This window comes from Neodiprion virginianus, chromosome 2, assembly GCF_021901495.1.
Source record: "Neodiprion virginianus isolate iyNeoVirg1 chromosome 2, iyNeoVirg1.1, whole genome shotgun sequence".
NCBI lineage: Eukaryota > Metazoa > Arthropoda > Insecta > Hymenoptera > Diprionidae > Neodiprion > Neodiprion virginianus.
In genome coordinates this window covers 30802476-31082126 of record NC_060878.1, presented here as the reverse complement: position 1 = coordinate 31082126, position 279651 = coordinate 30802476, and the positions used below count along the sequence as shown (strand labels likewise).

Sequence of the window (279651 nt, the reverse complement as noted above, 5' to 3'; positions counted from 1 at the left end):
TTTTGTTATTGATTGTTTAATCTCGATTGAATTCTCAACTTTTCAGGAAGTAATCAAACGATACTTGTTCTCATTGCCAACTATGCAATTTCTGTAATAATTAATTTGATTGATTAGTTATTATTAAATAGTTAATTCGTTTTGGTAGTCTCTAATTTGTTTGACAATAAAAAAAATAATAATAATAATAATAATAATACAAGTAGGAATTTTAAGCGAGTGATAGAAAAATCATTTCCCCAATTTCAATACCAGAATTAAAAAAATTGAGTACCTAGTCCAAAATTTAATTGGAATAATAGTGGGTACATATTTTTCTCACGTCTTGCGAGAAAATCATAAAATCCTTCAAGAATTAAATATCATCCGAAATGTACAAGTATTTTGTATTTTTTTTTTTTTCTTCACTGGTGTTCGGTTACTCCCCGCTCGGATGCGGTAAGAAATACCACATTTCGGTATTAAATCCTGTGCGGACGTCTGGAAATTGTGCAGCGGTGAAACAGGTCGTACAATTTACGTAGTTTTAAACAGTCTGGAATTAAAAGAATACACCCCCACCTATACTACAGCAGCATCGGTGGAAGCGCAGAAGCCACGATTTTGCGGTTAAATATATTACGTTGTACTCAGGTTATATGTGTACTTTGCTAACGTAAAGAAGGGATTAAAATCCAATTTATAAAAACACAACCCCTTCGGTGCACACACGATATGTTGTAGATGAGAGTTTTCGCGCGAATTTCTCGTGATTTAATTTCATTTTCCCCGAGTCTAAACATGCTGTAATTATTTCATCCAGCTGTTGGTTCAGTGTAAATTGTATCATCTATTTAAAAATTAGTGCTAAAATTGCTTTGGAAATTTGTATACAATCTACCGGCGTACCAACAACGTTATGCCGATGGAAAACGGTGAGTAAAATTTACGGTTCGCACGGCCACGTCTCGGTTTGTTGAATTGTGTCGAATTATCAAGGGGCAGCGAAGCGAGACGTAAATGTTTACGAAGCGAACGGATTCTTCGAACAGGGCTCTCAGCGGGCTGCCAATTGCAAATATGTAACCGCGAGTATCAGTCGACAGGTGAATCGATCCCGAAATAACGATATCTAAATCGTGGAACTGACAACCTCCGGCAACGAAACTGTTCCAGTAATATTCCCCTGATTTCTTTACGTAACACCAGTGCGTGTACACATCAGATCACAATATTTGGGAAACGACGAAGTGGAAATGTTATTTTGGAACAAGAAGCTATTTCACGTATCCATTATTCGCATCCCATAATAGTCCGAGCGGAAACGGAGTCAACTTACAGCTGCACCATGTGAGTAAGCACGCCTATGAAACAGAGCTTATAAGCTACGCAATAAGGCAATGGGATAATTCGTCTACGAACGACATTTTATGAGGAGGCTTTAGACAGAAAACACCGTTTTTTGCGGCAATTTGGATTTAATCTTTTTCGTAATCGCCTTTAAAATTTTTTAAATAATTTATTCAAATATCAAGTGACCGGTCCATTTATAAAACTACTCGCAACTTGTTCGAATCACGATTTCAATAATTATGTGCACCGTCGTTGTTATTGGTACATTCAAGAATAGAATATTTAAAAAACTTTGGAACCTGTAGGTGAGATTTTTCCAGAAGATAAGTTGAAATTATTAGTATTCGCTGATAAAATTGTCACGTAATCAAAAAAACATGGAGCAAAACATGAACGGGCTAATTTAAATGTTGAACGTACGAAGGAATAAATGAGACGGACATAAATATTCGTTCTTTATTCAAAAGAAAATCTCAAAAGATGAACTAATACAAAAGTAAACCAATTTACCTGATTTAATCGAATCGTCTTCCTTTTCTTGTAAGACAAAAAAAGCGAGAAGTTATTCATTATCCAATGGTAGTATTTTAATAGAAAGCGGGCATTCTGTTGCAACGCTGAATTGTTATACCGAAACACACACCGTAAAACGTAATTCGCGGTACATTGTATAATTTCCGTGGGTGCAAAAGGCTGTGGGGAATTCGAAAGGTTCTGCCGAATTCCTCGGAGTATCGCGGTTTTGAAAATTAATTAACAAGGAATGTTCTAGAATCTATTCCCGAGGTATTGAAGCTGGCGGGGTTGGTGCTAGGACGATTAATTCCAGAAGCAAACTATGACCGTTAACGAGCTCTGAGCATAGACGCTTAGCTGTACGGCGACATTAAAGTATCTTAAAATCTCCGTCGCTCCTCTCGCCTATACGTATATCCGATATTCTGCAAACTGCAGGCTTCGTTATTGGTTGGAAATTCCGGCGGTCAACGACGTCGCCATTCCCATTTACCGCCTCATTTATTATCCGCATTGTATACCTCTCTTCGATTCGCGCGCACACACACACTCGGCGCAATGAATGAGTGCCAATAGCGCAGGATCGTTGATCTTCAAGTTGTTAAATTTTATTACATACAAATAAGATATTGGCTATATTTGACATGCCTTTACCATTTGATAAATAAAACGGTTCAAATTTATCTTAGAGTCAACATTAGTGGAAAACTATTTTTTGCCTAAAATGTTGAGTGATGAGTCTGTCATCAATGCACGGGACAAAAAGTGGAAGAAAGTATCGTTCGAAATTTGCCAAAGGATGACGAACCTGATCAAGGAGAATATGAAAACCTACCCAGCTTCGGATTAAAGCTTTAATATTATGCGCGAGAAGTTTTATTTAACGAAGTCGAAACTGTCATCCATGGTATAGAATTGCGAGTAAAACATTACAATTGATATAAAAAGTAGGAATAATTGAAAGTAAAATGAGGAGAAGAAAAAGAGTTTAATCAAATAATGGTTAAATGAAGAAGCCTTCGCGAGATTTGTCATATACGAAAACCCTGAAGTATAATGTAAACGAATTTTAATCACTATGAGCCGTGCCGCGTTTTCACAATTCTTCTCAAAGAATTCAACTACCCGGTGAACTCACGAGACGGCTGTAGAATAGACATTTGAACGGTCCTGTCTAAATAAACTCAAATGTACATATCGTAAATCTTACGAAGGAACGCACAGTGTAACCTCGAGTTTGAAATAGAAACTAAAGGATCTGGAACACTGCTACAATCGTCTCAAATGTCGACGAAACGGACTATTTTAACACCGGTATTTCTTTCTGGGTCACGATAATTAGCAAAACTTGATAATAAATCTCAACGGTCATTAGGTATATTATAAATATGCATGAGACAATTTTTGTAAAAACATTCTTCACTAAATAGCACGAAAGAGCTGTTTCTCTTTTCAATCGATACGCGAATAGATAAGCAGAAGGTTCGTTCCCAGTCATCATCTCGGATAACAAATTACAAACTCGCTCCGACCGTATATTTTATAAATTCGATTAGTCGGTTCTTAATTCGCTTATATCAGACAATTTCTTTTTAAAAAAACTTGCGAAATAATTCGCCGTCTCCCCCTTCTCTAAACCTATTTCTACACGATATCTTTAATTCGAAATAAAGGTTGAAAAAGAAAAAAAAAAAGAAAAAAGAACACAACTGGAATATTTGAGTAAATCCCTGTCGTCTAAATGGCGTCGTCGGGCTGTGTAGAGAGGTTGTAGAGAGTTAGAACGACGGGGGTGGGACGGTAAGGGTGGTCGGTCGGTCGGTCGGTTAAGTCTTCCCGTCGCCTCGTCTCTCTCGTCTAGCACGGGCGTTTGTAATTATAATGACGTCATTAGTGTGTAACGCGCCCGGCATCTCGTTCGTCGGAGCTCTGTCAGTAAAACAGTATTATTTGTCACAAAGCCGGCAAACTACTCCGTTTATCATTATAATTATTGTTATTATCATCATTGTTAATACCGTTATCACCGTTGTGATCACCCTGCCACAGCATGCATTCCCGATTCTTGAACAGGTGGAGTTTTAGCTTTACAATACCTCACGGTTTCGTATTGAATTATATACGTACACGTACATGTGTAATGTACAATTGTACGTCAATGTTATTCTTAAATTGGATACACAAATATATCAAAAGTCAAGTCGAAAGAGCAAGCAGATTCGTGCGAATAATCGCGAGTAAATAATATAAAAAAAAAGAATAGAATTATATGAATATTTGCGGTATAAATAGAGAATTTTTTTTCCTCCTTGCACAAGCGAAATATGCAAAGATTCTGAACGTCAATAATCCCTTCGAAACGGGTAATTATGTAGAGAGGGTTTAAATAAATTTTTCCGAACCCTGACATTTTAAGAATTTCTGATGGAATCAAGAAAGGTACGAACTAGATATGATAACGATCGTGATTCGAATGTATTGAACATCGTCTATCGCATTTTCGAAATATTATCATACTCACAGAGATTTTTAAATCCTCACGGGACTTCTCTACCGATCAATTGATTTTTGCATTAAATGACATTCCGGTCGGTCAAGTCATCAAAGTTGCTTTTATAAAGATGGAAAATAGGAATAAATAGAAATGGGAGGGTAGACACCGATTCGAGGTATACCTTATACTTTATAGATAAGCGTGACGCAAGTGTTTGGGTACAAGGAATACATATAGCCGTAAGAAGAGGCGGCGATGGGGGGCGAGAGATAGTTAGAGTAAATGTGTAATTTGGCAATGTATCAAGACCCTTTAGATATTAAACTATAAACTGTAGATATTCGGAGTGGTTGTGCAGGACAGGGTAATAAATTAGACCATATCTAGGATATTAGTAGCCCGCTATCTCGGTACAGGCTTGCTGCGCTCCAGGATACTCGGCACAGGTCAGAAGAGGAGAGGAAGGCAGCAAAACGGAGGGCTCCAGAGCTATGAAATAGTTTCTCAAATACCGGACGGTGTAGAGAGCCTCTGATAGCCTCTAAATAGTTCCGATTTAACCAGTAAGCTATCTCACTGAGCGCGGAAAGGCTGTTGTACACCTACTACAATGCCATTGCCGTATCTCCAGCCTCGTTTCGACCTCCGTAAATGCAACCAATACACCCCCTGAAAATTATACCGGATAAACATCGTCGATTTGTACCGATGTATATTATCAATTTGCATGTGAACGTGGCAACCCTGCGGAAATAACCCATAAGGTAAATGAGATGTTATAAACTAAGGGTTGCGTTTTTTCCTTCTAAAGTACGGAAATCTGAAAAAGAGTTCAATGCCATCCAGCACTGAAAAATTGTAATAAACAATTCGGTTTTCGTATGTTTATTTCACTGTTTTTTTTTTCAGAGAGTACGAATTGAAGGTATTGCATTCACTAATTATCTCCAAGTTCGTAGTATTTTCACTTTAATTATACTATTGATCTTTACCTTGTTTTTTTTTTTAATCTAATGAGAAAAATAGAAACAACTGTATACATCTCTATAAATGAACGAAATTCACTAGCAAATATGTAAAATTTTGACGCGTTGAGTAAAAATCGACAATTGTGCTACCGAGCATCTCTGACGATTTATTAAATGTATCATCACTGCCGGAATTTTCTAAACAGATGTAATCTTATAAAATTCTCATCTTTGAAATTATCCGCCTCCTTATCTCGAATGCAAAACACGTCGATACCTACTCATATTTCCCTTTGGCAAAACAACATGCGAATATGTTATATCGTACGAAAGAAAAAAAGAAAAAAAAAAAATACTCGGTATAAAATGCAGCAGGCATATCTTTGGTACAAATTTTGAGGGTATCTCCGCGTCGGTAAGCATCAGCTGGGAGGGGGTGCTGGGTGGGGGTGAGAGTGAAGGGTGGTGGGGGGAGGGTGGGTTCATTAATATACATCTATATAGGTACATAATGACGCAGCCCCGAAGGGGTGAGTCAACGAGAGTAAAGACGGGTCTCGGGTTGTTTCACTACTCCGTTAATTGGCACTAATTACGCCCTCTAATTATTGTGCTCCGGCTAGAACCACGAGGCAGAATTTCCGAGACTGAAGAACCCGGGACCCGTTGCGCTGTGCGGGAGTACAAGCGGTTCCTGAAAAATGGCGGAAAAGGGAAAAATAAAAATAAATAATTAGAACAACATGTAACAAAAAGCAAAGAAAAGATACGAGCCATTGAAAAAGGCGGAAATTCGAGTAGGTGCACGAAACGAAGGTGATGTTGAAAATAATTTACCTTCGATCGGACGAAAGAATATATATGGAAATATATATGTAGTCGCACGGTGATCTTTGTACTGAAAATACTAGAACTGTATTAATCGTGAGAATGGTCCTTGGCACGACGACGCAGGCTCTCGGGTTTGCGCCTCGCATCCTAGACAAGCGGGTAACCGGATTGAAACGCGAATTCGCCTGGGAGTGGCTAGAAGCTAAGTGGACCTATTCAGGAACGCGAAATTAGTCAGTGTGGTCGGTCGGTCGATGTGTGGGCTCGGTGAGTGCCGCGCGTACGAGGGAGAGAAACTGTGAGCGATAGGAAGAGAGGAGAGAGGAGAGTATATGGCTAATAGCGGACAGCTATTAAAATAATTTATGCGTTCTTATTGTACGCTAAAAGCTTGGCACGCCACGCTGCCAGTAAAGGTTCAAAAGGACATCCTCCTCTAGTATAGCTCTGGATGTACTTTATGGCCGTGTCTACGGTACTTACGGTACATGTTACAGCCACCTATGGCTGTGACAAATTCAGGTATACCTACGATTTCAGACCGCAAGTTCGTTAGCCTCGACGATTAGTATCTTTCGTAGTTTCGTATGCGTGTAATACTTTTTTCTTTTTTTTTTTTTCATATCGTGCATGCATTAATGAACGACGAAATTGTATAAAAAGTCGGGAATTTGACCCTGAAAAAATTACCACCACAAAGTCGCAACCTCTTACTGTAATTATATTCTTTATTTATTTTACACGTGCACTCTCTCGGCGTAATGAATTCACGACCATTAACAATGACAGACATCAATTCATGACTGGGGAAAGCGGGGCAAGTAGACGAGGTGATTCTTCTTCTTTTCATTTTTTTTTTTTAATTTGTTTTGTTCTTGTCGTGATAAATTTTACAAACATAAGAAAGCATAAGGTCTTTTGCGAGGTGGAATTCCGGCACACAACTCTCGACTACGAGTAAATCAGTCGATACATAATTCCTGGTTCAAGTTCATTGTGAATCTGTCACGATAAATCACTTGCTTCAATAACCTATGCGAAAAAATATGCAAGGATAATTGTGTGGCTGTCAATCAATTGTGAAATTCTGTCTTGAACAATCTTTGAACTCGTGTTTTTAGTTTCATTTCGAGTGTAACTCCCGTTTAATTCTAAATCTGGTATGCTATTCTTGATTCTAAAAATTGTATATAAATGTAATTTTTTACTTCCATTTAATATGTATCAGAGCGAGACGCAAGAATAAATAAAAACAGGGAAAGAGAAAATGGAAAGCGGAAGCGTGTTCGGAGGTGTATCAAAGAGAGGAAGAAAAGGTTTCATAGACGAAAAGAATGAACACGGACTGGTAAATACATTTTACAAAGAAATTGTTTTCTTAATTCTATAAAAAATATTGTTTAGTTTGTTTTGGTAAAGTGATGATTTTTTCATTATTGTTATGATTTTTTTATTAGTATGCATACACCGTGTAACTTTCACGAATATTGTACGTGACGGAGGGAACCAGAAGTCATTTTTGAATTCAGCACACTCGAAAACATAACATTTTCCAAGAGCATGCCATGTAGCTGAAAAAAATATTTTTTCTAGACCTCAGTTTTTCAGTTTTACGGATACATACGGTTCTACGCACCTTCGTTCCTGTCAGTTAATTTTAATCTACATGATCACGTATATGATCATATACATAAACTTTCTCCAGCGTTTCACCGAGCACTAGAGACCTGTCATCGTTATAATTCATATAATAAAATTCTGTACATGATTAATGTTGGTCACATTCACACATCTTCTACTAAGTGATAATTTTTTTACGCAGCTCACTAACGAACGACATTCTCGACACTGTTGTACAAAGTGTGCAAGATGAGCTAGCCTCGAGGCGGAGGATCAAAGGTCCAAGCGTTAGTGGCTCTCTGCGAGCTGACAATATGTAGCGATGCGATGCTGAACCAGCGTTTGAGCAAATTAGCCAAAGTCCTTGGCTGATCCAGAACTCCGCAAGGAGTTTCGGAACCCGAAATACCTCCGCTTCTTTATTCTCGGTGCAGGCTGCAGTATAAGCATCCTACAGACCGTGATCAGACCTTGCCGCAAGGACCTGACTGCACTCTAACCGGAAGGACCTTCGGCTTTGATGTCCACCTTACAGGGAATCAGCTCGCCTTCGAAAATCGTATCCTTCGAGATTGAGACACCCGCAATTCACAATGACTCGATGCATCTGTTAATTATTACAGGCGAAGTATCCTTCAGCTATAAATAAGACACCCAGAAGTCTCGCCGGCAACTTTGGTATAATCGAGTAACAACGAGTGATTAGAAATTCCTGAGAACGTTCGTCCGTCCAAAGACCTTGCCGAATGCTTCTCGTCTACCGAAGCTTCCAGTCGGCGTTGAATTCGTTGGTTAAATGCCTCGGCTTTGGAAAGTGCCGAGAGTCGGTGGCGTCATTCCAACGATCCTGCAGAACCAGGTATGCGATCGCATAACGGACGCCAGAGACGTAAAACGAGGTAAAAATTTTCACTACAGCGAGGATTCAACCAGCCAAAAACTATGACGGTAAAAATAATTCCCACCATGTATATGCGACAAAAAAACTCTGAACTGTAGCGGACCGAGTCCTCCTCATGGTGCATGAAGGTACGGCTACTTGTTCGGTTAATTCTGCTCCAGCCCTTGGAGTCTTGCGGCATACGTCGAGGTTCTTTTTTCCGCAGGGTACAATCCATTCGGCCAGGCATCATCCGGAATAAACTTTCCAGGATAGGCAGTCGGGCAGGCAGGCGGCCGGTACCAGCGCCGAGAATCGTATTCGTAAAGCTTCGCGGATCCCCAAAGCTCGAAAAGGAGTCGGCCCGGGGTTCGCGGGAGTTCAATGTATCTGGACCTGGACCTGGACCGGGACCGGGACCTCGGCCCACCCCCGCAGCTTCGAGAAGAGGCTTTGCTCCGCTGCAGAATCTCAACTTCCCGCGATGCGCCCTGCAAGTGTGCCCCTCCGTTTCTCCGTCCCTCCGTCTCTTCGTGCTCCACGTTTGATTCTTTCGGGTTAACTGACCTTTGCCGCTTATGGAAGATCGCGCACACACGCAAACACACACACGAGCGCATGCTCCACCTTGTCCGTGCCGGAGACTGGCTGGCACATTGCTGGATTCAACGGTAGGAGGAATATTGTTTGTGGATTTACCATTTGTGAGATTTTCCCCCTGAACGTACCGGGGATTTTCGTATTTTACAATAAAATTCAGCGCGTAACTATTGCTGCAGGTATTACCGACGGACCGCGAATTCCCCTCGGCCTTCTCCCTTCGGCCCCAACTCTGTATATCTATACCTCGGTTATACCTACTTCTGTTTTTGGCGATTCAAATATAATTTTCCTTACTCTCGTAGGGATTTGGAAGCGCTTTTGGCGCAGAGTTAGGAGTCGGGATTCCGTGCGTGGGTTTCTCCCTGCTGGCTATTCTATTATATATACATCCTGCACCTTTGAACTCGGAAAAAGCCGCTTTTCACTTTTCGTCATCCCAAATCCCGTTTCGCTGTTCAACCGCTTCCTTCCTCTTCACCCTCGATTGCACGCCACGGGTTTCGGAACCGCACAAAGAGTTTTTCCACTTTTCCACTATAATCTTTACGTACTTACGACAAATTATTATCGTATTAAAATTTTAATTATCGCTACCGCACCGCCGCTCAACCGTGTTCCTCGAGTTTGAATTTGATTTCCGACTCAACTACCGCTCGACTCGAGCTTCTGTACCTTTAATCAACAAGCCCTCCGGTCCACGCTTAGAAGTGCAGTGCATTAATCGATGCATAGGAGCAAAGAGCAAGAGCTCAGGGCGAGCCAAGGGCCACTGTAGAGGAAACTTCAAAGCGAACAGCGACGACACTCAGGATCTTACAGCCGTACAGTTCGTCTAGGTATAATAGTTATATGCCTGGGAATCGCGATAATAATTATAAAACACCGCAACGTGCAAATTAAAATATCACCTTCGAACTTTTGTTCCAAGCTGATCTGCGTTTTAATCTGTAAACGATTCAGAATACAAGAAATAGCACAAAATCGTGAGCGCTAAGGAAAGAGGAGCTACTGCCGAGCCAGGAAAAGTGTTGTTTATAGCTAGCCGAAGATGCACTTCTTATTTAGAGTATCGAGAAATAAAAGAAGTAAAAAGCTCTACCGCCTGCGGTAACCGATAAAGGCGGTTTCGGAAAAATAAAATTACACGTTCACTTCAATCAGGTACTTAACTCCGTATTATCGATTTTAATAATTGAGGTAACTCAATAATCCCGGTACTACCCGATACTTGATTGAGAATAAAAATAATTGAGGAAGGTTTGTTCTAGGTATGGACGTGTGCAGGAAAGGATGACAGGGTAATTCATACGAATGCTGAACAACGAGATTCAAACAACGTTAACGATCATTTGATACCTTCCCATTCGAGATCCCCCTAAACATCGCGCCAAATCCCAGATAGAAACTAAATTTAAAGCCCATTTAACGACACACTAAATTAACTCGATATAGCGCCCTTACCAACCTAGCTTTGCCGCAGAGACCGATCGACCGCCCATAGCGGCAACACCGAGAGACTCTCATGATCGTCCTGACGTGCACACGACGAGAGGAATATCGTAGAGACAGACATACCGGCGGACGGACGGACAGGTATGACACACGTGCGTCGAGAGAGAGAGAGAGAGAGAGAGAGACAAAGATAAAAACATAGAGAGAGAGAGAGAGAGAGAGAGAGAGAGATATTTTGATAGCGGCACACACTCCCTCGCGTTCTGTGGGGGTGTCCCGTTTTCAACCCCCCATCCCTCCCCCGCTACGTTAGACGCTCAAGTAATTCTCACAGATCCCCTTCGGATAAACTCAATTAAATTTCCCACAAAGTTTATCAGCGATACGTGACGTCACTAAGTACCAAGCGATGTTCAAATTAGGTGTATATACGTGTGCGCGTGTGTCTGTACAAGTAAGTTGCCCCCCCCACCCCCACACCCATACCAAATTCGGTTGGATGAATTATTGATCATTTCATCATGCGAATTATGTACAGGTATAATACGTACCTTGTGTGTAAAACGTGTATTTTATATAGAGTCGACAGCCTATGTATTTTACACGTCGCGTTACAGCACAGACGCCGTCGCGTCCTCGTAATATGTTTAACGTTTCAATTATTTTTCGAGTTTACTCGGCAGCTACTTTGAAACTCTCTGAAAAGGGTTTGAGAAATTATACGAACGAATCTTCAACGCTTTCCAACCACCTTATACGCAGTATACATAGACCTTGTATTTCCTCCGGGTACTCGTGCGGCGATGCAGCGCCTTTTCGTACTGCAAACGGCCCGACGAGCACTCGAGTGGTGATACAACACTCGAAAATCCTTCAAGTAGGCGCGTATATTTTCACATTTTCGATCTTAGTCATTCGAATGCGAGGGTACTCAACAAGTTGCAATCGCTGCTGGTGTATAATTATTTCAAAGAATGAAAATGTTGCTATTAAAATGTCTTTTTCACATATTAATCTATACCGTTAAAGTTCCTTTTCAATTATCTTTTGATAAATTTTAAAAGAACAGACATTTTTCCGCATATTGTAAGCAAATTTTGACACACGTAGCAATCTGGCTGGTACACCTCAAATTTGTGTGGATAAGAAAACATTCCGCAGGCGAATCCCTGTATGTTTTGAACATTTCTTAAAACAACATGTTGGCAAATATACCGATCTTTTTCCGAAGAGAAGCCGAGACCATGCCTGAGAAAGCTCAGAGTTTATTGAATATTTTTATTAATGTTCTTCTAAAACGTAGAAACAATAGCCTGATCTTACATTAGAAAGCGGCACATGTAGATTTTTTTTCGATTTTTCTTTTTTCTCCGAATTGTATGACAATGACTGTTATTCACGTCAACTTCAGCGCAAAATCGATGAGTGACAGATTTAAATTGAATTTACAACAACGATGACAGGTAATACCTAATAGTGATTCTTGGATACATTTTCCGATCTGAATCTAGAACTAATGAAATAAATTCCGTCGGGGCTATTCGAGGAAAGAAAAAGAGAGAGAAAAGAGAAGAACAAGAAAGGAAATTAAACGCGGTGTGTACAGTTAATTGGTATCGGAACTAATTGCTAGTCTCTATAAAACCAGTAATTCTTTCGTTCTTTTATACTTCATGCCTTATCCTTGGCGTGTTTTCTGCACCGCTAATGATACCCCGACACGCAACAATGCCGAGATAAGAAAATTGTTAAAAAATTGCAGCGACCAGCTACCTGTAAAGACTCAGAGGTATTACGTATACGTATGTAGCAATATACCTATTACATGACAGATTACGAAAAATGACTCGCAATTATATACTTATTTGTTTCTTTTATCGGACTCCTTTTTCCTTCTTTTTTTTTCTCTCTTTCATCTTACGATACAGACTTCATTTCAACGAATATTCAACGTCGCGCCGATAAACGGAGTTCACCGTTTTGCAAAATTTATGCCTGGATGAATAAAAAAAAAATGAAGATGACAAATAACAAGACAGACGTGAACGAATACGTGTATTCTGTTTTAATTGAGGTACGAAATAAAAATACCAGGTTGTAAAAATTACTCAATATTTTACGTGCAAAAGTGATTAATGTAATAATGACAGGTGTTCGGAAATACACGCCATCGCGTTTTATACAGGCATATACGGTGGATGTGTAAAGCATATATACCCATGCGTTATACTTAAGAGATCAATAAAATAAATACTTGTTTTCCGATTATCAGTGTATTTCGTGTTGTGTACCGTCATTATCGTCGTTAGCAATCGAAACTATAATATAATACAGAAGCAATTGGTGATAAGCTGCGGGCAGCAGAACGATATATGTGTATAATTAGGGTCAGGCAACTTCATGTACGTACATTTGCAGGGTGCACGCACGCATATTCGTTTCAAATCAATACCGATAAAGTTCAAAGCTCATCATTTTCAACAATAAAAAACGAAAAAGAAAAATAAGTACCCCTGTCGTAACAATGATGTAGATATATTAAAAATTTTCAATGACAAAAGCAAATTAACGATGTATACACGGGACAATATTACACCTGTAAGTTGGCAAAAGTTTTGATCTGTCGCGTATTGTATGCACGTTTTACTTAATTATTGAACATCGATATTTTCTATTGTTAGCATTCTTGATACTGCTTCTTTCCTACTATTCTTGACACACGGAACAAGGAAGGAACGCAACCGCGTCGTGCCTTTAATAGCGAGGCAAGACGCAGAGGCCCCGGATCGTGAGTATCCATCGTTTATACCGCGTAATCAAATATTAATTCGTGCAACTGTTGTAAAAGTCACGCGATCCTGAATAATTAACCATCACCACGGAATGAATTTTTAAATTTTATTACCACAGCAGATAAAAGTCGCGTAAAAATTCTGCGACTCTCTGGCATGTACAGTGTGGAGAGCTTATCGTCAATGACTCAAACTCGACGGTTGCCGTTCTGCAGGAGTCCTCTAATTGTTAATATTTAAACAATTATACGTGAGAGGATATTATCGCTGCCTATCGATTGCGAGTGTGGAATTTATTTATTTATTTTTTTTTTGTTCAAATGAATTTCCGACAGCCGGATCACCGGAAAAGTAGCATATTTTATATTGCACCATGATGATGTCGTTGGAAAGATTTCTGTCCCTTTCTTTATAACTTTCATCTATATTAATGCAGCCTTTCGATGTTTTAAGCTAAGGTGAAATATATTATTATATTTCATTTTATTAGATTTTATTAAAACAATTTTTGGTATCGAAATAGCTTTCAGGTGTGGCGTTGCCTCTTAATTATTTAAATCTTCGCGAAATTTATTGATAAAAAATTAGTATAATCATGTCTTTATATTTATATGTATACAGTGAAGCACTTCACGTTTACTTTATACATGCACAGAAAAAAGCAGAAAAACTAATCTTCGAATAAAACTGTGTCAATTATAATAAAAAAATACGTGAAAAATCATCGTTACAAAATAACGTGAGCAAGATTCTGTGCGTATTTCACAAGTAAAAAAATTTGCTCCTCGAGAGGTTTACCAACTAAACAGCGGAGATTTCGAGGGCAGCTATACATAGAATGATCCTGTGCCGCCTGTATACACATACTCGGTGTGTAAAGTACGTATTCAGCGAAAACGTTCAGCATTCGGAGCTCACGCAATTTTGAATCTCTCCAGTAACGAACGTCCCCTAATCTGATAATAATTTACGTAATTTTGGTAGAGAGAGGAAGAGAGCATGCGGAGCGAAGCTCGCGCAGTATACACAATATCGCGTATTCCTAGCCTCGCTTTACCACGTGCTCAACTTCCCCTTTTCGCACCCCCCCCCCCCCCCCTCCTCTCCCTCATGCACACGCATTCGCACACATCGGAGAGCGCCATAGCGTCACATGTCGCTAACTAACTCTAACCCCTTCCTTCCCCCCCCCCCCTTCTCTCTCTCCTCCTCCTCCTCCTCCTCACCCTTCTCTCCCTCCCTCTCTCCCTCTCCCCCCCGACTGTACGTGACCGCACCTTCGCCTGTTCCCCGTTCATTCCCTCGCCACCCCCACAGGGCACGGGGCCACCTTCGAAGGCGCAATCAGTTCCCGTAATGCCGCGATTCAGGGTTCATCAGAGCGGCCATTTTCTCGACACCCCTTATTACCGCCATTTTGTCGACGCTGCGAGCTGATCTAGAACTGGGTTGTGCGGGTGCCGCATCGCCGCCTCGCAGCCTCGACGTTTCGCGCTTACCCCCGGCTCCGATCGACGCCAATGCAATTAATGACGCATTGTTTGAGGTGAACCAAGGCCGGGTTCACACCCGCCCCTTGATCACAGCTATCGGCGTAGGTGCCTAATTGCTGTAATCTTGGTTTAAGGCCTTATATGTTAAGGCTGGTCTGCGATCACGCGGCAAAGCGACGAGGTCCGAGAGGTCGCGAAGTCGCGCTTATTCAAGCGGTGATTTTCAACGCACTTTTTGTGACGGCGATCTAGCTCACGATCAGAAAAAGGGGAACTTCACTAAAGTTGCATCGCTCCTCATTTTGTTTATTATAACGAACTGGGCTTATTTAAAATAAATAATATGATATAATTGATAATACTGTAATATATAATACATAAAACATATAAATAAGACGTCAATATTGTGCGATGAATTCATGCTCGGAAAGTGATAATTAATTGAATTTTATATGCGAAGCGTGAGAAGCTTTGCTTCTATCGGTTGTTCCACGAAAACCTAACTTTTTACGCATCGAGATACTTCTTGAAATCGTTCTGATGATAATGGTTGGGGATTTTGTTCACCGACGAGGGTCAGACAAGTTGAGGAAAGTATCCGAGGTGTACTTTACCGATTTTATTCATCGAAAATCATTAGATTTAAATTTCTTTACGGAATATTTCAACTGTTTGAGTAATGGGAAGCACCCTTAATGTAATCCTCTCAAAAATAAGGCGTACAACCCTTAGAAATGAACACTCAATTGGTTTTAACAGTAAAAAATTGACGTAATTATCGAGAAATCCTACAAGATCGGGAGGGGGGGGGGGGAAGGATTTTAGGGATAGTTTTTACCTCTCAAATATCCAAATTGGAACGTTAAAGAAATATATATATATATATATTCGCAATGTACCGGGAGTTTGCGTTGAAGGGTCCCAGTGCTCACTATGTTTCGCCAACAGATCGGCAGCCGACGTTACATCTGACGTACTCGCAGCGTGTACGATGTGACTCCGGTTGCCTATCTGCCGACCAAAAGCCGTTCACATCGGCAACCTTCACCGAAAACTTTGGGCACATATATATATACATATATATTTATACCCCCAAGAATCTAAACGTGCGATAATTTGGCAGTGGTAGCAATAAAAATCTTTGTTTTAGCGGAAAAGACGATGAACGCAGCACCCCATTTATATGTAGTTTAGGAATTTCTGCGAGAGAAGAACCAGCCCTTGCCTCGATTCGTCTGGCTGATGTCGTCGGTTTGGGGTATTACAGGCGACGATAGGACTGTAGGAAGAGAGGAGCGGAGAATTGAAGGGTGGAAAGAGAGAGGTGGGTGTATACCGCTGAGCCAGCTGATGCAGGGGATTGTGGGGAATACCCTATTTAAACGGTGACTGTTACGCCGACGAAAGGCTTCCCCTCCAGGACGGAGAGGAGGCGTAACAACATGCAGATTGGCTCAATGAAATTAGAAAGATAGATGTAAATTTAGCCGTCACCGGGCGCGTTCGTCCTAGTCAAATGTCGGCCCTGCCGTTACCGCAGCCACCCGTCAGTCTGCCGCCCGCACGTCGCGTCGTGCGGAAATCGTCGGTGGAAAGGAAAAAAGAGGGAAAAATAATTATTCACGTTTGATAATTGAATTTAAAGTTGTCGGCACGCCAGAGATAAATTTCACAAAATTTTTTCAATGCTTTGTTCATTCATATATCCAGAAAAAAGAAACAAGAATATCTTTCTATTTGTTTTTATGTACTCAACGTACCTACGTGAAAATTTATTAACGAGTAAACAGCGCAAGGAGACTGCAGCGAAACGAAGGGACAAATCGAATACCTTGCCGCTTTGAAGGGACGGAGAAAGCTTCATTCGTAGGTAAATTCAGTGCAATTCCGTAACATCGCGTGAATATGCCCTACATTAAAACCGTCATCAAAGAGACGTGTCCGCGTCAAAGCTTTGTCCACGCGTATCTCGTGTCACAGCCTTGTTAACTTTGAAGAAGGTATAGAGTGTAATACGGGCAGAGTATTTTGTTTCGAATATCAAAACACACAACTCCTCTGTCAAAGGGATCTCCTAGAGTTCATATAACACAACCAAATACGGGGCTGATAATTCGGAAAATTCTAAACGAATTTTGTCACCTCGAACCTACGCTGAATAAAATTAGAAACTTGAAAATTAAACAATTCGTGATTTTCTAATGCGTGTGAAATTGCAACAGACATAAAAAAAACAGTTTTTTTTTTTTTTTTTTTTTTGCGCATACGTCAACCGGAAGATCCGATTTCTCACGATTGACTCTGGGGACGAAAAAGCGAGGCTTACAGTCGTTCGTCACCGGTGCAGAGTTCAGCATCTAATCTTGTCGTATTCGTAATCCATCGCTTTTCGCGTGGAATGGTGTTTTCCGATCATTACTGTTTTTTTTTTTTTACATTTTATTTTTTGTTTTTAATTGCGAATCTTCTTTATCCTGTTTCTGTATAACCCTATCGTGTTATGGAGAGACAAATATCACGAGATTAGAACCACAATTCTTCTGCGCTTGGAATGATGTTCAACAGGTATTTGCTGATGAGGGATAGAGGAGAAGAACTGAAAATTAGATGTTTTCAATTACATACTTTGTTGAAAACGAAAAAGGAATAGAGACGCTTGCGAATGTGATTATCGGGGATTAAAATGAGGGAACAGCGGTGTTGGCGGCAAGTGATTGGGAGCAAATTGTTTAAATAATTGCCTTTTATCTATTATCATACCGATAGCAAACTATGCGCAGGAGATATCCAGGCTATCCGTTCGTTAACGAATGGCCCTGCATGGCGACACGGAGTGCTATTAACCGCTGTGGAAAATCCCTGACAAAGCTAACAATAAGCCACATACAATCCTTGGCATGCGAGAGGAGGGAACTGCGCCGAGGCATTCTTGACAATTAGTTTAGGAATTATACCGTCGAAGATTAGGACGATCCATGAGGCACACTGCGAATTCTCCGATGAACTAATTCCAACGATAATTGTTGAACCCCGGCTCTCGAATACGCCGACTTAATCTGGCCGTGCGGATATAACTAATATCTACACCGTACGTATAAGTTACAGTAGAGAAAAATTAACCGATCGTTTATCGAAATAGGACAAGTTTCCAGCCACAAACGGAGTCCCGATTCCCCAGCAAAAGCAGAACTAACGCGCGAAAGTTTCGGGTCGAAGCTCTGAGGGGCTTCCGGTTATTTTGGGTATCGCAATACCGGCAGGAAACGGATAGTTCGATGTATTCCTGTATCGGGTACGGTAGTTTTGGTTTGTTAGAAACTGTGCATAGATCGCACAGGTGCGGCGGTAAATCAGTTTCGAATATAACGAGCCTATGAAACGGGAATCGAGGGGAAGGCAAGAAAAAAACCAAAAGAGAAAAAGATTAAAAAAAGGCATCGGGGGAAAAACGAGGGAAATTTTACTATTCTGCAATTTCCGCGGCTGCGATATTATTGCCAGTAATATATGACACGACCTTAAGTCCGCGGCGATTTTATTAACGAAAGTTTACACATAACCATCGCGCGTGTATTCATAATGCACATAGCATCGAGTACACGGTGGTGCAGACACGCGAGATCCGGGGATTAAATCAGCCGGCAATAACTCGAATTCATTTTTCACTGCAGAGCGCACGTTGAGTGCAAACATCCCTGCACAATATTGTTTCGTTTATCAATGTTTAAAATCGTTTGATTCTCGTACGAGTCATGCTCACTATAGCGCGGTCAGAATTATGCAGCAGAAGTTGTAAAACAAGAATTTGTCGCAAGGGACAGAGACACGCGCTACTTTCTCCGTCGTCTTTCCCTCTCATCTACCGCCTTATTTCCGGTCGGTTCTCTTTTGCCCGTTTTTTTTATTACTCTACTATTTTATTTTCCGTGTAGAGCAGAGACTCACATTGAGCTGTACATATACGTACGTATACAGGGACGAGGATCGCGGGGAGACAGGAAGGAAAGAGAGAGGTTGCAGAGAGGTTGTTTTTTTTTTTTTTTTATCGTATTTTATTTTTATTTCCTCCTTTTTTCAAGCCCATCAATAAAAGAGAAGCTTTTCCTCTTCGGGTAGAGAGTATTTGATTGCAAATGCGAAGGCCGAGTACATGGTTTAATCCACGTCCTGAATAACATTAGAGAGAGATGGAAAATGGAAGGAGAGAGACCGAGAGAGGGGCAAACAATTTGAGGGCAGCGAAGAGGGGGGCTGATACGGACCACCCTTATTTAGTACCGAATGTACACTTGGTAATAAATTATTCTGGCTTAGGGAACCGACTTCCACCACTCTCTCTCTCTCTCTCTTTCTCTCTCTCACTCTTCTCTCCCTCTCCCTCACTCTATCCCTCTCTCGCTCATTCTACATCGCAGCGCATTCGGTACTCAGCAGGAATACGCCTCGGTCCTGCCACCAACCCCCGTGCATTCACCGCCGGTAGCCAGGAAAACGCGAGTGCCGGGGTAAGCAACCCTTGCAACACGATTGCTCGTCATCATTATTATTTCCAAAAACAACATACGGCTGCATCAATTTATTCCTCGGCTATAACTCCGTTGATTTTTTCATTCGGAACCTGCAAGTTCGTGAAATTTGCATTGCATACACATATTTATACGTAAAAGTTGGTAAATACGGTATGTTATATATTGTGCTGAAATTTAAACGACGCGACGAATATCACATACACACAATAATGTTATCCTCGTTTTCAAGGCTCAAGAAGAAATGTAGAAGATCAGAATTAAAATTTACCCAATCCCATTTCAAAATTTTTATCGTAAAAACCAACTCAATTTCCTCGCGTTACCGACGCTGAAACAATCAACCAACCGCATACCTAATAATATCCTCCGGTGATAAATTAATCGTGGCCTTTACACAGTATCTAATAAATCGTCGTCGACACGGCGGCACTCAATCCTCATGCCTACGGATCCTTATCCGTCTCTCACTTACACCCACTCCGTCTTTCCTCGCCTCCTCTCCTTGAAAATTCACCCGGGCATGGGAATCGCGGGCCAATCGACATGTCCTCGAAGTATATCTCCGATCGGGCAGCGTATTCGAAACTCACCGAATATATCCATCGGTAGTCCGGGGCTCCTCCTAGTCTCGGCGGAACGTCATAGCCCCAGGAAATCCTCGGGTAATGGTTGAAACGTCAGCAAGTCGTTTGAACATCCACCAAACCGATCACCGGGATCACAAGGATCACCCGATCGTCCGTCGGCTAGGCGGCGAAGCCGGGGAGGAGCTACACACGTGCGATCGTATTCGAGGACGACTTCCCATTCGGCGAGGACGCGCCCGGGACGCCCTTATCCTCGTCGTAGCCGAGAGACGGTCCCTTTCCCCCTTTCTCTCCTCCTCCTCCTCCTCCCTCTCTCTCTCCCTCGCCTCTGTTTTTTTTCTCCTCGTTTTTTACCCGGCTCTCTTTTCACAATTCCACGGATTTCCGATCGCTCCCAACTCCTGGGGAACTGCCGCGCCACGCCCGTTCGGTGTTCCCGCGATCAGCGTCGGCGGCGGTCGTTGCAGGGGATCATTTGATCAAATCTACAAACCAAAGCTTTGCCCTGCCCGGCTCGACCCAGCCCCAAAGAAAATCCTGGACCACAACTCCGGGCGTCGGGCGGGACGCTGCAGTCGGGGAACGTCGCGACGCCTCGACTTCCTCGGGGATTTGCTCTTTTCCGATTTTTATCGACGACGATTCTTTGTCTTTTTATATCCCCACTGACGACAGTGACGATTGAACGGGGTTTTTTTTGCCCCCTAAAACACCCTATCTCTCTCTCTCTCTCTCTTTCTCTTTCTTAACTTTCAGCACCGTATTTTCTCCGCCGACAAAATCGAGGATAAAACAAAACGCAAAAGAGAAAAAGAGCCACAAGAAAGAAGGAAAAAAAAGAAATCCCCACAATTACTATCCGGGGATCTTCTTCGCGGCACGAGATTACTTCACGCTTACATACCAGCGATCATCCCCTTCGGTATAATATAATAACGATGACAGTAAGCTGTGAGAAAAGCACTGCATGCCGTAGTTATGGATAAAATACACCTTCAGCTAAACTTCAATAGACTTGTTCAATTTTATTACGTTGTTTGTTTTTTTGTTTTTTTTTTTTTTCTTTAGCTTGTTTTTCTTTCTTGCGATGCAGATAATGATCGAGGATTTCCTCGCACCGTATTACGGCTTTTACATATGTATTCTCATATTGGAAGCGGATGCCGTGCCGGCCGGTTTTGCACCGCGGTAGTACGGCAATTATTTCAACGTTGAATTATATCCCGTCCACTCGACGGTTTTACTGAAGGATTACAACGGACAATCCCAGATACGTACAAACGTCCGGCTCGTAGGATTTTTGCCACTCAAAAACTGACTGCAGCGACGGGATTTAGTACAAATATACGGAGGTTGAGTGGGATCGGGGATCCTGCAGCTATTATTCGGTTTTCATAATATTTTTATTCTTGTTCGTATATTTGTTATGATTCTTTTATAGGGAGGACGATTAACTTACGCGAAGGATATTCAACAAAAATGTTACAGGTTATTGAATCTATTTTCGTTCTTCTTATTCATGTTTATACGTATAATTTGGTGATTACGATAACAGCATTTTTCTTTACCAAATCAGTCTAAATTTTCTAAAATCGGAAATAAAAATGACAATTCACGGGTTCCAGACAAGGATGATGAATAATGTAATCGATCGTTGATTACAATTGGACGACAGCTCTCACGAGGCAAATTAGATCATTTTTGTGTTATTTGTGATAATTTTGTTACTTAAATAATTCTGAATGTACTGAACCAATCAAAGCCGAAATTTAACCAGTTCTAAGTTTGAAAAAGCCACGTTGATTGCGACCAAAATTATAAAAATCCGGTTATTAATTCTCGACATATCAGATGAAAAAATCGATCACATATGTACGTACATACAAACGCACAGACGTCCATCTTAAAGTGATTGGAGGTAATTTTATAGGCTCTGAAACGTCGAGATCTAGTGAATATTCAATTTTTCATTTTCGAGGTGATTACAATAGCTTCTTATTTTTTATGAAAACAGAAAAACGAGAAGTTGATAACCACGATAACGAGAATTGTTGAAATTTGAACATCAAGAGGAAATATCACTGTTCATCATGGACCAACGCGCAGGGTTGGATTTCATCCCAGTCGTGCAACGTACGCGGGTAGATTCGTTAATTGACAGTTCCCATCAAACGTTAGCCCGAGATCAATATACACAGGACCCTTAATTGATTGGAAAACATCGATTGATCAATTAAATATGTATAATAACGCGCAGACCAGAATAAAGGGTGGCACGTCGACAGTTGGATAAAGATGTGTCAAAAATTATTTATCTCCGAGTTGAAATGAAATACATAACAATTTACACGAACGACGATTCGAGTAATGATCAGGAGATATTCGTAAAATCAGATCATACTTGATTAAGATTTTATCACAAATTGACACAATGAGAATGATTATTTTGGCACACGAATCGGGATATTTAAAACCCGCAAAGATCCATCCGGATCTGAAAACTTGCGCCTTTTTGAACGTGTGAATCCGGATCCTCGATATTGGGACAGAAGCCTCTATCTATTTGCAAGACTTGGAACTATACGAAAAAAGCTTTGTAACAGGAGAAATTGGGCCTTTATCGACGCGGTGAAACAGAGTCTGGGAAAGCACCGCAACTCGGTAATCGAAAGCTTTTTATCCCCGGTAGGGAAGCCGGGCTTCGTCAGACGCGAAAGCTGTATTTACGGTCGGTCGAGTAGCTGGCGTATTTCAACTACTGGATAGAGCGGTTTCGCAACGTCGGTAAGGGTGACATTCGACGAATAACCCTCGATTAGCTCCGGGCGGTATTACACGCAAGTACAAAGCTCAGACTCGGAATTTGGTGAATGTGATACAAAAGAAATGTCTCTGAAATTATGCAATACTACACAAATGTAGTTATAGTTGTCTTGAAATTTTTCTCTCTTCTGTGAAGACAGAAAATTGGGATATGGAGGTAAAAATGAAAATAACACCAGCACCGTGTCCCAGAATTATACCGCATTTCATTATTCCGTTGTATGAATTGTTGCGATACACGGTCAAAAGCTCGCGTTGTACCCACCAATATCCATTCACGCATAATTCCGTACATTAACTACGTGACAGAGATTGGTAGTCACATAGCCACGCGATTATGCGATCATCGCTGCCGACATCAACTCTATAGAGTCGGATCCTCCACGATACGTCATATACCTACGTCCGAAGGGGAGAAGAGAAAATGGTACACGAGAGCCGAGAGTTGAGAGATTGCCCGATTCCGATCCAGTCTTTGTGCACTTTCGACTGGCAGCAGTTGTCCTACTTTTCGCTCCTATTTCTCGCAGGTACCAAAGACTCGACTCGATTAGAGGGTGCAAAAAAGTGACGGTAGTTGCATTGATTCGAAGTTGAAAACTCGGTGGAAAATAAGAAGAAGATAAAAAAAAAGCACACACACACACACACAAACACGATGAAAAGATCCGTGGACGGGCCTTTTGACTGAGACGATAGAAATCCAAGATTCTTCGTTATTCTGATTTTGTCGTTTCTACAAAGCTATGAAGGTAAGTGGTGCGGCAGAAAACTGGGAAGCAGGAAAAGATGATACAAAAATTGGTCAAATTCGAGAGAAACGAAAACAAGATAGACTTGACGAACTAAAAATGGCGTAAAAATTAAATACAGGCTACAAACGAGCTGAGAAAGCGAAACTCTTGGGGGAGCGAAGATGATCAAGATGAAGATGAGCCTGAGCGGGGAACTTGGGCGAGCAAAACGGAGTTTTTACTATCATGCGCAGGCTACGCCATAGGGATTGGCAACGTATGGAGATTTCCATACTTGTGCTACAGAAACGGAGGAGGTAAATGTGAAAAATCTTACAGGGCAGATATTGTTTAACACGCGAAGCTAGGAAAAAGGGTTTCGCCATGGTACGAGACGCGCGTAGACGTCGGATGTGGGCTTAAATGAATTGGGTCCGCCTATCCCGGTCGAGTTACGTAAGTACGCGTACCTATTTACCGTAAACGAACGAGAGGAACGAGGAAGGGAGGTAATATATCTATAATAACAATAATAATAATAATAATAACAGACGGGCGGAACTACGGACCTGGGGAATGCATGTGCAGGGAGCGTGATTCGAGCCTTGTAAAAAGAGAGCGAGGTGAAAATTCAAGGGCGATTTACCGGGGGCCAATTTAGAACTCGGCGACGACGGTTAAAGAGAGAGAATCATTCAATCAAAGTCTTCAAGCAATTGTCAGTTGTCACACCCGAGTTGAAAGATAAGCGGTCTCGCTTTATACTCGGTCCTATTTTCAGTCGCCCGTTTCATGTGTTGAATAAATTTTCCTACCCGTGGTTAATTAACCCGCAGGACAATGTCTCGGAATTCAAATTGGACCTCTCATAATTTACCGCTCGAGAAATTCGTTCACAAATGCATGTAATCGTGGCTAGATATTTTCTATTCAAACTACAGTCGCAAATATCTCGGATACCTCGTGCGTGGGCTGTTTTAAGTAATCCGAGTACGTAATTACTAGAAATTCAAGGCTGGAGGATTAAGCTCGTATTAATGCGAATTCACCGCTGCGGTGGTCTTCTTAGGAGTTTGTCAGTATAGATTCAAGGGAAAAACATTGTACTTGTCCAGAAAAAAAAAAAAAAAAATAATAATTGATTAAAGTTCGAACTGCTCGAAATTTTGAACAAACAGTTGTTACAATTTTTTCTGTACAGTCATTATGTCATTGAGGTGTGCATAGTAGAGAGGATACTGATCTTAATCTCAAGCCCAGATAACGAATTAAATATTTACCTAACTTTTGACGTATTTTTCACGGCGTCATAGTGAATTGTTTTTTAAGGGGCTTTCCTCGTTCCGTATTTATTGATGCTGTTCCTATGCGGGATACCCTTATTTTACATGGAATCATCGATAGGACAATTCGGGGGTACAGGATGCATAACGATGTTCAGAACGAGTCCAATTTTCAAAGGTTCGTTAAGCGTAACCAACCTGCTACACTCATTTGAACTAGAATCACGGTTTTTTCGCCACAAAGACGAGCAAATTCTTGAAAAGAATCAATAAAATGTATTAAAAAAAATTTCCAGGCGCAGGTTTTGCGATTGTTGTTGTGAATCTGATATGCACGATGTACTACAACGTGATAATATCTTATCCTTTGCTGTTCCTCGCGATGTCGTTCAGGAAGAATCTCCCCTGGGAAGACTGTGGCAATCACTGGAACACATACAAGTGTCTCAAGGTAATTAACACCTGGAAATAACCGAAATTAAATGCACTTCGCACTTCGTAGGTGCCGATGTAAGTTCTTTTTAAGACTGACCGATTCACCGTTAAACTACACATCGTTCATCCGACACTTTTTTTCCCTACTTACGATCATTTTCGACGACTTGGATTTACAGTGACGATAATTTTGATTATCAATAATAATTCACAGCTAGGCGCGGACATATTTGGACACAAGAACGAATCCGATCAGATGGAACTTATCGGAAGAACAAAGACACCGGCCGACGAATTCTTCAAGTGAGTTGCAAGCTTTTGCAGAAGGCGAACGGTGTTCCCAAGTATTTATTCACCCCTTCTAATTGCAAACTCATAAAATTCCCAGCAATCACATACTGCAGATATCCGACGGGATCGACAATATTGGTGGCATCGTGTGGCCCCTATTTACTTGCAACCTCGTGTCCTGGTTCATCGTTTTTCTCTGCATATGCAACGGCGTGAAGAGCGTAGGAAAGGTGAGAGAGGTTATCCTCGCGGCTTTAAATCGAGGCTAATTATCACACGTTTGTAAAAACAGGTTGTTTACTTCACGGCTACGTTTCCCTTCGTCATTTTGTTCGTGCTTTTGATCAGAGGCGTCACTCTACCCGGTGCCTACGACGGTATAATGTTCTACATCATGCCGAAGTGGTCCCAACTGACGAATCTCAAGGTAACCGCACGATTTTCTCGACAATCAAACTCCGAACGATCCAATCTCGGTACCGATTTATCCCTAGGTTTGGGCCGACGCCGCTCTCCAAATATTCTTCTCCCTCGGACCGGGTTGGGGTGGAATCGTGAATATGGCCAGCTACAATCCGTTCAACAACAACAATCGTCTGTAAATACAATGCTTCGATGATTCCGAGTTTAGCATAGTCGAAATCCTGAAGGGGGTAACATTAAAGACATTTAACCCTTCGACAGAGACTCGATCCTCGTCCCGATCCTGAACTGTGGCACCAGCATATTCGCCGGGTTCGTCGTATTCTCCGTTCTCGGATTCATGTCCCATCAGACCGGTCTTCCTGTATCAACTGTCGCTACCGGAGGTAGGTAACAAGTATTCAAAGATGACGAAAGGTCGAGGTACATACACGATTAATCGAATCGGCTTCGTTAAAACCATTCGAGTTCTACGCTGAATAGCGGCGTTTAACGAATGAAAGCGTCTCTCGTTTCGTCGAATCGGCTAATCGGGTGAATCGTTTTAATGCCCCAGGACCAGGATTGGCCTTCGTGACGTATCCCGAAGCGATAACGATGTTACCGATACCCCACCTATGGGCGGTTCTATTCTTCATGATGTTGTACCTCCTAGGAATGGACAGTTGCGTCAGTGACGAAAATTCATGTTGAATTAACGCTTGTTTCCTTCTAGCATGCTGATATTATCACGGCAATCGTACGTTGTTTATTATAAGAAACTTTAATATCGCTCGTAAAAACTTTCTGCCGTAGTTTGTTCAAATCGAAGCAATTATATCGAGCATTACGGACGCGTATCCGAAACTCAGAAGGCACAAACGTCTCGTTGCCTTCGTATCTCTGTTCATCCTGTTTCTTGGCTCGCTTGTATTCGTCACGAACGTGAGTTTTAATCGCGCTATCAACCATCGCTTGTCAATAATCCGTCCGTCTTGCACCCTGACGCGATTAATTTCAGGGCGGAATGTACATTCTGCAACTGCTGGACTGGTACGCCGCCTCCATTTCCGTCATTCTCATATGCCTGGTTGAGACGATAGTCGTCGGGTGGACCTACGGTGAGCGTTGTGTTCTATATCTTACTTACAATTTATGTATAAAAAAATTTCATAGACGGTTTGTATTCCGCTGATTGAAAGGATGCGACAATTTCGTTCGTGACATCGAATTCATGACCGGTCACAAGGTGCACCCATGGTGGCCCCTGTGCTGGAAATACTTGACGCCCGTCATTTTATCCGTAAGTCTGGTACCATCTGTTCATCCCAATCTCTGATTCCACCTTCAACACTTTTCCGTCTTAATCGCAGTTCATCTTCGTGACGACGATCATATTCAACACCCGAATTACCTACAACGGAATCGCGTATCCCGAATGGGCCGTGGTGACTGGATGGTGTTCGTGCCTCGCGAGCATCGTTTGTATACCGGGATACGCCATCTTTCATTTTTGCAAAACAAAGGTAATTTCTCGAGCTATTCGTCGGACGTTTTCTCTCTGTTTGGCGTCCTTGTCTCTTGGCTAGGATTAACGAATTATTTTTCGCTTGCCATTTCATCGATAGGGTGGCTGGAAAGAGAAGATACAGCAGGGAACGAGCCCGACTCCGGAATGGGGTCCGCAGAAACTCGAGGACCGGATTGCCTGGGATGAGCTCAAACGAATAAAAGCGAAAAAAAATAGTCCAGCACCCGCTGCTGCCTTGGCAAATGGGATTAAAGTCACTAGAGTTTGATAGAGACACCGAAGTACAGAGGAAAGAATTATATTTGTTGACGATGTGGATTATGAAAAAATTATCAAGCTAGGGATATTTTTATATCAAGATTGACGTGCCATTTGTGTGTAATATATAAAGTAATATCACCGTATTTCATTAGGGAATAAACATAATAAAGTACTCTAACGTGTATCCGTGTAAGAACTTACGGAACCGTTAAGCAAGCATAATCCAAACTTGAAATCACTTCGTTACTCTGCAAGCTCACCATGACGAGGGGAAAAAACTTATTGGGAATGTAACTCGAATGTAACAGATCGTGTTTGACAGCTAACGTTTTGTGATTCTGATTACGTTGAGTTGGTTTTAAACGATGTCACTGTCACTTCTCAACTTCTCAACTTTGTCACAATGATTCAAGTTAAACACGTTCGCTGCTAATTAACATGCGAGTATCATTCCAATAGAGAGAATGGCTTCCCCAGAAGCAGATCTTCAGTTTTAGCGTAGTCATTTGACAAAATGATTGAATAATTTGTCTCTAGTAGGAAGCCGCTGTGGCTCAAGAGTTGAGTCACTGGCAGCAAACGAGTTAAACTACGTTCGGAGTTATTGTGAATTATCTCCGATCTGTAGCGTAGTGAAATAAAAATGCAGTGCAGTGAAATTAATCTGCGTGTTAATGCTCTAATTTCGTCAATTTCGCTGCAAAAAGTCACGAATCATATTGTGTAACGTCTCATATTCAGATAAATCAAAAGATACTTTTTGCAGTGGTTCGGAAAGATTTTTTATACATTCGGTTATCAACAACGAAAATAATCGAATCTATCAATATTGAAGAAACAATATTTGAAGAATCAATTGCATATATCAGCTAAATAATTTAAGTACGTTCTGAGCGAACTTTACGAATTATTAGTGAGGTATTTATTGTTAATTGTATTTGTCTGTCACCGTACGTCACTGCAACACTGTTGAGTTCCTCGGCTGTACGAAACCTTTTACTGCTTGCATCATCTAAAAAATTGAATATCAGCGCGTATGTGCCGCGTGGATTGATTGTAGTCTCTGTTATTATCAAGTTTTCAAATTTACCAGTATAAACCAACAGTAAATCAAACATTTATGAAAATCAAACTAATGGCAACAAAATTTAACAATACAAAGTCTAACAACAGTACAATGTGAAGTTAACTCGGAACACAAGCAAATCGTGTGTACGAAGTTGTTGTTCAGGTGAAAGACAGATGGTAGGTAAGTATTGTTCCCATTTTATAGTTTTGGTTATATTGATACGTGATCGTGAAGTAAGCCGCATAGAAGTCCACGACATGTATCGTCAATGTTAAATTCATAAACTTACATCTCGTACCTCCGTCATTTTCGTTTTCCAAAATTCTAGCTGTAGATTCTTCAAACTTGTAAATTGATAGAGTGAAGAAAAAAATTCTTTCCGATGGTTGGATAAATTAGATAAAAGTGCCGGGTTATCTGGTAACAATAACAAATAAAAAATAGTGCAAGATGAATTTCAATGTGCAGCAAAAATCGATGCACTTCGATGACTCGGGCAACGAGGGTCAGGGCGGAAGGAAACGACGGCGTGGAAAGCGGAAACGAAGGCCGAAGCAAAACTTGGCCGTGACGCTTACTTCGAGCAAAGATCCGTACGCGCAGCCAATAAGATGGTGGGAACAGGAGCCGATAAAATACGCGTAAGTGTGGTTAAGTTTTTGAAAAATTCCTGACACGTGTATTATATCGTGAGACCGTGCAGACGGTAGAATATTTCTTATTTCGTCTGGGTCAAGGACCTGCTTCGCTGCACGCCACAGACGAATTCGTGCATGGCATAGTGCAACATATATATGTGTATGCATGTATAATTTGACGATTTATTAATCGCGAGTCTGGTGAAAGTTGCGCGTTCTTTGAGCACGAGTGTATCATTTTTCTTCTAGTAATTTTGTTCCCATTTGCGTCACCGTTTTATAAGTCATAAATCTTCGGTGGGACAAAAAAAGCAGTTGAATGCCTTTTGGATTAATTGCGATATATTTCCGTAATTGAAATAAACTGAACCCCAATGAAATCGTTTTTTTCCAATTCAGAAAGGTATTGAAGCGTTTCTGATTACAAGTGTATATCATCGTTGTTAACAGTTATAGTGTTTGAAAAGCTTGTGAGAGGCGAAGGCTCAGAAATTGCGAATTCCGAGTGCCATGGGTTTATTATAAGAGGGTTCCCTGGTCGATTTCGACGTTGTTCATACATCTCCAAATATCTAAGTCCGTGTATCTCGAACGCGAAAAAGGGCTTATCAGCCCCATTCTATACGCAATTCTGAAGAAAAACACTCCAACCACGAAATACGTGGACTTGGATATTTAAGGTCGAAATCGACGAGAGAATCCCCTTGAAAAAGAAATAAAAATTCGAGCACCAAACACGTCAAATGACGTCGATAGTGATTGTGTGACCGAGGAAGTTCATTTTCACGTAACGTGAATACCATATATTCAACATTTAACTTCTGAAAAGAAATCAATTATACCTATTAGTACATTCGGCGACCAGTAGCAAAGCATCGTTGTAAGAAAAAGCATTAATTAGCAAACGGGTAGGTGAAACGAGAAGAAATTCAAGGAAAATTGGAAAGCTGCAATAAATTACCAGAAAGCGTTATGCACGCAGGGATAGCCGAGATATCGATCAAGTGGAAACCCGAAAGAGTACAATATAACTCGTCGTCACGATCAGGTGTAAAATCCGTATCTGCAGCCAGGCCGACGTTCACCTAAACAATCGCGTGTCCAAAGTAGCCGACCGAAATCTTCACGGATGTCAGAGCTGTCAGTGAATCGGCGATATAACTTCTCCACCTTAATTTGCGTGTGAGCCAGAAAGCGCGGGGGCGTATATTGCACTGTTCAATATGCGCCTGAACTTGGCGCGAGGGTGCAAAACGAACGGACGGACGGACGGGTATTGGTACGTGGAATGGAGAGACCGGCACCCAGAGCTCGGTCGGGAACCGGGAGTATTAAACCCCGAGGGTGCCGGAGACGCCGAGGAAACTTGAAGGGCGCCTCGAGTCAAACACTCCCACGCTATCTGCCCGGCATTCTTGGTGCAGCACGAGCGCCAACGCTGATCGCATCGAAATCATTTTCCAAACTTTGTTCTCCGTGCGACCGCGGAGGAAAGGAATTTTCGAGAAAGCGATCGTGTAGCGATTCGCCAGGGAAGACGGACGGCGAATAAATACCTACTCTTTATCATGACCTTCGGCGGGGGTTTTTGGGCGGCCGTCGATCTTCTCGCGGGCTCCGGAGAGTGGAATTCCCCGGGGTCGGTGAACCCGGTCAAAGGTGACGTTAATGAGTGGCTAGAGACCGTCACGACGAGGGTCAAGGTGCAACTTGAGAGGGAGAAAATGGTCAGGGACGCCGTCTGCGGGAATGAAAGTAGTGTGTCGACGAGGAGGAGGTGCGATGAAGAGGTGGACTATTGGAGCATGATAGACTGCAGGTATTGCCTTCGATTAACCCTAGAATGGTAATGGGGGGGTAAAAAAATACCTCACGCGAATTTGAATCTCTCGCCGCGAGAGAACCGCTTACGTTTTCGTGTTTCGCTTGCTAATTTATGACCACTTTTTTCGAACTTATCGAAAAAGTTTTTTGGCCCGCTTGATTCTTTATTAAAAGCACGATTAAAATGAGACGCTGTAGGACCCTTAACTATACGATGCACCCGAGGGCTGGAATTCGCAAGATTCAGGCGTTTTTTTACCCCCCGTTATCGGAATGGTTAAAAATAAAAATAACGTTACCGTTCTAGGGTTAATTATCCGTGTGTCGAATGACACACAGTTTGATTTTTTTTTTGCTCGCGCCTTTTCATCACTCGATTTTCAATCTATTCGAAGACGAGCTTTTTTTCGGTACATAACGTTCCTAAATCCAAGTTCGGTTACGTTTAACTTCGTAAGATTAGTTTCGTTGGTGAAACATGATAACTTTGATCCAAGACAACCGTTCCGAATTGTTTTACTCGGCTGATACGGAGCTTTCGTGGTTGTTTGGAGGATCTCTTACTTATCTGCGAAAGTAAAAAAAAATATACCGAAGCTTTCTGACGAGTTGAAATCTTCCGAACCGACTAAAAGTAACAACGAGAGTTTCAGCTCACTTTGAAATTTGTCAACGAAGAGAAGAAAAAGTAATCATTCAAACCGATTACCGTTTAAGAAATTTCTGCTCGTTTTTTCTTAACATTTTTTCAATAAAACAATTAATGGTCTTCTAGTTTTAATAACTGTGGGCAAGAGGCGATACTTAATGTAATTGAAATTATTACAGATCACACTCAACAATTCTTATTAAGTTGTTCATTCGTGGTTCAACTCTCGTATATACTAGATGGTTAATATAATTGACCGATAAGGGAAATAATGAGTCAATACAGATCGAGAGACGTTTTCAACTCTATAATTTCAGCTAATTATGCAACGGGAAGTAGATCGATTGTGAATGGAGAATTTCATTCGGATTTACACGAATTAAAGAATATCTGTGCAAGTAACTCTGGACTCTGAATTTTTTAAAACGTTTTTTTATGCGTGCTGCACCGCGATTCGTCGGTCTAAGATAATTAATTTCATGCAGTGCATACACAAAGTGGTCGAGCAACAAAATGTATAATCAACGGGGTAAATAATCTGCGAACTTGATGCAGTGGATTAGCGGTGAAATAATGAAAAGTGATGCGTAAATGCTAGGATCCTGATAGGTGACATGGCAATTTGCACTCGATCAATCGCTCGCCACTCTGGCGCACGTGGTGATGAATAACGGCAAATATTGAGGATGAATCGGTCGGATCGTCTGGAACAAAAGTTAGAGGAAAAGAAAAAACCTATAAAAAATGTCATGCAAAGTTATTTGCGCTGATGATTGCGGACACGAATGAAACAACATCCACGTCATATAATAGAAAAGGATCTTAGCAAATTCAAATAACAAAAGCTAAGATATCAATAAATTCAGGAGAGGTTTTGTGATAGAACGTTCGAAATGATTAAACTCTGGTGTTTCAGATGCAATTCTGATGTTTTGGGGCTCGATTTAATGACTGGCCAGAAACCCAAATACTGTCTTAAGAACATTGAAGAAATTTTCCAGTATACTAAAGTTACAACGCGTAAATTTAATTATTGACGACTATCAGTTGTACCTTGCTTTATATGCAAATCAATTTTTATTAATTTTGGAGACATGAGGTGAATAAATGCGTTATTATAATGAAAACCTTTTGTTAAATCGTTAACATTTCAACTTTCATTATTCGAATTCACTCAGATCCATTTCTGTTATAATATAGTAGGGATGTTATTCAATTCGTGTTCGTTATAATTGGCACAGATAACACCGGTGAAGATGTTTAAGTCGTTTGTCCTGTTTTCCCAGCTTTTGATTCAGGCCGATTCGTCATAAAACAGAGGTTCCATAGTACTTTGGAAGAAGAAAAGGACCGGACCCTTAATAATTAGACAAAGGATTCCGGGCTTCGGCAAATCATCGACAAACCATGATCCGCCTCGTAATGAATCCTAGGAGGCTAATAAGATTCAAGCATGGATTTGAATCTGTTTGCGGTACGATAGCACGCGCTCAGCTGGTGAAACGGATATTCACACTCTGGAGGAGCTGGGAGTCGGCAAAGACACCCCGAGGGTTTAGCGGTTACAAAGAAGGTGTCCTTTGGTATGCAAACGACTTATCGCTAATTCAATTTCAAGTGGGCGAACTTAACACCTCGGCAAAGACGCAGCTTGCGCAACTTACAGCTACACGTGATACTGCATTGTACATATTTTACATGCATGTATGCATATCTTACATGTGGGCGTGTGCCTGCGTGTGGAAGATATAAAGCGAAGGCGTAGACGAGGGCGTTTGTAATAGATTTGCGCTAACACCGCGGGTCTTATTCTTTCTCTTCCATCTCGCAGATGTAACAATCGCACGCTGTCTACATCCCCGGTTATTATGATAACGCGATTATTAATTATACGCTTCATAAACCGATTGTTTATTATTCCTGACAATGAATTAACAAGTGCTCATGAATCCGGGAGTAATTAATAGGGAACTGTGTCCATTATTCCCTCTGCGTGAGCTAAGCGTCCGGATATAGCGTCACACCAATCTCGAGGCGACGAGTCTCAGGAAAAATTATTATTTGGGTCATTCCGTATCTTATCTGTAAGTGAAAAAAAAAATTACCTCAAATATTTTATTTCTAGTATTGAATATAGAAATGATTGACGCGTATTTTTTTATTTCAACGTGAAGTTAAAAATTTTCGAGTTTGTTTTTTTTTTGGAGTTTTGTAGTAGACAAAGTCGAACAATTTCTTTGAATGCTTCTAGTTTGTAAACAATTTCATAGAAAACGAAACGGAATTTTTATAATAACTGAAAACACAAATCTGCCAATAGACATGTTTCTCTGGAAATTTCCGAGCTGGAATTGTAGAAAAGAATCAGAAATGAATCTGAATTTCTATCCAAATTGCGATATCGTATGAAAAAAGTACCGTGAGCATTAGTCCAAAACGACAATAAGTGGGATGAATGGTGATTGTAAAATGAAAAATGAGTTCGTGAAAACTGCTCGAGACGAGAAACTTTCTTATCCCTATAATGGACAGAAAATTCAATGAAGATCCATGCGCGGAATTGCTAAAAAAATAACCCGCTTCAACAACAGTGGGAATTAAGAACGAGTGACTCACTAGAGAAAAATCCTATAACGAGACTCGAATAAATTTCAAAAAAATAATTTGAAGCGATCCGCAGAATTTCCGATTCTTAAGCCAATGCCAGAGCGAAGAAGATCGACTGTAAAATTTCTATAGTTATATTTGATATCCTCGACAAATTGTCGGAAAGCCTCGCGTGACGTTCGCCTTCTTTTCATATCCACGAATATAATATGTGCAACGACTATTCGGCTGCACGAAGGGTTGGAAATCTTTTTAGTGTAATACATTTTTTTCTATCCATATTTCATCCTTTATTTTCTTGACCTATTCTTCATCTTCAACCTGAACCTGTATGGAATTAATGGTTGTGTTAAAAAAAAAAAAATGTAATATTCAAATTAACGGTTATCGTTCAAAATTAATAATAACACACGAACGTCGGTTCTTCCATATTTCAATTGTGGTTTCTGATTTATAATTATGTTCAACGTTTGTCGAACAAATAACGATATTTTTTAAATCATTCGGGCAAAATTTGTTTGTTAGGCGATAATTCATGTTAATTGATTGAAATTATAAATTTTAGAACGTTCGGTTATCGATAATCCACGTTATCACTTAATATTCGACCGATCCGTGCATAACTTTTAAAACCTGATTTTCATCCTTATATTATTGCTTATCTCTAGAAACACTAAACTTAAATTCAAAAATGACGGAATCATACCGGTTTACTTGAAATTAATAATTTGAATTGTTTATCATCGATTAGCATATCTAGAGATTTAAAAAAAAATCGGTGCTATTATATACTCGTATAGTTTATTAGACCTACCTGTATTACTGACAACCAGATATTGTACGTATAAGAAATAATCAAGATTTGAGAAATTTTTTTATGACTCAAGACCCTTGTGTGGTTCATTGAAAAATATCGCACATAGTTTTCACCAAAATTCTACATTTCCATTAATTTGTGTAGATCGCGTTTCCCGATACCAGACTTGTTTGCACTTCAAAAATGATAAATTTGAAAAACTGGTACCTAGGATCGAGACATAATAGTGAGAGAATTATTTTTCTTTTACCATCGGTCTTTCATACAGATGACATGATCAAAGTTTGATTTCCCATGCGCATAAATCAGTAAAATCGATGGCACAATTCCTTAGTTTGAAAAAAAAAAATTTTCTACCAGCAGTTCCAACTGTATGATTATTATAACTCTCATTTTTATTTTGTACATGTCGCTCTGTATAAGAAAAAGAAGAGGAAGGAGGAAAAAGGGGAATAAGAAGAAGACATTTATAATAATATTCGCGTGACGCCGAATTACAACGCAGGAAGAGTAGGAGGACGGTATAAAAGCCATAGTAGGAAATTCGTCAACACTCAAGGGTCGATCCATGAAACTAAATTACGCCAATTATGTCATTAGCAGGTATAATCCACGCGATCTACCTGTATCACTTTTCAACAGCATATCAAGGCTTGTATTAGCATAAAAAATCCTTCTACAAATTCTTTATATTATATTTGTCAACTCAAAAGAAACCAGCTACTCACGAACAAAGGTTCAGGCTGTGGGAAGCTCATTTTGACATTCTGATGTGAATTAGCAGCTCGCTTTAATTATATTACAAGAATGAAAAGATCACGCATATTTAGCAGAGTATGATTGGTTCCAAGTCGGTCTTGTCGTTAATCCGCAGGAGAAGAAGTGTGCGGTATTATGCGTATCGGATCGAGTCGAAAAAGTTTCAAATATCGATAAAAAAGTTGAATTTTTACCAGCTTTTTGCCGAAAAATCGGTATAACGGTAAACTGTTATTAACTCATTACCGATATTGATTAAGAGTTGATAAAATTCAATACCTTGATTCATTTGCGCAGTGTTTTTAATTTTTTGTTTTTCGTCACCTTGGTAAATGAAATTTTCCTGAATTTATTTTCGGCGGCGTTCGTCCAAGTCTCGACTGGAATTACGCCGGCATTGTAAAATGCATATCACCAGCTCCCTAACCTCTGCCGCAATTCAGAAACTGTGTCATATGTTAAGCGAGTGTCTCGTTTATGCTATACGTTTCGTGATTACAGTCGATTCCGCTCTACGATATACACACACTACGGGAGAGCCAGAGTTCTCTAGTTTCCTAGCCTCGTCCCCAGAGTAAACCTCCTCCGCTGGCACAGGGGGGATAACTGCCGTTCTTCTTTTCCCTTTTTTAGCCAGATTGAGGATGGATAAAAATTTAGTCGATTAAAACTGACGGCCGGAGCAGGATGGTCGAATTACACGAGTTCAAGCTCCTCAGCTTCTGGTTGGTAAACTTTTACGCAACGTTTTGCACGCGCCTTGTTTTCTTACACTTACCTACTATAAAGTTTTATGCAATAAACATCAGAGAGAGGGAAAAAGGAATTTTAGAGGAATTCAGCCTCACTGCTAGAATGTCCGATGTAATAATTTTTAAATTTGAGCTTCGATATCGAGGAATTCGGATAATACAACGAATACAACCGCACCTAGTATTTCATGACAAAGTAAATTCGTTATTTACCATCCTGCTTTCAAGTATATACGAGGCTTTCCACCCTAAACCGACCTACCTATGACCTTCAACATCTGCGATTTTTTTTATTTTTAAATATGGTAGAAAGTACAGAAAAAAACACTTTTAACGAAATTTTAGATTTTTTGAACAACGGGTTTCATTTTCACTGCTCCCAAAAACACGGAAACACAATTCTCGAATGAATGACCCCGATTGATTTGGCTTCAAATTTTTCTTATGAATTCTCTGTTGATAAACGGAAATTTTCTGACCGAGATCGAAGTAGGCAAGCTTTTGGTTAAGAAGCTACTGTCGGAACAAGTAATTAAGAAGTGGGAAAAATCGAATTAAATATTAATACAAAATATACAAATCTATTTGTATTTTTCTAACTTTACAATTACTTTTTTCGTCTGTAGCTTCTGAAGCAAAAGTATGAGAGTGAAAAAAATCAAATTAAATATAATTTTGTATTTCTTAAATGTATATTTAATTCGATTTTTCTGTGTTTTTAATTACTTGTTCGCCTGTAGCTTCTAAATCAAAAGCTTGCTCAAAATCTTGGTCTCAAAATTTTCGTTTCCTACCGATTAATTCATGGGTCAAATTTAAAGACAATGGATTTAGAACCATTCGTTCAGAAATACGGTTTTCGTATTGTTTGGGGCAGTAAAATTTGTGAAATCCATGATCGAAAATATTTATAACTTAGTGAAAGGTCATTTATTGCACCCTCTACACCATATTAAAAGTGAAAAAAAAAAAATGGCAATGGTGAATGCATAGGTTCATTTGTGGTGGAATGCCTCATATATTCTTTTTACTGCAAAGGGATGCGTTTCAAGTTTTGAAAATCGTAGAATATCGATTCTGTCTTAGACACAGCCTGCAGCACGCGTACAATTGTGGTTATTGTAGCCTGAACTTTCAATTTACCAGCAACCTGAACAAGTTCGATTTTATACGGTGGGTATTATTTACGTATGACGTACGTATGTAGGACTATGGAAACCTGATTAAAATTTACAATCAATTTAGACTTCACGTGCATCGCCATTTGTTTCAATTTCAATGAATGAGGAATTCTAAACCCGTCCCTCGTTCTTTTGTTTCTCCGAAATTACTGTAGGCCATGCTTACGTAAACTCGGAAGATTTTGCAGGGTTGGTTCGAAAGGTTCGATACAACGATCGTGAAATTGTGAATTTTCACAATTACGGTTAATTACGGTTTTCAACATAATTCAAATTGTTATCTTCGAATTGCTGCTTGCAAAATATTTAAGATCAATAATTCGAAAATACATTGATGACCAAGTGTAGATATATTTTTTTTTTTTTCCGAAAAATATTCGAATTTAGAAATCAGAACAGTAACGGATCGATATTTACAGACTATCTTCAGTTGGTGTAATAACTTGACTATCGTAATGCTGATTGCAATATTGAACATTTTTCGATTACGCGAAATTACAGTATAATCTATTGAAAGTAATGCGAAGAAAGAAACTTTTGAAGCAAATTACTTGACTCGGATAAAAGAAAATTACTTCCTGTGCGTAGCGAAGGTACGAGGCCTTGTAACAGCGTAAAAACGGTCCGCGAGAAATCGATATTTTTTAACAAATTGCCTCGGCGTGCTCAACAAAAGCGAGTTAAGTGATACAATCACGGTGGGCAGGGTGGCGGAAGGGTAGGGCTGTACAGCCATTACCGACACGTCACGAATTACCAATCAGAAATCACGGAAGAGTCAGCCGAATGATATTCTTGGTGCTTGGCACGATGAGGTGTCGTAGAAGTTCCTCCGATATTCAACCCCACGACGTTGTATACCAAACGCTGGCTTCAGTGGCTTCAGTTTCGCGTGAAAACTCTCCCCGCGAGTCAGTTTGCCGTTTGCGTTTGCCCCGGAGACTCGCTTTTTCGAAAATTATTGGCTCCTTCGAATGATTATTCAAAGAAACGAACAAGGGAAACAAGTGCGAAGATTTAGAATTTTTGCCGCGTTCTTTGCTGTTGTTTTCATTTTTTATTTATTCAAGGATCGATGATAATAACCGACTGTAACTTTAGTCGACGAGTCGAGAGTACAGGTTCGCATGGATCGCATCTCTTCAACAAGTATCGAAGCCACAACTTTCGATTTTTGGAGCCTGCCTCACTGGGTCCTGGAGCTGACGATTAATTGGTGATTTTATTAGTCTATACCTGTAAAGTGGAAGGAAAATATTCGACGAATCGCATCGTGATGAGTGTAAGGTTAAAGAAAAACGACTGAGTGGGTATATTACGCATCGCGAAACAGGAATTTATTACACCGAGAAAAACCCAAACAAGGAAAAAGTGAAGCAGAAAATAAAAGCGGCAAATGACGCGCGTAACGAGCTTGATAAATAAGAAACAATATCGTCGACGAAGCGTAGAAATAAGCGAACAGTTTACCATTTTAGAAAAAAAAAAATTTTCCAAATTAACAGTGTTCGTGGTTGACTTGATAATAATATTTTTTGCTCTCCACTCGGCTGATGAAAACATGAGCGAAAATGAGAAACGCCCAAAGTTTTGAGAGTCGGTGAATTTCCCCGGAGTGGAAGAAAACAGTAACGCAAAAAGCGCGAAAATCATATATTATGAAAAATAAACGGTGATATAACGATTTTTCTTTTTTCTCTCTTCGATTAAAGAGAAATTAACGGCCAAATTCGACGTTGAAATATTTCATATATTTGTGCAAAACGCACGGCGTTATCTTATAAATGAAAAATATACACTAACTAGTGAGAAATCGTTTCTGTTTCCCTTTTGCAGCTTCAGCTATCCTCTCGTGAGATCAAGACTGGAGATGCTGATGGGAACCAACGTTGTGCGATTGACGGACAGAAGGTACATGCAGAAGTTGATAACCAGGATTCGCCAAGACTACGAAGCGTCGCAGCAGGAGCGAGTCGCAAAGCGAGTCGTACGTACCTTGTAGGCATAGAAGATATTTAGTTTCTTATTGTTAGTACCTACTCATTGTGCAAAAGAATGCATAAGCACATTTGAAATCTCGACGTGAAATGCTTGTGAAAAGGTGAAAATTGGCGCAGTGAGCCTTTTTTTGTACTCGTCTATTACACACGAGAAAGACTGAGTGCGCGAAGAGTATGGAATTGGTAAGTGAATCGAGAACATCCTTTGATCGAAATATTCAGCTCTAAGCCTGAAGCGAATTTCAAGTCTTACAAAGCTCCAAGATTTTCACGTTCTACAGGCTCAAATATCGAATAATACGTGTATAATATACGTACATACACACCTCGTGAAGAATTCGAGCTTCGCATAGTGGCAAAATCTTTTCAAGCAATATTCAATAGCCTCGTAAAGGAGGTTTCACCTCGGAATTCACAGGCCAGGTAACACGGTCGAAGTAATTGTTCTCAGAAGACGAGTCTGTGAAAATACAGGGGCATGAAAATTGACGAATCGCGAGCTTAAAGACGTACAACTTTCGACCGTCAAAAGCACGGTCGGTTCCAAGAGGATGAGCGCTGCAGGGGGCGAAGCCAGCACTCCGCGATCGTATTGAAAATTTTTAATCTCCGGCTTTGGTAAGGAAAGCTCTGTCCTTTACAGCCGAGGCTGAAAACAGGTCCAGGGTCAGTCGATCGAGGACCGTTTCGCCGTGGTTCTGACACGTGACACGCGACCCTCGGCAAAATCCAGGCCATAGGCGTGGGTGTATCGTTGTTAATTTAAATTAATAAAGCTTGAAATGAAAGCGGTTGTCGCGGGGCTGCTGCAGCCAGTTGCGTCATTCTGGAAAACGGTGCGTTTACAGCTACTCGTGTAACACCAACGACCGGCATGCACGTGTGAATGAATAAATACGAGGAAAATTAATTTGTCAGCATGGTTCTAGTTAAATCGCGGTCATGTGATTCTCCCTGAAAACACAGAGCTGGCGGAACGTTCCTGGAAAATTATATGACACAGTTGCACGGAACAGAAAGGCACAACATTCGGGTTATCATGTTCTTGCTTTTAAACTAGTCGACAAATTTACCTGAGAATTAGTTAAAATATTAATAGCGTGTTTAAAAGTGACTACCCGGCACTTTTCACTATCTAAAAAAAAAAGTGAGAATTTGAATTCCACTGGTATTGATAATTGTTTAATAAGAAAAATTAATTCAAACACTGGATTTAATACGTTGATCAATGTAGGTGATCAATGTGAACTCTACATTATTATGCGCCTACAAATACCGGTTACCTACAAATTGTTCGGGAGTTTTGGAACGTGAGAAATTTTTAGTCGTAGTTACTCTGCCGTCGTTGGTTATTTAAATGTTTTACCATGACGTATAAATATATAATTTCGGGTGTGAATAAAATTGAATTTCGTAGCAGTAAATAGAAAATCACACTCGTATTTTTTTTTGATTACGTCAAATAGTAAAACAAAATAGCTACTTTTTTTCGTGGCATAATAAAGCAACGATACCCATTTCGCTACAATTTTTCAGTAACTGTAAACACTGAATTTTTTTGGCTCGTTCACAGTCGTCCAAATACAGATCCGCCTTCCCTAATCCAGAAAAACCTGTACCGGCGATATGCGAAAAATATTGAAAAAATGCACCCCGCCAGGTTGTCTAGGCGTCTTATGAAAATACAATCCCTGTATGGAATAGAATTGGAATCTGTCCGTATCGAATCGTGCCTCCCACGAGCCTTTCTCATGCATGTTTATCCGCCGTAAGACGAAGGAACATCTGCATGTAACTGTGAAAAGATTCGACCTGCCGTGACAGGCGTAGTCTACATATAAAGTGTATATACATGGATACACACCAAGTGCCTTTTCCATGAGCCCCTTTATAGGCGTCACATTATTCTTGAAAGTTCCCGACCCTCTCTTTGAACGGATGAAAAGAGATGAAAAAGAGACGATAAACTGCAAATGTATTATAAATATTTCACGACAGCTTAAACTGTACGTCTGTCCATCGTACATATGTATGTCTCAAATATGTAAATATTTGATAGTCAAAATGTTTTAAATTTGTCATAATCAAAGGCTGTGGAGTCACGTTACGCTAGCCTCGCACCATTCGTAACATGACCAACCAGTAGATCAACTCTACGAACTCATCCTTCGGGCTTTCCTTAAAAATCAAAGAACTCAGATGTTTGAAGTATGCTTAACTGGTTCTAACCGATGAAAAACGTCAGCAACGATGAAAGCTGATGAATCTTGATGCCTAAACGGTGGCAACTGGATAAAGAAATACGAATGCTCCCCAAGTGCAGAAGAGACACCATGAAATTTACAGCTAAAGGAAGGACTTCGATCCAAGTGTAATTTAGGAGCCTCTGTGATTTGAATTCAACGGAATACTCGAAGGATAAATTATATGCATGCGACAGGATGAAACAATAAACCCAGAAAGTGAAAATTGGGAATCGGACAAGATGAATAGAACGAAAAGATGGCATTTTTAACCGTGCCTACCTGCCTGTAAATACTGAAGTAAGTTTCATATGCGAAGAACTAATTTCTAGCGATTTCGTTGACCGTCTAAAATCCGGCGAAGAAGGTTTCTATTCGATTAAGGTGCAGGCTGACACAAGTTTCAATTAACCGCTAATCCGCAGTCTGCACGGATATCCGGCACCCAAACCAAATTCGACGTACTGTCGGAACATCGAATCTTTCCCTCGTCTAATCGGGGAACACGCCAACATATGTAGGTATACGATATCTCCTGATGGAATGCGGTTAGACGTCAAGACGATAACGTTATTAGCCGGAAGCTGCGTCACGCACCTAGTTTGATAGAGAACTACTTAATAAATTTCTGCATCATCCCCTTGCGCGCCGGGAAAAAATGTAGGCGAATAGAAGAGTATTGGTTTCTTTTTCTCTCTTACTCCTCTTTCCCCTGCGATTCGGTGAAACGTCCAACTGCCACGAGCCGATGATTGTAATCAGCGTTACTGTCCGTAATGTCGCCGCGGCAACTGACACGTAGTAGAATTGTGGTAACGGACGGCTTGTGTGGATGATGCGTCGAATTACCCCCAAGTCGTCTGATCTCAGATTGATTTCTTGTTTGTTCGATTTCGTTTTTCTTATTCTTATATTTGCTCTCGTTTCAAGACGAACGAACTGATGAGGACCAAGAAGATGATACTGGAACGACTTATTCCCGTCCAAGAGGCGCCTGAGGAATTGCGGAGGTACCCGCTATTCCAGCTATATCTGTACTGCGATGCGATAATTGAGGAGAAACAGAGAAAGGTGAGCGCAATGCGATTATAGCGTGCTGCATGTGGGTTTATCTATATCACGATAGAATGTCTACTAGTGTCAGTGTGTTCCGATGGATTTTAATTCGACTGTTCTGAGTACCGATAAACTTTTAAGAGGCGGGGTCGAAATCCCGAATTTGAAAAACTCCAAAAGCGCCTAATTCTGAATTTCTTGGTGGCGAAACCTTCAGCTTCGGGTTTCGGATTATTCGAAACTTTGTTGTTTCTTCGAAGTTTGATGAAACCTTTACTCCAAGTTTCGTTACCAAATAATTCGGAATTATGCGCTTTCGAAACTTTTCAAATTCGGAACTTCAACCCCGCCGCATTTTTAAACGAGTATTCATCGAAATGCACTTCAGCTTCAACCTGCCGATAAAAACTGCCTGAACCTTTGTTTGTGTAATACGTACTTACGAACAGCGAATGCCGAAGAAAGTTCACGTCACTGATTCTCTCTACCAAATGCTTTATCCGGAAAATTCTGGCGAGAAAGTGGAGGAGGAAGCTGAAGACGACGAAGTCTACATGAAAACCGAGGTGGTCAACGGGGCTCAAAAACTGGTGAGCTATTCGAAGATTTTCGAAATCACGATTTTTTTGTTTAATAGTTTGATCCATAAAGAGCTGCAACTCCGTGATGCGAAGTCTTCGATTAAATGCTTGATTAGAAACAGAGTAAAAGGTTCACCCTCGCTGAAAAAATGCTCACGGTCCATTATAAAGAAAACCGACCATGGCGGAAAAATTGTTCCATTTTACAGGTGCCCATGACAACCGAAGAGATAGCTGTGATCATGACCGAGCAGGAGAAGGAGAAAGACATTGAAAACGGCTATCTGCTGACTCAAGAAGATTACGATCGACTGTACTTTGAAACGGAGGCAATCAAGGAGCTCAGAGAGATGCAGGTAGGGTATCACTCGAAGAGAAAATCGATCGATCACTCGTCACCGTTTTCGAAAATGTTGACCTATCCAAAAGCCTTCGGCCAGTTTTTATGGATCAAATTTTTATTCAGCTGAAATTTGGATACGTTATAGTGTACGGTATAGAATATGAAAAGCCTCTAATTTTTAGGGACTTAGGGCTTACCTTTTACGAGAAACATCTCGATCAATTTTACCACGTTTTCAAATTAAACGTTTGTTTTCGAATCTTCAGCACTTGAAACCGTCAGATAAGAAATACCTAAACTTTAATGTGTCAATTGTCTAAAAAAAAGGCTGATTTCTTCAAAAGTGATCCAAAAATTATGTTTTTTTGACATCTTCAATCTTGTGTATGCGAAGGGGCAAAAGTTAAATTGTTTTCGCCGTATGTCCTGACATTTTCAGAGTGACATGAAAACGGGTGGACATTTAAATCGGTGTAAATATTTCTACAATGTTGTGAAATAAATATATATGTATATATACCGGATATCCTCCAAAATGTCTACTTTGCCGTACGATCAAATAAAAACAATTTAACTTTTGCCCCTTTACATACACAGAATTGAAGATTTTGAAAAAAAACTTAAATTTGGCCAGTTCCTGAGTATTATCCACTTCAAAATTGGATATCATGTTCGGAAAGTTTCAAATTTTTTATACAAAAAAAAAAAACAACAAAAAAAGCAACAAATATTAGATCACGTTTTTGTTTCGGCGACAGGAAGTGTTGAATATTCAAATCAAAGTTCGAGACGAAATGGTGATAAAATTGATTGACCTGAAATCTTAAGCTGCGTTATAACATATCCAAAGTGCAACTAGATAGTAATTTGGACCCATAAAATTTGTTCGAAAATTGCGGAATCGATCGATATTGGTGTAAATAAGTGTAGGGAAAAATTGTCGTCTTTTCATCCAATCCTCACGAGTGTTGAATTAAAAAATTCAGAGCGTCGAAGAGATGTACACGAAGGCCCAAGAGATCGTCGGCATCCTTTACTCCTACGCCGACGAAGGTCGATACCAGAAGGCAGCTCTGGAGAAGCAGCAGAGAGAAGCCGAATTCGAGGCTGCGGCAGAATTTGCAAAGACGGTTTCCTCGGCGGATGACGGGACCGCTGTTGCATCCGGCGGAGCCCCGCAGAGACCGGAAAAACCCGGCGTAGATCCCGGGGCGGCTGTTTCAACTGCGGAATAAATTTATGTACTCCTTTCCCTGACCAATCGACGGAGTAGTATAATTAAAGAGATGCTGCGGGCAGGTTGCAGCTGGTGAACCAGAGTCGGTATGAAATTGGCTCTGGAAACTTTTTACGTCCTCTCATCCTCGCGTCTCAGCCTCGAGTCATCCCGTTCTTCGAGAGTAATCCAATCTCTTATTCTCGGCCGAAGGTGTGTTTGCGGCAGTATTTCTTTCAATCGGCCGTTCGTTTATTCCTTTTTGAGAATTCCCTGATTGCGCGTGGGCAAAGTCTCTAATTTTATTGACACTCGCAAGCAATCGTATGCTTGAGCGAAGGCCGGGATGTTGTCTTCTCCGTTCTTCTTTCAGTTTTCTTTGAATCGAACACCTCTCATTGTAATGGCGGCGGAAATTCTGCGACGATCAATTCTTGTACTCGTTGACCTTTTTCACTGTATTGGTTTGAACAGTTGATGTCGTACAAATGTAACGATTGAATATGATAGTCTAACTTAATGTATGTGTGATGTAATGACAACTTGTGAAAATATGATATATTGAATAATAAAGTAATTAAGGATTGAACGATCATTGACATGGATAAAAATCGGGAATAAATATCGAACGCGTATTTAAGAAGAAAAAGGGTGAAAACCGTAAAAATTCGAAAAGAAAACGAAAAATGAAATATAAATAGGTAAGTAATCGTGCAGTACCTAAAATCGTGCTTTTCGCCTAAAAGTTCCGTCGCAAAAATATTCATCGCTTCCATATGTTATCAACTCGGTAGAAATAAATTTCGCTTACCAGTCGTGCGGTAGGAAAGAGCTATAAGTTAAATAAAAATATGACTACATTTTTGTACTTAGCGTATAATATTAAATAATTAATTTGCGTGTGCTTAAGACCCTCAATAAATTAGAGAGTTAACATGTAATTAAAATTTAATCTGTTTCAACTGCTTCAGATTTTAATCACCAATTCACAATGTCGGAAGAATTCAAGTGGCGTCAATTACGCAGACAACGTCCATAATTTCGTACACAATACGATAAATTTCACCCATTACTAGATCGACAATGTGTACAGTATATTTTTTTCAGTCGCAACGTCGGTTAATTAACCGCGCCGTTTTACACTGTTAATTGAACATTACGATACATGTAGAAGTTGTACACGTTTCGCACGCGTTCTGCGCAACGTGAGGTTGCACAATTCCACAGCTGTTCAAAATATCGCCCAACATTCTATTCGCCCAACAACTTGGACCACGCCAAAGACGAAGTAAGCAATTAGTGCCCGGTAATTAATGTGATGTGCAAACACCATGTAACCCACTTACTCACCTCATCGCGATCGATACAAACAGGTTTACTCGCCTGCATTAATTGTTAGTTGTTAATGCATCGTCACAGGCTATGTAATAGGTTTTGAATAATTTGGGAGAACAATTTGCACGTACCAATATCAGTGAGTGGAAATTGAACTATCGGCTTCGAAAACTATTAATAGCGTTCTTTACTTTGTGTCAACCTCCACAGCTGGCGTCCGATTTCGAGGAAAGCATCGGGCTGGTTGTTAATCAGTTAATTAACACGTGGTGTAATAGCTTGACCTTAGCGTGCTTTCATTTGCCAGATAAATTAGAGTTACCCCGCATGAAATCACGCCGACTTTTTATTTCTTTCTCGGTGCTTGTATAAAAATTAAGCGTTGAAATCTCGGTGCAAGGATAGGGCTCGATTTGTACGAGGATGCTCTCCGTCTTCGAAAAAACTCTCCTCTAATGTTGTTCAAGTGAAAACTCCCTAAAAAGTTTCATGAATTTCTGTGGTCTACATATGGTTTCGAATTGTGAATATAAATTCAAGCTCACATATATTTATGTACAGATATATATATAAGCTTTCCATCACTTTCGCAGACTCTCACTCGCTCTCGAAGTATAGAGACAAGTTTCAAAACTTTCGAGTGAGAAATATCGAGCAACTGTGCAGAGAGCTTGCAAAGAGGTGAAAAAACGTACGCGAAATATCCGCAAGGAAGAATAAATGGGGCCGCGAGAGCGAAACATTGAGAAGAAAAGCGGGGGCGAAGAATCATCTCGACAGGAAGCAAACGGTAATGCATGCATCAAGAAACTCAAGAGGTAACGCGTGAAGTTTGAAAAATATCAAAATCCATCATACTCGTTCGAAATTTTTCGAAAACTCGATACTTTAATTATATGTATTATTCTTGTTTACGTTACGTAAAGTAACGTTTCAACTTGCTCGCAAATTTTCATTATCAATTCTTGCGCGCGTTACTACAAGAAAGTGTTACCAATAGAAAATATATATTTTTTTTTCTTTATGAATCAGATATCTCTGCAATACAAGACATTAAGCAAAGGCAGCGACCGCATATCCGCATTTTTCCTAAAAGTATATATTATATGCGGATATACATTGCACGGATGGTAGAAATTGAAAAATTGCCATCCAGCTCGTTCGCGATGTCACATTTTACTTCACGAGTCGTAAATCGTCCCTGACTAAAAAAAAAAAAAACGTAGAAACCCGGAAAGGCTTCCGAAGTGAACGGTACACGGGAAATAAAGATATCTTATAACTTTGAGAAATTGACGCAGATAGAAAAGTTCGAAAACCGAAAGTGGGTTCCAATTCATTCGATCCTCTTATATGATACACGACTTGTAGGCAAAGATCAATTTTGTAGATAATATAAGACTGCAAGAGGCAATTTGTCATCCCTCCGAACGATTAATTATTTCGTCAATAGATTGAAAAATATTTGAAAATTAAACACGGAGATGTGTCGGTGACTCGTATTTGATTCATTTTCAGTAATCACCTATTTCATCAATGCTCGTTCGAGTGAAGTTGACACATCCAATTGCAACTGTGCGCTTGGCAAAAAAATAAAAATAAAATAAATAAGCCGTTTGATGGAATTAATTAACGTCATTCAATTTGCAGAGCGCATTCCAATTAGCGTGATACGCCCACAGCCTGGGAAAGTATTGGGTAGGAAGTTTTAACGGTGAACCTATCGTGCAAGCAGGAACTTTAAAACGAAATCGACAATTGATCTGAAATTTTTTAATCTCGCGTTAATTTCTGCTCGATAATCCATCCGGAGGTGAGAAAGAGGCGATTGAACGAGGCTTGAAAAACGGAGGATAAAAGGGAAATATAATCGAAGTGAGAAAAGGGAAGAAGAAGGAAAACTGTAAGGAGAGGAGGAAAAAATTCACGGACAGTCTGATGGGTGGGTGGCTACGATGTTCCTCCGAACACAGGGCTCCTCTCCCTCCCGGCAACCAACCGCCGACGCCTATATAAAGCGTCGCGACGCCTCTTCCACGCCAGAACTCGAACGCATCGCAAGAGTGTTGGCGGGTTTAGGATTTATTACTGCGAATCTCAGTTTGAAACTGAGCAATGTAAGATAAGCTAGACGGATCCAAACCTTAACTCCTTGCACGCAAACGCTTTGTCTTTTCTTCCTTCTTTTCTCTTCGCCGGCATAAAAATTTTTCCACGTCTGTTTATTTCCTTCCAATTCTGTCATAATATGTTTCTCATTTTTTGATATTGTAAAAGCCAAAAAATTTCAACAAACCAAAAATTGTCCCAATTTTATTTCCAGTGGACAGATTCTTCGGTTAAAATTCTACCATCGGGTACAAAATTCTATGACGGGAGAAAAATCGAGCTTCCAAAATCAGTGAGCGACAGTGATTGTGTGCCAATTAGTGTCCATCGGATCTCTGATTGTCTTTGACGACAAATCGCATCTCTGCACAGCTGTAATTATCGAGGTAAGCCTACTGTGAATAACCGTTCATCCGATCCCTGAACAGCCTTTGCTGTGCAGGCGGAAAAGACGATGTTACCAAACCGAGAGCAGAAACCGTCGAGAGTTGGTTTGAGCAGCATGCAACAAGTGAATCTGTGGACACAGCGGCTACGCTGTTGTTTTTCCTCTTCGTCCGTTTGCGTATTTGTTCGATCTGCGTATCCTTTGAACAATTAATTAATCATTGATATAGTATCAATAACCAATCTACATTTTATTATTCACCCCGTGTTGTTTTATTATGAAGCTGAATTAATCGTGGCAAGCGCTAATTTAGCGTCACGTATTTTCACTATTGAGGTAGAAAAATTCATACCTATGAAAATTGTTCACGAACCGGGGGGGGGGGAAATTTTTCAATTTCGTTAAACGATCAAATTGTCACGGCTTAACGCAGGTCTGACAGCGAAGAGAGGGGAATTTATCTCACGTACTCGCCATCAGAAGCAGTTATCGGCCAGCTGCCAGTCGACGAATTTTAAGTGATCATTTTCTAACTACCTCCGTGCCTCTCCCACTTTGCTTATCCGACTTAAATAGCAATTGTCTTGAAATCCATTTCTTAACGATTCCCGTGGATCAATTTCTCGTCCGGAAAATGAAATTAAAAACGTTTCCTCTACTTTTCCCGTCGCTGTAGATACAACATATTTTTCTTTTTTTTTGCAGAAAATTAATTTATTTCTCGCAAATCGACGCACCTGACGTATTAAACGAATTACTAATGAATTACGGGAAAATTGATTTTATGATAAGGTTCGTAACGCAAAAGATGTAGTGGATTTAATATCCGGCTGCATTCATCAAACTTGACAGCCTTTTACAGAATGTCGTCGATTCAATCAATCACTATCCTTTTCAAAACCGACTGCAGGCACAACTCAGAACTGATTGCACGTTATTTTACAATTTGATTACTCCAATACGTCATCTTTTACGAGATTCAACGAATGACAATTCAATGCCACCAATTACACTCTGGTGTTTAATTGCGTGCTGACAATGAGTCCTTCGGGAATAACTGCGTGAATCCAGGAGTTGAACGAACCATTTTTAATTCAAAAACGTAGAGACACGAATGAGCAAAAGTATCGCACTTTCACGTCTATGTTATTAATCATCCGCACCTTTTCATCGCACTATTGCGTGGAACTCCGGATGTTGTCAACTTTTTTTTATGTCATAGGTCAAGTTGATTCTTCTCTGATAAAGTGTAATTATCCCTTCGACTGCCATTGTAACATATTTGCCACAATGACGAAACGGCTATTTTTTGTAAAATATCCGCTTCAATTGCAATTTAAAAATCCTGAAATAATTTGAAACATAGTAACGCATTCTAAAGAAAGTTATCATTGAATAAAAACTGTTTATTAAGGCATGAAAATTGAAAAACACCGTTTTTCAAAAGTACAATTTTTTAAACATTCTGATTGAGAAAAATTTGAAGCCGTTGAGAAAAATGACTTTGTTCAACGGGGAAAACTGGCTTGGCCGTTAAAGGGTTACACAAGTTTAAACATATCTACACTCATGTTGAACAGAGATCAGAGTTCTGTTGGTTATACAGCATTATTCAGCAATATTCCCCGGAGCGATTGATGAAAAATAATAACAAATAAAAAAAAAAAAGTAATAAATTCAGTTGCTTCACCCTGATGTTTCTTGGATATCTCTATGCGCATATGTAAGCCGACTTACCGTTTGCAAAATGAGATTCCTCTTTTTTATATGTACCTTATATACAGTGAATGAATTTGCATGGAATCTGTGCGGATCCCTTGAGAATCCTTTTGACACGGGTCAAGGATTCCATAAGAAAATTCTCGAACCGAGAATGTAACTTGATACCTACTCACATCTTGAACGGAAAATATCCCCCGCCTCGAAAGCACTCAACGGCGTGTCTGTCACGCGATGCGATGAAAGCTATCAGCGAGGTGCAGCTCATGCGAGAAAAGCTCTCATTCTCTCTTGTTCCTCCATCCTTCTTCCTCTGTCCTCATTACGATCCCTCCACTATGCCATTTAGACGCTTCGGGGTCGGAGGAGTGACCTTGCGATGCAATTAATTACGCCGTATCCCGTTTCTCATAAATCGCGACAAATTAACGCCACGCGTAACTAGCATCCTCGTTTGTTTCAGGTTCCAGATGTGGCCCCTTCTCGTCGTTGTGGCTTTGGTCGATGCCTCGACCTCGAGAACTGAAAGTTTGAATTTCAAGAACAGCCGCAGCGGGATTCCTCTGCGCCTGAACGACCTGAACATGAACTTGAACGATATGCTTCGTAAACCGGAAACCGACCCTCTCGACAAATACGAATCTGCACTGGCCGCAGTTCCTCTCACCGACGATGCAATCGGAGGAAATGGAATGCAATATCAGGGCGACGAGGAACCTTTCGATAAATTGTCAATATTTAACGATTTAAGGGAAAACCAACTGGGCGGAAACGCGGGTGAGCTTTAATGGCCGTATTATTGTTTTTTTGTAATGCCCGAATCATTCGGAGTCCTGTGAATCGTGAAACTGCAAAGCTGGCTGACCATTTATTGATCATTACCGGCAGATTCATCCCACCGTGAATGCACAGCTCGTTATTATTATGCACGTGAGTGTTTCAGCAATTAGCAGCAGTTATTACCTGAAAGTACCTAGGCTGAAATTTCTCGTCTCCGAAACTTTCGCCTTCACTCTCAACTGCCTTTTTCGCAAATTCAACGAATGACAGTAGCTCTAACTTCTCCCCGTTAGTCCTTGGCTTTCGCGCGATAATTTTGCGCGGTTCGCGGTAGCGGATAATCTATCTCACTAATCGAGGACGACAACGCCTAATCTCGTCTGTGCCAAATCTCAGTCTTTTCCAAATGAGAAAATCACTGCATCCCAGTAGTGTGTAGCTCATTTCTTTATACATGCATTTTTTTTTTCATTTTACTGCTACCAAAACATTTCATTTCATTGTAACATTTCGACCCGTTGCACGGAAGAAACGTTTGATTGCAGAAAGAAAATATACAAGGCCGGATTTTAGTCACAACGAAAAAATGGTCTTTTCAAAAATGCTGACGAGAGTCGCACCTCGTCATCGGTTTTATTTTTGTCTTTTTCTGTAATTTATTTTCATCGGTAGAATGTTTCACCGAATTCCGATAATTATCATCGTCCCTTATACCGTATCAACGAAGTGAAGAACCGTCTGATTGTGAGTCACAAAAGCTTCGGTTGAACACGTCTTAAAGTAAATATCGCGTTATTGCTACCATTCTACGTTGCAGCAATCAAGTGAATTACTCAAGACTTCGATCAGACTGCAATACTCGAAAGTGTACACTCAGACGGCTTCTACCCTGATGAAATTGCACCCCCACACTTTCTACATATATGATTAATTTAATGCTCTGCAGACTTTCATTCGTACGATTCAACGTTTTTTTGCTTTTACATTATAAATGAGTTTCTCCGCGACGAATTGATTAACTTGTACCCGAGTACAGCCGGTAAATGACTTACGGAGATTGCGTCCGCGCGTTAACCTTCGATAATTACGATCCGGGATTAGCGGGTCCTTTGCTACTTCTGAGGCTCCTTCGTCCGGAATAACTCTAGTGAAATCAAAAATGGAATTCACTTGGCGTAACGCAGTACGATCCTCCCTTCCAATTACGTTTGAATCATTCAACCGCCCCCGCACGCTTCGATTCGGTAACAAAAAATCGTCCCTTGAAGTGTGCCTCGCTTTTATAGTCTATTGACGAAAAATTAGATGTAAGAAAAAATTGACCAACTGCGACAATAATTGCGTAAATTTATTCACAAGAGTGAAGAGAACCTTCTTTGACACTTGTTTCTCCTCGATCTCGAGCAAGCGCTCATCTCGCTGTACGACATGGCGACATCTCATTTTTCGCACGATTAAACATCACGGTCTCTCGCACTTTTCGATCTAACTATCGGTTATTGAACGAACTCAATACCTCCACCTCCCGACACTCACAGAGAATAATACAAGCGGAAATATGTTGTACCTAACAGAGATTGTAATCGACTATCACACTTGACTACTTACATGAATGAATTGTATTGGGAGAACAATACACAGCACACCCTTAACTCACGTGGTAACTGTGAAGCTGATCATTCGAGGGATCAAAATCCACGATAAGAATTATTCACCCGGGGTTACCTAATCCTTGGTACGGTTTCATCCCCATGCAGACGACAGGATTTCGCCAAACGATGGAGAGGACGACAATGAACTCGATCAATTGTCCGCATACCTTACGCAACTCCTTCAGGAACCGGGTGGCTGGGAGCCCCCCGTCTTTGTGATCGAGGAGCCAGCCATTGAGTGGGAAAGTCCTGGAGTGTTGGACGATTTGCCCGATGGACTCGAGGCTCTTCCGACGCCGTGGAAGCGCTCGCGTTACTACAGACGATATCCTTGGAAGCGACAGAATTCCAGGTGGAGCACTTTGCTTGGAAGCACTCGATCCAACTCTGGGTTGCGCTCTATCCTGATTATGTTTCAGGTCTCACTACGTAAACGACAGCTCAAGATACCTCTGCACTCCGACTCGGGAGGACGTCTTTCAGCTTCTTGTCGCGCTGCACGACGCACGTCAAGGGAACAAGTCCAGAACCGTGAATTTTTGCAAACGGCGACGTCCCGCCGGAACGGTGTTCACCAACATCCGCTTCCTCGGGCGCAAGAAATAATGAGGACTCGACGCATTTTCCCGCATCCTACAGCTTACACTACCGTATATACGAACACACATTGTACTTTCAATAATCACTCTCTCGCTGATACTCCGTGTTGTAATCTCGAACGCTGCGCCCACGGCTAGTCAATAAACCGATTAAACCTATAGAATCTACTTTTCCACATTCTTTGCGATTTTATGATGTACTCAAGTAACCGAGGTATGTATAAAAAGCGTTGCAACGATTTTGAAATTGGTCTGAAACGTTTAAAGTTTCTCGTAAAGTCAAAAGAAAATTATATCAAATCAACCGTCGATGAACGAAGTGAGTATTCTACAATAAATTAGTCCCACTTATTTCCGACGACGAAATGAAATGTTCAATCTGTGCTGACTAGATGTACGAGAAATGAAAGTATTGTATCTTATATACATACCGAATGAATTGGAAAATAAAAGTCAACACGTATATGCAGCAATTTAACATAAATTCTACTTCGACACCGGATATCCTTGGAAGTCTATAATTTGTTGATTGGATTAATTTCAGAGCGGCTTATGCAATTTATACAGTAGGGGGTACGATTGCAAAATACAAACATGAAATGGAACTTTGTTCTAGATAATATTTTATTCGACAAACTGCGTCATGGATAATTGGCTCGTACATACTGTTAATGTGAATTATGTTACTAATTGTAGGTTCAATGGCAAACCAAGCTTGTCCAATCTCAGCAGGATATTTGCGTAAACCCAGCCCGAAATCCTCTCCCAGTCCCTGAAGAATCGGTCACAAAATACAAGTCTGCAAAGCTGGATTGCGTCAAGTCAAAGATCGCTGGAACGATAAAGAAAAATGTTTAATTTCCGGTTTACTAGGGAAGGTAAACTTAATTTTCAGAGGAGTTACCATCAATGCAACATTCATTGTATACTCTTACTTCGACTTCCTGTCAGCGACGTTCCACAGTATCGCTTTTTCTGACCGCTGAACGTCACGTAGTCCTTTCTGCACAACGTGCTGTTTTCCAGATCGAAATCCAGGATCGCTAATTCCAGCTGGCAGTAGCCAGGTGCCTTAAAGAACCTGAAACAACGGGTGGTTCCGGGTTTCGTGAATGTTCGCATATTTAAAAAAAAAGCGCAGATGTACGAGGCTTTTGAGGATATCTTTTCCTGCGATCAGTCTACACCGTGAGAACATCGAAAAATGACAGACCAACAATTGAAGTAAGATAACAACAACTATTGCGTAAGCAATCAAGCTTACCTGTAACACTGATTGAGATTGTTTGAGTAGCTGTTCGGGTAATACGACGAGGATACGATCCCCTCGACGACGTTCACCGTCTCGCAGTTCGCCGAGGATGGGAAATTGACGATGGCGGAGTTTACGTTATCCGGAAAAATCGGTATTACCGATATCGTCGACAAGGTTCCGGTGTTGGTAGATCCGCTCGAGCACTGTGCGCTCCTCAAGTATACCTGCTTCGCAGCCTTGACCCAGTTCAGGAACTTGAACACTTGGCAAGACCCGAAAAACAGATTTTGGCTGGTCGTCAAGGCCGCGGAATTGGTTCTCTCGAAGGTGTGACCCAGGTCACGTTTTTCCCGTAACTCTTCGACATCCTTTTCAGGGTCCGAGGATCGTTCAGCTTCGCCGTCGAGGCTCGCGCTCCGCTTGTAGTTCCTTTGGTAATTTGTTGCGAAGAGTGGCTGGTTCGTGTTAAGGAGAAATTCCTGACCGGCGGAACCGCTTCCCGTTCTAAGGTAATTGGTCAAGCAGGACTCCTGGGTGACTTCGATTACGAACCCGTTGAACTTGACCTTCGGATAACCAAGATACTTGACGGTGATCACTTTCGTGGCGATGTTGTCGAAGGAGGTAGTGACGTTGAGGCCAGTCTTGCACCCGCAGAGTCTGCGACCGTCGACTTCAACGTATCCGTAAGCGCAGAATTGGTCTTCGGAGCCAAAGTTGAAGAACTTGAAGTACATCCGAAGCTGGCAAGTGCTCTGCGATGCTCGCTGAATCGTGTACTGACACTCGTAACTGTTAGAGGAGTATATCAAACTCGGGAATCCGGGATTTGCCAGGAGGAAATTGCTCGATGAGTACACCGAGCCGCAGCACTCCGACAAACCGTTGTTGAAGTAGGTCGTGTCGTCGGTTCCGTAAAACGGGTTGCCGTTTCCGTTCCCATTTCCATTCGGATAGTAATAACCGTTCGTAGGAGTCTTGCTTGGATAATTACCGTTGTTGTTGTTATTAACTCCGAAGCTAAAGTCAAACTCATTTCCTGCGTCCGGATATCCGTTGTCGTTTCCGAAATTCGTGCCTGACGGGTGATAGGGTTGGACGTTTGTCCCCGGGTAAGAAGGGGCCGGATAAGGCGTGACAGGGTAAAAACTTGGTCTTCCGTTCCCGCCGTTACTCGGGTAATAGCTGGGAATATTTCCAAACCCGTTGGATCCTGTTGGTACGAAGTTACCGTTCCCCGTTCCGAAATTCGGCATAGAATTTCCTCCGCAATTCGTAGTCGTCGGAATGCAGTTGACCCCCGGGTTGTTACCGAACCCGGTCGACCCTGGCGGAACGAAGTTTCCATTTCCCGTTCCAAAACTCGGACTACGACCATCCCCGCAATTTGTACCTAGATTCGGATTGTAGCTGATCCCTGGATCATTATTGTTCTTGTTGTTGTTGTTTGGAAAGGGGTCGAAGCTGGTCGTCGGAACCGAGGGATTCACGGGGGACAGTGAATCGGGAACCCCGTATGTCAGCCATCTGTTGAACGTTTCGTAAGTCTGGGATGGACTCTGACTACTCAGCGAGGATTGAGTCCGCTTTTCGGGCTTGACTCCAAGCCTGGTAAACGGAAGTGGAATTTTCTGAGGATGAACAAGGAAATCCCTCGAAGGTTCGGTGGTCTCGACGGCCAATTGAGAGGGTCGAGTGGTTGTCTCCTCGAAATTCCTGATCGCTATTCCACCGGGAATTGTTTCCGACGAAAGGTTCGGCGAAGTATTTGCTCCCGTGACCTTGAGTGGCCTGGCGATGCTGGCTGGCGGTAAGTAGAGGTAAGACGTGATACTGGGGGGTTTCGAACTCGAGAAACTGACTTCTGCCTCTTGCACATGGCCGCAGTTTTTGTCGCAGAAATCATGCTGCTCAAACTCCGGAAGCTCAAGGTGTTCCGACGGTCTCTTCACCCCGTTGGGGAAGTTGGATGGCGTTGAAGAGGCTTTCGTCGGATACGTGGTTGTGTGAATGCGTGGCGAGGGCTGGTCTCCTCTCCCTACATCCTTCGAAGCCTCGTCTTCTTCGTCGAACTCGATCTCCGGGCGATATACCGGGTATGAAGTCTTCGCGCTGTTGTCAACGATTGCGGCCTTCGTGGTCGACGATACTTTGGTCAGTGGGCTTAGCTGAGAGTCACCACAGGGTAAGGCTGTAACCAAAATCCTGAACCCTTTGGCCCTCGTTCCGTTTCCCGAATGGAAAATGATCTTCAGACTGTTGTCCTGGCCCCGGAATTTCCGAGTCCCGATACTGTTGCCACAGTAGACAGTTCCGTTCCCGATTTTGAGGTAATCCTTAACGCACCCTGTAGAAGCCTCAAGCTGGAAGTCGAGAAACTGGAGGTGAAATTCCTGTTCGCACTTGGCGAACTGACTACCCTTCAAAACGTAGACACAGTCCTGACTGCTGGGGTAGATGCTCGGATATTTTGGGCTGGTGATGACGTACTGAAACCCGGAGAAGGACCCACCGCAATTTTGGACGTCGTCGCAAAGGAAAGTTTTTATGAAAATGAAAAAGTTCAATAATAGCAGGAGTTTCATGATTCGAAAAACGATCGACACTCGTTGGTAAATCACCTTCGGATTGAACACTAGTCCCGTTTCAACGTTACTCTTGATCGGTTTTCGACAGGACAGTCGCCTGACCGAGAAGCCAAGGAAAGTACAACTGATCGTGCGAACCATGAATGACCGGCTCTTATGAAATTTGTTGTTTAACCAAGTCAAATACCTCCCAGTTTCGGGCAACGCTACATGCAACACTTGTTTGCAGAGTCACGCAGTTCTGCAGGAAGAGGCGCGGCAGAGGATGTGTGTAGAAATCTTCGTTTGAAAATCGAAACAGGTCATCAATCGTTGAGTAAATAATTCTAACACTGCAGGCAGAGGGTTCGTGGCATGGGAATTTGCGACTTCGCCTTTTGCCAGTCGAACCCGACCCTGACGGTAATTGACAATTTGATTGATGGAAAATAAAAATCTCTCACATAGCGTGCCATGGTTTTCAATTAACGCGTCCTTTCGGAAATCTGTCTAGACAAACGGATTCATACAATTAAGCTCTGATGGCAGCCATTTTTGATTGATGAAATTGAATTCTCTTTCGACACAATCTGACCTATCCGCGCTTCACGTCGTCACGTCGCCTAATTGTATCATCGCTTTTTTAGATCAAATGATTACGCAATACAGTAAAAAAGAATAAGAACTATTCCTTTAGCAATTTCATCATCGAGTGTCCCCAATCTTCTACACGTGGCTGAAACTTTTAAACTCATCATAAAAGACGAGGCGACTCCTCTGATAAGATATCTCATACGTATAGTAGGCGTTGGTCTTGGATAGTCAGTAACATCATACGATCATGAAATACTTTTCGTGTAAACGTCGTCTTTTTTCATATTTTTTTATTGTTATAAACCTACTTCAAAAGCTTAGTGTTAATTTTTTTTTCTTTTTTTTTTTACATTTTTTAAATTTTATATAGCTACTTACAATTCTTAGAATTACTATTATAAAGTCAACGCAAGAATGTTAAAATAACAAATACTGTAGTATGAATAATATTCTTGTTCACATAATTGAGTTTGAAACTGGTGAATATAGAGAGACTTGCAAAAAATCGAATTACGCTGTTCTGAAACCTGATGCTTACATTCCGATGTTACAGCAAGGAAATGAAGATTATAAATTGAATTATTAAAGTCTTATGTATTTTACAGGCTAGTATAACGCATCTTGGAAAATTTTGATAACGAGCTTCGAATTTCAATCGATCTAAACGTACAATTATAATTTCGAGACTACCGCTTTCCTGTCAAGTTGCGCATAAATTATGCCGGAAGGCTTGTCTACCGGCAAGTAAACCTCTTGATTCTCGCCCTGGACCAGCTTCGGGAACTTGCTCAAGTCGAGGGTGAAGTAATGCTTGTTCGGCATCCTCATTTCGATGCTGTAGATCTGTAACCAGCATGTGACAATTTAAAAAAAATTTCTTTCGATAATTTGCGGTTTTCTTTGTAGGAGAAGCTGGCCGAAAAATAGTCGATAATATCAGGAACGAAGAAAAACTGAATTATTGACCTGGTCAACTTGGTCCAAGATGCATTTTTCCGTAAGGTACAGGGTGTTCTGCACACTCGGCGAATAGATTCCGGATTCCGGGGGTCCGGCAAAATTGCTGAGAATGCAGTTCTTGACTGTCCTCCACACCCTGTCAAAATCCACACCGGATGCCGTTGAGAAATCCCAAGATGCGGTTACCTCGGTGCTGAATATGCGGTCATTCATATCAGGTAAGGTTCGGTACTCGTCTTGAATGAAATCGGTGAACGAGCTCTGGGTTGTTTTTAATACGCGCAGATTTTTTAGCCCTCCACGAATCCTCGGCGATTCTGCGAAGAATATAAAATGAGTTTTAATAAATCATGCTAACGAACGAAAACCATGTGCAGTCTTTAAGACGATCGATCCAGTCGTTGCAGGTTATCGATCATTTTTTAATGGTTTTGAAATAACGTTATCCAAGTTACTATTTCGGGAAAAGAAGAAAAACACTTTAATTATCCAATTTATTACATATATCACTCGGAAATAACAGATAACGATTCACAATCTAGTTAGTTGTTTACTAATGAATCACGCACACGTTTCATCGTCTGCGTCGTTTATCTCTAACTCCTGTTGTTAAGGTTCACGTAATATTTACAGCTTGCATAAACGAAAACTTACACGTACCTAGAGTGCTACAATAATAAATTGCAAAAAATTGTCAGATGTGTCACAAGCAACTTGGAAAAATAAACAAAGAATTTTGTAACTGGGATTTCCCAAGGTTCACAGAATACCGCGTAGAAACGAAGCTGGAATCTCATCTCTCAAATCACTATTACCAAACCGTTTCATCTGTATCAAATTTCTTTCACGAGATGATGTAATACATGAGTCGACTAGATTTCCGAGGTCGTGCAGAATCTGCAAAGATAAACAAACTTCTCGAACAATAAAGCCGCCATCGTAAGAAAAAACAAAAACAAGACTATTTCGACAGATGGGTAATCTTCAATTTTGAAGGCGAATATCTGGACGTTGGGTACCAATAGCCTCGTTATCCAGCATTCCCTCTTTCTGGCCTTAAAATCTCCTCCGCGCTCTCATCAATCAAGGCAATACCGACTAGATGAGAATAAAATTAGACCATATACGACGCACAGACTTACCGTTGCGGAGCTGGGTCACTTGGCAGTACCTCGTGGCTGTCGGGGTGAAGACGAAGGCGTGGTTATGGGGCTCGCCGTCGACGTGGTGACGCTGCCACGGATACTCCTCGACGTTGACGTTGACCTCGGCGACGTGACGATAGGTGTAGAGGAAGTGGGCGCAGACTAGTATTCCGAATTCCTCGGGCGTCTGAACGCCGTGTTTTTTCGCCAGGAGATATACGGTGTTTTTCTGGCTGTCCGTGGCTATGATGTCCTCGTTATCACCCTCGAGGTAGTCCTTCAGGGTCGAAAGCCTGAGGTGCGTGTCGACCTCGTACTCGCGGATTTCGTGATGCGAGCCATCACGGTGCACGTAGAGGAGCTTTACGTGATTTTTACCGTACCCGTAAGATCCGAGCTGGTACTTTTCCCGACCCGCATCGCGGGTCGCGCTCAGGTTCGGCTGCACTTCCGTAATCGGTCCCGACGATGAAACCTCGTCGGATACTCGCGAAGACGCCAGACGTGGCGGCCCTGATCTTCGGCAGTTCATCAGTCCCAGGGACTGATCCGTCAGTGATCCGAATCTGCTCATTCTGCGTAATTCAACGTAATCTAAATTTAGGGTTTCGCATCTAGGATGTATGGGACGTACAAAAAGAAGGAGCAAGAGGTCTCACTTAAGCTAATCTTCTTACGTATGGAAAAAAAAGAACTTTCCCCTGGTGCAAGGAAAAGGAGCCCTCACAAATCTTATGGGAAATTGACTTACGGTGGAATTGGCTCAAATTCGGATTTATTGTACATTTCGACGTCCTGAACAAAAATGTCCATAAGTAGGAAGCGTAAAAATTTCTTTTAAGAGCTGTAGCAGCCCAAGCAAGGCCGATTTTATCATGTATTATATTTGACTCAGAGAAACAATTATTCACTGCCACCAACAAATATATATATCCCTCACTGTTGTAAGTTCTAACACTGATGAGTATGGATACGTAAATTTCTGTATGTATCTATGCATACGCATACACATGTGTGGTGTGTGGGTGAAAAGAAGAATAGACGATAACTCCGCAGACGCCTGGAGACCCGTGGCAGCGACTAATTGTTTTTCTATGTCAAAGATATTATAGGTTAAAGTCCAAATTAGCCTGAAAAAACAAATACGTGATTCAGTCATTCTTGGGCTGTTACAGCTCTTTTGTTCAGGACATCGAAATACACAAAAAATCCAAATTTGTGCCAATTCCACTGCAAGCCAATTTCTCATGAGATTTGTAAGGGGTCCTTTTGAAACCCTGGATTTTAACTATCACCACCTTAGTGTATCGACAATATCAGAAAAATGATGTCATTCGAAATTATTTTTATCAAATAATTGATATTGGTTGTCCGATTCTTACGAACAACAGCCCATCTTATTGGTAAATGATTTCTTCACAAATCGTCCGAGTTAGATTTTGAATAACATTTTGTTTGAAATTCATTTACAAATGAAACGAGCAAGTTTTAAATTGAATCCAACTTTTTTGGTCGAGTAATAGTAAAATAAAATTACATGTCTAACGTTGTTATATTAACTAGGTGTGTACACTTTAAATTCAGAGGTTCAAAATTTCTTCTGAATCACAGAGATTTTTTCGATCAGATTTAACTTGACTAGCTTCGGTTTCATTTTTTAAACTTCTCTGCTGCCATACTGTGGTTTTGACACACTTCTGACCTGACTGTACGGTGGATACAGAGGGTGAATGGTATAACGTTTGCAACGGAAGTGATATAAAATTCTGTAGATCTATTGTTTTATTTCTTAAAAATTATCTTACTAATTTGGTGCTTGATATGACGTGAACAGTTTTCTTTATTTTCTTTTAATCTATCGCGTTACTGCCGAATGAAGGAAATTAAGGCTGCTATATAACCGTCTCTTATTTGCTTTAATAATATCTACGATTTAGGCAGCGTCTATAATTGTACTGAATTTAAAGGAGGTTATAATGTCGTCTACAAAGATTAGAAAACCGGTAAAGAGTAGTTTCTCCAATGGCAACACGCCGAACGTGAGGTTTCCACGCGCCGTGTCTGTAAAACGACGCGATAAGATTCAGTCTTACACGGGTGAGAAAAAAAGGTCGCGTTTATCAATATCCTTCAGCTAATTAACGCGGGTTCAATGAAGGCATAGTCTAGACTACTTGACTGTATTCTCGCGAGAGTAAGATTTTCTTACAATGCGACAGCTCGCCAAGCATTAATCATATATACCATCTATTTTCTTTGCTCATTAATTTCATTGGTAACAAGTGCAACAATTGTAAATGATCCGCACGAGCAGTTATAATACTGCTAACCGTTTACCTAAACGAAAACATAATTGATTGGCCATTGATTATCGTCAGTAAAAATTTTAGTCAACGTCATTTTCAATTTTTATCTCCACAATTCGTGTATTAATTGTGTATCAATACCACCATTAGCAATCAATACATCAAAGTAAATTTTTTCAGGAAGTATAATCAATTGAATTTCACTTCAAACTTAAGATTCATTCTACTCTTATTCGCAACTGATAAAAATACGCGCATTTCTTCGATAGAGAGTTGAAAAAGATATTTATTCAAATATTGGCTGTTTCCCGAGCATCCGCAGTCATTTATCGATCAATTAATAATACCAATTGTTTGTTCAATTTTTCACCTACCTGTACTGCAAATTGATTACTTTTCCGCAGCTCAAGATGCAAAATTGATGATGATCGACTCTCCCGTTGCCACAAAGGAAAACGAATTAATACGATGTGTAGGAGATCGTATTTGACGTACGACTTCTTGCGTTGAAAAGTCTTCGGAGCACTCGAAATATTTCGGGTAAGTGCAACGGCGTTATATACTTATCGTTATTCGAAAAATCTATCATCCACGCTTACAATTCCCCACCACAACGACTTATGACCCGACGAACTCGACGGGGAAGCTGATAACGACATCCGAAAAAAATACACTATGCTTAGATATTATACACATGCGTGAAAGTAAGCAAATATGTTATAATCATATTCGAAAGCAAAATTTATGCTTAATACGCGAACTCTTGATCATTCGCAACTATATCAGGTACACGTGATTCACAGATCTGTGCGATAGATCTTTGATAAAAATGTTTTTCCACGTTCACATATAATGCATTTATAACCCTCTTGTGTCTAGACTCTGAATTTCCCGAAAGTACGCGAAAATGAATATCCTTTATCAGTCTAATCGTGAGCACACACTAGAGTTGTTTCCATGAGATGAACTCTCCAAGCTGGGCCTCGGTCTCGTTAAAAGTAATTTAAAGACACTTCGTTTATCGTTTTCTTTAATTTCTTCACCCTAAAAATGTACAACCACTACATCCGAAACCTGATAATTATTGGTTGCGGTATTTGGTTGAAACTGAGGACTTAATGCTGAGTTGTGGAAATTTCCGAAGCGATCCGGTATATTCTCGTTCAAGATCTGACGCTCCTGGAAGTTTACGTAGTCAAAAATTCGATACCACGTGAGCAGATAATCGAACTGCACTCTGGAGCTGGTGTAAACTGGTATAATTAATGAGCTTTGCCAATCTGCATATAATATATATAACCGTCTATTCGCGTGCCAAGTACAGCTCGCATGAACTTTGTGTCGTTCGCGTGTCACAGATATTATATCAGCTGCATAGTTGCAATTAAGATACGTTCTTTTTTCAGACAAAAAACGCGAGAGGGTAAAGGGTTGGAAAAAATCAAATACTTTTTCCCATTGGCATGAATCTGCAGCCAATTTCCAGAAAAAGCTACGCGTGCCTTCGTTTCTATATTTATAAATTACAGGAAACTCTTTTTTTCGCACATATATGATAATTTTGCACCCTATTATTATGGCTGCGCAAATCTGGTCGAGTATTTCACTGTTGCTTATCATTTTTTATTCGATTTCTTTTCACACTGATTTATGTAATGCATTTTTACCGGTCTTACTTTAATGTTATAACAATTTCATCAATACTCAAATAGTGTTAACATTTATAATAACTAGATTTCGTGGCTTTGATGCAATTCGCTCGAATTTCATGTCAGATCAAGTATCCAGTTTCGGTGTTTTGCTCCGATTCTTCAGCTACGTTGGCGTTCACAGAATCTGGGGATTTTTACTGCGCTAACTCCAACGGCACTCGATTATAAAAACAAGTCTGGGATCATTGTTAACGATAAGAAGCTCGTCGTCAAATACAAAGATTAGATAACAGCTCTGACGTAACGCGTAAACTTCTAAGATTTGACCTACAAGATCACTCCACGTTGAGAATTTCGACGAAAAATATTGTTTACCACAACCGATTCCCAGTTTTCACGGTCAACTCATTTTTGTCACCTTTCTATCTCTCCGCGTGCGAACGTTTGCTCTCTCAGATCGCTTTGCAATCCTCTAACGTACGTACATCGGGTGTTATACGTTTGCAAATATTTGTTATTTGTTTTCAACCTCGGTTAGACTATACCAAATATGGACTCTTCTTTACGGAACCACATCATCACGTGTCGTTGGACACTTGTACATCTTATACAATTTTTATTTTATTCTCATTTCCTCTCACCCGTGACGTTATGAAGAAAAATAACAATAAATAAAATACTGTGTACAAGACACCGTTTGATATCGCAGTATTGGACAACTATGAAAATAGACTTTACAGAAAGCTATACGTAATAGTTTTACGCGGTGATAGGAACCAAGGTTCATACCGCATATTATAACATGGAGACATATATCATTGGAAATCTCATTTTGTGAGTAATTAAAATTGCTTATAACGTGGGTGAACGTCGATGCAATAATTCCCGGTTGTGACAGCTGCTCCGATTAATATATATCCCGGCGATTCAAAGAATTGCAAATACATTTCGACACGTCGAAACGCCTACGGGACTAATTGGACGTCGCCTGACAAATGTGCAATAAAATAAATATAAATTACGTAAAATTCCATCGGAGTAGACGAGGAGGAAAAAAATACCATTTTTATGACCGTCGCGCAATTTTTTCTCTGTCAGATATGCATCTCACTTCTCGCGATTTGTCGACGCCTTCGCAGCTTCGGTGGTGGTCCCAAATACCTGTTGCGGAATGAAAATAGGTTTGACGTTTATTGAAAATAGATGCAGAGGAGTAAAAATTTTCTTCCCTTCTACATGGTCTACAGCAAAGAAAGTACCAAATTTTAGTGATATACATTTTATTCTTCATATTATAGAATTTGAAAAGGAAAATATAAGTCGAGGAAATACGCGTGGAGGTAATAAATTTTCTAACAAAATTAAAAACTGTTACTCACCCTGTGATCGAAGGCAAAGAACCCGGCCGCCTACGCAGCGGTATTTCTCGCTCGATTAAAACGGCCCTGCCAGTCAAACGTCCAAGAAGCTCCGTCAAAGCTACCCGATCGAGGAAATACTCCCACCTACGTTAACGAAAAATGTCGATTGAAATTTTAGAGAAATGAAAAGTGCGCCGTAGAGAATATATGCGGATTTTAAGGAAAGAAAAGAGACGGTTTCCTCGAGCGCGTAATAATAGCTTGTGTAGAATGTTTTCAAGGCATACGAACTTTTCTTCTAGGAAAGTTTCAGCCAGGGTAACAGGCGCCTGTCGTTTCAAGTTGCTGGAATCGAATCGATTCCCGATATCCAAACAGGCGATTATGATGGACTGTAAGAGTGAAAAGGAACGCATGACGCACGGGTGACAAATCACTTGTATGTAGTTATCAGTGCTGTGGAAATATTTTCCGAATGTATTTTTACCTGTGGAAAAGGAGCGTAAGTATCATCTGCCAGGTGGCAAAGGGCGGTTGCTACTTGAGCGTTGATTTTTTCGAAATCTTTAAGCACGACGACCTTATCTCGCCTCATACGCTCGCTTGTATCCTCATAAAATTTCCAAAACTCGGCGGTGCTTGCATATCTGCGGATAAAACAGGTTTTTTTTGCAAACAGGTTCCGGCTCGACGGAAAGTTCTGTAGAAATTTAATTTACTCTGAACAATTAAGCGTCACTTTGTCGACGTTGTAACTCGGCTTCTGGAAAGCCGACATCACTGCCGAAGCAATTCCCCTCACGATTCTGGCCCCAGTTTCCTTCGCGTCGGAAGACGCGAGACAGAGAAGAATCGAGGGCCTCTCTGGGATTGGTAGCAAAATGTGGGAAACGGCAGTGACGATCGTCGACATTGTATCCGCGGATTGAGTTTGAAATTCACGTCTGTAAAATAAAGCATCTAGGAAGTAAATACTTGATGGCTATTACGCCGAGAGTTGCGATTAATCGAGCTGTTGTGGCAATTTTATTTTTTTATGCTTTATGCTTGTCTTTATGCTTATGAACGTGGTCTTAAGAAATCTCGTTCGTGAAAATGAATGTCATGGAAAAAAATTAACGTGATTTTCCTAACTTCCTGCACAGCTTCTTTACAGCGAAACTTTTTGGAGGTAAGCACGCATAATTAATTTCAGACGCCCTGTGACCTGGTGAAATATGAAGGGAGAAGGATCAATCATTTGTGAGATATGATACGATACCCAGAAGGTATAACGAGCTCGTTAAAGTAAATGGTTTCCATGGACTGTATCACCAGGTTTGATAAAGCTAACACATTTTCCGGTACTCTCATCCATCTGGGGAAACTTTTCCACAACAAAGATTCCAGCCCCAAATTAAATGTCGACTTGAAGTCTGAAATTTTTACCTGATGCGGTCCTCGAAGAGAGTGAAAAAAATGGCTCGTCTGTCGCTCAAAGTGTTGCATCTAGCCATGCTGCTGCAGCGTTTTGAGAATATAGGAATCGTTATGATCAATAGTATCAGGGCAAATACTGCGTAAGGGATCCAGTACAAGACATCGAAAAAGTACAGAAATACGTTCGAGTCTGTGGATGTCAAGAATAAGGTAATCTATACTTTATTTGTAATAAAATAGCTGGAGTGTATAAATTTGTGGCTTGTTCAAAATCCAACAGAATTTATATTGTGGCTTATACAACATTTCATACCAGGATCTTCGAGACATTTATCCAAAACACCGATTCCTCCAGTTGCTTTTTGCTCTTGACAGCACAGCTGTACAGCGCTCTGTAATTTTCTAGAATTTAATAGACGCATTGCAATTTTGAAATGAAGGCGGAACTTGGAAGATAATTTGTGGTTAATAATACTGGAGTTTGGGTTGTGGTTCATTCATGTTACGTATGTATGTACAAACGAAGGCTCTTCGCTTGTCCGTGAATTTAGTCACGAACAAGCGATCGCAATTTTTAATTGTTTCACTGTTAATCGTAAGCGTTGTCGTAAGTAACAATCACTTATGAACGATATTGCGTTATAAACTCGTTGTTTGATGATATGAAAGGATTTGTTTACACATCTTATATGAGAGGCTACTAAAAAAGGATAGGTATTACTTGAATATAACTTCCAAAAAATTACTAATTTTGCAATTACGTAGTTACTGATTTTCTGATTTTTTTCGTGGTGTTTAAAGAACCGTTTTGGATGCTTAAGAAATTGATATTAGAGAAATGCACACATAACTGATCATGATGATATGGCCATCGCAGCTGCACGATTTCTAAAATGCGTTATAGATGATTTATAAAACCAGAATAAATAATCATATATGCTAGCAGCATTATTCAGATTGATTGACATGTCATGGAAACCCGGTAAATCTGCTCATTTTGCAATATTTCGAAACCAAGCTTCACGGATTAAACATTCCTGCTTCGCCTTGGAACGAAACTAATTCAAATACGCGCGGCAATCCTTAGTACAAAATTTGAGTTCAAGATGGCGCGAGCGTAGCTCGAGTTTCGAGCTCCCCAAACTCGATAGCCGCCAGTTCGATAAGCCGACCAAGGTGAGAGTCACAGATGAGTTCACGTAACAAGTGCTTGACACAACCAACATACACATGAAATATGGCGAGTTCGTCAAGGTGATTTTGAAATAACAGTTTTGACAAGTATTATTGACACACAATACCGAGCATTTGCGAAACGAGATCGCTACAAAGCCTTGATCTTAGCTGATGAGTATGACGCATAGGTTCAAATCTGAGTTGTGGGACTAACGCGACGACAGGCTCAGCGCGAATTAACCTCCCAACGGAATATCACCTGTTGTGTAACAAAAAGAAAACCTCGCGTACAGAAATTCCTCAAATAATTCGCTAATTGTAATCCCGTTTCTAACTACGCGGAACCTGAATCGATACCCTAGTTTCAAAACAAAAATAGCAAACGTTTCGTCGCGGGATTGCGGTGACACTTACCTCCAAAACCTAGAAACTAGAACATCAACAATGTATATTTTTCTCCACCCACAGAAATGACACAAACAAGGTATGCTGCTATGCTCATCCAGACGCCCCGCTCATTGAGGATTATCGTGCAGGGGACCAGATTTGTTCCGAATGTGGGCTGGTTGTGGGAGACAGGTAAGTGATAAATCCCGCCACGTCTCTTCATTTAACATCAAACAATTCACTCGCATGGCTCTTTGTTCTCCAGAGTCATAGATGTTGGTTCCGAGTGGCGGACATTCAGCAACGAAAAAGCTGGGGTTGATCCCTCTCGAGTTGGTGGACCTGAAAATCCACTTCTCAATGGCTCAGACTTGTCTACAATGATTGGTCCAGGAACTGGAGCTGCTTCGTTCGATGCTTTTGGGGCTTCAAAGTACCAGAATCGTCGCACGGTAAGTTCATGTTGTGAAAACAAATGCTCTCTAAAAATCTTTGATGTCCGAAGTATCGACAAATATCGTATAATCTATGTATCTTTAGATAAAAAAACCCAAGAACACCCTTGAATTTTATGTGTCTTCAAAGTTTGCTCATCTTTTCTGCACACCCATAGTTAGCTCGATTAAGCTCTAGTAAAAACTTTACCGAGTTTCAGTAATGGAGCAATATAGGTACAATTTTCCGCTTTAATTTTATTATCCTATGCTGCTGCAAAGCTGTTAATATTCATGTAGCCCCGTAAGACTTGTGTGGAATCAGTGTCAGCAACAGACTGAATTGTTGATGGCTGTAAAAATATCTCTGCATCATCGCGTTATGGTTATTAAAAGTAGGTAATGAAAAAATTTCGACACCCATTAATTACTGGAAATCGTTGAACATGTGTACATTGCGAAGGCCTTGAATTATTTGCATCGATCATAATGGATGCTACAACCACTGTGACCTTAATTTCCTTTACCAACAGATGAGCAGCTCCGACAGGACTCTGATAAATGCTTTTCGTGAAATAAACGGCATGGCGGACCGCATCAATCTTCCTAAAACCATTGTCGACAGGGCAAATAACCTTTTCAAACAGGTGCATGATGGGAAAAATCTGAAAGGCAGATCAAATGACGCAATCGCATCAGCCTGTCTCTACATTGCATGTCGACAAGAGGGGGTGCCGAGAACGTTTAAGGAGATTTGTGCCGTGAGCAAGATCAGCAAGAAAGAAATCGGCAGGTGTTTCAAACTGATTCTTAAGGCGCTTGAAACGAGTGTCGATCTCATAACAACTGGCGACTTCATGTCAAGATTTTGCTCTAACTTGGGACTACCCAACATGGTGCAGAGGGCCGCTACTCACATAGCTAGAAAAGCAGTTGAAATTGATATTGTGCCTGGAAGATCTCCTATATCCGTGGCTGCTGCAGCTATTTACATGGCATCACAGGTAAAACATTTTTTGGGGATTTGTAAAATCTTTTATTATCTCAATTTTAATTCATCATATTTTAAATTTACACTAAATAGACCACCACCAAATTGATTCTATTATTGTGCAGGCATCCGAAGACAAAAAATCGCAGAAAGAGATTGGCGACATTGCTGGTGTTGCTGATGTCACGATCAGGCAATCTTATAAGCTGATGTACCAGCATGCAGCTAAGCTTTTCCCTGAGGACTTTAAATTTGCAACACCCATCGATCAACTGCCTCAAATGTAAATTAGTTTCTTCCTATGCTGGCGTTGTTGAGCGTTCTTCGTTATTTTTTTTCCGTTTGCTTCTCTCTTAGTTCACCAGCTGTTTAGATTGGTTCATTTGGACGTTCATCAACGAATTATTCAATCATTGATTACGATTTGCATTCCCATGATGGCGCACAACGTGACGATTATCGATATATATTAAATATATATTACATATTTTTCTGCTCGCATCACTACTAATACAGACGAAAAGGTTTTAACATACAAAGTTTTTCTTAGAATTATAATTATTTCCATGAAGCGATGATAGATCTTTTGGCATTCTTGGAATTAAGAGTGCTGTACACAGGATTCGAAAAGCACAACACGGCAACACGTTCAAATTGATGTAGTTTAAAGTGTGGAATTTAGACAATAATGGGTAGATTGCAGTATTTTTATTCTATATTAGTTTTTTTTATTCTATTTTCTTTCTTCTTAATGGACGGTTTTATTGCAACATAATGTTGAAGTGATTCGAATAGTAATTGTATGCAGTTCATAATCGTTTGGGAAACATTTTGAATATTTCGTTACCTGTAATTATTTCGAATGTAAATCGATTCTCAGTCACCGTATGTAACAAATATTTGGTAGAATATTAATTATTACACTTTGGAAATTTCCTAATCTATCCAGTAACCTACAACGAGAATATTAGACTGTATAAATTATTATATGTTTTCAAACTTCCTATTGCATCATTAGTAACAAAAGAAACGTTACAACTCGTTACAAATCGTTTTAACAATAATTTCGTTATTAATGATTGCCAAAAAAGTGAAAGGACACATAATACAACTTCCATATCTATTGACATCAAGAATTATTTATGCACGCATCTATTGTATAACAAAAGAATGTTTACAAATCGAATTCAACTAATGGTATCATGCATATATTCCAACATGCCTTAGTAATTTCGAATATAGATTATTAAAAAAAAAAAAAAAAAAAACAACAAAAATAATTGAAAAAATTAGTGAAATACTAAAATTTTACTCAAAATTATTGTTATTAACTCTATTAATAAGTTAAGAAGGTGATTAAAATAAACAGTAAGAATTATATCAACAACAATTAAGTATTTAAGAATTTATTTGAATGTATAATGAAAATTTTCCGCCAATATTCTTGCGTATACAAAATATTATGAATCCTGCTGACTCGTGCTTGGCACACTGCAGTTATTTCTATCTTCTGACTCCTCGTCAGATCTGTCGGGAAGCACTTTCATATGAATCGAGGAGGAATCGGAATTAACTAGGTGGGTTTTCTGCGCTCGTTGCTTTTTAAATCGTCTGAATTTTAGCTTCCCACGCCTGCTAGGCAACGTTGTCGGGTCTAAAAATATTTCAGGAGACTTTAGACCGAGCTTCTTTAATCTCAGGTATGATAAGCTACTTTATTAAAGTGTACTCACGATCTTCTGGAATATTCATTCTTTTTCTCAGCACACCTCTGAGTTGTTTATTTATGATTTCTCTACAGTGATCATCAAATCCTACTGGTAGCCACCCCATTTTTTCGTGACACTTTGTTTCTGGTGAAGGATTAGGCAACTTTTCCAACATCTCCTGGATTTCTGGGACATGAACATCGCAGTACTGAAATGGAATAAAAAAACTATATTAGTCAATATTAATCGAGCTCTGCCACATAGAAATCCCTGACACAAACTAATACCTGATAAAACATTTGTCTGGAAGGAGGTACAGTTCCCTCTTCATAGATATAAACGTTCTTGCGGAGATGCTTTTCTTTTTTCTTTCTATTCTCTTCCGGTATAGTTGCAGAGAGAATAGTTGTCTTCGACTTGGAAGCCGGTGCAAGTTTGTAAGGTAAGATGTAGTTTGAATAACTACGTTTACACTTGACCGTCGACTCCAATCCGTCTAGAAAATAGAAGAAAATTTTACCTGACTCTGTGTAACGTTTGTTATTTATGTTACAGAAATCACTTTACTAAACAACTTACGCATCGCTTTAAGCCTGTAATCCAACGTCTGATATATTCTTGCGGCTGGATCTTTTCTAGGATCGTATCCAAGTCTGACCCACATAATTCGCCAAGGACCTGAGATAAAGTAATAAGCTACAGAAGGCAGCATAACTTTCAAATGTTCTCCCGTGAATTTTGTTTCGTACATTAGAGCGTTCTTTGACCATATCGGTCTTTGTTCAAAAAACTTTTTCACCCTTTCCAAGTGATAGTTTTGAAGAAATTTCACTCTCATAGCGTTTTCTATACCTTTCGGCGGCTCTGATGGAATATCTCGTGTATGGAAGTTTACGAAATTAGAGAACCCTCCTCGCCTCTTTCGCGTTTTACCTATCGCGCTTCCTGATAATGCATCTTTTCCCGTTTTTGGTACATACAACTGGACATTGTCCATTCGGCTAAAAGCAGCAGGTGGCAAAAAGTACGGGACCTTAGTTTTCAGCCAACTGTATGGTGGCAGACCAACTGGGAATATGGAATCGTATATGCATTCATTCTCGCCACAATCTACTGCGCTTGGTGTTAATGGTAGGAACTGAAAATCGCAGAGATCTGAAAATAAGTAACAATAAAAATTGAGTATACAACAGCAAGTTACTTTTATGCAGTTTATACAAAAACGACAACATTATGCTTACTCTTGAATCTAAATTCGGTATCAACTTGACCCAAAACTTTCAATTTTGGCAGCTCGTAGTTATCATCTCTGGATAAATCTTTGTATTTATGCTTATCAAACGGCAGAGAACAGTTTTTCTTGGACTTGAACTGATCGTTACTTTCGTTGCATTCAGCCTGATCAGAACAATCCGGTTTTACTTCTCTGATATCGACTTTCTTTATCTCTTTACTTTCGCAGCTTACACTAACGTTACAATCCGTTGTTACTTGATTCGTCAAGTCTTTTAATAAATCTTTAACCTCTACCTCTGTCCTTGAAAGCTCAGATTTCTTTTCCACAACTGTTTTCAAAGTCTTGCTCAATGCTTCAGAAAAAACGTTCTCGGTGTTCACAAATTGACTGGTGGTTCCCAAATTCACAACTTCCATTACTCGTGAGTTTGTTTGCAGAGGTTCCTTAGTCTCTTGAGTATCATTTGCCTGTTTTTTCTTCACTCTGATTCTCAGCAAAAACCCAGTAGTCAAATGCCGGTCACCGCAAGCTGGTTTGCGATAACCATCATCAGGCCTAAACCTAAGCTCAAGTCTTCGATTGTGAGTATCGACAGCCTGAAATCAAATTCAACCGTCAATTAATATTGGTTTCCAATTCTTACCCTAAGGTAGATATCCTCTCCTCTTGGGCAAGGTAAATACGTACAGCTGGTTACGCACCGTTGAAATAGACGCTAATCCACCCAGAGTCTCGATAGCTTTCTCTGGATTAATCACATTGCCTGGATATTTGATGCATATAAATTTTCTATCGAATCTGTGGCCCCCTGGAAGAACAGGCCCAACGTATTTCTTCATATTTGGGTCATCCTCATCTCCGTCGTATTCTTGAGACTATTTTCGATGCAAGAAGAAACGATGACTCAATATTTGAAAATTCTTACTTAATATGATCAAAACGTATACTAACTCTTCCTGCAGCACGTGCTCGGCTTCGTTCAATCGAATCATCACTGTCACCCTCCTCGCCGTAATCACTAGCGTTAATATTGCAGTCGCTATCATCTTCGAAACGCTCCTCGTCACTATCATCACCGTTTATACTCATCGCGATAACGATAATGTATGGTACAATTCAGTTACTCATTCCTTTGATCATTTGAAGTTCAAACACGCCCGCGACGTCCTCTCATTCTACCGTAAACACAACATGATGTTTTTCTTTTTTTGAGGTTAAGTTGAGTGAGTCGTCATCGTAGTCATCCTTGCGCCCGCTCCACTGATTCAAGCACTTCTTGCATGTTCTGCGGGTTGCAGCATATCAGGCTCCTGCTTCGCTATCACAAAAGCTTTATCCGTGTTTACTGATTGTGAAACATCGAAGGAGACCTATTAGCTGTAGGTTATTGAACGAAATAGATATCTGCCGATTCATTTCAATAACAAAATATTTGTATTGATGACATTTACGAGTCTGTATTTTTTCACCGAAGAATCGAAAACCAGTCGAATTAAGGACTATTATCTGCATGTGATGATATATGTATATTGGGCAACTGACTTTCGCAAGCTTATATGTACTTATAGGTTTGTTTATCTAGGAGAAATGGTACATGTTACATGGAACACAATAGAAATTTCGTGTCGGACTAATAGCCGAACAATGGAAGAGTTGAATAGCAACGAAATGAGAATTTGTATACATGTGATTGCTGTCACGAGGTATGTACATACACACTCGGCAGCAGTTGACGGAATACCGTTGATTGGCTCCTTAGTGTGATCAAAGTGATAACAAGATGTGCTGTAACATGGTAAAGATTTGATAGTAATACCGAATGCTCGATGGAGGTCTGTGGCAGTAAAACCGACTGCAGTGACGTATTCGAAGAGACGACGTCCGTTGTCTTCTCATCGCCGTCGTCGTGTGGTTCTTACAAGCGAACGATGTCGTCCGATAAGCAAAATACAACTTCGACGTATTGTAGAATATGTCACGAAGGTAATGAGAAGTTCGTACTTGGCAAAAGATTATTGTTGAAACTGGAAATATATGAATTTAAACAGCGGAAAAGAATAACTAACAAGTGATTAACTTTATGTTATGTATTATTTTTAACTTATCGTGTTATCTCAAAGATTGTGCATCAATATCAGATATGGAATATCTACACGACATATACATAGTATACATAGGTGTATGTCTTAATTCACGTTTTCTTACGCCTCAACAATACTTCTGTAGACAAATTGTCTTGACGCTCTTGTTGTTATTACATTTTTCTCTTTTCGACATTCGAGGAGATGACAGCTTAGAGGAGTTGGTGGATCCTTGCAAGTGTAGCGGTTCTGTCGGACTGGTTCACGCTAGCTGTTTAGAGAAATGGTTGTCAACGTCTAACACCGATCGTTGTGAAATCTGTAAATACGTATTCACAATTGAAAAAAAGAAGAAACCAATTTCCGAGGTAATGCTAATTGCTCTAAATCTTTATTCGATAATTGTAAGTGTCCGCTTACCAACTAATTAATTTACCACTGATTAAAAAGCAAGGCAAGAGAATAAAGACGAAATTTGAAAATCGATAAAAACCCGCAACGACGATATATTGCAATGTACTGCAATTGTTGATATGTAAACAGTATGGAAACCAATATTGAACTTGTTTTGGGTAATTGCCAGTCAGCCTGCCAATGGTGGCGAAGCAAAAGTATCAATGGGCCGCGAGGGATCGGCGGAGATGCAGTTTGTTTTGCTGTACTGACACCCTTGTGTTTTATCGCCACATATTTATGCGCGATCGGTGCATCCGCATATTCTCGTCTTGGATACTGGGAAGGAACTGGTTTAGCGATTTTGTGCTCGTTACTCGTCATGACTTACTGCCTTTGGCTGGCCATCACTATCAGGTAATTTTTTGCTAACTCGCATTTATAATTATCTGAGCTTCATTCAATCGCGTACACCTTTTTTCTAATTTCTTCCAAGTCCCGTAAAATTTTTAATAAAATTTTCAATATCCACAATCATAAAAATCAATTTCAAACGGGATTCGGGTGTAGGTACCATTACAAAATATGGCGACGTTGGCGAAGGCAGAATCAAGACGTGGTACTTTTGGTGAAGCATAAAATCAATTCGCCGGACCGCAACAATATCGCGCAATCCGCTCTTGGGCAGAAATCACCACGTCACAGACAGGATAGAAATAACGATAGAGGGATGCCGGAAAGACCGATGCCTAGATTCATTTTCAACGTTCCATTCAATCACAATGATGATCCTATGTTTACCCTGCATCAACAAACGAGCTTAGTTTGATAATATAATTTGAATGCTGGTTTGCAGATTATATACACGGAGAAAATATCGTTGAAGAAGTAAGAAAGACTGCCCGGTCTGAAATCGAAAAAAGTAGAAGAGACATTTTTTCCAAAGATTTGATAATGAAAAAAAACAAACAAAAAAAAAAAATTCAGTAATAATCGAGTGCAGGCTCGATCAGCATGCTCTAGTCTTCCTTAACAGCCCGTGAAATCAGACATCGTACCCGCATGATAAAGCCTATGGTATGTATTGTTATTACCAGAGTCAAATTGAAAGTACGTATGTAATATACAATACCTATATATTATGTTATGCTAATTTTTTATCGCGAGTTTCGTGAAAAATTAGTACAAGACGATTGATGTTGTGATATATATAGTACCGGTGAATGAACAATAGACACTTGAGAATGATCCGTGATGATAATGAATAAAAATAAATGAAGGCACTACAATTGATAATTCGAGCGACGATGTACTGATAACATTTCTGATCTAGCAGATACCTCTATATCGTAATATCTATGTTTTAGAAATCTTTTACTGATTAATAACGAAGTAAAACTTAGAAACGGGGTGAAGCATGCCAAGTTTGCACAATTAAATTGGTCAAAGTTTCAAACAAAGTATTGTATTTACCTGCAGGGTATACCATAGCAGCACATTCGTTGTATAATAAGTATAACCGACTTGGCATTCCTTTCTTCGGTCTAAAAGTAACTTGATGAATCGAATGATCGTGCGATGAATTTCTTATTGCTACACTGTTTCTTTTTTTCTACTGTTTATGTTAGCTAACTTATACCTTCTACATATAGTGCACCCCAATCGAAGATCGGTACTACCTACTATGTATATTATAGAATGTAAAGAGAGTAGTGAAAGTTATCGAAAAAAATCTGTACAGAGATATTTTCTTCTCCGCGGTAAGATCAAAACTAAAAAACTTTTACAACTAATGAGTTAGATAAAAGTTTCAACCAATCTTATCGAGGTTTCGGATAAGTGTAGAGAAAAGACAATAAATTCTATCGGAGTATGCTGAAAACTTGTCGGAAATGTTGGTGAAGTTTCAATTTCGTTGAGATTTCGTAATCAAAAATTTGAAGTCAATCAGAAAATGTGTCGCAAAATTTCAGTGAACATCACGCACTCGCTAAACTGGACTGTTTTTTTAAAAGCCTCTGAATATTTTTGACAAACTTGTAAATGTGATGAAGTTTTTATTCTAAAATTCAGAAGCCGCAGACTTTTGAATAAATTATTCGTAAAATGTATTCACCAGCTCTGCAATCGTGACTATATGCGCGCTAATAGTTCCGACGAAAAAAAATCGTGTATATTCAAAGACGGGATGGTTATATGATGGGTGAATTAATTTTACGGCAGATAATTGTCTCGTATCAAGTTAAAACGTGCATGCACATTTACATACGATACGCATATTCTTTATGTATGAGCAAAGAGTAGCGGAAACGTCTTTACGGATTCACCAAACTTAGTATCACAGGCAATAAATTATTTCATAATCTCGTTAGTCCCAGGAAATATGGGTCGATAATACACCATTTGTATATACATACTATACGTACAGGTTAAAGAACACGAATTCCGATCAAATCATGAACTAACAAAACCGTGTATACCGCGTAAGGATAACAAACAATTATTATTCATTTTCTTGCAGCTGCAACATCCATTTGTTCAAAGGTACTTAACTACTTTCATTTTTTACCATAAACGAAAAATTTATAGGTGAAAAATGAAAATGAGTTTTGCGGCTGTAACCAGTAGATCTGGTATATCTTACTATTCTCTTTCATTTTGGTTATTTGTACCACATTTTCTTACAACTATTGCGTTAATTTGATGTTGGTGCAAAAATAATTTGATGCGAAGATCTTGTATAATTGAAAAAAGGACTTAGTAAACCATATAGATTCCACATTAAAATAACTAGAAAACGTACTATTGACAACCATTGATACTGAATATTTACATGTACCACATTTTCTTGTAATTCTAACAGTTTCTAAACCGTTATTGTAAAGATTATTTTTACTAAGAGCTATAAAAAATTGAATTTTTCCGTTATATACCGTTTTACAAATACCAGTTTGCAAGTGTCACACGGTTGATGTGCAGAAAACTTTAAACAATGATCTGTAACAACTCGAACATTTTGTTTTACAATTATATGGAAGCAAGACGTGGCAGTTTCAAGTGTATCGAATATCTATGGCAAATTTCACGTACAGATATTTTAAAGCAAATATATAACGTGCCTTTGCACATCTGTCGGGGTCCGAAGTGGCGTGATGTGGAATATGAAGAAAGAATTGCGTGGCTTGGAATTATGCATGTGCAGACGAGGGACACCCAGCAGCTGTCCATCTTGTATATTATTTACATATTTTTCCTAGGCCGTACAGGTTCATAAATCCACTTTCATGTATGGTTGTGCGAGCTATGATACTTTACCGCCGTATAATTGAAAGGTATAAGAAACAGCGATCGTCGTAGCGTCGTTTGTCGACGCGAATCGCCCATCGACTCCGTTTCGGCTGACTCAGCAATGAAACTTGATAGCAGTCAATTAAACTCTCCCCATTTCGATGAAATAAACATTGCGTATTTCGACAAACCCCTCAAGTTTACAGTAAAATCAACTAATAATAATTGTTTGGTACAAACATAGCTCTGCATATGAATATAACGAATTCATTAAAATCTGTGCACTTGTGATCTGATTTATATAAATATTTTTTTGGATAGACATAGATGTAGGATCGCTAAGGATTATTATAAGCCTTATAAGTATCAATTTGAGGATAGAGTTCATTCGATACATTTACACCGTCAACTTCTCGTCTTTAATTTCGTTTGTTTCGCGTGATGTGTCAAAATAGACGCAAAACGTTAGAAAAATGATAACAAGCGGCTCAGAAGGAAGCCTTTATTATATTAAAGTAGGTCTTGGGCATTCGATGGTCTCAGGTCTTGCCAGGCCTGCGTAAAGTAGTTTAAAGTTACGACCTTTCCTCGACCTGTAATGAATATCGCGGTATTAATTAAGGAACGGCGTATAGTCGATAAGTACCGGGTATGTAATAAGGCATGCACGTTTGCCTTTACGACACGTATGTGTGTTTCTATAAGGCCGTGAACATACGATAGCCGATAGAAGCAAACGTAGGACTAATAGTCAAATGATCGTTACGTGTAAATAATATGCAAAAAATTTGCTATTGCTAACGGATATATTCTCGGCCAGTGCAATTTTTTCGATCATTTTTTACATGTTCTTCAGCCCCGAACAGTTGTTTTTCAACGTCTTTTATGCAAATTTGATGGGAAAATGTAGCTTGCGAGAAAAGTGCAAGTGGCAATTTAAGAACCAATACGATAGATCTATAACGGATGATCATACGTGTTTCATTCGAATTACACGGTCTCAATGCAATTTGACAATCCACGAGAACGCCACAATTTAATTATTATCGTACGTAAGATTATAGGATCAGACGTTTTTTTTTCCTCCCAATGATTCGCGGCTTCGAATTACTACAAATTTGATGTACCAGCGGCGTATTTCACACATATCAACGCTGTCTTGCAAAAATGTAATACGGACAAGGTTGTTCGGTGTAGTCAGTTCTTAAGTTTATTTTATAATTCATAAGTAGCACAACGACTTGGCTCCAGTCGCAAATGGGGTCAGTCCACGACCCTCAACTGCGATTTCAACCCCTAGCCCTGGCCTCATCTAGCAGGTTGTTAATTAATAAACTTTCTAGTCCATATTATGAAACATGTTTATTTAATTTGCACAGTGTTCGCATAACAGTGAAAGTGGCGCCGTTACAATAATTCGCGTAGAATTAAATAGCATTTACTCGAATCGGGAAGTTCTTCCTCTATTGATAAATTTACCAAATCATTCATCTCACAGCACGCCGTTTTAACTGAAAAAACAAAATGAAAAATGACGAAAAATAAAAACAACCATTAATCGTGAAAAGATGAAAACCTTTGTTCAAATTCTCGTCAGTGACTTATACAATCTTTGATCTGTTTCTATAATAATTTGGCCAAATGTATTACTAATTTTTTGAACTGATTATGCAGGGATTTCAAATTGATTATTCAAATAAGCAGGGGGAACAAGTGACGAATATCGGCGAAAACTTTTGTAGACATGTAGCATATAATGTCATTCAGGTAAAGCACCTCATTCCATTCGTTCATCAATATCGATGGATTTATATTTATTTTAGAATTGATGTGTACATATGCGTGCGTAACTATCCGGGAAAATTTGAGTGCGCATATTTGAAACCGCAAATTACAGTATCTAGAATTTCCAAAAGGAGAATGCAGCTTGCGCCTGCGCGTCGCCATGGTGATAAGTAGTGCGAGTCAGCTAGTAATCGGACGCAGTAGAACCAACCATCGTGGCAAACGTTGTGCAAAGGCCAGCCTCGGTTGTACGGTCACTAAATTTCACGCTTTCCACTTCGCCGGGCGAGCCTTGACCGTCTGAAAAACCTGTGACACCGATCGCGGAAAAACTTGAGATGTTTATTCAACATCTCCTAAGAAACATTTGATTGATCAAGTTCTGAAATAAATTCGCGGACATCGACCTGTTTCCAGCATACGTGCCTACAAACCCCCTGATACGTGCCAGCTCTGTTTGGTTGACATTGCGTGAGAAAGTTGTAAAAATGAAAAACAATATCGTATGAAGATTTTATCGTCTCTTAAACGAAGTGCTAACGATAAGTGATCAAAAGTTGTGTCCACGGTAGAACTTGGGTCGAGTGTTGTGTATCATATGCGTTACAAGAAAGTGGGTGTTGTATCACAGTGAATAATTTTCAGAATCGAACCCTTTCTTTATGAAGAATTTAATTCTGAGTATAACAACATACGAATTCTATAAACATTTTTTGACAAATTGAATACAGGATTATGTTTATTTCCTCTGTGACATTATAGGGTGTCTCTTTAACGAGGAAATTCTTGTAAAAAACTGTATGGCTTCGAATTTAATTTGACGAAGATAAATTTGAAAAATCATTGCCCTTATCACTGCATAATGTCCGAATAAATTATACACGTGATTATAATTCAGCCTCACAGAGCTATCAGTGATTGTGGTTTAATATTCTGTATGATCGTGCGGCACACCGTAATCTGATGAGTTCCCCGATCTCACCGGCAGTTCAAAGTCAACCGCAAAGTCAGGGTCGAGATTCTAGACGACAAGTGAATTTGAGGGCCGAATACTTATTCGCCTGGCAATTATTCGTGGCGACGTGTGCTTGGTGTCACAGGTGGGGATTGGCAATATCTCCAGTCATGTGAGTGCATAAATGGCAGTTCCATCGGCACCAGGAAACCCCGTACCAATAAACGGACTATGGGCATCTGCCTGGACACTGGCAAGTATAACGTATTTGCAATTTCATTTGAAAATGTAACCTTTTTATCGTTCTGCTGGTTTGACGATCGACAAGTAAATACACCGCGTTATACGCGTATGATCAATAATTTGTGAAAACAGCTTGCAGCCGGATGGACCAAATTATTGGGTGTATGCATTTTTCACTGTCATTTATAACAATTGCTGTTATTATAATGTCACTTTTTTTCAAGCTTTGTCGCCTTTTGGACATTTGCGCGAAATACTTCATCCTTTTTTTAGTTCATCCAGACACATTTGCATACTGCTTTGTAGATTTTTAACGTGAACTGTATTTAGTCGCGTTAGATTTTAAAATAATTGACTTTTTCGATTCCTGAAAAAGCATAGTGTGTCTGACGCTATAACCAGTGGAGGATTTGAACTGAACAATTAGTCTCGACAAGAAATTGCAAAGAAAAATACAAACCTGTCATCCGCGGAATATCGATGATGAAATTGTACAGTTGAGTAGGTATATATTTTTTTTTACAATAACAACTGCAGCGTGACGCGTAGAATGTGAAAGGCAGTTACACGTTTCATATTTACAATTTTCTGATCAATTAGCAGGATTAGTTGCAGAAATTCCCAGCGAAATGCGTATCAGGCGTATAAAACGTGCAGCCCTTCTCTCTTTGTCGATAAAATAAATTAACCGCGTTCTTTCGCATGCGTTTCATATGGTCTATACATCAAGCAGCGGACGATAATTGCGCAATATTAATTTATTATTTTCAGTACAAGAATTATATACCGTTGACGATAAAACCGATGTACAACGCAAGTACCAAGTGTAGTATAATTCATCGCTGAAAGAGGAGGCTATGAACGTCGTTTTTAATCCGTATCACATTCATTATAGAAACATACAATGTACACATGGAATATCCAACATTTAATGAACACGCGAATTATACGTGGCCGCATCACACTCTCATTGTCTACATAGGTATACATATACCGACGTTTCATTACCGCTCAATGCAGCGGCGAATATCATCGGCGGAAGGATACCATGCTATAAAATAAATTTCAGAAACATCAAATTATCAAATTGGATTCTCAACTATTCTGGCACAGTTGTATACAGTTGTACACCTTCCTCGTTTTCAACCGCGTTACGGCAATACTGTCAAGATTGGATCTCGTCCGATAATCTACACCGCGCTAATGGAGTAGTAAATTCTTGTTTGTTTAAAAAAAAATTTTAACAAAGATATTGCATTACGGCAACGTTGACCAACTATCGCCGAGACTGTCGCTTCTATAAAACATCTTCGTCGCTTTTCCTGCATTCATTGCGGCCGTATAAATTGGCAGCATATTAGCCAATGCAAGGTTATTCAGCCTAAGGGACAACATTTTCGAAAAAAGGGATTGCCTGTAGAGAGAACATTACCCATACGATCTGTGTATTTATTGACTTCTGCACAGTGCGTCGGGCATGTGAAATATGAATGAGTGTAAATTGGTGCGTCTATATGCACAGGCCGTAGAAAAAAAATGTAAACTGGAGAGTGTGAGAATACATGGTTAGCACCGTTAGGGTCAATACATAAATGCGAGAATAGCTGAAAAGGATAAAGGAATTTGATTTGAGATCTAGGATTTGTACTGAAATTGTGACATTTTTTAGAATGACCCTCTCATTCATACTAGATTTTGTCATTTGAACAGATGGATTGTTTAAGAAATAATTTTGCACACATACCGATCGAAAAATTTGAGAAATTATTCTATATTAATGTATACAAAGAGTGGATTCAATTTAAGCACTTGAATAAGTTTTGATATTCAAGAATTTGATAAATTATACCTTAACTTACCAGATGAGAAATCAATTCCGCTGAATTTCTGGGTAGTCGTGCTTTTCTGTGTTTCTAATGATACGTGTCAAGCAATAAAAATGTTTGTACTCTGATATTTAGAGTTAGTAATTTGTAATTTGTAATTTACAAATGTAGAAGATACAGCAAGTAAAATCTTATAGAGGTAACACTATTACCTGTACATAGGCTGGAATGATATCTTACATTAATCTTAAAAACTAACAACAACCTTATATACTACTTGAGACTATTCAATACTACATAAAATTTCATAAGATCGACATTTATTAAATTTATTGTTGAAGTTATTCAATACAAAAAAAGTAATGTGTTTAGTAAATATATAAAGCACTTGGGAATAATTTCAGTTTTTTTTTTTTTTGATAATGTCTTTACTAACAGTCTAGATCTTTGTAGAGTTTCTTAGTGATATGATATATATATATACGAGTATATATTCCAGTATAAACAGCTACATTATATTTAAGTGATTTCATAGCTTTTAGTGATTTCGTATGATTCCTAGTAATTCTAGATGATTTCGAGTAATTTCAAATGATTTCAGCTGATTACAAAATACTTCATGTGATTAATGCCACTCCGTATGATTTCATGTGATTATACACGATTGTACGAGGTTTCGAATGATTTCGAAGAGATTTTCAACTTTTTTAGTTGGATCCATCTGACATTAACCGATTTCGATTGATTTTAATTGATTTCAACCCATTGCAGCTGATTCTAAGCCGACTGTGATCAGGATAAGTGATTTCATCCGTAATGTGCGGTGATTTCTTTTTTACTTCGAGCGACTACAAGCTGATTCAAAATCAGAGTGTACAGCTCATTAAAAAAGTGAATAGCCCCTCGATTAAGGCAGTAACTTCTTGGACTATAAAATTTCAAAACAGTGAAAATTTTTTAAATATAACAGATTGTAAGCACTCCGAGTCATTTATGAGTAACACATAATGGAATAATAATAAGTTGATGCACATATATAATGCGAGTTAACGTCGATTCCGAGTTCGCCATTTCCGTTATTATTCAACACAGAATTCATCCGCTTCGTCACGAATGAGTTGTTTTGACCGCTAAATTAATTTCGGCGTGAGTAATAATTGATGAGGGAATTTCATCTAGGGGGTTTGCAGGCGTGTAATTAGCCGAAATTGCGCCCTTGAAACAAGGCAGAGAGACGCATATATGGCCGCTCCGATCATAAGGCGTGAATAAATTCTGAAAGCTAATTGAACGTTTCAAATCCACTTCGGTAAACTAATTACGCATGCACGTGTATACGGTGAGTCGTAGATCGAAAGTAATGATTTTACTTCGCCGATTATAATAAAACTGACGCGTAATTCGAGTCACGATAATAACGAACGTCGTAGTACACATTTGCAAATCATTAGTATTTACTTTTATAATTTCTTCTCCCATTCACATTTTCCCCCAGCTTTCATATAATATTTTTTTGAAACCTTGCGTATCGGCGAAGAAAGACCTGTAAAACAAATTTTCAATTTCAGAGCAACAAAATGGATCGCAGGTTTTCGAAGACGGTAATAGGCGGCGAACAGGAAGATGGCAAGGTGAGGCAGGACTTCTATCAACACCTCCAGACGGGAATTTTCCCATGCAAAATGTTGGGCAGGTCAAATTTGAATCACCAAAAGTCCCTGTCATATTCGTTCTCGGTAAGCGAATTTATACAAATCCAATAGTAATTGGATACGCGATACACGTTTAGCGAAAATATTATGAGAACAGTTACGTGCTTTTTTTTTTGATTTTTGTTTTATATATATATAAATATATATTTTTTTTTACTTTTACAACTCGCATCACGCCATGAAGACAATATTCGGAACGTTTCAAATTGAATTTGCTTTGCGCAGGGGGTCCGGGAAGTGGCAAGGTGACCCACTGCGACAATCTGATGCACGAGAAAAAGGGGATTACTCATATCAACATGACGGATCTTTTGCAGCAGTACGCGATGGGGAATGGTAAGTGGTATTCCATGGCGTTCCACGATAAGGTACCAAAGAATATCACATTTTCCGGAAACCTCGCCGACGGAAGGCGTACATTATGCAATGATTGTTCAGTATTTTTCCCAAGATTTATCCTCCAATGCAGACCAACGTAAGATGCCTTTAATAGAAATGGTCACACTGCATGGTTATAATATATACCTAGTGAAACTCGAAAGATGGGTTTATACTGACATGAAGTGAACTGTTTTCCACTTCCGACTATGATTTATATGTTTCAAATAATCAATTTATTTCATCTTCAGTAGCCACGATTCGTCGATTTATATCACACATCGATATTCGAAGAATGATTATAGTCACAGGCAAAAACATTATTGTTCGCCTATCTTCTATATAAAAGAGACGACTGATTAAAAACTGACGTAGTATTTATTTCGAACGTTTCCTAAGGTACGTCATGGAACATTATTGATATATCGGTTCATTATTGGATAGAAGGAAGAAAGCTCGATACTCGTCGTTTGATCAATCGATTAAAGTAGTACGTATTCTGACGTAGAGTATCAGTTGCTTACGGGTTTTAGCTTTTCGAAAATGAAACAAAGGTCGGCAGCAAATTTATTGTTTACACACCCGTAAAAAAGAGTATGAAAAATAGAATCCGGATGGGACAATCGTATATGTCTAATGTGGAATTCTATGGTCGCGGATAGTGAGTCACGGAACCGACGGGAGAGGGGGTTCAGTGTACGTGATGTACGTAGGGTGAATTGATTATACTCATAGATCGATGGATTCGTGTTAGGGTTTGGAAGAGGGTGCAGCCGATGTGTGTATGTGTGTAACATTAGAGCAACTTATCCGTTCACCGGCTATACATACCACTCGTTCCAACGGCCACCTTCAGCTCGGTACGCTAATATACGTCATGCATAGGTTGGAACACCGATGGACACGCGACTGATACCTGTGTAAACAGGTGCGAATACATATGGGTACACGTACGTGTATACGCAAACATTATGTACCCATATCCCAGGTTGAAATTATTTATTTCGCACTTTATACTCGAGCCAATGCCGCGATTATACTGCAATCTCTCACCAAAGCCAGCACCATTAAAAGAAGTGATCACCTGTAGCTCGATTCTTCGATCAAAGCTTTTCCCTCTTTCAGACATGCTCGACTTTGGACTCCTCAGCAGCAAAACGGTGACTGAAGTTCTGATGCTCGAAATGAAAATGGCACCAAACGCGAAAACATTCCTGGTCAGCGGATATCCGAGGAACATGAGAGACGTGGTCGAGTATTCTGAGAAGGTGAGAACATTCCGAGCATCTTGATCGATGATTAACTTTTGGCATTCAACTGTATAGAATTGTCGACTCTATACGTGTGTATTTTATGTATGGTATAGATTTTTGCAGTATATGTATATCTTTAGCGATGAAAAATAATGTGATGTCATGCTTGCACTGTGTACAATATGTGAAAGGGGATGGAACGGATTGGCACCATAGACACCATGTCCGCTATTTGGTCGATGCGTCGCTGCTTCACGCTACAGTAAAATGATATCCCAAATCTATTCTCTCTGGCTCGTCCTCAGCTATTGTTAAAGAAGTAAAACTTGATGTAAAAATATATGTAACAAATGTTAATCCAAAGTAGCGCTGTAAAGACCTTTTTTGCACATACTCGATAGGCGCGTATACACATGCGATAAGTCCTTGGCAGCCGCGAGACACAAAGGTTGGAGTGCAGGAGGAGTGGGGCTGTTGCCAAAAATGTAGAAGGTTGCGACCTAGTTACCGAAACGGGTGAACGTATGATATACGCTGCAAAATATAAGCTGCTTAGTTTTATTCCGTTGATATGTGCAAAGGGGGGGGGGGGGGGGGGGGGGTGATATTGGCATATCCAGAACACGGGAAAAAATGAGTAGCCGCGGTAGGTACTGGCAGAAAATTGGATACGTTGTCTACCTGGAAGTTTCAAATTACACCTTGCGACTACTATGCATGATTCACACATCGTCGCTGTTCCTCACTTCGCGAGGGGTGGAGTTTCGAGGTAAAATTTCAATACCCACGTTGTTCCTATAACGTGGATGTAGCTTGGTAATTTACCACAGTCCGCCAATCTTGGAGGTTCGCGCAAAGCCTCCTTATAAATAAAGTATTCAGCTTGAGGACACTGTTTATATCGATCCGGGGGACATAGGCAAGAGTGGAATTTGACGTATACCTCTATGATGTAAGCATCGCGTCATACGAACGTTACCGCTCATAATCAACATTCAATAATTTTGTTCGTAGATACAAATCGTTAACGGGGTAGTTCTCGTTTCGTGGAGACAGGAGATTTTGGAGAGGCAAATCGATTACGGTGCTCAATTGGGACACGTTATTCTCGGTCTGGCCAGAATGGAGCTTCACAATTTTTACCGAAACGTTATGCCGGTTGCTGAGTATTTCGATCAGAGCGGGATGCTGATTGCGGTAAGTGGAAAACATTTCCTCGAATAATTATTCGTTAAGGTATCGATATTGTCGATCAACTGTACTCTGCAAGGCATTATGTCCCATCTACCAAATCGGTTACCGACTTTCAGGTGAACGGCGAAAGAAATCCCAGTGAGGTGTACGTTGATTTTCGGGAGGCAATCCTGAAAATCCTGGGTATGTCTGACGGAATTAAGGGTACCGGAAATCCTCCAGGATCCGTTGAAGCCGAGGTACAAATACATCGACAGATATACGAATATATATATGGCCATAGGTTGAGCTTGCGACAGTTGGTTGTTCTTCAGTTCCCGTTAATTTTTTATTTACGTATCACAGGTAAAGGTCGAGAGAGGAATAACTCCGACATCCCCCCTCGCGAAACAGACAGTAGTTACCGATCTCACTCCATCGCCACCGAAGACACTGATGCCACCTGAACTTCAACCCTCGAAAACAGCAAACAAGCCCAGGAAGGGCCTACCATTCTTCATCTGGGTCATAGGTGAGATATTTACGGAGAAAGTTTGTACTAGAAAGCGTCCGTTTGAAATTTAGTAAACAAAAAAAAAAACACTCTGCTGGTAATCCAGGTGGTCCTGGGAGCAACAAAGCGACCCTCAGCTCGCAGGCGATACAGGACGAGGTCGGATGGGTCCACATCAGCATCGGAGGCCTTTTGCGAGGATTGGCGAGCTCGAATCCGATAGTTCGGGAGGCCATCCTTGCCGGGGAGATGGTGCCGAGAGATATAGTCATGCAATTGGTCGAGAAACAGGTTCTGCTCCATAGGGACACGGACGGAATTGTTATAGACGGATTTCCGAGGGATTCTGACCAAGTAGAAGAATTCGAGAACAAGGTATACAAACACTTGTCACTTGTTTTATGCAACTTCTTTATCCACAGATCATCCTATCTTCATTTATCATCCCGTATATCGCTGACTGGATATGAAATGTAACTTGTTCTAGTTTGGTCAAGAACCGTCGTTGTTGCTTCTCGATTGCTCTAAGCTCCAATTGGGCAGAGGTAGACTGGACGACAGCGTCTCGGCATTTAGAAGGAGACTGGAAATATTCAGAGAACTCTCATTGCCCATGTTGAAGAAACTGGACAGTGAAAATCGACTGACAATTGTAAGTCCACGTTCCTGATCTCATTTCTCTGATAATTTATTCTTTCTAAAAACAATTCACTGTAAAACAGAAATTCAGTTCCGTGATTTTCTACTGGAAAAATCTCTCCAACTTCTAAGAACTCTTCCCATCCAACATAGCTTGCGAAATTCTTTTAGAATTCTGTTGGAAATTGTCAAGTATAACGATTATATTGTAACGTTTTAGGACGTTACGGAATGAATATGGGTTCGCGAGCTTATTTAGAGAATCAATTAAAGGTGCAAGTAAAATATTGAGGAAAAGCTTTAATGGCAGAGTACGTGTTTTCGGTGTAAAGTCTGAGACAAGACTGTTTTTACAATAATGCTGGTTGACGCAGCAGCCTTATTCTTTTTGAATACATAAGACGTTTATAAACTTCTTTTATCTATGATGACTACCAGATCATTAGAAATGGGGTAAGACGGGTGATTTCACCCTTTGTAACAATATTAAATTTTGGCATTGTACCGAACAGGTGGACGGAGACACCGACACCAAGAACGTTCAAGACGAATTTACCGCTGCGCTTAAGAACCTCGTTTCCAATTCATCGCGGCAAAAGAACAACGAGGATTCAAATTCGGTTACAACAGGCGATATTCCCGAGAGAATAGTTAATTTCATACCAAACGGTTTTGCCAAGTCGGTAAATCAGATGACGAATAATGTCCAGACATTGGGGAAAACCCAATTATCAAACGGGACAAAGAATGCGATTGACAAAGGAATGAACGGGGTCAGCAAGGTCAGAGATAAGACGATGAACGGAATGGTGAATGGGATAAACTCGATATCGAAACAGGTACAGAATCACGTTGAGCAGGGTATTAAGGTGGGTGAAAACGGCGTTGGGAAAATGGCAAACGGCATTGCGAACAACGCGAAACATTTGGCCGTTAACGGGGGCACCTCGATACATAATGGCGTTGCCAATGGATTTGGAAATATCGTTAACGGCCACTTACCAACGAACAAAGTTGCTCCAGTAAGGAATATGTTGTCTCAGAATAATTTACCAAACCCAGTTAGAAATATGTACAATGAAGTCGACGCTTACCAGCAGGATCTTCATATTTGATATAAGCCATCTGTGCCGATATAATTATTGTATTTGATTAAAATTCTCGAACAATAATCAAATAATGAGACCAAATAAAAATTTTTATGACAATAGGTAAAATGCAAAAATTTTAAAACAAACGCAGAAAGATTGAGAATTTCAGGAAGAGTCATTGTTTTTCCGAAAAGCTCTGAAGTCGATTTTTCCCTTCGGATTAATTCTTCGAACGATTTTGTTTTGGAAAATTCTTCACATACAGCATTTTTCGAAGTTGATACGAACATCTCGAAGAAATTTTTTAAGTACCTTTGAACAATAAACTTCAGGGGGCTTCATCAACGCGTAAATAGGTTCATTCATATGCTACCGGCATTTGATGAATTAACGAATCCGTCCGATACATGGTCAATAGGAAAAAAGAGTCTGAGGCAAACAAGGGACTAAAGGTATATAATTACGGTATATATATACTGTAGATATAATAATCATAGGCAGCTTAGTTACCGTGTACCGTTATGTAATATAGAAACTGTGTATATCTGTAACTGAAAACTGCTCACGATCGGAACCCTAGTTAGGTATAGGAATTCTGCATACGATAGCTACTATAATTATCTAAGATTTTTCTTATTTCAAATTTATGTGTACATCACATTTGAGAACCACTGAATTTTTTTTTTTTTTTTTTAAATTGTACGTAACTATACTAACTTTATTATACCTATATTTTGTGTAATAATGAAATACGAAACATAGCTTAGATGATTAATGAATATTTAAAAGTTGTTCTATTTTCAAATGTGTAACTGTGAACTTTTACAAAACATTTTACGATGTACCTAGAATATAATGGTATATAATACGCAAACGATTAGTCCGCAGGCGGACTTTATGCATGCGTTACAATTAACACACGTTATCACACGAAGCGTTAGCCCATATATCTAAGAACGTGGGATAGAGTTATATAGTACGTAAGGATCTGCATACTTACCGTTCCAGACTAGATGACATAAGTACACACATGTTAATATCTCTGTACCTCCAAAACTGGGTGTTGTTGACAAATTATTGATTAGTATATTGCTCGGTGGCAAATCAGTGCCTTACGCATATTCAAAAGTCGTGGTAAATTGCCTTTGTAATCATAGATCTATGAATGCAGTTGTCGTGAGGTGGAGATACATATTGATCATGGATCATGTAATTCGAACATAATTTTGATTCTTAATCGGGCAACCGTCATTACACCCTTGATCTAAATTTTACATTTGATTGACTTTTCCTGTATGACCGAGTTAACTTATCTCAATGAACCTATTGGCGGTTGAGATTAATAAGTGTACAATACTGACTCAGCTTTGAATAATATAACCGTAACAACCCCAATTGGATGTGCGCAGAATGAGGAGGCTGACATTTTTTTTATTGTTTAAACTGATATTGGAACTTATACGTATCTATCTGTCATGAAGTACGTTCTACAGTAGATAAATGTTTTGAGTTATGTCTCATGTTGAATGTAACTGGAAGAATATGTATCTAACGTTTAATGTGAAATAAAGAATTCCTCAGTTCACAAAAACATTTTTTGATTACGACGATGCATATGTACAGGTAAAGCACAGGGCTGTAAGACTGCTATCAGAGAACGGAAGTTAATACTAAAGACTAGAACTTCCGTCTTTTTAGGCGATACTTGAATAGGTCTATTTTTCGTTGAGCGAGAGATCGATAATCTCGGAATCAATTCGTATGACCCTTTTCAGACTAATTGGACCCACAGCAACTCAGAAAACTCAGCAGTAAAAGCCTGGGACCAACAGCAGAGAAATGACGAATGAAGTTCATCGTGGGATCAACAGGAAGAAAGTAATGGAGGAAAAAGGACCTGCTGAAAAATGTCGAGAAAATACAGGTTCTCGTTTTTCGGCTGTAACTTTTTATACGTTGCTCGCAGCGTATTGGGACTGCGCCCAATCGATTTCTCTCGCAAAATTTCGTCGGAATAGTGCCTGAAAGAATTGATTCCAACACTTTTCAGAATCGCGAAAATTTTCGCCAAAGATACAAAGGGGTTAACCTTCCTTTTTTTTTTACCATAAAATTTTTGGTCTCAGATTAGATTTAAATGACCCTTATCCGACCAATTGGACCCTCAGGAACTCAGAAATCGCAGCGAAAAGAGCGTAGGACCAACAGGAGAGAAATGGCGAGCGAAAAAGCACCTGCTGAAAAATGTCGAAAATTCAGGTTCTGGTTTTTTGGCTGTAACTTGTGATGCGTGGATCGCAGCGTATTGGGACTGCGCTCAATCGATTTCTCTCGCAAAATCACGTCGGAATAGTGCCACAAATAATCAATTCCAGCACTTTTAAAAATCGCGAAAATTTTCGCCAAAAATGGAAAGGGGTTAGCCTTACTTTTTCTTTGGGCAAAAAACTTTTGGTCTCAGATTAGATTTAAATGACCCTTATCCGACCAATTGGACCCTCAGGAACTCAGAGATCGCAGCGAAAAGAGCGTAGGACCAACAGGAGAGAAATGGCGAGCGAAAAAGCACCTGCTGAAAAATGTCGAAAATTCAGGTTCTGGTTTTTTGGCTGTAACTTGTGATGCGTGGATCGCAGCGTATTGGGACTGCGCCCAATCGATTTCTCTTGCAAAATGACGTCGGAATAGTGCCACAAATAATCAATTCCAGTACTTTTAAAAATCGCGAAAATTTTCGCCAAAAATGGAAAGGGGTTAGCCTTACTTTTTTTTTGGGCAAAAAACTTTTGGTCTCAGATTAGATATAAATGACCCTTATCCGACCAATTGGACCCTCAGGAACTCAGAAATCGCAGCGAAAAGAGCGTAGGACCAACAGAAGAGAAATGGCGAGCGAAAAAGCACCTGCTGAAAAATGTCGAAAATTCAGGTTCTGGTTTTTTGGCTGTAACTTGTGATGCGTGGATCGCAGCGTATTGGGACTGCGCCCAATCGATTTCTCTTGCAAAATGACGTCGGAATAGTGCCACAAATAATCAATTCCAGTACTTTTAAAAATCGCGAAAATTTTCGCCAAAAATGGAAAGGGGTTAGCCTTACTTTTTTTTTGGGCAAAAAACTTTTGGTCTCAGATTAGATTTAAATGACCCTTATCCGACCAATTGGACCCTCAGGAACTCAGAGATCGCAGCGAAAAGAGCGTAGGACCAACAGGAGAGAAATGGCGAGCGAAAAAGCACCTGCTGAAAAATGTCGAAAATTCAGGTTCTGGTTTTTTGGCTGTAACTTGTGATGCGTGGATCGCAGCGTATTGGGACTGCGCCCAATCGATTTCTCTTGCAAAATGACGTCGGAATAGTGCCACAAATAATCAATTCCAGTACTTTTAAAAATCGCGAAAATTTTCGCCAAAAATGGAAAGGGGTTAGCCTTACTTTTTTTTTGGGCAAAAAACTTTTGGTCTCAGATTAGATATAAATGACCCTTATCCGACCAATTGGACCCTCAGGAACTCAGAAATCGCAGCGAAAAGAGCGTAGGACCAACAGAAGAGAAATGGCGAGCGAAAAAGCACCTGCTGAAAAATGTCGAAAATTCAGGTTCTGGTTTTTTGGCTGTAACTTGTGATGCGTGGATCGCAGCGTATTGGGACTGCGCCCAATCGATTTCTCTTGCAAAATGACGTCGGAATAGTGCCACAAATAATCAATTCCAGTACTTTTAAAAATCGCGAAAATTTTCGCCAAAAATGGAAAGGGGTTAGCCTTACTTTTTTTTTGGGCAAAAAACTTTTGGTCTCAGATTAGATATAAATGACCCTTATCCGACCAATTGGACCCTCAGGAACTCAGAAATCGCAGCGAAAAGAGCGTAGGACCAACAGAAGAGAAATGGCGAGCGAAAAAGCACCTGCTGAAAAATGTCGAAAATTCAGGTTCTGGTTTTTTGGCTGTAACTTGTGATGCGTGGATCGCAGCGTATTGGAACTGCGCCCAATCGATTTCTCTTGCAAAATGACGTCGGAATAGTGCCACAAATAACCAATTCCAGCACTTTTAAAAATCGCGAAAATGTTCGCCAAAAATGGAAAGGGGTTAGCCTTACTTTTTTTTTGGGCAAAAAACTTTTGGTCCCAGATTCGATTTAAATGACCCTTATCCGACCAATTGGACCCTCAGGAACCCAGAAATCGCAGCGAAAAGAGCGTAGGACCAACAGGAGAGAAATGGCGAGCGAGAAAGCACCTGCTGAAAAATGTCGAAAATTCAGGTTCTGGTTTTTTGGCTGTAACTTGTGATGCGTGGATCGCAGCGTATTGGAACTGCGCCCAATCGATTTCTCTTGCAAAATGACGTCGGAATAGTGCCACAAATAATTAATTCCAGCACTTTTGAAAATCGCGAAAATTTTCGCCAAAAATGGAAAGGGGTTAGCCTTACTTTTTTTTTGGGCAAAAAACTTTTGGTCCCAGATTCGATTTAAATGACCCTTATCCGACCAATTGGACCCTCAGGAACCCAGAAATCGCAGCGAAAAGAGCGTAGGACCAACAGGAGAGAAATGGCGAGCGAGAAAGCACCTGCTGAAAAATGTCGAAAATTCAGGTTCTGGTTTTTTGGCTGTAACTTGTGATGCGTGGATCGCAGCGTATTGGAACTGCGCCCAATCGATTTCTCTTGCAAAATGACGTCGGAATAGTGCCACAAATAATTAATTCCAGCACTTTTGAAAATCGCGAAAATTTTCGCCAAAAATGGAAAGGGGTTAGCCTTACTTTTTTTTTGGGCAAAAAACTTTTGGTCTCAGATTAGATTTAAATGACCCTTATCCGACCAATTGGACCCTCAGGAACTCAGAAATCGCAGCGAAAAGAGCGTAGGACCAACAGGAGAGAAATGGCGAGCGAAAAAGCACCTGCTGAAAAATGTCGAAAATTCAGGTTCTGGTTTTTTGGCTGTAACTTGTGATGCGTGGATCGCAGCGTATTGGAACTGCGCCCAATCGATTTCTCTTGCAAAATGACGTCGGAATAGTGCCACAAATAATCAATTTCAGCACTTTTAAAAATCGCGAGAATTTTCGCCAAAAATGGAAAAGGGTTAGCCTTACTTTTTTCTTGGGCAAAAAACTTTTGGTCCCAGATTCGATTTGAATGACCCTTATCCGACCAATTGGACCCTCAGGAACCCAGAAATCGCAGCGAAAAGAGCGTAGGACCAACAGGAGAGAAATGGCGAGCGAAAAAGCACCTGCTGAAAAAGGTCGAAAATTCAGGTTCTGGTTTTTTGGCTGTAACTTGTGATGAGTGGATCGCAGCGTATTGGACCTGCGCCCAATCGATTTCTCTCGCAAAATTTCGTCGGAATAGTGCCTGAAAGAATTGATTCCAACACTTTTCAGAATCGCGAAAATTTTCGCCAAAGATACAAAGGGGTTAACCTTCCTTTTTTTTTTACCATAAAATTTTTGGTCTCAGATTAGATTTAAATGACCCTTATCCGACCAATTGGACCCTCAGGAACTCAGAAATCGCAGCGAAAAGAGCGTAGGACCAACAGGAGAGAAATGGCGAGCGAAAAAGCACCTGCTGAAAAATGTCGAAAATTCAGGTTCTGGTTTTTTGGCTGTAACTTGTGATGCGTGGATCGCAGCGTATTGGGACTGCGCTCAATCGATTTCTCTCGCAAAATCACGTCGGAATAGTGCCACAAATAATCAATTCCAGCACTTTTAAAAATCGCGAAAATTTTCGCCAAAAATGGAAAGGGGTTAGCCTTACTTTTTCTTTGGGCAAAAAACTTTTGGTCTCAGATTAGATTTAAATGACCCTTATCCGACCAATTGGACCCTCAGGAACTCAGAGATCGCAGCGAAAAGAGCGTAGGACCAACAGGAGAGAAATGGCGAGCGAAAAAGCACCTGCTGAAAAATGTCGAAAATTCAGGTTCTGGTTTTTTGGCTGTAACTTGTGATGCGTGGATCGCAGCGTATTGGGACTGCGCCCAATCGATTTCTCTTGCAAAATGACGTCGGAATAGTGCCACAAATAATCAATTCCAGTACTTTTAAAAATCGCGAAAATTTTCGCCAAAAATGGAAAGGGGTTAGCCTTACTTTTTTTTTGGGCAAAAAACTTTTGGTCTCAGATTAGATATAAATGACCCTTATCCGACCAATTGGACCCTCAGGAACTCAGAAATCGCAGCGAAAAGAGCGTAGGACCAACAGAAGAGAAATGGCGAGCGAAAAAGCACCTGCTGAAAAATGTCGAAAATTCAGGTTCTGGTTTTTTGGCTGTAACTTGTGATGCGTGGATCGCAGCGTATTGGGACTGCGCCCAATCGATTTCTCTTGCAAAATGACGTCGGAATAGTGCCACAAATAATCAATTCCAGTACTTTTAAAAATCGCGAAAATTTTCGCCAAAAATGGAAAGGGGTTAGCCTTACTTTTTTTTTGGGCAAAAAACTTTTGGTCTCAGATTAGATATAAATGACCCTTATCCGACCAATTGGACCCTCAGGAACTCAGAAATCGCAGCGAAAAGAGCGTAGGACCAACAGAAGAGAAATGGCGAGCGAAAAAGCACCTGCTGAAAAATGTCGAAAATTCAGGTTCTGGTTTTTTGGCTGTAACTTGTGATGCGTGGATCGCAGCGTATTGGAACTGCGCCCAATCGATTTCTCTTGCAAAATGACGTCGGAATAGTGCCACAAATAACCAATTCCAGCACTTTTAAAAATCGCGAAAATGTTCGCCAAAAATGGAAAGGGGTTAGCCTTACTTTTTTTTTGGGCAAAAAACTTTTGGTCCCAGATTCGATTTAAATGACCCTTATCCGACCAATTGGACCCTCAGGAACCCAGAAATCGCAGCGAAAAGAGCGTAGGACCAACAGGAGAGAAATGGCGAGCGAGAAAGCACCTGCTGAAAAATGTCGAAAATTCAGGTTCTGGTTTTTTGGCTGTAACTTGTGATGCGTGGATCGCAGCGTATTGGAACTGCGCCCAATCGATTTCTCTTGCAAAATGACGTCGGAATAGTGCCACAAATAATTAATTCCAGCACTTTTGAAAATCGCGAAAATTTTCGCCAAAAATGGAAAGGGGTTAGCCTTACTTTTTTTTTGGGCAAAAAACTTTTGGTCTCAGATTAGATTTAAATGACCCTTATCCGACCAATTGGACCCTCAGGAACTCAGAAATCGCAGCGAAAAGAGCGTAGGACCAACAGGAGAGAAATGGCGAGCGAAAAAGCACCTGCTGAAAAATGTCGAAAATTCAGGTTCTGGTTTTTTGGCTGTAACTTGTGATGCGTGGATCGCAGCGTATTGGAACTGCGCCCAATCGATTTCTCTTGCAAAATGACGTCGGAATAGTGCCACAAATAATCAATTTCAGCACTTTTAAAAATCGCGAGAATTTTCGCCAAAAATGGAAAAGGGTTAGCCTTACTTTTTTCTTGGGCAAAAAACTTTTGGTCCCAGATTCGATTTGAATGACCCTTATCCGACCAATTGGACCCTCAGGAACCCAGAAATCGCAGCGAAAAGAGCGTAGGACCAACAGGAGAGAAATGGCGAGCGAAAAAGCACCTGCTGAAAAAGGTCGAAAATTCAGGTTCTGGTTTTTTGGCTGTAACTTGTGATGAGTGGATCGCAGCGTATTGGACCTGCGCCCAATCGATTTCTCTCGCAAAATGACGTCGGAATAGTGCCACAAATAACCAATTCCAGCACTTTTAAAAATCGCGAAAATGTTCGCCAAAAATGGAAAGGGGTTAGCCTTACTTTTTTTTTGGGCAAAAAACTTTTGGTCCCAGATTCGATTTAAATGACCCTTATCCGACCAATTGGACCCTCAGGAACCCAGAAATCGCAGCGAAAAGAGCGTAGGACCAACAGGAGAGTAATGGCGAGCGAGAAAGCACCTGCTGAAAAATGTCGAAAATTCAGGTTCTGGTTTTTTGGCTGTAACTTGTGATGCGTGGATCGCAGCGTATTGGGACTGCGCCCAATCGATTTCTCTTGCAAAATGACGTCGGAATAGTGCCACAAATAATCAATTCCAGCACTTTTAAAAATCGCGAAAATTTTCGCCAAAAATGGAAAGGGGTTAGCCTTACTTTTTTTTTGGGCAAAAAACTTTTGGTCCCAGATTAGATATAAATGACCCTTATCCGACCAATTGGACCCTCAGGAACTCAGAAATCGCAGCGAAAAGAGCGTAAGACCAACAGGAGAGAAATGGCGAGCGAAAAAGCACCTGCTGAAAAATGTCGAAAATTCAGGTTCTGGTTTTCTGGCTGTAACTTGTGATGAGTGGATCGCAGCGTATTGGACCTGCGCCCAATCGATTTCTCACGCAAAATGACGTCGGAATAGTGCCACAAATAACCAATTCCAGCACTTTTAAAAATCGCGAAAATGTTCGCCAAAAATGGAAAGGGGTTAGCCTTACTTTTTTTTTGGGCAAAAAACTTTTGGTCCCAGATTCGATTTAAATGACCCTTATCCGACCAATTGGACCCTCAGGAACCCAGAAATCGCAGCGAAAAGAGCGTAGGACCAACAGGAGAGAAATGGCGAGCGAGAAAGCACCTGCTGAAAAATGTCGAAAATTCAGGTTCTGGTTTTTTGGCTGTAACTTGTGATGCGTGGATCGCAGCGTATTGGGACTGCGCCCAATCGATTTCTCTTGCAAAATGACGTCGGAATAGTGCCACAAATAATCAATTCCAGCACTTTTAAAAATCGCGAAAATTTTCGCCAAAAATGGAAAGGGGTTAGCCTTACTTTTTTTTTGGGCAAAAAACTTTTGGGCCCAGATTAGATATAAATGACCCTTATTCGACCAATTGGACCCTCAGGAACTCAGAAATCGCAGCGAAAAGAGCGTAAGACCAACAGGAGAGAAATGGCGAGCGAAAAAGCACCTGCTGAAAAATGTCGAAAATTCAGGTTCTGGTTTTTTGGCTGTAACTTGTGATGAGTGGATCGCAGCGTATTGGACCTGCGCCCAATCGATTTCTCACGCAAAATGACGTCGGAATAGTGCCACAAATAACCAATTCCAGCACTTTTAAAAATCGCGAAAATGTTCGCCAAAAATGGAAAGGGGTTGGCCTTACTTTTTTTTTGGGCAAAAAACTTTTGGTCCCAGATTCGATTTAAATGACCCTTATCCGACCAATTGGACCCTCAGGAACCCAGAAATCGCAGCGAAAAGAGCGTAGGACCAACAGGAGAGAAATGGCGAGCGAGAAAGCACCTGCTGAAAAATGTCGAAAATTCAGGTTCTGGTTTTTTGGCTGTAACTTGTGATGCGTGGATCGCAGCGTATTGGAACTGCGCCCAATCGATTTCACTTGCAAAATGACGTCGGAATAGTGCCACAAATAATTAATTCCAGCACTTTTGAAAATCGCGAAAATTTTCGCCAAAAATGGAAAGGGGTTAGCCTTACTTTTTTTTTGGGCAAAAAACTTTTGGTCTCAGATTAGATTTAAATGACCCTTATCCGACCAATTGGACCCTCAGGAACTCAGAAATCGCAGCGAAAAGAGCGTAGGACCAACAGGAGAGAAATGGCGAGCGAAAAAGCACCTGCTGAAAAATGTCGAAAATTCAGGTTCTGGTTTTTTGGCTGTAACTTGTGATGCGTGGATCGCAGCGTATTGGAACTGCGCCCAATCGATTTCTCTTGCAAAATGACGTCGGAATAGTGCCACAAATAATCAATTTCAGCACTTTTAAAAATCGCGAGAATTTTCGCCGAAAATGGAAAGGGGTTAGCCTTACTTTTTTCTTGGGCAAAAAACTTTTGGTCCCAGATTCGATTTGAATGACCCTTATCCGACCAATTGGACCCTCAGGAACCCAGAAATCGCAGCGAAAAGAGCGTAGGACCAACAGGAGAGAAATGGCGAGCGAAAAAGCACCTGCTGAAAAAGGTCGAAAATTCAGGTTCTGGTTTTTTGGCTGTAACTTGTGATGAGTGGATCGCAGCGTATTGGACCTGCGCCCAATCGATTTCTCTCGCAAAATGACGTCGGAATAGTGCCACAAATAACCAATTCCAGCACTTTTAAAAATCGCGAAAATGTTCGCCAAAAATGGAAAGGGGTTAGCCTTACTTTTTTTTTGGGCAAAAAACTTTTGGTCCCAGATTCGATTTAAATGACCCTTATCCGACCAATTGGACCCTCAGGAACCCAGAAATCGCAGCGAAAAGAGCGTAGGACCAACAGGAGAGTAATGGCGAGCGAGAAAGCACCTGCTGAAAAATGTCGAAAATTCAGGTTCTGGTTTTTTGGCTGTAACTTGTGATGCGTGGATCGCAGCGTATTGGGACTGCGCCCAATCGATTTCTCTTGCAAAATGACGTCGGAATAGTGCCACAAATAATCAATTCCAGCACTTTTAAAAATCGCGAAAATTTTCGCCAAAAATGGAAAGGGGTTAGCCTTACTTTTTTTTTGGGCAAAAAACTTTTGGTCCCAGATTAGATATAAATGACCCTTATCCGACCAATTGGACCCTCAGGAACTCAGAAATCGCAGCGAAAAGAGCGTAAGACCAACAGGAGAGAAATGGCGAGCGAAAAAGCACCTGCTGAAAAATGTCGAAAATTCAGGTTCTGGTTTTCTGGCTGTAACTTGTGATGAGTGGATCGCAGCGTATTGGACCTGCGCCCAATCGATTTCTCACGCAAAATGACGTCGGAATAGTGCCACAAATAACCAATTCCAGCACTTTTAAAAATCGCGAAAATGTTCGCCAAAAATGGAAAGGGGTTAGCCTTACTTTTTTTTTGGGCAAAAAACTTTTGGTCCCAGATTCGATTCAAATGACCCTTATCCGACCAATTGGACCCTCAGGAACCCAGAAATCGCAGCGAAAAGAGCGTAGGACCAACAGGAGAGTAATGGCGAGCGAGAAAGCACCTGCTGAAAAATGTCGAAAATTCAGGTTCTGGTTTTTTGGCTGTAACTTGTGATGAGTGGATCGCAGCGTATTGGACCTGCGCCCAATCGATTTCTCACGCAAAATGACGTCGGAATAGTGCCACAAATAATCAATTCCAGCACTTTTAAAAATCGCGAAAATTTTCGCCAAAAATGGAAAGGGGTTAGCCTTACTTTTTTTTTGGGCAAAAAACTTTTGGTCCCAGATTCGATTCAAATGACCCTTATCCGACCAATTGGACCCTCAGGAACCCAGAAATCGCAGCGAAAAGAGCGTAGGACCAACAGGAGAGTAATGGCGAGCGAGAAAGCACCTGCTGAAAAATGTCGAAAATTCAGGTTCTGGTTTTTTGGCTGTAACTTGTGATGAGTGGATCGCAGCGTATTGGACCTGCGCCCAATCGATTTCTCACGCAAAATGACGTCGGAATAGTGCCACAAATAATCAATTCCAGCACTTTTAAAAATCGCGAAAATTTTCGCCAAAAATGGAAAGGGGTTAGCCTTACTTTTTTTTTGGGCAAAAAACTTTTGGTCCCAGATTCGATTTAAATGACCCTTATCCGACCAATTGGACCCTCAGGAACCCAGAAATCGCAGCGAAAAGAGCGTAGGACCAACAGGAGAGAAATGGCGAGCGAGAAAGCACCTGCTGAAAAATGTCGAAAATTCAGGTTCTGGTTTTTTGGCTGTAACTTGTGATGCGTGGATCGCAGCGTATCGGGACTGCGCCTAATCGATTTCTCTTGCAAAATGACGTCGGAATAGTGCCACAAATAATCAATTCCAGTACTTTTAAAAATCGCGAAAATTTTCGCCAAAAATGGAAAGCGGTTAGCCTTACTTTTTTTTTGGGCAAAAAACTTTTGGTCTCAGATTAGATATAAATGACCCTTATCCGACCAATTGGACCCTCAGGAACTCAGAAATCGCAGCGAAAAGAGCGTAGGACCAACAGAAGAGAAATGGCGAGCGAAAAAGCACCTGCTGAAAAATGTCGAAAATTCAGGTTCTGGTTTTTTGGCTGTAACTTGTGATGCGTGGATCGCAGCGTATTGGAACTGCGCCCAATCGATTTCTCTCGCAAAATGACGTCGGAATAGTGCCACAAATAACCAATTCCAGCACTTTTAAAAATCGCGAAAATTTTCGCCAAAAATGGAAAGGGGTTAGCCTTACTTTTTTTTTGGGCAAAAAACTTTTGGTCCCAGATTCGATTTAAATGACCCTTATTCGACCAATTGGACCCTCAGGAACCCAGAAATCGCAGCGAAAAGAGCGTAGGACCAACAGGAGAGTAATGGCGAGCGAGAAAGCACCCGCTGAAAAATGTCGAAAATTCAGGTTCTGGTTTTTTGGCTGTAACTTGTGATGAGTGGATCGCAGCGTATTGGACCTGCGCCCAATCGATTTCTCACGCAAAATGACGTCGGAATAGTGCCACAAATAACCAATTCCAGCACTTTTAAAAATCGCGAAAATGTTCGCCAAAAATGGAAAGGGGTTAGCCTTACTTTTTTTTTGGGCAAAAAACTTTTGGTCCCAGATTCGATTTAAATGACCCTTATCTGACCAATTGGACCCTCAGGAACCCAGAAATCGCAGCGAAAAGAGCGTAGGACCAACAGGAGAGAAATGGCGAGCGAGAAAGCACCTGCTGAAAAATGTCGAAAATTCAGGTTCTGGTTTTTTGGCTGTAACTTGTGATGCGTGGATCGCAGCGTATTGGGACTGCGCCCAATCGATTTCTCTTGCAAAATGACGTCGGAATAGTGCCACAAATAATCAATTCCAGTACTTTTAAAAATCGCGAAAATTTTCGCCAAAAATGGAAAGGGGTTAGCCTTACTTTTTTTTTGGGCAAAAAACTTTTGGTCTCAGATTAGATATAAATGACCCTTATCCGACCAATTGGACCCTCAGGAACTCAGAAATCGCAGCGAAAAGAGCGTAGGACCAACAGAAGAGAAATGGCGAGCGAAAAAGCACCTGCTGAAAAATGTCGAAAATTCAGGTTCTGGTTTTTTGGCTGTAACTTGTGATGCGTGGATCGCAGCGTATTGGAACTGCGCCCAATCGATTTCTCTTGCAAAATGACGTCGGAATAGTGCCACAAATAATTAATTCCAGCACTTTTGAAAATCGCGAAAATTTTCGCCAAAAATGGAAAGGGGTTAGCCTTACTTTTTTTTGGGCAAAAAACTTTTGGTCTCAGATTAGATTTAAATGACCCTTATCCGACCAATTGGACCCTCAGGAACTCAGAAATCGCAGCGAAAAGAGCGTAGGACCAACAGGAGAGAAATGGCGAGCGAAAAAGCACCTGCTGAAAAATGTCGAAAATTCAGGTTCTGGTTTTTTGGCTGTAACTTGTGATGCGTGGATCGCAGCGTATTGGAACTGCGCCCAATCGATTTCTCTTGCAAAATGACGTCGGAATAGTGCCACAAATAATCAATTTCAGCACTTTTAAAAATCGCGAGAATTTTCGCCAAAAATGGAAAGGGGTTAGCCTTACTTTTTTCTTGGGAAAAAAACTTTTGGTCCCAGATTCGATTTGAATGACCCTTATCCGACCAATTGGACCCTCAGGAACCCAGAAATCGCAGCGAAAAGAGCGTAGGACCAACAGGAGAGAAATGGCGAGCGAAAAAGCACCTGCTGAAAAATGTCGAAAATTCAGGTTCTGGTTTTTTGGCTGTAACTTGTGATGCGTGGATCGCAGCGTATTGGAACTGCGCTCAATCGATTTCTCTTGCGAAATGACGTCGGAATAGTGCCACAAATAATCAATTCCAGCACTTTTAAAAATCGCGAAAATTTTCGCCAAAAATGGAAAGGGGTTAGCCTTACTTTTTTTTTGGGCAAAAAACTTTTGGTCCCAGATTCGATTTAAATGACCCTTATCCGACCAACTGGACCCTCAGGAACCCATAAATCGCAGCGAAAAGAGCGTAGGACCAACAGGAGAGAAATGGCGAGCGAAAAAGCACCTGCTGAAAAAGGTCGAAAATTCGGGTTTTGGTTTTTTGGCTGTAACTTGTGATGCGTGGATCGCAGCGTATTGGAACTGCGCCCAATCGATTTCCCTCGCAAAATGACGTCGGAATAGTGCCACAAATAATCAATTCCAGCACTTTTGAAAATCGCGAAAATTTTCGCCAAAAATGGTAAGGGGTTAGCCTTACTTTTTTTTTGGGCAAAAAACTTTTGGTCTCAGATTCGATTCGAATGACCCTTAACCGACCAATTGGACCCTCAGGAACTCAGAAATCGCAGCGAAAAGAGCGTAGGACCAACAGGAGAGTAATGGCGAGCGAAAAAGCACCTGCTGAAAAATGTCGAAAATTCAGGTTCTGGTTTTTTGGCTGTAACTTGTGATGCGTGGATCGCAGCGTATTGGAACTGCGCCCAATCGATTTCTCTTGCAAAATGACGTCGGAATAGTGCCACAAATAATCAATTCCAGCACTTTTGAAAATCGCGAAAATTTTCGCCAAAAATGGAAAGGGGTTAGCCTTACTTTTTTTTTGGACAAAAAACTTTTGGTCTCAGATTCGATTCGAATGACCCTTAACCGACCAATCGGACCCTCAGGAACCCAGAAATCGCAGCGAAAAGAGCGTAGGACCAACAGGAGAGAAATGGCGAGCGAAAAAGCACCTGCTGAAAAATGTCGAAAATTCAGGTTCTGGTTTTTTGGCTGTAACTTGTGATGCGTGGATCGCAGCGTATTGGAACTGCGCCCAATCGATTTCTCTTGCAAAATGACGTCGGAATAGTGCCACAAATAATCAATTCCAGCACTTTTAAAAATCGCGAAAATTTTCGCCAAAAATGGAAAGGGGTTAGCCTTACTTTTTTTTTGGGCAAAAAACTTTTGGTCTCAGATTAGATTTCAATGACCCTTATCCGACCAATTGGACCCTCAGGAACCCAGAAATCGCAGCGAAAAGAGCGTAGGACCAACAGGAGAGAAATGGCGAGCGAAAAAGCACCTGCTGAAAAATGTCGAAAATTCAGGTTCTGGTTTTTTGGCTGTAACTTGTGATGCGTGGATCGCAGCGTATTGGAACTGCGCCCAATCGATTTCTCTTGCAAAATGACGTCGGAATAGTGCCACAAATAATTAATTCCAGCACTTTTGAAAATCGCGAAAATTTTCGCCAAAAATGGAAAGGGGTTAGCCTTACTTTTTTTTGGGCAAAAAACTTTTGGTCTCAGATTAGATTTAAATGACCCTTATCCGACCAATTGGACCCTCAGGAACTCAGAAATCGCAGCGAAAAGAGCGTAGGACCAACAGGAGAGAAATGGCGAGCGAAAAAGCACCTGCTGAAAAATGTCGAAAATTCAGGTTCTGGTTTTTTGGCTGTAACTTGTGATGCGTGGATCGCAGCGTATTGGACCTGCGCCCAATCGATTTCTCTCGCAAAATGACGTCGGAATAGTGCCACAAATAACCAATTCCAGCACTTTTAAAAATCGCGAAAATGTTCGCCAAAAATGGAAAGGGGTTAGCCTTACTTTTTTTTTGGGCAAAAAACTTTTGGTCCCAGATTCGATTCAAATGACCCTTATCCGACCAATTGGACCCTCAGGAACCCAGAAATCGCAGCGAAAAGAGCGTAGGACCAACAGGAGAGTAATGGCGAGCGAGAAAGCACCTGCTGAAAAATGTCGAAAATTCAGGTTCTGGTTTTTTGGCTGTAACTTGTGATGAGTGGATCGCAGCGTATTGGACCAGCGCCCAATCGATTCCTCACGCAAAATGACGTCGGAATAGTGCCACAAATAACCAATTCCAGCACTTTTAAAAATCGCGAAAATGTTCGCCAAAAATGGAAAGGGGTTAGCCTTACTTTTTTTTTGGGCAAAAAACTTTTGGTCCCAGATTCGATTTAAATGACCCTTATCCGACCAATTGGACCCTCAGGAACCCAGAAATCGCAGCGAAAAGAGCGTAGGACCAACAGGAGAGAAATGGCGAGCGAGAAAGCACCTGCTGAAAAATGTCGAAAATTCAGGTTCTGGTTTTTTGGCTGTAACTTGTGATGCGTGGATCGCAGCGTATTGGGACTGCGCCTAATCGATTTCTCTTGCAAAATGACGTCGGAATAGTGCCACAAATAATTAATTCCAGCACTTTTGAAAATCGCGAAAATTTTCGCCAAAAATGGAAAGGGGTTAGCCTTACTTTTTTTTGGGCAAAAAACTTTTGGTCTCAGATTAGATTTAAATGACCCTTATCCGACCAATTGGACCCTCAGGAACCCAGAAATCGCAGCGAAAAGAGCGTAGGACCAACAGGAGAGAAATGGCGAGCGAAAAAGCACCTGCTGAAAAAGGTCGAAAATTCAGGTTCTGGTTTTTTGGCTGTAACTTGTGATGAGTGGATCGCAGCGTATTGGAACTGCGCCCAATCGATTTCTCTCGCAAAATGACGTCGGAATAGTGCCACAAATAACCAATTCCAGCACTTTTAAAAATCGCGAAAATGTTCGCCAAAAATGGAAAGGGGTTAGCCTTACTTTTTTTTTGGGCAAAAAACTTTTGGTCCCAGATTCGATTTAAATGACCCTTATCCGACCAATTGGACCCTCAGGAACCCAGAAATCGCAGCGAAAAGAGCGTAGGACCAACAGGAGAGTAATAGCGAGCGAGAAAGCACCTGCTGAAAAATGTCGAAAATTCAGGTTCTGGTTTTTTGGCTGTAACTTGTGATGCGTGGATCGCAGCGTATTGGAACTGCGCCCAATCGATTTCCCTCGCAAAATTACGTCGGAATAGTTCCCGAAATAATTGATTCCAGCACATTTCAAAATCACGAAAATTTTCGCACAAAAATACAAAGGGGTTAACCTTCCTTTTTTTTTCACCAAAAAATTTTCCGTCTCACACTTGATTCGTATGACTCTTTCCCGACCAATCGGACCCCAAGGAACTCAGAAAACGCAGCGAAAAGAGCGAGGGATCAACAGGAAAGAAGTAGCAAAGGAAAATTTTCTTCAAAAATGCAAAGGAGTCAGTTTCAGTTTCAGTTTATTCAAATATGCCCTTAATCTAATACATGTGTTCCTGTGACATTTTGTTATGGCATGTTCACCTTACATAAGTTTTGTAACTCGTGTGTACAGGGGGGTGGGGTTCAGGATTGATATGGGTTGGTTCTTGTTCCTTCAAATACCATCGTTAATTTTTTCTCCATTGATGTGCGTTATGTGTGTATTGCGGATGTTATTGAATTAGTTATTCTTGTTAATTCTTTTTTTTTATTATGGTGTTGTTAGTTCATCGTAGTATTCTATGTCTTTGTTCATCAGCCAAATTGTCATGTTTTTTTCAAAAGTTGTCGTTGTCATTACTTCCAACTCAACCGGTAGGTCATTGTATAATTTATTTTTTTCTATATTTTCTTCATGATTTCCATGTGTTATACGTGGTCGCTCGATTTGTAGGGTTCCTACTGACACTGCTCTAGTTTGTTGTCCGTTTTTCCTTTTCATTTCTCCAATTCTTTTTGGCTTTCTATGTAGTCTGATAGCTACGTCTTTTTGGTATTGCTGTCGTAGGTCTAGTATTCCATAGTCTTTGTAAAGCTTGTCAATTGGATATTTGCGGTTCAGGTTAAACATGATCTTGATCAGAGCTTTCTGAGACTGTGCGACATGATGTTTATGTATCTCATAAACGCTTCCCCATGCAGTGATACCGTATTGTATTATGGAATACACAAGTTCATGGTAGATTTCTTTCTTCGTGTTCTAGTTCAGTATTTGACTCATGTTTATCAGTGGGTGGAATAGTTCTCTAAGTTTTTTTACGGTCTGTGATGTGTGTGCATTCCATTTCACCTTGTCGTCCATGAGTACTCCCAGATATTTTTGTTCTTTGACTATGATTATTGAGTCACATTGACAGTTGGAGTTCGCTCGTGCGCATTTGTGTAGCTGAATCTTTTTGTACTTTAAATCTTGTTTTTCCGATTTCTTGGATCTATATGCCATGTAGGTTGTCTTCTCTGTATTGAGAGATAGAAGTCGTTCATTGAGGTGTTTGTGGATCTTGTTGATATCTTGCGTTGCCATTAAATATACTTCCTCCCATGTTTTTGCTCTTGATATCAGTGCTGTGTCGTCTGCGTATGATATTATTTTGGATTGTGTATGTAGCCTTAGTTTATCGTCGTAGTAAAGTGTAAACAGCAGCGATGATAGGATGGTTCCTTGGGGAATGCCGCACGTTACTTGGAGTTGTTCGCTGTAGGTTTTACGTATTGTCACTTTTATTTTCCACCTCGAAGATATGAGTTAAACCAGCTTTGTGCTTTACCACGGATACCTCTTCTCTCTAGTGTATTTAGCAGGCTGTGCGGGATCGTGTCGAACGCCTTAGAAAGATCTAGGAATATTGCTATACATTTTTCTTCGTTGTCTGTTGCTTCGTGAATTTCTTTGTTCAGTTCGTGAATTGCGTCTTGTGTACTTTTCCCCAGTTGAAAACCGTATTGAGCAGGAGGACGGGGAGAGCGAAGGTGGTCGGAGGTGGTAGAGGGTCGTAGGAAGTCGTAGAAGGTGGACGGAGATGGTAGGAGGTGTTTGGAGGTAATTGGAGGAGGTAGGAAGTATTTGGTGGTGGTTTGAAGTGATCGACGGTGGTCGAGGAGAATAACCAAGCGGTCGAGGAGGAGCAGGACGGCGACGAGGTGGTGGAGGACGAAGGTGGTCGGAGGTGAGAGGAGGTTGTTGCGGTGGTTGGCGGTGGACGCGGTTACGCGTCTTCTCACGGGGATGATCGAACTCATCGACATTTCTAAGGCGCAGTCAAGTAGTCGTAGGTACTCACTTTGTAGCAACTCAATCTGAAGCTTTCATACCGACACTACTTTGGTTGCTACGAATGTCGGTGCGAGCCCGTTAGGTAGAGGCGATAGAGTAGAAGCCTCCTACGCTAGTATACTTACACTGTTCCATTTTTTTCCATTTATGATTAATCGGAGAAAAGTTTTTTCATACAACGCGAGGAAAGATCACGGCAAAGATACAGAACAATAGACGATTTTGTTTGCGTTCACAAATAATCTATCCGAAGTTACCAGATTTTTAGTGATAATATCTGCGACGTTGTCAAATTTGCCGAAAATCCATCGACATTTATCGATGCGCCTGTGACTAGTTTTGCATCGATGAATATCGTTACGCCTAAGTTATAGAATCACTCTATGGCTGTGTTCGGAAATTGACTGAAAGTACTGTCAGTACTGAAAATCTACAGTATACGTCACTTGGACTATACCATTTTCAGCACTGACAGTACTTTCAGTCAATTTCCGAACACGCCCTACGTCGCTGGGCTATCATTGTCGATGCAAGCGACAACTGTCGCTAGCTAGCGATAGCGATAATTGTCGGTAGAGAGTTACAGAATCCCGCCACAGGCCCACGTGGGCCCACTTACCCGCCGAAACGTGGTCACAAAAATGTACCCAGGGGTATCCGTCTTTATAGTCTTCGGTCAACGAGTGGAGACTCGGACGTTATATTTGCATTTCGCGAATGAAGGAGAGCGAAAACTAGTGAACGGCGTTTTAAAGTTCGTAATATAACCGGGAGATGGCATTAAAATCGGTAATCTATATGACAAGTATGGAATCCCTGACGTTTCTGATCCATTTACCCGGTTTACCAAAATCTTGAGTTTTTTAGTAAGATTGGTAAAGCGTTACGCGGAATGTTAACTTGATTAATACTGAGCCGTGAACATACGTAAATATACATATATAGCATAAATAAGTATCATCTTACCTTCATATATGCATATGTGCAACGGGTGAGTACACTTATCAAGCAACACGACACTCGGCATTCATATTCGTAGCGTGTCACCGGTTGGGGTTAGAATCCCGTAATATCGGTGGTCATAAAATGGAAGTATAAAATTGGAAAATATTTGTATCATTAACGATACTTTACGGTATTTTCAGTGATTCATCGATGACAGGGAAAATGATTAAGCCGACTGATGAAAGTGTCAGGCCGTATCAATATCCGCAAACTGTGTAAGTAACTATTTTTTTTCTCACCTCTCTCTTCCCATCTCTAAACTTTCGCTCGACTCTTACTTATCCTAATTTAAACTCCTTCTACACGTGAAAAATAGTTCAAGCTCTTCAAAAACCTTAATCGCTATCAACTACAATCTACATTGCAATTCTTCAGGGAATTCAATGGGCAGGAAGACCAGCACTCTGTAGAACTATTCAGTACTGATGTGACGATTGTCCCATCGCCCGGAGGGCATGATCACGGAAGTTCCAAAGTGAAGCTAAAAAACATTGTCGATTTTACATGGGAACTACGATTTTATACGGGACAATTACTTGCAGTTCATATGTCAGGCAAATATCTTGCATATGGAATCAAGGGTAGGTACTTACAGTTTAATTTGCTCAATTGAGCGCAATTGCACTATACACTGCAAATTTTCAGCTGGAACAGGCGGAGGAGTTGTTCGTGTCGTTTACAAGGAGAGGGAGCAGCGAGCGTTGTTGAGAGGAATGCGTGGTGCTATTCAAGATCTTGCTTTTGCTCATATCAGTAACGCGATATTGGCGTGTGTTGATCACTCTGGTAGCTTGTTCGTATATTCCATAGAATCTACACATCTAAAACTCGTTTGCAACCTCGTTCTACAAGTTGATGCAGATGATGCTTCACCAACTAGTCACCGTGTCATATGGTGCCCTTATATCCCTGAAGACGAACCAGCTGAGGGCGACGAGGTATCCAAGCTCTTAGTCTTAACACGTGGATCTAAAGCTGAACTTTGGTCTGTTGCTGCAGTTGCAGCCAGGCTTGGATCTGGTCCAATAAAGGTAATGGAATAATTTTTTTTCAAGTTATTTCTCTTCTTAATTTAGCGCTATGTATTGATTACAAATACGCTATATTCATTCCTTACATATGTGAGCAGATCTCTGACGTGGCACAGAATGATGGATGGGGCGGTATGATGGAGATCAATCAACACTCTGGCACAATAGTTGAGGCCACATTTAGTCCCGATGGTACTGCTCTTGCTACAGCCAGTCTGGATGGAGAAGTCAAGTTTTTTCAAGTATATATGCATAATAGCAGTACTCATCAAGGTGCACAGCAACAACCAAGATGTCTGCATCAGTGGAAACCCCATGGCGGTCGACCAATTTCATCACTATTTTTTCTAGACGACCACAAAAGCTATCAGCCAGAGTAAGCAATTATTTTTCATTGCTTCTTGATTTCATGGTTTTCATTTGCTAATTCTTCCTCCTTATAGAGCGCAATTCTGGAGGTTTGCTGTAACTGGCTGCGATAATAATTCAGAGTTAAAAGTCTGGTCCTGTGAGTCTTGGACATGTTTGCAAACTATAAAGTTTGCACCATTAAATGGAAAAACACCCGTCTTGAAAGCAGGTTTGGATTTAAGTGCAGGCTATCTTCTTCTTTCTGACATATACAACAAAGTTCTGTATGTGTTGAGCCTGGCTAAAGATAGTTCGGATGCCTTAGCCTGTGTGAATACAATTTCCGAATTCTTATTGCCATATCCAATCCTAAGTTTTGGAATCGTTGACGCTGGACAGCGCAGAGTTCGACCTACTGGGGAATCCCTTGAGGATTTATGCCCTCTCGAAGACGAAACGGAGGATCAGCTCGTAGTTAGGATGTATCTCGTACAACCAAAGTCTTTGCAGGAATGCCACATTGCCTTTAGACCTGTAACTCAGTCCGACGGTCACTGTCTCATGGACACTTTGAGTCACGATTCGTTACACTACATGGAAGATATTCCCGGTATTGCGGCTATGAACCAAAACGGAAACGTTGAGGAAAATGGGGACGAAGAGCTAACGGTTGGTGCGGCAATCGAGGCAGCATCCAATCATAGTACAGGTCTGAATTTGATGACGCCTGATGCTTTCAGCTCCCCAGCAAAAAAAGAGGGAAATAATATTGATTCAAATTCTGCAAGCCCTGATCTGGGGGCTGTCTTGTCAGCTAGTCCCTCACTAGCTCAAGCTGTGCAAGCATTAAATTCAACCGAGCCACCATTAGCGACAAGTGAACTTGGAGAGCAAGCGCAGGCGAGTGGAGGAAGCAGCCCTTCAAGGGAAGTAAGGGAAATATTCTCACTGGGAGCACCAGAAACCGAGCCTGAAGCCAAACCAGATTCTGAAACTGCTGTGGCAGAGATTTGGCCTGGTATTCCGATTGGCCTACTAAAAGATGTTCGAGCCATAGAAGAACCTGAAGAATTTGTGGAGGACGAGGATGCAGAACTGCCAACAAAATTAACAAAGAATGATCTTCCCGAAGCTAGTGTTGAATCTGACCAGCCTGAAGAAACTAACTGGTGTATACCTGATACTGGAAGTATAATTGCTCTAACAACCAAACTTGATTCTATTCTGAAAACAGTCGAAGACCAGCGCCAGGAGCTGAGAGAGTTGAGATCTGAAGTAACCAGGTTGCAACAAGATACACCGGTAACTGCTCGTGTTGAATCTGTGATGGCCAGAGCGACTCAGCAGCAAAATACATCCTTGGAACAAACACTGCTTGTTCAGCTATCACGCCAGCAGGAGATACTTTGTTCTTTGGAAAGTGCAGTGACGGATAAGATAGAGAAAAATTTACCAAAACTAGTCGACGGTGCACTTGATCCCTTGAGGCATCAGCTGCGTTTAGATATATCACGAATGGATGACCTTATGAAAGAAAATCTCACGCAGTTAGTAAGTGGTGCTCATATACGTGACACTCTCGCCCTTACTGCAGCAAGTGCAGCGAAACCTGTACTTGAGGCCGTTTTTAAGGAAGCTTTCACAACAGTATTGTTACCAGGAATGGAAAGAGCGTGCCAGACTATGTTCAAACAAGTTCAAGACGCGTTTTCTCGGGGGACCCGTGAATGTAAGTAGAAAATCCTTCAATTTATATATATTACGATTGCTGTTGCAATCAAAATTACTGTCCTGGAAAGTTGTTCATTAATGTGTGAATTCTTGATGTATTATATTCTCTTTTGTTAAAGACATTCAAAACATAGATTCGATGGCAGATAAACAACGGCAACGGAGAAACGAACAGCAGAGTGAAGCCCTGGCGGCAACCGTTCGTCAGGAGTTACAAAACGAACTTTCTAAGGGACTCAGGGTTATGCAGGAAGGAACGACAAGGGTAGTTCGCGACACAATCAGGGAGAATTTGAGTCAACATCTAACAGAAATATCTGGAGCAAGGTAGACTCTAGTATTTTCTTGAGAATATTAATGATTTAATTGTATACCATATAATCTTGACAAACTGAAATTATTTTCAGATCTCGCGCAACAACTCCGGGTCTTCAAGCTAGCCCAATTGGTGCTGATGCTCAAGCAAGAGTTCTGAATCTTCTACAAAGAGGCCAGCTGAATGCTGCTTTCCAGCAGGCATTGAGTGCTAGTGACTTGAATCTCGTTGTTCTCGTCTGTCAACGTACCGAACCAAGCCGTGTCTTTTCTCCCCCTCCAGGCCTGGGGTCAGGTGGCCCACGCTGTCTACTTCAGCAGCCCGTTCTGCTGTCTTTAATACAACAACTTTCAGCTGATCTAGGACAACAAACTGAATTAAAATATAGGTGGGCACTCTTGTCTTTATCTCTATGCATATTGTTTTGCGATATCTGGTGTTTGGATCACAGTACCTATATATTCTGTTACGCGTAAAAGATCAAACCATAAATTTTTCTACCTCAATTTCAGGTGGTTAGAAGAAGCTGTTATGAACCTAAATCCAGATGACCCAGTAACTCACGAGCACATGGGAACCGTCCTTATGGCTCTACAAAGTCAATTGACAGCCTTCATCACAGCTAATCCAATCCACAGATCTGCTAAGCAGATGAAAATGCTTGCTATGGCCGCTAAGGCCATAAGAGGTCAAAGCCTATGATATGATTTGGAACAACAAAAGTTAGTTTAGGTTTGTAACTTAAGATACAAGACCGAGGTGACCTTGTGCGTGTTTGAAAGTAACGAATCTAGTTGGAGCAAACAGCACATCAAAGACTGCAAACATGGCGGATTTGATCTACTGCTTTCAGTGCGTACTAAGGGTAGTTCCACTAGTTTTTACTCGTAAAAAATTACAATCAACTCTGGAAACTGCAGTTAGTGCACACTGGTATGGTTCGTCAAATTCCGCAGTAGTTAACTTTTAAACAGTATTCGTACTGGGATGTCATGAGTAGAAGAAAAAAAATATTATATTGTGGACGCCAATGAAAAGCTCACAGCGTTCTTTTTTTCTTTTTTGTCATTTTTTGTTGAAATTCCTATAAATTTATTCACTATTTAATAAAAAAATACCTGCTCTATTACATTCTGATTGTCTCGAATAAATTTTATCGATGGAAGACTCACGTAACAGTGTATTCGTTAAATATTTACTTGGAATACTTGTTCCAATTTTGATGATTGCAGATCTTTGAACATCATCTAAGTAACACATTAGTTACTCTCAAAAAAGGCCAGTAAAGAATTGGTATTACTCATATTCAGTTCATATGTCCGACACAACAAATCTAAATAGTTTTACGCAATCTGCAACTTGGTTTTACAATTATCTCAAAATTCAATTGAATTAAAATATGTTGTCTGAACTGTGCAATTTTTGACTTTATCGTTAAAATTATAAATTCATTTTTTAACACAGCGACCACAAACCCGAATCTTTTTCCACCACTTTCAATTATTTCATTCTTATTTGTTTCCAAAAAATATGAATGAATAGTACACTACACATCAGTTTTTCACACTGTCTTTAGCAATAAAAATCGCTCATCTTATGTTTACGTGAAAGCGAAATATTATTTTGTTCGAACTCATTTTTCTTTTCTTTATCATCCAGATATCGCTATTGTTCTACTGCTTATTTAATTTGATTTGCGTTTCTGTAGAATATTTCTCATTATAGATAGATTTAAGCATCAAAATACGAATCTTTCACACTATTCAATACTATGATTAAATCACTATATATGGTGCAGATATTCCAGTGCAATAATGTTAATTGAATAATAATATTACCTGGAACGTTAACTGCAATGCGTTGTAGTCGATGGTAGAATTTAAGAAAAGGATGAATCCAATACCTTCCAAACGCGTTATTGTCATTTAATATCATATAATTTACTTACATAAAATTAATCTCTAATTCCTAACTATTAACGAGATAACTGCCCAAAAAACTATTACTTGTATAAGGTCAGAAAAAAATTATGACAGTTTAGTCAGAGCTAAATACTTTATTCTTATTAAATGTAAATCTATTATAAATATTAGAAAATAAATTTCATTTCGTACATGTGAGTTGAAATTTTATTTAAATTCGGTGATGTATGAAGTTTGCATGTATGTGGAAAAATCAGTTCACTTCTTAAAACAGCCCATAGCAAAAATTTTTGGTTGTGGATACTGTTTTATCATAATATAAATTTAGAGCTTGTAATTTAACCATACACGTCAAATTGCTTCAATTATTGCTCTGCACCCTGACCTTTTAAAGCTTCTTTGACATGTTGGGGAACTTTTATTTTTTTTCTTTTCCGAACTTTGCCAGATTTGTTAGTATGTTCTGTTTGCTTTGGTACAACTTTCTTCCGCTTCTTGCAACTCAAAGGATTTGGGCCACTTTTTTTCCTTTTCTTTTTCGGCATCGACTCACTGCTTTCTTCTGCTAAACCGGACTGCTTTTTTAACAAAGCTATCGTTTCTGCTTGTTGTGCATTCATTCCTACTGTAGTTCGATACTTTAACGCTTGTTTCTGACTAGCTAGAGAAGGTTGCTCAAGTGTAGGAGCTTTTTGATGTAAATAAATAAGGGGTACTCCAGGAACTTTTCTAACGCTTTCCTGGAGCTCTCGATCCTGAGTTGCTACTATATACCTGCAAATATAATTCCGTCAATTGCTTTCATTAAGTCAGCAAATGGCTGCAAGACTTTGTTTTTTCAGACTAGAACTTTGTTATCAGACATGCTTTGCACCATCAGTGGTATATTAAAACAAACGATTACCTGTGGGAATTATTTTTGCCAATCATTGAGCGCAAGCACTTGGAACCTGTGACCGGCTCTTTTTCATGACCACATTTATGAACAGCAAACTGTTTAACGATAAGCATTGCACCAAAAACCTTTGGCCCTAATTTTTCTGTTTCTAGGATAACACATTGCGTTGTTAGTAGTTTAACGCTGGCTTGAAAATACTTCGGCAACTGATCTTGTATATTCAGTTTATTCTGAAAAAAAAAACAAAAAATTAAAGAAATGCTGTTAATGGCGTGTGATATAATTTCCTTGTAATAGAAAACTGAATATTTGGTATCTGCAACTAGGAATGTTAGCTGCTTCACTTGATACCTTATCCTCAATTAAAATATTGCAAATGTTGATTATGTGGTGCCCACCTGAAGAGCTGCAAATGAGAATGTACCATCAACAAGAACCTGATAAGGTTGTCGGAATTGAAAATTATTGACAAAGAAACTGAGATGTTTGTGCACTTTTTTATGCCGTGATATCTTCATGGCGTTCCCTCTTCGCAAATTCTCATGGAACGTGGGACGATTTTGTGTTCTGTCGTGATTCTGTTTACTAAACTGAACGGAAACGAACTTCGAACTAGGCGAGCACGCTGTCTCCGCTGTCTGAACTAAACTGAACTGTGAACAGCTGGTAGTGTGGAGTATTACATATACTTATGGGATCAAACTACTCACTAGTTCACAAGATATCTGTAACGTGGCGCTACTAGTTATTATCAACAAAATTAGTCGGCTAAGAAGGTACCGAACAGGTTGACAGCAGTGAATTTGATCAACGCGATCGCCTGGATTTTTTCAGGAATGATCGCTCTTACGATTCAAAAGCGTAAATTGTGAAAATCACTTTTGTCATAATGTTCTGGGATCGAGAATCCCGAAAAAATTTGGGTTTTACCACTTGATGATGTTGGAAAATTGTTTTTTATATTTATTGACTGATGCTGGTATCGTTCCACAAGACGAACCTCTCTGTATTTAATGAGTAAAGCGCGGGAGGAAACAGCTATATAAAAGCATTCAAAATTATATTAAAGAACATTTTCTAACGCGACAGAATTTGAGCTTGCATTGAATAAAGTTCTGATTTTACTCTCGGAAGTAATTGAAAATAGCAAAACCTAAGAATTACTGTTATCTCGGTTAGCCATCTAGCTCGTCTGACATAATAAATTAAAAAAGTTTTGTTCAATGTTGTCTGCGGACCTGACATTTCGGAATAACTGCATTGATATTTTGTACTCCTTTCCTCTCGATTTTTCATACATCAACATCAAATCTTCTTTTTCGCATGCATGGCAACACACGCATTGATATCTAAAAATGCGCTTGTGCATTGTTACACGTGCGAAGCACATATTGTAAAAGTAATCAGGATATTATTCACACGTCGCGATCATTAAGAGTCCTCAGTTGTTGCAAATCAATAGCAGATATACGGACAACATTGGCTAAAAATTTTTAAACTTCACATGAAGTCGTCTAATAGTGTCTGATACGACTGTGAATGAAATACTACAAATAATTCTTGTATTCTGCTGTTTTCGATAAGTTTTGAAAGTGAAATAACGAATACCTGAATTTTATTTAATTCAAGCTAAAATTTTGTCTTGCTAGCAGTTGGTTGTCGATGAAATTTATGAAGCTGTTATGCGGGGTTCCAATGCATTGACGGAACTAGTACATTTTCTTTCATAGAATTCAATATAATCCAAAATCGGTTTACTTCCTTATCAAAGTTCTTTTTACATAGGAAAAATTTTTCACAAAAAATTTGGTGTCATAATGATGTTTGGTATGTGAAGTATAATATGGTATTCGCAGTTATAAAATGAATTATTAGTTTTTATACTTTATCACGAGTTCGTTACCAGATTTTTATGCTGCCAACAGTTTTCTTTTTATCAGGGTGTGTCTATACCTGATGGCACATTATAGTCATATTTTCACCTTGTCTCACTGCTGCTGACCAAGCAAAACTTCTGCATCCCGATCTCATAAGGACTGGCATTTCTTTAGTATCTCCAGCTGATGGAGTATCGATATGGCAATGTGTGTCTTCAATAAAAGTGCTAAAAAAAGAAATGCATGTCGTGATTGTTGGGTTGGGTTATAGAATTTCCAAATATTTTATTATTATAGCCGAATGACGGAAAGTATATTTTCGCACACAAACAGCTATGCAATTGCATATTGCGCCGCACCGGCTGAAAGACCACGCAGCAACGCAGATCAGCGAATTTTATTTCCTGACTTATTGCAAACAAGTTGTTTGCAGTTGGATTGTGATCCAGCTGATTAACAACCGTGACTCCTTTATAAAAACATGTATAATTTATCGAGTACATCCAAGATATACTAATATTTTTGCAAAGCACATAGCGAACACCTGAGTTGCATTAATAATTTTTTGAAATGCAAAATGACACACGGAGCTATAGTCTTTGTTTGCTACCTCATAAAATTGCTGCGCAAATATATATATATATATATATATATATATATATATATATATATATATATATATATTATATATAATATGCTGTCAACCTTCCCCTATAAATATGATTCCTCCAAAGAAGATTTCCAAAGCGGGTAGAATTGAGCAATACGCAATGAATATTTCACGAGCAGTTTTACTTCTTCTTCTGGTCTCTGGAAAGGCATTGATCGATGCCACCGTAATCAACGTTACTGAGCCAACGGAATGGTGGCAAACAGCAACACTTTACCAGATTTGGCCATCTTCCTTTAAAGACAGTGACGGTGATGGAATTGGCGATTTAAATGGTAAGCCATTGATATCCGCGTCTGAGCCAATTCATTTTCTTCAACAATTAATACTTGTTCATCACTTCAAACAATACATCATAAGTTTCTCTGTTCGGGTTAGTTGCACTCTACGTCACGGAAAGGTAACGGCATATCGAAAATAAATTTACACCTACGATCATATTTGGGTTTCTTACTTATTGAAGTGTAACAAGGCACAAGCCCAATGTTTTCCGTATGATATTGAGAATTTCAAGTCACTCATCAACTCTTGCGAACGTTGCGTCTAAACCAGATACAAACAATTTTAGGGGCAAAAATAATGACGCACAAAACTGGATCGAGGGGCTGAATGAACCAAGTCAACTTGATACCGTATTTCAAATGGCTACGCATATTTCACTGACCTTGCTTTATTAACGAAAAGTCTTTGTGCATTCAATTGATTGAGAAACAAGGAGAACAAAATGATTCTAGGTATCACCAGTAAGCTAAATCACTTAGTCGATATGGGCGTTGAGGTACTTTGGTTGTCCCCTATATACCCGAGTCCCATGGTAGACAGTGGATACGACATTTCCAATTTCGTGGATATCTACCCAACCTTTGGCACGCTTCAAGATTTTGACAACCTAGTCGCTACTGCCAAGAAGCTTGGCCTCAAAGTAATCCTCGATTACGTTCCCAATCATACGAGTGATGAGCACGAATGGTTCATTAAATCCAAGGCTGGAATCGAACCGTACACGGATTATTTCGTTTGGAACAAAGGAATCGTAGTAAATGGCACACGGAAGCCACCGAACAACTGGCTGTGTGCCTTCAACAGCGGTAGCGCGTGGGAATGGGTCGAAGAACGTGAAGCATATTACCTCCATCAGTTCAGCGTTCATCAAGTTGACTTGAATTTCTTGAATCCACGAGTAATTCAGGAAACGAAGGTTCGATACTCATGGTTTTACCGAACGTGACCAAAAATGATTGCTTCAAATCAAACCCGTCTCTGCTTTTTTAGGATATTATGACGTTCTGGTTTGACCGCGGAGTCGATGGTTTTCGGATCGACTCCATGCCTTATCCAGTAGAGGATCCCTCACTGCCCGATGAGCCTTTGTCTGGTTTACCCGGATACTCCGAAACTGATTATTACTACCTAGACCACATCTATACAAAGGATCGAATAGAGAATTATCACATCTTGCAGACGTGGCGCGAGCACGTTGATAATTATACAGCTACAGTTAACGACGGTGCTACTAGGATAATATTCACGGAGGCATACGCGAATATTTCCAGCGTCATGAAATACTATAATTTCGGATCAAACGTACCGTTCAACTTCTTTTTCATCAAAGACAAAAACGGCATTGAATCGGTCACGGTAAATACGGCAATCGATGTCGTGGATATCATCAATACTTGGATGGAAAACATGCCGGACAGGGCTACGGCAAATTGGGTGGTAAGTAAACACTTGCTGAAAGTGCATCCATTCGTTCACGAATCAGTTTGATAATATCGTTTCATCTGCTAATAGTTTGGCAACCACGACAACAGCCGCGTTGCTACAAAATATGGATCAGATCGCATTGACGGGATCAATTTCTTGCTGTATTTGTTACCGGGTGTTGCCGTCACCTATAATGGCGATGAAATCGGTATGACTGACACGTATCTTACTTGGGAAGAAACTCAAGACCCGCAAGCATGTAGCACGGATGAAACTCGTTATCAACCTTACTCCAGAGATCCCGAACGCACACCTTATCAGTGGGATAACACTACGAGCGCGGGTTGGTACTTGAATATATTATTGGCGACTGTAATCAAAGCGCTATTTCCTCTCCTAACACCAATTCATGTCTCTACAGAATTTCAAATCAGTCATCTCCGTTTAACGTGAACTTTCAGGCTTCTCGACCAATTCAATCACCAAACTACCGGTAAATCAAAATTATTTAACGTTGAATCTCGCAACTGAGAAGGAGGTTGATGTGAGCCATTACAAAAATGTACAAGCGGCGATTAAGTTACGAAGTAACGAGGTCATACGCCACGGAACTTTGGACGCTCAAGTTATTGGCGAAAGTGTGGTAGCATTTGCTAGGGAACTCGATGGCCACGAGCCGGTCGTGGTATTGATAAACTGGGATAACATCACAAGCACGTGCAGTTTGGAAGTGTTCGAAAACATTCCTGATAATATGAAAGTTCTAATATCCGATGTAAATAGTGGTATAACTGTAGGGTGAGTTGACCTTTGCTCTAATCACCTAAGTTCTTGCACTAGCTAATTTGGCATTAACATTTCAGAGATAGGTATACGAAAACTCGCATAGAACTTCCGGCCTATGCTGCAGTGGTACTTCAAGGAATCACAGACGAGTAAAGAATTGACACTGACTTTGTGCATAGTTATTTACCTTAATACACGCACCCAAAGGTTTCATGAATGTCCAATACATAAAATGTACGACACGTGTCATGTAGAAATCAAAATAAAAATTTCTGTCAATGTTTAATTATTGTTCATTCACCTGAATTTTGTTCCATCTGGCTTATTAGGCATACGTTCTCCCCATCTTCCTAATCACCTGGGACCACTGCCTACGAACAATATTACACATTATTTTTAGTAATACTTATAGTCTTTTTCCGGTCTTTCCATTTTTATTCGGTCCTCTGCATACCCAGCTAGATCCTGAGCGCTTAAGTCACTTTCAAACGTACTTAGTCATGCGTTCCCCCACTATTATGAATTTTTACACATTTTTCAAATCCGTAGATATTACCTACGATCACTCCTACTCCATCTCTTAACAAGAACAGTCTTTAATTCTCAACTCCCACGAAGCAAAGACCTAACTATCGCTCACAGCAATTAAACTCAAGTTCAATTCTTTTTTTTTTCGGGATTATAATCCCTAACTGTCGTGATCATCCACTACATTTCACTCGGCACAAAATTGACTTGGTAACACTCTTTCAGTTATCACCGTCTCCGTAAGTCATTCATGAGAATCAATCGACCATTTATATGATCAACACGACACTCATCTCCCTTACGATTAGTATTAATTTTTTTCGCTTTCCCTCCTTCCGCCTATCATCAGTTGTCACGTACAGCATTGTTTACGGAAAGCTAGAACAGGTTTAGCAAATGAACGAAAATGAATGAAGCAACTTTTCGGAATAGTTTTTAAAATTACGCTACCGTTTCAGAGTGTATTTCCCGACTGCGTGATGACTTATTAAGTGAGCACGGTATCGCATGAATTCAGTTGGACTAGGGTCGTCATACTCACACAAACTGTGTTTTATGCGTATCGTATAAAACTTTGTCACGAACGTGCTTTTATTCACGTTTTGAAAATAAATAATAACATTAAATACTGATGTACAATGTCTCTACAGTAACATAATAATAAATATTCTGAATGGCAGTGGAGGTGTAAAAAATCAAGCTTATTGTAATTACACAAGTATAAAATGTCATATGCCGATGCTGTGATGAATGATGTCATAATTATTTCTTCCTTATACTTGCAGTAGAAAAGTGTTACGTTCAACTTTATACAAATTCAAATTAGACAGCTACTATTAAATAATTGTATAGTTATACTTAGTTTGAAAGTAAAAAAAAAAAAAAAAATGTATATATATATATATATATATATATAAAAGCATCAATAAATGAATCTCTTTTACTCTTCTTTCATTTTTTGTTATGGCACTGAACCCGCGCATACGTCTACCAATAAACATTATTCTCCTAAGAGTGTTTATCTATGCGGCACTAGGCTGTCTTTGGAACTGTTCGATTAAATCACAATTGCGATTACACATTTTAGTAGCACTTATTGTTGTATAGGACAAGAGCTCAGATGAATATTATGCAACTCCACCATGTCCGTCCAATCCCGTCTCTCGCCATCTATCATCACGTTTCTTATGCAGCCACTGAAATTTTCCCGAGTAACGAGCATTCCTTTCGGTGCACTCTCTGCGAGAACAAAAATGAAAAAGGAATTAAAATAAAACCAAGGAGTGACGACAACTTATCGGAATTACAGATTCTCATACCTGGTAATCCCCCTATATACAGCGGACTCGAGACGACTGTTTCCCGCGCAAAGTGGTAGTTTCCATTCTGAGGAAGACCGTAGTTTTGATCAAGCTCGTCAACTTTGAGAGCCAACTGTTCGTCGTTGTAGAGAGCCTGAATTCTGTGCCATCTGTTGTCACAAATGGTGTACGAGCTCGGAAACTGTTGTTCAACGTATAATGCGTTATTATCTCCAAGTTTCCCGGACATTATCACTTTTCCGTTAAAAAGCTCGAGCGAAAGTGACGGTGAACCACCGGGCGACGTTATCGAAAGCAAAACACCGGAAAACTCGGACGTTCTGAATTCCAATTCAAGTTCAAGTAGAGCACCGAGTTCGAAATTGTTTTCTGCAATTGAATATAAGAATAACGCGAGCCATTGATAATAATCACTCAGTTGAAAAAGTATAATAACAAATTCTCACTGTATATCGCGTACGCGTCGTCCTGAAAATAAGCGCCGCTTTCGACGCTTGGAAAACACTGGCCAATATTGTATGGTCTACTTGTCGTCCCAACCATGTCGTGAATGATTCCATTTACTTTCAAGCCCTTGATACATCCTTTCAAAGTTTCTAATTTAACAACAACTTGTTCTGGTATTGGTGTACCGCTTTCGGGCAAGCCTCCCATATACATCATAGTGACAAGGCCAATTCTTCTTTGGATTCTTATCGTCTGAGGCGCTTGGCTGTCAACTGACAATGTCAGTGTCCTTTCGTCATGTCTGACCACTACGTGATGCCAGTTGCCGTCGTTAAACGTGCTTCTGAACAATATCTCTTTTTTCTGTTGGTTGGTTTTGATTATCAATGAAAGCTGGCCGTTTCGTACGACCATCATCATATAATGTTTCAATTTGATTCCCTAGAATAAAAAGCAGAAATAAACTACACGTACTTCCGACAGAAAAGAAAACACGCTCTACGTATTATCAATCACTAGAGAAAAAATTTCCCAACCGAAACTTACTGGAGTTATGAAGAGCAAACCGTTCGGATAATATGTGCGAAAATCAAACTCGATCACGTATTTCTTCTCCCAAAATTTTTCGTAGTTCAAGTAAAGCTGAGTGTGGCTATGCGGTTTGTCACCGAATTTCAGGGCTCCCGGTTCGAGTGAATAATAAGGAACTTTTTGACATCCTTCGGGTTGCGTCGACATACCACGCGATAGTGATGCAGATGCAGTGTGCATCGCATAATGTTTCCCCATACTGGGACCTGACCGTCCTATAGCTGCCCGCTCGAACGAAACTGGTTCATCAAGCCTGAGAATTCTGCAAAAAGATTGGAGAATTGTTCTCGTATAGGGCGTGCTGTATTTTTATACCTTTAAAAACCAATCCTGCCTCCTTCAACTTACTTGTCATTAAAAATTATATCTTTGATGGCTCCTATCAGGGGAATATTGGTTGTAACTAAATTCGTATCGTTGATGGCACCGGGTAATCCACCAATATACATTCCCCCGCTAAGTTCAGGAAGTCTAACAGCAGCACCTGTGGGTAGTCGACCGCTGGCTTGATACGCATCGTCAACTCTGAGTTCCACAGCTTTTCTTTTTTTAGTCACACAAATGGAATGGTATTTTCCATCATTGAATGTGTCATTAGATTGCAGAAGGAGTTCCCCTTTTCCAGCGTCAATACGGACCTGGACTTGTCCAGCGACAATAGCGACTGAATAGTAGCTGCCCTGAAGAAACATAAAAATTCAACACTGGTGTGCGTTTGCAAATGGCAAAGATCGCAAATTACGGATTTTAATTCATTGAAAGTTTTTTTAGTTTACTCTAGCTTACGCTAAGATATCTATCTCTGCTTTCTAAACTTTCTTCCTCATTTGGCCTCTGGAATGTTGACAGTAACAGGGTGGCGGTCTCTTGCAAAGTTCTGAACGAAAAACTAAACGACGATTCTGTCTTTTTCAACGTATGAGCGTGGTGCTCGAAATACCCATTTCCGTAAAATCCAACGATTTTAGTGTGCTGAAAAAATGAATTCAACTGTCACGCATCTATATATGGGTGTATATGTAATGAATATACCAATCGTTTGACTCACTTTATTGCTGCAGCTAGGCTCAACACCGTAGTATTGTTCTGCCATGGGATCATACCCTTCTTGATTAATGAATATATTGGACATACATCCAAGGAATGATACGGGTGAGGGCAGAATTAGTTTTTTTCCAGATTTAAAGCTTGGCGGAACACCGCCGATATAATACTTGGCTTTCATGAGATCAGGAATATCATCCTTCTTTGGTTGTTGAGATGGTGCCCCAATTCTCTTGTCGTTGTTGCCTCCCACACTCAAGCTACACTGCTCGATGCCTTTGCGCGGCTGATATTGTCGGAAGGCATCAATGTTCGTCCAATTCCCAGTATTGTATTTATGCATCGAGAGCATGTCGATACTAATATTACTGCCATATCCGACATGCAGAACGACTCTCCCCTCACGCAGGAATATCATAATATGTTGATTCTGAAAGGTTGTTGTTATTTACGAGAATCGAGAAACGTAGAAGATGGGGGAACATAGACTGCGATAGATTCTTACATTCTTTGGGTTAACAGCTAGGAATAAAAGCGCATTTTCATCGAATGTCCGAAAAGTTATAGACACTCCAAAGGTGTACTTGCTGTACGGACCGGACGGAACCCGGTTCCTGACTGCGTACCCGTCCCCATTGAAACTGTACGCGATATCGTCATGGGCATCTTCGACTCTGTGGCAAAATCGTGGGGTAAACTTTGTTAAATTTCTATTCCGTATTAATATGACTTTCTGGTTTTACCAGAAATATTCAAAGCAGATTTACCCTTCAACACAGGCCTCGCACGCCATATCTGGCGCACTTGTGACGAAATTCCAAAGGCCTATTGGTTTGCCGTCTAAAACTACTTGGTGCACGCAGCCAGGTAGGCCGTTAGAGGCAATGAGTTCAGGCGGTCGTCTTTGCGATTCCGGAATTCCACCGAGCCACACTCTGTCACCAGGTGTTATATCAAAACGGCCATATTCTGGATATGTTGAATTAAGTACAGGGAGATATCTACCTGATGTTGATGTCTGTTTTCGTACACTCAGTTTACCAACATTTCTTGTTCTGTAACAAAGCAAGTGATGACAATGACTCGGCTGATATTGTTTAAACAAAGGTCTTGAACGACGCGATTGACAGTAATTGACGATGCAACGACGATACGTACCTTTCAGCCTCAATTCTGTACCAAAAGTTGTCTCCCGTAATATCCCCAGGTTCGATCACTTCGGGATGCGTTACGATTCCGGTACCTCCGCCGACATTCCAAACAAATCTTATTTTTCTGTTTACCATTTCGAGAGCGACAAAATCGTCCTGAAAATTGTAAAAATTTAATCGCAATTTCGTAGTGTATTTTATTCTTTCTTTATTTTGCTTTGAACGACGGCAAAACGTTAGTTATGAATCATTGCAATTCAAGTACGCTTAGTCAACAATTGCAGTTGTTCTTTGCGAATGTAAATAAAGTACGACTAGCATTACTAGAATTACGATTCAATTAAATACTTACGCTGATGGTGCTTGGAAGGTAGAATAACGATCCTTGTTTATGTTTACCTTCGATTGCAAGTGTGATTATAATGGTAGTCGTAGTTCCAGGTTGCAATATGGATGGCCTGTACGACCGCACGCATTTCTTTGTATTGACACTCTTCAGAGATATACGTATCTGGAAAATTTTACGCTCATTATGTAGTCAGATGGTAATAAAGGTGTTAACGACAGCTGTCATATCATTTTTTTTTCTCGAATAATCCATTATTTACCCCGTCTGCGGTGTTTCTTGCTTCCGCTATTTTATCCCTAAGATATTGAAGTTTCTCTGCCAGCGTATGGTTCCATTTATCGAACTCATTTTTTCGTTTTGCAGATGCATATGTTAAACTGATGAGCTTCGCATCTGCTCTTTTGATGTTGCTCTGCACTTCGGTAACTAAGGATGTTAAAATTAAGAAAAATGAATATCTACGATTGTGCTGAATCCTCTGCAAATCTCTTGTGACAAAAAAAAAGTTATTACGTTTTTCACTGGCAAGACTGATTTTCGAATCACCCTCTCGTTTTAGTTCATGTATCTTAGGCCTCAATTCATTTGCAATAATGTCTTCGTAATCGGCAATTTCTTTAGTCGTTTTTGCAAAAGATTCTTTTAGATGCTCGTTGTCTTTCAGGAGTACTTGAAGCTTGTTTCGAGCTGAAAATAATGTATAATCAATACATTTTGTCATATCTTTGTGACTGTAGGCTAGAGCCAGCAACGTTTCAGCTTTGAGCAAATACACGACCCCTGAGTTTATTTACACTTGATGACTGTCAACTGACTTGATGCGTTCCAGGTGAATTGTACCTACTTTCAATGCTATTGGCCTTGAGCTCTTGCAGTTTAACATTCATTTGATTATCCCTGATTCCAGTACTGTTTAGGGTGTTTTTGAGATTGGCGATGCCCTGCTTCTGAGCTTCTAACTGGTTCCTTAATGATATTGCTGGTGTTTCTTGTTTCTTTGCTTCATTCCACAAGTCCGATGATTTTTCTACCATACTTTCAGTCAACTCCAATACAGAACTTAGTTTAGCTCCTCCAGGAAAAGTCTAAATTTGAAATTATTAAATAATATATTATAAATTTGTAAAATTGCAGGAACATAAATTAGGCAACTAGTTTCGCAAGTTGTTTCACACTTTTTATATGAAAAGTCGTTCAATCACCTTGTCATGAATCTCATCAGCGATTACTTTCGCTTCCCGCCCAATTAGTTTGGCTGTATTTAAAGCGTCAACGATATCTTGGTATACTTGACTAGCTTTCAAGGGATTCACCGTTTCATTCCGTGTGTGGGCAAATAAACTGTCATAATTAAAAACAATGTAGAATTAATTACAAATAATCACGATTAACATGTTTCTCCACCAGATATTAGAGTGTCTGAAGAAAAGAAGTATCTACCTTACGTAGTCGTCTACGTATCGTGTTAAGTTTTGGGCATGTTTTTTAGCTGGTATGACATACATATCCTCATATTCGTAGTTCAATCTGTATAAAATTCCTTCTCTGCTTGTTAACGCATCAGTTAAATTCGCAAGTTTGAATTTTAACTCAGGTAAATCCTGTAATTCGAATAAAAACTTAAACATTTAGTTTATTTGGGTCTATTATAGTAATAGAATAATTTCTAGCAAATTTAAGTTACCTGAACATTACTTTGACTGTCAACCAGAAGTCCGCTAGCCTCTGCCACAAGCGTTTTACCCTTGTCAATAGATTCGGTAGTTTCTTCTTTCAATGTATTTATTCTTAAATATTGATTATTCGCATGGTTGAATTCTTTTTCGTAATTCTTATATAACCCGTCATACGTGTATAAATTTTCCATTGTATTTTCTATAATAATGTCAAAATCTTCCACTTTTTCATTGTACTCGTTTGCGTATTTTTTGACCTCGATTAAATCCTTCGCGCCATCGTTCAAAGAGTTAAGCCAATCAATGTAGTCCGTTGCATTGCTATTGAAATACGTAAAATTTATGATAAAAAGTAAAGTATACTGCAAGATAAATATGATAATCCAATACAAAAATTTACGTAATTATCTGTACATATGAACTAACTTGATGATTGCTTCCATTTCGCTTGTCCTTCCAAATAAGTTGACAGATTCAATCTTATTTAAAACTATCGTTGCTTGATTCAGCGCATTTTCAATCTCAATTTTTTTATCATTGCTTGCATACCTCGATAATTGGAAACTTGTTTCTGCAATAACAAAAAAAAAATCGACATAGAATCAGGGTATGATTTACTTGATGATAATAAACAAAATATTTTACCTTTCAACCTTTGGTGTATGTCTAAAATTTTTAATTGTGTACTGTAAGCATTATTCTTAATATCATCACTTCTCGATTTGTGATTACTGGTCTGATTTAAGCACTTGGGAGCCTGAAATCACAAAAAATTCTCACGTATACACTTTCACTCACATACTCCAAGATACCGATAACTCAAATCAAGTCCGCTTTTTTCTGTACAAGCCTGATCCAACCCTTTTAACGTACATTCGAAATAAGTGAAGAAGAAAAATATAGAAGATGATAACTTGAACTCACCCTATCAAGCAGATCAGTGACACGTTTCTTCAGTTTTCTGTACTGATGCCACGGTATATTTTCGATTTTATGGCGTAAATTTCGCTCGAGCTTTATATCTTCAAATAACAGAGAAGCGTTGTCGTTTACGTAAGAAAGATCTTGCCAAGGGGGTGGAATGTAGCCGTTAGCAATATGGACCGTTTCCTCGTCTAGTAAGCTTGACATAGTATCCAAATCGTCCAAAAGTATGCCAGTGCAGTTGTCGTTACAAGCTACGATTGAAAACACAGAAAAACACAGTTTTCACCAACTCAATTAAGGTACTAGTCTCTCATTCAAGCTACATTCGCGATAGAAAATATAAAAACACCCACATGTACAAATATCCTCGATAAATACGTGACGCGGCTTCGTGCACTGAGAACAATCTCTCCCCGTTGATCCAGGCCTACAGTTACACTGGCCAGTTTCTGCAAGACAACTATCGCTCAGACTTCCTGCTGGATTACAATTGCACGGTACACAACTACCGCCTGGAGTGGTTGGAGCTCCGAAGTAGCCATACGAACATCTTTCGCACTTGCTACCAGTATATCCTGTAATACGTAAGTGAAATAACAACGAGCCAATTCAATTTTTCCCTTACATGATTTTTTTGTGCGTACATCAGGCAGTGCATCGTCATTTTACTGAAAATTGCCCAAGAAGCACAAGACAATACGTGAAATACAAACCTGGTTTACAGTGACAAACTACGTCAATGTCGGAATGAATTTCGCAGGTACTGGAAAATCGCTTGTCTGCATGTGGACAGGGGCACGGTTTGCATCCACCTATCTCAGGATGACCGTAAAAACTATCTTCGCACAACTCGCATCTTTCTCCAGTCGTATTTTCGCTGCAATTCTGTTAATTTAAATGAAGATTTTTCATGAGGCAACCAGATTTAAGTAGATCGTAAATTTAAATGAATAGATTCTCCTGTATTTATATCTAGGGTAATTAATGTCATGCTACTGTATATCTAAATATACAAACCAGACAGCGGCCAGTTTCTGTGTCACATACTCCAGATCTGCCGTTGCATTGACAAGGACGAGCCTGTCCTATGAGATCAATTACGATCGTGGAAGTAGCAATCTCGTTGTTGCACCATCGGTAATAGCCAATGTTCGGATCTTGGCAAGACGTGCCAGTGTACTCTGATGGACACTTACAGATTTCAACATCCGTTGCAAACGGCGGTGAACGGGTAGGAGTTAAGACAGCAGCATCCAAAGATGCTTCCAGCAGTCTGCACAAAAGAAACTCCGGATTAATCTTCAACCGTCGCTAATTCTGAGCGCGAATGTTGCAATTTATTATCGCGAGAAGAATGAAAAGTAAATTCTGAACAATCTGAGCGTTGATTACATACACGACTTTGGTGAATTCAGAATAATCGGAAGCCTTGATCAGTATTTTTTGTACTTTCTGCAGGGCTATCATGAGAATTTCTCTTGATACTGGAATGTCTGGTTGATTTTTTAAGTGCCAGTGGGACTCGTGCATTCTGTAAAATCAATAATTTTATGTACATTACATTTTTCCTACGGTTTCTGAAAAATTACATACATCGAGTAATCAAAATTACAATATGCTTTGCGATCTGTTTGTCTAGTTGCGGTTGTTGGAAAAGCGGCAAAAGTTTGTTTACATAAAGAATTTATTTCACTTTATGATTTGGGCTTATGCATTTGCCGCAATCAGGTCATTACCGTTTTATCGATAGGATATAATTAGCTCTCATTAAGTACGGTAGATTCATCTCACTCCACGTTAATTATGTTTGTAATTGAAGTGGTTTGATATTTTTCTTTTTCATAGAAGATTAAATAACGATTGTGCCTCCGTAAAAGCGATTCATGTATTACCTGATTTTGTAACGGTTACTTTCGATGGGTGAGTTGGCGTAGTGTTCCAGGACGATTCTACTGTTTCCTTGCAACAAGACCACAGGGTACCTCAGATAAGTTGCTAGCGGCTCTCCACCTTCTACATCTGTCACAAATTGTATGTACCCACCATACGATATGACCTGCAATTGAGAATTCGCATATTTACTGTTCATACTTAATATTTAAGAGAAGAATTGAGAAACAAACAAGCCAGTTCTCATTGAAAACAGTAAAAACATGTTTGCTAGATGATTGTACCATTTTTTCTCAACCCGACATTTTTTATCGTGGAAAATTATAAGGCACTCCGTTTACTAACAATCGTGTATGAAAAACATTAATTTTTGGAGATAATTCGTATACTCACTTTGTCGCCGAGAAAAGATTCGGGCAATTCCCAATAAAGAGGATAATTGAAATGAAGCGTTGCTGGCAGAGTGACGTCTCCTTCGTTTCCAGGTATGACCGAGTGACCGTTGCTGACGTTAAGGCCCCCGTTAATTGCCGGCAGAATGTACGAAGTCCCAAAGTTAGTTACCTACGTGGGGTGAAATAAAGAAAAAAAAAAATAAAAAAATGTAACGAAAGAAACCGCGTCTCGACGTCAAGTTTATCCCGAGTTTTATTACTCCTCAACTTACCATGATCTCGCTAATAGTTTTATTGACGTAAAGAGTACGCGGACGAGGAAGTCTCCTTTGGCCCCAACTAAGAGCGGCCCCGTGGCAGGAGGTTGATCTACCGAAACAAAAGCACTCGGTACATCCCTTTGGATTCTCAAAAGCCAACCCGTAAGTCCCAGCTTTGCATTCGCCGCATTTTCGTCCTACAGCATTTTCCTAAACGGGGAATAAATCGAAGAAAACTATAGTGATTATCTTATTTTTCGCGAATACAAGCATCGCGCCCGTTTTTTCCGACCTGATACCACTCTTACCTTGCAAGGACATTGGCCGGTGTCGTTGCAGGGGCAAGTCTTTTCGCCACACTGCACGGTGCCGTGGGCGCTACACCCGCAGGGCTTGCATCTCGGATATCCGTAATAACCGACGTCGCATCTGTCGCATCTCAACCCCTCGAAGCCATCTCTGCAAGAGCATTGCCCATCAGGGTTGCACTGAGCTCTAGTCGCGCCTGGACTACAAGCACAAGACTTACACCCGGCACCAGGTACGAATCCGTAAGCCCCAGAACGGCATCGATCGCAATTTTCGCCAAGCGTCAATTTCGGACAGACGCAACGTCCCGTGTCGGGGTCGCAGATGTGACCTCGTTTATTGCACGGCTCGCAAACTGTAGTAAGAAAGTGAGAAAAATTTGTTGTTTGAAAAGAGGCGTTGCGAGGGCTTTTGAAAAAGTATTTTCTCATTCTCGATTAGAAGTTGAACCGTGTTGAATGATTATAGCTTACGCCGGCAACCCTCGTTCGAAAATCCGTAGTAACCAGGCAAACAAAAGTCGCATCGAGGACCTCCGATTCCTGGACGACAGTGACAATGGCCAGTATCATCCTCGCAGGACGAATTCGCCGCGCCTATCGGATCGCAGTCGCAGGGCAGGCATCCTGCTTTGGTAGTCAGACCCCAAAATCCCGTCTATAGGAGATTGGAAAAACGAATTTTTACGTGAAGAACTATCGGCGATTTGATAAACGAGAGACACGTTCTCCTCCACTTGATAAAATATTCACTAATGTTACAGGGACAGGTCAAATACCTTAGGCGATACGATTTTCGAACACAAATACAATTATACATGTTATGAAACTCGTTGCACAATTTACTGAAGATGAAATAGACTTGTGATGAAATTGACGAGGATGACGGTCTTACCTGACAGCGGTCGCAAGCTCTTCCTGTCACTTGAGCCTTGCATTGACACTGGCCCGTTACGATGTCACAGGTGTGAGACAGCGAACCAAGAACGTTACAGCGACATCCTGCAAGAGAAGAGGTGAAATGAAATGTCGATAGTTTCTCTCTTCTTCTTCGAAACTACGTACTAATTGCACGGCTCTCCATAATGTGTATTTCTTATACGAAACGCTGCAGGGAGAAAGCTGGGTAAATATCTCTGAATTTGAGATAAAGAAAGAACGGTTTCACGCAGACGTTGAATCTTTGAAGCTTAGTAAGTAGCGGTAGTGGAAGAAGCTGGAGAAATATAAATATGCAAATACGGTAGATTAATACGCCTTGGTTTCTGGGCTGCACTATTCTGTCAGTAATATACCTCTGGACCATATTTCAAGCCTGAGACTGTTTATTGATAAGAAACCTTTCAGTTTTACTACTTGCGTATCGCAGGTGATGACTTTATGAGTGTTAAATTTTCCATCTGTTCAGCCGATAATGAATACGAGTTCACAACCGAAAACCAACTGCGTAGTCCTATTTTTTGGAAAGATATTCAGATTCCGTCTTCGTTTATTATGGTATACTTCACGGGCTGTGAGGTACATTCTGCAGACGCTTATTCTGTTTACAGAAAATCGACTAACTATTTATTTCGCGCGTGAGATATACACGCAGAGATGAAAATCCATTCCGTAAAAGCTTTCCTCGCTTCCCGCTAAGAAAATCTTCATTTTCTCGTGTTATTCTTTTCTCTATATCTCTTTTCTCTCTTTGGGGCTGAGTATACACTTTAATTTGGAGTCTAACTGCGAGCTGATGACTTATTTAGCTTCTGAATCGTTCTGTTCGTGATCTTAAAAAATCACGGGGGTTCACCAAACGTATGTGCATGAATTCAAAATGCGTTACGTTCGTAGGATAATATAAAATTTGTTAATTTTATTTTTTTAATTTGACTCGGCATCCAGACAACGAGAAATCCGCGTGTATGACTGAAGCGCGTGAAAATTTCAGTTTTCTTGATGGAATTTGTACTCACGAAAACTTATAGTTTCAAAATCCTGGGAAAATATCATCACATGTTACTATGCTATGCTGTATAAGAATGTGCGTGAATAATACAATCATTACCGTCATTATCAAATTGCCTTTGATCACTGGTCCAGTATAATTTATTGCTATAATACACATGATACTATCGTGAAATTTCATAAATGTCACGTGCAAAGGTCGTAACTGCTTACTGTCGGTTACTAATTCATTTTATTCAAAAGAAGCCAGATTGAGTTAATTAGAAAATGGCTGATGTCAACGTACATCATAAAACTAAGGTTTTTTTTCCCCATATATTACGGATATAGTAGAAACGCAACGATACTTTTTTCTTGTCAGCTCTGCCGGGTAACTCGAAAACTGACTTTTACTACTTGAACCACATTCATGTCGAGGAACAACGAGAAACCTGTGCTGATAATATTATAAGGGTATGGAGAGAGCATATGAAGAATTACACCGTCAAAGCAAGCAGCGTCACTGTCACAACTGACATTTAAACTATAAAATATAGTTATTTGGCACGGAATGCCCAATTTTCATAAATACATGTGTTACTAATCGCACGGTATGATCAATGAAATTTATTTATCACTTCAAAGTTAATTGCGATAAAGCGAAATATAATAACTTTGAGATTGCTACGATTTGAGGAATGACATGCCTCCTGTAACCGTGCCAGACGATAATTATTATCAATTGATCTGTGAACATATGACCGCGAAAATGATATCATTTCGTTATTTGTAGGCACTTGAGAAATTATGAAATAATACCAAATATACCTGCTGTTCTAAGGTAATGATTCGGATGATTCTGATGAAGATAACGACGCTGGTAATGATGATTGTCTGGATGAGACAGAAGAAGATGAAACGGACGCGGAATAAGAGACAAAAAAAAATTAGTACCTTTGTGTATTTTGTGCATTTCGAAATGTATAAGAATTATGTTCGAACAAAAATTAATGGTCATTGGAAGAAATCATCCCTATTTACATTTCAACAATATTCTGATATTATGATTAAGCAGTATATTTCATGGTATAAAAATATGCTACATGGCATTGCTTGCGTGAGAATACACGCACATGCTCATTCTCAATATGTTAATTAGTAAGAAAAAATTTTAAAAATAGCCAATAGAACGCGAGTCGTCTCTGTATCGACCGAGATGACCGCTAGAACGCTCGATAACTAACAATTTTAGAGTCTGACGAAGCTTTGGTGATTTAGATTAGTAGCCAGACTGTCTTTTTATTCGCATGTAGTGTAAACTATCATCTAGAAGAAATGTATTGTGCGAACATAAGACTGTACTCGATATTTATGCGAAATCGTTAGTATAACGATCGCCAATAAGTTACAAGTTTACGTATCTTTCGGTCAGTCTGGCAAGGCTGAAGTAACCTCGAATGATAGCCACACTGCGTTTTCGATAATTGTACAACGCATTTAACAATCTGAAAAATTTTCAAAAATGCGAAAACAAGTACCATAAGTTTTTTTTTTTTTAACGATTTTCGAAATTCTGCCAGACAATACTGCTTTTTTCTTAGTTTTCATTATGACGCTAACTAGTACAACGAGTTTCGTCTATGCCAAAATAAGTTCCCGGCATCGAAAAAAAAGCTCGATTTTTGTAAATAAAAAAAAAGACCAACCAAACTGAGTATCTAGCTCCGTAAACCAGGCAGACTGCGTTTTTTTTTATGAAGTTTCATCCTTGCAAGAATAAGTAGCGTAAGTTTGTAATTTTCACTCATCGATTCTATCGGAAATCAAGAACCAGACTGTCGATTTTTTGAAAAACGTCATTAATTGATTTGAAACTACTATAAATAGAGTGTGCGAAAATAAGTTCCAAAAAAAGGTCATCGACTCCCGGCCATTACAATTGACTGCAAATCGAAAAAAATCCATGCCGAAACACTGATGCAAATATCACTATTAGAACAGATCGAAAATGATCGATTCCTCTGTACTTTGTACCATACCAACTGTATACATAATTACTATTCGGCGATTATTCTCATGGCCGCAGAATTTTTATTCATCAAGGTTACCCTGTAATCATTAACATTTAAATAGCATGACTTTTTTTCCTCACACAACTTGATGGATGCACAGATATTCGGTGGAGCGATTTTTTACATATCCAACGAAAAAAAACTGCTGAAAAAAGTATATCTTTATTGCTCATCAAGGAAGTAGCTGATGCCCGTAATCAAAATCATAAGAAATCTTTAATCGCTGTTCGGAGTTACATAAGTTACTCAACATATGTTTGTTATTTTTATACGATTAAACACGAGTGTAGCAGCGTAGAAAGATCCCGGGAGGCGATATCGGCACAGTCTATATATTCGACCATCAAGGAAGAGTACACCGTAATTGTACGAAACTCATAGTCAATCACGCGATGTGTTCTCTGAGGGTGATTTTCTTCTTCGTCGCTGTAACGGCGTCAATCGAGGCTACCAGCTTCAACGTAACACAAGCAACGCTGTGGTGGCAGACAACGACTCTTTACCAAATTTGGCCACGTTCTTTCAAAGACAGTGACGGTGATGGAATCGGTGATTTGAATGGTAAGTCATCATTCGAATTGTTTAATGATCGTCGAACCATTGGTTTGAACGCGTTCGGTGGTTAGTCAGTGAGTGATCAACTAACAGTGCGGTATTTTAGTTTACGCGTATCCACAACAGTGCCGATAAAACTAAAACTAATTCATTTCCAGGTATCGCTAGCAAATTGACTCACTTGGTTGACATGGGAGTCGAAGTTATCTGGCTGTCACCTTTCTTCGCGAGTCCCTTAATCGACAGCGGCTACGATATTTCCGATTACCTTAGCGTAAATCCAGTCTATGGTACCCTGGACGATTTCGACGACCTCATCGCCACGGCAAATGAACTTGGTCTTAAAGTAGTTTTGGATTACGTACCCAATCATACAAGCGACGAACACGCATGGTTCAACTATTCCAAGTACAGCGTCGATCCTTACACCGATTACTACATTTGGAACGAAGGAATCGAGGTAAACGGCACTCGGAACCCGCCGAATAATTGGCTCAGCGTTTTCAACAGCGGAAGCGCATGGGAATGGGTGGACGAGCGTCAGGCCTACTATCTTCATCAATTTCACGTCAAGCAGCCCGATCTTAACTTCACGAACGAGCTGGTGATAGAGGAAACCAAGGTGCGATACCGGTGTCATATTGATTAGCGATAATCGACCGTCACTATTACGTCAAATTTCATTGTTTCCAGGAGATACTAACCTTCTGGCTAGATCGTGGTATATACGGTTTCCGTATCGACTCCTTGCCCTACCTGATAGAAGCTGCTTCACTGGCAGACGAGCCGGAATCTGGTTTGGACGGCTACGAGTCAACTGATTACTACTATCTCGAGCACATATACACCAAGGATTTGCAAGAGAATTACGAAATAGTACAAATATGGAGGGATCACATAGACAATTATACGTCTGTGAAAGGGGACGGTGTTGAGAGAGTGATGTTCACCGAAGCATACGCAAATATTTCAAGCATAATGGAATACTACGATTACGGATCGCACATACCGTTCAACTTTTTCATGATCAAAGACGAGAATGGCGTGAATAACGCCGTTTTAGACACAGCTAGTGAAGTAGTGGACATAATTGTTAAATGGATGGAGAACTTGCCGGATAACGCAACGGCAAATTGGGTGGTAAGTTACCAAAGCAGAGATCGTTCTAAGCCACAACTATAATAGAATATCCCGAATAATTAATGGGACAATTTTTCTTTGGAAACAGTTTGGAAACCACGACAACAGTCGGATCGCAACGAAGCTCGGCGAGGCCCGCGTGGATGCTGTTAATTTACTGCTCTTTCTGCTCCCCGGTGTTGCGACCATTTATAACGGGGACGAAATCGGTATGACCGATACCTATCTTACATGGGAAGAAACCGAGGATCCTCAGGCGTGCAGCACCGACGAAAGTCGTTACGAATCGTTCTCAAGAGATCCCGAACGCACTCCTTATCAGTGGGACAACACAACTTCCGCCGGTTAGTGTTTCGCGTATTCTTTTCCTCTTGGTTCTGGTCTCGACATCTCGGAAATTGCTGACACCGCGAGTTTGCATTCTACGCGCACAATTCTTTTCCAGGTTTTTCAACAAATGCTACTACCATGCTGCCGGTGAACTCGAACTATTTAACATTGAATCTCGCGGCTCAAAAGGCAGCCGATATCAGTAATTACAAGAATGTACAAGCACTTATTCAGTTGCGAAACAGTACGATAATTCAGGCTGGAAATTTGAACGTTCAAGTTATCAGCGAAAGTGTTATAGCCTTCACAAGAGAGCTTTCCGACTATCAGCCGATCGTTGTTTTGGTCAATTGGGACAACGCAACTGCGGTAACGCTTAGCCTGGAAGTGTTTGATAGCCTTCCTGAAACTTTGGAAGTTTTGATCGCTGACATTAATTCTGGCATTGCCGTTGGGTAAGATGATCGTTCGTCAATCAATACTGGCAACGTACCTAATCGATAGAGTTCATATTTAATGCATTTTTTCAAAATATTCTACCCCATTTCTTAGAGATCAATATGCCAAAACCAGCATTGAACTACCTGCCAACGCTGCAATTGTCCTGCAGGGTGTTGAGGATACCGTTTCCGGGTCACGGACCATCCGATCGTCGACTACTCGGTATATCCTTGGTTTAATTTGTCTTTTACCATTGACCTATAATCACTCGCCTATGTTATTCACGTAATAATAATCTTGTATCTATTTGTACATCAGAAAATCTTATCAACCAAAGCCTACTTTTCAATACATCGATGCTTATGATTTCAGAGTTTAAAAAGAATCGCGCGTAATGAAATATCGCGAAAATTAAGTAGATCTGATAATCAGCGAGTCACACTCAATGACGATATTGATATACTCTGACTTCGATATGATACAGTCTTACTCAAAGGTCTTTGCATTTCGTTTCTTAGCGATTGATCAACTGCAAATGGTACAACGTCGATTCGCCTGTGCTTAATCCGCTTTCAAACAGAATTCAATTGGTTCACGTAGAACGTATTGAGTATAATAATAAATAATTCTATTTCAGTTGGAGTGTCCGAGTGCCAATCAAGTGCGCATGAAAGTATGGGGCACTTTACGGTTTTTTGTACACACGTATAATGTGTGTATATATATATAATACGCGAAAGACCGTCATGCGTATGAAATAAAAACGTAAACACGAACGCGATCGGGCATAAAACGTAGGATCGTGCGCAAGCCAAAGTAAGCTCCTTATAAACTCTGGAGATAAGTTGCCCAGCGCAAATTGAATCTCGAGAGTTTTTAAGAGCATGACGTGAGCATTATCCCGACCCTGAAGTCAATATAAATGGATCTTGATAAACGGTTGAAGCAAATTATAAAGAGTAAAAAAATTGAGACGGAAAACAATTTAAAAAAAAGAAAACCAGCAAAGTTAATGTAACAGGAATACCAAAAGGGTGGTAAAAATAAGGAAATAAATAACCAGATGCCAATAACAAGCCTGCGCAGGGTATGCTCACTATAATTGTACCCAAGAGAAAGAGCGATGAAAAGAGAAAGAGAGAGAGAGAGAGAGAGAATATATATTACACACGATGATCATCATCGCTAGTTGTTATCTCCGTCGGAAAAGATGCCGCGGTTTATCAAATTCAATGAACGATATCGATAAACAATTCTGAGCAATAACTCCTCTTAGCATACAACACTTATGCCTATACAGACCGAACGACGGCTCAGGCATGAGATGATTGATGAAAAGGTATCGTGACAAGTGCTCAGCGTCTATACAGATATTCTTTCATTCTCTGTTCACTTAACACGTAGCCTGTCCACGTGGGTATTCCTTTCGTTCGAGAGGATGCAGCGAGATGCTATGTAACACAGCTGCATTATCTGTATACGTATAACTCGACATCTGTAAGTACACGCGACACAGGTTCGTTGATTTGTTAGAGTTCGAAGAAAGTCACGGCGCGATGTAAGAAAGATAGAGAGAGAGAGAGAGAGAGAGAGCGAGAGGGAGAGACAGAGAGAAATAAAGAAAAAGAAGGAGAGTGTGCAGGGATGTCATAAGCGAAGGTGTACAGACAGAGAGAAGAAAAAGATAGAAAGAGAGAGAGAGAGAGAAGAAGAGGCGGCTCTCACTCCGGGCGGGTAGAATTAATTTTTACTGTTCATTATTCACGTGTCAAATTATCATCCAGCACGCGTTAACTTCACTATTCCTGCATACGACAATCTATTTTAATTTCAACTATCTAATAGGCCAATTTCCTCTATAGACGAAACGAAAATTATAATCGTAGGGCAGCCCTTGGCACATCCCTGCTGTCGCAGCCCCGGGCTATAGATCACGTCTAATGCTGTCACAACAGATATTCGTCGAGCATAGATCCTCTCAACTCTCGTAGATCGAACCGATATCGCCTATATCACTGCCACACCGACATACCGCGTCGGGTATCCTATGACCTCTGCAGAATACGAAGAAGGTGGTGCCATTTGTCATTTTCTTACGATGTAAAACACTTCTTCGTGTACAGAGACACTGTGGGATGCAAAAATTGTAAAATTTTTTATTTTCTATTCAATTCAAAGCCTCGCGATAGCTCAGGTTAATCGATCGATCGATCGGAACAATAATTGATCGGTTTTTCGGCCAAGAAATTTCTTTCGTTACATACAACGGTGAAAAAATTGATATTTACTCAAGTCTTCGGGGGTGCTTGGTTAAAGTTGAAGATTCCGAGAAAGGGTGAAAAAAAGAGATGGTTCAAAGAGGGGAAAAAACAGACGGTAAAGAAAGCGAAACGATCGATCGAAGCCTATAGTGGAGAGAATAAATGGTCGAGTACCGCGGACTGAATCGACACCAACGCGATCGTAAGGCTATAAATCTCTCGAGGTAGAGAAGATCGAGGCGATTGAAAACGTCTTCAAACATCTCCGTCGCCGAGTCTATTATTGATTACTATTTATTATCTAGTAATAACTGTCGCGGGTAAGAGAAGTGAGAAGAAATTGAAACGCGAGGCGCAAAGAATACGAAGATGATGAATAAAATAAGAAGAAGAAACAGCGCGAGGCGTGAAGATAGGGATAATTGGAAGCCGGAGGCAAATCTGACAATGAGTTTATCCATCAATTGCACGGAAAAAAGTTGCACAATCCTCGCAGCTGCGTGCGGCGTGGGTAATTTTTTTCAATTTGTTTATTCATAACCCCGACTCGCGTTGCGCCTAACTAATATATTACACAAATAACGCAGCGAGTAGGTGCGATATATAATATCGCATTATCGGTGAACACATTCGAATTGACGGAGTGTAGCGACCAAGTTGGCAAGAACAAGCCACTCATTCTGTTTAATCATTCATCCATTGATTCCGAAGTTGCATGGAGGTTAAAAAACGACCGCCATAAAGCTCAACCTTCAAGGCTTGGCAAATCGGGGCACTGGGCATAGCTTCTCTCCTATCAGCCGGCTCATTTTCGTTCCCGGAAATCTGGCTCAGCATAAAAGTCGAGCTATCTCGGTAGGCAGATACACATCTCGCTTACTATACAGCGATACGTCACTTTTACACATAGATCCACAGCTGGAGAATAATACTGTATTCAACATACGGAATAAGCCGTTGGTAAAGATTCTTTTTCCGATTAATTTTGGTTACTAATTACCGGAAACGTGATTATCAATAACATTAATCGTTTTATCGAAATGAGGAATTACCGTTCATCCACTAAACGACGCTTGTTGAATTATACACCGAAATTTCAAGTCCCTGTTATTAAAATCCGGGTTTTTGTGTCGAATATAAATTCTTTTAAGAACAGATTTACTTTGTTCGTGCAAAAGAGGCTTTGTTTTAGAAAAGTAAAAAGAAATCGATTGGAAATCCTGAACATTGACAAAAAGTTGTTTTTCTCAAGAATGGTAACGTGTTCGTTTCTTTTATATAAATATCGTTGATTTCCAGAAAGCTTCATCGATGCCACGGATTTTTGATCTTTGTTCTAAACGGTTGCTGAGTAGGTCATTTCATGGTGACTCAATGCTCCATTTTCTTCATTAGTTGGTTACCCGATACCGATCCGCTCTAAAGGACAGAAAGAGAGCTGGAACCGTTCCGAATTCCTAACCATGCAGCACATGGCTATTTTTATTAAAATTCGACGAAAGAAAGTGATACACCCGACTCGAGTTATAATAATTGTCACGTGTCATGGGTAACGATAAAGGCGCTGTCTTATTCCGATTCAAGTTGGTCAAGGTGTATCCTTGCCATGCCAATCACGGCCCCTTTTATCCAGCCGCACCACTCTATAAATTCCTTACCTCGATGACAATCGTAAATCGATTGTTGCAGCCAGTTCTCATAGTGAATTGAACAACGAAACCTGCACTTCGGATTCTAAACCGGCATTGTCGATATTCTTTATCAAATTTGTTTTACCACCCAGTCACCAACTACCCAAGGTATAATATTGTAACGAGGTCCTGCAATACAAGCTTATACTCAAAATGTAATTTCACTCAGGACAAAAGTTTCTGACACTTCTTATTACCATTTATCACAAATAAATTAAAAGAAATAATCAAACCTACTGCATATAGTTTAATGAAAACAGAAAATTCCGTCTGAATATTTTTCATGCTAATTACGATAAATTTTATTATAAAATTTGTGATAATACCACGATTTAAAGATTTCTTCAACCGCAGCTTGACGTGTAGTATTTCATCAAAAATATTATAATTAAAGTGCAGCATCGGGCAACCCTGCAGCCGAGCTGCTATACCTATTTATACGAGAGTTCAAGATAAGCCGATTAATTTTAGAATTTAGATTCTGGAATAGCGATAAAAATCTGACGTCTCTGCTCTTCCATATTTCTCGGCGTCACGGTTTATGAAGCGAAGCAATGGCGAGTTCATTTTCTGCTGCAGTTTCTCGTTCATATTTCACGCGAAGACATAACTCTGTGCTGCTGACACCCGTTCAAGACGTGAAACTACCTCGATTTTTTATCTCAACCAAGTATTGTACAATCGTTACATACACTCTCCTATTCTCGATCCTCTTCGAAAATTTCTCTGAACGCCTCGGGGTTGTCAATGACGAGCAACTAGCCGTTGTCCACTTCCTTAAACCACCTCATAAACGCTGCTTGTAATTTACAGCAATTGTCTAGTCAACTGTGAATCATAAATTGTTCAGAACTAATAATCCGAACTTCGGTACCGAGCCCCTGTTAAATTGTTTACCGCATCGTTGCACTCGTGAAACATATATCGTCGAAATTCACTGCTTTGTGACGCGAGGTAATTGTTCAGTTTACACAAAATAAAAAACTTGTAATTTATGGCTTCAACTTTTGTCTCATTAAAATAACAATCTTAATGATTATTCTTATTTTGTACATAATTGTAGGCGGGACTTTCGAATGCATCGACGCTAAAAAAATTACATCTGGAGTATGAAATGGAAAAATACAATGTTAATGGCTAGATTGAAAAGAAACAGTTATAATTCGGAAGCCGATTTCTTCTCAAAAAGGTAACAGATATTGTCCAAGAGATTCTACGCACAGATTCAATTGTCATTAGTTTATCATTATAAAATCTTTTTATTTACCCGACATAATTAAAACGTGTGCGCTTGATGTATCATCATTATATAACGAGCTGTTTGTATTTTATATTGTACTGCAGTAATCAGCAAAAAAAATCCGTCTCACTAATTGGATTCACGTATACATTTACGTAGTTGTACGATCCCATACGAAATATCACGTATGCGTACATACATATAAACATATGAGAATATATTCTTGATGACTGATAATTAATCAGCGTCACTGTAATCATTCTCGGAAATAGTTCATTTATCCGTTCCTCGCCCTGCGCTCGGGATCCAGGCGTGCATTAGAAGTGTTAGAATATTAGGTGTACGACTGAATTAGTCCTAAATATGACGATTAATTAGCTTCCTGAGCACGCGTCCTGACTTGCCTGGAGCATAGACGAGGCTGTTATAATTGGTAATCATAAGTGGAGTCACGCATTCCGCCGAAAGTGTAATTTCTTCTCATCCCGTGCGGAGAAAATTAACGATAGCAAAAAAGATTACAGGTATACTATGCTCGGTAAGGAAGAGCAATGAAAACAACAAACATGAAAGAGAAATCGGTTTAATTTTCCTATCTCGAGGATCGCGACCGTAATATTAATAATATATGTATCGATAGACGGTAGCTGTCTGAACACGCGTGTTGTGTGTACGGTGTAATAGCGGTGTGTAACTGGATACGTGAAATTGTCGTTACGTGAAACTACCGTCGAACGAAAGAAAGAAAATAAAACGATTTCGATGTAAGTAAATAAAAATATCAGATTAGCCACGTCCGTGAAAAACTCTTTACAATTCGTGCGGTAAAATATTTCCAAAATAACGCATATAAGCGTATTTATACTTGTGAAGTGATAAAAAAAAAAAAAAAAAAAAAAACGCGCTCATATCCATCGATAAGAATTGTTTTATATTCATTTGCGTAAAATTCGAACTCAGCTGTAGATTCAAATACTTAATTAAAAGGAACTCTTTTATCAGTTTCGGAAAAATAGTGTTTCGTAAAACTTGCAATTTTTTGTTCTTTTGCAAACCCAGATCGAACCAAAATTCTTCGTTGATTGAACGAACTATGTTAGGAAAAATAGATCTCGTTCGGATGTATATGAATTAAGATATTTTTCTGACCGCGAGCGTCGTCATATTTCTCATCACCTTCGTCTTTTTTGTTATCTTCAGCAAAAAATGACTCAATCACACTATAAATATACCTCATGTACACCAGTTCGTTTCCTGATATCTTCGTTAACTAGATGTGTGGGTGAGAGCTCGACCGCGACAGGAAGGAAGTTGGCGTGAGCGGACACGAGAAGATATTGCGAGATACCGAAGTACAAAAGTACCGTCGTCGAGGCGAAGCGTGTTATACGTATAATGTATAATTTACGTATGCGCGACGGTAGAAACCGAGATCAGATTCGTACGGTATTGGAACACAAAGACGGAATTTAGTGCGAATCGTTAGAGGGAATCAACGGAATTTAGATCCGCTTCGGAGGATCGGAAGTTTCCTCATTTTTTTTTTACAGCGCGAAAATTCTCGTATGCAGCGAGTGTGTACAACACACAGGGTCGCGATGCAGTTTCACGCAAATTGCGATCAAGGTGTACATAACTGCGATACGCACGTAGGTATAGGTATACGTACCTATAAAGCTGGTACAAAGCTCGTGCATATGCGCCGACGACTCGCTCAGGTGGTTATAACTCGTTTTCACGTAAGCACCGAGAGGATTGAGACAGATTGAGAGACGAGGTGAAAAAAAAGAGGGGAAAATAAGAAGAGGCAAAAAACAGGTGTGTAGGTGGGAGTGTCGAGCATCGAAGAAGATAAAGAGAAAGAGAGATGCGGTAAAGAAGGTTAAATAAAGCGAAGAAAACGTCGCTTCGTATCGTGCTTGCGAAGTTTCCGGTTTAAAAGTTAATTCCAAAGATGCATAGGATTGCTGGATGGGCACGTTGTACCGTTCAGCCTTCCACGATGCCTACCCGTTCTAACGATGCATCCGAAGAGGAGTCCAGTTGCAGCTGGTAACTGCAGCCGCATGTAATAAGAAAAGAAATAATAATATCGCGTTCCGAAACGTTCGCCAAAAATCACTCGATAATCGCAGGTTACAGGTGGCGAGCGTGTTTATCCTCGGATTGACGTTCCCGGATAATCGAGGCTGCTTCGGTCATAATCGGTCATTGCTGCTTCTGCTCCGCAGAGAATAAAATGAATAAAAGACCAAATACCACAGGGATCCGATTTTTTTTTGACATCGTCGGTAACCTTCCGTTTTTGGAATATTCGGACTCTCTTCGAACAGACGCTTGAACGTTAAGTTTGATGAATAAATACGAACTGATTGTTAATCGAATTTCTATTCACTCGTACCTGCTCGCGAATTAGTTTTTAGATGAGCGCGTATCGTCGATTGAGCCATCGATTCGTTTGATATATTTTTTCATCGAAGAGCAGGTCTCTGCGGCAAGGATGCGAGCTTAATGCCATTTGGTACGGAGATCGGATTCAATTAATACGATTTAAAACGGTCCACCACTTCTGCAGGCGAGCCGCGACGCGAGGCGAAACGATCCGATCATGGCTCTCCAGGTGAACAACTTTATTTTCTCTTCCCAAGTGGCCGCGGTATTATATATATACCAGGTCTTTTGACAGACGGTCATTTTTATTATCCGTTGAAGGATTTGCGGCGAATCGCTCGCTCCATGCGATTCGGGACGGTAATAATTAACCAGAGCGATTGAAAAAATGTCTCTTAAATTATCGTGTGTCGATACTCGATCCATTAATTCAGAGGCTATAAAATATAAGCGAGTGTGCGAATTTAAATCAATGTTTATGAGGCTGTATGATTCTTCTCCCTGCATGTAACTATTCTTCGACTTTGGAGTAGTTTAGTAATAGAACAGGGTTGGTCTATGGTCTATTTTCTGTAAATGAGTTCAATTTGAAGTGATTTGCGGTTAGCAATTTTCAACTCACTTATGCAGTTCATTTCAATCAAGAATTATTCACAAGTGACACACGGTTAAAACGACTTGTATAAAAGGCACGTCGGTATCTGATTTCACCCACCGTCAAATCCCGCTGGAAGAAAGACACTCGAGGGTGTTCGAAAGCTATTGAAACAGTCGATCAAGTCGATTCAAAGGTTTCTCTCGTCACCGTGAAATTCTCGCAGCTCATTGCACGGAAGATCTTGATCGTTAAGTCTTTCGGTAAATTAACAGCGCTGGAACGATTGAAACTTTCGAACGTCGTGTTCTGCGCTAATTGATCCATCGCACTTATCGCTCTTCTCCAAGTTCAATGACTGAAAATTTAGTGACCCTGGGGAGCAGTCCGATTCATCGGAATGGGCGTCGACGGCTAATCGCAATCACGCATGGTGCACGGATACGCGTAAAGTAAACGAAGACGAGAAGAGTGTTGGCGCAAGCGAGGATGACAGCTGGTGACGAGGTACCGTCGTGATAACCATCGCCCGATAACTTCGCGACATATCGCGCCGGAGGTTACTCAGTGCTTTAGCAAGGCTTTACAGAGTCCACGATCGGTTTTCCTTTTTCATTGGGATCTACCAGTTTGCGGCAAATGAATTATCATTTCGGGCTACTGCCGTACGTGTGTAGTTACATTAAACCAGACGTAAGGGTTTGTTATCTTTTCAACTATGACAACAGACTCGTAAATCGTAGAGCTCAAGTGAAATGAAAATGTTTCAAATGTATTGGAACCGATAGGGTGGATTGAATTTGTGCTTCTTCAATTTCTATTTGGTGGAGTTTACGGCACGTAGACCAATCAGTCTTAACACCGAAAACAAGCCATAGCAAAGATAAACACGTGCGATAGATGACACCGTCCACTCTGATATCGAGCCGAAAAATTTTCATGGACCGATTTACGATCGGCTGTCAGATTAGCGAGTAGGACTAGCTGCAGAGAGACAGATGCGGAGGATTAGCCTCTCCTGTCTCTGCCGTCTGCCCCGTTGACAAGCGCCGGTGCATTGATGTGGTGCACGATGCGCGATGCAAGGATAGAGAGACACGGGACGCGATCCTGATTCAACGGAGGCGCCTTGGCAGAGCGCAAAGCTCTCGAAAGCTCATCTTTCCGGTGTCTGACAGGGTTCTCCGCTAACAAACTCACCGTATTTAAGCCCGTACCAGTTGGCCTGAGGTCTTCCATACTTGTTGGTAGGCCAGACCCTGACGGGTTGGTTGACGGGAGAGGGACAGGGTTTGTAGTAAACCATGCATCGGTGGCATTTCCTCGTGAAAGCTACCCTGGGAGAGGAGGGTTGAATGTGAACGTAGGCGACGGGTTTTCTCCCGGAGTAGAATCCCTGGACCCGGGGCCCGCGATGCCCCCTCTGGTATTTTCTCCTGCGGTGAAAATCAGGCGGAATATCCGCGGCGCGTTTCCGCAGGCTGCGTGAATGCTCTCGTGGGAAAATTGGCCCCTCAACCCCTGGAGGAATCCCGGTTTTCTCACCGCCCTTATCGACGACACTCCCGCGGTTATCGCGCTTGCTCAAACCGGGCACAAGGGTCCACTCAAAATCTTTGGAAAACACTTTCGGCGCACCGCTACTTCCCGCTTCCCCGCTTCCTCCGGGCCCCCCTGATACCACCATAAGCACCGACACTAGGACCAGGGCAGCGCCGCCCTGGGACCGCAGCAGCTTAATTCCTTCCGTCATGACTACCCCATAATAAGGGATCCCTTCGAACCTCGAAGGTCCCAGACGCCGAACTCGCGATCCGAACCCGACTACCCTGCGGTACCTAACCTGATGGTTGGTACCAGGGTCACGCGTCGCTTGCTTCGTTTCCTCCGACTCACGCCTCTTCCTGCGGGCGGTTTTTCTTCAAAAATTTGCAACCTGTAGGAACCACCGACGTCGAGACACCTGCAGCATCGGCGTTACGTTGGCTCCGATGGCGCGGCGTGCGGTGCTTCGAGTCGCGTAGCTCGCGGTACACTGTTCTTACTTCTTGAGCGCGCTACCATTAGCCGGGTCTGCTCCTCTCTCTTTCCTCTCTTCATCTCTTCCTCTCTCAAGTCTTCGTCCCACCATCTCTCGCCCGTGTACTACTCGCCCAATTCCAAGTTTCTCTCTCCTCTCCCTTCCTCTCTCTCCCTCTCTCTCTCTTTCTCTCGCTCTTTCTCTGGCTGCATCTCGCCCGGTGTTTACTATGCCGTGCACGTGGGTGCACCGGGCGAAGATATCGCCGGGGAGTCGAGGCCTCAGAGTCAGATTCATAGGGGCACGGAGGTAGGGTAAGATAAAAAAAAGCACCTGCACCAGCCGCGGCGAAACCGCAGCGACTCCGGCTTTTCTTCTCCTCGATTTTAATCCTTTTTCGGAAACTTCTTTTTCGCCGATTTTCTCTCCGCCTGGTTTCTCCTTTACCCCCTCATCCCCGTCCCAGGTAGCAGACTACACACCCGCGTATAACACACGGGAACAAAAAGAGGGACATCCGGCCCGTTTTGCACGCGTCTTATCCCGCCCACATCCGACCTTCTGCCACGGAGTGCCGCGGGCCCCGTGATAACGTAGTGGAATTTCATACACCGTACGTTTCAGACAAAGCGGATACTGTTCGGTTCCCCCACAATATGGCGCGTGACTCGTCTCTGCATCCGCGAGATTAATTGGTCGTTTTAGGAGCAGGTGATGCGGTTCAGGGCATGTGTGCATTATACATCCAACTAGTAATTTACTCGTTTCTCAAACCTTGCGGTTATCACATATATTTCGTGTCAGGGGGGAAAGCCATTAGAGACTGATTTAAACTGACGAGACGTTTCCGTTCGATATAATATACGTGTTATTTATATTTGAGCACCTTTTTAACCAGCGCATCTTTGACTGCCGCTATCGAAGGTTTGTTGATGGATTGTCTTTCTTCTAAGATTCCTAGACACTCGTTTTAACATCACGTTCGTTTGGTTACCAAAATTGGTGACCGTGGTCAATCGATTATCCATTCTTGATACCATTTAGACGATCGATCTCTGAAACTGGCTTGAAATCTTTTTGTTTTCTTCATTTGTCAAAGTCTGCTACAGTTTCAAAAATCATCCAACTTATAGCCACGTTAACTTTTCACAGGAGTTTCTACAGCAATGATTAGCGAAACCCGTGTGCATTGAATATCGCAATGAAAGTGTAAAATTCTCCTCGGATATCCTCGGTTCACGGGGCAAACGTTTATACCTGCAACGTCACGTCACTTATCCAACATCGTGGGTTACACAGGCGTACGAATACCCACCAAAGCGACTGAATGAACGATTAAAACGTCAAGCTGTCATTCCATCGCTTATGCCGCACTGTTCGAAGTCCGCAGACGGTGTCCGTCTGTTAGTTTTACAAAACGCGCCTTCTCCTTGTTCCAGAGGGCAAAGGACCCATAAAGTACCCCATGGCGAGATCGCGGGCCCGCAATAACGCGTTTGTAAATACTTCCGCACTCCTATCATCCTGCTCCGGGCGTTGCACGTACTTACACGTGAATAACAGATAAGTGTCTAGGTACCTGATACGTGCCTCGTACGTTTTACACCGAGCCGCCGACAACGTGTCGATGAAACGTAACACTTGCGTGCATTTCTTGTATCGTGGAATGAAACGACGAGAAGAAAATCCGAGGAAATTCATTGCGGAGGCAATCAATTGCAGTATCAAACTGCGGTACGTTTTGCCGAGCGTTCCAATTTGTTGCAGCCATTCTTTAAAAATATTTCAAGCACTGTTATAACGTGCAATGGTTTTTCACAGCATATGTACATCGAGACATGTAGAGTATATATGAAAGGTATGCATATACCTAGGTATAAAATGAAAAATTGACGGCGATTTGCAACAAGTCAGGCGGAAGACTCGGCGAGGATAATGTCTCCGGTGCATACTTAGGTACATTCATCCAGGCATCCGTCCATTCTTCGAGATAGAAACGGTCATCGTTTACGGTCAGTTTTACGACACCGCAGTGGGTTCTACCCGCGGAATACCGAAGGGACTTCACGTAAGTTTACCTTAACGAAATCCGGAAGCAGTAACATCGCTAATTGATGGTATATAGACGGGAAATCGTGCGAGGAATTTCAAATGCAACGATGCGAGTTAAAGTTCACGGAAATTTCCCCCGTGTCCAAAGATATTCCATCTAAAATAAATACATCGAATAAGGTGCGAGTTCACTTCGTGACTAAAAATTGTGGTTTCCCTTGTATTTGCGTGATTCGTTCATTTTTCAAATCCTAGAAGAAAGCTTTCTTTCCTCTGCCTACTGCAGCTTGGACGACAAAGATATTATATCTGTGTACGAACGATTATACCGCGGTAGAATGACGTAGTGAAATATTTCAAGTAGGGAGAGAAATGCGTCACGGATACGAGGAGGATCGTAGGATAGTAATGAAGAAAAGAAGAGGGAATAAGAGCGCAAAGCGAAGCATTGCTGTTACGTAACCCCCTGGTGGGAAGAAGCCACGGGTAAGAAGGATTCTTGTATTTTTTTCTTTACCTCTTTTTCTTTCCTTTCGTTTCTCTTTCTTTTTTATTTTTTAATCACTGCGCTAGATTAAATTATTAAGGTCGGTATCATCAGAAGAAATCTTATCCAGTATACCTTTCATACGCAAACAAGACCGCCTTCCTCGCTGTACCTCATCCTCTGTAATACACGCTGTACACAGGCATTTAGCTACGAAAATATAAACAGTCCACGTATTTTCTGGCACCGACCATTCTGAAACGAGATTTGGAGTACACGATCGAAAAAAGAAAACCAACAAACATTATAATAATAAAATAACAAAATTGAGAAAATACAAGACTGATAAAGTAACATTAAAAATTGAAATCCACCTGGACTGATATCTGGAAAGTTCATCAGCGATCATCCGAGGCATGCGTATCGTGTTCTATTTTTTTATTTACAAGATCGTTGCACAAGGTATCGGGGTATCGAGTATACATATTGATTGATTTCCACATACGAAGGGTCTGACGATAGGAATCCATGTCACAGAGGTATCGAATTTCCGAAGCCTAATTCCGAACAAAATATCCGGGCAAAGTAGTATAATAATAACAGATAACAAGAGAAGGGATTAAACATTTTATCAACTAATTTTCCGGGGATTACAAAAATGAACATGCTGCCGAGTACTTTTTGTCTCATCGTGCAGTTGTATGCGAGGAATTTGAATTAAGGTCAACGGCGTTCCGAGTACCCTCCAGCACGTGTTCTCTCCTCTCTTTCCCTCTCTCTCTCTCTCTCTCTCTCCCCGTCTCTCCCCGATAGTGAGAAAACAGTTTTGGCTTTTTTCAGGCACAGAGAGGACCATTATTATACCACGGCGAGATTATACCTGCCTCGACGTCATCACCTGTGTTTTCATTTTCTTTTTTCCCTCCCTTTTATCTCTCTTCCTCTTCTACGTCTCCTTACTACATGTATGTATATATGTATATGCGGGATATGAATTTCAGCTTTATACGTTGCAGGTAGGGTAAGTTTGGGAGAGATACCCCCCTTACATTTTGTAAAAAATCATTGGATCGCAAAATCGAACTGCTGATTGCATGGATTTCTTACACAGGGACTATTCGGTGACGTAAAGTCTGATGGTGAGAATTTTAAATTATCCTAATTGCGCGTGATAACAAGAACTATTTACACGATATAAAAATATTTAAACCATTTGAGTTAGTCAATCGTCGGCAATGTTTTTGAAAAAAACTCCAACATATTCAAATTCAAAAATAAATCATTAAAATATTACGAGTAAGCTGATCATACCAGCATTGACTTGAAATTTATGAGAAAGTCAATATTTTTAGGAATATTTTTCAAAAGAAAAAACGACTGAAACATTAAGTTAAAAAAAAAATCTTTGTTCAAAATGCAAAGAAGTCAGTGATTTTTATAAGATATCTTCAAAAAAAAAAAAAAAATTTCATTACAATTTGAGACAGAAAAAAGATATTCCGACTTTTTTCAATATCTGGATTCGTTTTCCAGTTGCATTAATTTGAAAAATTCGAACTGAAAATTTTTCGAAAACTCACAAGTCAACGTCGAATCGAGATAAAACTTTTAAAAAGTATAAAGGTTTTATGACTAATGCCGCATGTTTTTTCTGGAAATTTCTGAAAAGTTCAGCTATTGCAACGAATTGCATTCATTTACGTATTAATAGCAAAAAAGAAATAAAAAAAGAAATATGTCCACTAATTGTTAGGGAAGACTTTTCACGGACTTATCATATGTATAATAATTGCATGCGAGCAATTAAATACATATCCTAGCACGAAACGCGATGTGGTCGCATGCCCGGAAACGCGTGGGTGTAAGCGCGTATTAATACGCATTCGTTACCATGTAAACGACCTTTGATTTTTCCTTTAACATTTTTTTTTTTTTTTTTTTCAAATATGTTTCTATTCATTCGACTTTACTTCATTTCAATGGCAAATTATGAACGATAAATAACTCGAGTAATAGACTGCGACCCGTTATAGTCGTAGCAAATTTACATGGGAATGTTGATAATACAGTTACATTCGGTATGTGACAATCACTGAAGATACCGAAGACATGATCGATGAAGTAAATGTGAAAAAAATGGTAATTCAAGTACGACGTTCTTACAAAATTATTGAACAATTTTTACGCAATTTTTATACTTCATTATACTCCGCGCATCGTACAATAACATTATACGTATTACGACATCTAACGCATTTCTTTTCTGTTTTTTTCATACTTTCATACTGTACGAAGTGACAAATAATTCTCGTCAAATTCAAATCGCGCTGAACGATGCAAATTTACTTTGACTATAAATTAATATTTACTGATAATAAAGCTGTTGCGTGATTACATTAAAATATCGAGCTGCACAGCTGTGCACGTATATTTTCAACGCTCATGATTTATTTATCAATTCCGACGATTGTAATTTCTTCGAGATGCTATTCACCGTACGAAATCGTGAATCACACATATCAATAAGCAATCGCTGATCAACGAATCAGGAATTTGCATTGAAATATGTAACGAACATGAAATCGCTTGTCACCTAATCCGCGAGTAAAAATAGTTCCGTCGAATCCCTGCATAAATATTATCCACCCAATACCCATACACAACACGTGTATAAATTCGTTACTGCATAATGGGATTTATTCAATCGCCGAGAACAATCGATGAAAAATCTAATTTTTTACATCGCTTCTTCTCATCTCGATCCTTTTGTTTATTCATTTTTTTGTTTTCGCGAGTATCTGGCGCACTTTGCGAAGCCTGCGCGTACATGAAGCGGATGATAAATTGCGAGGGTAAAAAGTATCGGCGGGGATCGTATTATAGAATATGGGTAGCGGTAACTTCATAGGGACCGCGTCACGCGTACTGGACGTGTATTATCCTCCCATAAGTTTGTGTGTTACACGAGTGTGGCGATGCGACGAGTGAGTCAAAAGATACGATCAAAGAATCTCTTGTTTGTGTCCAAAGCGCCAAGAGGAGATCCCCTTTAAAGACTGGTCCGCCGGATTGACGATGCCGAGAGGACGAGGACGACGACGACGAGAATAAGGAGGAGGAGGAGGAGGAGGAGGAGGAGGAGGATGAGGAGGATGCTGACTACTTCGTTGACGACAGCGAGGTCCGATTTACTTGCGCACGAGAACGCTGATCCACACAAGTAAACGCGTACGCTTCGCTTATGTCGTTTCTCTGACGTTGCTGCCGCTGCACGGGGACGCAGGGCTCCATGGGAGGAACTTATCGCAAGAACACCGAACGAAGTTTTGACACACGTTTCATTCTCGACCCTCTTCGCCATACGTGATTAGATTTAAACGCCTTCGTTAGAACCCTCGGCGAATAGTCGATTGTATCGATTTATAATTGCCGCGATCTTTGTCGAAGGAGAAAAGAAAATTGGCTCGTTGTTTCTTTTATTATTATTACTATTATTATTATAACAGTCGGTATTTAGAATTTTTTTTTTCCCCCGTTTCAAAGTTCAAATTTGTTCATACTAACTTGGCGAAGTGTACCTAGTTATAAAGTGCAGCTGCTGTATCGAAGGGATGGATAAATTTAAAGTTATATAACTCGTGATTTTTTTCTTTTCGTAGCTGAAATAGGCATGTATCGTGATTAAACGGATTTTTAACCAATTTCTCAGGAGTCGCTTTACGTAAAATAACTTGCAATTTCAAGAATTGCATTGTCCCTCGTTTTATTCCCATTACGATGCACGTTTCATTGATTTTTTATTTTATTTTTTTTAGCTAACTGATAACGAAGGAGTAAAAACAGGTTGAACACTTGATTTATAAATACACGATAAATACCCCATGGTTACTTATGATTCTGAGCCCTGTAAATTTTACCGTCTCCGTTATACCGTCGCGTACAGAGTATTTTTCGACGTAGAATACACAGTAAAACGGACTAATAAAACCTAGCCAGTGTTACAACACGGTCTACGTGATAGGGCCCATAGTTATTCCCGCAAGCATTGTTCAGCCACCCTGTTTACTGCGTCAGATAGCCGCCCTGTACTTTGGGACCATCAGGGATTTAATATCGGCTACCTAAACACCCAAATTTTATATCACGAAATACATGTGCCGGCAATACGGTTGCTGAGTGCAAAACTGCGATGAAATTCGTTTAATTTCTTCTGACTTCTTCTTACCAAGGGCTGTTTTTTTGGTTGGGAAAAAATCGATAACTTTTACTACTTTTTTGCGATTTGGTTGTACGTTGAGTGTTTGTCAAATTGTTGTACGTATTCGTAAGCTACAGAGGTCTCTTTAAAATTGCAAAAGTTAAAGAACATTGGAATTAGAAACGAAAAATTAGAAAACGATTTTTGAATTCAAATCATTCGGTTCACTCGATGATGGTTCGTTTTACTCGGAAGAGACGGATATTAGATTTTTGACCATTTTCAAGATATTTGAAACAAAGCATCGACATCTAAAACCTTTTATTTACAATACCAGTATTTTTAATTTCTTTATTCTTATAAAGAGATCCTCGCAACAATACGAATACAAGAATTTGACCAAAGTACAATGTACGACTGTCTCGTAATAAAATTAACGAAAAATGTCGATCTTCAGCCAGCCAATCCCCTGATAAGAATCGGTTTTCTTCCACTCAATTTTTAATATCTGAACATTCAAGCATTGGCCTGGTGCGGTAATATTGCATCTTCAAATTTCCTCTCCACTTTATACAAAATCCCGTGCGAAATTGTTGCACGATCGTTATCGTTATACGCGTACCTCGTTTCACTATTTAATCAAGCTCGTTGATTACGCGACGTCGGTTATCCCTCGTTCACGATAATCGAGGCAAGTGACGTTACAGATATGAGATACACATATGTACATATATAAATGCGTGTATGAAAGAAAAAAAAAAAAAAAGAAAAACTATAAATGCAAGGAAGAAAGGGGGGTAAATTACTTAATACTCGAGGGCACGGTCCGAAGATGCCCGGTGGCGTTGGGCACGGACCACCCAGGAGGTGATTGCCATGGAGATGGCACGCGGTGTTCAGCTCGAGTACGTGATCGCGGACCTTAACAAACCGCGACCTGGTGCAATTCCGGGGTGTAGTTTATACCGTATTATAGTGTGGCATGTACGTTAGGTACTGCACTTTAAGCCGCATACCCGCGAGATTCGTGAAGGGCGAAGATTTCAATTTCGCGACGAAAGACATCGATTTTCGTCAGTTTTTACACGCATCGAAACGCGAGGATTATTTATACGGCATTGTACCCTACGCGTACGAATAATTGATTTATTCATTGATATAATAAAATGAATGTTTTATTTTCAAATGACATTTATGTTTACAGACAGGTATGGTATCTGCATCCGGTACAAGAATGTCGCGCGGAGATGAGACGAAGGTGGTAGGCGTCTCCATTAGAAGACCTAACTGTAGGTATGTAAGATACGGGAATTTAATATGCAGTGAATAATTAATTAGTATACGTCAAGTAAGACGCGAGCGACTTAATTACGACCATAGCATATAGGTATACGTGCAAGGTGTATGATGCATAAAATGAATCCACCCCGAGGTATGAAATTATTATTCTCTAAATATTACACCGCCGAGTATTATAATTATCCTTCGTATGATGGTATCACAGCAATGATAGTTATTGCAATAATTAAATTTAATTAATCTCCATCATTTATCCTGTACAACGAAGTTCGGTGGCCAATTTTCAGAATTGCGTTTTTGATTTGAGTTTAGTAATCGTGTACTAAATTTAAACCGCAGATATTGCACACGAGTGAAGAAGGTATGTCGCCTATTCGGTTTCATGCTGTTGATCCATTTTGCCTTTTTATTTCCTGGTATTTATCAAGTGCATCGTGCGACGTGGCTAATTTGCATAGCGGATTATCGACCACGCGGTAAATCATATCGAGCCGGATTGGCGATGAGGTGAAACTGCCGGAAGCCTGATGCAAGCGTGCGCGTATATACCGTACATATGCCTACATGTGGACCGTATATACGTGACTCTTTTACCGCTGACAACTTGAATTTAACGCCAGTTAATACCAGATTCGACGATTTTTTTTTCTACGCAAAAGGTAATAATTTTCGAACGCTATGCATCCACGTGTAAAAATTTTTCTTTCCTGTACTTTTGTCTACATCGTGCTGACCCAGATTCCTGATTATTTATTAAACGTAAAACACGGCCGTGTGCCAAGTCATATAATTTAGAGCGAGAAAGCAATTAGAGAGATAAATTTGCTGATTAATTTCCACAGCAGAGCTAAGCGCCTGACCTAATACCCGAAGCTTAAGTAATAAATACAACAGGGCGCGTATAATGCATGTAAGTTTAAAGGTGTGCGATCGTTTTCTCTCTCTCTCTCTCTCTCTCTCTCTCTCTCTCTCTCTCTCTGTATCACTCGCTCTCGTTATTTTTTTTTCTTCTCCCTTTCTGTATATAATATATCGTTCCTTCTTCCGCTCGACGGTCCATGAAGGTGCGTGAATGCAGCGTGCTCAAACAAGAGATTACCAACCTAGAGGTCTAATCGTTACAAGCTTTACATCGCGCCTATCAAAAGCTGCACATCACGTTGTTACCGAACACGCGCGAAGACACACGAGGCTAAATATAAATCGTGAAGATTTTAGAAGAGAGAAAAAAACATAAGGAATTTTTTTAGAAATTTAAAAGATAAAAACAAAATATGGTACAAGAATAAGAAAAACTCATGCAACAGCTGCAGCACCTACCAAATACTTATTATGGAAAGTTGCAGGTATAAGCTGATAATCCAAAGTAGATCTACAATCAAAGTTTCGTAATTCGACCGAATTCAGAATTTTTTTTTGAATTTTTTTCCTCTCCTGATGTAATTCGATCACAATCAAATAATGAGTATAAAAAGTGAGATAAGGAAGAAACAAGACCACTTGACTATAGTTAATTGCAATTAATTGATTACGGAACTTTTATCTCGAGTCATGCTATTCCCAACGATTAGGTTGCACGCACGTGGATACAGTATCGATAATTAAGTATATAAAACTCTTCGTCTTCTCACGCGGAGTTAATTTATTCGATATAATTGCGGTATAGGTGCACCGCGCGGATTCAATTAGGCGTTAACTAGGTGTTTCACACCTGGTATAATAATCATTTGGCTTATATTATCATTAAATGCGTGCCTGAGTGTTTGTGCGTGGGTCTGTTTGTGTCGGGTGATATATAACCGGAACAAACTCCAACTACGGTACATTATATACGCTGATACCGCTGCAGCGTAGAAACTGAGATCGGCTTGGCTACGGGGCTCAAGTCGTAACACTAACTTGATCGAAGATAAATGCCGGTTTAATTGTAAGTGTACGTTACGTTACCGGTATATATTTATTAGTTACTAGCGCGAGAGTTACTGCAGGAATTTGATCTCAATTGCGATGCGTTTTATTTTTTTATTTTCAGAAATTGCCTTGCCATAGCGAAATCAATTGCAAGTTGATAAATTTGTGTAAACTTTTTCCGTAGAAGGTGAAACGAATATGTTTGAGAAACAATTTCGAATAGTTTCGAGAAGTTTTATCTTTATGGTTCCATTATAATATTATCGTCTAATTGTTTCCTTCCGTCAAATAAGATTGCAAATAGCTTAGAAAAATATTTTAATTGGTTGCGATGAGAGAAAAAAAAGGGTAACTTATCGCAAGCCTTGTTGAATAATCAAATCATACAAGATTTCTCCGTGTGTAAAATAACTTCCGTGTTTTGGTGATATCTTTTTTTTCTCTCTCTTCTTAGTCTCGTACTCTCGTTAAATACGATCAATTCCATGCATAACGTAATAAAAGAGGTCAAAGTTGACCTTAAACAGTTTACTAATGAACAAAAAAGTTGTACATAACGTCGCAGCCTTGATAAGAAATCAAAATCAGAGAAGATATATCGCACATTGAAGCCTGGCGCAATGAAATAAGCCCTGCTCTGAATTTTATGACAAAGTGTAAATCTATTCACGATTTCTTTTTCCCATTTCCTCAGATAAAGCTTTTACCCCATTTTTCCCTGAATCGTGATAGACGATGAACATTCTTATATTTTATATTGACGCAGATATTTATAAAACACTTTCGGTGAATAAATATTTCTGTACAGCGAAATGGCGTTTCAAATAGAATTTCTCGTAATTTCCGTCTTGTCGTGTAGCCGGTGAATTGTTATCCCGCGCATAAGTTTAACTCGGCGAGGTCGTTAGGCGCGAGAATCGCGTGCCTGCAGAGCGGTACGGTGACTAGAAAAAAGAAAGATTCTCAAACGCCTTCGTATCTCACGTTGGACAGCGTCGATTGTCGACGATGATAATCCGATATAGGAATTCGCGACTTCTGCTATCCCGGGGCAATAAACTTCCGCCACACCAGAAAGCTCCGGTTACTTAAGGCGCGCCCCGAGTATCGAAGTCGATTTTACTTAAACAACAAAAATTTTCCCTTGACGGGAAACACGAGATTATCGACCTAAGTTTCTAATGGGACTGCGCGATTACCCGATTCGTCGTAGACATCGATTAATTGTTTTGGTCAATAATTGATTGACCGTTTTCATAATATAATATAATTTCCGGTGATAGTTTATTTTTATCAACCGATCAATCGGACGTTTCAATAATTTTGTTTTCGATTAATCGCTTCTTCGATGAACCAATTATTCGACCCTTTTAATTATTCTTTCGTTTCGTTCCGATTAATCGGTTAATCAACTGCTTCAAATAATCGCATTTCGATTCATCGATAAATCGAATCTCTCAAACCGCTCAATCCACTCTCTCAATCAATAACTTTTTCGATTCATCGATTAATCCGTCTTTTGACCTAATAGTTTTTCGATTAATCGTTCAACCTATCCCCCGACCTGACCTGTTTCCGATTGGTCGATGTCTATCGTAAGGAGAAGCTGAAAAACGGTATACCGCAAAAATCTAGAGAGAATGAGGCCCCCTTTCCGAACAATTGTAAATCCGTTGCGTGTATTCACTTACCCAGACAGCCCTCCGCGTTGAGTCCGTAATGATCGAAATCGCAGCGGTCGCAGAGTTGGCCGGCAACACCTTGGAGACATTGACACTGACCGGTAACAGCATCGCATTCGATTCTGGCCGCTCCCTCTCCGCAATTGCACTCGACGCAGCCAGCGGTAACGTTTCCAAAGCCCTCGATGCACCTCGAGCAAGTTCTCCCGATGAACAAAGGCTTGCAGAGACACTGCCCGTCGTTGGAGTCGCAGTGAAGGGACAAACTTCCCAAGGGATCACAGTCGCAGGCTTGAAAACAAGAAGGGGATAAGATATTGCATTTTCGAAAATGTGGATAAAGAAACTGACATAAAGATTTGACATCAAGTTAATTGTTATCGAGTTAATTTTAATTTTTTAAATCAATTGTAAGTAAATTCTCACCCTTGCAATTCGGCTCCAACGGATCTCCGTAGTGCATTTTTTTGCATCTGTCGCATTTCCACCCTTCCGTATTTCCGCGGCATTCCAGACACCTTCCTGTCTCTTGATCGCACACGCCTCCGTTGCAGGAACATGGCTCGCAGATTTTTCCTGGGATTGTTGGCGATCCAAAGTATCCGACGTCGCAGCTGTATTGGAACAATTAAACAACGTGGAGAGTGACAAATCTGATTTAATTTACTCCTTTCCATCCTTATTTAAATGTCAAACTTTTTCTTTGGTGGTAAAACGGTGTTGAAAATAAATTTAATTTCCATATATACGATATATTTACCAGAAATACGACGAACCAATGGAAAAAAACTACGAATCAGCACATAGAAAATAAAAATGGCACATTTTTTTCTATTATTTCACATTATAATATAACGATCAAAGAATAATTTCCTTCAAACTTCAGATCAAATAATAAATCAGTTTCATTCAATGGTGCATCGCGATTGATTTTTATTTTATTTACCTTTCGCAGTGATCGCCGGTGTATCCCTTTGGGCACTGAGTGCAAACGTATCCGCCGTTCGGATTGTCCGGGTCTTCAAGTTGGCAACTGGGGCTAAAGTTATTTGACTCGACGCCAAGAGGGCACGAGCACTTCTTGCAATCGTCAGACGTTCCTTGGCTAGGATCACCGTAGTATCCTGCTGCACAACGGTCACACTTTGGACCCACTGTATTGTGTTCACAGACCTGAGGAACGATCGTATGAATCAGAATTTTCAAACCCTCACGATAACGATCGATAAAACATATTTAAATTCCTTTCGACAAATAGTAATGTTGAATACAGATGTTTAGCTCGTGATGAAATTAGCAGATCTCATTGAGTATTTACAATTTTTTTTGCTATCTGATACAGTTTCTATATGATTTTGAATTTAAAAACTGGTAATTCTTATTTGTTGTTTTTATGTTTTTATGTCTCAGAGTGAAATTAGATCGGTAGGAATAATTATCAAACGTACTGATATGAAAAATTTTTATTATTGTCAAAAATTAAAAGTCCATTTCAACTGTCTATTACAATTTCAAGTTAGCAACGGTAGGAGGACGTGGAAAACGCGATCTATATTATTCTCAGCGATCAATTGCCGTCTTGCGTGAATTGACCGGCCTTCGGTAAGGTAGACTCTTGGAAAGTCAGCTGGGAAGTTACCGACTGACGTTGTGATTTGCAACAAGTGAAAAGGGTTTGCCTTAAACAATACACGAAAAAATCACCGAATCTACTTTTTACTTTTGCAAAAACCATGATGGTGTTGTTATAGTTATGTAGTAAAAATAAATTCAATGATATTTCATGTGAAACTTGGAAGGTAACTCGAGGTTCGAATTCAAAACGGTTCGTCTGCCGGAACGGGTAAATCAGGTTTATTCCTTTTCCGTTTCTTTCTGTTTCACTTGGTGCAACTCATTTTGTCGGGTAACTTTTAGAACATGAGTAATTTAATGAGACTTCTTGAAAGTGAAAAAAAAAAAACGCAAAATTGGGATAACAATGAAATTATGAACAATAATAAATAATCGAACGAATAAAAGTATAGATCAAATCATGAACTTTGCCAGTTTTAAAATTCTCTAATTCACTAAGAAATCGCTACCGACAATTTTGTTGGTATTACACTACCAAGAAATCAACTACCTGCTATTTGCTTCGTTCGTTAACGAAATAAAACTTGAAAAGGAATTAGAAAATATGCAAGAAAAAAAGAAAATGCAGAAAAAAATATATGCCTCAATTGTTGAAAACGTTTTTTCATGACTTTCGTCAACCTTTCGAAACGAAAATATTTAAAAAAACAAAAGTGAACGGGCAATAAATATATAGATGAATAAATGAGCAAAGAAACAACAACAATAACGAATCACTCACCCCACATTCACCCATGCGAAGATCGCAGGTGGCGGCGTGACCGTTGCAATCGCACTTGACGCACTTTTCAGATCGATCCCGATGATCGGAAGCGTTGGCAGGTTCGCTTACGTAGCCCCAAGCGCACCTTTCGCAGGATAATCCTGCATACCCTGCAGGACAATTGCACATTTCGACAAGAGTGCTGCCCTCGTTATCAGCCGAAGAATCGCTGAGTTCCGCAGTTGTGAGTATCACCTCGGAAAGTCTGCAGTGGGCGAATTCGTCCAAGAACAAAGGCATGTGCGTATGATGAGAAACGGAGAAGATTCGGGGGTGTTAGGGAGGCCAGGATGTAGAACAATACCCACCGTCCCTCGATTTGCTCCGTGTGATATCGCGCCCTTATCATAACTCGCTCAAGGTCCGCCAATACTCGAAGCATCTGAGACCTTGTCACCGGATCACCGCGATATTCGGTCTTCCTTAATCTGTGGGGTATGTTGTTGCGAACTTCTTCCTTGACGTGGTACCAACCCCGTTCGCCAAGAGGCACCGATATCATCGCATCCTGACCCGAGTACCGCTCTTCTCCGTAAGCAATTTGCATTCCGTTACCACCCTGATGTCCAATTGCGGGATAGGAAGAAATTATTGGAAAAGGAACACGTGATAGACGTATCGTTCGTTCTTTCTTCTTATAGCATGAAAGACAAGAAGGATGAAAATTTTTTCTCCCATACTTACGATCAGGATAACATCCGGCTCGATAGTCGGTTTGCCGCTGCTATCACCGCGCATCACGATCCAGGTAACAGTGAAGGTGATATTGCTGCCGTAAGACGTGAGTCTATTACCTCCATACACCTTCGGCGCCAACCAGTAAGGAGTGTAATCTAGACTCGAGGGATCAAAGACCAGAGAACCGCTTTCCGGCTCTATTTCCGGGAAAACAACACGCGATGCGTTCATGTCGCTGACCAGCCAACCCTCGCGTGTTGACAGCTATAATTGTCAAGGTGATAGTCAGAACTGATTCGCACATGGTAAAATACAAAAAAAGATTATGATCTCCACCGCGAAATTGATCAGGCTTCGATTCCGATATTCACGAGTATGATATTCATTCCCCGATGAAGATCATGAGGGCTGAAGTTCAACATCAAATGACGAAACAAAAAAATACATGTATAATATACATATATCTATATACATATATATATAATTCACCATGCCGAATGTCAATCTTGCGTCAGAGCATTCTCGAGTGAGGCCGGAGCAAACGCATGGAAGACAACCGTCCTCGTTTTCACGCGTCAGAGCGAAGTACCCGGGTTTGCAAAAACTGCAAAATTCCCTAGCGACGTTCGCCTTGCATAGGCAATCGCCCTCGCAATCGTGGGATGGAAGAACGCCGCGTGAGTCGCAAGGGCAAGGCATGCAGTCCGGAAATTGACGGTACCCAGCGGCACACTGGTCACACTTGTACCCCGAGTATCCAGGCTTGCACTCGCAGGCACCTGCTACCTGATAAGCAGACCATAAGAGTTTTCGGTCAGTAATAAAATTATAACATCCAGAGAAACTTTATTTGTTACAGTAGCTAGAAGAATTCAGTAAAACAGGTATCGTTAAAAAAACTGTTTGATCATTGTTGGAATTACGGAAAACGAGGCACGAGTAACCATTTTGCGCTATCGTCGATCCTTTTTTGGTTATTGCAACGCAAAATCAATTTGTTCAGTTTACTCTACTTTTTTAGTTCAACAAGGCTTTAACGTCAATTTATTGTTGCACAAGCATTAAAATTTTCCCAACAGTTACAAGAAAATATAGTAACAATGATTATAATGGAAAGAATAATAACGGATACTAGACTTTCTGGTAACGGCAACAAAACTAATTTTCATTTTCTACCTAGAATTATATTTTTCGATTGTGGTAAAAAATAAAAATAGTTAAGGACTGAGCGGTAACCGGAACTAAAAATTTCTCTAGGTGAAGGTACCTTGCCGATGCGCGTGAAGGAGTCGTCGGGTGTGCAGAATCCTGTGCTTCCGCGGAGGTCGCAAGTGCATGGAAGGCAGGGCTCAGAGGCGTTGGGGAGGACTCCGTTGGGTCTGTAGTAGCCGACTTGACACTTCTCGCAGTTTATTCCTGTCGTGTGTTCCTGATGAGAGTGATAGAGAGAGAGAGAAAGAGGGAAAAGAAAGTGTTTCGTGTAACTAGGGGAACTCGGGGCAACGCGATGTCCTCTCTGTTGTTATTGCATTATAATTAAACAGGCGTATTGCCACGGCGTTGAGTCATCTCTTTGCGGTGAGTGTACGGTTGCCAAAATATTAATCCATCGCCGTACTTCTAATTGCAGAGCAATCTTCATTATTTCGAGGTTCTGCGTTTGTAACTTTTACTGTACGCAGCACCGAAAGCGGAAATTTACGGGGTGTGCGCTATAAGATGATTTTACGGATGGAAGCGCAGTTGAGAAATAGGGAAAAAATTGCTTCAAAAATTTACAAGACAATGTTATTTGCACCGTTTATATAGGAAACGCGAATAAAACAGCGTCTCTACTGTGAGACAGGAATAATCAGGAGCTAATTAAATAGCACAAGCTAAAAAGTCGACGATTTGGGGAAAAGTTTTATAACTGAAACGTTTCAAATAATAAAACTTTGGTGCGTTTCGTACTATTCTTCAGTTTTTGAGCTCATTGTCAGTTTGCTCGCTGAGCGGATGCCCACAAACTGTGAGAAAAACTTCTCAAACTACATCTGAGGATCTGAATGGTGAGCAAAATAAACCCAAAAACATTAGAACCAGCTGAAAAACACCACAGTTTAATTATATCGGACATTAATTCTAGTCGTAAAACCTTTTCTCGAATCGTTCATCATTTTTAGTTTCCGTTATTCAAATTTTCGCCGATTTATTTATGTAACGCATATCGAAAATTTTCCCCACGACTTTTCTCTTTTCATAATTTTGGAGTCCGATTTGTCAGTAATCAAAACGCAACCATAGCTCCGCCAGAGGTTCGTATTGCCCCGGCTTCCCCTGCTTGCAACGATTTCTCAATTTGACAGTTAAAAACTACCGGCAGACATCGGTGCTACGTAGTTGAAGAAGGGATAATTACCGTGCAGTTTAGGCATACGCCTCCGCCCCGGTACTTGTCACGGATATCGAGAGAGGACCTTTGATTAGCTACTTCTGGATCGTACATACAGGCCGTCGCGTGACCGTGGCAATTGCATTTCTCACAGTGAAACCCTCTTCCACTTGTACCCGGCCTCCAAGGTACTTGGTTATAAATCGGGCAGCATTTGTTGCATCGTTCGCCGCACGTGTGACGTTCACATTCGCATTCCTGGCGCTGAAAACCGATCACAAGTTCACGGTCAAATTTTCGTTTGTAGATACTCTGAAAGCCAGTCTTTCAGAATTCGACGAGGTAAACTATTATATACAAGATGCTGGTGCTCGAGCTGTAAATTCACGCTACATAATTACAGTTCCACCTCACCCGAAGCAAAACTTCTCCAAGTGTCGTATGTTTTATATTTTCAGCAGTTGATTTTTCAGTTTTTGAAATTTCGTATATGGAACCTTCTAAAGTATCAAATATTTTCGTTTCGTTTAGTTTCCGGACTATATGCATGTACCGTGAAGTAACCGTTCAGTTATAAAGTTGATATTATAGAATTCTGATTGCGTTATAGCGTGAACCACGTTCTTCAAAGTTCGTTTCAACGTATAGGATTTGTTTAAATTTCTCTGACGCTGTTGTACAGTTTAGAATGACGTATCCTAAAACTGCAGCCATTAAAGCAAGCCTGGATTGGAAGGTCCCCGGCATCTGCGTGTGGCTTTTGTGGTCGAAGAAACGTTAAACTCTATAAGCAAACCGCCAAGAACAGTACAAGAAAAATTTACATCCTCTCATAATAAATCGGAACGTTCTAAGAATAATTTTTATTTCCACCATCGTCTTATGCCGAATATCGCAGCTTGCATTGTGGTTACGGATATTTGGCTGCTACCAATGGGCGCAGTTTCGGTATTGCACTCGATGCCACAAATGGCCACTCAGCACGACAGACAAGGGTTATGTTGCCGGTAAATTTTACAGTAACCACAAATCTTCGTCTTAAAAAAATATGTTCGAAGGAAATCAAGATTTTCTCGTTCTACTAACGGTTTTGGAATTTCAATCAAATAAATGCTTGTATACATGATTCTTCATTCATCGATTTGTACTCAAAGTTTTTAACCAAATTCGTTGTTTACGAGGATCGGATAATTTGTGTAGAAATAGTCCAACCAACAATTGCTTGCGATGCACTTGGAGCATGCTTCGAAAAATCTTATCGTGAAGACCAGATAAGAAAAAAAAAACAGTTGAATAAAAATAATAGAGGGGACGAAGTCTCGAATTCCCCAACGTAATTCAGTCGTTTATACAACGTCTCGTCTGCGGTCTGAAGTTTGCGGTTAGAGGGTTAATACCGATCACCGTGGTTCGATTCTACAGCGGAGATGATTATTCTCCTCGAGATTTTCATATAATGCGCGTCGTTATACCTTATACGTACATCGAACGTAATATATGACGAAGATTTCGCACGATATGTGTATCGGAAAATAAAATTATGCAGAGGCGTGCATAAATATTCACGTTGAATCGAATTCCGCGCAGCGGCATCAGCGATCGTTTCTAAGCGCTTTTTAGACCGAAGATCGGCTCTTGAGCTTCGGGCGCAAAAGGCGATGATCCACGAAGATACGCTCCGGATTATAATCGACTTTTGGCGACGCGACCGGTAATTGAACGATTTTTTGGCCGTACAATGGGTTTGGAGATCATCGACTCTTCTTTTCGGCCCTCTTTTGAATCGAATAATATATCCTCCTAAGAGCATAGGGCGCATTTCGATCTCACCTCGGCACAGAGGAGTGTCAACGAGCATCTCAAACATCTCGATATTATGGCTCAATCACAACGAATGAGTGACAATTTAATTTAAGGTGACAAACTCTGACGAATGGAGAAAATAGAATCAGGACTCATCGATTCGATCAAATTGTTGTCACTTTTTTTAACTGTTTGATGTTTTTCACCATAAATCACTTCTTTTTTTTGAAATTCTATTCAATAGAGGGAATAAATTTTTTCAAGAAATGAAATAGGAATGAAAAATTTACACATTTTCTTAAATCTGAAATTGTCAATTCACGCAGCTGTAATAAAGTCAAGATTTTTATACCGTAAATTGAACTGTAAATTGGCACTAGAATTACATATTTATACCATAACCGATATTGTCGAATTGTTTTTAAATTTACATGTAAACTTTGGGCTGTTCTCCATTGAGGCAATTGGAGTTTCTTTCAATCCAATCCGAAACACAAACTTTTACCATTGATCATAAACAAGGATCAAAGAATTGCTCATTTAATCGAGTATCAAGTCCTTGCATTAAGATTTTTCCATCGAAATAAAAATTCCATCGCTATTTATTTTCTTCGTGAGTATTATCAAAGAACGCGATTCGTTTGGTTTTCGCAAAGCGGCGCAGCTGCGAATCGCAAGCCGACACGAAGCGAAACGTACTGCAGAGGAATCGGCCAAAGAACTGGTAGGAATTAGACCGATTCGGTTGGGACCACTTTAGTGTCTTATTCGGTCTGCGTACCCGCATATAAGGGGCGGAACGGTGTCATCGAAAAATGCGATGCTAACTAATTGCTTTATTATACGTTTTACTTGAGCAGAAACGGCGAATACATCTCGCATCCACCAAAATTTATGACGGTGGTTTCTCGAAATCTCAGGAAAAGAAATTCAGACTTTTAAGTTTGTACTCAATTTTTGTGAGCGTACATAACATTCGAATCTGGTTATAACTTATACCAAATTTAGCGGTACGGTAAACAACATGGTAAATTTTATTACTTTCTATGCATTTCATGCTTGATGGTAAAATAAAATTTCAAATCATCGATACAAATGTTATAAATCATTTCCAACTCACCCTATGATGTACGCTGTAGCGACATTGAGAAGCGTGACCAGAACAAAGACAGTGTCCACCGATGTTGATCTCCTTGATAGAATAAAAGCCCCTCCGTTTATCGACGATTGTTTCGCCCATTGGCCTCAATCCCTGAAATCTTAGCCGGACGAACCGAGCTTGCGTGAACTCTTCGAGCTCTGAACTGTGGTTCAGAGCGCCAGGCCGACCGTTTATGAGATACGTGTGAATCTGAGAATTTGCAAGAAAACACACAGGATTGATGAAATCATATATGAATACGCTGCAGGGAGAGTAGATGAAAAATTTGGATCCTTGATATTCTTTTCTCGTAGAGTCAAGCCTGAGCAGTCTGACTTGATACGCAACGTTCAAAAATTTTCTGAATCATAATTGCGCAAATTTTAAAAGTGTAAAAAATTGAATTTGACGTGTTTCAATAATTCGACAAAAATGCACAAGACGTGAAAGCAACTTTGGAACATTATTCGCGATTAACACTGACGATTTTAAACGAGGAATTTTGAAAATTTCTTATATAACAGGATTCAATTGTAGATATCTTTGCAAATGAAAAAGAATCACCTCGGCCAGTTCTATCAATTTCGCAAATTAGAAAAGGCTTGTCCGTATCAATCTTGAGCCAACACGCGAAGTATACATGCGTAATAATCGCTCGCGAACATCGATGAGCGTTGATACCCATATAAGTTGACGGATGCGTATACCTGTACATAGGTATATATACGTATACATATATGCATAAACCGCACCGCATATACACGTATGTACGCGTAAGTTCGTCCCGCGGTGTTGAGAGTTAATTTTTTTGTACACGGGTACAAAATCTTAGCGAGTATCTTAACTGGCTTCAAGTTCAGGGCATATACCTGACTAGGGAGAGTGCAGCCAATGGGAATGGCCAACGGCAAGAAGGGCCATTTACGGAAGCGAGTGTCGCTCGTTTTTTGGATCGTTTACTCGTCGCGCGCCCCATGCGCAAGAGGATCCGCTGCTCCACCGCCTGCCGCACGTACACCTACACGTATACGTGCATGCATACGTACATCGTACACACGTACGTGCGAGATGCGCTCTCTTATATTCTCGTTCTCTATCTCACGGCAATGGCGCGCAATGCAATGCAATGCGATGCGATGCGATGCGAAGGGAAGGCAGGCAAGCTACGGTGGGACGACGACACGATAATTGTTCCTTTTCCCAGAGTTCGTGCAGCAGCAGCATCACTGCCGTAATTAAAACCCTCGTTGGTTGGTATTTAACTTGTAGTATTATTATGGCCCGTGCCATATGCAGCGCCGCAAACAAGATTAAGCGCGTGCGGTGCGCGCGCCTTTCCTTCATCGTCAATTTGTTTCTTCATGCGATTAAAAATAAGAGACGCGGATTCGACGAGATTCCATATTAACAAGAGAGAAAAAGAATGGAAGACATATTGAAAATATATATCTCCTCTTGTGTATAAATAAACGACTACGGTAAGAATGGGAGAAAGAAGTTCCTTGTACTTCTTTATACCGAGTACACTGCAACTACTTTGCAGTCGGTTATGGCTATATCCTTCTACGGTATCTGTAGCAATCTGGACAGTTTTCTTTGAGATATTGCAAGTGCGTATATACTTCTTATGCTTCTCACGCTTCCGACACGGCGTGATATATTATCAGTTTTCATTAAAAAAAAAAAAAACAAATTTAATCAAACCTCGCAAGTTTTTCAAATACTATACAAGGAATAGTGAAATGAATAGTGAAAGATGATATAGGATCGTGTACGGATTTAATATTTTAACCATTCTGTATTTTGACTCTCTACTTGTTGAATTTTCTTTACTTGGACTTTCTGCATTTTATTAACTCTACGCCTTAAATTTATACGCCTTTGAAAATTCGATATTTAGGCCTCTCCATCAATCGGAGATTCCAGTTTATTTACCCCCCGCACGTTTATTTATTTTTTTTCGCAGTGTAAAAGTAATAAAAGAAATCTAAAGGAAAGGAAAAGTCGTTGACGTCGATTTAAGAATATTAAAAAAAGAATAAATGACACACAAACGATCGAAGTACTTAATTAAATGCGATTATTAACTTCACATACCACTTGAGTATAGAAGCCTCGTTATACGCCGGGTTAAACGAGGGCTTAATAACATCCGATTGAAAAAAATGATCCAAGATTTATGTTACAGGCAATTTAAATAATTGCGCGGGCAGTCAGGCAGGTAGTATAACGGCACTGCGGGGACTCGCACAAAGGCAATTGGGTCCACCCATGTCGAAAACGTGTACCTGTATAGAGGTAGGTACCGGAGACCGAGTAAGGCAAGACGCCGAAAGCGCTGCTAATCGGATATCAACGCACAGAATCGTCTCAATTATAATTCGACGTACCTAAAACGGAGACGCGAGTTTGACGACGAATGCGCAGAAGACTAAGAATGTGTAAAAGACAAAGGAGAAAATGACGACGACGATGACGATGATGATAATGGTGATGGCGATAATAAGTTTAAGAATACCGCGCCGTTCTCCATGGGCGTTGGCCGATAGTACGAGCTGGTGCAGACGACTTCGGTATCGCTGACGTAGGTCGGTTTCCCTGTAACCGGAGGCACCGAGTATCGGGTCCAGCATTCCTCGTCTGTGGGGGCGTAGTACTGCCAGGGAAAGAAATTACTCCCGTCCAAAGATCGCTCCAGGATCCAGGCCGCCGGAAGCGGCGAATAACCAGCCTTCACGATCACGTACGCTATCTGGTACACCTGTAAACAGAGAGAGAGAGAAATGAAACGACGGTGAAATATTAGACTGGGAGTCAAGGAACGAAGAACAAATGCGGGGGCAGAAGAAATTGAAGACCGTCGTGAAGTCCAGTCGTTTTTTTTTTCCGGAGTAATGAGACGCGGAGACAAGATGCATGGCGTCTTTTGGAAATACCCCCCCCCACACACAATCCCGTCATAATATCGCAATAACGGCAATGATCTGCAGGTACAAGACAGCGCATATCTCATGTCACGGACGGTACTACGGACTGCCAAAAACCGTAGAGAAATAAAGATTCAGAGACACGCAGGAGGTTCGGATCGAAGGTTGAACACGGCAGGTACATCTAATCCCCGAAAAGGAACAATCGACAAATAATTGGAGGCGGTTTCTAATCGAGATGCAGTTTGGCGGAGAGTTGGACATGTCCTTACATGGGAGAGGAGAGCGAAGGGAATAGAAAGAGAGAAGGAGAGGGGCTGAAACATGTGGAGACACGTCGTCTCACGAATCCGAAGTCTCGAGGGCTGCGCGTCGAAGACTCGAGATCGAAGTGAAGAAGACAACGAAGCTAGTGGTGAGAGGATCCAATGGCTGAATGTCCCAAGTACATAGGTTGTAGGTATCGAGGAACTCCGTGACGAAAGTCGGCGACTAACCTCCGACAACGTTTAATGGTGGCGAGGAGGTGATAAACCCCGGCATCCCCGAGACCGAGGGAGAGGAAGAGGAAGAGGAGGAAGAGGAGGAGGAGAAGGAAAGCCGATGAGACACTCCAGGAATAAAACAAGCCACGAAAACACCGTCTCGGTGGGTGTAGCGCGACCTAAGCCAGTCCAGCACGTGCGTCCTACGTAAATATTTGTGCTAGGAAGCGCATTTTCAGCCCCCGCGGTACGGCTCAGCTACCGCTGCACTATACATACAATATCTAGAAGCTCCTTTCACCGCTAACGTTAATACTTCACACGATTCCTTATCCCGTCAAGGAAGACCAGCTCTGGTCTTACTTAGCCACGGATATTTCGAGCTTTCGGGATCCGGATGCAAAACCCATCAGTTCAGTTAACAACAAAGGAATATCCTGTCACTTCTTCATCCATCGGCGGAGGGTGAAGATTGGTTCGTACATGACTGTCGACCATCGAGTTTCGAGTATCCTTCGTTGTGAGATTCGTAGTAATTATTGGTACCACTGTCATCCGGAACTTATTGTACTGATAGAGGTTTCGAAAGCTGAAACTGATAAAGTTGCTGGTTAATCTGAATTTGAGAATACTAGAGAATACTAGACTCTCGAAAGGCCTGTTGCGAAAAATGGTGCTTTCGGGAATCGTTGTAGTTTTTGTACCCACACGGAAGCGGTTGAAAAACCGGTGCGGATTTGCCGATGACCCGGGCAGCATGGAGTGAGAGTCCGCTTTGTTTGGCAGTCCCAGGAGGTTATATTTCCTTTCGAGTTATTTAGCGGTGAAAAAACGTTCCCTCAACGTCCTCCGTAGTCGTCGTCGTCCTCCCTCCACCTCCTTCTCTTCTTCCCTTGTGAAGAGAAGAAACCGGCACCGCGCCGCGCGGTTACTTTGGCGAGTTCCCTCGGATCGTGGGGGCAATCATCATTCCATTCTAAATACGGCCGTGCGTTCTGTTCATCTCTCTGAGAAACCCGCGACGCCGTTGGAGGAAGAGGACCATAGCAGCAGCAGAAGCAACAGCAGCTCCTGGGTCTAATGATTCAAAAAGACCAGCTCACGTTCGTCCGCGTGACTGACAGGTTGTTGTTCCGTCGAAACGTATGTTTCATTCGAACGGAATTCCCGGTAACTGCTAAAATTTTCCTCCAATTTTTTACGGTACCGGCCAATGACCGACTGTATAAACGAGTGCAGACCAGACGCATTAGATTTTAATCGAAAGCCGATGAGAGGAGGACGTTACCTAACTACAACGAGCAATAGCGTAACGAATTACTTTTTCACACGATGCGATCTTGCGTCTAGCACAACTTGGATTACAAGGTACAGCCCCTAAAAGGATTCGACCAACGTCCGCGTTCACGATTTTTTACCGATCACGGTGGCGAAAATAATACCGTTCACGATTAGCCAATCAATTAGAGAATTCGTGAATGGGTAGAGAATCTTAAATATGTATAAATAACGCGATGCAAAAAGGAGAAATCGCTTACGAGAGGACAGGAGAGACGGCGACGGGAATCGCAAGGAGTGCTTCTGAGGTTTGCTGAGCCGGAGATTCAGCGCGTTGCCTTTTACGGTAGCAAAGATAGAGAGGATACCCAATGGTAATTTATTAGTAGCCACCCTTATAGCGGCCTTCCTTGGTGCTCTTCGAGCTCGTGCACAGGTATTTCCTTAACAGGAATTTGACTCGTGAGAAACTCCGGCTCCTCCTGATACACGAGGGCAAAGTGGAGCACGCCGCTGTTGGTCGAACGACAATGGAGAAAGGAGGGAAAACAGAGACGTTTTAAATCCAAGAAGGAGACAAGCGAGTAAAGGAAGAAAAAAATGCGATACTCTTACACGCGTAACGCTTGTCAACGATACCGATTTTTAACTTTACTTTGATATTCTCGATCCTGTCCGCGCAAGGGACTCTCAACAACCGCGTGTGTAATTTAATCCTTGGGGTTTGACATCGGCGGGGATAAAATAATAATCGGATTATCTCGGCACGCTTCGGTTAAATTTCACAGTCGATTATTACAAGTCGAATCAGAAGTCCGGGCGACTCGACCATCCAGATTATAACTATTATTATATCTGGCACACCCATCTTCTCCTCTGACGCGAAGATGTCCGACCGCACGTATGAAGGGAAACAAGATAAAAGTGAAGAAAAAGTCTGCGTCGTCGTACAGAAGTCCTCCTCCTCTTGTGTACACATTCGTTTGTATATATGTATGTATATACACATCGGTCGGTCCACTCAACTCCCTGAGCTACCTCCGGACCGCATCAAGCACAGCTTTTTCATCTTCATCTTTCTCCGCCTCCGTTTATCCATTCTTTAATTTTCTCCATATCAAAGAATCACTTCGATGTTTTGTTCCTGTAGTTGATAAAAATGATTGTTAAATTTTCTGCGACAGGTGTACACATTTTTCAACCTCCCGGTACGCATTCATTGTGCCATGAAGGATGTTCCTCTTCCATTTCCGTGCGAACGGTCCGTTTCTCGTCTCGCCTTTTGGTACATGCGCCGTTAAAAATTGATTTCCCGGTGAAAGTAGTGACCAACGGTCGTCACCCTGTGGGAAGAAGAGGAGGGCATGAGAATGAAGATCGGAGTATCGCATCGCCGCGCCGTCTGGCTGACTTGAAACGGCGCCAGCTGGCGCCGACGACACCAGGAGGACTGGTGGTGGTGATTCTGCCGTGTCTCCCAGAGGCGACGCGTCGCGACGTCGTTCTCTCGTTTCGCTTTCGTCTCCCCCAATTTCTTACTCATTTTTTGTTATTTTTTTTCTTCTTTTTTTTCTGTATTTATATTTAGTAGGTGTATAGACGTTAAGCGTGCGTCTATACGCACCTTACACCTTGCGCACGTGTACGGTGTAAGTATATCCGCGTGTATATGTAACCTTTAACTCCCATATACTAAACGGAGAAAAAGAGAGAAAGAATTGAGCTAGAGAGAAGTAGACAGAGGAAGAGATTGGAGGAGTAAAAACAAAGGTGGAAAAACACGGCGAGATATGTATAGGAAAAAACGTTCAGACAAAAGTGTAAAAAACTAAACGAATGGAAGAGAAGAAGGATACTTTACGACCGATAGATCTCTTCATTACTCAACGACACTCTCAGGCTTGACAGTGGAGCAACACGGATTGATATTAGTACCGCTATAAACGCGACCACAGCCATACGTAATGGCATGTTTTCAATATACGTGATACACACAGTTGACAATTTGTTTAACAGAAAATTGGCTTGTTAATTCAACGTGATTCGATCAGAATAACGAAAAACAAAAAAGAAGAAAATAATCATGTGACTTGGAAAACTGGGTGAAAAACCAAAGTTGAATCGCGGTTTATTTGTCTATCAATCATTTTTTTCAAAATTTTCACTATGAAAGTATTCCGCACGACAAAGTCCTAATTCTCTCTTCTCAGAGAGAAGGCTTGAATGAAGGGAGGATGAGTCTTCCGAAGCTCTGGATGTGGCGAGCGGTACATCTCTCGTATTTATAGACTCGTCATCGGTTGTACGCTAGTCGCGGCTAACGGCTACAGCGGCGGAATAAGCAGCAACTGGAAGCTCATGTGAGACATGTACGAATCTCGCTGCTGGTAGTCAACGTGCCTACGCGTACGCGGCGTAGGTATGCGATCTACACCGATTTCGTACGACAGATATGTGGAGATTTTATTGCGTTTAGCTTTCACGTAGACGCAACTCGAATACATACGATACACGTATGGACGAACATGTAAGCTCCGACTATGTGTTATACTTTGCCGCTGTTGTATGACATTAGTCAGGAAGGCGGGAGGATCGTGTTAGTCTTCTTCGTTACAAGTAGGGTTGAGAATCTAGCTGCGGAAAGCAGATTAGGGGCCGTAGGTGGTTTGAGATAATTCACATCCAAGACGAAGGAGAAACGTACGTCGTTATTCTGGTTTCACTATTTCTCGTACAGCTTTTTATAGTTTCTCTGGCGAATTGATTGTCGATGGCTTTAAGGTAGCTGATTTTTGCACGATCTTTCGAATTGTAATTCGAATGAACGCTGACCACCCATCTAACAAACGAGAATAAAAATACTTGCCGGAACTATTTACCAAGAAAATAAAGCGGGAACAAGAAAAGAATAAAAATCTGACCAGCTGTCGAGCCATTCTATCTAGAAATCGGTAAACCCGTTTAACGCGAAGAAAGGAGAATAGTAATGCGAAGAAAAAAAATAAAATAAAAAATAAGAGAAAGGTAAAATTGACAAATAAAATGGAGTAAAACAATAAAACAAGGAAGTGTTAAGGTGCCCAAACCACAGATGAGAAAACACCTCGACGGACCACCCAAAACCGGGTTGAAGGCCTCTCTCTCTCTCTCTATCTCTCTTTTACTTCTCTCTCGGTCTCGCGTTCTCTCAGGCAATGAAAAGGACGTTATAAGCCTTAACGAGCGGGCGAGCGAATGTTCGTAGCAGAGAACGAAGAGTCTTTAACTGCAGAGGCGACTCTGCGGGATCAGACCTTCTTCCATCCTCCGCGGTTACGGTTACGTAGCCTCTTCTTCTTCACCGTCTTCGTCTTCTTCTCGTAAGGTTGAAACGACACCCGGTCGTGTTCATTGGTCCGTTGATTCCTCGAAGAAAAGAATAAGACGACGACAACGACGACGATGACGACAACTCGTGTGCCACTTTATACTTCACCTATCCCCGCAGTGTAGTAAAATGCACAGCGACACATGCACGCGGACGATATCGATGAGGATGAGCGTGGGGTGCTTTGTGGTGGGCTTTTTTCCGCCCCCGCCCCCGCCTCCGCCATTGTCTCGCCGCAGGAGACGCCGGGGTGACGCTTATGGATGGAAGGACCTGGGTATGACGCCGTATACGAGAGTCAGCAACCCCCGGTTGCCTGAGCTATCTGACAGTGCAATTATTCAGACCGGTGAGAAACACGCCTGTGCAACACACGAAGAAGAAGATGAATATTAAGAAGAGAATGAATACGGAGCGAGAACCGGATGAGAGAAAAAAAGAGAGAGGATGGAAAGAAGATGTTCAAACGCGTTTCAGCTGCCGAAGAGAAAATTGCAATTTTACTGGAACACAAATTACACAAAACGAATGTCGAATGATTAGTTTCTAGACTTTTCCCCTTCGTCACTAACTGGAATCCAACAGATACAAAGATTGATTCGGAGTATAAGATGGATAGTTACGTTATACGTGCATGTAACGAGTAATAGGGTCAAGACTTAAATAACACGAACCGCCTGTTGCAGCAACGACGGAATTGCTGAGTGCGTTCTAATCTCCATAAATGGTAAAACTTGAACAAGAGAGTACAGTAGTTGCACCGCGCTACGTGTACCTGATACAAGCAAAATTGCGAGATCTTCGTTCGCAATAGATAAAGTTCCCATCAATTTACGTACATAAATTATTTTTGTCAATAAAGAGAGAAAAAAAAAATACACATGACACAAATGCAACAGTAACATAACTTAGACGACGCAATGCTTTGAGTGAATACTTGTTCAATGTAACAGTAATTTAAAGTACAACATAATGATCTTTACCGCGATCACCACGTTGTATTATTCGATTAGATAAAATGAAAATAATCCTAATGAAGGTAATGAAATACGTTAATGACCACGATATTCTTACTTCAGGCTGGTTTTAGGAGACGCAATTAGTGGAGGCTGCGGCTGCTGTTCGGGTTACTCTCTCTTTCTCTCTCTCTCCTCGCCGCGGGGTACTCGAGAAGGAGTTGTTCCTGAAGGGTTTGCGGGAGTTGGAGGGTTCCAGAAGTCTACCTTGACGTAATAATGTATATGCATGCCCAGGTACACACCCGTGTGTATTATGTCTGCACGCACATATTTTCTTGTATTTCTTGTTTTCCATTCCCTTACGAAGCCAAACCTCCGTCTCTTTCTCTTTCTCTTCTTCCTGTTTTCACTTCTCATTTGTTTTCTTTTTCCTCCGTCCTCTTCTATTTCCTTTAGGGTATATCCGACCCTCTCCTTCTTCCCTCCTTCTTCACTCTCGCACTACGAAAGTTACATGCTGCAATGACGACGTCTGCAGCTTTCTTGTTCAAGCTCAGGATATCCTGTGTCTCTTTTCAAAATAATCCATCACGGTCTAACGGTTTCAGATTATATCCATTCCATGGTATACATGTAATATATTACACGTGTATGTCAATAGCGACAAAATCGCAGAGATGCTCTGCACGCGTACGAGATGACAGAAAATAAACTAATAGTAAATTACACAGTCGTAGAAAATAGACTTTCAACTGATCCTTGGTAGGTCCATATGTACGATATCCACCACGCGGAAACGCTTATGTCTGGACCAATTGTTTCAGATATTCCGTCAGTAACCACAAGTCGTCACGTTTCTTACCATTTCTTTAACAGGTACTAATTACCGACGGAATTGGTTCACGCAAAAAGCAATATTCTTCCCTAAAATATCGGAACCGAATTACAAACGAGTGGAAAGTGAAAGTTTCAAAAATTAGCCCGTTTCAGAAGTAATTAGTCGAAGTATCGCAACGTCATGATCACGTCTTCTTCTCAAAGTTAACATATAATGACCGCGGTATAACCAGCGTTGAGAATTTCTCCTTCTCTGGTCCGTCTCGGAAATACATTTCTCTTTTTCTTTCTCCGTCTGAAGCCGGGTTAAGAAAAAAGAATAAGAAGGAGATGAGTATTCTTGACTTCTTAATCTGTTGGTATACGTACAATGGGCTGAGGATTCACTCCCTACAGCGTAGCTGTCAAGCGGTATTAAAACGGGGGTCCTTTCACTTCGAGAAAAGATTTCGGCCGACGAGGACGACAATTCGAGCTAGAGATCGCGGCTTATGGTGCGTGGAAAACTCACCCCTGATGTCCCGATGCTGTCGCCTTTCCTCTCATCTTCTAAGCCTCTCTCGTTACGTGTCGGAGAATGTGGTGCCAGCCGCATTGTTGTCACGACGGACAGGTTTGATCGAGTATTCGATATATTTGGGTAATATTTTCGACGCAAGAACCTGCCGTGCCACCAAGTCCCTTCGTTCCACTCATTTTCTCAAATTCAATCTCAATTCTGTATCTTCTTTTTTCAATTCGCACACCTAATAAGCCATATTCCAAATTTTCCCCAACTATTCGAGATTTTACAATCTCGAAATACAAACCTCCCCCCCCCTTCCCCAGAATAAAAAAAAATTTACCATACAAGAATCGAATTTGAATTCTTTTACGTGGCGTGATTGTAAAAATTTGTCGAAATGATAAACGTTGAATTGATCAATGTTTCGTACCATTTTGCTGAGATTACACGACATTGCTCTTCCGGATTCTTTATTCGGCACTCACCTGTTTCAGGTCCAAGGTGATAGTGACGTACTCGAATCGATCACCGGCAGCGAGAGTCGGGCTCTGCCACCACCGAGATCGGTTTGAATCGAGGGCGTGAGAAGCGTCGTGCCTTTTGCCGGGATCAGGACTGTTCGGATCGCAGACAGCGCATCTCGTCGGTTCGGAGGGTTTGCAGAACGTCTCGGGACCCTCTTCGCCGCAAGTCGCGTTGGCGTGTATTTCAGCTTTCGCGGCCACGTTGAATACCGAGGGAAACAAACCCCCGTTCTTCAAACTTCTCCCTATTCCGTGCCGCCGCGTTTCCCCTGTAATACAGCAGCAGAAAAAAACAAACATTATAAATAATTGTTGTAATTGTAGTTTTTAATTTTTATGCCAAACAGACCGATTTAAATAAAGTTCAATTCTGACGGACACGAGTTACGTGTGTCAATTTTTGCGGGAGAGATCGGCTGTTTGAAATATCAATATAAAAGTGCAACGTCGATTTATCGATATCGATTACAATATTACAATCAGGGTGGCCACAAAATTTTGGAAGTAAAATTTCATGACCTTTCCAGGTTTTCCAAGTGTTTATGTATATTATACACGCGTGTAAAACCTTGACCCGCGATAATTATGTGTAGTGAGCGGGAAATTTGAAGCTGTAAATCTCTGTAGCTATGTAACAATAATCCAGGTAGCTGGCTGCACGGATGACACATGGCACATGGCACACGGCACGTGCTAGTTGGCAAAATAGACGTTCAGTGAAATACACATGGCGAAGAAGAAGAAGAAGAAGAAGAAGAAGAAGAAGAAGAAGAAGTCGACGGTATATAAAGTCAGAAGTCCAAAGTCGCCGTCTCGCAACGTGGTGGTGGCTGGATGGCTGCAGTTCTATGGGTTTATTGTTAGTGAACGGGTGTTATTTCAGCAGGCATCAGTCACGTCGGTCCAAGGATAGACTCGGGGTCGCTGAAGCTGGCTGGTTAGTAATGCCGGTTCGGAAACGTCGACGAGTTAAAGCGAACCGGAAACAACTGATGCGGGGGCGGTTCGGTTCAAAGTTTAGCAAATTAGGCACGCGCCAACAATCCGGATTTACTCTAAATATAGAAAAGAGAGCATATTATTATCCTTCTACCGTTACAACCGCAAAGCACCGAGCTCCCTCTCTTTGTACCTCGGTTATAAATAAGATCCTCGTTCGTATAAGAGAGAGAAAAAATGTGTGTATATACATATATATATATATATATAGCCGTTTTACTCCAATACCTAATTCCAATTTCAAATCCTTCCAAGTTCAAGTCGACGTACACTTTGCATAAGAATCTTCCAAGTCTTTGAGCGGGCAATCTTTTCAAGTGATTGTACAAAACCCCTCGACTTGAAACGTAATTCCATGGACACTTTAAAGTGGAAAGTACAAGCTCTTGAAATATGGGATTTCGAACTGGAATTAACGTGACGTGGCGACCGTTCGAATCGTCAAGTGGGCGATTAATCCTGACCGAATAAAGAAGTGTCCGGATATGATTCACTCCTCGTTCGTTCTACGACATTCGCTGAACTATAGGAACGAACAACTAGATTGTGTGTCGAAAATTTTTGAGTTTTAATGGGAAAAGATCGAAGAAGCCGTGCGATCCTGAGTTTCTTCGGACTTTGTTCGCCGGGCAAAAAAGACCTTTGAACGGTAATCGTCATGGCGAGCGTATGCCGTGACAAACGAAAGGAAAAACCATAGAGAGGGAGGCACATTTTCGTGTAAAGAGACAAAGAGAACAGATTTGACACAGAGGCTTACGTATTTGTTTGTTCTAGGATTTCCATATATAGCTGCTTGATCGATCGGATCTGTACGGTTGCCATTATTTTTTAATAAGTGTAATATTATGCATGTAAATTGAATGATGGTGAAACAAAAGAACAGCGATGTTTTGTATAATAAATCAGTTTGTCTCGAAAACGTATCGCAGGAATTTCTTTCGGGCGTAAGTATAGGGGAAAAGTGAAAAGGATAAAAGAGAAAATGAAACATACGTATATCGAGAATCGAGCTGTATGTTGAACTCGGTTTAAAACTAAGTAATGGAACGGGCTTTAAGGGCCTAATAAGCAATTAAAATTCTCTGTGTATTCCTTATTTGAATAATGTTGCCTAACTTTCATTCATTCGAATGCATGGCAAGCCAAAGTTGGTGTGAGAAGTTAAACGAAAAGAAATATGCAGGCTTCATCCTCCTCCTCCTTCTCGCTTCGTTTATGTTGCGATAGGTCGACTTGAATTATGTGTCAGCTTTTTTAACAGCCTATAAAATTTTCGTCACCCCCATATATATGTATATATATATATATGTTGTTTTCGGTAAAAGAAAAATAGGAAAGAATAGAAGGGCGATCAAATTTTTTAAATACAAAACCTATACAAACAAATTTTTCGAAGCCACCACAGAGAGCGATGTTTCTTCCTTCCTGCATTCATTTCCTCGTCACGTCTCTCAAGCCAGCCTCAATTCTTTGTTTTTTTTTTTTTTTTTATCGCTGTCGCTCGCGCGTTACGTTTTCCTCTTCAACCAAAACGACGTTTACTTGAAATTACATTTTCTCACAAAATATACAATCCGTCAGTCAATCAAGTCAATTCTTTAAACTTCTAGCCTGATAGCGATGTCTTGACATTTCTTTCAAAACCCGCACGTTTGCTTTCGTTCCTCAAAGTCACGTGTTATTCTCTTCTACATCCTATACACACCGAAAGATCCAACTTTTCCATCTCGGTGTCAGATAAGTTTAAATAAGAAAGAAAAGAAAAAAAGAAAAAAAATTATAAACAACAAAAAATTCCATCGCACTAAGCGAATGTTTTATCGATCATAACGCTGCACCGATCTTCCTACATAGTTCTCCATCTCAAAAACCACGAACAAGATTGAAAAATATTAGAGAAAATTTTCAACAATATTGTAACGAGGATTCGCAAAGTCGCGAATATCGCGCCTAAGGATCCGCCTGTACAAGTTTCCCACCCCGTGGTCCTAAATATAGCAAAAACTCGGCAAAGTTAGCCGTGCAGCCGGGCGTCGCGACGCGAAAGAAGCCCAACCGGCCCCCCAGCGTGAATCACGCCCGGCATTCGACGTAGTCACGACGGTCGTAAGTAGTCGTTGCACACCGTCGCGTGTTAATTTTTCACCATACGAAAGTACTTAATCAACGTAATTCCATTTCAACTTTCTTCATTCCTCTGCTATTCTTCGTCAAATTTTTTTCACCGCTGTATTATTACAAATTATACGCTACGCACTTATCTTGGGCAAAATTTTTATTGTACATTGTTTTTCAATAAATGTGAGCTCGAAAAATCTATTACAACAACGAAATGAACGATTCCAGTACACTTGTAAACGAGAGATTGAATTTACGGATATTCTATAATACATCAAAGAAATCCCTGTGTATAATTAAACCCAGGTATAACATTCCCACAATATACCTCGTATATACCTATATAATATATATACACATGTATATATATACACCCTACGTAATGTATCGTATAGGTATAACTCCAGGCAATTAGTTTTGTTAGTAGAACAATAAAAAGTCATACAAACGCGTTGTAAACACGAAGATAAAGATTGAAAATTACTTCGTATACTACAAGTACATGCAGGATTAACATCTTTATAGCGTACCCCGCAATATACCCGTACGCAGCAGCTGGTTTTCTCATGTTACTCGATTTTTACTCATTCTCCTTACTTCTGTTACCCGTCCTTTTTTTTCCGTTTTTTTTTTTTTTTCAATCGATCCCGCAACTTGTCAGGCTCATTATCACCTCCCGCCTCCCTGCACTCGCTATTTTCGTCGGATCGATTATAAAACCGGGAATTCTCTCTCCTCTCGCGTCAAGTATTTACGACGACGCATGCAATGGAAGGTAAAAAAGTCCCTTATCCCGACCCTCCGCCTTCTCGCCGCAGGGTGTAAACTCGCATATAATAATTACGAGTGAACGAGCGATCCGGTATCGACGGGTTTCCCGTTGCTCGCGTTTGTTCCTCGTTCTGCATTGCAAGCTCCGGTTAAATCTCCCCCTCCCCTGTGTCCCCCTTTCTCGTTCAATCGTACACCTTTTTTCCCTCTTTTTTTTTTTTTTTACTTCATTATTTCTTTTTCCCTTATTCATCTCTCCCCCTCTCTTTCTCTCGATGTCGGCAAAGCTTCCCGCAACACGACGATACCGCCGCGTTTCTCTTTTCTCGGGTACGCGAACAAGTTCTTCGTTGAATCGTATACGTTATTCGTTTGTACAATACATAAATATATATCCTTCACCCCCGGAATAAAAGAAAAACAGATTTAGTACCATTGGAACGAATGACATAATTATGTTCGTTTGAAAAATTCACATACCGATGATTATCCGAGAGTTTTCTCCACTATCTTCGTCCGTTCCTGCATAGCATGTATCATTTCACACGATTGTCCAATTATAATCAATAGATACGGCATAATGGACAGGTGTAATAATACTGCGAATATAACGATGAAAATACGATGAAAAAAACATGAAAGCTTGATATAAAAATTGAAGTAATAACAAAGGTAAAAATATGAGACCGAGAATAATTGTGCTCCGCGTATACATGTATGTAGTAATCTGCAGTGCTATGCCGCTTCGCTACGAGTACTTATCGCTATCCAACCCTCTCTCTTTCTCTCTCGACCACTTTTCTCCAGCGCCATCCGTTCACCACGGCGCGATTACACGCTTCAAGAGGTACTAGTGAAGTTAAACATGCCTGATCGCAGGTGAACCTGCGAGGAGTCGGAAGGCGCACCGAGCCAAGGATGAGAGGAGAGGATAAAGAGAAGGATGAAGAGAATGCAGAGAAACTCCCCGCGTGATTACCGGCGGTCATCTGATTACAGGCCTGCTGCCATCACAACGCGTCGGCGAGAAAGGGAGAGAATGTGATCCTCTTACCCGGACTTGGCTAACTAACAATAAGTACAGGCTCGGGTGCCAAATCTCACATGCCTTCACATCGTACCCACTTCGGGAGGTACAACGTGTTTCAACCCTTACGCTGTAAACCGGGGTCAAAATGCCGCCGAGGTATCTTCGCCGTAAATTTCATATGAAAAACATTAAAAATAATCTGATTTGATCCATGATAAATACTGAAATATCGTAAAGATCGTTGACTCATTCTTTTATCGAAAACTCAAGTCCACTCACACGAATAAATATTGCTTTTCATAGCGCAATATCTTTATATTTTTTCTCTTAAATATCCATGTCTTGAGAGTTGATCGGTCGATTTTTCAGCTAAAGATATTGAAAATTCAGTGAGTTGTGATTTTTTTAATAGAATGATCCATTTTCGGGTTTTTGTTGCCTGGTGAATTTTTTGTTTTTTTTTTCGTATTCAAAATTTCCTTCTGAGAAAGACAACTGATTTGACTTGAAACATAATAGTTAAAACGGAACGTAGAATTTTTTCAAGCTATTTGAATCTATATCTCCGTTTCTACGTGATGATTTTTTGTGTTGGGCCAACACAGGAGGTGTGCAGCATAAGGATTAACGTTATCCACAAGAACACAACGTTGTACGCACCAGTCATAAAATTGCCATCTAATCCTTACAAATTAAACATACCTAAATGCCTCTTCGACATTTTCTTTTACAACTTTGATCTTTTCCAAAAGACCTCTCGCGGCGTTCTTTGTCCATTTCTAAAATCGCAATATAGCAGCAGGTATCATTTGTGTCAGTCGTCACGTCAAAAATTGGATTAGGCTCCCTTTCTGACGCGGAGGTTGTTTTAGGTAGGTATATGCATACCCATCTATACATACCTATTGCCTACTTCCGAGGAAGGCAAAATTGGAAACATATTTAACTCCCCCGACAGGTTTGGGTCGTCCCTTTTTTCTCATTTCTTCTATCTCTCGTTTATCTTCAGTTTCTTATCCATTCGCTTTCTTTTATTCCTTTCTTCTATTATAGGTATATACGAGTACATATACAGGCTGCAGCTAACCGCGTGTCTATTGAAAACGTATACCTATGTATGTATCCACATAAACTTCGGTTTTGCTTTGTATTTTTCGTTTTCCAATCTCATTTTCTGTCTTTCTACTTCGGTCTAATCTAATCTTAAGTGTTCCTTTTCCGGTTCACTTCGGGGAAGGTTGTTAGTTCCACAATATATCTTTCACTCCGGACTACCGCTGAACTATTACTGATGACTGCCGATGCTGCTTGGACTGGTAGGTTTATACAGAGGTATAATATGCATATAGTATGTAAGTGCGGAAGATTACAAAGTGATTATTATTTGCGTTTTAACGGTGCTTAAAAACAGCTAATGGATATTATATACATACCAGTTAACCGGAATTCGGAGGGTTGTCTAAAGGGACGATATGTGATGAAAAGGGCGGGCGGACTGAAAAGTGATGGCGACGATGAGATAAAGAAGGGCTGAGAAAATCGTAGACAAATCATTATATATTTCATTTCATTCGTTATATCCATAATATATATCTACTTCATTTAAGTTGGGACTCAGTTACGCGGACAAAAAATAAGCTATTCAATATATACGTAAACGGAGAGAACGACAAAGAATTTATCTGCAATTCTTGACTGCGGGATAAGATCGGAAAAACAACAAAAAAAAAAAAATTGAAAAAAATTAAAATAAAAAAATCTTCAAAAGCATACGGCTCGCTCGAATCTTTTTAAAGCCGATTTTCACGCCTCGATCTACCGTAATAAAAAACAAAAAAAGAGGGCCGTAACAATAAGAGGGTAAAATCTATGAAGCGGATAGACGTCTATGCTGGACGCTTCTGGTTGACGGACAGAGGCGGGCGCCTTTTAATCCGCACACACACAGTTTATTCGGTTTATACGGCTTTATTCAATAATAATTTGAATGGCTAAGCTACAAGGGCGAAGGAGTGAAGGGATAGGCATTGCCCTAGGATAAGGACGTTACAGGATGATATCCTTGAAATTCAAACGATTCAAACTTACAAAGGATGCTTTATTCAATTTTGTAACGCTCTCGAATCAATTATACCTAATCGCCCAGTCAGTCTCTTCTCTCGTTTCAATTATTGTCCATGTGATACGTCAAATATGTATTTTTATGGGGAGGTATGGATCGGTATGTGTTCGTGATTTACATAGACGGTATGTACTTTGAACGCGATAACGAAAGATTTCTCGGATTATCACAACTCTTAGATATATTAGTATACTTTAGAATTTGTTTCACGTATGAATATATAGGTACACGGGATTTTCGACGACTTTCAACCGAATTGAACCGCATTCCATTAGATGAATTGAAAAAGGCAAAGTAAATGATAATCTTTTGTAACCAGCATCTTGTTTAAGATGTGATTGAAATACCTAATCTGTGACAGATATTTTCTTGATCTGTAGGTATAAAATACTACAGCTGAATACGGTGCACATATAAATTTAATATTCAATCTAACGTGACTTGACCGAATGTCAACTAATGTAAACTTATTCTTATAAACTTGTATACGTACATCAGAGTGGTTAGAGATAAGTTTTTTTTTTTGCTCTTAACTCCTGAAATGTCAGTGTTTGATAGAAAAAAGATCCTCCCAAAAGATGAGCCTCTATAGGACAATTAATCTAATAGGTCGCACTTTTAATTTTTATTTCCTATTCGTTTAACACGGTAAAATTTTTTCATCTCAATTAAATGGAAAATTAAAATTAAAGCTAAAGAGCTCATCTCTTGGCTGGATCTTTTTTCTGTCAAACACTAGCATTTGAGAGGATAAGTGCGAGGAAGAAAAAATCTTTTTTCCAACAAGGTACCAAGGTACATGGTACAAATCAAGTACAATAAAAGTAAAAACACGTTTTACCTGCTCAATCGGGCAGCTCGTCGCTATCAATTCTAAAAGAGAAATAAAGACGGCTACAAATACCTGTAGTGTTTAAAGAAAAAAAAATGCAGAAGAAATATTTCTTTTACGCTACACAGTTATAATTTAACGCTTGGTTTTTTAAATTCTCCTCTTCAATTGATAATCCTTACCATCGCCGCTACGACGCGCTCCGCGCAGTGTGATTCTCATAAAATTTCCTCAAGACGTTTGAAAAAAGGTTTTCCAACCACGTGGCGACGGTGTTGTTCTTATCGGCATGAGAAACTGCACTCGGTTCGTTGTACATTACCTACGCGCACCATCACCATCACCATGACCATCGGCATCGGCATCTTTTCGTCGTCGAGGAAGGCTCTCTTGGCGCAGTGCGCCGTTGCATACGCATCTCGTTTTTACCCTAAGTGCGTTGCGGTGAGAGCGTTGCAACCGGCTCGCGGTTAAAGTGAACCTAGCGTACTTATCTAAAGAATGCAATCAACCCCACGCACTGCAGGCCTCTTTTATTCCTGCCCCACCACGATAATGTGGACAAATTTTATCTCGCTTTTTTCTTTCTCATTCCCTTCATTTTACAACGTCTAGACTGCCGAGAATGAGTGGGTGAGTAAAGGATGGAAAAGTATTTCATTGTAAATAGGATTTATAACAATTTCAGCCAATTTTCAATCTGTCTCGGAATTAAATTTGTTTTTTTCTTCATTATACATCCCTATCAGTGATTCCAAGTGATATTCGTTCAATTCGATATTTAATTTTAAAAGACAATCCACAGGTAGACGATTTCACGATGCGACAAGCTCAAAATTTTTCGATTCGAAAAAAAATTAATCAGAAAAATGAAACATCGGCATACAATAGTTCCTTTTTTTTTATTTTGCAACGCACAATGCAGCAAGTATATACAAGTATTAAAATCGTCCATGGAAAAATTCGTATTCATTCACAGTTACTTTTGCTTTTTCATCGGCCCGCGGTAAACAGGGTGGAGCCCTTAAACGCCCCGGCGGAGAAAGTGGGACTTACTCGCGTGTGTGCAGCAATTTATGTTACATTACATGCGTAATATGTACGCTCGTTGAACGGACGTGTGTGTATCCCGTTATAAAGCGAGGAGGTCGAGTGCAGGAAGCAATTTATATAAAATACTTCGATTATTATAAACAGCTTTATCGTCGATATACGTATATGTATACCGAACAAGTTATACGCGATACATACGTTACTTATGCCCGTACGTAGGTACAGACGGATTATACCTACACTTATCTAAAAGCGTAGCGGTATAACGAATATTATAAAATCTGTATTTTATAGGCGTTGCAGTTGCAGTAGGTTGAATCGACTGTGATACGGAATATTCAAAAAAATAAAAGAAATAGATATGAATTCCTTGAAGAATTTATTTCGGCAATTCACATGCATATATTATTGACAACGACATTTGGGATATGATTATGAGGTAAAAGTTTTTTGAACCAACAGTTTGATCGTCTCAACACGAAGTCAAGTTCCATCACGTTCGAAAAAAGTATCACACCGTATAAATTTGTATATAACAATCTACGAAGTAAAACACATATTACGTCGAATAATAATAAGCTTGGAAGTAACGAACCGTTTCACGTTATTATAGAAGTGTAAAAATTTCTGATCACCGATTCATTAATCATCATAATTATCGTAAACGCACCAGTCAAGTATACACATGTGTGTATATATATATATATATATATATATATATATATATATATAAGTGACAAGACTGATGATTATATACTTGATCGTTATATAATTATAGATCAAGAGGTCAATAGTGCGAGAAAACCAACCGACAACACACGGTCCATATGCGGATTACAGTGCGTGTAATTTGACGTGAAATTATACCTAGTTGCGTAATTTCCTGGCGAATATTTATACAGTCAAGGGTTAATCATGCGAATATCTCTGTACGTGTATATATATACATATATATATGGGTCAGTATACCCACGCATTTTCACCTACCTTAAACGCGAGATCGGTTTCACATTATTATATATACATATATATATATATATATATATATATAAGTGAACATACCTACACACAGGGTATGTGCACGTTGGGCATGTACACGCATGTATGAAACGTAACCCACGCGTTGTGTAGCATCGCTCGCAAGATCGCCGGGATTGCGCAACAAGATCAATTGAGAAGAACGTACGATACCATACGTTATGTTATACAAAGGCATACGCGTGTGCCGGTACGTAGGGATGTGTATAATGCATGAAAAATTACAAGGGATCGTACATGATTTATGCCCCATTGAAAATACGTTACAACGTTATGTGGTGTAGACATTATTCAACCCCTGCACATCACGCATGCTGCACCATATCGCTGCATTTCACGTGCGTTCGTTATTTCTTATCAAGGAACACGGAGAGATTATTTATTCAGTATTGCATAATTGTAGTCGAGGGACAAGGAATTATTAATATCCAAATTGAAGAGATGGTCCATTTTTGGAATACGGAAAAATTTACCCTGTGCTCTCGAACAAGTGGTGAAATTTTACAAAGCCAGAAATTCACAGAACTGAAAATCTTCGATCACTCAGAATTTTGATGTTTCGGATTTTTAAATTATCTCATTTTCGCACTCTCGGAACTTTGCACTTTCGTAACTTTGAGCGTCGAGTTTCGGACCAATTGAAACTTTGGTGTTTCGTCAAAGTCTGGTTTCTTTACTTTAAGTTTCGCGATCAAAAAATTCGGAATTTGCCGCTTTCGGTATTTTTCAAATTCGGAATTTCAACCCCGTCCCAATAACAGAACCGTTTCGGAAACCGGAAGGATCGTTAAATACGCGCGAGAGCTTCTCAATAGCTCGTTTTCCTTCCCATTTTCCTCTTTTTCCATTCCACTCTTGTCTACTCGAATCTCCTCTACTCTGACCCACCCCATTGTGAATTTTCTCTTCTTTGTCGAGTGGAGAGGACATCTCCGATCCACCACCGAATGGCGGCTTAACGAACGAGAAGAATCGATCGTAAATATAGTAGAACGAACCGAAGCCGTTAAAAGAATGTTCGCATTTGTGCAGAGTAGGTATACCTTTTTAGGGTCTTACTATTGCCCAAATCTATTATGTAAGAGGAAAGAATCGCCCGGAGCTACAAAGCGAGTCACGAAAAAATTTCGCCGAATTTTCAAGTGCGTAATTTCATGGGTGCCGCGATGTAAAGTCAAGTTTTTCGTTATACGGTATTGGCCGCGGTTTTGTGTCGACTTTCGGAATATTTGCCACCTTAGTCAAGTGGAATAAGGATTTTCTGTGGCTCGAGCGGAGAGTGGAGCATGGGACGCGATTATTTAAGGCCCCTGAAGGGACCGGAGGTCCTGGGGGTCCGCCGGCCAAAAGGCCCCACACGACGCGTCGTTACCTCGATTCTTGACCGCTCTTGTAAGGTACAAGTATACACAGGTATACATGTATGCATAGGTATACCCACTTCGGACGGTTTCAACACAATTCTCACGACGAGTGGAAATTTTCGATTTCTTGTTTTGTGTTCCTGCTTTCCATTCCTGAGATGAGAAAATAACCGAGTTCATTACCCGTCGACAGTCAATTTTCGGTCACGAAGAAATAACAATTTCAGAGAATTCATTTATTCGTTAAGTAGAGCTTCGGAATGAGCTTCGGTGTTGGCGGTACGGTACAGTCGGCTCAAAAATCAGACCAAGGGAATGTTTATTAACCCTTTTCCATAGAAAGAGTAAAACTAAAGCTCAAAAAACAGAACATAATTCAAAAAAAAAGTTCTTCCGATTCGGAAAAGAATGATTAAGCATTGAAGTTTAAAAGAAATCACATCGTTCTACTATTTTTGGTTTTATTGTCAAAACTTTGGCGTAGTTCGTTCAATTTTGTTGAACAATATCTGATTTTATTATCAAACGAATACTTTAGAAATCCTTTGGTTTCAAATCATCGTTTCCGATTACGTTAGGCGAGACTTTTCAACCCTCAATGTTATCACGTTCTTATTTCAACCACTCTTTCGACCCGAGTGTAAGTACCATAAATTCTTCAAAATTCTTTAAAATTTGAGGACGTTCCGTGCAGCACGCGTGTCGTTGACACGATAGGCACGTTAGTAAGCGGTTGACGTACGCGCATAGCTTCCCTTACAGCCTGCATCCTATCTTCTCCATTAGTTTTCTCGTGCCCTCGTAAATTTTAATTGGGCGTATGCCAGACAACAGATTGACAGGAGAGATTGTACGATGTATATACGCTAATCACGTACGGTCGACGATGCCTCTGTAGCTGTGTACAGGATACAGGTAGACCGGTACGAGACTTCCTCCACTTCCATCGCGTACACGATAAACGATCCACGGTTGCGGTCTACAATATTATAAATGAATCGACGCATGCGGCTACAAATCGTTAAAATAACCCCTCGGAATATAACAGAGTATGTAGAAAAGATTAGCCGATTACAAGTCATTTCTTTCTTTTTTAACACTTGCTCGTATAAATTAATTAACTGGACGATTGGTAAGTAAAAACAAAAATTCAGATAAAATTTCGTGCCCGTAACAACGTTTGTAAAATCATCAAACAAACGCTGATGTAAAATGATAATAATAATTCTGGGAGTCTTACATATGTATGTATCGTCATGTGCGAAGAGAGTACCTACGAAGCAGGTTTGCAGCGTTGCGGAATTTTAAACGATAATGAAACGAAAGATAGAAACAAATGGGGTGATGGGAGTGCTAGCGAATGCAATGCAAAACGACTGCGCTGATTGCAAGATTATTTAAACACCCCGTTCTTATTGTTAGCTGAAGCTTGCACTCGTATATACCGTACACATAACTTTATATGTATTTGCATTCCGCGCATCGGTATGCAATAAAAAGCCCGCAGCTCAACGAAGGTCGGAAGCACAACCGGTGCAATTAAAGTAATATGTAGAATACCTGAGTAAATGAGAAAAAAAAAAACGGATTCGCGCGTTTAAAATCGTATAACGGTACGAACGCTGTTTATTATATATTACGTGCGTGCATATCTATGTATTATATACATTTGTGTGTGTATCACTAATCGCTCTTTTCCTATTACGATGCAACGTTATAATTGTACAGTGTGGTGGAAACTGCCAGGGAGAACTGTTATCTACTGATCATTGTCAATGCCCAGCTATTTTATCGTTCATTCAATTTTCAACGAATACCTATATTAATAGTAATAATTAATAATAGGACAGAACAAAAATCATCCGTTTACGGTCCATTCGGTTCTTTCGTCCGTAAATTTTATTGGGGATAATAACGTTTAAGAAGTTTCTTTCATTTCTCATCCCTGCCGCGGGAATATTACGATTCGAGAAAAATTGCAATGCGATGGTTCTTTTTGTAAAAAAGATTTTTTTATTACTAGACAGTTTTGTAGCAATGAAGTGACGCCAATGATGATTATGGTGTATTTTTTTATCTTCGCCTTTGTTATAGTAGACTTATAGAAATTGCTAAAATAAAAAAAAAAAGCAAACAGATGAAAATTTGTACTCTTTTTGATATAATTTGAATCTCATGCACACACACCTATATTACAATATAAGCGATTTCTCAATCTCTCGATAATCGTAAACGTAAATAGAAAAGAAGTTAAACACGAAGTAGAGGCATAATATCGCGGTGAGTATCGGTGATCACGCTATGTAATTGAAATAGGACGAGAGCGAAGGAATGGGCGTGTTTGTATTTGGAATTTTGGAAAAACGTATAATAACAAGGTACACGACGAGAAAACAAGAAATGTATAAAGGCATAGAGATGGTCTCTCCGCATATAACGCGCGCATCGGGGGTTCGAGTTAAGGTAAATAGAGTCTAGAGAGTGAAGTAGACGACGACTACGACTACGACTACGACAGCGAGAGAAGCGAGAGAAGCGAGAGAAGCGAGAGAAGAAGGAAGGAAGGAAGTAGGGAAGGTTTGAATGAATATAAAGCTGAGAAGAGAAACGAAGAGAAGAGAAGGAAGGGATCGCCAACCGAGGCGCTTCAGTTCAAAGGAAAGCACAACCGACCCGAAGTATTTGTTGTTCGATGTAAGGTGAAGAGAATATGGTACGAAAAAAAAAGAACGAGAAAAAGGAAAAAGAGACTTAAAAAAAATCGAGGGGATGAGGAGAACAAAAGGAAAAGAAAAAGTTCCACCGCTGCCTGGGAAATTAGTGATGAATCGCTCCGGGCAAGCGGCTGCTGATGGTGATGGTGATGGTGATGGTGATGGTGATGGTGAGCTGCTCACTGGACCAACGCGCTTCTTCCTAGTTCTTTCTGTTATGTATTACGGGTGTATAATATATACATTATACGGATGGTTGTGTGGATGTCTACTATACGCGGTAAATACGGCCACAGTGTAGCGACTTGTTCGAAAACCGTGCAGGTAGTTTAAGTCGGTGGTAAATTCTCACCCACGATCTAACGACTCGTGAATCGATTGTCGGAGATTGGAAAGCTCACAATCTTTTCGCGTGTTGTTCAAATCTCCTCAAGTCCAGACATGCGTGGTAAATTTTTGAAAATTTAGAAAAGAAAATACGACTATATAAATTTCAATTCATTTTCACTAGTTGATCGGATGATGTGCTCGTTTGTAATTTATCCCTGACTCTGAAATATTGCCGGTAGTTTTTTTCATTTTTTTTTTCTCGTTTTTTATAAACTTTATCGTTAGCCTGACCATTTATCAGATAATAATCAGCTCAACCTTATAGCTTTAATAAGGTGATTTCGTAAGATGAAATAGTTGAAGCTTTCTCGGTATGACGTTATATGTGTGGAAAGGTGTGTAAAAGATCCGACTCGCGAGAGTGAACGATACTCATCTCTCGGTGATTTGGAATCCGTATTTCGAAACTCGATGCGCGTCAATTACTTGTAGATGGATATATTTTTCAGTTATACCGAATACCCGGAGCCCTCGTTCTCCGCTTCTGGTGGTTAGTGTTTGAAAAAAATTCAAATGAACGGCAAACAGAACAACCCATTTCACACTTGAACGTGAGTCCATATATAATAAGAAAGAGAGGAGTTGTTGAGAATTTCCGTGAGAGGAAAACTGGTCGAGATCCGCTTCCGTTGGATTACGTCGTCGGTGTATTTGTACCTTATAAGAACGAACGTACGCAGAAAAATGGTCCCGGACAGGTTCGTAACGGCATCGATGCGGTTGTAAAAAAATTTGATACTTCCCATAATATCAGCAGACCCGAATGTTAGATACACTCCTTATGTGGTAAAAAATAATTAGGCGCTCTTTAATCAGTAGCTAATTAATTAATTGGTTAGCAGTAGTAAAAATTTAGGTGATCGATTTCTGTCATCGGAAAATTTCATTTCCCTATTGGTCTGAGTACTGTAGAAAAAAGTACTGGAATATAACAATGATTTTGGAAATATCAGATTAACACAGGAATTAAGTATTCCACAGATATATTAGACGCCATTCTAAAAATTCTGTCCCTTGATTTTATGAAACAAAAACAAACAAATTTGATAAATTAATTTATGCATGTACGTTGTTGAGCTGCCGTGAAACCGTTTAAATACCGGATGACAATCTAAGAAATTGGTCAGAGCAAAAACTCGATGCAGTTTAATTGATAATTAAGGGTTACTAACAGTTCTTTACATGGTAATTGTCTGTATCCCAATTCTTCGTCTTTTGGTTCTTTACTAATACGAGCTTCACATTCCTTACTCCAAAAAAACGATGAAGAATTCTATGAGTTTATTTCAGACCGTATCTTCTCAATGCACAAATGTTTGATCAACTTGGAGAACTGTTAGCAATAATCGTTTATCCAGGAAAAAACATTTCGATCCAGCGTTTTCCCGAACCGCTCAAAAATTAAGTAAAATTTAAAGGTAAAGTCAGGATCGCATTTTGATGTACATCGATATATAATTTTTTTTTCTTTTTTTTATCACGAAAGTATCAAAGCACGACAGTTTTCAATTACACGGTATCTAATTAGTTCCTAATTAATATTTACCCAATTTCTGTCTCGATTAATCATCGAAATACTTACATTGTTTCGATACTTTTTACCTGTGAGATTTTTTGCTACAGTAACTTTGCTCGGTATGTAATAATTATATACAAACGAAACTTCCGAACAAAAAAGAAGTAACCGAGTTCGTAAATTCCGTTTATCGCACCTGATTACGTTATAATCTATGCATGTTATCCACGTACGCATATAAAGTACGTGCTTGAAGTTCCGAAGACGTACCGTGTATCATAAACCACACGGGCCTAATCGAACGATTTTAACTGATTTGATTTATATCTCTATCAATAAGTTGTTGTTTCAAACGATACTTCATTAATTCTGCAATTGTCTTCGATCGAACAGTTTGACTTAGAAACTGTTTCGATATTTGTCGTGACTTCGTCCGATACCTTACAGTACCTCCCTTGTTCCCTGTTTCCTTTTTCTTTCCTCTCCCGATTCCTTCTTATTTCGATCCTTACCACCCTCGCACACATTAATAACGTTACCCGGTAAACAAAGACAAGAGAATTCGGAAAAAAAAAAGATTTACCGTTTTTGAGGCCGTGTTTGGAGCTCCTCGCTGCTTGAACGGCGGTTAAATCCCGAAGGAGGATGAGGACGAGAAGAGTTGCGAGGGCCCTCCGGGTCGGACTCGTCCCCGTCTTCGTCGCCTCGGCGTCGCCCATTTCGTCTCTCCTCTTCGTAGAGTCCGTAGTTCAAAAGCAAGTCCCCGCAGACGGCGGGTCCGGGCCCCTGCACATTCGCAGGTATCACATCTGCCACTAAACCGCACTTAACACCGAAATTCCTCCCCCTCCTCCCCTCCCGCCTCGCACGTGCTTCGCGCTTTTCACCGTCTCTCTCTCTCTCTCTCGAGACAGAGAGAGATACTTTTGATATTTGGAGATATTTTTTCAATCCGAGCCGCGCGGATAGGAGGCAAAATTTTCTCTCTCTTAATTAACTCTACCCTCTCCTTGTTTTCCTTCTTCTTCTTCTTCTTTTCGTTCCTCTGAAGAAACGCGGTAGGTATAACCAGTTATTACACTAATTTATACCGCACCCTGGATGCTGCGTCAGGCCTACGCGGCTTCGGACAGCCGTTGCCTTATCGATCTCGTTTAATCACCCAAAGTTATTAGTCGCCTGCCTGCCCGAGTGCGTCTCGCCGCTGTCTCACAACAATTTCACTATACGAGGAAAACAACGACAAGAAAAGCTAAAACGCTGCGACATCGTCATCGCAATCGCCGCTTGAATACGAATTTCTTATACCCCTCGATCCTTTTCCTCCTTTTCGCACTTTCCGACGATAAAATCGATCGAACAATCCTTCACCGCCTCGAGTGGCTTGAGACCACGTGGATGCACTCCGCCAAACACGATCCAACACGCGTGCGGCGGATAAACAATCGACGATCGGCACGACCTATGATTGGTGCGAAAACGATCGCAGCACGTGTTCGAAACAAACGACGATCTGTATCCGCGGAAGCGCGCACCGTTTAAAATTCAGAATTCGAGTAACGAAACTTAACTGCCGGGACTCGCTCCAAAATTCGATTCATCGTTTTTGCAAAGGACACCGGAAAACCGCCTTCGACCGCGCCGATGCAACGCCGCGAGCAGACTGACTCAGTCTGTTCAGTTGACTGGCTCGGGTCAACGCCGAGAGGGAGAGAGAGAGAGAGAGAGAGAGCGAGAGAGAGAGAAAGAGGGAGAGAGAGAGAGGGAGAGAGAGAGAGAGAGAGAGAGAGTTGAGCACGCTCGCACCTACCTACCGTCAAACTAAATCTGGCAACTACACTCTGCCCACAACACGACACGATCCTCTTTTCCCCCCTTTCCCTCGATCCCTCACTGCTACTCGACGACCATTCTCCACCGGTCGTCCAGTCGGACTGAACCTTTGGAACTGCAAATTTTCGATACCGCAACTTTGTTTTCGTAACCGTTGGATAGAAGGAGGGGGAAGGTTCGGGAATTCTGCTATAGCTTCGGCCGCCATTTTGAATTTGTAAGGGAATTTCCTTTTGTCAAACAACTCACCGACTTACAACTTTTGAGGAAAAACTGTCGTGACTAAACTTATAAGAAATTTAATTCTCTACAACTTTGGTGGTGACTATTTTTCGTCTACGATAGATATTTTCTGACATAAAACATGGATCCAAGATAGTGGTGGAAGCTGTAGCAGAATCGGGGAAGAATTCTGGATTTAGACTACCAACGAATCTCCTCTCCCCTCCCCCCGTCTCGCACGGTTAAAAAAACGAATCAGTGCTACTTAAAAATTGCAATTTGAGGTGTAATTTTTTTTTTTTTTTACTGCACACACGAAGGGGTGTTTTACTGGAACAAAAATCACATCATCAATACATGTTTCACGATTATTTACATTTTGTAGAGTGATTACGAGGGATTACTTGGCAAATAATTTTACTTCGATTATGTGATTTTTCACGATCTCTAAGATTTTTTTTTATACTTTCCTAAGTTTACAAAGACATTTCTGTAATCTCAAATGATTTCTCAGGACTATACCGATGAGTACTAATACAGAATTTTATTTTAATATTACTGACTTCGACGTGATTTTGGAGATTAAGAAATGATTTCGAATGATATTGACACCGTGATCCGTTGAGTAAAATATTCCTTGGTACGTTCCGATAGACTGTGGATAGTGTAATGGATGGATGTGCGGATTTACGTACCTTTATTTTCCCATCCAGGATTGAACATCTCGCGTCCCTGTAGACAGTAAAAAGATTAGTAGCAAAATCCGCGTATAAAAAAATTTTATTTCACAAGATTCGACCAACTATCGCCTTAAATTATAGAAATCTTATAATTTATATTTATGCACGTTCAAGTTCGGCGTTTGTCATCGCCGGATTTATTATTTTATAGTGATAAATTTCAGTAGGACATTTTGGTGAAATATTCAGGGTCTTTAAGTGTGCTAGTTGAAATGTTATTTTCAAATTTTTTTTTTAATATATAATATATTTTGTAATGAATTCCAAAAACTACTACCTACTTGTATATTGATATAAATGTCCGCCAAACTTGAAATATTTCTAGTAACGTTGCAGTCTGTTTGAAAAAGAGTTTGAAGAGAAAAAAAATTGAATAAAAATGTTTCAAAGGTACGCTTGTGAAGTATTATGTTATGCAAAAACAATGAACGGTACATACCTCAGATTTTGAAATTGTAACAGTAGATATCCGTACGATATATTCACACCGCAAAATTCGATCCATAGAGAATTATTGTCAGATATTGTTTTAGGTGAAAGATAACGGGTTCAGGTGTTACATGGAAGGTATTTGGTTGCGTGTGATAAAGTAAAGAGACGTGGATTGATTTTTCAATATTTTTTTCTAAAGAAACATTTCTCAGTAACGAACACACACGGATAAATCTGCAGTGGTCAAACTATAGAATACAAGTTTCATGGATTTTCTTTCGTCTTTAATTTTCATTTTAATTTCTTTTCTTTTTTTTTGCGGTTTCTTTTTTCTGTTTTTTTTTCTGTTTTTTTTTATTTTGTTTTTTTTTTTTGTACAACGCTATTTCGTTCTACATGGGTTACAAACATGATTCCCATTCGAACTTAGATTGCGGTGTACGTATATATACGTGCGTATATAGTATAATAACAGGGTGAACCGTATTCTTTCATACCAGAATCTCTCTTTCCTTTTCTCTTTCGTCCTATTGAAAATTTGGAAAAATCATGCTCGTTATATCGTAATTTATGTGTACAATGTGAGCGGAAGACGAAAAAAGTACAGAACGTTTTAATAATTAATGGCGAAAAAGCAAGAAAAAAATAAATCTCTTCGATCGAGAAAATTTTTTCCTCGTGCATGTGTGTCTTTTTTTTTTTTTTTAGTTTTCAACTCTTTCACTTTCAAATGGACAAGTTATGTCGTATACATGATTGGTGTATACGTTCATCGAAATGTGTATTATTGTCCGTATATAATGACTATATGTATGTGTTATATACGCCTGTAGCCAACAATGGATAAATATTAATTATCGAGAGCATGGCGGTACTCATGTTTTTTTTTTTCCGAACGGATCACCCTGTTGAACAATTTGAATATGTACACGTATACCGACGATGAGTTTAATGACGATGACGATAATAATAATATTAATTATTATTGATAGTATTATTTTTGTCATGATTATTTCATTCGCAGAACAGCTGCAGGATATTACGAAGCATGAAGTTTTAGGGGTTGGCAGTCAAGTTTTCTGTCGTTATTGTTGTTGGTATTATTATTATTATTATTATTATTATTGTTATTTTTATTTTTATACGAGTGCATTTCGCGGGCCGGTTCCAATCGCCTGATCACAATTTATTGTATTACAAATAAATTATATTACTTATACAGCTTATACTCTTTACTTTTCGGTTTTGTTTTTTTCTCCTCCTATTTTTCTCTCTTTCGGATAACTTCCTTCCCCTCTCCGCATAAACGTTCAATTTATATACGTATAATGTACATGTATTTTGTGTTGGTATAATAATAGGTGTCACATAAGTAGGTGTAATAATTATAAGCACATATTACGCGTTTTATGTCGAAAAATGAAATGAATAAAATCACTTCGTTATTACAGCTAAGTAATCTTGTCACTGATTTTTCTTTCCAATCATACGTGCATATTTTTTTTTAATTATATTTTTTCTTTAATTTTTTTTCCACTTCCTTCAACGCGATCACAACTTCAAGCACCTATACATAAATAATCTATTATCTATTGCTCAGTTTTCTACACATTATATTATGTATAGTCACACAACGTTTGTCCGTTTTCAACCGCCATACATATTACATGCAAATGAATTATTCTCGCTGCATTTCACCGTCATTATTAATATATTACTATTATATTTTCGGATTTCTTTCGTTCCTCGTCATCGCCATTCGCTTGATTCAACGTAACATAATTTTTCACTGTACTTCGGACAAAGGAATTATCATCATTATTTTACCCCACATCGGGTATGTTAAAAAATTTCTTCGATCAACTGAACTACCCATACCTACATACGCACTTTTTATCGTGTCATACGTATTCGGCTGTTGCGATAATTCAGCTCATTAGCTATGGATGTTATTTGATATGCTACATATTATTGTTATTCGTGATATGCGCTCGGTAGAATTTATACACTATAACGTAACGTATAATAGGCTGATATGCGCGCTCAATTATAATTCGATAAACGTATAATTTTTCATCACGCGTGTAATTCTTTATGTACGGAAATTGCGTATTGTGTATATAATATATTATATCGGTATGTGTGTATAATCGTACATTGCACTCCTGTATAATTATTACTATTATTATTATTTGTGTTATTAGTATTATTATTACTATTATACTAATAAACACTAGTTTTGCGATACGATGCATTCCTCATAATTTCCGGTAATTAATTAATCCGCATGCGATCACAAAGTTCGGTCACACGTCACCGTAAGTATAAGCCTCAAGATCGTTTTAATTCACTTTCTCGAAACAGAAGAAAGAAAAAGAAAGAAAAAATTCTATCTCTATGATTATGACACAGTTACGGAGATTGGTCAAATAAATAAAAAAACAATAACGAAAAACGTCATAAGGATTATCCTGTCATATTCTATACTCGGTTTTACACCGATGTTCTAGATTTTAGTTCCTAATTCTGTCAGTAAAAAAAGGAATATATATATATATATGTATACGTAGAAAAACAAAAAAACAGTTCCCTGGTGAAAATTTCAACCAGTACAGCCTTGAATTGACACACCTCGTTTAACAGATTTCTTGCACATTTGTAGGATAGCTTTCAATGCACAAATCGTGTCTCCATTGTTCATTCGGATATACACACATAATTCTTACAGGCATAACTACGTATTATATTTATAATAGGTATAATTAGCTAGGGGAGTGTATGTATATAGTATGTATGTACGTATGCAGTATTTGATATTTTAAAATATACGTATTTGTGTATAATGTATTATATCCATCACGAATAAGAAGAATTTTTACCGCAGGCAGCAGGTATTCCTTGTTTATCTTATTATTATTGATATTACTATTATTATCATTATTGTTTCAGCTGATTATTCAAGTATTACCTATTTTTTTTTCTCACTCCTGCATTTAAGTCACGTTGACGATTTAAGTAAAAGCGACGCAACGTCTCTTTGGTTTAATGTAAGAACGTTGCCAAGCTTAAGGGTAAATGTAATAATTACAATAATAGCGATATAATAATTGCCCAGGTATGGATAAGAATAATATACATATACAGTAATACGTATAGGCAATAGATTCAGCGTATAAGTATAATCATAATATGATGTTGTACAGTATGTATACAGATATATATGTAAATATAATAATATAATAGTAAAAGTAAAAACAGTATGAAAATTATTGTATTGTTTCCCATTACTTATTGTTATACGTCGTCGTTCTTGCGTCACAGCGAACAGCTTGTCAAATTTCAATTTCAATTCTACAGATCCAACTTCTTCTTATTCAAATGCAACGATTCGATAGCAGCCAATTGTCGACATCCAATAATATGGATATACTCGTACGTACAAGACCTGATCCGTAGCAATAGATGAATAGTCAATTTCGCAAGCTTATCGCGTACTATTTTTTGTTTTTATTTAAGGTTTTTTCTTCCTCGCTTTCCTATATTTTTGTGCATTTCTCGCCGCTGAAAATACCGCGCGAGCATTAATTATCGTTTTCACGCAAGGGATGATCCGCTAATTATTATGTATATGAATTGGATGATGATGATGATGTTTTTCTCTGTGCTATTCGTGCAATTTGGGTGTATAGACAACAGTGTAAGCGGTTTTCGTTAACTTTAGATACCAATTACCTAATTATTGTAAACACGATTTAAACGATGATTGAACAATATGATATATTCTGTACATTCAACGAGTATTTATTCATTCGTTTGTTGTTGTTTCAACTTGCTTGTTTTTTTTTCTGTTACTTCTCATTTATCGTTATATCATTTATTGACGGTTATTATACTGATATTAATTTCACATATACGTATAACGTAGCGTTCCATCGAACATTGACGCTTCTATACGCAATATCATTGTTATAATATTGGAGGAGAAAGAAACTGTTCATCTTAAAAATCTCCCGCAATATTCGCGATGATGATTTGATGTGATTACAATTTATCACGTATAATAGTACATATAACAATATATAGAAATATACATATTTATTACCTCGTTCATATACGTGATTGTTTCATCGATCATATTTGATTTAGTTTTATTAGTCATCTCCGTTATCGATCTTCATCTAAGACTTTTAGTCTTCTTTCAATGCACGCATGTTATTTGCCAAATATACGTAATCTGCACGCTTCATAAATTACGTATATAATTATTTGTATTTCCGTTTCTACATAGAATATTGTAATTTATCAATGGCGTTGTTATACCATTAAAATTAAAAATTGAAATCAGTTCTACAATAAAATATGCGTGTTACGCATGACCAATATGTGAAACAACGAATGACCATTAATTAATTTAATTCCGTACGTTAGTCTTAAAACTTTTATAAAAGAACAATTTTTCAATTTCATTCTCATCTTGGCTTACTCACACTGTACGATTTTTGAAATTCATTCTCTCTTTATATCCTCCTTGAAAATGTTGAAAAAAAAAATCTTTTTTTTATTAAATCGACAATAATGATGGTAATAATGATAATGAGAATTTCAATAATCTAGATGATGCTTTTATGCTACGTAATGTGCGCGGATTTTATTTATTACTTCATTTTATAATATTATCATACATTTTGCAGGTTTCTTTTTTCAACATAATGTAACATGGAATATTGTTGTTTTTCGCAAATATTTTCATGGAGATCTGCGCAGAAAACTTTTTCGAATATTATTTACTTTAGAGGTTTTTATCAATATTTCTCCAGGATTTGAGTTGTTTTATATGATTAGATATAATAACAATGAAACCTTCAACACGAATTTTACTGCACCAACATATTCGCAGTGCAATTATACATCCGCGGTGATAATCGCATGATACATCATAACGATCGGCGTAACTTTACGCGATGTATAGTATACATGTATACATCTTCTAATTACTGTAGATGATCCTATAGTCTATGCGATATTAATAATGGAATAATAATGATAATTCAGTTAAATCTTGTACACATTTCGACGCAGGTAGGTACAAAGTCTGATAATAGCAATGCCGCGTCATTTGCATTTCCCGAAACTGCGAAAATTGCATTCTCCGATTTCGCGATTAAACCTACCCTGTCGTATTCTGGCAATATTTTATGATAATTCTCCTCTATATGTACAATGATGTGTTTCTAATGCCGAGAGGATTGAGGGAAAATAAGTAAGAAAAGATGGCTAGACAATCATTCGTCGGATGTGGGACGAATGATTTAGGGAAATCAATTTAAGTACACATCGTATGATATCTATACAACGCGATAATATTATTATTATTGTAATCTCTGTCATCCTAATATTTAAAAATAACTTATACGTATATCATGTATAATAATATGTATTTATTTATAGTATTCATACGCGTACGTTAAATATCAATTATCAGATTATTACGACGATGCTAATTTTAAATGTTGTAATATTGTATAGGTAGGTATGCGTATGTATAATTGCTGGTCAAACTCGTCGCAGGACAGCGCATGCGGTTCGATACACGTTTTTACCGTGTAATTAATACTATAAAATTTAGCTACAATTTTCATCGCGATACAAACGATGACATATATCAACAGCGACAAATAAGCGACCGAATAAACAAGGCGATTAAATAATAACAGTAATAATAATCACACCGACCCACCGATCGGCTGGTCAGCTACGATAAGTAAACTAGAAAAGATCGGAAAATTTGAGGAATCAGATATGAAAAGGGGGATTACAAAGGGATCAGAGAGAAGGAACAGCATGCAATACAGTTTGAAATGAATCATGGAACTGGAGATAACAGAAAATTGCGACAATCAAGATTGGCAGATTAGATGAATAGTTCTGAATAGACCAAAAAGAGAGAGAGATAGAGAGAGATAGAGAGAGAGAGAGAGAGGAAGATGGATGGAAACAGAGAACCTTAGCCGAAATCGTATAGGTTTATTGCTAACGTAATTGACACGAAATTGATTCACGGTCTGCAAACTTTTACGCGTTACAGTTATAATATGTATATGTATAACAGCAGACGCGTGAGTACACCGCACGATCAAAGCACGTTTCTATTCGGTATTTATTAATTATTATTAAAAAGAAGACTAGATATATCGGGGTAACTGTTAATCGTATCTATAATTATCCCGTGTATAGATATAATTCGCAGGCATAACAACGTGCTTGGATAAGTATATAATCAGCTGCGATAGTTTACTGTAAATGTTTAAAAAGAAAAACTAGTTTCTGTTTCTTTGTCTTTGTTTTTCTTTTAACCCAACCGGAAAAAAAAACTAATCGATGAAAATCAGGCCGGCAATAAAATCCTTGACTTATTGTTGAGTGTGGTCATCGTGAGTGATTGGCATTGGTGTGCAGGTTTAGGTAACAGTAACGTGTGAAAAATCCTTTGTACATTGGTGTGACGAAGGGTAGCGATCCAGCCTTCTTCACCACTTGTGTATGCATATTTATTCATTTGTTTATTTATGTATTAGCCGTGTCGCACCGTATTGCATATACGTATAATCGTGTAGCACTACACGTCTGATTATACACGCGAGTATGAAATTTACAAAGGAATACTGCCATAAACTAATCACGATACGTTCTTAGCCCCCCTTCCACCCGTTACTTCGTTCATTTTAATTATACCAAGCACGCGGCATTCGAAATTCACTTTTTATTTATACCTATAAATAAATTCGATTAATGATTCAAAATACTACTCCAATTTCATTTGAGAGTATAAAATTTTGCGACGTGTTTCATCGAGTGATTTTTCGATATTTTCTGATTAATGATTGTTAACTTTCGTAACTGTTTATTACTATTATTTTATTCTTTTTTTTCAAACTTTGAATGCATCCACTCATTCACCGGTATTGAAAACGCTTGTAATTCAACATCTTTATTTTATGAAATTGCGTTTTTATACCGAGAGATAATTGTTTTTTCAACACTTGACGAGCTGCAGCGAAAGTTTCGTTGATATGTGTACCGTTGAAGATTGAGCTTTTCACTTGAGCTTTTTTACTTGGAAAGTGATATATTATCCTGATGATGTACGTCTTGATATGCAATTATTGCTCGAATCGCGTAATCCGTGCCCTAAAAACCTCGTCGCAACGTCGCTGCAGCTTTTTAATTTGTCTGACTTCAGAAATTAAAACAACTCCAATTTCCAATCTCGCTAATTAAATCTTACCGTATATTTCCTATGAAATTTTTTTAAATTACTCCATCATATGGCGGCCCTGATGAACGAGTCAATTATTTATCACGTCGTCCTTTCTTTCGTCATATTCTTACCCTATTATTTATGGCAGTATAACAGCTAGATTCTTGTGACCGATTCGAGAATCGGATTTCTCTATGTTATAATATCTCGTAAGTCCGAGTTCCAACTCGAAACCTTACTGAAATTTACCGATATTATTATTATCGTTATGCATTTATTTATTTAGTTATTTATCAATTTCTTATCACGCACGATATATTGTATATATTGTCACGTACGAGTGAAAATTTTTATTTTATTATAGTCTCATTTCGCGCTTCAAATAAAATGACAATGATCGTTAATCTTAAATATAATTATATAATGAATCTTCCCACGATTATATTCACACCCCGAAAAATGATTTACTCACAGATAAATCTGTGATAGACGAATTGTAAATTTCTTTCGTGTCCGTTTTTTTTTTTTTTTTTTTTACTCCCTCTGTCACGGGTAAACTGTGAAGAGATTTTATCGATGCTACAAGTTTCGGTTCGATTTCTGATATTAATTCCTGATCTAGAAAATTTTACCCAAGTCACAAATGAATTTTGCAATACCGTAGGTTTATTATTAGATCCAAATAAATCGGTCGTGTAGAACGGTGTCTATAATAATATATTATATGCATTATATTCAATATTTCATTGTGATTTCAATTATTTATTCATACCTAGAATTATTTAATCAGCTCACACCCTGCAGATATGGACTAGGACGTGATTGTGTGTGTGTTTTTTTTTTTAAATGTGTTTGTTTTTTCAACGGATAAATATTAAAAAAAAAGTGGGAAAAGTATAAAAGATCTTCCTCTAATTCGGAGATTTCATCCGTAGGCGTGATAAAGATGCGCAGAATTAAATAATCGTTTATCGGACTCATAGATCTATACATGCTCTGAAAGCGACGGATATGTTTAAGTTTTGAAATGCTTTGAAACTGGTTTCTCGACCTAACGTTTATAAAATTTCAACTTTCTTCAACTTGTTAATATTCCGATGAATGTTTGTGTGTATAATAATATGTGATGTCGTTATCTATTTATATTATTATACACGTGCGCAAAGACGGCACAGAGTGGAACGATTAGTTATGATTTATATATATACATATATGTTATATATATATATGTATATATATGAATATGATATGACCCTATATCATATTTATAATTATATTACATAAATTATTTCAAAACTGTGATATTCAATATTCTCTGAGCGAACTCTTTCATCGCTGCATATTTGCAACAGCCGAAATAATTTCCTTACACATCATCCTTAAAATTGTACTATATGCATGTGATCGATATTATTTCATTATTGGTAATATTATTACTATTATTATAAGTTTTTCGTTATAGAAATTCATCTACGATAACACTCATCATAATTATCAATGAAATCGTTTATCTCCCATCGATATTTCAACACCTTTCACCTCGCCTTTTACATCCTAACTTTTTCATCAACAGCTGTAAACTATAAATTAACCCTTCACTCTTATACCGCCTTTTTATCAAAATCATCTCTCATTTCTGCTATTCTGCGTTTTATCTAGCGGATAAACTTAAGGTTTGAATTTTTTTTTTTTTATTAAACAGTGACGTCACGCAAACCAATGCCGATATGATTGCAGAGAATCTGGCTGTCTGGCTGATGACGTTGTTGCTGCACTTCAAAAACTACTTGGAATAATTCATTAATTTTCTACCGTTCATTGGTTGACTTAAAAATTCATTTTTCATGGATAATCGTCTAACAAATCGCCATCAAAGTGTTTCTCGTTTTTTTTTTTTTTTTTGTTTTTTTTTAGTTCTCGTTTCTGTTTTTCATTTTATTCGTACTATTATTCCTTATTGTATTTTCTTTCATCATTTATATTCTCGATCACACTCGGCCACTCGTCATCTCGCTTCAATCGCACAACAATTATTATTATTATTATTATTATTATTATTATTGTATAAGTATATATATATATATCGGATGATATTTATCATCGATCATATATTACAATAAAGCTAAATGCATTTTCATAAAATACATCGTATTCCCGTAATAGGTATAATTTAATAACATTGGTACTATATGTGAAAACTTCTTCCTACACCTGATATAAGTTTAGAACAATCCCTCGTCCTCTGAATTTTACACATGATCTAAAATTATGCCGCCCAAATTCATGTACGCACTTGTTTTGGATAGCTTGAGAAGAATCATCTTCATTTCTATATTCCGCGTTCTACACTCAACGTCGAAATATTTTTTTCTCGTTATGCTCCAGTTTATACGTAAGTTTGAATAAGAAAGTCCGAAAAACTTTGAATCTCCTCGGGAATTTGAAAATTTTCATCGATTCAAATTCGATAATTGATCGTTGATACGGCGATTGTTGAATGACGAACGGATTGACTTTGGGAAACGGTGAAATTATCTAGTTGACGAATTGGGCGGCAATTGCTTTTCCTTTCTCGATCATTTTGCTTCTCATATCCGATGTTTACACGTTCTATAAAAGTTCTTCGTTATGACCGATGACGATGACGATGACGATGACTCCGATGATGGTGATCATCCTACGGCGAACGATGACGATGACGATGATGATGATGGCGATGATGATGATGCGTTGGTGGGAAGCAACGTTATTGAGATTCCCGTCACGGGCGGTGTGGGCACCACCGTCCGATCACCCTGCGGGCTCTGGTCCAGGCCCGCCTCTGTCGAGGCAAGAGAGTGGACAATTTTTATCATTCGTCAAAGCTTATCGGAAGTCGACTTATAAGAAAGATGCAATTTATAAAATATCCGAGAGTTTTTACTCCGTCCAAGAACGCGAACGTTCGGAATCACCTTCGACTGATTCTACAGGTGTTGTCGAGAGTTTGTACAGAGAGGATTTTGTATATGAGAGTTTGAGCCCTTAAACGTATGATGCTCGGGACAGTTCTGTATGCACGGCTTACTCACGGCGTATCAAATTTTTTCTATCTCTCTTGCGTAAGTCTCTTGACTCTTACGCTGCACACCGGGGTCAAAACGATCCCACATCATGTACACCGTAAATACCGTACGATTACTATCCAAAATAATTTGATTTGATCCAAGACACATAATGATATATCGTGAAAAACTTTAAGGAAGGTGCGTAGATGGATAATTTTTTTCTTGGCAAAAATGCGATATAATTGCTAGAAATTTGAGGTGCTCTACGCATTGAGGAAGAAGATCATCGTTTTTTAGCCAATTAACAGGCTCGTACTTGTGTATTGGTAAGTAAATCGTTCCTCAGGCTCGAACGAATTCTCATTGAATCGGAGAAGCTTTGGTTGATACTCGTTCTAATTACACACTTGCTCGACAATAGCGGAAAAAAGTAACGATTTGTTCGATGTAATGATATTGAGAAAAAAAAAAAATTGCAAGAGTGAATAATGAAACAAATCGACTCACCTACACGAACCACTCGTCTTTTTGGCTGGAGGAGATATCACTGCGAAAATAATACGAGGTAATGTGAATAACGAATCTTCAGACCTGTGGAATACTTAGGAGGTCGGATGATCAAAGATCGATATTTCCTATTATTTGTACAGGGAAAACAGGCTTACATTGAGCATTGATGAAATCATCGATAAAAGTATAAGTTTCATTTAAAATATTACTTACGAGTGTGTGAAAGTATATTTTCTTTTAAATGATCGAATGTTCATAAACATGGAAATGTATGAACCAAGAGAAATAAAATACAATACAAAATCTTGTAGAAAATATCTATAAAGATGCAAGAATCTAAAATACCAGAATGATCAACAGAAGCCTGAATATCGATGCCTTAATTTTGACTTTCAGTTCTGTGAATTTCTAGCTTTGCGAAATTTTACCAGTTTGATATTTCTTTGTTTTGGATTATCAATATTTTTACTTTCGGAATCCTGGTCGTTCAGATTTTCGGTTTGTCTGATTTTTCACACCCACTCGTTGAGCAAACTACCCTGTGTGAGTATATTTTAATTCTCGACATTTTACTCTATCAAAACTTTGCTCTACCGTAACTTGCATTTTCGGAATCTAGCATACCGGAACTTCGAACCGTCGGGTTTTCGACCATATTCGAAACCGTGTTGTTTCCTCAAAGTTACACATCTTCAGTTCTCAAGTTTCGTCACAAAATAATTCGGAATCACGCGCTTTCGGAAACTTTCAAAATTCGGAAACGAAGGAAAAGCACCCAGGTATCGTTTCCTCACCTGTCCGAGCCGTGGCTCCTCACTTTGCCTGGCAGTAGAGGCGGACCCGGGCCGCGCTGTGCCCGAGCCTGAGGCCCGCAGGGCGCAGCCAGTTTCCCGGCCGCGGAAGGGTCGTCGCGCCCAGCATTCCGCCCTGCAGGGGATGACCCTTCAGCGTCGTCATCCCTGGGGGCATCCCCGCGCTGGCTCCGTTCGATCCGTACATCTGTTGCACTGGAACACAGTCACGCACATCAGTCCCGCCAGCGCGACAGACGTCGTACAGGTGAAATTGTTGTACCTGCGGAATGGCCGAGTATCGAGGGCCTCCGTCTTCCTCGATTTCAAAATACAAGGCTCGAAACACGGAATCATCAGAAGCATTCGAAAATTTGTATAATTAGGAGTGGCTAGTCGAAAAGGCGGATTATAGAAGGGTCGTCGTTTCTAGTTCGAAGATGTGTAAAACCGAAATTTATGGAACATCGTTCGAATGAATATAAGAATACAGCAAGTCGAAAGATATAGAATTGTCAAAATTTACCTTTCTATAATTCGACTTTCTACAATTAATTGAAACGCTTTGAAACGGATATTCGCGTTTATTGAATATTTGATACTGTCACACGTTTGTTTTCCGATCTTTCTACACTTTCACTCTTATCCCAAAGGGATAAAATTCATATCCAAGAATAGGAAATTGATGAGGGCGTTGGTGAGGAGGGTGGGTGGGGGAGGCGGAGGCGAGGGAAGGAAGGGGGAAAAAAATTTAAGATGTATTTTAGCCCATTAACGTGCGGAAGTGCGGTTTTACCTATGTTGTATGTAACGGCGTCTGATATTACGAGGAAGAATTGAATTATTGATTCCCGGCCACAAACTGCCCCCCGAGATGCCGGGGAACGCTCGGAGATTTACGTCTCAATTCGATCCTGTCCAGAGATTTGATGTACCTACCTACATATCTGCGTAACCCGCAGTTCGCCAGTTTCGTGGTTAAACGTGAGCATAATTCAGGCGAGTCGGTACCCCGGATGATTTAAATATAAACTGAAATCTGTCTTGCCAAGTAAATCGATAACCCGAAACCCGGGTGCACGCAAGATAAAAATAATGAAAAATTGTCGAATCTAACCAATATGGCAAAAGAAGTTTATTGTTTATTTAATGGCAAGAAGAAAATTATCGTTGTAACGACTTTACTTTGAATCCATATAATGACATTTCTTTTGCCCGTTTCCACACACTTCTTTACGGGGGCTAAGATAGTTTTGTTTCGAGGGTGAAAGCTTTTCAACTGCATGTTGTAATTCATACTAGTTTTAAAACACTCGCTCGAGGTCCGATGCCTAGTGTAACTGGTTTTTGTGCTTGTGCGCTGGTTTACTCGTTGCCAGTGTTTTACCAGATGATATAGTTGTAGGGGAGACTGGGGCACGATGACTCCTCGAAAAATTCTGGTATTTGCTTCACAGTATTCAGAATCAACACTGTCTTTGTTCATGTGACGCAAACCGAATCTGCCCGTAAGATTTTTACTATATAATGCTGCAAATCACGTTTACACATGCTTGTAAGTATAACGTATTGTGATTTTATGACAATAAATATCGTCGATAAATACCACAGAACAATCAGCTAAGTGCTGACAGATTTGAAACACTACGCACAGCAATTTTAGCTCTAATTGAACGACGTTATTGTCATGTATTCCTATGTATACAATGCCAACCACTCACCAATTACAATTTGTTGATCCTGGTCGTTCGGTTTTTTTCCGATTCAAAATGTTATCCGAAGCATGCATATTGGTTTGATAGTACAAAACATATATTTTCACTAATCAATTTTGTAAACTTGAAAATCAGTCCGGAAGGTCAAAAGTCATCAGGTCAAGGACCTGGACAGCCAAAACTGTGGAGCGCATTACCTGGATGTCAAAATCCACCAGGTCGAGGACCTGAACAGCCAGAACTACGGAAAATTAGTCCTGAAGTTCAAAAGTCATCAGGTAGCGGACCTGGCACGCAGAAACTAGGGAGCGCTTGTCCTGGAAGTCGAGTTGCACCGGGAAGCGTACCCGGAGCGCAATATCCAGGAGATAGAGAACCCGGTACTCGAAATCTGCGGAGCGCGATTTTCACACGTCCGCTCTACTGCGCGTTTGTTTCCAGACTGAGGAATTTGGCTGGCCGATTGTGAGTTTATGTCGATGACGTCAACAGAAAAAAAAATTTGGGTGACGTCACTTTCTGAATATCCGAACATCCGAACATCCAAACTTTGGTTTCGAACTATAATACTATGTATGATGTATGATGTATGATTTGGCATATCTTTACAGGCTTAGACGACGTTACTTTCTGTTATTCTCGCTCCGAGATGTATGTCGAGCTTGAAAGCTGCGTATAAGCTTCGAAAAAATTCACAACCCGGTCGATAACTAATCAGTTGGACTGCAGTCGTTGGATACTATTTTGATTTCTTCCGATTTTGTACGTCATACCTGCCACTGCGAACGGCGCTACCGTTACTAGAAATACGAAACGGTCCACCACCGACGCGTGTTTTCCTGAAAGCATTGAACGGAAAATATTTTGTTGCAGGCTCGCTCTTCAAAGCAACTTCAGACATTCTCGACTCACTTGAAAAGTTTCAACTAGATTTCATCGCGAACCACGTCCGGGTGTTTTTCTTCTTTGCTAGTAACACGCGGGTGAAAAATTGGTGCAAAATTGGACTTGAAACTCGTAAGAAAATATTGAAGTGAAATTGAAGCTGAAATTCGGAAAATTTCGTTCAATTCGCGATTGAGACTCGTAGAATATTTCAATATCCAAAATCTTTAAAAAAATCCTTCGTTTCGTAAAGTTTCTGTGCACGCAACAAAACCAACTTACGCAATGTACTACGTAAGGAAAAAAAAAATCTGAACAAAATAAGTCCATTCTGTCGAAGCCAGGTCCGTTCACGTATTTCGTAGCGACAGATACATGCAGAAAAGGCAGAATGCTAGGCTGAGCATTTTTCTTTCTTGTTGGATTTCGTTTCAGCAGCTGTCAGAAGTAAGAGTGGTGTGCTAACATACGCGGAGCCGTATCATACATGCATAGAATATAGAATCGAGAGTGCACTATTTATGAGCTTTCATCCCTCCGTCCATCGTCTGTTCGACAGAAAATAATACGCGTGTATGTATGTATTCCCGTTCAGATTATATACACCGTGAAAATAATTCATACGCAGAAAGAATATCAAATGTCAGATCGAATAAGCCTCTTGGAATAAAAAAAATTTCTCGAACACTGTCGCTGCACCTTTCATCGTGACGTGAATATAATAAGATAATTTTTCCACCGAGATTATGTATTTTCGACTTTTCTCCGACGTTTTTGTCGAGCGTTTCACTCTCTGTATTAGTGAGCCTCAAACTTGACTACGAGATGAATAATGAGGTCAAGTGCTGATTTAACGACTGAGTCGAAGAGCGATAAGTGTAACATGTACACCGAAACATGTATAAAGACCATCTTAGACCCCTTGGATTCTCACCCGAGACGAGTTTTCCATCTGTCAAAATTACATTATTTCAAGCAGGTACGTTCCACGGTTATCGCAATTAGCGAAGGCGAGGCGTGCTCAGCGTTAAAAGTACTCCAGTTTTCTTTTCTTCTTTTCCTTCGCTTATCGATTGGCTCGTTATACGCGTGAACACGGCGTGTTCTCGATATTTATTAAAAAACTTCTCATTCCCTGTATCATTCGCCTTAATTTGAACATTCGTTTCTGCAGTGTGCAAAGCAATATATGCGAATACAGTTACTTAGAGTTTCTTGCAATTTTGTTTTTCGTTTTCATTCGCCAAATTTTCGTATCTAATTCCGGTACAACGTCGATCATTCGTCATTTATCATTTTTCACAACTCGTATCGCCTAGAAGGAATTCTTACGGTATCCGAATATCCAAGTTTTCTTAATTAAAGATCGCGTCGCGTAATCATCCGCGTATAACGATCACCCGCAGTAAATTGTAATTGAAACGAGATATTGTTCAGTCAAGCATCGTCACATTTCGATCACCGGCATCGAGGCCCGAACCCTTGCAACGTTCGCCGGGAGGTTTATACACCTAATAACAGATCGACGCCAACGACAGGATGACCTTAATAAGGATTGACGGACGCCCGACGGAAGCTGATGGCCGTTCACGCTGGCAGAATACCGACGCTTAATTCTCGACGTCAAGGACTGATTCAGCCGAGTATAATATTACCTGCTCGATATTTTCAGGAAGGCGAATCGCGCAAAAATAATTTCCATTTTCTCTAATCCCTTGTTTCTTGCAATTTGTTAAAACAGATTTTCACACCGGAATTATTAAAAGTTGAAAAATAAGAAGAATACCTGCTGCGGCTTTTAGACAACTCAAATTTCTCTCCTTGATCAGGGAATTCGAGCGGAACTCGAACACCTGGTGCAAAACGAAATTGAGATATGAAATTCTGAAAGATTATTCAATTGTGCAAACCTACGCGTATGTCATATATTTCTCAACGAACTGTGTGAAGAATAGCAGTAAAAATGCCGAGGTAGAATTCGGACGGTAAACTATTTCCGCAAACTAAACGGCCGATCGAGTTGACGATTTTTTTTTATTTTACCGTTAATCGAAAACTGTACATCGCATTAAGTTGTTTTTACGTATAGAACAGACATAATTAGGAGTCTTATATATTTTATCGAACGTATTTTGACAATTTTTATAAAAATACACGATACATTGCGAAGGATAAGAGCGGTTGAATAATTCAATGAATTGTAAGTATACAAAAACCATTCATTTTTTCAACGGTACACGCATGATTTATATCTTATAACGTAACTTTTTTCTTCATATTTTCTGTCCAACGATTAGTCGATCAAAGTTATCTTTAGAAAGTTTACCGCGTGACCTAAACAGGTGACCGTGAATTTGGCGTGAAAGTATTCAAGGTGAAGTGTGAAATTATGGATCGACGAAAAAAAAAACAATTCTTAATTAATTTTGAAAAACATTTATAACATTCTCACAGACGGTCGCATTTTTACAAGCTATTTCGAAGACGGATGAAAAAAGGCGATAGGAATGTAAGCAAGAAAGAAGAGAGGGAGAAAAAAAAGGAAAAGAAAAACATCGAAGCAAAAGCAAATGAGAAAATGTAATTTAACACCGCAACAGCTGCCGGAGTTGTTTCCTTCGATTGTCATTGTAATGACATTGATTTACGGCTACTTATGGACGCACAAATGTCTTATGCGGTGTGTAGAAGCATGTGGCTTTAATACAAACCACATCTGTAAGAGCTTACAGCGAGTGACGTCACTGGCCTTGAAAGTATAAGGAACAACTAACTGCATAGACGATGTAGTGTCACAGGTCAGATGTGAATAAGTTAGTGCCCAAGAGAAGTTTTTGGATTTTCCGACTACTTACAATTGCTTTTCGGTGCCATTGGTAAGATAAAAAAAAAAAGTACAAAAATAACGCTACCAATAATATTTTATCTTATACATATATTTTTTTTTTCACTCACGCAGGCGAGAAAAATTCTACTGTATCAGTAAAACAGAATTGTATACGTTGCAATCGTTCGCCCATCTCGTGATGTTTATCTCTGAAATTCGGTTTCATTGGTATGATAAGGCGTCGATAATAATCCTATCGTGATTTCGAGCGGAAATAAAATACATACTTACGAAACAATCTGCGATTATGGCGATACTGTCGGGCGTAATCTTTTGTTCCTGACAATTGCCAGTACTTGGAGCGATCAATCAGCAATACGTCATTATTAATTAACACGTTAAATAATCGTTAAAAATTCTCGAATGCACGCTTGATAATGTGTCGAGTGAAGCGTCGCAAAATTGAAAATTACAGTCTTTATTATACGTTGAGAAAAACGTGACAGTAAAAAGACAAACGACTGCCATTACGACATCGAAGATTGTTCTGGAAACATTGCGAAAAAACAAACTTCATGAAACGTCAGAGAAAGACTGATTTTTTCTCCACGTTAAAATTCGTTTCCATATTTCGTTATCATTTCGTTAATCAAGTTTGGACTCCTCGTAACCTGATTGGCGAAAAATTCACATCTGCTGATCGTACTTTGATTCTCCGTAATAGATCTTATAACGCGTTATACTAATCTTGTAAAACAACAAGTCTTGTATAAACGACAAACAAACGTTAGAGCAATGAAAAAATATGTACATTAACAGCTAAGATTACATGTATGTATAGTGTATACATACGGCTAATAAATAAATAAAATACTTCGAGATAATACTACAGCTGGTATTTCACATCTCCTAAACGTAATCGAAAGTCTGTGTATATCAGTAGGGCAAAGTATGTAAAAGAGTCAGCTGAACCGGTCACCTTCTTCATTTTGCACCGAAGATAATGAACGCCAAGCAAAATCGTCAACCAAATCCTCCTGTCAAGTGTCCCTAGGATCGACAGTGAATGGTCCTTCGGCGAAGGGTTCCTGGGCACGTGTTTTCACCAGATGAAAACCCCGGTACTGTGTATTGCACCGATCGCCGGCCAGCACAGCGGGAAACCTGGGTGGACAGAGTCCGAGCAGATACGACAAAAGTCCGGGACACGGCCATCCCCAAAAGCCAACCTCGGAGTTGATGGACTCGGCGAAGTACACGGCGGCTCTATGGTGGTTGCACCCAAAGGGATTCCTCTTCTCCCAGCACCCCGGCTGCGTGATGCCGCCGTTCATGTAAAAGTCGATGTGCCCGCTGGCCTCGACCTTGCCCTGGATGAACGCGTTCGTGTGAAAGACGTCGACGAAGTCCGCGTCCCTCGGGTCGAGCTTTTCGTCCCGGCTGACGGTCACGTACAGCGGCATGGCCGGGTCCAGGCCCGTGATTCGGGGCAGCTTGTAGGGCCTCAAGGCCCTCGCCGTGAAGGCTGGCACGTGGGCGCCCAGCGAGAATCCGATAACGTGGAGGTCCGTCGCCCCGACGTCTCGCAGGATCTGGATCAGCTGTCCCAGGCACCGTCCGACGTGGGGGACGTTGTGAACGGCGACAGGATAACACGGGGCTGCGGCCAACCGATGCCAGTCGACGGCGATGACGTTGCACTCGCCCCTGACGAGGTACTCGTTCCTTATGCTGACCAGCGAGTCGAGCTGCATGTCCGAGTTGTACCCGTGGATTATTACCTTGGTCGGGTTGACGGGGTTGAAGTTCAACTCCCGGATGTTGGAGGAGCCCGACGTGGTGATGTTCACCTCCTGGCCGTTCTCGCGGTTCCTTCTGGTGTACAGGAAGAACTTTACCTCGTCGTCCGGGCATGTTCGGTTCGTCTTAACCAGGCACGGACCCAAGAAGAAGTCCCTTCCCGTCTGCGCCAGCGCCGTCGACACCATCGCCCCGAATATCAAAAAGCTCCCGAGGGCCATGTCGCTCCTTAATTTTTACACTCTCCTACTCGGCTGTTGAAGGGTTTAAAAACCGGCTCGAAGCCTCACCGCTTTCTGGTACCATTACGCAGTTTCATCCTGCTCGGTTTATTTCGCGCCACCCTTTAGTTCGCCGAAATTTTTTTTTTTTTTTCACTCTGCACACACGCGGGAATAATTCGCGACCTCCTTTTTCGTCGAGATTTTTTACCGTATTTTGACAGCGGTTTCCGCAGCTTCGCTTATCCGAGCCGATGCTTTCCGGTCGTGATACGAATCGGACTGAGGACCGATGGACGGTGAATCGGTAATAGTATGTAATGAAAAGTGTCTCTTCAGTCACTTTCTCGGTGTGGAATAAGCGGCGGTCGGGTCAGTAGGCCAGCAAAGTGGACGACTGTCGTTGTCGCGCTATTCCACGCGACTATATGGAACCGAGTATGACACACATGTGTTACGGAAGCGATTCGGCGCCTGCGCCATTGTGATTACAGCCTCTGATAATGGCTTTAATGACGCTAAATTGTTTCTTGTTCAACAGATTATGTTCTACAATTGGTCGAGTTCGACCTGCTGGTGAAACTGCTAAGAATCAACACTGCGTCACTTCTGTTTACTGCGTGGTTACATGCAACATGAGATTTCGCTATGTGTAAAATATTTAACTGGAAAATCCCTGTCGAATGACTAATTGTAAAACGCGAATAAACAATTCTATTGACAAACTGTGCCCAGCTTTACAGGTCAACTTATGTAGACGATTCAATCGACCTTCTTGATTCGTAAGAGAGAATTTTTTTCTGCTATTCAAGGTCAATGATAAAAAACATCAATAGATGGTGACGTTTCAGTCCTTTGGTGAGGGCTTTCCTCAGAACTATAATATTTATTGAACGTACCTTGTCTTATACGTGACCCATTTGACAACGATCAAAAACAAAAAAACGAGGAATGAAATTGGCTATCTGGCACAACAATTTACAAGAAATATTTTTAACACCGATTGGATGTTTTTTATCATTGATCTTGGATAGAAAGAAAAAATCTTTTTACCGGTCAATGCTATTTAAAACATTTAAATTTTATTCTCGCTGCTACCGTTTTACGAACGTTGTGATAAAATACTGTTTAAACTTTGTATAAAATATGTCTGCAAGTCTTTTGTATCATTAGATTTTTCAATTTCTCATATCATTTCTTTACAGATTGAAATAAAAATCAGCACGAGTTTAATTCTCGAATTTCTGTATCTGACGACGGTGCCATGTTCCGATAAAATTTGTGTCAAGTATATCTGATAAGCGAAGGATCGGTCCGAACGAATTCGAAAATGTTTCAAATAAATATCGCAGGAAGTCGAATAAAACCTGATAAAAATATTAAATGACAATTTTTCATCAAAAAAATAGAAAAATCTGTTCGATGACGACTACCGACGATACTAGTTCAGGGTATATTATTATGTTGTTACTGCCTGATGAACGACTTACATGTGACCTCGGAAATAAGGTTGGTAAATAACGAGAATAAAGACACCACAAGAATAAATATTAATATGCGGTTACCTCCTGCACTCGTTTTTATCATAATATCGGTAATGATCACACAACCGACAGGCAGTGTTTCAGTACTTCTGCACCGAAACTGAAGATCGTTTCAGGAGATATTACAGTCCGATCAAATTGTATTGGAGTTGGGAGAGAGTGCGATAAATTTAAAGTACCTCCTAATAATAAAGAGGTGAAAAAATGAGCAATAAATAATCCGTTGATACGTAACGACGCGATAATAAAATCGTGTGAATATAAGAACTAAATTTTGATCGCCTTCGCCGTTGCTTTGTTACTTTTTATTTGCTCTCTTCTTATCTCGGGTTGCAGCATGCGATATAAGTTTATCGCATAAGTGTGTTGTTTCTTGCGAGCACGCTGATTCATGCGTGTATAAATTGGCTTTTACAATTGAGCGATGAGCGGGTATCGCGTATACAAATACAGGCACTGACGCATAGAAATTCACGAGCATATATGCGACGTCTGAAAATTGTTATTTCATAGCTTTCCCCCAAAATACAATCACTTTTCAAATGGGATTATTTCGTTTCGATTCCACGACCTCGCTTCACCGATGCGTCTCGCAAATCACGGCTAAAAAATTTTCACTCTGAAGCTTATCGCCGAACGTACAACGGAATGATTAAAAGACAAGAAAGAGAAATTTGCCAGATAAGTATTACGCCCACATTTAGCTAATTGAGATAACGATGCGACACCGCGTGTTGTTATGGAGCATTGAGTCCCATGATACGGAATACCGAATAATTATTGATACCCTGAAGATGAATGTGCATGTTTAATATTTATGTATGTATATAACCTGTTGGATTGAAATAAACTTTTCTTTTTCCGCCTGCTTGTAAATTGATTACTCCTTCTTCGAATTTCTACACGTATTATACACTTTGCAGCAAATTCTTAATAGTTGCAAATTTTCCAACCGGGAGGCAAGAAAAAAGGGGAATTCATTATCCTGTTTCGTACTAAAAATCCAAACGATCCTTTTGTCAAAAATAGTATGCATGTAATTTTTGTCAATCGCAACATCGATATTAAACGAGCAGCGTGAAAGTAGACTTCATCAGCGTCTGCCGCAAGTTTAATTAACGCCAAGGTGTTACACAGACAAAGCTGTAGGCATACACGGTTAATTTATTCTAAAGAAAGTTTCCACCGATTATTATTCGCGATGAATATCATCGGCACCCACGTTCTCGCGTGAGCAAACTCTAGCCGAATTTTCATCAAAATTTGCATCGAGTATTAATCGAAGCCGGCGAGAGAAAAGGAAACGAAAGAAGAGAAAAAAAGAGAGAAAAAAAAATAAATAAATAAAACAACGGAGAGTACAGATTACGTATATTCGACCGTGAAATAAATTCGGCTCACGTTTTCATCGACGCTCTGCACTTACGCGTATACCATAATGTTTAATATACCTCGTAGAGAGGCACGTCGATTCCATCCCGGCGAAATTTCGCACGCCCCTTTTTGCATTAGTATTTAATGTACCCGCGCGACGAGATTTACACCAAGTGCGAACGACGAACTTCCACAAGCCGGGTTTTAGCCTTCTACATATACAGGTTCCGTTGGTATACCTATACGCACGGCTGCTACGTTAAAATTCTTCGTGTGCCTCTCGGTCTATCCTCCGTACCATCGTTTACCAATGTCTTTTAACATCGTGTCGGATAAAAGTACCCTGAAATTCGCTTATTCACTATTAATTAACTGCACCCAAGAAATCCATTCGAATATGAACCCGTTAGATAATTTTCTCGCTTGGACGTCAAGTAAATTAATCGATAGGTTCGTATTGAAATAGAATCTTTTTGTCTCGAACAAATTATCCGGAGGAACTTTTTTTTCTCGCGATCAGTATGCTGCTTTGCGCAAAAGCTTCTCAGTTGTTTTCTTATCGTATTGACCCGTTCACTTTAAAATAAAAATATTTCCTTTCGTTTAAGCAACACTTTTTGGACGATATTGATATGTTTCGGACATCTCTCAGAAATCGATGTTTTTTTCTCAGCATTTTTTTTAGCAATGTGAGAAAAATTCTACAAAATAAATAGCGGCACTCGATTTGTCAGGAAATTTTACCCCTACTTCGCACACATGACAGTTATTTAACGTACGGTATATCTCGAGAAGATCGTAAAAAAACGAAAATCAAGATTGTACACCATGGTGTACAAAAAAGCGAATGGATCGAAGGTGAATATTTCGAACAAGCAAGTAAATCGTTGTCGCCGAGGGAGGGTTTGATATTCGAATGATCGTTATGGGTGAACTCACATGGGAAGCTGACTGGCGGATGGTTTTGAGCGTTGTTCGCGTTGTGCAAATGCCTGGGTGTCGACGTCCTCTGTTTGCAAAAGCACATGACCATGCCGGCACCGATGCCAGCCAAGGTGATCAGCGTCGATACAATCGCAACCGCGAACCACGTTCTTTCCATGCCGAGGATCGTCGAGGCTTTCGTGTCTGTCGTGCAAACAAGGAGAAATTCGAGCATTGGTGAGAAACATCGAATTATGACACATCGCGCTGGTGTCTGGAAGGGTGTGTAGTAAGACATGAAGAGAAATTGAATAGTGAAAAATGAAGAGTCGTGTTATACTCACTGGCGCACAGAGTCGAAGTAGCTTCGTCCGATCCATCTCCGCAGTGATTCACACCGTCGCAAACGAGGTCTGTGTCTATGCAAAACTCTCTCGAATTACATTTGAAGTCCTTGCACGTATGTTCTGTGAAAAGAAACGAAAAGAAAATAATATCACGTGAACAGGCTCGGCCAAAAATATAAGAAAAGAAACGACAGTTATTCGTTGTTCTGAAGACGTACCGCCACTTCTCTTTACTCGGGACAAGATCAATTTTCTTTCGCTGCAACGAAAGAGGACTCGAAATAGAACGAATTAAAAATTGAACAAAGCTGAAAATGACAAACGTTTGAACGACTCCGCTCGCGGTTGGTTTGAGCCAAATTGGATTAAAGCGGATCGTCGCCGAGGCTTTCAGCCGAATGGCGAATCCGTATGCGCGAATTGGATTAAAGGGCGCCAGCTCTGATGCATGTGAAAAGAGATCACATGCCGACGTACTTTCGGGGATCAACTTCCGGTCGGTTTGCCGATGAACACCTCGAGCGAACGCGAGAATTCTCCGGGCCTCGGTTACGGGAGGATTTCGCTTTTCAATCTCAACGTACAAACTTACCCTCAAAATCGTTGATCACGCGTCATATTCGTAACGGTCTCATTGGATTTTTTGAAATTCGTATAAAAAATCCGAGGCCAAATTCCAGCGCATTTTTGAAAGAATTTTTTTCCCGCCAGCAAAGACTCCTTCGCTTTTAATCGTAACAACTTTGAATTATTCAAAGAAACTTCGGCTGTAACGGCGAAAAGAGTTTTCGAACTATTTCGTGTAGCAACGTGGCAGCTGCGTCCCAGATCTCGAGGCGGCACGTCTTGGGCAAAAATATGCGATAAAGGGGTGCAAACTTGCGATGCAATACCTCGGCCATGTGTCTTACGCTAAGGAACGGCTGCACGTGTGCAAAGTGCTAACGACTCGAGCCGTCCGCACGGTTCAAACATTTCTTTTCCTGTCTTATTTTCGGCGAAATGTACCGAATTTTTCCCCCCTGCTATTTCAACGAACTGTCAAAGTTTCGTATATTATACTAATATTCTACGATTATCTTTAATTATTTTGTTAAAATTGGAAGAAATTCCCGGCGGTTGGTAATTTTCTTAATTCAAAAGTATGACGCGTCCCGAGTTCGAGAAATGAACCAACCTCAGAGTGAATGATAATTTGGGGAGCAAGAAAAAAAAGTTAACACAGCTGCGAGGATGAGAGAAATCGTCTGAATAAAATGAAATAAATGAACGAGGGCGCGCGTTTCATGCTGTTTAAGTATATCTATAGCTGGCGGATGTGGCTGAGAGTAGAGTAATTTTTTATAATTTAATAGCTCCGAATTCTTTTGGTCAATTTATCTTGCGCCCAAGTCCGAGCCCGTACTTTAAACCGTAAAGCTATACGTATACCTATCCGAAAAAGAATCTGTCGCTGTCGTGACTAAAGACGGTCAGTCCTCAGCCTGCACCGGTAGCACCTTTTTCGAATAAATCGTTCCCGATGCGTATCAGAAACACACCTATTATACCGTACAATCGTACAGCATATAAGCGCCGGGTTAATACGACAAGGCTGTGAAGTCGTCGGATCCCAAAAAACCCGAGCCCGTAAAAGAAAAAAAAAATACCGTCTCGCGATGTAGGTACGAAAATTTGATTCCACTCGGAGAGAAAACAAATCACCGAAAAAATTGAGGGAAACAAAGACAGATGAAGATGAAGCGGAAACGAGTTTTTCATTTTACACCCTGAGTACGTACTTTTCCCTGTGAAATATTATCCTGCGTTTCAGGAGACGCTAAAAGAGAATAACATACTGTATTAAGATTGTGCGAAGTTTCGAACGTGTAGTAAAAACGGAAAAGTGCACGAAATAAATGCCACGCAATCGAAAATTGCCCCGCATTGCAGGAGAATTGCATCGACGTTTCTTCCTGGGCAAGCGTATGAGCTCTCGGAAAAGAGCGAAACTTTTCCTAGAAAATATATATATCCTTATCGTTTTATTGGATATCTGCACTAGTGTATCTAGACACAACGATCGTCGGCCCGCCTCACGGAATTCGCGAAGACGCCGGCAGACGCGGCTACATGCTACTTTTCTCCTATTTTCTACTCCCTCCTTTCCTTTCCTCTGCTTTTATGTTTGGTTTTTTTTTTCTTCTTCTTCTTCTTCTTCTTCTTCTTCTTCTTGTTTTTTTCACCTACTTCTTTTGACAAAACGAAGAAATAAACGGAATACGTTCGATATCGCGCCGTAATACTTCTGCACGAGAATTCAGGCGTTCAAACTGCAGGAAGTTATACAGATATAATACCAACGGTTACACTTTTCCATCGTTTCGAATTTCAATCGATACCATACCAGAGTTTTGTATTTGCCCGTTGAACAACGTTAAGAACTCGCGGGAATTGAATATATATACAATATATATCCGATCAAACGACGGAGAAATAATTTCCTTTTCGCGGTGAATGAAAGATTTTTACGCCGTTTCGACTCTCGTCAGATAAAATAAAATTCATTGCCTCGAGTATGTTGTCGCGTTGAACCGAGAAATAATTGATATATATATTTAATATATAATAATAATATATATTTAAATCAACGAGAGATGAAAAAGAGTCGGATCCCGGATACATGAAAAGGAGGAAAGGAGGCCATTTATACGCGGTCGTGAAACAATGCGGCCTGCAGGACGATCGAATGAAGTGCTCTTATTCAACGAAGGCTCACCGCCGACTTGGGCGTAACTGAGTATTGTTTTCTGAATAAGACCCGACGTCCCCTTATCGACGTAACGATTTATCACTGAGGGCAATTAGCGCAAGTATAAAATGAACCGAACGAATTAAGGAGCGAGGAAAGAAATTCAATTGAGAGATGGAATTGAGATTGAAGTGCGAACTTGAAATTGAAGGAATAAGAAAGTAGAGGAGAGAAAAAACGTGCGTCGCAGGATGGAAACAGAGTGGTCAATTTCAACGGACGGTTTTATACTCACTGGGATCCTTGACGGCGGTGATCACTAGACGAAAACCATTCGAATCTGTGCCCCAGCCGTCTGTCACGTATTTTAGGGTGACGAAATTCGTCCTCGTAAATATAGCGCCCACACTCTGCTTCGTATTCCGGCAGGATAGATCGGCCTGAAAACCAAGAAAAGGACGCATCTTGAGTCACGATCGAGTTATGCCGGGTATCCAGGTATACAGTTACTCGTCGTAACGTTGAAAACGACTTCTGAAACTAGGCAGTAAACAGAATAATGAATGAATCGTTAAACGCAGAGTTAAAGTCAATTTTGTTTTTATTCACAAGCCAATTCGATTTGTCTGAAATCGCGTGAATTAGCATATTCAGTGATAAATTTTGCCGATGAAAGGAGAAACGCCTGCCGTGCCGCAACCAAATACGGGCAAGTAAAGCGGATTGCCGTTGAAACGGAGAATATGCTTTTTATCAGCGACGCGATAATTTCTTCGCTTTCCGATTTGTTTCAACGTGAATGGGGATCGAAGAAGAATAAAAGACTCGATAAAGTATGCTGATGACCTGAATCGAGTGAAAAAGTTTGCATAAACTTTCGAGGTATTTTGGAAGTAACATTAAGGAGAAAAAATAAAAGGAACTGGTAGTAAGTAAACTCTAATTCGTTATAAATTTTCAGGAACACCAATGTTGAAATGGTGAAAGCGAGGATTAATTATCCTTTTATTTTCTTCCAACTTTAAACCGTGATAACGTGCAGAAGTATAATTTGCAAATACACCCGGTCGTGTATGAAAAATGGCGCGATCGTTTGCGAAAAAATATAAATCACTACGGCCCGGTAAGTCGTAAAGCATGAATTCGGTGGTTCGACTTCCTAATTACTGGCATTACGGAACGGTAATGATCACGCGGCGCACGTATTGTTATAATCAGATTCCCCCTGGTTTCGATATGGTTTTGGCGCGGATTGCATATCGATAATTAACGCTGGCCAGGCACACAGCGTCGATTCCCTAAATCATCGGGACACCAAACGCACGCACAGGGACACGTATGAATTCGTACCTACCCGTAATCACTGCAGGTAAAGGTTAACGAGTGTTAACCATTCGTAGGTCGTGGCTGCCCCTGAAGCGGAGATTGATGGAGCGCACGGTGGTTTAGATAAGCCTTAATTTTCGTCATACCTTGCATATTCCCGTAGACGCAAATTGCGGGCAATAACATTGTCAAATTACGCCTAATGATCCCCGACCCGCGCATGAGCTTACGGCCACTTGAAAACTTGGCGAACTTTTGAACCCGTTCAATTTCGGTTCACACTATTCTGCATACTCGCGCGGCACGCAATATTTAAATATTATCATATTTCAAACGTACAACGTAATATTTCAGCAATATTTCGCTGAAAAATGTCAAATATTCTACTTAAAGGAATATTTTTAACGCAATAAAGCAGTTTTATTACATACTTTGAAGATATTTCGGGAATTTTTCAATTAATTGCTGTACAAGAAATTGAACCGCTTCGGATATATTTTAACTACAATATATCAAATCTTGATCACTTTCAAGTGTTGCTATAAGATTTCGTCGCAAATATATACTTGTGGGTGAAATATATCGGGAATCATGCATTTGCAGTAGCATGTGAGAAAAATTCACCAACTAAACGATATATCAGCGTATCACTGACGTGAAACTGAGAGAAACAGCGTTAATTCGTCACAGTTTTGAGACACACGTCTCGGTACAATTTTTGAAGTCTGTACACTTTGCGGATCGTTTAAAAATAATGCGACATAAGTAAAACGAGAAAAGTATCTTACACGTGACGAAATGTGTGCGAAATATTGATACGACATGTTTCATAAATATCCTACAACTTACGTTCCAGGACATTGACAGTGTTTTAAAAATATTCGGCTTACGCGCCCGAAGCGTGAAGCTCTTGTAACAAAATATTCCTGAGATGTTTCCGAAATATAAGGTGCCGTGTGAGCAGCGTAAGAGGCGTCACAGAAGGGTCTCGAGTCAAGTATTATACCAATAATAATTCACCTGCACGGCGAAGAAGCGATAAGTCAAACGCGAGCTTCGAAAAAAGCCATCCGCTCATTATCCGGCTTTTGTTACTTCATTACTTAAGCCACGCTACACGTGCGTTTCGTACCCTTCCAGAAATCGTGATTATAATTAGACTGTCGTAATTATGAGCCTCGAAGAAAGGCTTTTGGTGGAAATTGCACCGTGCGATAGTTCGCGGTGAAACACATGCAACCCCCTACCGAGGCGAATATCCTGCAAGCTCTAAAGTCATCCTTCCTGTTCGGAATTACTCGATGCTCCTCCTGACTGCAGAAGCTCGTACAGCCAACTGTTATTTTCACTTCTGCACTAAAACTGGAAGTAACCAATTGCCCGTTTCCTAGCACAATTATTACCGCCCGAATATTGCGAGCCCGAGTTTATGCTCTACGTGCATTATATGTATTGATCGCTGCACACAGTTTCGGGATACAGAAGCTTTGTTTCCAGCCGCGACAGCAGCCCAGAGTGCAGTCACTCGGATGTTTGAAATCCCGGAATATTAACCGCCCATCCCCAAATGAAAGCTTCGAGTAATAATGCAAAAATTAGAGCATCAGGCTTTTCCCAAATTTTCGCTACCCAGCCGATTTGGAATTTGGTAATCGATATTTATTATTGAAAATTAATAATCATACATTCCATTTGCGAAACGAGTCGAGCTCGGATCTCTTTCTCTCGATGATAATTGGTATTAATACCAATTCGGGGTGCAAGTTTTAAAGTAATGAAAGACGGGCGAGTTTAATTAAAATTGAGGATCTTCGCTGCGTATAGAAAACCGCGAAAGGGGTGCAAAATCTAAATTCCACAGGCAAGACGGGCATTGTAAGAATTCAGTTTCGCCGTAGCCTGAGCGTGGAAGAATGCGATAAAATCATTCGTTCAATACCAGATGGTCCGCTGGTTTGACGTATCCTGGACAATACAAGCCAATACAAGATAATCTCCGATGTACGTCAACGCGATCAATCGAGTCGACGTAATCATAGGCACGCGAATAAATCGGAATTCCTAGGAGCTTCGTAATAGAGAAGTTGGAGAAAATTTGACACGATCGGTGAAACGCCTGCCTGCCAGTTAAGCCTGTTCCTCGACTAATTCGGCGAGGCGGTTGACAGTTGACGAAAGGCTTTCGTAAGGGAAAATTCGTCCTCGAGGTGAATCGATAGTTACGCACCCTCGTCCCCCGAACCCTTCAGGGAGCCCTCGATGAGGGGTATACAAAGCGGGTGAAGACTTGCGACGCAAAAAGGAGGGACAACGAACGAGTTTCGCCCCTGTTATTCGGGGAGATCTTCGGGGGCCTTCGGCCCCGGTTTACGCCGCCTAGCAGTATTTTACACCTGCTTATACAACACGGGAATTATGATAATAGCCGAAATGTATTTAGGGGTTATCATGCCGCGCCTTTAAAGGGAGGCCGTAATTCTCACGGAGAGGCTGATGAAACGTTGCCAGCCTCTTGTTCGCACGTTCAATTTGAAAAATTGTTCAATGCAGAACTACACTCGTATTCAGTGATCAACTGATTAGAGGTTCGCAATTTTCTTCTTTGCATCATGCTTTATAATCATTGTTCTTGAACCGTGTATTCATTCTCTCGTAAAGTTGAACGGAACTATTTGCATAAAATATCAATTCTCGACAGTGATGAACAATTGAAAAAATTCACAGTCGGTATTGATGTGTTAAAAATGATATGCCTGAACATTATATCGTCGATATTATACGGCCTGCATCGTTCAAGCGACAACTTTTGTCCGACGAGGAGATGAAATGCGAGAAGCCGAGATACCTAGTCAACGGTTTTGGACTGATTATTCGTTTAATTATGAAGGTTGGGGCTCGAGTTCTCCCTCGCGGCTCACTTCGCACTCAAGGCCTTTATTTATTATCCGGCATAGTAATAATAATGAATGTAGGTAGACGAACCGTTCTCGTGTTCAGCTTTGCTTTATGACACAATTAATTACCCGAGTGCCAGCCGCAGATCAGTCCTGAGCGATAGAATACGTACCTTAGCCTATATATACGCTCGATTCTGTCGGAGCTGCCGTTTACACGATGAAAAGGCATGATTGCCATTTTTTTTTTCCGCTCACCGTTATATTTGTGACGGGTAATTATCACCGTGCGAACAAATTACTTGATCTGCTGTAATATCATTCGCCGAACAGTTTCGCAGAGAAAGAAAAGAAGATGCAAAGAGAATCAGTGGCTGCAGCTAGCTGCACGGATCGCAGGAGAAGGGTCTGCAGATGCAATTACGATAAAAGTGAAAGCTATAAGTTCTCCCGCAGATTGTTAGCGAGGTATAATTTCGTCCCAGTCCGCGGGATATATCCCGCGGGAGGCGAAAGAGGAGAAGAAAGAACGACGCCGCTTTACCAATTATAAGAAATCGTTATGGCCAGAAAGTTACACCGCGAAATCGAAAATAGGGTGTATAACGCAAGCGATGAATTTCGCGGTTAATTTCCCCCTTGAACAAACGGCGCGGTGGCAAATTATTTTTTGTTATTGTTAATACCCGCCGCTTTATTAGTTTATACAATACGTGTAAATATGTACGCTAGAGGTAGAATATTAGGGGAATGGGGTATATTTTTTTTTCTCACCCATAATTGGAGGAGCCATGGTAATTATAATTTCTTGTTGATCTTACCGCTGTTTTGTGTTCTTTTTTCTCCCTTGTTATCGACATTTTCCCTCACACGTAAGCCTGAAAGCTCCGATATGAGTTCGGCGAACGTGTCGGGGCGGATAAAAGCGCGTTATATTCGGAGGAATTCGATGCTAGGCGCTCGAGACTTTACGAGACATAATAGTCGCTCGTTAGTTATGATAATAACGTGATAATATTGGCGATAAAACGCACGATAAGAAGTTATGCAACCTGCGACCAGCCGTTTTGTAACGGATCGTAATAAAGCTTGAACGTTGATCCGGTACGTGCCCCTCGGGGTCTGCATGTATAATTACGTAACCCGAGCAATAAGATTGACTCAGTATTAGATAAAATCAGTGCCGAATGAAGAAGATAATCATTTTCAGATCTCATTTTGCCGGTCGCATTATTTAATTAGGTATGACAAAAAGTAAAAACAAAAAAGGAGGATAAAAATATTTGTGTCGCCGTACGAATAAAATTTGTATCCTGATCTGAGCCTAAATTTTCCTCCCTTTTCTATCGTTGTCGACAAAACATGCGAGTCACACGCGACTTGGAATAACTTTTCTCTTTTATCGGTTTGATTTTTTCCTGCTCGCTGCATCGTCGCTGTTGATGTTTTTCACGGTGTGGGTTGCTCTGTGTGTTCGTATATTCAAGTTCGATATAGGGATGCACAACGACTGGAAGTGTCACTGCCTTCCACCGCATCAATCTTCCCTCTTTGCGAGTGATGTCACCCTCGATTGGAGGCGACGGCCGCCACTCTTCCAGCTCTCCTCGATAAACTCCCTCCCGCTTTAACCCCGGTTAGTTCCCTTATCTCTCCCTTTCTGGTATATCTCTCCGTCGAGACTTTTACCCGCCCCGAGAGGGACTACCAAAAACCGTGAAACAAAATGCTCGTCCCAATTTCGTGTAACAATATGCTCTTATCTCATCCTCATTCCTCCATTTTTTTTTTTTTTTTTAACTCGCATACAGTTGCGCTTTATTGAAAAGTCTGCAAAACATGCCATAAATACGAAACGAATCAACTGTCAAATATTGGTGTGAAATTCGTACGTAATTATTCACGATTTTTTCATGTGAAATTTCGGGCGACCGTTGAAGAGAATTTGATTTTACGAACGAAAGCACAAATCTCAGCCTTCATAACCGGCTTGATTGACTAATCATAAGTCATTGATTCAAAAAATACCGCACAACGGTACGGCTTAAAATTTTTTCATACCAAATGTGAGCTTTCACTGCTTTTGATCATGACGCATCGGAGAGGCGCGACGTATGTCCAAGGTACAAGGTGTATGTATGTAACTATATAGGTGTATATATATAGTATGTAGGCTGAATTTTAATGTATTCGTCCATTAAAAATTCCGAGCAGGGGGCGTGCGGGGAGGAGTGAAGGAGGAGGCATCGGGGAAAAGTAGGACGAGGGGTTGAAAACTTGCATCATTAATCAGGATTCGTCTCTTCGGTCCATTCTTTTCGTCGTTTTTACTCCCTCTCTTTCTTCCTTGTCGTTTTTTTTCCAATTTTTTCTTTCCTAATCTAGGTATACTTCATGCATCTCGTCAGCGGAGTATGAAATATCCTTTGAACGATACTGTAGGAAATAAAATGGCTGTTCGAGCCACTTATCGTTCGAGGGCGAATGACGAATGAAAATTAGGTCGCTGAATTTAGTCTTGTTAGGAATTTCTCGCTGCGTTTTCGATAAAATTTAATTTTAATTATTCGCGATAAAATAAATAACCTGTTCAGAAATTATAAAGTCCAAGCTTACCGGTGTGCATGTTGTATTGTTACACGCATCGCGTGCCAAGGCGTGCATGTATAATAGGTCTACTTCTAATTGGTAATCAATAAAAGGTGTACGCTTCTGAGTTAATGCACGAAGCAAAATTACGTTCTTCACTGTATGGGTCTAACTGGACGAAGACTACGAACGTGAATTTATGCATCAAATATAGGTGTCAACATACGTAATTCAAATTTTGCAGCATGTTTTCAGGTTTTCTTTTATTTGATACGAAACAAAATGGATGTTATAATCGATGAAGCTCAATTTCTTCTATATTATACATCGATCATGACTGAAGAAGAAACACAGAAAACTATCAGTATACTATTTGCTTTCTGATAAAACAATGGTGCGAATTTTCTCCATTAAACGCGAAATGTTCAAAATGTGTGACAAGCAAGGCTGTATTTTTTAAAAACCGGATAGAATAAGCCGAAGTTATAACTTCCGATCGATTGGAGTACTTAAATAATTTAAAGCTGTATAAACAACATCGAAATACATCACGACTGGAAACGTGGTTCGATATACGTGTATCGAAAACGCGGTCTAGCGAATTTTATTTGCGAATGAAAATCGTGAGACGCGGACCAGCAGCGAGAGCTGGAAACGAGCTAATGTAAAGAAAATGAGAGGCTCTTGAGGTAGACGGGAACGATGGAAGATTCGCCGGAGTTGGAGGAACTGGGCGAAACAAGGAGAAAACCATCCTACTGCAGTCGTCTGGAGCGATGGAACGCGGTGCAAAAAACCGGAACGAACCAAAGCGGAAATGGAATTTGTATATCAGCGCTATTTCAGGAGCGAAAATTGCCATTATCGAATAAAGCTTGCCGCACGATGCAGCGACTGGCGGCTCTCACCCATCGTGATAGAGGAGAATACCTTTAGACACCGAATTTCAACCGTAAACTTCTTGGGATTGAACAGCGACGGCGGCCACTGAGAATGATAGAAAAAATTCCGTGACTTTTCCCTGAATAAATAATAATTTTTCCATGGCTTAAATTTCAACAAGTGTCAATTCGAGTATCTAATAAATAAAGATCAGAATCAATCGCTTCTTAAAACACGTTTAAAATCTGTTTAATGATCACGGAAGCGAGCTCGGGAGAAAAAAAATTGTTCTTGGAATCTTTTTTTATGTGAAAAGCTATATTCCTTCTGATTTCGCTGCACCGCCATTAAATTAATTCTCTGACCTCTTTGGTTCTCCTGACCAGTGACCAGCGTCACATCTTCAGAAAAATTGCGTGATTCGATTATTTCTTCTATCGAAAAATCTTCACGGTGGTTCAAATTCGGTTCAAGAAAGTTTTTTTCTTTTCTTTATTGAGTTTGCCAGTAGGTAGCAAAAAATCTGACTTGTGCAATCGTTATAGTGTACAGATGATAAACATGTGACTTACGATTAGCCATAAACAGTTTATTGTTACCCAAAATCTAACTCAGACGATTAATGAAGAATTCATTCGAGAATGAATCGAGCTACATTTTTAATCAAAATCGATAAAGCAATCCATACTTTTCTATGAAAAACGATGTAACAATGTTATTACTCCGAATTTGTGAACGTGTATAGCGTGGTCCCTACGTTTAAAATTCAACGTTTCTAAATTTTTCCCGGTACGACGGAAATTTTTTTAATCACAGGTGTAGTGAGTGGATTAGCCTCGCCAAGACTTCCCAAACATTCACAAAATCCCTTTTTTGTCCAAATAATATCTTCGCCCTGACCCCGACTCTCCGATTATTCTTCCCACGCAGTCATTAACCTTCTCCGTTAAAAATAAAATAAGCCTCACCTTGTAATTTCCAACGGCATGCGCCCCGTCGTAGATGTACAAGTGGTCGTTGCAGTCGAGCTGGAGCCGATCAAAGCGAAGCATGAACCGCTGGAGGATGCTGTGGGTCTGAAATGTGATGGCGCAGTCGAGATTCCGCTCGTTCTGCGATGTCAGCACGGCCCCGTCAATTTTCCGGTAAAGCTGCTGCAGGAAGTGGTTTTTGCAGACGTGGATCATCTTGTCTGTAAATGAAATACACGAGGGATTGATTGGATGTATATCGGCGAGGATCGCGATCGGTCGTTCGATTAGTATCGGTACCGAAGTTCTACGCTTCGGCCGATTTGTTGAAACATCCAAGGAACGGCTCGTCCAGATTAACCGAAGGCTCGCCCAGGCCTGGAAAAATCATCCGATCCATTGCCCCCTGATTTATTGGCACCCCTCGGAGATAATGACGGATATAGCAAAGGGCGGATCTCTTTCGCTACGATTAACTTCAGCCGCTTGTCCCTTGAACCCAAGGAGAGAATCCTAGCTGCTGAAAACATGCGGAGAAGAGAGCGAGCGAAGGGCGGGGAGGGTAAGCAAGAATTTCCCATTCTGGTCCGGCAGCGGAGATCGGGCGGCGATTTCACGGCTCTCTTAATCCCTAGAGCGAGGTGAATACGGAGCTTTTCTACGCGTGTACGATTTTTATCAAGGCTTAGGCGAAGCGTGCTTCGCGCAGCTGTTACGCCATTTTTTTTCGAATCCGGGAGTGTCGCGCGAGAATTCGTAAAAACCCGGAAACGCGAATCTGTGCGTCGCGTGCATGTGTGAAGGATTTAATGAAAATTGCGCGTGCATCGAGCTTGCGAGCTTGGCAAAGTTTGCGACCGCGTAATTGCGCGTTGACGGGATAATATTTGCAATCGGGTATATTATACCTATACAGGCGTGCTCGCTGCACGTGTGTAACGAACGCGAACAATCTGTTATTACGAAGTTCACTAATTACCTCAAACTTGCGCCTTCTATTATAATATACGGCGGTATATCAGATCCGGAACGTTTCGAAACTTCCGCAAGCTGCACGCTCGACGTACGTACGACGAGTTTGTTGAACACGCGTACATCCAGTCCGCGATTCTCTAACTTTGCGAAATTTCAATACGCTGAGATTCTCGCACTTCACTGGATCAGCTGAGCGTTTGCAACACTGCGTATACTGTTGCAAGCAGCATGTGATTTACGACAAACGAATCGATTCTTTCGTAAATTCATGCGTAAAGAAACAAAGTCGATTCATCGAATATTCTTCGATGCATAGAAAGGCTTCTCATTGGCGGTTCCCTCGATTTCATCCTTTCGAAAAGAAAGCCGATCCCGCGGAAGAATTTTCCCTCGCCTCGTCATGCGTGTGCTTCGGAAATTCCGTGATGACAAAACAAATCTTCGCATGTGTGATATTCGTGCTCGAAATCTGTGCCGTCACCTTCCTCGCGACGACCACGTGCAGGCTAAGCGCATTAGCTGTTCGCGGAGTAGGTAAGTGCATTGACCTAAAAGCACCCCTGCCGCTCGTATAATTACAATACGAGAGTATAATGCGTGTGTACCTGTAGAGTAAATTACGTCAGACAGCTAAAACTGGACTCTGATGTGCACGAATTGTTTCACGATAAGAATTGGTAAAATTTTAAATGTAGAAAAAAAGTCTGCGAATGATTTTCTTCTCTGAAAGACAAAAAAAAAATAAAAATGTATACCTCATTCAAATTCGAATTGTTCAAACCACGACCACGACGTGGGGAATCAACCGGTGTTACACTTGAAAGCCGCGGTGCTTCCCTCGAGGGTTTCCCGGGATTAAAAGAGGTTCGGGTTTTCGGCTATATACTATGCCGCCGATACGATCCACCGCGAAGTAATCAAAGCCAGAATGGGTATCTCTATACGATACGCGATGAGAAATCGAGGGAGAAGACGTGCCTGAAAGGAAACCGACAGGTAAAGACGAGCATCGCTATACGCTTCGTATATAAGTATACCTGCGAGTCTTTTCAGCGAAAAAAACATTTTTGCTTCCTCAAGTATATATATATATATATATATATATATATACATATATATGTATACCCGAAAAAAATTGCGATGGTTTTCGCCAATTACTTCCGAAGAGAAGATGATTCGAATATTTCTATAACGTGTATTAAATATTGCAGAGGTTAATTTTTTCAAAAAACGAACCTGTATAAAAATGAAAAAAAAAACAAACAAATAAATAAATAACAATTCTTTGAGTAAGTTTGATCCACGTATGTGGATTAAGTTGTCTAATTAGTTAGATATGTTTATCTCCGTTAATATAGACGATATAAGAATTGAAAATAACGTTCTGTTGAACAGTTTTCGAGAGTGATAAGCGGATGTAAAAATTGAATAAATTACCGGAAACATGACTTGACGGTATATAAAATTGAGAAACGTCTTCTCCTCGGCATCCGTAAAAATACATGCAATGTTTGTGCGGTTTAATAAGTTTAAACGTACCTCCGATATCGTTTTGAAATTTTTAAAGCTATGACTATGTCTGACGCCGATTTTAGTTCATGTAATTTTTCGGTGAAACTCATCCACTATTTTTTTGATAATCAACTATATGCTTCATTGATATAGTGGTTGAAATAACATTATCGACTTAAAGGTTTATGCAATCTACAGCATCTTAGACTTCCGACGGTGAAACATTAGATCGTAATTATACTTTTCGAAATTAAATGCCATGAGATAAATTTAACTCAGGCTAACAATAAGCGTCCTTGTAACAACAGACAGCAAGATTTTACATGAAAAATTGATTCTATTTTTGAGCCAATTTCGGCTAGTATGAGAATTGGCAAAATAATGAAGATGAAGTTAGTAAACGTTACTTGTTAAACAATGCATGCTTAGGAAAAATCGTTACTCCGCACCCTTAGCAATGTCCAAAATTTAATAAACCAAGAAAAGCAAAAACATACTCTTATTTTGAAAAGCCAACTCCTCGAAAGTCATTCTGGAATTAAGAAACAACGATTTTTTCCCCGATGTATCGTTACGTTAACGTAGCTAACTTCATCTTCACGCAAAACACCATCCGACGATAGTAGAAAAAAAAGTAGAAGAATCTACGAGTAAACAGATTCGAAAGTTAGCCCCTCGGTAATGGGGTGCATGAAAATTCTTCACCCGAGCTTTGCAAGTATACCCAGAATAGTCGAAAAGATTCCTCATTCGCATATACGTGGAGGTTGGTAAACTGGCGCCTCTTGTTTGCATCGGGTTCGTCGAACGTTTCTCGTAGTAAACGACGCTCTCGTGCACGAGCAGGGTAGCGTCGCGACGCGTCGCGTCGGCTCGTTCACCCCTCGAAGAAGAGGAGCCCTCGTTCGGTGGAAAGCTCGCCGGAAAGCCCGTCCCCCCTCACCCTCGACCGCGATCCAACCCGCGCCCTTCTCTCTTCTCCCCTTCCGCCCCCCCCCCGCCCCTCTTTCAGACCGATCTCTCTCACTCTCTCCCCGTCTCTCTCTCTCTTACGGGGCAACGTAAGCCCCTTGCGATCAATATTACTCTCTTCAAACAGTGCCTTCGCGACCCGCCAGCCCGCAAGCTCTCCTCTTTAGCTGGAAGTCGCGCAGTCGAGTCCGCGACCAAGAGACTCGGTGGAGTCTCGAGTATCGCGTCTCCAGCAGGGTTACTCACAGTTCTCGCTCTTCCCCTCGGCCGCGTGCTCCTGCATGCAGATGGCGGCGAATATTTGGACCGCGAGGAGGAGCCACGCGGTGGTTCCCCTCCGGGTCCCCGATCGCATCCCCGAGTATCGGATTCGACACTCGCGCGCGTTTTCGAACCGCCACGGAATCGCGGCACCGTTCTTCTTCCGGTAGGAATTGCTTTACTGCAAGTAGCCGATATCCCGAAACTTGACGGCACGATGACGACGGGGAGGGAAGGGTGTCATCCTCGGCCATGCGCGGCCGTGTCTCGTGCGGCACTAAACCGAGCGAACGGCGAAAGCTACCCTCGGGTTAGCCGATTGCGCGTGCGCGCAGGCACCGCGATATAGAAAACGTTAACGGCGCGGCGAAAACTGCGCGGGAACTGTTTAACCGAAAGTATAAACTATTGTTCACGGGGTCGTTCGATTTGCGATTCGGTATTGCGTCGGGTTCGATCGGTGCACGGTTGGAATTGTCACCGAAACTAATTTCGCACTAGCTGCAACGGAGAGGGTGCTTTTGAAAACTCCATCATTCAGCCACATCTAAACCAGTTTTTAGCTGTTGTTGCTACATTTTCCCTTAACCGAAGAATGTATAAAAAATATGTTTTGCCGCTGTAACCAGAAAATCTGATATACGTCACGAATATTTTTGATTATATGCTCGTTGGAACTATATTTTATTGTAACAATTGTAACCATTCGATGCTGATGAATCAACAAATTTATTTTAAAGCCTTACTTAACTGAGAGAACGTAGTAAATTAACTAAGTACATACGGATATGACGTTGCAACAATCACAGAAACATTTAGATATTGTAATTTATAATTACATTGAATAGTTACTTGGCTCACGCAAACCTTCTTTGCAACAGTACCCGTTATAATAGTACGAAATTAAAAACTGATTAGATGATTTGATTCAGATAGGCGTTTCACTGAAATTTCTTCAGCCGTTCTTGACATGAACAGAATGAATACAAAATTAGCTACAGGTTAGTTGCTTCTATAGTTTACATTTTCGGTTTCGCTGTCCACCGGAATAATCACGATGTCAAAATTTTACGAACTGCAAATGTGGGTACAACATCGATGAACGTAGAATTTGAAATTGATTCGAATGTCCAAAGTATCACTGGGGAGTGTAAATATACTTTAAAAATTGTGGCGAACTAGACATTGCAATCTTCGAACAAATTTTCAATAGTATTCGCCCCATCGTTTTGCAGTTTTTAACTCTTTCCTCGTTTCCTTCCGTCTTTATCTTTATTCCATGAGCGGTGCTTCCGTCTCTTACCAAGTCTCGACCTCTTTCGCGCTATGAAAGTAACGATTTCTAGGTGTTATAGGAGGAGAGAGAAAGAGCGAGCCGGTCGAGGGACGACGCCATGCATCCACCCCTATGCAAGAATATGACTCATATGCACACCCTACGTCCGGTCTGCGCGTGTTTATGGCTGTTTGTACACATGTGTAAACGTTTAAAACTATGTTCAAACGGAAACGGAGTGAGAAGAGAGTCGGAAGAAGGGAGTGTATCACGCAGCTTTGAAACGTTTCAATTAGAGTCTCCAATCGTTTAAAAAGGAAGCCTTTGACATGTCCAGAACCCAAGAAGTAATGATGAATTTAATTGACAGGTTAATTGCCGAGCATAAACCACAAATGTTTTTTCTTAATTTCTGTTAACGGCTTGGAAGGGAAATATGTCAGTGTCTGAACCTTCCTTTATATTATATCGTTGATTTTATTTCTAGGAGAAAAATTGCAGTCTTTTTCAGAAAGTAATTATCACATACCTGTCATACATATAATGTCTATAATAAGATGTTGCGAAAAAAAATAATTTTTTTCCTTTACTTTTAAACAGATTCAAAAGCTCCACATAGGTTTAAAAATACACCTGTTAAAATTTGACCTCTTAATATCAACATTAAGATATTGCGCATCGCACTTTTCTACTTCCCGTAAGAATAACATTTACGGTCCTCAAATAACTTTTGAAAGAGTAGATTTATCGTAAAATGATAGGAGACGTTTTTTGAAGAGCATTCAATTCTCTAGAAAAATGTGTCTATGAATTTTCTATGCGACGCATCGTTAACTAGTTATAAAAATTAGAAAGAGCAAAAACAATTTTTTCCATGTTATTCTCATGGAAAATAGAAAAGTGTAATTCGCAACTTCTCAATGTTATTATTAAGAGATGAACTTTGAACAGGCATATTTTTATACCTAAATGGAACTTTTGAACCTGTATGGTTTTTTAATTTTTTTTTTTTTTTTTTTCTTTCAACATTCTACTGTATAATATTTTCCTCCGCATTAGTCTAACTTCACTCCCTCGAGTCCTCGTGTAGTGGATAAACATGTTTCTCACCATCACGCGCCCGGAGAATTTTGAGGGAATATTCAGGGGTGGATTTCAGAGGTTGATCCTGGATATTATACGTGATAAGAGCGCGATGAAACGATAATCTTTTATCGTTTATAAACTTTCCTGTGATCAGTATATGGACTAGCAGCGCGTACCGAGGCGCGGAGTATCTCAAGCAATCGAATTAACGTTCCTGTCGGAAAAACACGGCGGTAATGAAGGGGAGTGAGAAGAAGAACAAGAAAAGCGTTTATTCGCCCTGAGACAAGTCCTCTCGGGCGGTATATATATATGTATAGAAAAAAATATATATACATATGATAAACGTGTATGCATATGAGATACGATAAAATCAATATAGGAAATTTAAATTTAAATAAAACAAAATGGTAGAGAATATTAAGTAAAATAAAATAACTTGTCAACTTGTTGTTTTCCCTGTTCCCTTATTTTCACTTCGACCACGTAAGAAACCGGTAACCGTCAAAAAATCGTCTGGAACTTTGAAAAATACCAGCACGTTAGTCAGCTGAGTGGGAACAACCCTTTCAATACCCTTAGAAAAAGAACACAGCTGCACCAAAATTCGACAGCCTGCCTTCTACCACCTCCGAGCGTTCCTCAAGAATTTGACAGCGGGCACCAAAATCAGGGCTGCAACACGTAAGCATCTCAACCTTCGATTCTAGCCCCTGTATAACTAAGCAACACCGTATATTTTCTGCGCACGGTGATCAAGTCATATTTTAAGATCGGCCAATTCATCAAGCCTTTTGAGCACAGCTTTCACCGCTCTCGAAACAGAACGGAGCTTACTATCTAGTAAGGCCAGGGAAACAGGCCGAGGATCCAAATCGCGTCTTTCGCCAGGTCCTTGATGGATACAGCTAATTAGTAGCTGAGGTACCTGAGGTACCCGACACTTTGGGACTAAGAAGTTAGAAATTTTCAAGGCGGCCGAACTGATACTACGTCACCGCACCTACACCTATGACACTTCGCTTGGTACTAGTGTGCTAGGTAACACGCATACGATCGGTTCACGTGATCAAGACATACAGCAATCGCTCAGATGGCCGAAAATTGAACAAATTGGTCAAAGTATCAAGGTTTTGAAAAGCGAAGAGAACCGTCCGAAATCACAACAATCTAAGCACATGACGTGATCACAACCAATCAAGTCACTCTCTCCACTTTTCACGAGGAGACTGAGAAAAGATTTAAAAAAGTAAGTAAACAATTTTTCCGAAAACTTGACGTTATATTCTACGACTAAATATATAATACACTTTGTCTGGAAAGGTAGAAGGGCCGTGAACAAAGACCGTCAAAGGAGGCTCGCGGCAATATTTCAAGAGACCGGAAGCCGCCGAGTTAGCCGGGCGAATAATCAAAGACGACGTCATATCGGCCACTCTTCAAAGCTTAAAATTTTCATAATTAAGAAGAAAATAAAAATCTTTCAAGTTTATTTTTCGCTCAATTTCACCCTCTTTCCTATCCAACGTTTCTTGTATACTGATAGCGCACTTCCATACTTTAAGAAAAATTCATTTACGTTTACAATTACGTGACACCCGGTGATTGTCTCGCGATTCTCGTTGTGGTCACGTTTTCCTCGGTTTTCTTCGGTGAAAATAGACCCATAATTGCAAAGTAAGGAACTGGCATTGTGAGAATTTTCCTTCATCAATTTACGTAACGAACGCTGCAGGTATTCACGTACACAGACGTTACGTGAGAAGGAACTTGTTTCCCGGACGTCTGCCAAACTTCCCCGTCGCACGGAATTACAATGGGAAAATTTTTTCATCACTGATCGATACAGTTTAGCTAATTAATGACGAAAGAATATTACAGAGATACGGAGGCAAAATGTATTCCGAAAACGGTTTATCCGATCCTCAACAATTACACTTGTACCAGGTAATTGCGGGAGCAGCGTTGTATGGTCAACGAGTCCGATCTTCAGTTTCCATGACGAATCCTCTGAAGGGTACAGAATTATTTTTCCGCGTCTGAAGTCTCGCGCTTGAAAAATATTTCAAGGCAAGCTTTTCGTTTTATCTTATCGTCGGACAAAATCACCTCTTAATTACGAGACTCGAGGAGCATCGCTCAACCCGTCGTTCTTCTCTCTCTCTCTCTCTGCTCTGTTAGTCCCCTTCGTTATACTATAGGTATACATCTAGCCTTACGTCTGGCACCGGCCTGCAGCTCGAGGTTCTTAATTAGTATTTGGAGACAACAAAAGAAAGTCCGTGAGAAAAGCAAACAAATAGAAAAAGAAGAACAACAACCACAGCACCAACAAAAACATCAATCAAAGTAATCAGAGCGATAGTAATAATTCAGTTCGAGGAATACTTTGGCGGACAAATATAGAGAATGAAGTACTTGAGCAAAGCTATTAGCCCGAACTTGTGAGCTCGTAAAGCTGAATAAATTAGATATATAGGCTATAGCTACGCTCGTCATGCTCCATTGTTCGTACTTTTTCTCCTCCTTTTCTCACTTCATTCTTATCATTATTATTTTTTTTTTTGTTCCTTTGATTTTCCGTTTCTTTTCTCTTATGTTAGCTATGACGTGAGAATTCGAGCAGAGACGAGACTGACTTATACGTATACCTATACATATACACATCCTGCATATCCAGAAGAGGAGCCGGCACTGTTCGGCCATTAGCTCGAGTTCTCTTTGAAACTCGTTGTACATTCGAATAAGCCAGACATGCAATAAACAGACGGTGTAAGGAAATCAGTATGCACGTTGTTCTTGGGGAAAAAATACAAGAAGAGCTATCGTTTTTATCCACCTCACAATCTGTAGACTCGTATGGGATAGTTGAGGGGAAAATATGCATTAGTTAAAGTGGATTGTCGACAGCCAAACATCCTGTACGTCTTTAGCATTTTTTTCACCTGCACCCCAGCGGACCAGGAATGACACCCGAAATCGTGATTCTATGTATACTTCATAAGTCATCATCGTAGATTAAAGTTCAAAGTTTGATCACTAACTTCGAATTTTCGGTATTTTGCCACTTTTTCATAGAAATGACTGAAATAATGGCTTGGAATAGTTAATTTGAAATCAATTTTTCACTGGTTAATGCATAAACTAAGCAAGTTTTGCTACTAAGGCTTGTTACGTCGACTATTCGAAAACTTGAGCCAAAGTAGGTATGAACTAGAACCCTAACGAAATAAAACTAAAAGGTAGGAGGGAGAGAGAAAGGGAGAAAAAAAAAACATAAACAGAAAGTCGTGGAAATGCTGCCGTAGTCTCGTAATTAACTAATTACAACTTGGTTTAAGAGTTAATTCACTTTCTAGCGAGCTAATTTTCTGCCGGTGAAACTCGAGGGCGTCTCTCCTGTACAGGATGTTTCAGCCTCCCTAGCGAAAACGACGATAAATAAGCGTAATGATGATAGCGGTGAAACTTTTAAGACTCGAGAAGGGGGCAATTTTGCGATTCGAGGGAATCGCGGGAGATGGGCAGTAAATACACATCGGCTGTGCGAACTGCAGTAGGTATAACGTTATTACACAGACCGCAAATTGTACATCAGTTAACCGAATTAGGAGACAGTGCGACGCCTCGACGTCTGCTTTGAGGATGTATGGTATGTACAGTCAGGTCGAAAAAGCATGACAAGACAAAAAAAAAAGTATCACAGAAGCTAATCTACAGTTACAGTTGAATGAAAACATTCCCGCGATACAAGTAAAAAATTTAAAGCTCTGAACTTTAGATTTCAACACCTCGTTGTTCTTTGTTCTTCGGAGAAATAACGTTAGGCTATCATTTTTCATTGAAAAATCCACGTTGTTTGTTCAATTATGATTTATAATAGCTCGTTTTATTTGTGAATGAATTCTCTTCTAATTTTGGATAACAATAATAATTTTATTACTGAATTACAAGTCTATCACCTGTAAATAATAGCAATTGTCACGTATAACGGATTATTTCAACCAATCGACGAGCTCAAGAAAAAAAAAATTCGCCTAGAACGATTTTTAGTAGTATCGATTTATGAATAAAATAAGCTATTAGTCTTCAATATCGGACGATTTCTACAAATTTTTTCATACAAAAATGTAGTGGAGATAATGTGATTCCTCTGACTTTATTGACAACGGGATGTTTACGGTCGAAGATCAGGATTTAAACGTTTTGTTCCTAAATCACACGGTATTTTTTGATTATATTCAATTTGATGAGGTTCAGTTAGACGTTTTTATTTTTGTTTCGACGTATTTCCGAGCTGACAGTACCTCCTATACATCCTTAAGGGATGCTGTTGGCGTACGAGCAAGAAAGTTGGAGGAATCCGGGAGGCAAAGAGGGACGAACGGTTCCGATAATGTCTCTGAAAGCGGAGTCGGTAATTTGATTGTGCCTTGAGATACTTGCCAGATACTCGGGAAGATACTGACGGAAGATGATGAACTTTCGCGGGTCGCGACTCAATTACGGATCTCGTGCAGCATTCAGACACGACCTTCGTCGACCCAGTGAGAAAAGCGGGTCACGATTAGTTCGATGATTCGCTCGCGAACCTTGACGAGAAACTCGGAAAAATTTGCCAATTTTTCAATGAGCATATAATTCTCGAATTATCAGTTTTTCGTTCTGAAGATACGAGAAAAGAGACAGACTTGAACTTATCCAGCAGTGATACTGTAACGCGCACAGTCACATTACACGCATTACGCGTTACATAATTATACTGTTGCAGAAAAGTTTGGCAGTTTGGTACAGTAATTCTAACCCTGGTAAATCGGTTAAGTTTATCTTGCGATTTACATAAGAATGACAAGTGCGAGGCTCTCGGAGACAATTATCATCCTCGAGTGGTATGCATTAAACATGAGGTGAGGTTTTTTGGATTTTTTTTTTTCTAACCCACTTTTCAAACTCTAATCCATTATTACTATCATTTTTATTATTAGCAAATCAATGCGTATGCTAACTTCATGATTATATATTGTCTTCGTCCCAAAGATAACTCTTTGCACGTGGGTAATTCTCTTCAATGTATAAACTCGAATTGTATTAAAAAAGAAACTGCGGTGTCCAAAGCGATTTGAGTGAACGCTAACGAGCAAAAAATTTGCAAAAAATGAACAAAAATCCTGACGCTCACAGCGGACTCCGTGGCAATTTATATAATGACGCTCACTTCGATTTTTGTAATGATAGATAATTACGTGTAGAAGAAGCTCAGGGTGTAACTGCCATGCAGCCCTCTTCGATAACGTTGTATGGAATGAAAGCCCTCAACTATAAGTTGATGAGCCTGTACTATGCCATGAAATTCTTCAATTTAAACAGTCTCGTTGTAAAAAAAAAAAAAAAAAAAAGGAAAAAAAAACAACATTCTTAGACAGACTCACTTCAAGATTAATGCTGTTCTAATAATTGGCGAATTCTTAAATATTTCAGCATTTTTTTAACCCGTAAAATTAATGAAACTCACAAATGAACAGCTTGAATCTGCGGGAAACCTTTTCGAAGGGGTTGACTAATGAATGATAATTGGTAAAACGCTTGAAAACGCTCAATCGTGTTACACCGTATTTAACAAGTGTCTAATGACGAGAAAATATTCGACCACATGCGTGGATGATTTTCGGAGGTTTACGGAATGAGGTTAATAATCACGATAATGATAGAATTCGTATTTCGGGCACGTGAGGGAGGCTGAAATATATCTCGCCCATCTTTGGCGCTTAGCGAAATTTGTTCCTGTATCAATTCGTGCACGGAGTAAAAAACAGTCCACCTGGTGCAGACAATTTGAAAGTAATCAAATTTGCACGAGCAATTTAAGTTACTGACACTGTGGAAGCTAGCCTGTCAAACTTTATATCTGACGTTTAAAATTAATATACTTTGGAGAAGCTCTTAACCGACGTAGGTAAATTCCCCTAGATCGTTCTTCCCTTAAAATTTCACATTGTGAAACTAAAGAAAAATAAAAACCGATACCGCCAGTATGTTTTATTCTACGTTATTTATCTCGTTTTTCGAACGACTGGAAATCTGTTGAAAACCATTGCTTCGCAATCTTGGCGGCAAGGCGTGTGTAATGCGACTCGCATATATTTATGTATGTGTAAAAATAACGAGTGCAGTAGGCGTGCGCGATATCGTGTAGGTATAATTCCTGCACATGAATAAGCGTGTGTAGAAATTTTGGTAAAAGCGTGAATAGCGCGGAACACCGCGGCGCTTTAAAAACGGGACGCAATATGTTCCGGTGATGTAAAATTTCGTCGAGGTTTTCGCTGAATCACATTTTCCAGTCGGGTTGGTTGGTGAAGACCGACGACGTGAAAGAAACTAGATGGCCGCGTGCAAGAGCCGCCGAAAGGCGGGGAAGCCGGGCGAGTTTCACGGTGCGCGCTTAGCATTTTACGCGAGAGTAGAATTTACCCGAAAGACTTTGCATGGTTGAGGGAAACACCGCGGGGTGAATGTCTCGGGTCTACGTGTATAGGTATTCGTGTCCGTCTCCCACCCTCGTCTCTGCCATAAACACGAAATATATTCGCTTCAAGTTTAACCGCCTATTTCATTTTCTCACCGTTTTCTTTTTTTTTTTTTTTTTTCCTTTTTTTGACATATTTTCTTTTTATGTAACCTCCAATCTCTCATCTCCAAGTTTTCGCAAATATCACAAGTATGAGTAACACGATGATGTATTCCCTAGATTGAAAAGATATTTACAATGAATATAAAGAGAGAGTAGCTGATAAAAATTTGATCCTTCTATTTTCTTTTATCATTCAGCATCGGGATAAGTAGTACGTCTGCTTGCATTGTAAAGACTCTGGAATCCAGCGCATAATGCGTATAAGTTTTCCGTAGAAGGATATCACGACCTATTTGGAGAAAAAAAAAATGAAAAAATTAAATGATCCATGTCAGTCGAAACAGACTGCTACAGCAGTATCGCGTAGAATATGTATGATATGATATAAAGAACAGCGTGAAAAGGTGTCATATTTTCCGCTATGTATTTTCGATCCAGTATAAATAGTTTTTCAAAGTAATTTTTTAGAAATATAATCCACAGACATAGTAGAAAAGTTGTACAAGGCACAGCAGGCACCCGACAATTTATGGGTATTCCTTTCGTCTTTTAATTATAGATGAGAAATTTGACATGCCGCGCGGTTCTTTCTCTCTAATTTTCTTAAATCTTGACAGCGGGGCCTAGATATAGAGGAAAATTCCCTTTCTAGGAGCTTGTCATCCCTCTTTCTCTACGTAGACGTGAACTATGCGTCTAATGATTGTACGGTGGCTAGAACAGGGGGTCCAATGGTGGTTGTGAAATACAGTTTTAATTCGTGCCAAGCTCGTTTTAATATTCAGACTCTCTCATGGCGCAGGAATTGGTGGGGGGTCGGCCTGCAGGCTGCGGGATGGGCTTTAGTTAAATTACAAAAATAAATCACGGCTATTGTTATGTCCGCACTATTTCATGGGACAAACGTCTACGAAGGTGTGTCTGTGCATGCGTGTGCGTCGCCGGACACGGGAAAAAGTAATCTGTTCATTTTGCCCCGCCTGACCCAGCGGAAAGCTTGACCCTTCAGCGGGATAATATAACTCCTTTCGTTATTAATAGCTAAATCACATCTGAAACTTGTGTGTATGTGGTAAGCTGTTTCGGATGATTTCCTCCTTTCATTATGAGACGTCGACTACCCGCGGACCGGTTCCTCTTGTCGCTGTCAAAATGTCGCGTAAATACTAATTATACGTACAATACAAAGCGAAAAAAAAAGAAAGCCGTCAAAAAACTTCAGGAGAAGAACAAAGCCGTAAACATTGTTTGGGCCTCGTCGAGAACGTTATTCCGGTACGTTTTTCCTCTCCCAAAATTGTTGGGGAGTTGAATAGACTCCGGTAAAATGTAGCCATAACTCGGTGAATCCTGGAGTGAATATTTCGTTAAAATTCCTCATTATTGATGGAATATAGTCGGAGAACAATGAGCTGCTTGCGAAACTTAATACACGCCGAATGAAGTACCGGGGTAAATCGATGCGCTGCAGCAGCCTGCAACGAACCGATAGACAATAGCGATCGGCGAGTGGCGAATTTGCGAATCACCGACGTCGGCATGCATGCCGCATCATGCTTCACAATACAAAAAAATTAATCCGACCAGGAAGGCAGTAGCCTAGTTGCACTTCGTGCTTCTTATTTTTTTTTCGTTTTTTTTATTTATCATTTTTCAGGCTGACGGGGGATTTTTCTCGACAAAAATCGATCGACCTACAGTTACTCGGCCACGCGGAAAGTTGAAGCTCAACGCCTGCGGATAGGCAACGTAGGCTACGTTTTGTATCGTTAAACATTGAAAACGTAGCTCGGGTTGCCTATCTGCTCGCGTTGAGCTGTGAATTATGCGGAAAACTCTTGGAATAATGTTATAGATGATTTAATTTCAATTTGGGCGATGTCTGGGATATGCATATTATACATTCACGTTAGTCTCTCGGGAGTAAACCTATAATCACCCAGATTCAGCAGGTCGCGGGGGAACAACTTTCTAAATTGTCCAACCTCCCCCTGTAATCACGAGCTTCTAGCGAACCCCTTAAATAGGGGTAAGTTGTTAAGGCAAACTCGTTGCGTCAGATTACACACGCCCCGTCACCCAGCCCCGGTATCACCTTACCATAAGTACATATATACACATAGGTACATATTATACCGTAACAGAATTTTGTATTTCAAAGAATCGAGGACACCCTCTTACATTATAAACCTATCAAGTTTACTTGGTAAAGGAAATTTGTGATTACTTTGTAGGTCTTTCGTTATGCGATACGTAAAATAAGTTTACTTTGATCGTGTAAGGTAAGTGTACCAGTTATTGACCCTGTCCCAATTACTGACCTTTCTTTGTTATATCTGTTTGATACTTAGTTCTAAGGTTACCAAAAAATATATTTCTAATGTCTAACCCTCTAATAATTGGTTCTAGTTATCGAGAAATTCACAATATGTGTCGTCAGTTTATAATTTTTGAAAATAAAATAGCCAATAATTGGGTATAAACGTGTCAATAATTGATGCACTTATCTTAATACTCTTTCTTCTTGTGCCAATTATAATATCTGGTAATTGTAAGGTGATATTATCATTCCATGAACGATAGTTTATTCTGTCATTTATCACATTTGAAAACTTTCGAACTGCACAATTTTACGTATCTCCTGTACGCGTCTGTCCGGTGATGGGCCGTTACTACTTGCCACCGCTGTTCATCTGTAAGTAGCAGTGCCCGGTAATCGACAGACGCGAAGTTCAGCTGCAGTAGTAACGGATCATTCGTGGTCCGACGGATGAGTGCGCTATTTCGCTTAAACGGAAACGGGTTGTTGGTTTGTGACAATTAAGGGCGTTTGATCATTGTCACCTGTCATATTAATTATCATAAATTGATATCAAATGAATAACTGTCTTCCCGCGAATTCACGATTATATTCTCACGAGGTTAACGTATTCGACGTGTTATCAGTGTCGCAAGCACAACGGCCAATATAACAAACGGAAGTGAGTAAATTGTTATTCATGCGAAATATATTCTAATTGTACTTAAATTTTGTCATATCATGGTTAACTTCCACATTAATGTACTGCCACCAACCCAGCAAGATTAGAAAGAATATTTTACAGTGTATATACTGATATTGAATAAGAATATTGAAATTAATTTCTTTTACTGTAAACTGCAGGTGATACAAACTGCGTTTCTAATTAGGTGTGACAAAGTCGAATATTTAAAGATGATTGTTGTTGTATTTCAATGATCTGTGGGGAACTCGGATTAATCTTGTATGCACGCTATTTCCAACTCCGACTTGAATCTTGTTGAGATGTTAATTAAAATTGATTTATCGTTGATCGATCATTATTCACTTTCAGAAAATATTTTAATTTTCGCACGTCAGAGCTACGGCGATTATAGGCGTTGTTACAACTGTACCCGCGGTTAAACCGCGAGCAGATAACGGCTACCTGCGCGCACTTCCGGTCAGAAACCGTGTCAGCATTTCCTGGAAATACATCATTGGGTACTGATAAAGTTCGCCTTGGACGCAGAGTGGCTCACCTGTGCATGCATATGCGTTATCTATTCATACCTCGACGGTGTTGAGGGGTTGAAATTGCGCGGGACAGGCAACGAATGAGTGAAATTCAACTTCCGAGATCCGCCGAGTAAATTCACAGAAATTAAGCGTGTTTTGATTAATTATTCAGAACAGGAGCTCGCTGTTCCGTTATTATTGAAATGATCAATCGAATCGGTTGAAGCCATTTGGGAACACCTCTTAACACGAAGGTGGGTTCAAACTTTTGTTTCGTAATATATACATATTTATAAGCCGTAATTCACACCTGGATTATTATACGGTACGAGGAACGGGACGTGATTATTATTTCCTTTTGGGGGGATGGCGATAACTTTTAGCAGGGTGATAAAGACGAGCCTCAAACTACAATGGGTTGTATCCATGGAGCAATGAGCAATTATTAAACTTACGGTATTAAAATGTGCAAATATTAATTTCGTCTTGGCGTTTATACTCGGTCACAAAGAAGCCACCCGGCTTTCGCGTAAATAGAAAAGCTCATCTGAAAGCATCAATCTGAACTTTCATTAGGACAAAGTTAGAGTTTCCCACTGGTTCGCCGAGCCGAGTTGTAAGTTTTGCGTGGCTCGCCTCGTAACGACATTGTGATTGCCATAACTTGGATTAATCTCGTTACTACACATGCTCGTTTTTCGCTCGGCTAAATTTCTTGCCTGGAAAGATTTCTCTAGTTATCCATGTTCGTTGTCGAAACGGCTTCGTCTGATTTTTCTCACGTTTCATTTCACCGAATTTCCACTCTTAATTTTTTATAAATTTCCATTTGCCTATTTCAAGGAAAATCTTAGATAATTTAAAATTTGTCCCTCAGTTACGGAAATTCAAAAACTTTTCTGTCCAACTGTTCAAATGGATATGATTCGAAAACGAAGAGAGATATTCTCAAAATGCAAAAGACGTTTTGCTTCATCTCAACTCATACATTCATAAAAAGTATAAAGAAATTATGCGCCTCCTTAAAATCAGCAACTTATATGAATTTGAAACAGAAAAATTTTATCCACGACATAAATACTCGTTACATGTATATTATCTATTATATAAATGAAATAAATATGAGTTTAAATAAATAATAGAAGTGCGACTAGTGACTGGCCCATAACGATAATTGACTTAAAATTCATGCAGTGAACCAAGCCGCATACGAATACACACTATGATCGAAAATCCAAAAAGTGGATAAAAAGAAATGCCGGGAAAATCTTAAGGACGCAGCTGCTGATACCGTAAGTGAAATAACCATATCTTGGGGTTTGGGAAAGCCGTTTGTTAACCCTCCGGATAAAATGCGATACCTGCGATTGGCATAGGGACACTTGCAACATATGAGCTGAAGCAAACGATAAGAATTTTACATTTCTGCTATTGCAAGTTCCTCAAACGAAACGAACGATTTTACTCATGTGATGTAGAAAAATATTTGAACATTACTTCAGTTATTGTATATTGTATATTACTATTGTAGATAAATATATTATATACACTTCACACGAGTAGTATGTATTTGATTTTCTAATCAATATCCCTGTTTCATTTAATTATGCCTTAATTCTTATATCCTCCTCCATCTTGATTCTGATATCAATTTCTTCGAAGTAATACAGTTCTTCCCTTCGATCGAACATTTCGTGCGATTTCCGGATTTGACGAAACAAGATTAAAGGAAAAATAAAATAGAAAACCTCAGAGTCTTTGCTATAAAATGATTGACTTGGTAACAAGTTAATATGATGTGACTCAATTTCGAAGCACTCGAGAGGCTATATTTCCTGGGAATATTGCTTTTCTTTGACCGAAACTCAGCAGGCAACAATCATTGATACGGGGATACTGGAGATAAAAAGAGAGACAGAGCCTCAATTTTAAGACGCTACAAGTATATCGGTATAAAAAATCACGGCGCAGAGTTTGAACTGAAAGGGACTCGACCTCGCGACTTGCCTCGAAACGTGAATTTAACATCCGGGTTATTTTCTCGTGTTGTTATATAATATCGTGAATGATGAAATCAAGCTGTTTAAATCATTCCAAATTCAACAATGCTCCAAGCGAGCCTTTGTGTTCAATTCGTACGATTATCATGACGCAACGCGTAAAAATATCCAGATTAATTCAAAGTGCCACAAAGAGAGACAGATTGATATTGGGAGAATTTCTCGAGGAGCTACGTTCACAAAGGTTTGACAAAGTGGTCGGGGGCTGAACTACGCGACTCCGACATCTTCTCGGACAATGATCAATACGTGAAATGAAGCATTGTTCAAGAGCTTCCCGGATTGCTGAATGCGGTGGCGGTAATATTCGCTCACAATGCATTATGTATCGACCAATAAATGTGCACCACATTCATCCGTACGTTGCAGCTTCTTCAACCCGACACAAGACGCAATCTCCGTACAAATAATCGTGCATCAATGTCGCTCCTGCTTCGGGATGTTGTCACTTGGTCTTGGACGGTTAACAATTTCGGACATAATCGAGGCAACCGGCAGTGTTAACAACCACTCAAACTTTGATCGGAAACGTCGCTTGTGTTTCTACCAACATACGGTGTGAACTGATCTCTATCTTTTTCAACGAGGCCACAGAGTCAGAAATGTGTTCCTTTACCCTTGAGGTTGATCTGTCAACTGATTCGGGTAAATTTTATTCTGAATTAACGAATACTGATTTATGCCTGCAACAATCACCGCCAGGGGCCTGCTTTCAATGAGTTACCGACCTGCACGTTGCGTGGTGTGAAATCTGATCAACCGAATGACGCAGTGATGGATGAAAATTTGCAGTAGGCAAAGCAACGCCGGTTGTGCAGGAAGATTAATTATTTTTTCTCGTCCATAATGTTTCAACACTTGCGCAATATCACGTGATGTCGGGAAATTTTTTTCTTCGTGACATATATTCGTTCCTTTATTTTCAACCGCTAAATGCACCGACTCAGTCGTTAATGATTGTGAATATACGGGAGCGTCACTATAGGCTGGATAAGTATCATCCCCATCGAAATTCCGGCGAATCCAACAGTCTCGGAATAAAGAGAAGGAAGGAAGAGGCCGAGAGCGAGCGAGAACTACACGGTGCGAGTTATAATCCAACAATATCCCGGCATGATTGGATTCTACCAACTTCTGCGAATATCTTGATCCTCCTTGAGCGCGATATACGAGACGTCAATAATATTATTCGGGGAGTTGGATTTTACCCCAGGTTCTGAACGTGCAGTCTCCGAAAACCGTTGAGCAGGAGCCTTAAATCTCACTAATTACCTACCACAATCTTCGGTGGTGATTTATTTCTACCCCGAGGTGAGTTGACATTGATATTGATAAGAAGGAGGAAAAGCGAACCGTCTTCTCTTGAATTAAATGCAAAATTCAGTACAAGACGAACTTCTTGACGAACCTCAATATCGAATCTTGAAAAACTATGGGTGGATGATATTTGCTGCGGTAAGAGAGAACTCGAGACACGAAGTATGTGCATCGGCGGCTGTTCGTTTTTCTCGCAACTGTGGCCGGGGAAGAAACGAAAAGTAAAGAAAAACCATCTTGATCTCTTTCATCGGAGGCAATCACGAAGGCTTACTTGGCGAGCACGATCGTAACGGGCCGCGGAGTAGCCTAGTCGTTTTTTCTCACCCCCTCGGCCAATCGCCGTTAAAGCTCACCCCGGTTGCCGGGGATCCTTTCACTCCCGATTTAATATCAGCGGCCGTTTTACACGTGCATACATACATACTTATGTACAGCTTTCGTTTTACGTGAACCTTTTGTTCCCGTCGGTTGTTTGTTTGTTTGAGTTTAATCATGAATGTGAGTTGAATTTTCACTGCTGAACTCTCGGGGCTAGCGAATCTATCCGACAAGTTCTGCAAATTCGTAATTACATTTCACGCTATACCTACCTACCTACCTACGCGCACTGCCGCGGATTTCTGGAACATTATAGCGGCGAGTCGACGGCTGTTTGATATGCCGCAGACTTCAGACAGAGGAGATTGCGCGCTGAACGCTTGGGGAAATTCCGTACTCTCCTCTGCGTTGTGTAATACCTACCTACTCTTGCAGGTGCCGTTCGAAAAGTTAGAAAGTGGCTAAATTTGCTGAAACACCGCCGGAGGGCGGCGAGTGTCCACGGGGCCAATTCGCGATAAGCCCACCTCCTATCGAGAATCACCCTTGCTGCACTCTTTATTGTAAGCACTTTGAAAACTTCTGCCGTTTTAACAAGATACGTAATACATTGGACGTCTTCCCTTCACCCAATTACGTGCGGCGTCGAAGAATTGTAATTTTTACTCTTGTTTCTTTTCTTCCAAGAACGCGGTTCTTCGCCATTTTTAGCGATAAATTTTCACTCCCGATAGTCCGTTTAAAAGAAATATTGCAATTTTTCGAACGTAAAAAACTGATGGGAAATTATCGCGTATTCGAACCTTGTCCACGCGATATTTCGCTCAGTATCTAATATGAGAAAAATTTGTTTCGAAAATTGGGTTCTTTCGTCGAAAACCAAGTTTAAGTGGCTAAAACTCTTCTGCAGAGTTGAGAATTTGTGGGCTGAGACAGCGGCTGTGAACCGAAAGCAGGAGAGCTGCCGGAAAGGCCACTTGTCTGATCCCATAACAGTCCTAGTTGATCTTGTAAAGTCGTTTCGTTTCAGAGACAACCAACCTAACTCAAGAGCCGAGCTTATACATTGAACGGCACGGGTTCTTACGACCCGCAGCAAGTTACTTTTGAACGTGAAATTTTTGGCCGAATATTTTTGCGAGATAGTCGGTTGGACAAAAGCGCAACTCGTCGCTGATTACAGGGTAGAAGGATTTTTCGGCACTTTCATTACGCTCCTAATTCTTTCAAAGTATCTGAACAACAAGTTTCACGTTACCGATTTACAAGGTCTTTACAAAGTAGACTTAACAAGTACAGGCATTACGGGTAATTGCCTCTCCCCTGCAGGGATCCCTCTGCTTTTGCAGCGATGAGCATGCAAGGTACGTTTATAAAAATCTCGTCAAGGTTTTACTACTACTGTATTTTCTGAGAGGGGAGTGACAAGGCGATATCAGGTTTCGCATTTGTGAATAACGTAAGTAAACGGCCGGGATTAACCGAATCCAATATTTGAAAATTGAATCGCAAAAAATTTGAAATTGGAAATCGTTGAACGGCGAGTGTGGAGCGAAGCCGAAGTATCCGAGGAAACGATCAGCTCCGGGATTTTTCCCAGGGAACAAATTACTTCCTGGTAAGACGAAACGAGTGTTTAGAACTCGTCGGCTGTAGTAAGACATAGAAGTAGTACGACGTAGCTGTTAGCCAGAGAATATCCTACAGGCACGCCATCCGCCTGTTACTCCTGAGTCGTAATGGAAGAAAAGGTGAAAAAAGTAAAAAAAAAGTCAGTCGGTAAAATTTAATTCGACACGCAAGAATTCAATAAGCTACGAAGAAAAGTTCTCCGAACGATCCGTACGGTCGGCGGGTCAACCGTGTAAAAAACCGGAAACCAGCTTTCGACACTTCAATGTTTATTGTCTCTACGGGTCTACGCGTTGTCGTTGAAATGGTATAAAAGAATTACCGAATACATATAAAAAATCGAATTTTTTACACAGCTTCCAAACGAAACATGACGCAATTTCCTTTCGTAATCAACATGATAGGTATGCATTGTTCATTAAGGACGTTTTAAAACGTGATCCGTATTATATCATTCATTGATCATAGTAAATACAATCGATACGGCTTTGAGAAAGTGACAAATAAAGAGGATGTGCAAGCAAAACATTCCTTCTTCATATATGCATTAAAATTTCCGTATTTTACAGCGGCTCAGGAGGCGTCGAGCTGTTACGCACGTGCCGGTTAAACGTCCCGCTTAAAAATCAGTAAACAACTAATAGAGAAGAGCTTCTAGACGCGGCAGCTGTTACCCACGAAAAAGATACTCCAGAGTGACGCAGCACTACTGAGTATAACGACGCCACTCGTCTTACTTTCGCTGTCAGCCCTCGGAAGCCACCAGCTTACGCATTATGGAGCTTAACAAAATGCCCGCCACCCCGTGACCCTCGAGAGAAACGAGGAGGCCACTTAAGGGCTCGCAAATCACCGACCGCTTCCTTTTTGATGTTGAATTTTGTTGCTTCTAATATGCGAAAACAGCCACGTTCCATTTCGACTTGGTACCCAATCGGAGCGGTTTGTCCAGATATGTCGAGGCGCTCGTCTGGCCGCATCCAAGAGACAAGAAATGACTCGATGGGTATCTGCATCCAGCATCGGGAATCCATGTCCGAGGAAGATGGTGCGGCAGTCTCTAGTCTCTTCTCAGACTATTGATTTCGGCTTCCAGGGTTTGCGTCTTTCGTCTTTAAGCCACGGTGGCTGGCATATATCAATAACGCCTGCCTCGCGACTCCTGCAGCTATACCCGCACGGAATGTGTTGTCTGGTTTGTGCGAGCTGCATTTGAGTGCCTCTATATACTACCGGTAGTCAGGGTTGTATGGAATCCTGCACCACCCGTTATAATTCACGCCCGAAACTTCATCGACTTGTATTTATTCGCGTATCACAAAGTGCCGTTAGTCCTCCACGAATGCGGAATACCCGCTGCTTCTACACCGTGTAAAGTTTACTCGGTTGTTTGTATTCACCACGATGCTGACAATCAGACCACTCTGAACTAATTTCAGTTAATAGTTACGCCTGGCCCTTGACAATGATGCTCGTTGCATTGAAAGCTCATCTGATCCCGCCACTGGCTGTATCGGTTTAAGAACATCCATGAATAAGGATCACCCCATTATTGCGCGGGGTGATTGCTTAACACCTGGATAGACAAATTTGCAATTGGCGGATCTGCGTGTTCCGCAATTGACGAGAAATCACTGCTGAAAGTTTATATAGGTCATCGTGTCCTGGAGAGAAATTGATCCTGCGATACACCTCCTGGTAAGATCGTTGCATTCCCGATTATGGAAACAAAATGGAGAAGTCGTGTTTTCTCGCCGGTATGATCTATTGGTATGAGCGGAATACGAAATGTGAGTTTATTATTCAGGGATTTGAGGCGGTCGAGGGGACGAGGGACATCGATGATGGGAGTGCTGCGTTTCCGTCATTCCGAATCAAATTCGACTTCTGGCTGCCGCAAGTCTTTACGATAAAAGCAAGTTATTCCAATCGCAATGCTACTAGAGACACGTAATTTGTTGATAATGTGTATAACATGAGCCTCTTTTTTATTGAAGATATTCTATCGTCATAGTTAATTCGGTGTAAATTGCCACGGACCAAGGTACGAAGCTGTTAACAGTATTCACGTGCTATTTTTTGACTTCTCAGTCTCTTTTTCTTTAGAAAAAAAAAAAACGAAATAATTATAATCACTCTGGAAACGAAAAGTTGACACTGAGTTTTCACTTGATCTCAACGTTTAGAGGTTTAGAAAATCGCCTCCATCCATATACATGAAAGTATCGCCAAGAAATTAACGTGTAATGATATCACATACAGCGTTTAACACCGTTAACATTCTCCCCGCGGATGAAACTTTCGAAAGACGTGTCGAGCATGATTTCAACCCCTGCTTATGGATCGTTTTATTTGCTATCCTTCGACAAGTTGCCAAACATGTATAAAAAGAATATTTACACTGTGCTGACAAAGCATTTTTCGAGAGCAACCGGAATACTTGGTGGTAAGACGAAAACGTAGTGGACTCAACGACGAATGTCGTTTTACACGAAGACATTTCGCTCTCCGCGAAAAAGACGTTGACCAGGTGGTGCAGCTGCAACATCGTTTTATGCGATTTTTACAAATGACACAGAGAAATCAGCAAACATTAGCGAGATGAATCGAGAAATGTCAGATAGAATTGGTTTATCGAGTAGACGTTGTTCAAGGAAACGCGGAAGACAATGTAAAACTAATCAGGAACCAATACGCGGCTTGTGAATTCTTCTCTTGACAGCACGACGCGACACTGCAATAAATAAAAAACTGTTTTTCAGAGTTTGATCAATTCACTTGCAAGGGAATGACAGGTAACTCGAAGTCGAAATCCGTGGATCTTAAGTTTTTTTCCAGGTGCTTGAACGAGAACGGTGAATTGTGCAGATGAATTAATGCGATGGAATCCCGTACATCGATACTGTGGAATTTGACGTGTAAATAGAGGTCTCGAATGAAGTTATTAATTTTTCTCCCATGTCACCTAAGCGCTTTTTTTCTTATTTTTCATCAGGCCTTACGGTGCCCGAAGCGTCAAGAGGATTTGCATGACACTATCGAAATCAAACCACAAGGAATCAGTGAGAAAATGACCGTCGATTTAGAGATTATCTGCGGATGCGATTACTCGCAGGAGGGAAGTTTACAGTGAATAATTCGACGAGTAAGAATTAGACGTCCTGATTCTTCTCGATGGTTTTACGCATTGTTGTCATCGGGTTAATTTAACGTTTACCACAGTCGTGATTCTTATCACGGTGATATTCCCTGTGCTTATCGGACTACTGACCATTATGACGAGGAAAATCGTGACTTACGTTCACGATAAGAGCGAGTTCGAGAAATTTGAGAAAGAACGTACGCGGCCCAAGTGGGGTCAGGTAAGAGACGATGCTTTTCTTTGTCATTTGAAAAGATCCTTTCCCTCAATAATCGACAAGCGATTTCAATTTATATAAAATCACTTCTTTCGTAGGATGAAAATCCACTGTACAAAGGAGCAGTGATAACTTGCCAAAATCTTACGTTCAAGTCTCTGAGTGAAAAGCATGATTTCAAGAATGATCAGAAATCTGTTGATCTTGCTTCTCACGTCAGAAAACGACAATAATCGCTGAGCCTTGCCTAACCGAAATACTCAACGGAAGCATTTCGTTTCAATATTCGTTTGGAATGCAAATTGCATTACAAATTCCATGGCTGCACATATAATGTTTTCGGTTTGCGATTCCCACTGACTTACAATGTTGACAGAATGATTAGGCACGGAGCATTCAAATGGCTTACTTAAAATATTTTGCATTTTCTCGCTTTATGGCAAACTTGCAAATACCGTTCGGTTATAATTGTTCAAGAAGGACACGGATCATAGTCGAATGAATAATAACTGAACCCTGAATTACAGTTGTTTCAAATTTTACGGGGCAAATGACAGCACTGAGTTGATTTTTACAAGAGTCTTCTGACCAGCCAATGGTGGAGAACTTGCATACCTCCCTGCATGCAGCATGATTGATATATTTATAGTTACTTTAATACGAATCCAAAGAGGAGGCAACTACTGTATTTTTTAACAATTGGGCTGATCAAAAGATGAAGAATTCGAACATATTTATTTCTAATTTGCTTTCGTATAATATGTATAATATACTAGGGTGTTGTACGAAACAATAATTTGGAAATTTTCATCGTGGCACCTTCTCAATAGTTTGTATCGGTTGAAAGAAAGATCTCATAAAAATGTAAAAAAGGAATCAAAGCTACGTCCGAGTCTGCAATACTGCCATTTCTGGAGGGTAGCATTTCAAAAATTCCAGTAGAAGTCGCAAATTTAACTTCGGTTGCCTATCCGAGGGCGCCGAGCTGCGAGTTTCACAGTATGAGTGCACAGTAGGAGGCAGTAAGAATTGAATTTGACGAAAGTGTGTAAATACATGTATAATGTACTTCAATGTTACTGTAGAATGTTTGTATAATATCTATATACCTACTTTCTCAATAAAAAACACCCAATTGGAAAATGATTGTAGTGATTACTGCGAGTTACTGGAACCTACTAAAGTGAGTATATTTACGTGAATTCAATTCAATACTTTCCTGTTCGCTGCCCGGTTTCACTGAAGATTTCATAATAATCAAAATAATTTCGTATGATTACGTCAAAATTGCTTACGATTTCCGATTGAAATCCTAAATTGTACTAAATCGATAATCATTGCCATTAGTAGCATGTCTCTTGCAAAATTTTACGCTTCGGTACTAACAATTTTCCGAAAAATACTCGACAAAGAATAAAAAAATGTTTTCCCCTTAATATCCCCGTGTTGAGGTAACTTTCATTACACGTTTCATGTAATACCAGCAGTAGACAGGCATAATCGAAATGTTGATGGTAAACTGATGAATTTACAAAAGGTACGACATTTTAAATCACACAAGAAAAGAAAATAAGAAATATTCAAACTGGATTATCCGTAACCCAAGACTTAGTTCCACTTTGCAAATATGGTATAATTGATGTTTTTTATCTTGGTCTGCGGTTTGACTCTGATGCATATCCTGGCCACCAGTCTTCGTAGTTGACCGTAACGTTCGACTCCAAGTTCTGAGGATTCTTGGCCTTACTGACTTCAGTCCCTCCCGAGAGTTATAAATATGCGGGTCTGGTTTTGTGCTGTGATAATCCTTGCGTTCGAATCGGCCGTCATCCTTGGGCAGAAAAATGTCCGCGGTGGTTGTACCGGGCAGAAGACTTGCGCGGCGTGTATTAGAACTCTGGGCTGTATCTGGTGTAACATCGAGGTGAGATATGACTTTCGTCAAGTCTTACAAGCCATGGGAAAAAATGAATAATTTTCATTGCATCCACATTTTGTTCGAAGTCCGATCTAACCACGTACAACTTATAGAACTATAATTTAGATCTACACATAACACATCTAGGTGGGTCCCGCATACTTGGATGTGATAAGATCTATTAAGCTCCACACAACTCCACAAATTACAAATCTGGACCAATTTGTATATATTTAGATCTGATTGGATATTTTCATTTTTCACGGGCATTCATTGAATGGTCAACAACCGGATTCTAATGAAAACTTTTTCGGTTTCTCGCTGCCATTTTACCCTGGTTCCACAAGTTTAAGTTTTCTGCCATTCTAACGTAGGATGTCCGGAAAACGAGTGACACGAAATCACGATGTGTGAACGAAAGTCAGCTTGCCGAGGACAGCTTGTGGTGCACGAACGGGAAAAAAGAGAATTACACAAGCCAATTGAACATAATTGACGACGCGAACTTTTTCTCGGCAAAAGAAGGAGAGAAAGTGGTGCAGCTCCGACCGCAACGTGTCAACTTGAGGCTTCGAAAGGGTGCGTATAAGATATGATCAATTTATGGTTCGGTGTTTTATACTTATGATGTGCAATCTGCAGTACTTGATTAGAGCGTAGTTCCTGAAAGTTTTCGCAATTCTAATTTTCATGATGGCACAATATATATCGTACAATTGCAACGACTTACCGTTTCAGGTAAAGAGTACCGTCTCAAGTTGGCGTATAAAAGGGCCAGGGATTATCCAATGGATCTGTATTTCCTTGTCGATTTGTCGATATCGATGGATGAATTTCGAGCTACTCTTTCCAAATTGGGATCTGAGATAGCCCGCAAGCTGGAACACCTCACATCCGACTTCCAGTTGGGATTTGGAAGCTTTATCGACAAAAAAAACTACCCGTCAACCGTCCTATATAACAATTTGTAATGGAGCAGAAACTGAAACTCTTATCTAAGCTTCTCCGTAGGTGAAATAAATAGTTGCTAGATTAATTAAATTTGTTTCAGAATTTTGCCCAAGTCTTACGCTTTCAAACACAGCCTCAACCTGACAACAAATCTCAAAGAATTCGAGGTAAGTAACTATTGGGTAAAGTCCCAATTTGGTACGGGTGTAACTAGATGAAATAGAGGCAGCGTTAACTGCAGCCAGTGCTCCATTTTTAATTACATTTATCGAATGTTGGATTTCTCTCTCGTACTGTAGATACATGCAATTATTAAATTAATCACAAAAAAAACCCTGAAGAAAATATCAACAGACACTTTTATCATTCGATTATTCGAGAATCAAATTCTGCAATGCTCAAAACTGTAAAAATAAAATTTTCTACGCATTCGTGGCCACGATTTTATATGTGATTGATGTAATCGCTGATGGATCAATCCATGACCGCATACGGTACCATAACGCGACCAACAACGGTAAATCCACTTCGTAGGAGCAAAATTTTTTGATCGTAATCGAGATGATCTATTTAGAAAGTAGGTGATCCTGGCCCTGATGTAGGCGTTAATGATGTCCCCGAGAGCGGTTTCGATGGTATCATGCAATCCATCGTTTGTAGAGAACAGATTGGTTGGCGATCAAAAGCCCGAAATCTTCTTATTCACGCAAGTGACGCACTCCCTCACATCGCTGGTGACGGTAAGGTGCGTAGTTTTCAAGTCAACTCTCTGAAAATTTGTTGAACGGGACCAGTTTTGTAAGATAATTATTGCTGATTAGATCGGAGGATTGCCTGAACCTAATGACGAGCAGTGCCATCTGGATGAATCAGGGTATTATACACATGCGGAACTTCAAGACTTTCCCTCCATTGGCCAGGTGAATCATGACGTAATGTGGTATTTGGATTTCAAGTTTAAACAGGAAAATAATTTATGTGTTCGATAGATAAATCACCAGGCTGCTAACAACTCCGTGAACATACTTTTTCTGGTATTTCGCTCTCAAGATGAGGAGGTCTATAAAGGGATAACACGCGTGATTAAGGGTTCCACAGTTCGAACTGTTGGTAGTGACTTTGACAACGTTCTACAAGTAATCAGGCAGGAATACGAGGTTCGCAGGCTCCTCTATTAAATATTTCGTGGTAATTTCAAGACATTCGAACTAACGATCGGCCACTTTTCAGAGTTTAGTCGAATCTGTCACGATGACAAGTCGGACATCCTCGAAGGTCATTGACGTTCAGTTTCTTTCGAAGTGTTCGGGCAAGGAGGAGAACTTGCGAGATAAATGCGACAACATTCACATTAACGATACCGTCGAATTTGTAGCCGAAATAAAGGTCAGATATCACGTCGATTCTTTCATTTTTGCGAAAGCTAAACGCCGATCACTTATTTCTAGGCAATAACCTGCCCGGAGCGAGAAGAAGATTGGCATCAGACCATCGAAATTCGGCCACAAGGAATCAACGAAAAACTTATCGTTAACGTTGAGCTTCTGTGCGGCTGCGAATGCTCGAAAGACAAGCCTAAGGTATAATGTGTTAAAGAGGTGCAAATATCGAAGTCCACGTGTCACAAACGCAAAAAAGCTGAACAGCTTCATTCTATATCCAATTCTGAACAAAAACATTCCAACGCGTTTTCACTTGACGCCGAAATATAGAAATGGCACGAATTTTAGGAATCCACTATTGCGATTTCGAAGAATTTACGCCAATTCTTTATTTCTGCTTGTAAGGAAAATGCGCTGACGCGTATTTATTAAGCATTATACATAGGATGAGGCTGTTGAGCCCTTTTTGCGTTTCAGATACGTTGATTTTGATATTTGAAGATACATACGTCAACGTCGAAAAGTTAAATTTCACTGCACGGCTTAAGGCCACTGAAATCGTAACAGTCGTGCTGGTTTGGTAAATTACGTAACTTATAAAAATTCTTCCAAGGCCGCATTGAATCTTCAACGTACGGATGATTTCTGAAGCAAATTCATTTCTCTCCCTACAAATTTCTCCCGATTCTCACAGAACTCAGAAGCTTCGCATTGCCGAAGTTACGAGAAATTTGATTGCGGTGTTTGCACGTACGACGGGGATTTCTTCGGGAAAAACTGCCCGAGCAAGAAGGACGAAGACGAGGAGGAGGCGGAAAAGCTGACTCAGGCCTGTCGGGCGAGCAACACGTCCGAGGTTCTGTGCAGTGATCAGGGACGATGCATATACGGCAAGTGCTGCTGCTTCTCGGAAAACATTAAGGGCACATTTTGCGAATGCGACGACAACTCTTGCCGACGATCCAACGACGGCCTGGTGAGTCGACGAGTCGCTTTGCGAGTCACGTTGTGCGAAACGGATACTGAAAAGTCGCGTCGATTTCAGATGTGCGGAGGGCACGGGACATGCGATTGCGGAAAGTGTGCCTGCTACTATGGATGGGGCGGAAAAGCATGCGAATTGGAAACTGACACGTCTTCGTGTTTCCCGCCGGTCAAAAATGCCAAGGCTTGCAGCGGCGCCGGGGAGTGCAAAGGCGGAAAGTGCGTGTGCGACAAGGAAAAGAAGAGGCACGGAGAATTCTGCGAGGAATGCCCGGTGCGTTCGTCTTACTGTTCGCACGCGCTTGGATTTTGGCAATCGCGTAACCGGGAGCGAAAAATTCATAAAGTTTCTTCTATTTCAGTCGTGCCCGAGTCAGAAGTGCGACGAGCTCAAAGACTGCGTTGAGTGTGTTGTGCATAATGCCGGCAGTATCCACGTGAAATCCCCGGATTGTGATGGTTGCGGTAAATACAATATTAAAAAGGCAAGTACGTCGAACGCGATCTTCGGAAAGATTTTTTACATCGAACCTGCGTGCAGTCTGCTGTACATGATTCAATTTGTGCAGCAGGCTGGACGAAATAGAATTCACAACACGAGCACCTCGAATCCGAGGAATCGAAACGGAAAAAATCCAGATTATTTACTGCAGAAGGTCGATTCTCTTTGATTTTAGGTTGACGCGATTGAGAAAAACGCTGACGAGAAAAACCCAGAAGAACACTATTGCCAAATTCCGGCCGGTGACGGATCCACGTTCGTTTTTACATACTTTTACAACGGCAAGGATATCCATGTAAACGCGGAAAAGGATAAAAAGTATCCCCTGATCGATGATTTCGTTGGTAGGAATTCTCAGACCGAGACTTGTTTATATCGACCGGTTCTTCCGTTCGACGTCGTTATCGAATCGGTGAAATGATTGTTTTTTTCTCGCAGCTGTGACTCTCGCCGTGATGGCTGTTACTTTGTTACTGGGATTGCTGACTATCCTGGCATGGAAGGTGGCAACGCATGTCCACGACAAGAGAGAGTTCCAGAAATTCGAGAAAGAGCGTGCGAATCCAAAATGGGGTCAGGTATGGAAACGCTATTTCGATTGAAATCTAGAAACAAATTTTATTGTTCAATCGTTAATGTAAATTTTACATCATCCTTTCTTTTGCTGCAGACTCGAAATCCACTCTACGTTGATGCAGTGACAACTTTCCAAAACCCCACCTTCAGCTCTCTTCGCGAAGCCGATGAATTTTAGAATGCTTCAAACCCTTGCTCATATTTCCGTCATACAGAATACGTAACTTATCTTTTAGGTCTGTCCAATTATTATAAATCCTTTTAGCTTCTTAACATATAGTGATAAGCCATTTGTCTTCCCGAATCAAGTTGTCGTATCACTATTCAAACAATTGAGCGCTTAACGGTGTTTTGAGTACAGGAATTTACCATCATGAACCTATTAAATATTCTACTATAATGGGTTGGAGTAAAAATAATTTCGGTCAACTATCTTCGCCGGATAATAAATCAGTTTTATTGTAGGTAAATTTTTTTCTTCTTTTCTTATATGTATACCTGTCTTATATTACATGAAATCTCCTCTATCGTGAATAGTACCAGGGATCCATAATCGGATAAACCTGTGGTTCTTCAGTATGCGGAACTGGCCCAATTCAGTTAATCATTGTATATTTCGCTATTACAATTAAAAGCACATTACAACTATTATATGTTATAACCATAATAAGAATACTAAAAATTTGTCAATGACCAAATTTATCAACCATAATAAACATACTAGTCTTCGTACCTACCTAGGATAATCATTACTTCCTATTCCTCAAAGCAAATATTACTGCTCCAAATTTTCTGAATCTTTACAAAGTTGAGGGGAACTGTGGTTTTGAGAATATAAAATTGATGGGCGTATGAAAAATGTAGTCAAGCATATTTGCACTATATGGAGAAAAAGTGCGCATTGAAGAAACGGCATTACAGGTACCAGGGAAAAAAGACTGTGAACCGCACGAGGAATTCGTAAAAAGTTGAAAATACTCCGTCATTCTGTGGAAAAATAAGTGAAAAGGTGATGTAACAGCCATGAGAAGTTCGCCCACTACATTGTAACGAACTGGGCGTTACAAAATAAATTAAACAAGTTCGTGAGCTTATGAAGCGAATAAACAGTCAGCAAATTAAAAGACGAGGAAAAATGCGTTTAATGGTAAATGCGTGTTATCGATTTAACGTCCGAAACAAGACCATTTTTACAATAATAATGGTTGCCACAGCAACCTTACTCTTCTTTTAGCATATAAAAGCTTTACGCATCTTTTATCTACGATGATTACTGAATCACTGGATAGGGGGGCAAAACGGGTGATTTCACCCTTTGTAACAATATCTTCGATAAACTGTTAATCAACTAATTCATCATGTTATTTTTGGTGTTCAACATGGTCTCGATCAATTAGACTTGATGTAAATGAAAACATACTACGAAGTAGGCTATAAGACGCGGTCACACTAAATAAGGATATCTCACGAATTGCTTCGGAGACATGAATTCAACGTAATCAGTGCGTACGGTAAAATAATTCGTGCCTGATGATTTCGCTGGTCGAAAAAGAGGAGGAAGTAAAGCGGGGAAAAAAAAAGTTTCAGTGCAGTAATAACCTTATAGACAGATTTTTTTCTCGTGGTTTCTTGTACTCCCGAGAACGTTCCTTTCTTATCTTTACAAGATAAATATAATTCTAGTGGTTTCCGTTCCGACACCAGCTGAGATAAGTAAACGCAATATGTAGTAATATAATTTTTAAACAAACTTAGGCCTGTCCAACATTGCAGAATACGTCGCGCCGTAACGGTGACGTTTTAATTAGGTTCGTTTCATAAAGTCGGTTAATCTACAGCTGTTCAAACACCCGAAGTACCCACACAGCACTGCGGTGCGTGTTCGAGTAATTCAGAGAGTACCTTAATTATACGGAGATCCTGCGGTAGAGACACGAACCGCGAGTCTAGTGGTGCACTTTTTATGCAGTGCGTGATGCGGGGGATGAAGCTGCGATGCGGAAGGTGAGTTTACACCGCCACAATTACAGTTCACCCCCGTTCAACAGGGCTAATCGTCGTTTACCAAAGCTGCGCTGTGACCCGCGCGCGCGTTATTTAATGAGAATTGCCCGAATCCAGCTGCTTTTGCACTTTCGAAATAAAGATAGTTTCAAGTAATACAACGTGGCTATTAGTTATCGAATCAATAATGGCGAGATACTTGTACGTATAAAGGTATGTGTGTATGAACGTCTATAACGGTGCACCGGAATCGATGGTTTATCGACGGTGAACCGATAGATGTGGTACGGAGTACCGAACGATCGGTGTTAATTGGCAATTAACGGTTCGCGGCGAACCTTCCTACGGTACATACATACACGTAAACACTGACGCAAATAGAAACACTTACTGTCATTCGTTTTCCACTATGTACTATGATGAAAAAAAAAGTTGCCACTTTGCGGTGCAGCTCTGCTGCTCTCTGGCGAGTATTCAATTTTCCAAGTTCTACATCTCCACTTCTCGTCATTCTTTTTCTCTTCGTGTCGTATTTTCACCTCACATATTGTGCCTCCTTCGAGTCAACCTCGAATTGCCCGGTTAATCATCGACGCTGTCACTAGAAACGAGCTTCTTATTTCTATCGCGATATTTCACCCAGACGGACGTATATTTTACAGCACCGTCGGAAAGTTTTATTTTCATTTATCTTTCACCTGTAATTTTTATACTCATGTACGGGTTTTCACTTAGGATTTTCATGATCAGTCCGCGCCGTGTATTCTTCTCAATTGTATTCTACCTCTTTCAGCAACACTCGCCAACATTGCCGACGCTACTGCTGATATAGATGAAAAAAAAATAGCGAAGACAGAAGAAGCCTCCGAGGAATAAAACGAAGAAATACGAGAGATAAAATTAAGCGTTTCTAATCGATTGACGGGAAATGCCAGTCTACTCCGAAACCAAAGCTTTAACGAGCTTGAAATATTATACTTTTCCAATTATTTCAGGAATACTTTTGAAACTAAACTTATTTCCCCGGAGTTGATTTTCTGCCAAGAAATACGTCAAAAATAAGATCAACAGCGTATGGCAAAAATAAGATCTACAGGGTGGTCGGTTACAATCACCGACTATGAATTACGACTCTTTTTTTCAAGTTTTTGAATTCGTCTTTGATCTGGCCATCGGCTGCTCATATCCGAAACTCGTGTTCTCTATCTAAAATCAGACGTTACTCGCAAAATCTCAAAGATCGCACAATAATCCTACAAAAGATGACCCATACCAATATAAATTTTCCCCTTTGAACCCCACCAAAATTTGTACAAAACTTTCCTTGTACATAATGCTTTTTCGTCTCCGAGATATGTGCCTGAGGAGATTACAATCGACCACCCTGTATACGAGCTATTCGCCGGATTACGAAGGGTGCTTTTGTCCGATGTTAGTTTCCGATCGCAAGCTTTCGCTGTTCGTCGTGTCTCTTTAACTTGGTCCGATGGCTCGAACCCTCGTCTCTTCTTCCCCGTTCGCATCGCCCCTCGATACTTTTTGTTCTTTTATCTTTCACGGAGCGTCCGCGCCAAGACATCACCGATTGTGATGCAGCTCGCGTATTTCCGTGCATCGGAAACTAGCAGGTAAGCTTCAAAATACGTCACAGTCTGCATGACTGAGCCTACCCATCCACCCACACAGACACGCAAGGAGGTTCACCTTCCCACTTATACTGCTCTCCGGGGAGCGATAAAACCCCGGGAAAATAATATATCGTAGATGCTTACTTTCGACTATATTTCTACCGGCGAAACACGGTCAACTTTTTTTCACCAGGCATTGCAGGGAGTAACGGTGATGGAATTGCGAGTATTTCGGTTCTAACATCTAATGTTAAAAGGAAAGTATAATACACTTACATCCTCAATCGTTGGATCATATTTCATTCGACTGCTTTAAGATATCAATGAATCGTAACTGATGAATTTACTCTAAATTGTAGATAAATATTCGGAGAAGAAAAGTTCAACTTGAATGTTTTAGATAGTCAAACTGATTTTCACTCCCCTGTATTCTCACCATTTTTTCACAATAATAGCAGGAAAAGAAAGAAATTCTAGCGTCATAAAAAATGTGGCAATGAAATAATATTCGCAGCAAATATCGGCAACAATCGACTATACTATACTATACCGCATACATTTTATAAATGAGAACATATGTAAAGAAGAAAAATGAGCATAAACCGTATGATCGTAAAGTTCGTATAGCTGTAGGTGTAACCGGCACCTTCGATAAAGCATTCGGTTTCAAATGGGCATCGAGTCTGCACACAGCTTATTCCAGATAGCGGATTTCCCAATTTGACGTTGCAGACGACTTACCTCTAAATCCCATTAAATTGAGACATCGGCGCAGATTTGTCATTCACAATCGATACGGAACGAAAGAGTTTGTTCGAAAATTCAATTTCCCATGGATTAATATACCGGCAATAGAAACCCTTTGTGACGTCTAGGTATATAAGTTCGCCTTTCAATGTGAAAATCTACGGACAAAAGGATAGGGCGAAACTACGGACGAGTATTGTATACCTGTAGAGCAAGACTGCGGGGTTTTCCGTATTCGAGAATCTCGTCTATAGACGTCCTAGCTAAGAACGAGCGCGAATATGCAGCCTTTGTTTAACGTGTGAATTATCCGCCACGGTATGATATTATTTATAACTCGCGACCGCGTGCTTTGTGAATTCAACGTTTTCATGAATAATTTATTTAAAAATGGTGTGTTAATTACATGCAATAAAATACAGAGTCGATCTAATCATATAGATTTATATTTAATAAGCATGTGAAAATAACATCAAATTGAGATATAATTCACTGACTCAATATCACAAGTAATAAGTATAAGAAAAAAAAAAAAAAACTTTCGTATGTACCTACACACACATCTATTTCAGTTAATTTCATACAAAATGGTGTTATGCTACGTAAGAAAAATGAATCTGACTAATTTCATCTTTGAAATATGCAGTTCTAGACTGATTGATCTATTCTTTTTCATTCGGTAATTAACGAAGGTACGGATCAGTGAATGAAATAGACGTTTTACACATTTGTAAACGGCAGTATCGATGGCCGCGCGGTTTCGGGCGCGGCGTTCGAAGCCCGAAGCGCCCGACCGAAGGTCGGTTCGAATCCCGGCGCGTTCGAATCGCGTACTGACTTCCCCAGCCACGCATCGTCACCGATGGAATAAAATAAAGCCCAACACAGTCCCAGCTCCTCGTGTACGTTTATAATGGTACATGAAGGCGTTCTTAATAACTGTGAAAATTAAATATGGCTCTGCTCGCTATGTTCGATGGTCACAGACCATGGCCCTTCGTAACACGTCGCAAAGCCACAATTAAGATTTTTTTTTTTTTTTTCATTTCACTTTCTTTTTCAATTGCCATAGATTATAACGACGATCCAAAAGCCGGGATCTTTTTAAAATCGTCGTTGTCAAAAATACACTATAAAAAAACTTTATTCACCAGTCTTATGGAAGTAGTAAATTATGTTCATTGAATTCGTACGAAACAACTCGACGGATTGGAATAAAATTAGGCTGAAAAAATTATCGAGTATGTAATGATATAAGATATAACACAGAATTTTTTAAATTTCCACATCTTCTAGTTTCAGTTTGCAGAATTGACCATTCCTATACACTCGGTACAACATTGGACGGGTTTTGACGTAATTTGAAACACTAGTTTTCTTCCATCAATATGTATATATATGTATATTCATGAATATTTTCAGAGTTTTCAAGCAGCGGGAATCACACCGTCAGATGAGAAGTCAAAACGTTGGTCAGATTATAAGATTGCCAATATCTCGTATTTAGAAAGAAATCATAATATCTGGCGCCCTTCGAATCAGTTACGACTCGGACAAAAAGACGGGCGTTTTTGTTCATTCGGATTTCTGTTCCGGTAGTTTTGTACCAACGAGTTTATTTCCGCATTATTATACTCAAGCGCAGGTGTATTGTAGATAATACGCATAGAAGTTTAGCAAAGTGGTTTTACTCGGGTGATGAAGAGGGCAAGTTTATTGTGCCTGCATCTCCGCGGTATAAATTGCATCTGACAAGTTGGTAAAGACTTGGAGATGTTTCTGCTATGGTATGGAGCTATTATACCTATGGAGAACCTAATGTACTTGGATAGCCGTCCGAAGAGTGCGAACCGTGACTTAAAACAATTCAACTTAACGACGAACCTAAATAACGCTTCGTCCCTTTTTATCCATGTGTTCAGACGATATACATTCAGGTATATAAATATACATTATACATATACGTGTACCTTTGAAAAATTTCACGCTGCAGTCAACGCGATTCTCATTTTCTCCTCAAATTGCTTTACTTCCATTTCACTTACCACGTTTGCCAACCTATACCTAATACGTATATATGGTATTTATAAGCCAGGCTGCAGGACTTTTATATACCGGGTAAAGCAGGTTCAACATTTTCCATAGTATTAATCAGACAGCGTAATTTTTATTATTGTCGCTACTTTATTGACTTGGAAACACCGGTTTCGAATTAATCCATGTCAAACGTTGTTTTTTCCCGGAATGAAAAATATTGGAGTTTCATGAAATGCCCGTTACAAGTGTTAATAAACGTTGTACACTTTGCTTGTCACATTTTTATTTTCCGTACAATAATTCATTTTATTTCGTACTACTTAAGCTTTTAATACGTATTTCTCTTGTTATTTCTTTGTCAAACTTACATCGTCAAAACTTTCTTTTCATTCTCTCGTCTACCACTAATCCATGTATGCAAAAAGCCATCAGTTTTTAGGGTGACTTAGCCAAAAATGATCGAGGCAATTATTTTTACCGCAGAGTTGTACAGATTTGAATTAATTACCCAAATAGCAAAGGAAAAACCAAAGCTGAGTATTTATGCTGCCATAAACCACCCCCTCGATCATAAACACGTACACCTTTATAATTAAGCACACGATTTTCTAAAATAAAAAAACTACTGTTTCTCCACTTGAATCCATAAAATAAAACGATATTCCGTTTTTTTTTTTTTTTTTCTTTTAGAAGAAAGAACCTACTCAGTACACCGCGTGATGTCAACGAGTAACGAAACGTTAACTGGCAATCGTCGCAAAATCCAGAAATGTTAACCTCGTGTAAGCCCTCTCGTTTCATTTCTGTTCAACAAGCTAATTTTGATCCGGCGATTTAAAGTTCCGAATAAACGTCGTTATTTCTGATTTGATAACCATATGCAAGCCAAGGGACGCTCCACTCCGTGAGGCGTTAATTAACAAGCTAGTCGTGAAGCAATGGCGCGGTCAGCGTACAACCGTTATGTAAATTCTTGGGAGTAATTAGTTTGTCGGCAAGAGTACGGTCTCGTTTCTGACCATCAGGGGTAGTTTGAGACGATTCGTCCTTTCAAAGTTGACCTCGGCTTTTCCAGACAGGCATAATAAACTCTTGCAAAGGGTAGAAATTCCCCTGCTGCAGGTCTCTCCTTCACTCAGCCGCCTCCACAACGACAGCCATGTATTCTCTCGCGTGGCTTAACCCCATTCTAACACCGCTATACCTACCATCAGCCACGGTTTAATGCCCTCAGACTCTCTGGAACTCTGCAGGCCGCAAAATCCCCGCGGTCTTCAGGGGAAATGGACCTCGGAGAGCTCAGGTTGGACGTTTTCTTGATTAATTTCACAACGCGATTGAACAGTCGGATTGTTCAACGTCTATCTAAGACTCCATTTGTATCGTTCGACTCCCGCCGGAGGCTGCACGGACGTGGAAATTTTATCAATTCCACCGGTGAACGATCCGGTGCAGAGAGCGTTTCTCTCCTGGTTTTTCATCCCTTGGTAGACTTCACTCAACGAGATTGAAAAAAAAAATACACGCTTCCACTGTTCACGTATAGGACATCAACGCGGCTCATTGCTCCAGGCAATTCATTTTCAGTCGTACTTGGATTCGCGTTTTGTGTTGTTTAAATCGAGCTCAACACTCGAGCACACCTTGAGCGTTCGATATGGAAAGCGTTTTAGACCGGTGCGGGTATGTCCTGGGATTCCAGAAAACAAGTTGTCGATATAAATCATCTTTGCAGAAGTTCTTGCCGGGTTGGGATAGTCGGATAGAATTTAACTGCAAGAAGTTGAACCGCCAATCGGCCTGACAAGGGTTTTTGAGGGTAGTGCAAGAACCGGTAAGCTAGCAATCTTATTCGTCCCTCTGCATCTTTAGCCCTTGCGATATAACGTAATGACAAGCAACGAGATGAAGACGACGCAAAGAAGGGTCCAAGGGACGAAGGCGAGAAAAGAAACTGTTGTAATAAAACCATCGGGTTTAGTACAAGTTTGATCTTTGTGGATCAACAATCCGTTATATCTCAATTGTTTTGATATCACCGCATTCTTTACGGCTTTTAAAACATCACGACAGTTGGGCGTGAAATCAAGTTTCAGGGAGAGGTGAATTTTCATTTTTAATCGTCGGTTTAATAAATTCGGGATTCTCTTTTTTTTGTTTTTTTGTTATTATGATGCAAAAATTTTGTTCGCCAATTAGCGTGTTTTGTTCGTGAACTTGGGTTTCTGCCATGCTCGGAAGGCGCAGCAGGTGTGCGTGCAGCACATTTTTGGCATAGCTGTGTCAAGACTTTGGAGGATTAAAAATAATGATACGATGAGTTTAAGTAAGTCATCAAATTCCGCCGTCCAAGCTGCCGCCGAGGAGGTAAAAGCTCGCTAAATATTCAACAGGATTTTCAAGGCTTACGCGAAACAATTAGGAATTAAGCCGCTGTGATATCGTTGGAATTACATTCGGTAGTTATGTAAAAATCAACTTTATCGCACGGTTTAACAACTTAACCTGGCCGTCGCTATAATTAATTACAACTATCCGTATACGTGTATAGTATATATCTACTGCTGTAATATTTTACACTTAGTCCCCTGCTTCTTTTTTTTTTTTTTTTTTCCCCCGCGTCAGTATATAATCCTTATATAAAGCGAAAATAAATTAACCATCATGCGAACAAAAAGTCCCTTCACCCCACCGCGTTATCCCTCAAATGCCGAAATATTTCACATTGGCTCAGATTTTCCCATCAACGACCGCGGGGAATATTAATGAAATTAAGCCGCGCTATTGGCCCGGTCCTCGACAGCCTGCAGCCTCGCACAATCTCAAACCCCGCGTGAAAAGGGAAAAACAAAAATACCTCTTTTCATATTTTTCACGTTCAAGAGAGAAAGGACTTGTTTGTCCGCCGCAACCGCCGCAGCCTCGCCTCGGGGCGAAACCCTCAGCGCTGTTTCGAGTTTCGAAATTAGCTCCACTAAACCGAGGAGTCATCTTTTACTCAAAAGGGCTTCAACATTTAATGGGGAATTTAATCGTGTACTCCGAAAATCGAGCCTTCACACTTTCGAGCACTCTGCCAACCTCTGCTCACAACCAGCTGTATAAATGTAACGGTTTATTTCTCCAGAGCAAACAAGTACACGAAAAAGAGAAGAGGCGAAATGGGAGGGAAAAAAAAAAGAAAAAAGAAAAATAAAGTTGAAACGAAAGAAAAGTAAAGCGATCCTGACTTTGATACGAAGGTTCTGCAACGAGCTTGCAGGAAAACGATCTGGGTCTCTACCAGAGTTTTCATTCCGGAGAAAAGATTCGCGCAAGCTCAGCATACATGGAAAATACCCGAGCGAAAGGATGCATTCAAACGTTTTCAGCTTTACATACATGTTGTATATTGATAAGGCTTGAAACTATTCTGACTGGAAATTTTACACGCGTCTACGGAGAAAAATCGTCGATATTCGTGCAATGAAATGGCGAAAGATTGATTACACTATTCCATTTTATTCTGTTCTGCAAAAATCAGAGACATTTGAAAACGGCTCTGTTATTATTGCTCCAGTTGGAATAATTTTCTACCTATCGAGCTCAACTCTCGCTTCAGAAATTTAACCGTGCAGCACGATGAGTTATGGACAATCTTGCGATTAACATACCTAATTACCGTAAATCGAGGAATATCTCACCGACGACGAAAAGCCTACCACGTCTTGGCAATAGTGCTTTAGCTTTACGGTTTGCAATAGCACTTTTTTACGAGAATATTTTACGGTTGAAATTGTGAGGACCGAGCGCAAAACATAATAGCTAATAAATCTCGACTTTTATTCGTGACATCGATTGTTTTTCCCCCAAACTTTGACTCCCTCCGTCCGGAATCTGCAGGTTCCTCTCGATTTACGAGAAAATGAAACCAATTTCAACACATTGGAAAATATCCCTTATATTACAAAATATCAATTTATGAAACGTATAATACCAAAGATTAATGTGCGAAGAATTTAGTCGTACATTATACGACGGGAAACGATTTGTAAACGGAGGCTTTTGTTGCCGAGTTTCCACGTCTCTGGCGATGAAATAAATCAATTCAATTTGTCGAAATTCAACTGACGCTGTTCCCTGTTTTGACATATTCTTCAAAGAGAAAATTCAAGTCCCTCGTCGCCCGTTGAAGGCAATCGTGTTTTTCGCATAGGTACCGAAGGATATTTAACCGAAGAGAATTAAATCCATAGAAATAATTCGCGAGAGTATCTCCTGCAGCTTTCACGAGATACGGATAAAATTGCTTGTTCTGTATCAGTGATCAACTTTGAACCGTGAACCGTGTATAATCGAAACGGTGATGAGAACGCGCAGATGCTCGAGACATCCGTATCCGTTTAACCGTGTACCACCGCCGGTCGTAAATTTAAAATCAATTTTGTGCTTTCTTGCAGCGTATAACTCTGACCCGCGATTCGTGTATGAGCTGGGCAGCTCTTGTATAAAAATATTGTTCAACACCGTAGTTTCGGGTATACAGATGGAAAAAGTGCGTGACAGGTGTCGCGTGCTCCAAAGTGCAGACCAACCCGAGTAATTGACCACCAGTTTGAGGGGGGTAAATACATTGATATACACTCGCGCGTTAAGAGGGTCCAAAATATTTTTTTTCCTTACCGAGCATGCTGCGAACTAAGCAAATCCTACGTTAATAATTTATTTCACAACTAATCATTTTTTTTTCATCTCAAATGGTTACAATCCGTATTCGTAGCGTATTCGCAGCTACTACACACATATATCTAAGGCGGCCTTACGCTTGGTTCGATTTTGATCTTGATTCTAGTCCAATCGTGGTTTAACCTAAAGGGAAAAATTTCAAAGGTACCTAATTTATTTTAGAATCAACTGAAGTTGAGAATAGTTCCCGATAAGAGTGTCACCATGATTAGATTCGTAGCTAATCTGTTATTAGGTTTAGAATGGCATGTAAAATGTGTTTTAGACAGAGTACAGGATATTTGGAAAGCAGATAAATTATTTATTTGAAAACGTTCTGGATCAAGTTTCGAAACATGCGCAAAGATGTAAAACATTTATCAGGGTTTAACTTGTATGTAGAAGTGTGAGATATGAGACTCAATGTCCGAAAGAATGTACAATTTCAAAAATTTTCAAAAATTTCATCCCAGTTTATGGCTTGAAACAGCAAAGCATGTTATTCTGAAACTCGAAATTTGATTCCGCGTGAAAAAACCATCGCAACGTCTCTGCAAATTTTCTGGGTTCATTAATGGACGTGAAAATTCAAGTTAAAAGTTACCTCACGATTTTGGATTACTAAAATTCGATTGATCACATTTCAGAACATTACAGCGGCAAGAAAAGATGAAGAAAAAACAGGTGCATGAAATATTGTTGCACAGTTTTTCGTTTGACAACTTCGGTAGAGCTGATATAGCCAATCTCTATTTAACGCGATATTTATTCAAGTCGAAGAAATACTTATTAGAAACAACGATATAAATTGGGTTTGTGCAGTAACATTTACACGACGAAAACGATCGAACAAAAATTTTAAAAAAACTGAAGAATCTATAAAAACGTATTACCGTTCCCATTAACTAAACGGGTAATTCATCACTTTGTAAGTGGCTAAAATAGCTAGACGATCCTTAACTAAACGCTCCATTACTTCCGGGTAAATTTTGAAGGATCGGCGCGAGGTTTACTTTGGACATTACACGAATGGTTTGTCGATTACGAGAGCATGATAAGAGCGAGTGGAGAGTCTATGAGCATCCCGGTGTAACAATGTGAGTCTGGCGAAGAAAAAGGTTAAAGGAAAGAGAGTAAAAAAAGAAAAGAAAAATGACCGCGCAGAATCAAAGCATCCCGCCAGAGTAAAAGCATGCCCGATGTGAGAAAAGCAATGTAAGGCGTCGGGTGTAGGTGTGATAATGTTTAAAATGCATGCATCCGGTTTCCGTATACTTACATTCCTTGCTTTTCTCCGCGGCGGCGTTGCGCGAGAGGACGAGAAGAAGGCCGACGAGTAGGACGAGCAGAGGGACGATGGCCCCCATTTTCGGACACCCCGACGACGTAGCAGCCATGTTTTAGCGGCCGTCGGGTATAAAGGCGAGCCTGAGCCTGAACCGTGGCATCGGGGGCTCTTCGAGAGCGTTCGATAGCGCGGCACCCCCGGCTTCCTGCATAACCTCAAAAAATCCCCAGGGGGTTCGGCGGCGCCGAGGAACGGCGGCGAGTCGGGTGGACGCGAAATTCGGCCCCCGGGGGTTGCGGTACGGAGATGAGAAAACGGGCCGAGGAACGCCGGGGAACGCGAAGGGGGCGCCAAGAGAAACCTCCCTCTGCAACGGAGACCGGAAGGTGTCTTTTCGAGTACGACGTGCGTACGCTATTGGCATCTGAGAATACGGTTTACACCGCTTTCGGCAGTAAAAAGGCCGCGTGGACTATCGATCCACCCCGAAAGCCGCCCCGAAGGGTTCGAAAGGCGCCACCGTCGCGACGCACGCGCCTCGACGTCCTTCGACCCCTCCGACGGAGCACGGAGGGCCGACGATGATGTTAAGGAAACCTTTGAGTAGCCCTTTCGTCGAGTCTGACACCATGGCCGAACATTCGCCTGCGATGAAGAGTGGCCAATTAATTGCGGTCTGGTTCCTCAAAGATATGGAGCCGAAAAGCTGGCTTGAATTTCGGTGAAGGGTTTTTTTCGAGTCTTAATCCCTACCGTGTTGGCCCGCGGTTATTCATCGGAAACACAGATGGCACCAGCGGAGAGACAATTTTTTACACGTTGCTGGTGAGTTTTCTTGTGTTTAACAGATTTACCAAAAGACCCCCAATTCGCAGACCTCTATATTTGACGATCTTATCTGATATCTTTTTGGAAATTTAGTTTGAGTGTCTTATTGGATGTTGCAGTCTGAAAATTGTCCCACTATGTTTTTAACTGCATTCTCTGAATACTTCATTCTTCAACATTCTTCGTCTTCGGAATTTTGTACCGATTCCACGGTTTTCCTTCGAATTACGATTTTTTGCTCCTGAAGAAGATGAATTTTCAGATAAGATTGAAGGTTTGTTGCCCGAATCCTCTGTCGTAACTGGACGTTATTTATAAAAAAAATTGTTTCAAGTTTGTCAAAATTAACGGCAGCTTTCGAGGAACCCAGTATTTATACAAAGAATTTTGAAACCCGACTTTTACCTCTTTGGTTATCGGCAGCGGAAACTCTCTTGAAACACTCATGATTGGTAAAATCCATTTGAACATGGGAATCCGGAGTATATTACAGAAAATTTGTGTTAGAAAAAAGATCTCGTCCAAACGAGACTGTCAAGAGCGCAACTTCGCATTCAAACCCGTTTTTTTATTCTCACAATTTTTTGAATATTTTTTTTCTGCATAGCCACGTTCTGCAATTAAATTACTAGTTTTCATGACAGCTGTCACTTCTGTACGCGTCTCTGCGCCGTCATCGATGATAAATTTGAAGTAATTGACAAACTACGGTTCAACTGTGACATTTTAATGGAGTTTCATAAAAAGTAGTGGATTTATATGCATACACAAATGTGCGTAAATGTACGTACGTAACTTTTGTACGTGTGAAAATGACGAATGCATCGTAGTTCGCGTTGTACAGGGAAGTGTTTATCGCACAAATATATCGACGCACACACTTGAACATCGCATCGCAAAATAGTCATACCGAAGGTGTGCGCGCCGCCGTTGCCTCGCTATCAGCGTCGACGTTGAATTTTTTCATTGATAGCCAGCGATAAAGATCAGATAGAAAATGTGCAGCATGCATTTTACATAAGAGAAACTAATGAAATTTGACAATTGAACAATGTCGGAATAATGTCATTTAATGAGAAAAATTTGAACGAAATTTTGTACTTTGACCTGTAAAAAT

General features: G+C 40.3%; 17 protein-coding genes and 1 long non-coding RNA gene across 35 annotated transcripts; 11 read left to right on the top strand and 7 right to left on the bottom strand.

Moving 5' to 3' along the window:
- The first annotated feature begins 1072 nt into the window (after positions 1-1072).
- LOC124297226 (uncharacterized) lies at positions 1073-9403 on the top strand. Its single transcript, XR_006906553.1, has 3 exons — positions 1073-1329; positions 7370-7489; positions 7964-9403. It is a non-coding gene; the product is annotated as an uncharacterized LOC124297226 (long non-coding RNA).
- A 13962-nt stretch (positions 9404-23365) lies between these two features.
- Positions 23366-28039, top strand: LOC124297222 (sodium- and chloride-dependent glycine transporter 1-like). Of its 3 annotated transcripts, XM_046748004.1 has the most exons (15): positions 23371-23672; positions 23794-23971; positions 24984-25115; positions 25234-25388; positions 25587-25675; positions 25761-25893; positions 25956-26090; positions 26158-26261; positions 26348-26472; positions 26643-26755; positions 26882-27010; positions 27087-27186; positions 27268-27368; positions 27439-27591; positions 27694-28039. In XM_046748004.1, the coding sequence occupies exons 1-15, from the start codon at positions 23667-23669 to the stop codon at positions 27862-27864; spliced, it is 1824 nt and encodes a 607-aa protein (XP_046603960.1). In that variant the 5' UTR covers positions 23371-23666; the 3' UTR covers positions 27865-28039. The 3 variants fall into 3 exon arrangements, with proteins under 3 accessions (XP_046603962.1, XP_046603960.1, XP_046603961.1); XM_046748005.1 differs by lacking the exons at positions 23371-23672; positions 23794-23971 and adding an exon at positions 24539-24644; XM_046748006.1 differs by lacking the exons at positions 27439-27591; positions 27694-28039 and having other exon boundaries at positions 23366-23672; positions 27242-27368.
- Positions 28040-28343: 304 nt separating this feature from the next.
- Positions 28344-46181, top strand: LOC124297223 (uncharacterized). Of its 6 annotated transcripts, none has more exons than XM_046748009.1 (7): positions 28344-29102; positions 29395-29567; positions 39990-40140; positions 43327-43467; positions 43902-44042; positions 44243-44389; positions 45363-46181. In XM_046748009.1, exons 1-7 carry the CDS (start codon positions 29100-29102, stop codon positions 45609-45611), a joined length of 1005 nt encoding a protein of 334 aa, XP_046603965.1. In that variant the 5' UTR covers positions 28344-29099; the 3' UTR covers positions 45612-46181. The 6 variants fall into 6 exon arrangements, with proteins under 6 accessions (XP_046603965.1, XP_046603964.1, XP_046603968.1 ...); XM_046748013.1 differs by lacking the exon at positions 28344-29102 and adding an exon at positions 36722-36945 and having other exon boundaries at positions 29429-29567; XM_046748007.1 differs by lacking the exon at positions 28344-29102 and adding an exon at positions 30547-31383 and having other exon boundaries at positions 29442-29567.
- A 2701-nt stretch (positions 46182-48882) lies between these two features.
- On the top strand, positions 48883-54333 carry LOC124297225 (uncharacterized). Its single transcript, XM_046748015.1, has 5 exons — positions 48883-49044; positions 49251-49422; positions 51607-51920; positions 53681-53927; positions 53995-54333. The coding sequence occupies exons 3-5, from the start codon at positions 51614-51616 to the stop codon at positions 54179-54181; spliced, it is 741 nt and encodes a 246-aa protein (XP_046603971.1). The 5' UTR covers positions 48883-49044; positions 49251-49422; positions 51607-51613; the 3' UTR covers positions 54182-54333.
- Positions 54334-54789: 456 nt separating this feature from the next.
- Positions 54790-58158, bottom strand: LOC124297798 (uncharacterized). The gene is made up of 4 exons (XM_046749113.1): positions 58051-58158; positions 55439-57918; positions 55110-55255; positions 54790-55006 (listed from the first exon to the last, which is right to left on the bottom strand). The coding sequence occupies exons 1-4, from the start codon at positions 58156-58158 to the stop codon at positions 54900-54902; spliced, it is 2841 nt and encodes a 946-aa protein (XP_046605069.1). The 3' UTR covers positions 54790-54899.
- A 705-nt stretch (positions 58159-58863) lies between these two features.
- Positions 58864-63548, bottom strand: LOC124297391 (uricase). 2 transcript variants are annotated; one of them, XM_046748371.1, is made up of 4 exons: positions 63396-63548; positions 60693-61270; positions 59557-59867; positions 58864-59433 (listed from the first exon to the last, which is right to left on the bottom strand). In XM_046748371.1, the coding sequence occupies exons 2-4, from the start codon at positions 61267-61269 to the stop codon at positions 59263-59265; spliced, it is 1059 nt and encodes a 352-aa protein (XP_046604327.1). In that variant the 5' UTR covers position 61270; positions 63396-63548; the 3' UTR covers positions 58864-59262. The 2 variants fall into 2 exon arrangements, with proteins under 2 accessions (XP_046604327.1, XP_046604326.1); XM_046748370.1 differs by having other exon boundaries at positions 63376-63547.
- Positions 63549-64512: 964 nt separating this feature from the next.
- On the bottom strand, positions 64513-69083 carry LOC124297394 (uncharacterized). Its single transcript, XM_046748375.1, has 8 exons — positions 69024-69083; positions 67443-67514; positions 66734-66958; positions 66502-66661; positions 66306-66406; positions 66033-66158; positions 65715-65814; positions 64513-64837 (listed from the first exon to the last, which is right to left on the bottom strand). The coding sequence occupies exons 2-7, from the start codon at positions 67508-67510 to the stop codon at positions 65748-65750; spliced, it is 747 nt and encodes a 248-aa protein (XP_046604331.1). The 5' UTR covers positions 67511-67514; positions 69024-69083; the 3' UTR covers positions 64513-64837; positions 65715-65747.
- Positions 68600-71517, top strand: LOC124297392 (transcription initiation factor IIB). Its single transcript, XM_046748372.1, has 5 exons — positions 68600-68687; positions 69078-69188; positions 69262-69448; positions 69964-70434; positions 70547-71517. The coding sequence occupies exons 1-5, from the start codon at positions 68671-68673 to the stop codon at positions 70706-70708; spliced, it is 948 nt and encodes a 315-aa protein (XP_046604328.1). The 5' UTR covers positions 68600-68670; the 3' UTR covers positions 70709-71517.
- Positions 71518-71811: 294 nt separating this feature from the next.
- Positions 71812-74575, bottom strand: LOC124297390 (general transcription factor 3C polypeptide 5). 2 transcript variants are annotated; one of them, XM_046748369.1, is made up of 8 exons: positions 74319-74575; positions 74069-74242; positions 73372-73963; positions 72983-73285; positions 72710-72808; positions 72418-72626; positions 72155-72338; positions 71812-72075 (listed from the first exon to the last, which is right to left on the bottom strand). In XM_046748369.1, exons 1-8 carry the CDS (start codon positions 74454-74456, stop codon positions 71882-71884), a joined length of 1893 nt encoding a protein of 630 aa, XP_046604325.1. In that variant the 5' UTR covers positions 74457-74575; the 3' UTR covers positions 71812-71881. The 2 variants fall into 2 exon arrangements, with proteins under 2 accessions (XP_046604325.1, XP_046604324.1); XM_046748368.1 differs by having other exon boundaries at positions 72710-73285.
- A 73-nt stretch (positions 74576-74648) lies between these two features.
- Positions 74649-78437, top strand: LOC124297393 (E3 ubiquitin-protein ligase MARCHF3-like). Of its 2 annotated transcripts, none has more exons than XM_046748374.1 (5): positions 74649-74746; positions 74950-75350; positions 75653-75816; positions 76032-76258; positions 76412-78437. In XM_046748374.1, the coding sequence occupies exons 2-5, from the start codon at positions 75194-75196 to the stop codon at positions 76668-76670; spliced, it is 807 nt and encodes a 268-aa protein (XP_046604330.1). In that variant the 5' UTR covers positions 74649-74746; positions 74950-75193; the 3' UTR covers positions 76671-78437. The 2 variants fall into 2 exon arrangements, with proteins under 2 accessions (XP_046604330.1, XP_046604329.1); XM_046748373.1 differs by having other exon boundaries at positions 75650-75816.
- A 2685-nt stretch (positions 78438-81122) lies between these two features.
- LOC124297660 (adenylate kinase isoenzyme 5) lies at positions 81123-91721 on the top strand. The gene is made up of 10 exons (XM_046748918.1): positions 81123-82122; positions 85507-85674; positions 85876-85986; positions 87154-87296; positions 88296-88478; positions 88592-88714; positions 88821-88986; positions 89075-89343; positions 89456-89620; positions 90120-91721. Exons 1-10 carry the CDS (start codon positions 82101-82103, stop codon positions 90720-90722), a joined length of 1953 nt encoding a protein of 650 aa, XP_046604874.1. The 5' UTR covers positions 81123-82100; the 3' UTR covers positions 90723-91721.
- A 17275-nt stretch (positions 91722-108996) lies between these two features.
- LOC124298688 (enhancer of mRNA-decapping protein 4) lies at positions 108997-115449 on the top strand. 2 transcript variants are annotated; one of them, XM_046751046.1, is made up of 9 exons: positions 108997-109496; positions 110647-110721; positions 110882-111087; positions 111152-111537; positions 111636-111913; positions 111981-113617; positions 113739-113946; positions 114027-114323; positions 114448-115449. In XM_046751046.1, the coding sequence occupies exons 2-9, from the start codon at positions 110657-110659 to the stop codon at positions 114635-114637; spliced, it is 3267 nt and encodes a 1088-aa protein (XP_046607002.1). In that variant the 5' UTR covers positions 108997-109496; positions 110647-110656; the 3' UTR covers positions 114638-115449. The 2 variants fall into 2 exon arrangements, with proteins under 2 accessions (XP_046607002.1, XP_046607001.1); XM_046751045.1 differs by lacking the exon at positions 108997-109496 and adding an exon at positions 110292-110492.
- Positions 115403-117427, bottom strand: LOC124298694 (rRNA-processing protein UTP23 homolog). The gene is made up of 3 exons (XM_046751058.1): positions 117154-117427; positions 116762-116985; positions 115403-116631 (listed from the first exon to the last, which is right to left on the bottom strand). Exons 1-3 carry the CDS (start codon positions 117271-117273, stop codon positions 116223-116225), a joined length of 753 nt encoding a protein of 250 aa, XP_046607014.1. The 5' UTR covers positions 117274-117427; the 3' UTR covers positions 115403-116222.
- Positions 117428-119336: 1909 nt separating this feature from the next.
- On the top strand, positions 119337-122081 carry LOC124298692 (alpha-glucosidase-like). Its single transcript, XM_046751056.1, has 6 exons — positions 119337-119577; positions 120037-120500; positions 120575-121021; positions 121097-121352; positions 121471-121807; positions 121873-122081. Exons 1-6 carry the CDS (start codon positions 119352-119354, stop codon positions 121946-121948), a joined length of 1806 nt encoding a protein of 601 aa, XP_046607012.1. The 5' UTR covers positions 119337-119351; the 3' UTR covers positions 121949-122081.
- An 892-nt stretch (positions 122082-122973) lies between these two features.
- On the bottom strand, positions 122974-278225 carry LOC124298687 (laminin subunit alpha-1-like). Its single transcript, XM_046751042.1, has 47 exons — positions 277698-278225; positions 234064-234287; positions 225700-225844; positions 222671-222793; positions 222342-222530; positions 180215-180522; positions 171890-172132; positions 169351-169581; positions 166455-166691; positions 165321-165482; positions 164543-164839; positions 164060-164317; positions 163684-163934; positions 163334-163580; positions 161924-162150; positions 161404-161591; positions 160987-161268; positions 133579-133685; positions 133158-133341; positions 132684-133039; positions 132388-132585; positions 132114-132284; positions 131723-131886; positions 131227-131361; positions 130848-131103; positions 130544-130715; positions 130184-130405; positions 129828-130081; positions 129549-129660; positions 129330-129474; positions 128912-129224; positions 128668-128828; positions 128430-128568; positions 128072-128312; positions 127741-127914; positions 127487-127653; positions 127231-127389; positions 126886-127034; positions 126495-126782; positions 126233-126401; positions 125732-126157; positions 125470-125655; positions 125032-125363; positions 124639-124945; positions 124092-124533; positions 123643-124014; positions 122974-123562 (listed from the first exon to the last, which is right to left on the bottom strand). The coding sequence occupies exons 1-47, from the start codon at positions 277813-277815 to the stop codon at positions 123417-123419; spliced, it is 10377 nt and encodes a 3458-aa protein (XP_046606998.1). The 5' UTR covers positions 277816-278225; the 3' UTR covers positions 122974-123416.
- Positions 137037-157365, top strand: LOC124298691 (maltase 2-like). Of its 7 annotated transcripts, none has more exons than XM_046751050.1 (7): positions 137037-137245; positions 137398-137861; positions 137933-138379; positions 138468-138723; positions 138825-139164; positions 139262-139372; positions 157290-157365. In XM_046751050.1, the coding sequence occupies exons 1-7, from the start codon at positions 137077-137079 to the stop codon at positions 157348-157350; spliced, it is 1848 nt and encodes a 615-aa protein (XP_046607006.1). In that variant the 5' UTR covers positions 137037-137076; the 3' UTR covers positions 157351-157365. The 7 variants fall into 7 exon arrangements, with proteins under 7 accessions (XP_046607006.1, XP_046607008.1, XP_046607007.1 ...); XM_046751052.1 differs by lacking the exon at positions 157290-157365 and adding an exon at positions 154918-155394; XM_046751051.1 differs by lacking the exon at positions 157290-157365 and adding an exon at positions 145617-145677.
- On the bottom strand, positions 216552-218922 carry LOC124298693 (lipase member H). Its single transcript, XM_046751057.1, has one exon. The coding sequence runs from the start codon at positions 218482-218484 to the stop codon at positions 217504-217506; it is 981 nt and encodes a 326-aa protein (XP_046607013.1). The 5' UTR covers positions 218485-218922; the 3' UTR covers positions 216552-217503.
- Positions 260717-266034, top strand: LOC124298690 (integrin beta-PS-like). Its single transcript, XM_046751047.1, has 15 exons — positions 260717-260909; positions 261278-261482; positions 261642-261870; positions 261955-262021; positions 262429-262599; positions 262676-262774; positions 262844-263011; positions 263085-263240; positions 263303-263434; positions 263931-264212; positions 264282-264494; positions 264583-264705; positions 264898-265066; positions 265161-265300; positions 265393-266034. Exons 1-15 carry the CDS (start codon positions 260763-260765, stop codon positions 265474-265476), a joined length of 2385 nt encoding a protein of 794 aa, XP_046607003.1. The 5' UTR covers positions 260717-260762; the 3' UTR covers positions 265477-266034.
- Positions 278226-279651: the final 1426 nt, after the last annotated feature.

Excerpts from the sequence above, each read along its gene's own strand:
- LOC124297391 (XM_046748371.1), bottom strand. The coding sequence starts at position 61,269 with ATGAGCAGATTCGGATCACTGACGGATCAGTCCCTGGGACTGATGAAC. Across the intron at positions 59,868-60,692 it reads AGTGACCCAGCTCCGCAACG|AATCGCCGAGGATTCGTGGA; the intron begins GTAAGTCTGTGC and ends TATTCTTCGCAG. Across the intron at positions 59,434-59,556 it reads TCTTGGACCAAGTTGACCAG|ATCTACAGCATCGAAATGAG; the intron begins GTCAATAATTCA and ends TGCTGGTTACAG.
- LOC124298687 (XM_046751042.1), bottom strand. The coding sequence starts at position 277,815 with ATGGCTGCTACGTCGTCGGGGTGTCCGAAAATGGGGGCCATCGTCCCT. Across the intron at positions 128,569-128,667 it reads TACGTAGACGACTACGTAAG|TTTATTTGCCCACACACGGA; the intron begins GTAGATACTTCT and ends TAATTATGACAG. Across the intron at positions 126,783-126,885 it reads TACAGAATTGAGGCTGAAAG|AACAAGAAATGTTGGTAAAC; the intron begins GTACGTATCGTC and ends GCTTTGTTACAG.
- LOC124297223 (XM_046748007.1), top strand. The coding sequence starts at position 31,133 with ATGACCTTCGGCGGGGGTTTTTGGGCGGCCGTCGATCTTCTCGCGGGC. Across the intron at positions 43,468-43,901 it reads TTGAGGAGAAACAGAGAAAG|CGAATGCCGAAGAAAGTTCA; the intron begins GTGAGCGCAATG and ends ACTTACGAACAG. Across the intron at positions 44,043-44,242 it reads TCAACGGGGCTCAAAAACTG|GTGCCCATGACAACCGAAGA; the intron begins GTGAGCTATTCG and ends TCCATTTTACAG.
- LOC124297225 (XM_046748015.1), top strand. The coding sequence starts at position 51,614 with ATGTGGCCCCTTCTCGTCGTTGTGGCTTTGGTCGATGCCTCGACCTCG. Across the intron at positions 51,921-53,680 it reads CCAACTGGGCGGAAACGCGG|ACGACAGGATTTCGCCAAAC; the intron begins GTGAGCTTTAAT and ends ATCCCCATGCAG. Across the intron at positions 53,928-53,994 it reads TGGAAGCGACAGAATTCCAG|GTCTCACTACGTAAACGACA; the intron begins GTGGAGCACTTT and ends ATTATGTTTCAG.
- LOC124298693 (XM_046751057.1), bottom strand. The coding sequence starts at position 218,484 with ATGGCCCTCGGGAGCTTTTTGATATTCGGGGCGATGGTGTCGACGGCG.
- LOC124297222 (XM_046748004.1), top strand. Across the intron at positions 26,091-26,157 it reads CCCAACTGACGAATCTCAAG|GTTTGGGCCGACGCCGCTCT; the intron begins GTAACCGCACGA and ends ATTTATCCCTAG. Across the intron at positions 27,592-27,693 it reads TTCATTTTTGCAAAACAAAG|GGTGGCTGGAAAGAGAAGAT; the intron begins GTAATTTCTCGA and ends TTTCATCGATAG.
- LOC124298694 (XM_046751058.1), bottom strand. The coding sequence starts at position 117,273 with ATGAAGATATCACGGCATAAAAAAGTGCACAAACATCTCAGTTTCTTT. Across the intron at positions 116,986-117,153 it reads TCTCATTTGCAGCTCTTCAG|AATAAACTGAATATACAAGA; the intron begins GTGGGCACCACA and ends TTTTTTTTTCAG. Across the intron at positions 116,632-116,761 it reads GGCAAAAATAATTCCCACAG|GTATATAGTAGCAACTCAGG; the intron begins GTAATCGTTTGT and ends TTATATTTGCAG.
- LOC124297394 (XM_046748375.1), bottom strand. The coding sequence starts at position 67,510 with ATGGCTAGATGCAACACTTTGAGCGACAGACGAGCCATTTTTTTCACT. Across the intron at positions 66,959-67,442 it reads CTCTTCGAGGACCGCATCAG|ACGTGAATTTCAAACTCAAT; the intron begins GTAAAAATTTCA and ends TTTATTTTACAG. Across the intron at positions 66,407-66,501 it reads CTTACGCTCCTTTTCCACAG|TCCATCATAATCGCCTGTTT; the intron begins GTAAAAATACAT and ends TCACTCTTACAG.
- LOC124297798 (XM_046749113.1), bottom strand. The coding sequence starts at position 58,158 with ATGGTTCGCACGATCAGTTGTACTTTCCTTGGCTTCTCGGTCAGGCGA. Across the intron at positions 57,919-58,050 it reads GACTAGTGTTCAATCCGAAG|TACGTCATCACCAGCCCAAA; the intron begins GTGATTTACCAA and ends TCCGGGTTTCAG. Across the intron at positions 55,007-55,109 it reads GTCGCTGACAGGAAGTCGAA|CGATCTTTGACTTGACGCAA; the intron begins GTAAGAGTATAC and ends TTATCGTTCCAG.
- LOC124298690 (XM_046751047.1), top strand. The coding sequence starts at position 260,763 with ATGCGGGTCTGGTTTTGTGCTGTGATAATCCTTGCGTTCGAATCGGCC. Across the intron at positions 261,483-261,641 it reads CAACTTGAGGCTTCGAAAGG|GTAAAGAGTACCGTCTCAAG; the intron begins GTGCGTATAAGA and ends TTACCGTTTCAG. Across the intron at positions 262,022-262,428 it reads CAAATCTCAAAGAATTCGAG|AAAGTAGGTGATCCTGGCCC; the intron begins GTAAGTAACTAT and ends TGATCTATTTAG.
- LOC124297390 (XM_046748368.1), bottom strand. The coding sequence starts at position 74,456 with ATGAGTATAAACGGTGATGATAGTGACGAGGAGCGTTTCGAAGATGAT. Across the intron at positions 74,243-74,318 it reads GAGCACGTGCTGCAGGAAGA|TCTCAAGAATACGACGGAGA; the intron begins GTTAGTATACGT and ends CATCGAAAATAG. Across the intron at positions 73,286-73,371 it reads TACCGAATTTAGATTCAAGA|ATCTCTGCGATTTTCAGTTC; the intron begins GTAAGCATAATG and ends ACTTATTTTCAG.
- LOC124297393 (XM_046748373.1), top strand. The coding sequence starts at position 75,194 with ATGGAGGTCTGTGGCAGTAAAACCGACTGCAGTGACGTATTCGAAGAG. Across the intron at positions 75,351-75,649 it reads TTGTAGAATATGTCACGAAG|GAGATGACAGCTTAGAGGAG; the intron begins GTAATGAGAAGT and ends TCGACATTCGAG. Across the intron at positions 75,817-76,031 it reads AGAAGAAACCAATTTCCGAG|TCAGCCTGCCAATGGTGGCG; the intron begins GTAATGCTAATT and ends GGTAATTGCCAG.
- LOC124297392 (XM_046748372.1), top strand. Across the intron at positions 69,449-69,963 it reads AGTACCAGAATCGTCGCACG|ATGAGCAGCTCCGACAGGAC; the intron begins GTAAGTTCATGT and ends CTTTACCAACAG. Across the intron at positions 70,435-70,546 it reads CTATTTACATGGCATCACAG|GCATCCGAAGACAAAAAATC; the intron begins GTAAAACATTTT and ends ATTATTGTGCAG.
- LOC124297660 (XM_046748918.1), top strand. The coding sequence starts at position 82,101 with ATGGGCATCTGCCTGGACACTG. Across the intron at positions 82,123-85,506 it reads GGGCATCTGCCTGGACACTG|AGCAACAAAATGGATCGCAG; the intron begins GCAAGTATAACG and ends TTTCAATTTCAG. Across the intron at positions 87,297-88,295 it reads TGGTCGAGTATTCTGAGAAG|ATACAAATCGTTAACGGGGT; the intron begins GTGAGAACATTC and ends TTTTGTTCGTAG.
- LOC124298692 (XM_046751056.1), top strand. The coding sequence starts at position 119,352 with ATGATTCCTCCAAAGAAGATTTCCAAAGCGGGTAGAATTGAGCAATAC. Across the intron at positions 119,578-120,036 it reads TGGAATTGGCGATTTAAATG|GTATCACCAGTAAGCTAAAT; the intron begins GTAAGCCATTGA and ends AAATGATTCTAG. Across the intron at positions 121,022-121,096 it reads GGGCTACGGCAAATTGGGTG|TTTGGCAACCACGACAACAG; the intron begins GTAAGTAAACAC and ends ATCTGCTAATAG.
- LOC124298688 (XM_046751045.1), top strand. Across the intron at positions 111,088-111,151 it reads TCTTGCATATGGAATCAAGG|CTGGAACAGGCGGAGGAGTT; the intron begins GTAGGTACTTAC and ends GCAAATTTTCAG. Across the intron at positions 111,914-111,980 it reads CACAAAAGCTATCAGCCAGA|AGCGCAATTCTGGAGGTTTG; the intron begins GTAAGCAATTAT and ends TCCTCCTTATAG.
- LOC124298691 (XM_046751048.1), top strand. The coding sequence starts at position 137,077 with ATGTGTTCTCTGAGGGTGATTTTCTTCTTCGTCGCTGTAACGGCGTCA. Across the intron at positions 137,862-137,932 it reads TGGTGATAGAGGAAACCAAG|GAGATACTAACCTTCTGGCT; the intron begins GTGCGATACCGG and ends CATTGTTTCCAG. Across the intron at positions 138,380-138,467 it reads ACGCAACGGCAAATTGGGTG|TTTGGAAACCACGACAACAG; the intron begins GTAAGTTACCAA and ends CTTTGGAAACAG.